The sequence below is a fragment of the Pinus tabuliformis genome, chromosome 7 (genome assembly GCF_031772625.1).
Source record: "Pinus tabuliformis cultivar Carrire ecotype Pingquan chromosome 7, CPIR1, whole genome shotgun sequence".
Lineage (NCBI taxonomy): Eukaryota > Viridiplantae > Streptophyta > Pinopsida > Pinales > Pinaceae > Pinus > Pinus tabuliformis.
In genome coordinates, this window is record NC_142293.1 from 1,620,013,780 (window position 1) to 1,620,281,852 (window position 268,073).

The following is a 268,073-nucleotide window of genomic DNA, read 5'->3' on the forward strand; positions in this document are numbered from 1 at the left end:
CTTCAAATGTATTCCCATAAACTGTAAAGTCATCCATATACACCTCTACACAATCATGTATTAGATCAGAAAACATTTCTAGTACTGCTCTTTGGAATGTTGCAGGTGCATTTCACAATCCAAAAGGACGTACTTGGTAGGCATAAGTTCCCCATGGATAGGTGAATGTGGTTATTTTGATCTTCAGGTGCTACCATGAATTTGATTGTAACCACTAAAACCATCCAAAAATGAGAAATACTTCTTACTTGCTAATGTATTTAACACTTGATCTATAAAAGGAAAAGGAAAATAATCTTTGAGGGTAGCTTTATTCAATTCTCCATAATCAAGGCATACCCTTCATTTACCATTGTTTTTAGGCACAATCACTAGAGGAGAAACCCATTGGCTCTCTGAAATTAGGTAAATGAAGTTTACATTCAATACATTTTGCAACTCCTCTTTCACAATTTCCCTAAGATTTGGATTCATCCTTCTTTGAGGTTTTCTGATAGGTTTGCAATTTTCCTCAATGGAGATGTGATGTATACAAGTCTTAGGACTAATTCCTTTCATGTCAGTGTATTCCCATGCATATGTAGAAGAATGTTGTTGTAATATTTTGATTAGCTTTTCCTGTTGTAATTTTTCCAAGTTATTGTTTATGTTCAATGTTTTTCCTGGAAAGATTTCAACTGTAGAGCTACCTAATTCTTCCATAGAATAAAGAGACATCTGCCTAGATGACAAATATTCAATATTGGATTTTTCTTGAAATTGATCATGTTCATATTCTCGAGACGATTCAAAATTTTCCATTATATTTAAGATTTGACTATCTTCACTAATGGTTGAAATAGTAAAGAGATAATGAATATAATTTTCATCATCAATCCATTCTTTTTATCTATCTCTCTGATTGTTCTTGCTGGAGGATATAGAGTGAATTTATTAGTTGAGTTACCATCAGAGATATACATATCACTAGAAAGCAAATGAAAGCATCATCTGTAGCCAGCTAAGGTCTTCCTAATATAAGTGGATGTCCTCCTAGATTGTTCTTAAGGGTTAAGATCATAAAATCAACAGGGTACTCCCAAGAGTCTAAGGACACTGAAATATCTTCTAACACACCATCTAGTTTGATTATAGATCTATCTACCAATTTCAGTAATGTAGGTGTATAAAGAAGATTAGGAAGCTTGAGTTGTTCCATGGTTTGTTTGCTCATGATGTTTATTGCTGGTCCTAAATCAATTAATGTATTCAGAATTTCAACTCCATTGATATGTGTTTTTACAACTGGACTTCCTGGATCTACATATTTTTTTATGGCAATTTTTCCTATCATTATGTCTGCTATTTTTCCTGCCAGCTGAATTCTTTTTATTTATTTTGTTTTTCTTCCTGGTTTCTTCATGCTCAACTCCTTTATTGTTTTAGTTAGAATTGGAATCTCCCTAATGGATTGTAATAAAGGGATTTTGATACAGACATTTTTCAATTCATTTAAAAAATCATAATTAGGCAACATAATATGCTTTTGTACCCCTCAATAAACTTGTAATCTTTCAGGAAAAGGAGGTGTAGAAGTAGATACTGGTGGTTTTTCTATGATAGGAGTTGAGTTTATTGGTTCTTTCTGTTTTTCATTTTTAGTATTCTGGTTTTGAAGAGATGTTCCTTCAAAACTTTTATTTGGCTGCAGAGAATCTTCCTCAGAATTGTCTTGTTCTTGAATAACTACAGAGAGCTTTTTCTTTTCTAATATCCTACCAGATCTTAGTTGGACATCATTGAGATCTAGAGGAGTGATCATATAAGTTGGAAATTTCTGTCCTTTGACCTTATAGGTATTCTGAGGATTTTTATTGTTGGATTTTGGTAATGGTTGGGCAAGTAACTGATTTGGTCTCTGTGGGAATTGCAGTGAAAGTTGAGGATTTTGGTTTTGAAGTTGGGGCTATTGATTTTGTTGAGGAATTTGTTGGGGAGGATAGTTTGGATATGATGGAGGATATTGATAGTATTGAGAGAATCTTCCATAGGGATTTTGCATTCCTTGAGCCCAAGGTTGAGATTGAGATTGAGATTGAGGCCAAGGTTGCTGCCAAGAATTCCAATTTGGTGGGGGCTGAATATACATTTGGTTGTTAAAACCCTGGTTTTGTGGCCCCTGCCAAGGTCTTCTAGAGACAAAGCAAAGAGATTCTGTTGGATTTGAAATTGTTTCCTCTTGAAAAACAACCTTAAGACCAGGAATTGAAGGACAACTCTTGGTCTCATGGTTTTTTGAAAAAATCACACAAGTCTCTATGATTTTTGCATCCAAAGGGCATTCTCTTAAAAAATGCTTCTTTCTGCATTTGGGACAAAAAATAGCTAAAGCATCAGTCTCAGCTTTCTGCTTTTTTTGTAACTTAAGGGTGTCTATCTGTTCACTAAGGCTCCCTAGAATATCTGTTTTAAATTCATCAAGCATGTTTCCAATTTCTGCCCTACTCACTGATCCAGTTGCAGATTTATTCACTCTAGCAAGAGAAGGATCTCTTGGACCTTTCCCAGTTTTGGATTTTCCTCTTGAGATATGAACACATAATTCTCTAATTTTATTTGATGGGAGTTGAGAGATATCTCCCTTCCCCATCATGTTAAGGATTTCTATCCACTCATCTCTAATGGCTTTTAATAAAATATCTTATAAAGTATCTTGATCTAAGTTATCCATTTTTGCTCTTTTTAAGTTATAGTTGAATCTTTCAATTAAATCCTCCAAATTTTCATCCTCTCTTTGCATCATTTTAAACACTTTATCTTTGTGATGGATAAGCATGCAATAATCCAAATACTTGTCCAAAAATGCTCTCTTCATGTCATTCCATGTCCTAATAGACTGAGTGATCAATCCCATGAACCATTTTAAAGCAGCTCCTTTCAATGTTGGAGGAAACAATTTAAGTTTTTGAGAGTCAAGTAAGTAATCATAAGTTTTGAAGAAGACTTCAAATTCAAATTAAAAGGTTTCAAGGTCTTCACTTTTTAATCCATGAAAATTTGGGAGGACAGAAGGTGAGATATTTTTCATTGTGGCATCTGTTTCTTCATCAACTATAGGGAATCCAAAAGAACTATCAACTTCCCTATTTCCTCTACCTTCTTCATCATTTCCTCTACCTCTTCCTCCTCCAAATAGTGCAAATTCTCCATTCAGAACTCCCTCTCCTTCTTCTTCTCTTCCTGCCATTATAGATTCTTTAGAGTTAATATAAGATTCAACTTGCAAGGTTAATTGCTCTTCCTCTGGTTCCTATATCAATGGTATGTGGAAGAAAGGTTCTACTTCTTGCTCTCCACTATGAATTTCTAATTCTTCAGTTAAAATATGTTCCCCTGTAGAGGTGAAAAATGCTACTCCTTCTGTTGGAGATCCAAGATTTTTTCTTCCTCTAGGACTGCCTCAGTAGATGAAGTAAGAGATCCTTTTAATTGGATTTCTGACCTTAGAACTTCAGGAAGTCTATGGCCAGTGAAATGCGGAATATGAGTTTGAGATGGAGGTGTATCTCTTCTTAGTCTTGGTGGAGTAAGTGGTGTTGTAGGAATTAAACTCCTGTCTCTAGCTACGAATCTACCCCTAGAGTCTCTTTCTCTACGCATATCATTTTTTATATGTAAGAGATGAGGTTACCTTATTGCATTTTTCGGACAATGGCGTCAAAATGTTTAGTAAATTTAGTGTCCTAAATTGCTTGCATAAACTATCAACCGAGGTTTGTAAGATGATGAAGTGTGGTGCACTATATGTTTTTAGTTAACCTTTTTCTTACTTTGTTGTTTTGTATTTTATGTGTTTTTGGGGGGTTTTTGTTTTTTGATGTCTAAGAATGTACAACCTAAAACTATGAGAAAATTTAAGTGAATTTAATGAATTTTTAAGGAAATGAAATGTTCCTAAGTTAATCTAATTTCCTAAAAATGGACCAAGAAATGTTGGCTAATTAGAACTTAGTAAAAAAAACAAAGCATCAATCTGATCTTATCATTAGTCCTAATCCATGGATCTAATTCTTAAAACCAAGAATGAAATTGATGCAAAAGGTAACTGAGTAATTACATTCATTAAAAATTCAACCATTCAATTTTGGAATATGATTAAAGCAATCTCCTTGAGATGATTATTGAGAATATCAGTGATGCAACTAAGTGAGGATCTAAAAGAAAATAGGTAAAAGCATGTAAAACTAACTGTAAACAACTAATGTATTTTTGACTTTCTCCAACATTCAAATGTGAAGCATTACCCTCTTGAAGTGTTGTGCAAGAAATCAATTATAGCTTAGTTCCTAAGTTCATAGGAAAATAACAATGTACTGAGTAAATTCAAACACCATATGAATTAGACATTTAACCATTTAGTTTAGGATCATTACCATCTTGAAATGGATTTTGAAAACATCCATTAACATAGTGAATTGAAAATTTTGTTATAAGAAAATGAATGACAAAACAGTAAGAAAACTAAGAAACTGTGTATTCTTATTACTTCTATCTTAATTGAGTTTGGAAGAAGAGTTTTTTTTCTCCATGAAATATCTTAGAAGAATAGGGCTTCACAGTTGTGATTTATCATTATGCTATTAATTAAAAACTGAAATGAAATATCATCCTAATTTAGAAAATAGATTTGCTGAAAACAGAGTAATGGAAATTGAACTAAAAACAACAAATGAAAAACCTCCTTCAGTGCAGGGGCCCTCTACAACTGACGTAGCTAGAATGCTAGCTAGTTAAGGATGCACTTTAAATGATCATTGGCAACGCAAAATTTGTATTATGAAAAAAATGAAGTCTGAATACAGAGTACTAGCAAAAGGCCTGAACTTAACACGTAATTCCTTCTAACTTCTCACTTCCTCTCAGTTCCATGCAACCGATATTTAAAGGAAAATAACATAACTGTTTATGAGATAAACTTGCTACAGGTGGTTAATTTGAATTGCAATAAGATTGTTCAAACTTTTGATTAGCTACAGGTGGCTAATTCGAATTAGATTTGCAATAGAACTGTTAGACCCTTGGTTAGCTACGAAAGCGAAAATAAAGAGTTCCACCGCTTTCGGATAATGTACTTTGACTCTATCTTTGACCATGACATTAGGCTTTCTTTTCCATCGATCTAGACTGCGTGAATATGATAGAATCCATGTGGAGATGATTCTAGAAATGATCATGTGACCCAATTCTTCATTTGACACCTGGACCCTGCCAAACCATGAGAGTAGCTACGGAATCCGCAGTTAACTGCAAAATAGGCTGCATTCTGTAGCTAATTTGCAAAAATCTATTCAAATAGCAAGAACATGAAAATATAAAATGAAGATTATTTTAATGCTTTCCTTAAGACAAAACCTAGCATTTGTCATTGATTGGGTCTGTAATCTTATGAGAAAGTGAGGGAAAAAGGTGAGAAAAAATGTCAAGGAGAGGGTAATTCTAAGGTTCAACAAGAGGTATAGCATGACCGACATCGGTACTATTACTTTTCAGAGGGAGTCTGGCTCCCCTCTTAGACTCAGAGATGTGATGTATGTTCTAGGACTAAAGAAGAATCTTGTTTCCGTCACAGTATTGGAAGACTGTGGCTATGATGTGATAGTTAGAAAAGGAAGGGTTTTCCTTAGACTCATCCCCACGGGACAGGTGAATAGATCAGTGTGCAAATCAAGAACCTGTATGCACTTGAGGTAGAAAATGCATGCAAAGCCTTGAGCAGAAAGGAAAAGGTTAGAGACTTGGAAGTTGAAAGGGAGCACGAATTACCTCTCAACATGTAGCCTCATATGAAACCTAAGAGGAAATCTCAACAAGTTGTGGAGCAGCCAAAATTGGAGAAGCAGAGAGGAGACATCCACTCATGTAGCAACCTCTAGTAGGGGGAAATTTCGATCCAAGTGGGAAAAATGAGCACATGAAGCCATATCTACAGGTGTGAGGTGGGGTGATATGAAACCTTAGTCCAAGATTTATATAAATTTGTGTAGGGGCCATTGAGGTGTGTTTGTAGCATGGATCATTACCTTGCTATGGGGGCCCACAATATTCAGTAGTAGGAAGACTAATGTCAATCATATATTGAGGAGTGCAGAGCAGTGTTGACAACAGAGCAAGAGGCTCAGTAGTAGAGTCAACAACAACATAGTTTTCCTAGTAGATAATTGCATCCATAGTTGATTTGGTTATTTTGGATTTTTTTTGTTGTAGATGTTGCAGTAATAACAACAACAGTGACAAGAGTTGCATGCAGAACATTCCAAAGGTATCGGATCAGGATAGAGTTGAATTTCTTTTTTGTTGAGAGGGAGTGTTGAAAATAGTAACAAGAAAGGTTAAAATAACATTAAGAAAGAAAATCCTAATTTAATTTTGTCTTTGAATTAAATTAGGAATTAAATTGCAATTCTAATTCTCATAGCAAGTTATAATAGTTAACTAAGTAAATTTCACTTAGTTGACTCAGTTAATTCGAGTTGGGAGTCTATCTAGATTCATGTAGAGGGGTTCCTAAATTTAGGGGTCCATGTTCAGCTCTTTTGAGTTGTAATTATTTAATTAAATTTAACTGAGTTAAATTCAGTTAAACTAGTTCCAACTGATAGATGAATTAGTGGGAGATCCAGTAGTTGTGTAACTTGTAGTAGTGGGGTGTAACAAACACTACGTAAATTGAGTTGAACTCCTTTCTTGTTGAGAGGGAGTGTTGAAAATAGCAACAAGAAATGTTAAAAATAACATCAAGAAAGAAAATCCTAATTTAATTTTGTACTTGAATTAAATTGCAATTCTAATTCTCAGAGCAACTTATGATAGTTAACTAAGTAAATTTTACTTAGTTGTCTAAGTTAATTTGAGTTGGGAGTCTATCTATAGTCATGTAGATTGGTTACTAAAATTTAGGGGTCCATGTTGAATTCTTTTGAGTTGTAATTATTTAATTCAATTTAATTGAGTTAAATTCAGTTAAACGAGTTTCAATTGATAGAGGAATTAGTGGGAGATCTAGTAGTTGGGTGGAACCGCAATAATGGGGTGTAACCAACACTGCTAAACCAGTAAACTGAGTTGAATTCCTTTCTTGTTGAGAGGGAGTGTTGAAATTAGCAACAAGAAATGTTAAAAATAACATCAAGAAAGAAAATCCTAATTTAATTTTGTGTTCGAATTAAATTGTAATTCTAATTCTCATAGCAACTTATAATAGTTAAGTAAGTAAATTTGACTTAGTTGACTCAGTTAATTCGAGTTGGGAGTGAATTCCTTTCTTGTTGAGAGGGAGTTTTGAAAATATCAACAAGAAATGTTAAAAATAACATCAAGAAAGAAAATCCTAATTTAATTTTGTGCTCAAATTAAATTGCAATTCTAATTCTTATAGCAACTTATAATAGTTAACTAAGTAAATTTGACTTAGTTGACTCATCGAATTCGAGTTGGGAGTGAATTCCTTTCTTGTTGAGAGGGAGTGTTGAAAATGTCAACAAGAAATGTCAAAAATAATATCAAGAAAGAAAATCCTAATTTAATTTTGTGCTGGAATTAAATTGCAATTCTAATTCTCATGGAAACTTATAATAGTTAACTAAGTAAATTTGACTTAATTGACTCAGTTAATTCACTTGGGGAGTCTATATAGAGTCATGTAGAGTGGTTCCTAAATTTTAGGGGTCCATGTTGAGTTCTTTTGAGTTGTGATTATTTAATTCAATTTAACTTCAGTTAAACTAGTTCCAACTGATAGAGAAATTAGGAGTTCTTTTGAGTTGTAATTATTTAATTCAATTTAACTGAGTTAAATTTAGTTAAACAAGTTCCAACTGATAAAGGAATTAGTGGGAGATCCAATAGTTGGGTGTAACGTGCAGTAGTGGGGTATAACCAAAACTGTTGAAACAGTAAACTGAAGATTCACTCATAATTAACTCATGCATGTTAGATGAGAGAAAGACCCAGTTGAGATTAGATTTAAGGGACAATGTACTATCAATTGTAAAATCATCATGTTAGATTAGATAAAGACCTAGTTGAGATTAAAATTAAGGGACAATGTACTATCAATTGTAAAATCATCTAAATTAAACCGATTGTGCATGCAATCAGAGGAAGGCCTATTGATGGATTGCGAATTATGGATGAAGAATTTCCCAATTAAATACAGGCTAATTCCTTAGGAAATTGTGCAAGGAAATAGGAGCTTAACAAGCAACGTATTTGGCTAAGTATTAGCTGGAGCTTGTTTGTGAAGCAGTGAGATAGATAGAGATAGGGCAGAGTCTTGAGAAAAGCATTGTAATTTTCTCATATTTTCTAACTAATGCAATATACAGATAGCAGGGGCTTTTAGCTATGTTTTCCCCAGGAAATTAGTATGTAATGTATTGATTGAATTATTTCTCTTGTATGCTTCGTGAGTTCTTGATCGATTAATTGTTTTCACTGATGAGTAGAGTATATTCAAGTCTTTTGTTTTAGTAGTTTGAATCTACAAGGAATTTCAACAAATAATACATGCTAGATTGATTAATATAGAAAGCCCTTGCCAATGACATGCAAGGCTGCTCATCTAATGATAAATCAAGACATTGAAGCACAATCGTGGACCCTAGATGAATCCACCAGAGAAACACCCACGTGGTTTTCATTCTTGGGATCAAACTAACAAAGACAAAATAGATAAACAATACAAGATGATCCAAATGCCTAGCTCTTATCCCCTTTAGTAAGCTTCATGGACTCTCTAGAAACTTTGTTTTATTGTTTTCCCTTCAAAAACTAAGGCAAATACCATGAGAAAATACGATGGGTAAATTCTATCCATTGTGACCATATCAAGAAAATGGAATATTACAAACATGGAGCATCTTGTTGTAGAATATTTTCATTCTGAAATCACTTCTCATGTAGTGAACCAAAGTTATCATAAAATCATTGTGTCTCTAGCCATTTTGTTAAATTTCAAGTAGGATTTGGATAGAAAAAAGATAAAGTGTATTTCAGTTTTTTCTAAGACCTTTCATCGAATCAAGATCACGAAAACACATTAGAATAGGTTGAAACTATGCTAAGAGTGAAACCATGCTCAAGGCAAAACCATAATCTCCACTTAATGGTGTTGGATTCCTTGCCAAAATTAATATGTTTTATATAATTATTAGCCCACCCCTTAAAACCAAGCCAAAGGTTTCTCTGGGTTGGATTTGGCAATAACTCAAAAAACAATACACCTTTTTTAAGATAGGAACAACAATATTTTTTCTCTCACAGTGCCATTTTAATTATTCTTACAAAAAAATATATGATATTTATTGATTATCCAAACTTGTCACATGTAACAAAGTCGAGTGTAGATATTGTTGTTCACTATTAGGGCCATTCAATCATGATGAAACCTTGCACTTTTGACTCATTAATCTATACAATGAGCAATAACATGTTCAATCTGAGAGCTAATTAGGTTGCGAATAAATAAATTAAAATATTGTCAAAAATACTAAATTTCAACATGCAAAGTTGAACCATTAATTTTTTATAGTCGATAACAAATTGATATAAATTTGACCAAAAACTCAATACAATATCGTGCTACTATAATAAAATACAAAAACAAAATCTTATTTAATAACTAAAATACAATATCCTACTACCATATAAAACACAAGAACAAAAGCTTATTTAATAACTGAAATGCTCCTGTAATTTTAGGAAACCCAATTGCTTAATTTTCTTGCTGCCTTTGAATTGAAATCAAGAAACAAAAACTACAAACGGTCTATTTCCTATTTACATAGATGGACATATTTACGGTCTCAGAATACGGAGGCCTCATCTAACATATTTATGGATCTACGTTGTTAGATGCAGACAGACAACGTGGTGTGCCGGAGACAGTATCAGTATATCCGATGGAGATCTTAGTAATTACGCCGAGGTTTTACGTCGTGTCACTGTTCCTGTATTCGTTGTCCGCCGGATAAGCAGGCCCGACCATAAAGTAAGCATAATATAGTAAATATTAGCTATATTATGTTTTTTTCAAGTGTATTAACCAATTTTGTTTTTCTTGATGATTCCTTCTATTAATAATTTTGATAATATCTCAAAAATGTGTCAGGTTATTAATTCGAGTCCTACCTATTGCAAACTTATGTAGTGTCATTATTATTATGTTTAAAAAAGCTATTTATTTTTCAAATATTATTAATTAGAATCCTACATGTTGCAAAATTATGTATGTTCATTATTCATTAGGTTTAAAAAATACGATTAATTTTTCAAATAATTTTTTCCTACTTACGTATTTATTATAATTATTTTAAGGTTAATTTAATAAGTTAATTTGAAATAAAATTGAATTTTAAAAATAAAATAGTAAAATTCACTTTTAAATATATCAAAATATCAAAATTGCTTCGTTAGCATAGCATTGCGGTAGCAACTTGTTCCTCTAGCAGTGTAAGATTTTGGAATATAAACTCAATATTCAGATAAAATAGCACAACCACTCAAATATATTCTCTATTATTCATCAAGGAAATTACACATATTTATACAAGCAAAAGTCTCAAGATAGGAACTCTATCTTAGCCGTAGAGTAGTGTGGTTGAGAGATTCTCTCAACCACACACTAAACTAGGAGAAACTATATTCTAGCTAATTCCTATTATGTAGGAACAAACTCCTCAAATGGAGAATTACAACTATAGACAAGTAGGAATTAATTATTTCTAACTCCCCCCCTTAATGACTACTTGTCATGCTAGTGATTCACAAAGTCTGGTTGTGGTCAAACATAACAAAGAATATGTCGACGTCCATATAAAGAGCAACCATCCACCGGAATGTATGGGTACCAACCGCTGCAACCGCTAGTCCTGTAGGATGTCCTTTGCATACATGATTCTGTCGACCATTATCACTGCATATATGTACCTACAAATCCACCCCCATCGGGCGAATTGCATGTGCAGAACTTCCAAAAACAAAGAGAGATTAGTGCCTTTCTAAGCCAAATATTCATGTCCAAATAACAGTCGCAAACAGTTGCGCTGATTGCGCCTTTCGACTCAACTGTCAGATAGAAAAGTGCGCCGACCCTCTTGTGCTCAGACACACCAATATCTGAGACCGTGAGCCAGGTGTTACTGCAGTCCACCTGCTCCTACGAGCACAAAGCTCCCATGTACACGTTAGCCACTCAGGCAATATGCCACCACCGGGCAAGTCCGATCTGCCACCACCAGGCAAATCCGGAACTTAAATGTGCCACCTCCGGGCAAGTCCGATCTACCACCACCGGGCAAATCCAGAACTTAAATGTGCCACCTTCGGGCAAATTCTGTAGCCACTAAGGCTCTATGGATGGTTTCTGGCTCACCACCAACCAGCCACAAAGGCAATCCATTACAAAGTGGTTTTAAGATCACCACGAACTTTCAAATACCTTTAAAAGGCTTACATTTCATTCAACATTTTGGAGTTTTTGGGTACATACAATGACCATTACAACAACTGGACTTGTTTATAACATGCTAGGGAGTCTATTCCACAAACCACACTAACTCAAACAAACATCTATTTTGCTGTCCACCATAAACGTTGTCGCTGCTCCTTTACCTCATCTGTTCATTGTTCACATCTTGGGCATCTTTGTCAAATAAATTCTTGGAACTCCATGCTTATCCTGTCATTTGTTAGAGTCATGAATTCTAATGAAACAACTTTACCTACATTGAGTTAGCTAGGCTCAATAAGGCTCAATAATATTTAAACATGATTCCAAGAAACTAAATAAAACATAAATTCTTCAGGTTTAATTTCTCTATCTCTGCCCATAGATGATTATTTTCCAAACATAACAGCAACTATTTAGAGTCTGGAACACTGCTCGTTCTACGAAATGCCAGATTTGTGCCTAGCTTCCATCGCCATCAAGGTAACTGCCATCACTGCCAACAAATAGGCTGCTCCAAACTTCAGCTCACCAGAACACCGCCCACACTGTTGTTGTGGGCAGTTCCAAGATCAAACATTGCATGTTGTCTTCGATCTAATCCCTGTCAGATTGCTGACAACATATCTCTCCACGCTACTTCACAAACAAGAACCAGCTGACCTCCTACAGATACGATGACCAGACACCGACTCCTTCAAACCTTATCACTGACTCTGGCAACCCCTATTATGTGATCGAGTAACAACACACCTTGCACACAGCTCCATGACACAGCTCAACTCGATTCCTCTCGAATCAGCTCCATGGGAATTTGAATAGATCGATCCTTTCCTAAACATTGAATTCACCTGCGCTAGCCATCACACCATTTGGCTCGCGAATTATATCCGGAACTGGTTAAATTGCACCTCACTACACGAAGTCAATAATACACACTCTTTGCATGGTCTGTCACTACCTCGGCGTTATTAAACTACAGAAGAGCCCAGGGGTTACAAAAAGTGAAGAATCGGTGACCTTTAAGGTACAAACATCACGGGCCTCTGACTTGAAGCTCCCAGGTAGCTTCCCCCATAATTTGGCAGAGAGATTGGCCTCATAGCGCTCTTCCTGTTCATGATCTTGGCCATATACACACTGTCCTCCGGAGAAGACTCTGCATGCGACATTTTTCCGAAAGGAAAAGCTTAAACAAAAAGATAAAAAATCCTCAATGGCGTCAATGGACGCAGAGAAGATGCTTCCACGGGTCTTTAATCAGCATTAACACCGTGGCAGGTTTCATAGGCAGTCTCCATCAATTCTTCGTAGTCACAGAAGCCTCATCACTAAGCACACACCCCACTGGCTTAGATGCATGGTCTCTCGGATTATCAATAGGTTAGGACGTGTGCTCCATTGTGAATTTCAGGGCTTGATCAAGACTCTGTGCCAAACAGATCACTCGAATCTTCAACTTCATACCACATCAGATAGAATACACAACCTCACCAAATCTGGCAGCCAATGTGATGCAGCTCCAACATGGCCGCTCATGGCCTTCCAGGCATACAGATTTTGACACCGTCCAGCTCTTAATTAACCGATCTTTGATGTTTGACCTGGAGCGCCATCGCAATTTTCGACCCACCGTTACCAGATCTGTTGACTACTCGGCATCACCGCCGGCTCCCAACCACAAAAAATTTGACTTCTTCCACTGATCTACCTTAACAGTCTCCTCTACTCGACCTCCCAGCAGACTCAGCCCTGATCCATCAAACAACATCCACGGATCACGCAGCAGCAACGACCTCCCACTCTGCAGGGCGACACATCGCAGGCTTAACCCATAGCTGAATTGCACATGGACAAACAAAACACATCCCTGCAAGATCCATCGATACGCAGGATCCACACACCAGTAGATCCACCAGCACACAGACCCGCCTGAACACTTACCAACGCCACTGGCTCGACCACGCTGCACTGTTGGCTTAACTACTCAGCAGTCACAGGCTCTCAAATCGACAACCATTATAACTCGACATCCATCGACAACAGATACCAAATAAGGCACAAGCAATGCCCTCTGAGCAAACACGGCACAAACAATGCCCTCCACGTAGCCTCCACACCGCTCGACCACGCTGCTTCTCGACCACGTTGCTTCTGCAACCTCAATGGCCACCACTACTGCAGATCTCACCAACCACCATTAGTGGCCTCCATTTGCCACTGCTGCAGATCTCACCACTTCGTCACCAACGATCTCTAAACCCACTGCTGTAGTGCGATCTCAGTCCCCTGACTGCAACAGTCTACCAACCTTTAATCCAATGCACAGGTCAACTCTCTACTCATCGATCTCCACAGAGATCCAACCTGCACGCAGTACACCAACAAATTGAAACTTCGCAGAACCATGCAGCAATGAAAATGCACCTCCTCCTTCACAACGCAGCACTCCAGAAAATAGTGTCGACCTTGAATCCACCAGAACCCTGTAGATCCAGCTGCGCTACACTAGAATGAATCGTCGACTCCAAATCGTATCTTGTTGCGACCTACTCCAAGCGTATGAAGGACAATGCCTCCATAGTCAACACACCAGATTCGCAACGCCGCCAGCTCAACTATGCTGCACCGCCGGCTCAACCGATCTACTGGCTCTTGATCAGATCTCTCTCTCGACTAGCAAACACACCACGACTGCAGATCACCAGATCCACGACATCGTTCCACAGCTCCTCTTCAGGTTATCTATTTTATTCTCTGCAACTCCTCCACAGATTCGGCAACAGAGATACCACGATGCCAAGCTAACAGGAACGCTATCACTGTAGCCACGTTTACTCGACCTCAACTGTGAAGGCACCACTTCAATCCACAAGCACTCGTCTACGCAATCATCTCTCCTCCGCAGCTCGTATCAATTCCACTATACTGCCACAGATCACCTCGATGGACAAGAAAACTTAACACTAATATAAATGATTTATTTTCCTATGCCCAGGAAGGGCTAGAGGCCCTCACAGGCTCTGAAGCTCTGATACCAAGATAAAATAGCACAACCACTCAAATATATTCTCTATTATTCATCAAGGAAATTACACACATATTTATACAAGCAAAAGCCTCAAGATAGGAATTCTATCTTAGACGTACAGTAGTGTGGTTGAGAGATTCTCTCAACCACACACTAAACTAGGAGAAACTATATTCTAGCTAATTCCTATTATATAGGAACAAACTCCTCAAATGGAGAATTACAACCATAGACAAGTAGGAATTAATTATTTCTAACTTATTCTTCTCCATTCATGTGACCTTTTCGATAAATTGAGTGAAGTTCGTTTTAGTTTTTACTCTATTTTTTTTCATATATTTCATTTTTTTAAAATGGAACCTACGAGCCTCTGTGTGCATATGGAAGCTACTCAACTTCACAGACATTGCAACAACAATGTATTGATATGTCAAGAAGTTGCAAATGATTGATATGTCAATAAAGTTGTGGAAATTTTAGTTTCAGTGGTGTGTTACGGAAACTAATGATATCTCTAGTCTATGATATTGATTGCAATAAATAATAAGTTACGCTATTTTTGTTACTAAATTCAGGTTGGGGCTTCCACTCCCTTTTTAGAATTTTGATTTTACTTTTAAGGGTTTTGTAGGAATGGGTTTGAACCTCTGCATTTTGGCACATATTTGTAAGACTTTTCTTATTTTAATTGTTTTTTTGAGATTAATTATTATTAGTTGATTTCCACTCGATCACATCTTATCTGCATGACTCCGCAGAGATTCCAGGTGTGGAAGGTTTTTGGCTCACATCCTTTTTACATAACTCATAGAGCCTCCAAGAGGGCTTTTTCCCCCGTGTTCAAAAAAAGGAAGTCTCGTGTGCTTGTCATATTCATGTGATTACAATATCAGTCTAACTTTTTTGGCATGTGCTTCATGACAATGGAACACAAATTATCTCCTTCCGCAAATGTACAATAATATGAACAAACGCTGGTAAGTATTCAAACCTTTACACTAATGGATTTCAATATACTTACAAGATACTTATTAGGAAGATTGTAACTTTGATGTGATGGACAACAAGTAGAATCTAACATTCATGAAATATTTTTGTAGGGACTGGTCAAGTCAAGGTGTGAAGGTTCAGGGTATTTTTAAAACTTGAATGTCAACAATAGAGCACAACAATGATTTTTTTTATGATTGTAAGGTTTTGATAATTAACTGTTTAACACTTTCCTCCCACATCTACCCAAGTAACTGGCCAATCGGGGTAAACATGTGACAAGAGGCTACTATGATTAGCTTCAACCTCCCATGTGATGTTAAGGAAGTGGAATCGATGGAAACACAACACACATACCTTCCACGTCAACTACATGACTCCTTGGAACCATTCCAACCACTTAGGCAGCTAGCCCCTAGGTCCCAATGAAGTTTTTAACCACTTGACCTCTAGATGCTCTCATATTATAGGCTTGCCAGCGTCCAGGAGGCTCTAGACACTCTCATGTTATAGGTCTGCCAGTGTCGAGGAGGCTCTAGACGCTCTCATGACAAGGCATGCCAACATCTAGGGACTATTTTGCTCAGTGTTGTGCTAGCGCCGCTAGGATTTGAGCCACTTTTTCAAGCCCAGAGCCCAAGTCACTACCCATAATGAATGACACCTTCAGAACTATAAAATAACAGGGAAGCAATGATGCAAAAGTAAATACTTGAACAAGCCCTTAGTCGGACCCCGACTAGCTATGATAGGAATTTCGTCAAACATATCACAAATATGTAATCTAGAAGTGTAAAAAACAGATTTAAGCATAGGGATCTCATACTTATATGAGAATCTCCAAGAACCATTGTTCCCTCATATCATTTGCTACATTATCATCTATTAGGTCATAGATACATTGTCCATTCATTTACAAGTGAAAACATGATGAGAGCCATACATTGCCACTGTCATAAAACACATACATAACCACCATAATAGCACCAGAAATACCAATGAAATCACAACCATATGATCCACATATAAGCCAGTATAATACTTGTTAAACACACATGGGCAACAATAGAATATGAAAGATAAAACATGAGAGTACAATTTTTAATAACAAGAGATATACATTTATAGTACATAGTTTGACCGTTGGGTTTCACATCCCAAGGTCTCTTGGACTTCTTTTTGTCTATTCGGCTTCCACACTAACCCATTGAGGATTAGGTGTCCAACATTCCCCCCCCTTAATCCGAAGGGTTATGTATGAGTCCAGGAAGAGAGCTGCAATAGAAAATGTGCAAAAAATGCATGGCAGCACTAGGCTGAATGTGCTCTCTGAAATGTTGGTATAAAGGGCAGTGGTTTAAGGATGACCACCAACACTGGAACGCTTAGTGCAGTTCCCGGAACTCTTCCAAAACTGGCAAGAAGCTGAAGTCTTCTGCTAGAAGAAGTGCTCCTATTGTTTTGAAGAGGGAAACCTTCAACCATGAAAGGGAGGTCTCACCTCGCATAAAAGGGAGAACTTCAACTTGAAAAGGGAAGTCTCAACCTGTGATGGTTTAAGGATGACCAACAACTCTGGAATGCTTAATGCAATTCCTGGAACCCTTCCAAAACTGGCAAGAAGATGAAGTCTTCTGATAGAGGAAGTGTCCCCAATTTTGTTTCTGGAATTCTTCCGAAACTGGCAAGAAGTTGAAGTCTTCTGCCAGAGGAAGTGTCCCAGATTGCCAACTGAAGGCATGTTCATGGGCATCTTTATCTTTGGCTACAACTCTGAAACTGGTGTGGGAGATTGTGGCTCAGGCTTACTTGATGTGACTTTGAAGCTTGTAGATGACCATCATTTCCCCCCCTGTCAGATACAAGGTGAGATGATGGAGAAAACTCCACTACAAGACTGTTCAATACTCTTGAACAAGTTTTGATATGTGACTGAAATATCTTCTCGGCTGTTGATGCCCATTGCCAAGAATCGATCCATCCAAGATGAATCTTTGTTCTTGCAGGACGTTTGTTTTTGAAGCATCTGTTTGAAGAATGACTGGTTTTATGACAGTGCTTACATGGATGAAGATCAAAACAATGATCTTTCAAATGGCCAACTCGGTCATAGTGTTGGCATTTCACAATCTCTTGTTGTTGCTGTGGATGAGGGGTAGAATCTGGAACAATTGGAGGTGAACTGTTATGAACCAATCCAGCACTCTGAAACTGAATGGGCTTTAAGTAGTTTGGAATATGAAAGGACAAGTCCTTGTCATATCCAAGAACAGTTCTGTGCTTGTTGTGGACAAGCTGTTCCCAAGGTCTGATGATGGGCTTGGGAAGTGCAGACTGAGTTTCTGCATCTGCATGTACAGCTGTTGCTTTATTGGGTACTAAATTTGAACCAACTGTAACATTATTGAATTGCTGCTGATGGGTTGCTGTCTCAATGTTTTGAACAGAAACAGGTTCAGAATGATGTCTATTTTGATGTAGCTTTTCTTGCTGTAGCTGTGATTCAAGCTGCAAAAAATCGATCTTTTCCTATGCATTATGAAGGCAGGTTTGAATGTCACAGAGAGTGTCTTTGCTAACATTTACGAGCCCACCAATAATGGAATGTATTAGTGTATTCAGTAACTCTAATGCATCATCAAATCTAGCCATTTTCCAAAGGTTTAAATTCTTGAATCCAAATGTACTCTCAAAACCAAATAAAGAATTGCTAACTTTCTTAAAAATAAGATGTATTTGAATGTCACAGAAACATTGGCACAAACACCAAATGTAAGAGTGGTGCAATATCCAAATATGAAGAGAAAAAATGCATTGCAGTGATGGATGTTTGAAATCGATCTCTTACGATTTTAAAACTTGTTGACTTTCATGTAAGACTTGAGAAATTGAGGATTTCGTCAGTGGTCGGCTTGATCACATCATTGATGATATCATGGTGTTAGAGAATTTCATGTATAACCGCCACATCACGCTTCTCCATTTCCACCGAAGCTAGATCTAGATGTCTGGCATCTAAATAAGGTGATATGTATGGTTGTTCCATCCAACTCCTTGTCCATTCCATTATAGTTTGTTCGACCCTCAACTAGAGACAACTTGCATTATAGTTTGCCCTTCTGGTATTTCAAAGCAACCTTGAAGCGCTTCTTTCTTCGAGTTTTCTGACTTCTTCCTAAGTTGTAAATGTAATTTTCTAAATCTCTTGGCATCACTTGTCATTTTCTTGATCTCCTCGTTGCTTAGTTGACCATCATCATTCGTTGTGAATCATAGAAATACAAAGATAAACAACCTCATATTGATGATGCAAAATCCAAACCCGGGATGGGACTACCACATTCCACCTGACCATAAAATGGCTAAACCAAATCTCTCTTCAGCTATTCACCCCCATGCCATATTCCAAGCATGAATGTGAGACTCAAACCAAAAGAACCAACTAGGGCATCCTGAGGCTAAACCACCTCACCCTCATCAATAGAAATAAGGCTTTATCATAAATCATCCCAGATCACTAGGCCAACACAATAAACATGTCATAACAATCTTTACCATGATCTCCACCCAATCACTAGGCCAAACAAGCATGGATGCCACCGGATTTCTCCACCTACATCGTAAGGAGTTTTCCTTCCTCCTAGTCTCTCAGGCTTTACCGCAATGCACATCGGATCACTAGGCCCTAAACCGAGACCCACTCTCTAGGATTTACTGCATATCCCAACCTGGGATTACTAAGCCCAACGGAGAGAAAACCAACTCTTGGCTTTGTCGTATATCCTTCCATCCACCAACAAGGATTCCTAGGCCTACCAAGGCAACGAAAAATTCGGCTTTACTGCAACCCACCATATGGTTGAGGGATTACTAGGCCATGTGTTCTATCATTTGGAGATCCACCTCACTCAGCTTCAAATCCATCTAACAATCTAGCTCAACCAAAACATGAGAACCCTATCACACCATGACTATTTGAAAATGACAAGGCTAGGATGAAAACACTGTCACACATGGAAAGTCCCATGCCATAATAGAAAAAGAACCTCCTTCAATACCATGCATGTCGAATCTAACAAGGAAAATACACATGCAAATCGATACCTACAAAGAATATTGTTGTAGCTACTTGATCCTACTCTTCCTTGCTTGATCTCTGCCTCCTCTTGCCTTATTTTCCTTTCTTGATCCGATGCCAAAATGCTCCAAGAAAACTCGAAGTGTCCAAGATTGAGAGAGAGAGAATAATCAGAGAGCTCCAAAACTGAATTGACAAAAGGTTACAAACTGATCCTCAAAAACCTTTTTATCAATGAGGCCTCTATTTTCTTCATTTTCCATTATTTTCCTTCATTTTCCTCCTCACATGCAATCTGTGACATTTCACCTCCCTTTTCTCCTAATTTGCATTATTTTCATAAATAAATGTGTTCAAAATGCCATTTTTCCTTTCTAAAGCCTTAGCCATTTCCTTTTCAAATTTCCTTAGCCATAATAAATCAAATGAACACCCACTAGGATGTTTTGCACAACATTCAGCATGGAATAAGTGTACCATCAACTGTGGTTATTATTTTAACCTTTAGTAACTTTTATTACATGGAATTTTCACCAGGGCTATTACAGAAACCTCCCCCTTTGAGGACACCATCCTCGGTCTTTAACCACACCTATACCTCAGTTAAACCATTGAAAAACAAATACACTGCCCATGGAACTTTATAGCATAGCTCGATGCAGTATTTACAATGATCACTTTGCTGAAAGAAGACCAACATGACAACATAATGACATGACACCCATACCGCTTATTGGATCTTTATAACATAGCTGATGGCGATATTTTCATCCATATACATATGTACATATACCAAAACATCACCAAACATGTACTAAAGCATATACCAAAACACCATATCAAAATTGATTTGCTTCAACCGACAAACAATGAACGATACATAACCCGCATCTAACCTGCCATCTCCCATGAAGATTCATTGGGCCCAAAGTGCTTCCACTGCACTTTAACCTGCTCGGTTTTGGAGCATGAACACCTTTTTTTGCAATATACACTGAGTCTCTAGTTGTAATTCTCCATCTGGTTCCACCTGCAATATAAACCAGTCAATCACATGATCAACATCTTTAACATACTTCTTAAGCAATGATACATGGAAAACATCATGGACTTTCACTGTTAGAGGTAGTGCAAGTCAATTGACTATTGGCCCAATCCTCTTAACAATACTGAAGAGTCCACAAAACCATGGTGCCAACTTGGCACATGATCTAATCCGTAAGGAGCTCTTCTTTGTTTTGATGCACAAGTACACCTATTTCCCAACCTAGAAATCGTTGAACAACTTGTTTTGATCTGCATAGCTCTTCTTCCTATCATGTGTTTCCTTTAGATTCTTTATAACCTGCATTTCCTGTTCCATTTCCACTAACATGTCTGGTCCAATCAGCACCCTGTTAACTGGATCACTCCAACTAATGGGAGTATTGCAACTTCATCCATACAATGCCTCAAATGGACTCATCCTAATTGACTCCGGGTACCCATTGTTATAAGCGAACTCTACCAGTGGAAGATAGTCTTCCCAGTTTCGTTGTTGATGCATCACGTAAATCCTCAACATGCCCTCTAATATCCTGTTGACCCTCTTTGTTTGTGCATCTGCCTGTGGATGATAAGTTGTATTGAACGCCAACTCTGTGCCCAAACCTGCAAATAACTCCCTCCAAAACTTGGAAGTGAAATTTGCATCCCTGTCTGACACAATATTCTTTAGAACACCATGCAGTCTGACTACATCTCTGATGAATACTTATGCTACATCGCTAGCTGTGAAGGTAGAATTCACTGGAATGAAGTCCACAACCTTTGTCAACCTGTCCAAAATAACCATGATGGAATCATGCTGTCTCACTCTCCTTGGAAAATATGTGATGAAGTGCATGGAAATGACCTCCCATTTCCACTCTAGAATTGAAATCAGTTGTAACAGTCCACCTGAATGCTTGCACTCTACCTTCACACATTGACAATCGAAACACCTAGCCATAAAATCTTCTACATACTTCTTCAGATTCAGCCAATAATAAAATTTCTTCACTGCATTCAATGTATTTTGGTAGTCTAGGTGAATTGAATATGGTTTCGCATGAAATTCCCTCAAGGTCACCTTCTTGAGATCACTATTGTCTGACACATATATCCTGTCTCTAAATCTAACCAATCCATCTATTGTATGACAATATTCCATATCCTATGCATATGTATGTGTACCTATACTTGTACATGTACCTGTACCTACACATGTACCTGTACCTATACCTATACTCTGCTGCAATGTGTGCACAATCTCCATATACCTAATATCCTGCTGACCTGCCTGCAAGATCCTATCTTGTAAGTCTGTCCCATAGGATCTCATAGCTGCTAAGTGATTTATTTGTACCCGCCTCCTAAGATCTTTTGCCACCATGTTCTCCTTTCCTTTGATGTAGCTGATCTCGAGTCGAACTCGCTAATCTTGGCCAACCATCTAGCTTTCCCGACATTCATATTCGGCTGGTCAAACAAATATCTCAACCCAATATGATCACTCATTAATACAAGCCTCATGCCAAGAAGATATTTCCTCCACATCGTCAATGCATGTATGATCACTTCTAACTCAAGATCATGCATTAGGTAGTTCTACTCATGCTCGTTTAGTTTTCGTGACTCATATCATACCACCTATCCATCCTGCATAAGGAATCCACCAAACCCTCTCTTGCAAACATTTGTACATACTACAAACTCCTTGTCCAGATATGAAATCTTTAACACTAGTGCATGTGTCAACAACTCCTGAAGTTGTTCAAAACTAGCCTCACACTCATCTGTCCATTTGAACTTCTTACCTTTCCTCTCCAATGATGTGATAGGATAAGCGATCCGTGAGAAGTTTCTGATGAACCTCCTTTAATAACCTCCCAATCCCATGAAGGATCTCACCTCATCCACATTTCTAGGAGCTACCCACTCCATGATGGCTCTTATATTTTCTGGATCTACTGCAATTCTCTCCTTGGAGACAACATGTCCCAAGTAATGTACCTAAGTCTGAAAGAAACTGCACTTGCTGAGCTTAGCATACAATTGATGCTCTCTCAACAATCTCAACACTACTGCTAAATTATCGACATGCTCTTCCTCATTTTTAGAATATACCAATATGTCATCAATGAACATAATAACAAGATTATCCAAATACGGACACATCACACTATTCATCAATCACATAATTGTAGTTGGAGCATTAGTTAAACCGAATGGAAGTACAACAAACTCATAATGCCCATACCTAGTTCGGAAATCTATCTTGTAAATGTCCTTCTCTTTGATGCGTACTTGATGATATCCTGACCTCAAGTCGATCTTAGAGAACACTGCTGCTCCCTTCAGTTGATAAAAAAAAATCATCAATCCTTGGTAATAGATACATGTTCTTGATGGTCACTTTGTTAAACTGCCTGTAGTCAATGCATAATCTGAGAGTACCATCTTTTTTCTTCACAAACAATACCGATGTGCCCCAAGTTGATACACTTTGCCTAATGTATCCCTTGTCTAATGTTTCCTTCAAGTGCAACTTCAACTCTACCAACTCAGGTGTGCTCATCCTATAAGGTGATTATGTTGCTGAAGCTTCCCCTGGCACTAACTCAATAGAAAAGTATACTTCATTTTGAGGTGGAAACTCTAAAATATATTCAAGAAATACATCCAAAAATTGATGTAGAACTAGTTACCTACTCAAAACATCTACATCCTTAACTTTCTTACCCTTGTCACTAGAAATGTGTACTATGAATAACACACATCCTTTTCTGTGACTGCGCTTTTCCTACATAACTGTCACCATCCTAACTGAAGTGGATTTCTTCTTTCCATGCAAGACTCTTGGTTCCCCATTGTCATCAACACTCTCAATGGATTTTGATAACAATCTACCTTGGTTCTATGAAGATATAACCAATCCATGCCCAACAACATACTTTATCATCTCAATGGTAATACAATCAAATGTGTTGCGGTAGGCATACCATTCAAATCAAATGCACAAGTTCTTGCCCAATGATGTACTTGTTTCTTTGTATATGTAGCCAACTGCACTAACTAAGATTTTGCATGAAATTCCTTATTCAAACCACACACTTATCCATCAAGTCAAGACTAACATAACTATAATTAGATACAAGGTCAATACAAATAGAAATAACTTGATCACAAATCTTACCATCCATCTCAATGATAGATGCCTGATGGTCGATCTATTTGTTATCCAACATCATAAATACGAGGAATGCTTTGATGAACATCCCCAACAGTTTGTGCCTCATGCACACTATATATCTAAGACCTACCACGCTGATTCTGTGGATGATCTCTCTGAAGATGCTCCTTTCCACATGTTCAACACTCCAACCAACCAGTACCCTCACCTCTATGCTGCTACTATGACCCATGTCCCTATCTAGCTACACTGAACCTCTTTTTTGGTGCCACATTTTATTTTTCATATGAATCCTAAGGCCTTGTTCTTTTTTGCTGCCATTTAACTTTACCTTTGTCTTTTCCTTTCCAACCTTGCTGAGATTCATTCTTATGCTTTGACGGTTCATATAAATGCTTTAATTTCCCAATAACTTCTTCAAGTGACCAAGGGTCATCATACTCAATCTGATCTCTAATGCTAATGGAAATCCACTAACAAATCATTGAACTTTAGCCTTATCATCTTTAAGATACAGTACATACCTCAATAGCTCTGGAAACTTTGTTGTGTACTCCTCATTTTTCATTGATCCCGTATTTAACTCATATAATTCTTTGGCCTTACTGTCGTAATACCTTGCTAACAAGTACTTCTTCCTAAAAAGCCTCTGGAACTCATGGCAAGTCAATTCATATGTCCTGATGTCTCTAACCCACTTCACATCTTCCCACCAGATGTCTACTTTACGTCTCAAGCTAATGATAACTATTCTAGCCTTCATATTATTTGTGTACTCATGCAACTCAAAGAATTTCTTCATACCAAGTATCCAAGCCTCTGCATATTCTGGCTTCTTCACATCTCCATTAAAAGTAGGAAACTTTGCTTTCTTAAACTCATCAGTAAAGTATCCCCTATGACTCCTCTTGTACGGATGATAACGATCACAATCGTGATGATTATCATATTCAAAATTAGAATAGTAAATGTATCTATCTCCTCTCCTACCTTGAGTATCCCACAACCTGCCATCTCTAACCGTGTCATCTATATCTGACCTATGACCACCATGGGATCTACTACCATATGTGCCACCATTCTCATTGATGTAGGCTTCTTGTTTCCCTGCAAGACTCTCTTTTGTCCATCATTATATAGGCACTCAATGATCTTCTCATAATAATATACCTTGGTCCTGTGAATAAACACTCAATCCATAGTCTAAATTGAGAAAGTGTGATTGTTCCTTAAGTTCAACAATTTCACCCTGTGCTTTCTTCAACTTCCCCCTCATCTTGGTAAAAGTATGCTACCCTTCGTCTATATCAGTTTTCTTCTCTTCTTGTACTAAATTTTCTTTTTGTATCTGTAATTTTCTAGCTAAATTCCTCCTTTAGCTAGTTGTGAGTCTGAAAACAAGAGTGATGGAGACTTAGTTTGGTAGCTAGAATTATTGTCTTGTCTAGCAGTGTTTTCATCACAAAGGTCACAGGAAAATTTGTTGAAGGCTTTTAATTTTTTGTATGATCATGGTAAGGTCTAATGTATATAGGAAAATTTCCAACATATGTCCTCCTATCCATGGCTGATCCGAAGTGGCCCTTGTCAGTGTAATTCTGACAAACTATGAAGAAGCATTGCATTAACCTCTGCTTGTTTCTCTTATGCTTGTATGACCCTGTCATTATCTACCTTACAACTCCTCATTTCTTCCTTCAAGCTTCTCAATGTGTCTTCCAAATCAGAAGAGTTCCCAACACCATTCTGCTTATCTGACTCATAGGGAGAGTCTTTGTAGTCTACCATCTTGCTAATCATTTTGATCTTTCTCCTGCAAGGCATACTATGTGAGTTAAACCAAATCACAATAAACCAACATACCTTAGTATAGTTCAGGGAGGATATCTCATGTGCAAGATCATCAAATCAATGTGATACATGTATAAACATAATAATAACAACATATATACACATAATACATAAGCACATAACCATGTAACCCTTAGTCTAGATAAAGTCCAGTAATCAATGCATGACCATATCAACTACACATACCATGACCTCATGCATGACAACAACAACCATACCGATGTACAATGATAATACACAAGCATAACAACATGTAACCAATCATACTCATGAAGACATACTTCATAACAACAACATCCTCTTCCACATGGCGACATCACTACAACCATGACTGACACCATGCGTATGTAACAAGCACATATACCACAAGTATGATTAATCACATGTGAAAATGACATGAATGCAAGACCATGCTATGATACCACTCTATAACACCCTCCTCCTACATCTACCCAAGTAACCAGCCAACCAGGGTAAACATGTGACGAGAGGCTACTATGATTATTTTCAACCTCCCGTGTGACCTTAAGGAAGTGAATTGATGGACACACAACATACAAAACTTCCACATCAACTACAGGACTCCCAGGAACCATTCCAACCACTCAAGCAGCTAGCCCCTAGGTCCCATTGATTTTTTTAACCACTTGACCTCTGGACGCTCTCATGCTATAGGCATGCTAGCATCCAAGAGGCCCTGGGTGCTCTCATGCTATAGGCACACCAGTGTCTAGGAGGCCCCGGATGCTCTCATAACAAAGCATGCTAGCATCTAGGGACTATTTTTCTTAGTGTTGTGCCAGCGTCCCCGAGATTTGAGCCACTTTTTCAAGCCCAAAGGCCAGGTCACTGCCCATAATTGAATGACACCTTCAAAACAGTAAGATAACAGGGAAACAATGCCAAAGTAAATACATGAACAAGCCCTTAACTAGACCCTAACAAGCCATGATAGGCATTTCGTCAAACATATCACAAATATGTAATCTACATGTGTAAAAAACAAATTTAAGCATAGGGATCTCATAATTATGTGAGAATCGCTAAGAACCATTGTTCCCTCATATCATTTGTTGCATTATCATCTATTAGGTCATAGATACATTGTCCATTCATTTATAAGTAAAAACATGATGAGAGCCAAACATGGAAACTATAATAAACACATAAATAACCAACATAATAGAAACATAAATGCAAATGAAATCACAACCATATGATCCACATATAAACTAGTGTAATACCCATAGTAATACAAGGAGAAATAACCTCACATTGATGATGCAAAATCCAAACTCGGGATGGAACTACCACGTTCCACCCGACCATAGAATGGTTGAACCAAATATCTCTTCAGATATTCAACCCCGTGCCATATTTCAAGCATTAATGTGGGACTCAAACTAAAAGAACCAACCAGAGCATCCTGAGGCTAAACCACCTCACCCTCATCAATAGAAACCAGGCTTTACCGTAATCCATCCCGAATCACTAGGCCAACATAATAAACATGTCATAGCAGGATTTACCATGATCTCCACTTGATCACTAGTCCAAACAAGCATGGATGCCACCTGATTTCTCCACCTACACCATGAGGAATTTTCTTGTCTCCTAGTTACTCAAGCATTACCGCAATCAACTCTGGATCATTAGGCCCTAAACTGAGACCCACTCTCCAGGCTTTACTGCATATCCCAACTTGGGACTACTAGGCCCAATGGATAGCAAAACACCTCTTGGATTTACCGTATATCCTGCCATTCACAGAGCAAGGATTCTTAGGCCCACCGATGCAACACAAAATCTGGCTTTACTGCAACCCACATTCCGGTTCAAGGGTTATTAGGCCATGTGTTCTATCATTTGGAGATCTACCTCACTCAGCCTTGAATCCATCTGACAATCCAGCTCAACCAAAACATGAAAAACCCATCACACCATGGCTATCTGTAAATGGCAATGCTATGCTAAAAACATTGTCACACCTAGAAAACCCCATTCCATAACAATAAAAGAACCACATGCAATTCCATGCATGCCAAACCTAGCAAGAAAAATACACATGCAAATTGAAACCTTCAAATAATACTGTTGTAGCCGCTTGATACTACTCTTCCTTGCTTGATCTCTACTTCCTCTTGCCTTATTTTCCTTTCTTTATCCAATTCCAAAATGCTTCAAGAAAACTATAAGTGTCCAAGAGTATGAGAGAGAGTGAGAGAATACTGATAGAGCTCCAAAACTGAACTGATAAAAGGTTACAAACTGATCCTCATAAGCCTTTTGATCAATGTGACCTCTATTTTCTCCATTTTCCATTAGTTTCCTTCATTTTCTTCCTCACATGCAATCTCTTACCTTTCACCTCCCTTTTCTCCTAATTTCCATTATTTTCATAAATAAATTACCCAAAATTCCATTTTACCTTTCCAAAGCTTTAGTCATTTCCTTTTCCAATTTCCTTAGCCATAATAAACCAAATGAACACTCATTAGGATGTTTTGCCCAAAATTCAGCTTGGAATAAGTGTACCATCAATTGTGGTTATTAATTTGTCTTTATTAACTTTTATTACATGGAATTTTCACTGGAGATATTACAAACTCTCAGCTAAAATCTTTTAGGTAAAGAAATATATAAAAAAAATAAAAGATTAAGTAAGACACAATTCATAAATATAATCAAACAATAGTGATTACAATATGAAATATGAAATCTATAAAATATGTCATAAATTTTATTAATTTACAAAAATAATATATTTTGTAAGCCATTCTATATCAAAATCAATAAATTTAATAAATTAAATTTCACCAATTTTATACATTTATAAAATTAACGTATTTTGTAGGCCATTCCATGTCACAATCAATAAATTTAATAAATTAAGTATTGCATTCACATATGCTTCCCTTGTTTGAACTGATAACAAATTATTAAAAAATATCTCTATCCATGTGTAATGTACTAGACAAGCCAATGAAATTATACACATTTATAAAATTTGATAAATAACATGTTATTTCAAAGTTTTAAAAGAACCCTAAGGAATTTTAAAGTTGTAAAAGAAATTTAGGCAAAATAAAGAAACTTCAAATAGTACAATAGTAAACATATCAAACAGAAAACAATACAACAATAAACACATTAGACATATATCATATGCAATATGAGTACATTGCATTCCACATTTATTCAAAAACTAGTTTGACCATGGCCAGACTACATAACTGATTGATCAACTAGCACAACTACTTAATAACTCGTTGATGAACGCCTCACTTATAGAAGTGTAGAAAACTTTAGCACTCATGGCTTGCCTTTTTTTTTTAAAGCAACGATGTATTTATTTTTCTTCAGAAATTAAGTTTATATATTCACAATCTAGTAAATCATGATATTATTTTTATTTGAAAATGCATACAGTAATGAGTCTTGGATAGACTATGATCGAGTGTGTTGTTAAGGGTCTCCTAGATATTTAGTCATTAATTCAATTCCATGCCTTATTCGGGTCTTATTATTGGACATAACCATGATATAGCCTCACTAATGCCAAACCTAAAAAAATAAAAATAAAGAAAGATAATATATTAGTAATTCCATAGTATTCAAAATTAAAATTATGAGGAAAACATGGATGGATACTTGACCATCTCAATGAAGGCCATCTAGACTACTATTTTTGACTTTTAGCTTCCCTTAGCTTTGTAAACGTGTTGGTATACATAGATACCAATACACAAAAGCTCAGCTGGGGCTAAATTCCAAATTATGTGTGATGCATTGCATTATCCATGTGTCATTTATCTTTGTTGAAGTGATTACATAATTTTCTTTGACATTATATTGACCTGTAAAATGTTTAGTTGAATGTAATAACTTTTTATTAGTATTACAATGTTAGATATAATGGTGATAATACTAGTTTTTCATTAATATTGATCATGACATTTTCTTATATCTTTACTATGAAGTTTTATTTTCAAATTGAAATAGAAAAATGAACTTAAGTTGGAAACATTGAAATATATTTGTTGACACCTAATCCTCATGCTTGGGTGAATATAATGTAAATAGATAAATAAGTAATATGAACAGTCATCGGGAGATGAACTGAACAGTCTCTCCCTCATGTATTTAATGAAGACCTACTTGAAGGAATAAGCACGAATCAATTTTTGGTTGAGGAGTTACTGCCTGGTCTGACATGGTATCAGAGCCAACACCTTTTTTTAGTTTCCCTCTGCTTTGTAACTCCCTCCTGCATATTTTGCTTATATTCTACCCATGTTCTGCAGGCTGACATCTCTGTCATATCCCTGTGAAATCTCATTCATTGTTTAATGTATTCGTTGAAGTGCGTTAAGGAGTCTATTCGTTGTGTGTGAGTTCCATTTTGCTGTGTGTTATACACATGTATTTACTACCTGCGCTCTACAACTACTTTGCCTTACCTATGTGCCACAGTTGATTCCGCCTTACCTATGGCTTTGTTCCCTGGTTTCTAATGCACCTTGGGCTTCCATGAAGTCTGATCTCTTGTATTATGCTTCGATGAACTCTCTGTAATCGTTGTCGTGGTCCCTGAGAGATGAAGAATGTGAGGTTAAGGTCACTAGGAGAGCCATGGCCGACCCAGACACCGCCACTATGCCACCCTAGCTAGCTATCTCAGTGCAATCTCTCATGCCGCGAGCATAGTAATCCCGAGCTCTTGTTAAATATGGGATCAGAGAGACAACACTAATGCTGTTATACAAAGCTCTCAACCACTGTAGCCAGCTCTTTGCATTACCTTTGCCATCTGTGTGCTAATAATCTAGTGGGAGACGAACCCACGAATGCTGACGGACACGAATTCAATTTGCCGGCAAGCGTGGACGACTCTGTGGCGTGGAACCAGGAAGAAATACATAAAATCACTGGGCCTTAGAATGATTCAGGAGGAGGTCAGGTGTGAAAATCTAGGGAATTGGTGCAAAAACAGTATATATATTTATGTGCCATGGTGTTTCGTTTTATTGTAGTCGAGAATTTGTTTAGAAACTACTAGTGGTAGACTTTTTTTTGTTTGGATATCATAAACTTCTAATACTATGCTGCACTGGCGCACTGGCTTTGAAAATTAAGGCCTATGGTTTGTTCTAGTTGAATCATTTTGTAAAGATCTCGGAGCAACTCCTTCTGTAGTATTGTGCTTCTTGAAGTTTTGATAAATATTGCAACTATTTTGCTGTCAAAAAAAAAAAAAAATTACCACTAGAAGTACAATTTTACAGTATATTGGCAAAAGTACTTTTCTATTAGCAGAAGTAATTTTTTTTTACGTAATGCATTCAATCATATCCATGGTGGGAATAGTTCTCACTGCAATGAGAACTATCCTGAATGGTCCTGGATGATAAAACACACCCTCATTTTCAATGAGTTGTGGAAAGGAGTGTGTGTCAGAGACGGAGACAATGAACCAGTATAGCCTACCTCAGACAAAGAGCTCGTCATTTGGGAAAACAAGAACAACAAAGCTTATGCATTAATCGCAGCATCTGTAAATGAAGAGGTGAGTCGCCATATTTCGTCATATTCAACTGCCTTCGAAGCCTTACAAAAGCTGAGAGAACTCTATGACTCACATTCTGCACTTGAAGTTGTTCAACTCATGATTAAACTCTTCACTCTTGAACTGCAAAATAATGATCCTCTTGCTCTTGCATCTAAAGTAAAGTCTATAATGCATGATATCAAATCCACTAAGGTTGAATTGGATATTCCTCTTATCGCTTTTCTCAAGGTACTTTATCCTACTTACTGCAATTATCTTGAGTCATTGCAAGATAAATGGTGTTGCTGGTTTGCCTAAAATTCCTAGGAAATTTAAGCAATGTGATGCTTGTATTCTAGGAAAGCATAGCAAACAGTCTTTTCATGATTCACATTCAAGAGCACATAGAAAACTTGAACTCATTCATTTAGATTTATGTGGTCCAATGCCTGTTCCTTCTACAAATGGAAATAAATATACGATGACATTTATTGATGACTACGCCAGAATGTGTTGGGTTTATTTATTGAAGAACAAATCTGATGCTTTTTAAACATTCAATAATTTTCATAAATGGATTGAAAATGATGCATAATCTCATATTGGGTCTATTCGCACTAATAATGGAAAAGAATACACATCAAATGAATTTGAAAACTATCTTCACCAACATGGGATCAAACATCAAACAACTATGCCTTATAATCCCCAACAGAATGGTGTACCTGAAAGAATGAATAAGACAATCTTAAATATGGTACGATCCATGCTCTTCTTCAAAAATGTAAAGATAATGTTTTGGGCTGATGTTGTTCTATGTGCTGCATATATAAAGAATAGATGTCCATCTAATGCTATTAGAAACAAGACTCCTTATGAAATGTGGTATGGACATGTTCCTTCGGTAAAGCATCTCAGGGTCTTTGGTTCCACCTGTTATGCCTTGATACCAAAGGTACACAGAAAAAAACTTGGTGCTAGAAGTCGTAAGTGTATCTTCTTGGGGTATTCAAACACCTCCAAAGAATACCGTCTCTATGATGAAGTAAATAAAAAGTTTGTTGTATCTAGAGATGTAATTTTTCTTGAATCATCCAAAACTGACAATGCTGTTGAGCGGAAACTTGATCGCTTGGATAGATTCGCAAAAGAAAAATCATTTCATGAATTTGATAATCAGATTCCACATCTTGAAGGGGGGATTCCTATACTAGATCAACATGTGGAATCTTCTTCTGAACAACACTCTCCCCTGCATGAAACTCCAACAATAGATGTTGCTTTAAGTGATGCGATTGATAGAATTGGGAGACTCAACCTTGATTCAGTCCCAACTCAATCAATGGAGCAACCTGGACCATCTGAGAAAGGTCCCCCAAAAGTGGCTAACAAAGACACTTGAAAGTGTTCATCGTGATGAGGTTGGAAAAATAGGAACTAGAAATTCAAACAGGCAAAATGGAGGTGATGTGGATGACTCTAATTCACCTGTTGATATGGATGTTTCTTCTGATTGTGAATTGAACTTGTCTACAGATTTTGAACCAACTTCCTTCAAAGAAGCTGCTTCTCATGATGAATGGAAAGAAGCAATGCAAAAGGAGTATGATGCCCTCATAAAGAACGACACTTGGAAGCTAGTTGATCCTCCATTAGGAACCAAACCAATTGGCTGCAAGTGGGTCTACAAGAACAAGTATAAAGCTGATGGCTCACTTGACAAGCACAAAGCTAGGCTTGTGGAAAAAGGTTTTGCACAGAAGGAAGGGGTCGATTATGAGGAGACTTTTTCCCCACAGCAAAATGGGCTACCATCCGGACACTCTTTGCACTAGCAGCTCAAAACGGTTGGAAATTCCATCAAATGGATGTAAAAACTGCTTTCTTAAATGGAGATCTAAAAGAGAACGTTTTTATGTCTCAGCTTGAAGGATTTTCTGTGAAAGGACAAGAACATAAAGTATGAAAACTTGTGAAGTCCTTGTATGGCCTCAAACAAGCACTGTGAGCCTGGTATGAAAAACTAACTGAGCATCTTCTGAAACTCAATTTCAAACATTATGATCTTGATGATGCAACTTTATTTGTCAAGAAGGTTGGCAAAATAGTTTTATATCTTGTGGTATATGTAGATGATCTTTTGATGATAGGGAAAAATGAAAGCTACATTGCGTCCATAAATAAGGAATTGGGGAAAAGTTTTGAAATGACTGATTTGGGCTATGTTCATTACTATCTTGGCATTGAAGTAACCCAACATCCGAAGTCCATATTTCTTTCTCAAAAGAAATACATTGGAGATCTATTGAACAGGTTTGGCATGACAGAATGAAATCCTCTTACTACTCCAATGGAACAAAACTTAAAGCTCACATCTATTGAAGGAAAAGAATTTGAGGATGCAACAAAGTATAGACAGCTTGTAGGAAGTCTCAACTACCTAACTACTACCAAACCAGACATTTCATTTGCTGTTGGAATCCTCTCCAGGTTTATGCAAAAGCCTTGTGAGGGACATTGGTTTGCTGCAAAAAGAGTTCTAAGGTACTTGAAGGGAACTCAAGACTTTGGAATCAAGTATACACAGGTGGATGACTTCAGCTTGATTGGATACTCTGATTCAGACTTCGATGGAAACAAAGAAACTGGGGTATCTACTTCAGGATATGATATGAGTCTTGGATCAAGAGCTGTCTCCTGGAGATCACGCAAACAATCAGTTCCAGTAGATTCCACAACAGAAGCAGAATATGTGGCAGCAGCTAAAGCAACAAAAGAAAATGTGTGGCTCAAGAAAATTCTTGAAGATTTGCAGGTAAAACAAGTACAATCAACTCCACTCATGATTGACAATACCTCTGTAATAAAGTTTGCCAAGAACCCAAAGTTCCATGATCGAACGAAGCACATCAATACTAAATATCATATGATTCGACATCATGTTGAGGCCAAAACAATCCATCTCCATCATTGTTCCACAAATGAGCAAAGTGTAGACATCTTCACCAAAGCGCTTGGAAGAGAAAAGCTTGAACGATTCAAAATGACGCTTGGACTCACCAACATCCCTTCAGATTAAGGGGGGAATGTTGACACCTAATCCTCATGATTGGGTGAATATAATGTAAATAGATAAATAAATAATATGAACAGTCATTGGGAGATGAACTGAACAGTCTCTCCCTCATGTATTTAATGAAGACCTACCTGAAGGAATAAGCACGAATCAATTTTTGGTTGAGGAGTTACTACCTGGTCTGACAATATTAGAGAATGTCCTAGAGGATATGAAAGCTTTATGGTGCTTAGTTATGCTATGAGTAGATCTTGGTAGTATACATTGATATTATGCCCAGATGTTATGCTTCTGTACACTTCTCATCAATGATTATTTGTTCTTTGAACGCTTTTGGATGGTTTGTAGTTAGACTTGGGTTTGAACTATATTGAGGTGTTATCCAGATTTACTCATCATCAAACAACTCTTCAATTATTTGTAATTGGTATGAGCTTTACAGATCAACCATGCAAAATTGATGATGTAAATTATTTTTCTTAATATAAAGATGCCTATTTTGACTAGAATGACACAAGATTTACTTGATAGATGTAGGTTCTCTTACTCTTATATGCAAAATCTTGTCCTTCCTTTCAGTTGCAGCGTGAAAACTAAATATTAAGCCTATGATGTGATAATTGATTATTCAACTTATAGAACTTTGTACAACCCCGAAATATTACACAAAATAATGTACGAACTATTACCTTCCACATTCCCCAATCCTCCTATTAGCGTTCCTTTGCACCTTTATGTGCAAATTCTAGTTTGTATATGTGTGTGTGTGGGGGGGGGGGGGGGGGGGGTGTGGTGATTAGGTTGAGCCTAGGTTGGGCTAGCATATTTGTTGCATGGAAGATGATTTATCCGTTCGCAATAGTTTAATTCCCTCATTTACCTTTTATTCTCAACCCATCCAATAAAGTTTGAATATATTATATGGAAAACCAACTAATCTGCAACTCATGATTCAAAAGTTTCAAAAGTCAGATATAAAATTTAGTGTGTTTTGCAATGAATTTTTTATAATTTATGTAAAATTGATTATTAAATTATTATTTTTTATTATATACTGATTCTAAATCAAAGTTAAATTTGTGTGTTTTGTAGTATATTTTTGATAATTGATTTAAATTTGATTATATTAAAATATTATGTTATTAATTATAAATTTTAAATCAAATTATGAATTTGTTTATATTTGAACAATTGTTCTCTTTATCAAATTTATTATAAAAATATAAAAAACACAATTTCTTTATTATAAAAATAAATTTATTTAAAATATATAAACATTTGTTAATCATTTTTATATTTTTTAATAAAATAATTATAATTAAAAAAATAAAGAGTAGTTTAACGAGGGTATAAATTTGCTTGAAAATAGTGGAAATTTAGTTAGATTTTGCCCAAAATCTCCCATAAATTTTAGGAAATCTAGGTTATAATTGTTAAATTTAAGAGTTTCAAAAGATTTTAATGGTGCTAAATCCATTTCCACCATAAAAAACTAATTTAAACATTCCATAATTAGATTTTTTAGAAAAAAAAATACCAAATTCCTTAAAAAAAGAAAAAAAATAATTCGAACAAATTTATAACCTAAATAAACAATGCTAATAAATAATTGTATACTCTATTGGAAATTATATCACATTATTACCATTTTATCCACTTTCCCTAATTTTTATTAAAAATACCTTTATTGTACTCATATTATCCCCTTTCTTTCTTTTCTATTAACAATACCTTTATTATACCTGCCCCTGGCAGGATCTAGCATATTCAATTTTTCATTGATTTGTTATTATTTTTTCTTTGACCAAAAAAATTTAAAATCTATCTAAAGTTTAACTTTATGAAATTATATTTATTATTTTTAAATGAAATTTATTTCTATATATATCAAATATGATTGGTTAAAATGTCTCCCCTCTTATTGTATAATGATGACAATAATTGACTTTTGTGTACTTTATTATTAATTACTATGTACTATATCACTAATTATTATGTATAATAAATATAAATAATTTGAAAAATAACATTATATATTAATTAATATGATGATGATGATGATGATGATGGTTAACGTCCGCTGAGACCAAATAATGGTCTATCGGACCTAAAGAAACAAATTATCTATTTTGATTTAAGATTTTATTCCTACGCTCAAAAAGCTTGGAGAGAAGCCTCCCGAGCTCACTATAATTTTGACATTGTAAAAGGCTAGGAAGGTCAGTATTGTAACAAAGATTATGAAACTGAGATCTAATGTGGTTATACGCAGGGCACTCTAAGAGGAAGTGGTTTTCATCCTCGATGTTCCTATTCTTACATATATGGCAGATCCTTTCCATCCATGGCGTTTTAGGAACTGCCCAACGACCTGTTTCACTATGGAGCTCATGAGAATTCGTTCTAATCTTTGCTATATTAATTTTCTTCTTTGAGCTAGTTAAAATAGAGAGATACTTTTGATCTTCTAGGGTGGGGTTGATGACCTTCTGATAATAACTTAATTTTCTTTTAGCCGCTAAGTCTTTCTCACACCACATTTTTTCTTTGAACTTAGAAGTAACAATATCTTTAATGTTATTTATGTTTTGCAATGCATCATTTTCGTTGATCTCCCAATAGTTTAACCAGGCCCTTGTGTCTTTATGCCACCCTCGATTGAGCCTTAGGTGGTTTTGGCTAGAATTTAAAGCTAGCTTAGGAAGTCTATGATCGTTTATGTTACTGATTTTGTGCTTGTACAACAGAAACCTAAGCATAGCTAGGCTCTCAATAGGGGAAAGACCTGCTTCTATAAGGAGAATAGGATAGGGTGTATTACTTTTAATTTTCAGGTTATAAGTTATAAAACGCTTCTGGATTTGCTCAATATTTCTCCATGATTCTCTAGAGATGCTGCAACCCCAAACCTCACAGCCATATAAGATAACAGGAGTGACTAAAGTTTCAAAGAGGAACTTCTTTTTATCCCACATTACAAGGTTTGCAATTTTACAATTATTTTCAAGACCATAGTAAGCTTTCCACCCCCCATTAATCCTTTTCTCAATGCTATGGTTCCAGTTGAGCTTGTGATGAATATCAATTCCTAGGTACTTGTAAGAATACACTTCCTCCAAGTTATTATTGTCATACATAAAATTAGCGTAAGTGTCCTTCTTGGATTTGATAATCATAACTTTTGTTTTGTCAGCGTTAACAGTCATACCCATGGTAGAGCAGAAATCCTTAAGAAGCCTGAGTTGCTTATTAAGATCAGATGGGCACCTTGCCAAAAGAACAATATCGTCAGCATAAAGAAGAAGGATGACGACTATCCCAGCTAAGATCGTGCCATCACATCCTGCTTCCTCTAAATAGCCTTCGAACTTATCGATGTAAATGCCAAATAGGGTAGGGGAGAGGGGGCAACCTTGTTTAACTCCGATGTTACACTTAATATCTTTCGACCACCCTCCATTGCTCTTTAGCTTGGCAATTACATTCTCATATAACCTTATAGCGGCAGCTCTCAACTCGAGAGGAACCTTTAGCTCTTCTAATCTATTCCAAAGGTTGGATCTAGGAACCGTATCGAAAGCCTTTCTAAAGTCCACAAAGCAACAAAATAAATTGGATTTATCATTACGACATTCCTCCGCAATGATCCTAAGCGTAACAAGGTGGTCTGTTGTTGAGTGATGCCTTCTGAAACCTGCTTGGCCTTTAGTCTGCTTACCTTCACTTTCAAGCCATATGCTTAACTTTTTTTCCAAAATACTACCATATAACTTGGCTAAGAGAGGGCTGATCATAATTGTTCGATAATTAGAGGGGTTATTTGTATCCCCACTTTTAAAAATAGGGATAATGAGGCTCTCAGTCCAAGGTTTAGGGAACCCTTGCTTGACTGCTTGATTGAAAAGCTTGTGGATGTGGGGGATGAGGACAGGACCTCCAATTTTTAAGATTTCCGCTTGGTAACCTTCAATGTCCTTAGCTTTCCCATTAGCGAGGCGATTAACCCCAAACTTAATGTCTTCTAAAGAGAAAACTTCTTTCGTTGTGAGAAGGGTTTCCAAATTATCCATGACATTTGGAGATTCATAAAGCTCTTTAAGATAGGAATTCCAATCGCAAAGAGCAATTTTATTATTATCCTTAGTCTTCCTAGTTAGAATCTGCCTCCAAAATTTCTTAGGAGCTACCTTAGAGAGGTGTAAGAGATTCTCCTGTCTTTGACGAATGTACTGCCTCTTTTTCCTTTTAGTTAGGGCTTTGTATATTTTTATCTTGTCCATTTTAAGAGATTCATCAACAGCTTCCTTAATTGCTCTCCTTGCACTTTTACAATCTTTGTCATACCATGGATTGGTTTTGCTATTTCTTTTATTATTTGAAACTTCAATTGAGAACTTGTTAATAGAATATGAGAGGGTTGTAGTAAAATTAATAGAATATGAGAGGGTTGTAGTAAAATATGTATCATAAAGACAAATAGTTTGTAATTAAATTAAAAAATTTCATTTTCTCATTGGTGTAAAGTATTGAACAAACAATTTTTATTGGTTTTATTTTTTAATTTACAAAAAATAATTAAAAAAAATATAGATTTGAAAAAATGTAAAAACAACATTTGTGCAATTTCTAAAACTCTCGTTATATCAATAAATACTCTAATGACATGACATGTGTACTATAATATGAGAATTATATAAAAAAATTGCCATTATTCAATATTAAATAAATAATTATTAACTTGTTATCATTTCATATATATATATATATATATATATATATATATATATATATATATATATATATATAACTTTTATCTAAAAAAACATGTTTAATTATATTAAAAAAATTAATAAAAAAAAATTGAACAAATATTGATATAACTCATTTTACAATTTTATTATTGTTTGGAGTACATAGAACACCTCGTGATATTAAACTAAATGACTAAACAGCGTATGATGATGTTTTTTTCACAAATTTCATTGTTTAATAAAATATCGTGTTTTCCTAAAAAAATTATAGATTTAAGTTTCATAAAAAAAAAAAAATACACTATTACTCTATTCTTAGTATACTAATTTACTATTTAGTTTGATTATAAAATTAAAATTGGAGGTTATGAATCTTCTTTATTTATTTTTTCCTTATTATACATGAACAATTAGTATAAATTTATTTTAGTTTTATTAAGTGTTAAGATTGATAAAACTTTTTAGATAAAAAAAATTAGGAATCAAATTTCAAATAAAGTTTAATTTTTATGAATTTCATTTCTTTATGTTTGATGTTCTAATGAATTTACCCTATTTTATTTTTAATTAATTTTAATATAATATCTTTTTGGTTTTTTTACATTGAATTTTGTATGTTTGGTAAGTTGTTTTCTTCTTTTGCATCTCCACAATTTAAAATTTTATTAAAGAAATATATTTTTGATTTAAGGATTGTTAATAAGTGTGTCAATTGTGATAGTTTTTGTAGCTAATAAATTTTTTATTAAAGTAATATATATATTTTGTTAATAAGTGTGTTAATTGTGATAGTTTTTGTAGCTAATTATTATAGTACTGTGAATTGTAATTTATGTAAATAATGTAAAAATGTAATATATTGGCTAGTTAAGGAAGTGGACATTGATTCAAAGGATTGAGGAGGAGGAGTCACTTGTAAATCCAAGCCTTGTATTTATTTCGTTACCTAAATCCTTGATATTTTAATGACACTGTTGTGTAGACATTTATTGGTGAAATTGAGCCTTCTGGGTAGAGGACGAGCCTATAGTCTCTATTCCCATAGATACATGGGCATGGTAAACATGCCCAACGTACGAGGATGGAGAGAATTCCTAGTGAAGGGAAGGCTTGGGAGGATGCATTATGCATTATGCATTATTCGGGAAGGGGGACACATGAGGAGAGAGCAGGCTGAACATAGTAAAGAAAGTTTGGCTTTGGTAGTGGTCGAGATCTGCCTACAAAAATCTATCTCTATGTGTTCTTCACTAGTGGGATGGATTTTGTATGGTTGCTAAGGTCATGGTTGCGTCTATGCATTGTTTGTTGATGATTATATTGTGCCTGCGTGTTTTTTGAATTCCAGAGAAAGTTTGGAGGAGTAATGATACCTGTAAAGTCTTTCTCATTGATAAACACTTGATCAATGGCTAGCCTTGGAGATGATAAACCAGTGGGAAACTTGTTGGGTTGATAACTTATCAGGTTGGTTAAGATAATCATGTACTAGTTGGGACTGAGAAACTCTAAGTGTATCCTTAGGGCTAATAAACACTAGTGTTAGAACCCACTGATAAAATACCTAGATGAGTGTGCTCTTTGTTCCTACAATAGATAATCCAACTAATAAACTTCGCATTATACACATGAAATCCTTCTCCTATAACTGAATTGAAATTCTTTGTGCCTTGCTTAAACCCTTGTGGTTGTTATATATTATTTTGGGAGTCCATGTGGTGTTACAACTGGGGGATATTGTGGAATCACCCGAGAAGTCAACTTTGTCTCTTACCATTGTTAACTAGTTGTGAACTCTTACGAAATTACCTCCTCAGAATCTGAATCCAGCTCAAGGGTGGTCAATTGCAAGAAAGATTGTAGTGAAATTGGCCTATGGTTGGGTGGAGAGTTGAAGTCCCTCTCACGGTTTCTAGTTATCTATTTATTAAGATCATTGATTTACTTGCATTGCCATTCTGATTTATGTAATGTGAATATTACTTATGCTGTTGTATGATATTGGCTCATTGGATATTCAAGAGAAATGTGTATCCCTATGTATGGCAATGCGATGGTTTGTGAATTTATTATCATACTTGTGTAGGACTTGATAAGTCTGAGATACTAAGTTTTCCTTTGAATGGTTATTTACGTATATGTTCAATTAGTTGTTGTATAGTCATGCATGAATAATCGACAATCATGGCATCAAGGTTGTGAAGGCTAGTAAATTAACATTGGGAAGTTATGTTCAAATATTTCCCTATGGCACTGTCATGATGGGTGTAGATCCCATGCTATGTATGTGAACAATGGAGGCACGATCCCTTGCATGTTTTAGAGCCAAACAAGCTCTTCTGCTATGCTTTTGTCCATAACACAAGAGATAAAACCTGGAGAAATTATCTAAGTGTAGTTATTTCCATTATCCTAAGTGAGAAATTCACATCATGTCATGCCCATAGTGGAGTAGATTTTTTTTAGAAAGGGTGTGTGATAGATGATGCAATATGAAAATATTCCCCATTATACAACAACTTTTCCGCCACACCGTGCCAATTGTGGAAGTGGTCAACCTCGAAATGTTGTCGTGGTGACGAAGAGCACAAGATTGGATTTTTCCTCATTATACAATGACATATTTCCTGTCTCACTATGCCCTATTAGGTGGTGGGCTCTCCCCTTTTCCCAGTGTGAAAGCAGGGTTCAGTGACATGGAGCAGTCATAAGAGGGGTCCACAACAAACCATCAAAGAATTTTATAATGGAAAAGTGTTGCAAAGCACAAAGGGTCAGGCCACCAACGAGACCGAGATCTAAGTCTAGGTGTCAAGTGTCACATAGCTTGAGGCTGGCCTTGTGGAAGGACACATGTGTATTTGATGACCTGGATTGGTGACATGGATAGGGTGGTGATGTCGTAGGGTTTTATTTCCCAAACTATTAAAGGCCATAACTTTTGATTCAGGTGTTAGATTTTGATAAAATTTATATCTCCCAAATTCTCTTGACGAGATGACCGTGACGACATAGTCCAAAGTTAATTACACTAACTTTGGAAAAAAAAAAAATTGTAACCCCATTTCCATAATCAGACCATGGAGGTGATATTAGGGAAAAGTAACACCTCCCATTCATCTTGGGAGGTCCAAGGTCACGGGAGGGAGTTTTACACCAATCCATAAGACATATCATTCCAGTGGCAAACACATATAATTTTTCTTCCATGTACAACCCATTCATCTCAAATGGCACTCTTCAATAACTTTAGTCAGGTTTCTCTCAGTTCAGCTCATTATCCTTATTTTTTTGTAAGACACAAGATTCAATGACATGTGGGGAAATATACATAAGGTTAGAGTTAGATTCAATCAAAATTGAAATAATGAGGCTAGAAATCGTACCTTCTATTTCCACCACTGAGGTTGGGTGGTCTACTTGATGATTTTCCACTATTGCATAAATTTTAGGTACGCTTTTGGATACACCATCAATATTAGGATTCTATTGGACATTAAAAATTCTTCCTGTTATTATGTTGCTTGTAGGGGAAATCTTGTATTAGGTGCTCCTCCATGGAACCCCAACATTTTAGTAGCCATTTATTTAGATCTTCTAAATTTTCCTTTGATATCCTAATTAGATTATCCCCATTTTGAGTGGGATAATTCAGCTAGTACTCACACCTTACTCATACATTGATTTGACATTTTTCCCAGACTTCTCGTACTGTGATGACTTGGATCCTTTCTTATGGAATCCACCATTATCTTTCTTCTTACACACTCTTCAGGATTCTAATTTGTGCTTTGATTCGTCATAGCAATATTTATCCTTCCCGTTAGTGTCATGAAGTGTTTCAGGTTCATAAAACTCAATATAATCATGATATGATTGTGGTAGTCCATTGAGAAAGAACTACATCTTCAATTTCCCATATTTGACATAAATCACATATCTTAGCAACTCTATGAATCATTTTTCATAAATATTTATAGTGACCTTATCTAATATATGCTCATTTTTTCTGATTTTTCCATCATAATACCTTTCATATAGGTACTTTTCCCTAAAATATCTTTAAAATTTTCTCCATGTCAACTTGTTTTCCTTAATTCCCTTAACATTCTTGAGATATTCTCACCAAATATTAGAATTTCTCTTGAAGTTAAATATGGCCACTTTGGCCTTCATTTTTTCAAAGTAATTATGTACCCTAAATTACTTCTTCATCCCTAGTAGCTAGGCTTCAAATTCCTCAATGTTCCTAAGTTCTCCATCAAAAGTAGGAGGATTTTCCTTTTTGAATTCCTCAAGAAGAGAACTCTTTCTAACCCTTTTCTTATTTGTATTAAGCAACACTAATTGGGTTGTTGTGATGAATAATTTATCCAAATTGTATGATTCATCATTAGAGGTGTCTGCTGTGGTGTCCTCATTGGATGTCTACCTCTTGATACTTCTATACCTCTCTTTTGATATGATTCCTCCTATATTGTTGGATTCTAGCCCATATTTCTAAATGAGTATAATGGACTAAGAACCTTATTTGACTAATACTTATCTGCATTACTAACAGTTGGTCCATGTTGCATCTATCTTTACAAGTTTGATATGCCTTATAGAACAACTACATTTATTTTAGACTACTTCTCTTTGACTTTAACAATGCTTTCATTATTTTCCTTCTAGATCTGAAGTTTGACCCTTAAACTTCTCACTATTTTCAACAAATTAAGAGTGATCTCAATCACTTGTCTCCCATTTTACTCATCTTCTCTATTGTGTGAAATTTTCTCTAAGTTGTATTACACCATTCTGCTGAACATTCCTTCCTTCTGTATTGTTCTAAGTATTCTAATTGTTATAGCAACATAAAAATGTTACTTCAATAAAAGGCATAAATTTCAACATATCTAGTTTCCTTGGCCATACATACATTGACATATATCGAGCTAAAATTGATGCTTGGTTGTTGTTGCAAGTGACACTTAAATATAGGTTAGTTAAATCCTTAAACCGAGTAAATTCTTAAATCAACAATTCATTTCAACAACATTTATCATTGACAATACCAATCTTGCTTTCTCTTCTTAATTCCATTCATCCCAAGAGTTGAGCCTTACCTTTGATACAACTTCGTAATGAACCACAACCCCCTCAAGACCTATAAAGTGAACAAGGTTTCTAGACCCAACCTCAAAGGTTACCTTATGGAAGTGGGGTTATCAAAGTTCCCCTTCATTCAACCACCTTAAGTCTATTTTTGAGATCACCATCATTTTATAATTGTTGAGATATTTCCAACTATATAAATTTCCTCCAAATATGAGCTTTGAATACAAAATTACGACCATCTGAAGATTCACCCTTCCTAGCACCACATGAACATCTATACCATTTTTTCCCATGTTTTTGCACCATGAAATGTCATGCCAGCTAACACATGGTAGTCCCTACCCATGTGTCATCACCACCTAGGGCATCGTTCCAACCTGAAACATCAACTTGTCACTCTCATCTCAATCCATGATTTTTCCACAAATCCCCGTTATAAGAATTTTCATATCTCCTGTCTTCCAAATCCATATGGATTTGGGAGTACTTTTTTTCTTGATCTAGCAACTTTCCCAAATCTACTAGAATCTCACTATAGTGAATGAGTTGACCCTTTAGATATCCATATCTGAGAAATTTCAAAAGAATCATTTAAATGAAACTTTAAATTTTCGGATCTTCATTATCTCGAACTTCCAATGTCCACGTCTCCTGCCAATTAATTGCCACCAAGAATCCACCTTGACAATTTTTTTTTTGATCATCAATGTCACCTTCATTCCATAACATTCCATGTCACCCAAAATTATCCTTCATGCCACATCAATGTGGCAAGTCATCCTTCCGCATTAGCACCCACTTACCTGTAGGGTCTTGAAGTGCTCATGTGGACTCCACAAAACTTCCATGGGCCTCTTGCACTCACATTCAAATCCAAGGTTTTCCAAAAGGTTAGTCTTGAACAACGTAAACTTTGAAATGAGAATTGATATTGTTACCCATTTCGTAGAGATAGAAAAAAAGTGACCCGATTTTGAAAGGGGCGATGCAAAACACGCATATTTTTTTAGAGCATAGTTTTTGGCAATTCAAATAACCGATACGATTAACCATTTCGTAGAGGTAGCAAAGAAGTGACCCGATTTTGAAAAGTGGTGATGCAGAATACACTTCTTTTTTTTCAAAGCATATTTTTGACACTTCAAATTTTCTCATGTATGAAATATTGTTGGACACCTAATCCTCAATGGGTTAGTGTGGAAGCCGAATAGAAAAAAGGAGTCCAAGAGACCTTGGGATGTGAAACCCAACGGTCACAACACGTACTATAAATGTAAATCATTTGTTAATAAAAATTGTACTGTCATGTTTTATCTTTCCTATTTGTTGTTGCCCATGTGTGTTTAACATGGTATCAGAGCAGGCGATTGCTGGTCTTGCTCCAATTTGAGCCACTTGTTTTGTGGTCTCTATATATATGTCAGTTTTTCCTTTCTCCTAATCAGAATTGATCAGAATTGCCACCTTATAAAGCGTTTTACTGTGTGCATTAAAAAAAAAAACCGCTCCTTGCTCAGATCTGCCAGTTCTACCCTGAAATTCGGGGCCTTTGAGAATTTTTGCATACCCAGTTTCTCTGTGCTTTCTGGTTAAGCGTTAAAGATCTTTCCTTTCGGTTTGACCGTGTGGATCCAATCGCTCGAGGGTTCTCAGTTCAATTCCAGGTATTTAAATCTTAATTTTACCGTTTATGGTAAAAGTTTCATGAAGCAGAAGCTAATTTGTTGTAGGTTTGAGCTGTTTCGATTTTCAGGTGAATCTCGAGTTTTTCAGTAAAGCATACACTGGTTCCCAACCAGTTTCGGAAAATATGCAGCAAACCATGAAAATCACAGAAACAGACAACACAGAAGGATACACAACATAAGGAATCGTATGGCAATATTCATAATGCCTGTTTGGCTAGCAGCATATAGTATCAAAGACAGGTTCATTAGAACAACAGTTGAATTCTAAAGTTCTCTCTCTTTTTGAACAAAAAGGCTGATTCGGTGGTAACAACTATTGTGTTTATCATATCTGGCACTGTATACGCTGCACCTAACTCTGACTATTTTAAGACTCTATTTTGCATTGAAGAAAGACCATTTTGAGCCATTATCCTGCCATCCCTAACGTTCCTGACCTCTGAAATCCGCAGGTCTCCATTTTTGGTCTCTTGTCTCTGACTCACTGTCCATACATTGAACTGCTGGTCGCTTCAGTCTTCTTGTGAATGTTGTGTTTAACGCTTCTCTACACCAATTTTCGTGTTAGGGTTTATTGTTAATTAATGTGGTTGTTTCTCTGTGCATATACTGTATGAGGTCGATTGGGGGTCCCTCTACATGTTGTTCTAACCTATGCATTACATTGAATCATAGTTTGATCACTGGGTTCCTCTTAAAATTCTGTGCACCATTCAAATTTCTCTATACCTTTCTAGCACACCCACAATCCTGAAATTCTTCAGACGTTACATTCCTCCAACGTTGAATCACTGTTTGAAGTGTGGTCAGCTTTGGTGATTTGTTTTGTGAGTGTTGCATTGAAGATGAACTAGGTCGAATGTTATTCCTGTTTCAAAAGGAGCAGCTGTTAAGGATTCTTATTGTCCCTTGGAGCAACGAATTCCAGAATTGTGGCATCTAGGGCGAAGAACATCTCCAGCGCGGGGAACAAACTGCAAACAGAATTCTATCAAGGGCCAAGAATCGTCACTTCTAGCCACCGAGCCAGATTAATGAAGCTAGTAAAAGATCGATTATGAGCTAGAGTCTTCCATCAGGAAGAGCAATGGATTGAGAGTTGTATGAGCATAAAATCTGGAAAGTCGAGCTACACAGGGAGGCCAACTGTCATCGCTTTGATAGAAGCATATTAAATTAAATATATTTCATATATTCTATAGTGGGCTGAAGGTCGCAGGGGTATCCATCACATAGAGGAGGCATGTTACCATTGCAAACGAAGGCAACATCCTGCATCTTGAACGCCTGAATATAGTCAGCCACCTCTTGCAACAGTGTGGGCATGTCTAGACCTGTCATAAGACTCTGAAGCATATTGATGCTGGCATCCCAGGTTCGAGGCTCCTCTCGCCGCTAAAAAAAAAACCATAGAGCCGTCATCATGAATGCTATCTTTGAAAAAAAATTGGAGGTCGCTCAACTTAGAAACCAACCATTTGCCAGCTGCTTCATGTTTTTCTTAAATTCGGTTTGGTGTTCTTCTAACAATTTGGTAGCAAGATTCTTCATGTATCGCTTAATAAATGCTAGAAATTGCCTTTTGTCAAAAGAAGGTTGTTCCTGAAGCCTGAAGGTATCAACAATCCACCGGCGGACTTCTTGCAAATGAGAAGAAAATTGATAGAAAAATTCCACTGGCGGTGACAACGATGGTAACTATTTGAACCTGTACTCCAAAAGACGTCATTCATTGCGTTCCTAACTTGGTAATGCAAAGAACTTGTTTCCTCGTCCAACTTTGTAATGATAATTTCCCTTTGGGTGCTATAAGGATCAAAATACCCGGCGCATCTTGGATCGGCTCTGATTGGACAAAATAGCCTCCACTATGCCGTAACATTTTTTTTCATATTACAAAAAAAGAAATAGAATCTGCCCCAATTTTAGTTTCGACAATTCATAGGCAGAGCAGATACATGAATGAATTGAAAATCTTTCCAGTGGGTCACCTGACCGACGCCATCGAGCACTTCACGGTGAAGTAGAGTTTTGCAGGTGACAACGGCCTTGTCCACTGTCGAAAACAACCATTTCATCCCCATAATTTCTGTAAATTTTGAATTGTTCATCTTCTCTATCGTCTGCCTCCCAGGGTTCACCATTACAAGCTGAAGTCTTCGCATATCCAATTTATTCTTCAGCTCCTCAAGGGTGTTGATTTCGCTTGTGTCGATGCTCGTCACAGGACCCATGTCCAGGATAACGTAGTGCAAAGTTCCTACAATTGGGTCATTACTACATTGAACGGGTGTCATTACAGTCGTGCAATTCTGTGTAGTTTGTGCTTTGGTTGATTGAATACTAAAGATATCGTTCGATCTTTGTTGAAAATTTTGTGAAGACCGTGAGCATGGTCGTTTTTATTATATGTTAGTTGTATACACTGAATTCCATAAAGGTTGTGTAAAGAAGAGATTGTTGAGAGGAGTTTATTTTTGTTAACATAATGACCAAATTTGATGATATATTAGAGCTACTGAACATCCTAATACTTTCCACCATTGATGGAAAGGTAAACATCAACAAAGACACTCTCTGTGACATTCAGACCTGCCTGCATAATGCACAGGAAAAGATCGAGTTTTTGCAACTCGAATCTCAACTACAGCAAGAAGAATCAAAACGGAGGAGTCATTCTGAACCTGTTTCTGTTTAGAACAATGAAGCAGACTCCCATAAACAACAAGACAATATTGTTGAAGCTCATTCAGAGTCAATGCCCAATAAAACAACAGTTGTACATGCAAATGCAGAAACTCAATTTGCACTTCCCAAGCCCATCATCAGACCTTGGGAACAGCTTGTCCACAACCAGCACAAAACTGGTCTTGGATATGACAAGGACTTGTCCTTTCATATTCCAGACTACTCAAAGCCCATTCAGTTTCAAAGTGTTGGATTCATTCATTACAATTCACCTGCTCCTCATGATAGCTCACATCCAACTGTTCCAGACTTTGCCCCTCTTGCACAGCAACAACAACAACAACAACAACAACAGATTGTGAAATGCCAACACTGTGACTGAGTTGGCCATTTGAAAGATCATATTTTTGATCTTCATCCATGTAAGCACTATCATAAAACCACCCATTCTTCACACAGATGCTTCAGAAACAAACGTCCTGCAAGAACAAATATTCATCTTGGATGGATCGCTTCCTGGTAATGGGCATCAACAACCAAGAAGATATTTCAAACACATGTCAGAACTTCTTCCAGAGTATTGAATAGTCTTGAAGTTGAGTTTTCTCCATCATCTCACCTTGTATCTGACAGGGGGGAAATGATGGTCATCTACAAGCTTCAAAGTCACATCAAGCAAGCTTGAGCCACAACTTGCCACACCAGTTTCAGAGTTGTAGCCAGAGACAAAGATACCCGTGAACATGCCTTCAGTTGGTAATCTGGGACACTTCCTCTAGCAGAAGACTTCAGCTTCTTGCCAGTTTCGGAAGAATTCCAGGAACAAAATTAGGGACACTTCCTCTAGTAGAAGACTTCATCGTCTTGCCAGTTTTGGAAGAGTTCCAGGAATTGCATTAAGCATTCCAGAGTTATTGGTCATCCTTAAACCATCACAGGTTGAGACTTCCCTTTTCAGGTTAAAGTTCTCCCTTTTATGCGAGGTGAGACCTCCCTTTCATGGTTGAAGGTTTCCCTCTTCAAAACAATAGGAGCACTTCCTCTAGCAGAAGACTTTAGTTTCTCGCCAATTTTGGAAGAGTTCCGAGAACTGCACTAAGCGTTCTAGTATTGGTGGTCATCCTTAAACCACTGCCCTTTATACCAACATTTCAAAGAGCACATTCAGCCTAGTGTTGCCATGCATTTTTGCACATTTTGTATTACAGCTCTCTTCTTGGACTGATACATAACCCTTCGGATTAAGGGGGGGAATGTTGGACATCTAATCTTCAATGGGTTAGTGTGGAAGCCGAATAGACAAAAGGAGTTCAAGAGACCTTGGGATGTGAAACCCAACGATAAAAATAAGTACTATAAATGTAAATCATTTGTTAATAAAAATTGTACTGTCATGTTTTATCTTTCCTATTTGTTGTTGCCCATGTGTGTTTAAAAAATATAAATATATATATTTTTTTAATGTTAGTGATTTTCATGCTGATTTTGAATCGTGTTGATACAACATACCTTTTCTTTTTAAAGGGCTTATTTTTCACACTTTAAAATTTATTATGTCTATTTTTTTTTTGAAATCATGATTACTTAAGAAATTTGAAGTTGTTTTATTTTTTCTTTTTAAATGTTGATTACTTAAAAAAGAAAATATATAAATATATATAAAAAAAACATAAAAAAATGTAAAATAAAAAAAAAAACTATCTCATAAACCATAAAAGAATTTGGAAAAAAAAACCTATAAAATTAAGTAAGTAAAAATAGAAAAAATTAAAAAAACATTAAGAAAAACTAGAAGAAAAACAAATTAAAAACAAATTAGATTAGAAAAAAATAGAAAATTAACAAAAAAAAAATTAAAAAATGACTAAAATTAAGATTAAAATTATCTAAAAAGACTAAAAAAACAAAAATATACTCAAATTAAACAAAAAAACAAAAAATGAAAATTTAATATATATATATATATATATATAGATATAAATTAAAAAAAAAAATCAAAACATTTAAAATTTAAAAACAAATATCTATTTTTTATTTAAAAAAAAAACTTTTAAATTTTTTATTAAACCCTATATGTTCTATTTAAAAACAACAAAATTATATATATATGTTCAATTTAAAAAAAAAAAAAAACATTTAAATTTTTATAATAAATAAATATTTTTTATTTAAAAAAAATAAAAATAAAAATATGCCCATATTTTTTTTTTAAACAGATATTTCATTTTCGTTTTTTAAAATAGAGTTTTTTTATTTTAAACACTTCAAAAAAAAATTTATTATTTAAAAGAAAAAAATTAAAGTTTACATAATTTATACACATTTTTTTTTGTAATTTTTTAAAATAAACTTGAAAACAAAAATTTAAACAATTTCTTTTTATTAAAAAAAAAAAAAAATGACTTATGCCTCAGCCTCTCCGCTCCCCATGGTGGCGCGACCATAGGTGGAGGAGGCTACAACCTCTTTCCCCTAGGGCCATGCCACCACGAGCGGCCGGGAGGCGGAGGGCATGAGACCAAGTTTTATTATTATTATTATTATGATTATTTAAAAAAACTGTTTTTAAGTATTGTTTAAATATTTTTTTTAAAGTTTATTTAAAAAAAGACTAATAATTTGTTCATTTCATTTCATATATATATATATATATATATATATACATTGTTTTGAAATGTTTTGTTTTTTAATAAAAACTTTAAATGTTTTTATTTTTTTTAATAAAAAAATATAGATTTTGCTTCAAATTTAAATGTTTTTTGTTTTTTTTTTTTTTTTTTTTTTTTGAAAATACATATATATCTTTTAAATTTTTTTTTTTTTTTGTTTTTTTTGTTTTTGTTTTTTAATTTGAGTATATATTTGTTTTCTTAGGTTTTTTTCAAAATGTTTTTAAACTTAATTTTAGTAGTTAAAAAAAAAAAATTCATTTGTTATTTATTTTTATTTTTTTTAAATATACTTTGTTTTTAATTTTTAATTTTTTGTTTTTGATTTTTGTTAATGTTTTGTTTAAATTTTCTATTTTTACTTATTTAATTTTATAGTTTTTTTTTTTCCAAATTTTTTAATGGTTTACAAGATAATTTTTTTTAGATATATTTTTCTTATTATTTATTTGTTTATATTTTTTATTCTTTATTTTTATTTTTTTAATTCTTATCTTTTGTAGGTTAATTTTGTTTTGTTTTTTTACATTTTTTGATTGATTTTCTTTTTGTTATTTTTTTTTCTTTTTATATATTTGAATATTTTTTTTACTATATATTTTAATTTACTTTTTGTTATTTGTTTTTAACTTCTTTTTTTGTGTTTTTTTGTTGTTTTTATTTATTTATTTTCATTATTCTTTCGAAATTTTTATGTTTTTCAGAGTCATGATAAAACCTTTTATGCCATTATTTCGAAATGTTGAAAATTTTCACTTGGAAAAAAAGTTGTTATTCTAACATCAAACCTTTTGTTTTAAGGGTGTTTTTTGCACAAAATTTACCATTGAAAAAAATAAAAATAAAAAAAATTGTTATTTGAACATAACCAATTTTCATTTTGAGGGTGTTTTTTGGACAATTTTTGCACAAAAAATTAGTTTTCACGGCCATTTTTATGTTGAAAAGTTACCCTAGAAAAAAAAAGGTGTTATTCCAGCATCAACACCTTTCACTTTTAGCATTGGTTTTGATGTTTTTTGGGGGTTTTTGGCTAGAGTTCCCGTTTTGAGTTTATAGTTCCCATTTCAATGTTTACATTGTTCTTGTAACTTTTTTCTAAATTTTTGTATCCCCTACAACTTTGACATCAAGGTTCCTCCCATACAAAGTTCTACCATTAGAGTTTTTGGTAAAATACATTTATGATTTTTCCCAAATGTATAAATACTTGGATATCTATAACATCTCCACTTCCCCATTAACTTCTTTAAAAACATTCAAACTTCTTCTCCTCCTAGCTTCTGCACTTGATAGATCTCAGTCCTTAGTTCTGTCACCTGACAAATCCTAGTACATGGTCTGCATCACTTATCAAATCCCATATTATGCAATCATGGTGGATCTTATCGCTCGAATCTCCATAGTTGATTTATTGTGAATTAAGCATTTGTGCCATATCTAAGTGCCCATATCTTCAGTACTTGATAGATCTAAAATTATGTACTTATGTCAGATCCTAGTGCTCAGATCTCCAATACTGACAGATTTTAGCTATCCATCTCTGAAATTTAACAAATCCCACTAACAACTTAATGATTCATTCAAATGTTAGGAGAGTCTCATACTTATGGACTTAAGCCCCTTTCTGCTAGCCCATGGTCATGGCTCCTACCAGACCATGCAACTAGGGGATGGGGAAAAATAATCCAATCATCAAATTTCCAAAATTCTACTAATAAATTTGCAAAATTCTAAAACTTATGTGATGCTTTCATCCCTATTTCAAAGGACTCAAACCAACGCCAACAGAAGAAGCCTTCTGAAAGTCTTCTTAGGGCTCAAATTTTTTCAATAACCTATAAAGTCTTTCTAAAACACTACCCATAACTAGGCTACTTTTTCAAAAGAAGACAAAGATATCACCCATGGCCAAATCCCTAACTTCACCCCACTAAATGATACTTTGCATCTTTAGGACTGCTAATGTCAAACTTCCAACTCCAAAATCTTACAAACAAATATGACACCATTTTGTATTTTCTCTAGAGGAAACAAAGTGTCCCATCTCAGGGATATAACACAATTTTTCCATCCCATAGTTATCTTGGTAATGGCCATTCACATTACATATACATAAAGAGCTTTAGAGCTCATTTCAACCTTTGATTTTTTTTCCACAACATAATATAATTCAAAAATATTATAGGAAAACATAATTAATTTTACCTTATCACTCATATGTATTCAACAACCTAGCATGACAATGTTTATGGAGCTTGGTAAAATAAGATCATTTCATTAAAGAAGAAAAAAATACACATATCTTTGTGATTTAAGTTTCACTAGAAACTAAATAAGGTAGAGCTACTTTCTACCCAACTATAGGCTTAGCTATATTGTAGGTTTCTTGTAGCTTCTCAGCCTCGATCCATATCTAATTAATTGGGAGAAATACTCACTCAGGGACTAAAAAGGTTCAAATAAGGATAGAGGACATGAATACCACTTTCCCTAACACCTAGAAATCAATCTATTGCCTTGAAATTGTTGAGTCATGAGTTGCTAACTCTTACTGCCTTACACAATGGGTCTGTACTACACAAAAGGGAGTCCTCTGATGAAATAGTTTCTTAGTGCTTTTCGTGCTTTACTCTAAAGGATTCTATAATGAGTTATTTACTCATTCTGGTAAAAATAACAAGTTGACATAAGTTGATGTGACTCAGAAAGAATTTTGTCACCTTATTCTCAGATTCATACTATTAGCACCCACGTATGATTTTTTCCTCTTCTCCTTTTCTCACATTGTATTAGGTTCATGCATACTTATCTTCTTGGTCTCTTTGTTCCCAACCAAACTCACACTCTCAGTGCAACCCCTTCTCTACTCTCACTCCTTAACAGCACACCACAACTTGTTATATGAGAATTTGAGGTCCTAGTCTTGTACAATGTGACTAATTATGAAATATCCAAAATGGTTGCATTGCCCATAGCTACTAGCAATTTGATACGCTTAAAAGGGAGTGTTACATTAGTATTTACTTCATTACCAGTAATAGTATCTATATTTAGAAAGCATATTGGTTTTCTTTAGGACACTATTTAATGCATTTTTTTTTAGGAAATTTAGTTTCAAACCATCTTTTCTTTTGTTTTCATACATATCTTTGATTGAGCCGAGATGCTCATTCTACAACCCAATATAAGGTGATGTGTAAGCTTTTCACTCCGTCCGTTCTCCTTTAAAATAAAAATAAAATTATATTCTATATAGAAAATTAATGTTCACTTTAAAAAAGATGAATATGTTCTAAAGTAATTAGAAGTAAAAAAAGATTGAGTGAGATGTATATATCATGAAAAAAAAAGTTTTTAGGGTTAAGACACTTATTTGGGCATATATATATATATATATACTATTTGTTTAGCATTCACAAATACAATTTAAACAATGAAAAATAACACAGTATTTTGCACTCTAAAAAGTTTACACGTGAAGAAATTTGATCACTCTCGGCTCATATTAGATCCATACTTAAAATAGATCTATGCTAGTTAATTTATAGTTTATCAAAGTGAAGAAATAGATTAATGACCCAAAATGTAGAAACAATTTCAAAGAATGGAAATCTCTCTTTACATTAATATGTTACTTCATGACAAGTAGCCATATCCATATTAAGAAAGGATATTGGATTGATTGAGGAAACATTTTGATAAAACATGTTTTCTTGAAGAAATTATTGAAGGGTCATTTTTTTTAGTTTTTAGAATTATGTTTGATTAATTTAGATTTCATCTAAATTAAAAAAAACAATGTAATGACACAAAAATCTAGATACATTTTCTAAGAGTGGAAATCTACCTATGTATGCAACACCTATGGATTGGACAATTTTGGAAGGTGTGATTTTCTTTGAAAAAGACGCCTAAGCTTTAAAAATATATAATAATATTTTTTCAAATTTGTTTTAAGAGTGATATAGTTCACTTCATTTATAGAGTAAGATTTAAAATGCTTTAAATTGTTTAAGAACTCATTTAAATTCCTAAACAGTAGGGAAGAGGTAGAGAGCTCGAAACCTAAAAACATTTGATAAGAGTAAAATTATACCCTTTTACAAATATGTAAATAATTATATAGTAATAAAACAAATTTAATGTTAACCATAAATAATATACTTTAATTCTCAATTTAATTTTAAATTGACTTTATATAGATAGATAAAGTAATTGAAAGTTAAAAAAATAATTTATCTTTTAATATGGGGAGGTGTCAACCATAAATAAAATACTTCAACTCTCAATTCAATTTTATATGGACTTTATATAGAGAGATAAAGTAATTGAAAGTTAAAAAAATAATTTATCTTTTAATATGGGGAGGTGTCAACCATAAATAAAATACTTCAATTCTCAATTTAATTTTTCATAGAATTTATATAGAGAGATAAAGTAATTGAAAGTTTAAAAATAATTTTTTTTTATCTTTTAATATGAGGTACGTAGTTCACTACTTAATATGGAGTTGAGAGATGGTATGTAAAAATAATATTAGTGATATTGCATGATGTCTAATTCATCATTTTATGTTCAATTCACATATACTATTAAGAAAAATAGTATTAGTAATAAATAAAAAATAACATAATAGAGAAAAATAAAGTAAATTTAAATAAACAATTTCTTTGAGAAATATTTCTTATCATTAATAAATATTTTTAATTGAAAATGTGAGAGATTTGTATATATATATATATATATATATATCATTTTGAAAGATATTAAAATTCAATGTGTGAGAGAGAGATGATATATATTTCCAAATATGAATATGAGGGTGGTTGTATTAAAATTTTAATAAGGAGAATATGAATAGTAAATAAAATATTTCAATGTCTATTAGACATTTATTATGTAAAACAAGTGAAAATAAAAATTTCTTATTGTTAAAACATTTTATTACTATGTTGCTCAAAATCAACATAGATCCATCTTAAGTCAAGATCCACCAAGAGTTGAGAGGAACCAAATATTTAGAGATGCAAACTTTTTTCTCAAGTTTTGCATTTAAGAATAGGTTTGCATGTTGATAAATTTGATCCACTTTAGTGCTTGGTAGATTTGGGTTTGAGATGGATTTATGTTGGTATTAACCAATTAATCACTAAAATAAATAATTTAACTGTTAGGATATTCCGACACATAGGAAATAGTTAAGTATAACTTGGTCTAGTATAGAGTTAGGTAAAGTGTGTTTCTTTACTATGTACATTTTGTAACTTACAATCCGATGGTCACGATATGTAGTGATCCGACGATTCATTCTCTCCTCGGTATTACCGACACTTGATCCGTGGCTTAACGCCCGATTGGTCCATGATCTCTATTTAAAGAGCATGGAGGGTCATTTGTAGGTTAACCTTCCATGAGAGAAGCTTACGTAAAATTTTCATTCTTTTATTAATAAATTGCCTGAAGTGGTCGTGTTGGCTCAGGCCGTGGACTGTTTCCCTCTTTGAGGGTTTTAACCACGTCAAAAGTACTGGTGTATTGATCTGTGATCTGTTTGTGAGCGGTGTCCTTTGGTGTTCTGTTTGAGGAACTTACCCTGTAAATTCCTACATGGTATCAGAGCTATTTGAGGGCCGCGTCCGTTGATGATCCAAATCTGAAGCCGGTATAACTGCATCCGACTGTTGTTTCCTAGATCTACTGTTTCTGACTACTTTCAGGCCAAGAGGACTGCTCTATTGTGTTGGGAGCATCTGTTCTAGTGAGGAACCCCTTTTGTTTCATGCGAAAAGGTTTCCGGTAGCCCTAGCTACGTCATTTTTAAGATCTGGAGGTATACAGTGTTTATTTGCAGTTTACAGTTATTTTCTCTCTGTTTATTTCGGTTTCGGTTTATTTTAGCCTTTTTTATTACCGGATCTATACCTTTCATTTCTGCGTATGCTCTTTTCCCCATGACTCTGTGCGATCTGGGCAAATCAGAAACAGAAAGGAAGGATTTTTCTCATGCGTATGCTCTTTTCCATTGCGCCTTAGTGTGATCTCGGAAAATCAGAAACATTGAGGAAAATATTTAGTTTCCGTCTAAAGCTAACATCGAGCTGCAAGGTTCATTTTTTTTGTATGTTCGTGTTGGGTTTTGTGTTTTCTGTTTTGTAGGGAAAAATAGCTTTCTCAAAGCCAGCACGCAACCCAAAGCTTCAACCCCCCCCCCCCCTTCTCTCTCTCTCTCTCTAACTTTTTGTTTAGCTCACTTGGTCCAAAGCAAATTTATGAGAGTAGAGGTCTTGAGTTCAAGTCTCCTTTTTGTGGGGGCGGATTTTTCATTTCCGCACATTTCCACACTTCGTTGGCATCTTCATCAAATTTTCTTCAAAAAGCCATAACTTCTTCATTTGGAAGCCGTTTTTAGAGCCGTTTTTTTTTAACCAGCCTCATTTTTCGAGATATTTCCATTGGAACACTTAGTTTCAGCATCTATAGCTTCAGTTTCTGTTAAAATGGAAAGTCCATGCCAAGTTATTCTTGACAGCACCAACTACTTTCAATGGTGGTCCTACATTGTGGATTTACTTAGAAGTAAAGGTCTCTACAGAATAGCCTCAGGCCAAGAAACCAAATCGAAAGATGAATATAAGGCAGCTAAATTGGAAAATAGGCAAGATCAAGCACGTGGGTTGATAGGGATGTTTATTTCTCCAGATCTTAGATTCCATATTGCAGAACTTGATACTCCTGATGAAGCATTGAAACAGATTACTAAAGTTTTTGGAATAAAAAATGAACTTAGAGCCCATCAACTTGAAAATGAGTTGCTTACATTGGACCCCAATAATGTTTCTTGCATTGAAGATTTTTTGTCCAGGTTCAAGACCCTTAGACTTCTCTTGGAAGGTGTTAAGGTTAAGAAAGAAGATAGTAACCTTATCTATTCCCCTTCTTACTAAGTTGGGACCAGCCTACTCTGTGTTTGTTTCCACCTTCCATTCTACAAGAGAAGCCTTCATTTCTCAAGGACAAGACTACAAGTCCCCTTCCTTTGATTCTTTTTGTGAGTCTTTAATAAGAGAACAAGAAAAACTCTTACACCTTGGTCTTCTTAATCTTGGAAACTCTTCTAAGAAAGCGTTAGCCACCCAGCAGCAACCAAATCCAAAGAATCCTAAGAAGTTGTATCCTAAAAGGAATGGTCCTAAACCAAACAAGGGTCCTAAGCAATTTCAGCCTCAAAATGAAAATCATTTCAACAAAATGATAAGACAAATAAAAACAAAGGGAAGAAGACTGATAGACATTGCAACTTTTGTAATCGAGATGGCCACTTAGAATCCAAATGCTTTAAGAAGATGGAAGCCTTGGAAGCAGCAATGAAGAAACATAATATCCATTTGGAGCACTCTTCAACTTCAATTTCATCTTCAGGAATGGCACTTTCTGCATGTGGTTGTCAAGCATCTCGGTCTGGCTATGAACTAAATGTATCTTCTTCTTCTCATTCTCATGAGTGGCTCATTGATTCTAGAGCTTCTTATCACATGGCCAAAAACAAAGCCATGTTTTCTTCTTTAAATGATTGTAACACCAAAAATATATATGTTGGTTATGATAGATCTCTTAGTGTTGTAGGGACTGGAACTGTTCATATAGACAATGGTCAGTTTAATGATGTATTATGTGTTCCAACCTTATCCTGCAACCTTCTATTTGTATATCAGATAACTCATTCAGGTGAAGGTAAAATCGTTGAATTTCACCTCACGATGTTGTAATTAAGGACCTAAGAGATCCTAGACAGATTTTAGCTACTGGCATTGCTGATGATTCTACAAGGTTGTATAAGATTCAAAACTTTGGGTCATCAAATCTTCCCTCGGTATTTGTTGCTCATAATGATGAAGTGAGCAAACTTTGGCATGAGCGATTTGGTCACTTAAACTATTGCTCTCTTCAGAATCTATGTAAAGAAAATATGGTGACAGGTCTTCCAATGGTATCTTGCAGAGATGGTGTTTTTTCCGGATATGTACTCGGAAAACATCATCGGGACAGTTTTGAAAAACGTGCCTCTTGGCATGCCTCAGCCCCTTTACAGCTCATGCATAGTGATTTATGTGGTCCACTTCCAGTTGTTTCATTCTCTGGCTACAAGTATTTCTTAACTTTCATTGATGATTTCTCCAGACGCACTTGGGTATACTTCTTAAAACTCAAGAGTGAAGTATTTAACATGTTCTTGGCCTTTAAGGCCTTTGTTGAAAAAAAATATGGACATCAAATTCTTAAGCTAAGATCTGATAATGGCGTAGAATATGTTAACAAGAAATTCATCAACTTTTGCACTGAGAATGGAATTCAAATGCAACATACTGTTCCATATACTCCATAACAAAATGGTGTAGCTGAAAGGAAGAATCGCACCTTAAAGGTAATGGCTAATTGTATGCTTCAAACTAAAGGACTTAGTCTTAATTATTGGGCAGAAGCAATTAACTGTGCAAATTACATAATAAATCACACTCCTAAGAAGGTTTTAAAGAATATCACTCTAGAAGAAGCATGGAGCTCAATTAAACCAGATCTAAGTCACTTTCATTTTTTTGGAAGTGAAGCATGGGCCCATATTCCAGATGAGAAACATAAAGCTTTAGAACCTAAAAGTGAAAAATGTATTTTTGTTGGATATTCTGAAGATGTCAAAGGATATAGACTTATTCCACTTAAGTCCAAAAATGTTATCATTAGAAGAGATGTAAAGTTTGCTGAAAATATATCGGTCTACGAGCCTAGTTCGGCGGATGTGCCACGTCTCCTTATCTCTTCTACTTTTGAAAATATTTCTTCTTCAGATGATGAAAGCGAGGATGAAAATCCTCCCCCACCTTCTTAGGATCCTCCTTCAACTCCTCAGCTTCCAAAATGGGTCCGTGCTACTCGGGATGCAGCAAGTGATCTCGCTGGTGATCCTACAGATCAGCGACGTACATGTTCTCAGTTTGATAGAGCCTCTTCTTTACTGGGTCAAGCTTCAGTGAATTATGATCCTGACACCTTTGCAGAAGCTTCAGGCCATCCAGATTGGGACGCAACTATGAATGAAGAATATCATTCATTATTGGCAAATGATACATGGGATCTTGTTCCTCTACCAAAGGGACAAAAACTTGTTAGATGCAAATGGGTTTATAGAACCTAGTATGGACCAGATGGGAAAGTCGATAAACATAAAGCTCGTCTTGTTGCTAAGGGTTTTTCACAAGTTGAAGGCATTGACTATACTGAAACCTTCTCCCCTGTTGCCAAAATGAACTCTATCTGCCTTGTTCTTTCCCTTGCTGCCTCTTTCAAATGGGAAGTCCATCAGATGGATGTTAAATCGCTTTCTTGCATGGGGACTTGCATGAAGAAATCTATATGGAACAACCTATTGGCTTTATACAAACAGACTCCAGCCTTGTATGTTGGCTTAAGAAATCCCTTTATGGTCTCAAGCAAGTTCCTCGAGCTTGGTATGCCAAAATGGATAACTTTCTTTTAGAAAATGGCTTTTCTAGGTGTCATTCTGACAATATTGTCTACACCAAGAAAGTGGGCAAGTCTCTTATCGTTCTTGTTCTTTATGTCGATGATCTTATCCTGACTGGTAGTGATCCCAACCTTATAAACCATGTGAAGACTAGCCTTAAAAGAAAGTTTGAAATGACAGACTTAGGACTCTTACATTATTTTCTTGGTCTTCAAGTCTTGCAATCCAAGGAAGGTATTTCCCTTTCCCAGTCCAAGTATGCCTGTGATATTCTATGCCATTTTCACATGGAAGACTGTAAGCCAGCCCCTTCTCCCTTTCAGTCTGGAGTCAAACTTTCAGTCACTTGTACTTCTCCTGAAGTTGATGCTACCTTATACCGTCAACTTGTAGGAAAACTTTTGTATCTAACCCATACTCGTCCTGACCTTTCCTTTGTTGTTGGCCTTGTTGCTCGGTTTATGCAAAACCCACGTGAAAGTCATTGGAAAGCAGCTAAAAGAATACATCGTTATGTTTGAGGTACAGTTCAGTTTGGGATTCATTACAGTGCCAAAGCATCTCCTCTATTGGTTGGTTTCACTGATTCCAATTGGGCTGGTGACCCTGATGATCAGAAGTCTACTGCAGGTTATGTGTTCACTCTTGGTTCAGGACCTATTACATGGGCTTGCAAGAAACAAGGTGCCATTTCTCTTTCTTCAGTAGAAGCAGAGTATCGTGGTGTCATAGAAGCTAGTAAGTAAGCCTTGTGGCTTCGTCAGGTCCTGTCAGAGTTTGGATTTCAGCAGCAACATCCGACTACACTTTGGTGTGATAATCAAAGTGCCATTCAACTATGCAAAGATCCAGTCCAACATCAACGCAGCAAACACATTGAACTGCACATGCACTTCATTAGAAAGCTCATTCATGACCATGTTCTTGAAGTGCAATATTTTTCAACAGATGATCAAGTTGCAGACATCTTTACAAAGGCTCTCACAGAGGCGAAGTTCACTAAACTTCGATTTATGGTTGGAGTTCAGGAAGTTGTCACTAAGGGGGGATAGGATCTAGTGCCTCCTTCCTTCTCCTATTGTGTCATATTTGTAAATCCTTCAATCCTATCCCAAGTTGTTCTTAAGGGGGGATGTAGGATATTCCGACACATAGGAAATAGTTAAGTATAACTTGGTCTAGTATAGAGTTAGGTAAAGTGTGTTTCTTTACTATGTACATTTTGTAACTTACAATCTGACGGTCACGATATGTAGTGATCCGACGGTTCATTCTCTCCTCGGTATTACCGACACTTGATCCGTGGCTTAACACCCAATTGGTCCATGATCTCTATTTAAAGAGCATGGAGGGTCATTTGTAGGTTAACCGTCCATGAGAGAAGCTTATGTAAATTTTTCATTATTTTATTAATAAATTGCTTGAAGTGGCCGCGTTGGCTCAGGCCGTGGACTATTTCCCTCTTTGAGGGTTTTAACCACATCAAAAGTACTGGTGTATTGATCTGTGATCTGTTTGTGAGCGGTGTCCTTTGGTGTTTTGTCTGAGGAACTTACCCTGTAAATTCCTACATTAACCACTTATTTTCGAAAACAACTATCGGTGAATACATGAATATGAGTAACAATTTTGGGCCAAATGTGGTGATGAATTTAAAATTTTTACTCTTTTATAGAATCAAAGCCCTCAAAATTCATATAATCATTGTGAGTTTTGATTCAGAATAGAAAGACAATTTGTTGAGAATTATGTTTTCATCCTAGTGATATTTCTTGCAAAAAATTTTAGTGTCGTATAGTATTTCAAATTTTCATAAAATGAAATGCTCATCCTCACAAATTTTCACACATCTAAGGTATGTGTGTTTGCGTAGCATGATATATATATATATATATATATATATATATATATATATATATATATATATATATAAGAGCATGATATACACAAAGAGAACTAAGTTTTTCTTTTTTTTTTATTTATTTTTAATGAAAAATTATATTTTTTATTATTTTTCAAAGTTGGTGAAGTAATATTTTAATTGCATTTTGTAAACACACATAAGATTTTTTTCAACTATTCAAATAAATTGAAAAACCAAGAGTACCCTTTTGAAGATGACTTGAAGATAGTGGTATCTGTTTTAAATGTTTTCATTGTGTATATCTTATGTTATTGGTTTTTAATGCAACCTCTTTAAATCAACTATCTAAATAAATTGAAAAACCATGAGTACCCTTTTGAAGATGACTTGGAGATAGTGGTATTTTTTGATATGTTTTCATTGTATATATTTTATGTTATTGAATTTTAATGCAACCTCTTTAAAACTATCCAAAAAAATCAAGAATTATGTTTAAAAGAAGTTAGATGAAAATATAATACGAATTTGAAAATGTCAAACTCATATGTCATTGGATAGAGGATTCATGAATCCAACATGATCAACTCTTCCACATAAGGATAATTTTTTCCTAAGTCATGCTAGAGTACAAAATGTGTTGTAGATACATTTGCAGAAGGGGTGCTAAAATTGCGGTTTTTAGGACCTCAGAAGTTTGATTAAGTGCTTCAAATGATGGGGTGCTAAAATTGTGGTTTTTAGGACCTGAGAAGTTTGATTAAGTGCTTCAAACGATTGATCAAGGGATTAAATTTTAATCCCATAATTCAAATTTTAGAATCAATAAAGATCTAAAATTTAATCCATTAATAATTTAACCAAGTTGATATGATATTCTTTTACTAAAAATGAAAATTTAACAGGATCTAGGTTATGAACAACATTAGAATTTTTTTATGTTACTATGCTGAGAGGCACATTCTACATCCCAATATGGGGGCAATGAGTAGGTATGTTTATAAGTGCTCAACATATACCTTATTATATACCTTGAATTTGAGTGGATTATAAATTTATCTTCCACAAAAGTTTTTACCACATTAAAGTTCCAAATTAAAATTAAAGTTTTTACCACATTAAAATTAAAAATTTTATTATAATTTTTGTTGTCATGTCATGTAGAAACCTCATTTTTATTTTGTAAGTCAGAACATTCTATTAGTTATTGAAGAAAATATTTATAGGGATATTGCTAAATGTTATGTCGATTTCACCCCGACCAAGTTTGTTAACCATTGCCATTAGTCCAAAATAAATAATCCAAAAAGTACATAAGCTAACTGACCATAACCGTAAGGGAAAGATATGCTAAAATACTGATAAAATGAATATAACACTAAAACACATACTCAATCATCAGAGTTGATAGAAGCTAGGTTTTTTGGACCCATCCCAGGTAGAGGAGGGGGTGAAACAAGAAACTGATATGTTTCTCCAGATGAGCCAACCAAGCCTGCAACTGCTCCATCTTGCCCAGAATGCACATATGTCTATGCCAGACCACCACCACCCGCTCTAGAAGCTGACACTGGAAATATTGAATTTGATCCAAGGCTACCATGACCACCTCAAGCTCCTCCTGGCGTATTCTCTCATAGGCATCCAACTACACTTTCATAGGCTGACATAGTTAACCTTTGGTGGCACGAGAGGGATTGTTCCTCTTCCTCAATGGTGGCAGGAATTAATGGTGGGGTACCAGCAAGATGATGATTTCCTCTAAGTGCGACCCCACCTCCTCCCGCTTCTGGTATCAATTTCGAGGTTTTCGTTCCACAGTCGACCCCTTTCCTCCTCCATGCAAGCGCAAGATATGTCGTGGTGCCGTGCGTACACCGTAACACAAAAAATCTCCAACTCCTTGGTAACTTTCACCACCGCAATACAAAAAAATCACAACACGTCCAACACCAACAACACTGTAACCCCAGAACCATTTCAACACTAACAACATCGCAACACCGCAACACCACCGCACCACTGCAACACTTCAACACCACCACATTGCAACATATCCAACACTAGAAACACCGTAACGCCAACACCCACAACATCATAACAGAGATAAAAGCTTCCCCTCGAGCCCGATGACCTTCACCTCTAGACCCACTTCCTGCTCTATACTGGTAGCCCCGCCTCAGTTTAACCTCCACAAGGAATACCTTATTCGGATTAGGAATCCGAGTGTACTAAACCACCCAAGACTATGCATTATTGCACCCTTAATCTGAAGAGCCACCCAACACCATAGGCCCAAAACAACAAGATTCAATTAGGGTAAAAAGTTTCCCAAATCCCTTTCGAATTTCCATGCAACGCCTCCAACACGAACATGAATGCACCCAGTAATAGACCACGAATCAATAAAGACACCAAAGGAGGGTCATCAGTGGGTTGGGTCACGGAAGATCACCCGATCAGGATGGTGCCATAGAGAAAGACAAAATATATACAAGAACAGAGGACTGACAACTCCCTCCTGTGGCCAGAAACCACTTCCGACATCATCCAAAGGGCAACAAGTCACCTTATTTTCCCTCCAAAACATATCATCATGGCATCACTCTTAGTCACATGCTCTGAAATTCTATCACTAAAGTGTCATAATATTTACCATTGAATTTTGTAGACTTCCCATTTTCCATCAACTTTTGTTTAAATGCACATGAACTCTACTAGCTAGGTTCACATGGACCGACTGTGGCATACCCTGCCACACATGCCTCCTATATTTCATGTGCATGGGAATTCTATGGGTAGGCTAGGCTCAACGTCCACTATCCTTGATTCTGTCACCCCCATTGAGGTCATGTAGAAACCTCATTAAATCTAATATTAATATTAATTTTTGAAATATGATATTAATATTAAAATTTAAATATTAGTATTATTAAATTTATTAATTTTGGATTAAGATAATATACAATTTTTTATATGATAATATACATTAATATATTGGGATGTATATTAGCTCAAAATATATATGGGAGGAAAGAACAAAGACCTAGAGTGATAGAGGTGGAGACGTAGAGGGAGTGACAAGGGAGACATGGAGATAAAGTGAGGGACAGAGAAGAGGAGGGGTGAAGAAAGAGAGAGAGGGGGAGAAGGGTAAGAGAGAGATAAGAGGACACAAATATGGAGAGAGGGGGAAGAGGAGAGAGTGGAGGAGAAGGAGAGGGAGAGAGATGGAGTTGGATGGAAATATTCGAAGGGAAGAAGAAACATATATAGGGAGAGAAATGTGGAGAGAGAGGGAGGGAGTGGCAAGGGAGAGAGTGTGTGTATGTTTGGGAGTGAGATAGAAATACAAAGAAGGAGAGATGGAGAGAAGGGGGAGAGAGAATGAGAGAGGGAGTGAGATAGTGATAGAGTTGGAGGATGAAGAGATAGAGATATAGAGAGACATTGAGTGATAAGGGGGAGAGATGGAGGGAGGTCAGAGAAGAAGGTAGAGAGATGAAGGAAGAGAGAGATAGGACTTGAAATGGAGGGAGAGAGAGGGATAGAGTTGAAGGGGGAGAGAGAGGGAGGTAAGAAGAAAGACATAGAGAGAGAAAGGTGGAGAGAGAGAGGGAGTGACAAGGGAGATTAGGAGGGAAAGAGAGAGAGGGAGAGACAAGATTAGGAGGGAAAAGAGATAGAAGGTGAGATACATAGAGAGAAGGGGAAGAGAGAGAAAGAGAGGGAGTTTTAGAGGAATACTGAGAGGGATATAGATAAATATTGAGAAACAATGTGTATGTTTGTTGGGTGATGTAGAGAGATGAAGAATGAAAGATAGAGGGAGATAGAGATATAGATGGAAGGGTAAGAGAAGAAATCAGAGAGAGATAGAGAGAGGGAGGGAGGGAGAGATAGATAGATATGAAGGGAGAGAGTGTGTGTGTTTGGGGGCTTGAGATATAAAGACAAAGTAGGAGAGATGGAGGGAGATATAGATATAGATGGAGGGGGTAGACAAAGGGAAGAAAATTTCTTGTACTAGATGCATTGATTTTAGTGTAGATGTTCATTTCTAATTCTATTTGATTTATTTCACTAGATGCATTGATTTTAGTGTAGATATTGATTTCTAATCCTATTTGATTTCTTGCACTAGATGCATTGATTTCTATTAGATGTTGATTTATAATTCTATTTGATTGCTTTCCTTACATGCATAGATTTCATTAAATATGCTAATTTCTAATCATGATGTAAGTTTTAACCCTGTACATAAATTACCTGCAAAAGAATTCTTAAAATAAAAAAATAACAATGGCAAGAACATAAAATATAAACAAATATTTTCTTCTCGAACCCAAACTAGGAAAACTAGATTGATTTTTCATTAAATTCCTTACAATGTTACATTACATTGTATATATGTTGAAGCATCCATAAACCCAAATCTATTAACCCTAGATTAGAACATAATCGTGGTTCCCTTGACCGGATCTAAAAAAATACCATGGGGAAAAACCATCATACCCAAAACCATGTGTGAACCCATGCGCAAAACCATGGGTAGGTTTTCCCTCCATCCTTGGGTCTGCCCCCCATCATTAGGTCCACCTAATTATGATTGGATTTGTATACACAAAAATTCCTGGGACACTACTTCCTCCTTGCAAACCCCCTAGTAGGGGGGATGCGACCCCCCTGTTGCGCCTAGTGCAATGTAACAACACTTGGGGCTAGTTGTGGAAATAATATAACCAAAACCCAACATTCTCCCACTTGTTGTTTTATCTCCACACAGGAGGCCGTAGGAGTGCCCAAGTCATTGGTCCTAAGCTACAATGCCCATTGTTTCCCTGCACGAAGAAATTTTTTTAGTTCTCACAGACTTTGTCAATGCATCTGCAACATTCTTCAAAGTGTCCAACTTTACCAGCAACACCTTTTTGTCTTCAATGATATCCCTCACAAAGATATACTGGACATCAATGTGATTTGCCTATGAATGATACGTAGTGTTCTTTGCTAACAAAATTGTGGGCTATCACAATCTATCCTTATGGCTCATTTTACCAACCCCATACTTGAACAAAATATTTGCAACCAAAATGCTTCCATGCTTGCATGAGTGGTTGTCATGTATTCAACCACTGTAGTTGAAAGTTCCACTACAAACTTTCCCTTTCTCACCCAATTGACTGCTCCTCCAAATAGGTTAAACACATACCCACTTGTAGGTCTCTGCTCTAGATTTCTAGGCCTTATTACATCAAAAAATCCATGTATATCCAAAACTTTGACCAATCCCGATCTTCGTTAGTAGTGCAGACCATAATAACTAGTGCCATGCAAAAACTTGGAAACCCTCTTCACTGTTGTCTAATGTTCATTCCCCTATTTTGAAATAAACCTACTCAATACTAACACTACAAGTGAAATTTTTGGTCTGGTACATACCATGCATACACCAGGCTACCAACTGCATTCACATTTGGAACACAGTACATGTCCTCTTCCTCTTCCTGTGTCTTGGGACACTATTCAACAAATAATTTTGTGCATACAAAAATAGGAACATTTAGCAATTTACTATCCTTCATATTAAACCTTTGTAATATTGCCTTGACATACTTCCTTTGGTTTAACGAGAGCTTCCTCCTTGCCTAATGTCATTTTAGTTTCTTGCCCAAAATGTAGTTTACATCACCAAGATCCTTCATGTCAAATTTGGAGGACAATTGGGTCTTCAAATCCTGAATAATTTCTTTGTCATTTCAAACAAAAAACATATCATCCACATACAAGACCAAATAAACAACACAGTCACTAATTAATTTAAAATAGATACAATGAGCCTCTTTCCTCCTTCTGAAGACAAGTCCCCATATATATGTATCAAAATTTTGATACCACATCCTTGGTGATTACTTTATCCCATATAGAGACTTTTTTAACCTGCATACCAGTTTTTTTTACTCTTCACTCCAAAGGATTAAGGTTTATTCATGTAGATCTCTTCTTCTCGATACCTATGAAGAAATGTTATCTTCACATCCATATGTTATACCTCAAAATAAAAAGTAACAACAACAGATAAAAGTAACCTAATGGAATCTAGCTTGGCAATAGGAGAAAAAATATCACCAAAATCAATTCCCGTCACCTGGGAATAACATTTTGCTACCAATTGAGCTTTGTACTTCTCCACCTTTCCTTATACATACATCTTCTTCTTAAACACCCATTTCTTTCCAATGGGTTTCCTTTTAGCCGATGACACCACTAGATCCCAAGCATCATTTTTGTCTAAACATGTCATTTCTTCAACCATGGCCTCCTTCTAGAGTGTACCATCCTATGAATCCGCTGCCTCCCTGAAAGTTCTGGGATCATCATCAGTAATAGATAAAGGAAAATTTGAATAAAAAGCAAATCGACTATACCTCTCTAGATAACTTATCTCTCGAACTAATCTCCTAAAAACTAGAGTGTGTGGCTCTTCCTCTTCTGATTCTTGTTCTGCTGTAGAGTTTGGCTCTTCCTCCTTCAATTAAAACTCTATCTTCTCGGGTTCCTTTGATGGGACTTCATGTTTAATAACATATTTCACCTCTCTAAACACCACACCTCAGTTGTACACAACCTTCCTTGTTTATGGGTTCCAAATCTTATAACCTTTTAAACCATACTTATACCTAATAAGGATGCACCTTTTAGATTTACTATGCAACTTGGTTCTTTTCTTCTTTGGAACAAGTACATATGCATCACAACCAAATACCCTGATATGTGAGAGAGATGTTTTCTTACAAGTCCATACCTCATGTGCATTCTTATCCTCCAACGCCGATGAAGGTGATTTGATAAATAGGTAACATGCAATATCCACTACCTCTGCCTAAAATTCTTGTCCTAACCCAACACAATTGAGCATGCTTCTTTCCTTTCCCATTAACGTCATGTTCATCATTTCTAAAACCCAATTTTGTTGAGGTGTGCATGGAGTAGTATTTTTTTTGGTATACCACACTTCTTACAGAACTCTTCAAATTACTTCTTCCAAAACTCTCCACCATCATTTTTCCTAAATGTCTTGATCTTCTTCTCTATTTGATTTTCCACCAGAGCCTTAATTTATTTAACCCTGTCAAATACTTCAAATTTCCTCCTGAGGAAATATATCCATATATTCCTCGAGAATTCATTTATAAATGAGACTAGTACACAGATTTACCCAATGATGGAACCAACATGGGTCGAGACACATCCCTGTGCACAAACTCCAATATATCTTTCGCCCTCTTAGCACCATAGCGGAAACTCACCCAATTCTGCTTCCCATATACACAATGTTCACAGAAACTAAAATCCCAAGGTAAATTAGACATACCTTCTACCATACCATTACCATGTGGTATTCGAAGGCCCTTCTCTCCAATATTTCCAAGTCTTTGAAGCCAGTACATAGTCTTTTCTCTAAATACCACTATATTTTCTAATCCACTTTTAGGAACCACAGAACTATTGCACCCATAAATAACAGTGTTACCTATAATCTTGTACAAATTTCTAATCTGAAATCCTTGCATAAATGCAAGTGCTTCCCAAACCATCTCACGGGTATATTTCTTAAGCATTTTTTTTACACCTGCATCATATATATTTCTTACATATATTAGATTTCTGGCCAATGTAGGAATGTGCAAAACACGAGGAGGAGTTCTAAACCTTCCAATTTTGCAACTTTAACTTGAATTTTCTACGACCTATGATTCTACACTTCCTGTCATCCACTAGGAAGAAATCCCCAAGATCATATTTCATGTACTCGAAGAACCACTCCTTATGCGGAGTGAAGTGAAAGGATGTACTTGAGTCTATCAACCATGCCTCATGATGTACATGTGTACTTTAAGAAGAAGCCAACTACACATCCCCAAATTCATTTGAGGTGGTTTTCACCTCTGCAGAAGGAGCCTGATTAGATCCCTTTCCTTTCTCAGGAGTTTTAGATTTACAATCCTTTTTGTAGTAACCTTCTTTTCCACATTTCTAACATACTTTTACAGGTTTTCTTGGAGATTTAGATCTCCCACTCGAGGGCTTATATCTATTTTTGTTATGGGACCATCCTCTTACAGACAAAGCATCTCCATTTTGGCACTCCATATTTTTCGTCTCATCTCCTCCAATGGCAAGGATGAGTCTATTTCGTCAAAGTTTAAGGTAGTTGTATTTCTACCTATAACAATAACCGGACTATCCCACGAGTCTAGTAGAGAACACAACAAACTGATCCACTTATCTTTATCTAAAATTGTAATTTTAACAAATGACAATTGACTTACCACAATATTAAAGGTGTTCAAATGCTTTGTCATAGAGTCTCCATCCTTCACCCTCAAGTTATACAAATTTTTTTGCAGGAAAAATTTGTTCACTAGAGACTTAGATTGATACATAGTCCCTAAATTTTCCCACAAAACCTTCGTTATAGCTTCCTCTGATACATTCAACAATACTGAATCTGAGAGACACAATCGTATTGTGCTCTTCACCTTTTGATATAACTTTTTCCAGTGTTTTATCAACATTCCTTTTTGTGCCATACCTAGATCTAAAATTATCCACTGATCTATGTCCACTAATAGATCCTCCATATTAAGCTTCCATAACTCAAAACTCTGCCCATTGAATTTCTTGATCTCTAGCTTTCCACTGTTCGTCATATTTTCTCACCACAGGAACTGATACTGCAAATATCCCACTGTAACATGGTCTACCACAGGTCTGAGAAAAACCCCTTAGCAACAAAGTGCGTCCCCTTGAAGACAAAACAACTATGATACAAAATATAGGTTTTAACCTTGTACAAAAGTTACCTGCAAAAGAATCCTTAAAACAAAAAAATAAATAATGGTGAAAGCATAAAATATACACAGATATTTTCTCCTGGAATCTAACTCGGGAAAACCAGATTTATTTTTCGTTATGTTCCTTTCAATGTTACAATACATTATATACATACCGAAGCATCCATAAAACCTAATCCATTAACCCTGGATTAGAACATAACCGTAGTTCCCTTGACCATATATACAAAAATACCATGGGAAAAAAACCATCCTGTCCAAAACTATGTACAAAACCATGGGTAGGTTCTCCCACCATCCCTGGGTCTACCCAACTATTATTGTCTATATAAAAACAATTCATGTGGTGCTTCCCCAGACCCTGTGCATGGGAGCTACCACCCCCTTGCAGCCCCCCCACTGTTTCCGATGCAACGTAACAACATCTGGGGCTAGTTGTGGAAAGAATATAACATATAACCAACACCTATTTGGTTACTTGTATCAGATGCATTGATTTCAGCGTAGATGTTGATTCCTAATCCTAGTTGATTGCTAGCACTGGATGTGTTGATTTCAGTGTAGATGTTGATTTCTAATCATATTAGAGTGCTTGCATTAGATGCATCAAATTCAATGTAAATTTTGATTTCTAATCCTAATTGATTGTTTACATTAGATGCATTGATTTTATTGTAGATGTTAATTTCTCATCATATTTGATTGATTGCATTAGATGCATTGATTTCAGTGAAGATGTTGATTTCTAATTTGATGTAACTATATGTATGGTGTACATTAATTTCAAGATAATTAAACTAACATTGTTCATTGATTTTAGAGTAAGCACAAAAAAATTATTAACGACATGCATTGATTTCTATGTTACAGTAATTCAACCATAAATAAAATACTTGAATTTTCATCTCAAATAAAATGTTCACTTAATTGAAATATTTGCTTCTTGAAATTGTAAACTATTTGTAATTAACTATGTTTTTATTATTCTCATTTTCTATGCTTCATATTGGATTCTAAAAATTACAACAAATAAAACACACACACACACACATGCACATATTGTTATGACTAAGCTCTTGTAGATAACCTCAAATGAAATAAAACCAAATAAAACTTATTTGTAACTTTTACATCTCCACATATTTTAAAATTGATTAAAACTTATTTCAATCATAAGGTATTGATTGAAATACTTGGATATTGAAGTAAATTTAGGAAAGTTGATAACATTATATAAAATTATAGAGATGTTATCATACAATGTTTTTTTCCCTATATTAAATTCCAATATGATTGACGTGTATCATGTTATGACTAAGCGCTTGTAGATGATTTCAAAAGAAATAATATTGAGTAAACTTATTTGTTGTTTACATGAAATTTTTTAAAATTGAATAAAACTTATTTCAATCCTATGTGTTTTTAATTGAAACTTGAGATAAAAAATTGATTGAAATTCTTAAAAAAGTTGACCATGCAATGGTAAATGGGTGGGTCACAAAAAATTTTACATAAAGATTTTTTTATTATCATATGGATGACTTTAGAATTCAAATAAATTATTTTAAAAATTGAATTGTAATAACATACATGCTGATTGCACTAAAAGACACTTTCTACAAGCCAATATGAAGCAAATTTATAATTCTTTCCATGCTCAATATTAAATTGATACATGATATATTTTAGTTCATTTTAAGTATAAAAGGGACTTGCTTCATAGTAAGATTGTACTTATATCATATTATAACTAAGCTCTCGTAGATAACCTCAAAATAAATAAATTTGAATAAAACTTATTTGTTGTTTAGAAGACATCTTTTAAAATTGAATAAAACTTATTCCAATTTAACTTGTGTTTTCTAATTGAACCTTGAAATAACCACGTAAATTTAGGAAATTTCATATTTAATTATATATAAAATTATAGAAACATACATCATTAATTGTTTTTTGATATATTAAATTCTAATACATATGACTTAAATATCATGCTATGACTAAGCTCTTGTAGATGACCTCAAAATAAATAAAATTGAATAAAACTTATTTGTTGTTTACCAAACATCTTTTAAAATTGAATTTAAAACTTATTTTATTACTATTTTTGTTTTTTAATTCAACCATCATATATTTTAGTTCATTTTAAGTATCAAAGTGACTTACATCATAACTTAAGGTTGTACGTACTTATTTTCTTAGTCTATGAAACTAGAATTCAAAATTGTTATATTTTTTAGTAAAATTTATAGTATATAGATATTTTTTTTTTAACTAGAAAAATAATATTAAAAAATCCACAAACTTCAAAAAGTAATGAATATCCATGGAAAAGATTAATACAAATCCATAAACTGAAATAATAAGCATCCATAAATTGAAATAATGTTCATGTACATCCACAAAATGTCCATGAAAATATACAAAGTATGCATCACATGTGAATGTACCCTATGAAATGGGCCTGAAAATATATAAACTATCCACTCAAAGTACTACCAAAACTCCTATGAGAGTTCCACTGCGTAAAGTAAGTTTCCATAATCTCATACTGCAATATAACACATTCAAATTCAAATTAATTAGATCATTATTTGTACAAAAACAATATGGAAATAAATGGTTTTGAACCACATTTTTAATTACATATATGAATCTACTAACCTCACTCAAGTCCAAATCCAAGTCGTCTAAGATGGGGTTCTAATGAATCAGGGTTTGGTGCTCTCTTTCTTGTGGCTCGTAGATTGGGGCCTGCGTCGATGGACCTAGATCATCAATGCCTCTATACCCAGCATCCTACTCATTCGTCCACATAAGTACGACATCAATAATGGTCTACACATTGGCCCATGTTGATAATGGAAAGGACAAATTATAACTGGTCTATAAATTAATTAGCATGCAACTTAAAAAAAAATATTGAAATCTTAAGAATCAAAAAGTTTACCTCAATTTTTGGTCCATGTGGTTGTACATGGTGACTCTTCTTCACATCAGTGTTATGAGGTGGAGGTGGATGAGAATCCATGGAAACATGCATTGGTGGAGGATGGTCTCGCTGATCAACTACCCCTTTGGATGACCTCATAAGCTCACCCATGTCACTGAAGCCATGTGTCTACATGTTAAGATGAACTTATTAATATAAATGCAATATCATACAAACTAAATTAATATAAATAATTATGCATAATTTGACGATAACAGTCAAAAGTTTAGTATAGAAATGTACTTGGTCTATGTCACGTGAGTTGTGCACCCTCCAAGTGTCACAGATGGAATCACAACATATACATGCATATGAAAAAATCTATTCAATGGGTAGACTCACGAGAAATGAACCATTATATAATGGTACCGGCGGGTCACAAGGCAATGGTGGTGGTATGTTAATCTCTACATGCAATGTGACATGCACACTAACCAATGTCGTCCACATTTGATATACAATGGTATCCCTTATCTCAGCACTTAGCTACGACGACTTCTCTAGCTTTTTCGGAAATACCATGCTCCAAGACGGTAGTGAAAACAATCTCAAAGGTGGTGGTACATGCCTAGGGCCCCTATGAGCCTCGTCACGATCATAGGTACATCCAAATATGGATCCATAATAATGAGACCTAGTATTAGTGTTATTTGGCCTCATATGTAGCATGAACTCTACATATATATAATTGGAAAAATAAAGGGGGACCCGGTCATGCTGGGGGAACTTGCCCCAAGCTCCAATGAATTGATCATACACAAAAGTGGCTACATCTATATTCTTAAAATATATGATTGGAATCAAACCTTTATGTCTAAGAGGATGTTCCTAAGGGATGTCGAACAACTCTCCATGAAAATCAATTTTCTTGGTGGCCTCTTTCACCACCTCCCAAGTATGTGGGCCTATAACCTATTGTCTCCTAATCTCTTTATGGAATGTAGGAGGTGGCCCCATGTATCGCAGACCCCCCCACACTCTGACGACCTGCGGTTGGGGGGAATATAAGAGATGCCTCTGCATATTACATATAATACATATAAACTAATCCAAGAAAAAATTGTTGAATAAACTATTAAATATAATACAAAACTATTACATATAATACATATAAACAAATCCAAGAAAAAACATTGACTTAGAAAGAATGTTGACAAGAAAACCATTTCTAAACTCAAGTAGAATAATCTAGCATGAAGTCCTAAACTTTAGAGTCAATTTTCTTATAATTTATCAACCAAAGTATTGAGTTCCATGTAAACACAATCAAAAGAAGTGATCAAATTTACCTTGTCGCTTTTTCCCATTTCTAAATAATGCATTTTATTTATAGGGAATAAATATGTAAATATATGTGTAAAAGCTTGAAATAAATCTATTTGCAAAACTAATAAAATTTCACGCTAACCAAATACTTCAATTGACTTTAAGTTCTTATAATGTTTGACTTTGACACATGACCTGTACTAGGTGCAAGTAAATGAAGACAATGTTTCTTATACAACGTACTACATAATGACACAATATGGTACAAATTAGAAAAGAGTCAAACTACTTTTATTTATTTTAAATTCAATTTTCTTGATGGATTTAATGTATCTATCAATGATGCAATGTTGAAACTTGAACTGATATGTGTGTGTGTCTGTGTTATGTTTTAAATAGTTATGTTATGTTAAATGTTATAGTTATATTATGTTATAGTTATGATGTTACGTTGTGTTATGTTGTGTTATGTTATACATAATTTATGTTATGTTATATATATACATACATGTGTTATGTTAACTAACTTTATGTTATGTTAAATAATTATAGAACTATGATTTTTATATATGTGTGTGTGCGCGCATGTGATGCTATGGTTATAATAGTTAAATATAGTTATGTTATGTTATATATAGTTAATAAAAATTATATAAATAAATAAATATATTTTGGATTTTTAACTTTAAAGATTAATATTTTATTTAAGTAATTAATGTTTTAAAACTACGTACAATATTTATTATTAAAAAATATTTAAAATATAAATTAATTTAATTTTCAAATAATAAAATATTTTTTTTTTCTTATTTGATAAATAGAGGTTCACCATGAGAAACCATATTCATCATGTCAATCTCAAGCTCCTAATTTAATTTATTTATTGGTTATAGTTTGTGTGTTTTCCGTTTTGGAGTATTTTGGGGTATATTTTCAGTATTCATCATGTTAATCTCAAGCTCCTAATTTATTTATTTATTGGTTATAGTTTGATTGTTCACTGTTTTGAATTTTTTTGGGGTATATTTTTAGTGAAATTTGTTCGCAAATTTTAAACAACAAAAAAAAAAATATTGAAAATTTATTTCACTAAATTCCTAACTAAAAACTTTAAAACCTAAAATAACTAGAAAATAAAGCTTTTATCATTCAAAATCAGAAAATGTTCATAATAAACATGCTACCATTCTAAGTAAGAAAAAAAAATTAAAACCTAACTTATAGTCCTTTTGGTGGTTTCGAAGCATTTTCTTGGTGTTTTTTTTATGGTTTTCTAGGTTGTCTTTTGTGGTTTTCTAGGTTGTTTTGTGGTTTTCTAAGTTGTTTTTGTTGTTTTGAAGGGGTTTTTGTGTGGGTTTTTGTGGTTTTCATGGTTTTTGTATGGCATGTTTTTTTCTTTTTTCTTTTTTTTAAATTAATTTATTTAATGTTGCAAGAAAAATTAAATAAATTAGAAAAAAAGGATAGGAAACCTACATTGGCTTGAGCCTCTAGGACATTGGCAAGGTTGGTTGGGTTGTTTCTCCATGGTTCGATTGCGCTTAAACACCCTTGGTCGAGCTTTTACGTCTTGGTCGAGCTCTTGTTTGCCCGATGGTATGTGCAAAAGTGACTTTGGCACAGTGCAACCACACATTTTAAGAGAAAACAATGGCTTGGTCAAGCTATAATGCTCGATCGAGGGCTTGTTTTAAACCCTTGATCACGCTGGCTTTTCAGTGCTCAGGGAGCTCAATCAAGTGCATAAAATGCTTGAATGAGATCTCTTTTTTTCACCTAAACATACCCTCCCTTTCCAAAAAGTGTAACCCAACTCCATGCTTTTACTCTATCATTCTTTAACATTACAAATATCCAATTAATTATTTTAACTAATTAATCACTAATATATTGTGCTATGTGAGAGATGTTGTCACATAATGTTACATTTGTTAATAATTAAATAATATTTTATATTAGATGATATTTTATATTATTTTAAAATAATATTATTGATATTAAATGATTTGTGATTCATTCTATGTTTAGTTTACATGTAATATTTAAAACAAAAAAAAGTATTAATAACAAAAAATATTTTATTATCAACCATAAGTAAAATGTAGAGATGACATATAAAGTTTTAAAAAATTAATAACAAAGAAAAGTTTAATGTGATTCATAAGTGAAATATTTCAATATGTGTGTTGAGTAAAATATTTTGATATCAAACATGTATAAAGAGAAAGAGTAAGATAATTCTCTTTCCATTAATGGTGTGATATCCCTCGGGTTTTGGTAATAATTAGCATTGTTTATTTTTTAAACAAATAGTATTGATCAAACTATGATTGGTTGGAATGGTATTTCCATAACTTGTGTAAATGAACAAGATACAAGTGGTTATGAAATGAGTAAATTTTATTATAAATAAATTGGAATGGAAATTACTTGAATGAGACACTTGAGTAATGAGATAATTGCCAATCTCAATCTTAGGTAAGATTGAGACAAATATTCCATGGGAAACATATGTTTCCAATATGTGAAGATTTAATGGATGGGAGAAAAAGATCCATTAAATATTCTAGCTGGAGAAAGATGCTAAATATATGGAAAGATAAAGCATTGTTGGAGATAAATGCAACAAAAAGCTTTCCATAAAAGTGGGACGCCACTAATAGAAAATTCTAATGGAAGAATAGGTATAAATATACCTATTGAGAAGATGAAGGGGTTGTTGAAGCTTTGAGGGATTTTACTAGCATTTGCTCTCAGCTCGGGGGGAACTGGTGGTCATTTCATGGTTGGGTGGAACAACTCATTCAATGATGCTCCCTTATTCTAGCTAGAAATTATGTGTGATGGTAAATAAATAAATATATATATATATATATATATATATATATTCTTAAAATATGTGTAAGAATTAATGTATTAAATATGTTGTACTAGAATTATGCTTTTGTACATCTAAGTGGTCAAAATGACTATAGGATAAAGAAATTCCATATTTATTTGATATCACTATGTAGTGACAACGAGGATTTAGATATTAATATGTAGGTGGAAAAAGATAATATGTTAGAATATGTATCTTAGATTGATAGTTGAACCAACTACAGTGGAAGGAGAAACTAATATGATTACAAGTAATATTTCAATGCTCTTATTTGCGTAATGTGTTAGTGATATTCCAATTACTGCTGGAATTATGGTTATGTTTATGCAATGTCAAAATTATGATTTTCTCTCTGTGCATAAGAACTATGCAAAGGAAAAGTTAATGATAATTGAGTCTATGGGGTGAAAATAGATTACACTCAGAATATCTAGAGCTCAGACCTCTTCTAATTCCTTTTTAAAATTGAAGGCAACTCAATCAAGCCAAATTGTTACCTAAAGAGAAGGGTAAGAACCCATAGGAAGTTGAAGAATGAAATAAAAAAAATAGAAAATATTTGATGTAGGAATATAGTCATTATAACATAGAAACTAAAGTTCTATGGGTCAATAAGTAAACATAATCACATCATTGGTAGCGGGATCATGGTATGGATGTATTTTCAATCAGTAACACACATAATAGGAAGATATGTGAAAAATGAGACCTCTCGACTTATAAAACACACAGAAGATGAAAAACATAGAAGAATAAGAGCACCTATAGTCCTTAGGCTAATAATACATTTATTATGAAGGCACCTAGTGAGTTAAAAGCTTTAAAAAAAGGTACGCGAACTTGATAGCTGACTTTTACAAATCGGTTAAACTCAGAGCCATGCATTAATTAAGCCCAATGAATAGGGAAAAAAACACATACGTGTTTTTAGATCATTAATAAATTACAGTAGAACTTGTTCCAATGTAAGCGAAGAAATATATATCTACAAATTAATACCAATTAATCTTCTTGGTTCAATATATTATAAATGTTATCGCAACCATAGAACACTGAAATTATATTATAAATCATTCCATGTAAACAAAACATCAAAATAAGGCCTATAGGCCATTGAAAGTATATATATAAGCTTGAAGTTTACATGACTATCAAACAAAATATAAAATAGAAATGTCTAGCTAGATAGCCATAAGGTAAGATCTTGAGCTGATTTCTCAAATTACATATTAACTCTAGTAACTTCATTCAAGTATTCCAAAAACATAAGATTTAGCGGATAGGATATCCATTGAGGGAACACCCTATAGAACCTGGTATAGATGGTCTGAACAGACCATTCCAAAAGTAAAATAGAAAAACAAGAAAACTAATAAGAACATACCGTTTCCATCAACGCCTCTACTGAATAGGACCAAGTGTGGTATTTTTTAACTCGTATGAAGAAAGGAAAAAATCCACCGACCTAGGCAACCAGATGACCTATTAGTCATTTTTTACCTTATTCTTCTATTGAATGAGACCAGAAAGGAGTGGTCATGAGCGTACCTGTGTAAAACAAACATGGAAACCACTATTTATTGCATAACTGAGAACAATAACAACATACACTAGTAAAATGGTTATGAGATTCCATAAAACTAACACTTAAGATTACCTTCTTGTTTGTAGTTGAAGCAATTGCTCCCTCATTCACTTGCTGCAATAGGAATGAAAATTAGATTTGGAATGAAAAACCATGCATAGCGAAACCTAGGAGAATTCAGCTATAAATCATATATATAGCTAGAACGAAAAGCATGCACTTGGGAAAGTAAAGGAAAAATAACAGTGAAGTCTCTGTCCAATGACCAAACCCCCGATGACTATAAATGCTCTGCACATGGGTGTAGAAGCAATAATATGTCACCACAAAGGTTTTGTCTGGCATACAAGGGAACAAGAAATGGGAATAGTAAATTATTATCATTATCCCTAAAGGATTAAGTGTAGTATAACACTCTAATAGTATGGATCCTGATAGGAGCTGGGGAAACTTGTAACATACCAGGAGTATATCATTACCTAGAGTGGGAATGACATATGGTAACCAATTGAAGAACCCAACAAAAAAACAATGACCCTTTGTTCCTCTAAACTGGGAACTTAGTATGCAAGCCCTCAAACCTTGCTAAAAAAGAAAGGAAACATGTAATTGGGGAAATAGAAACGATAAAGAGTAAGTGGCGATTTGAACAACATCCCAACAAATTGCCAACAGAAAACGAAGAAAGGGAAATTCATGCTTTGTAAATTGCAAAGGGAAGTGATAGTTCAGGTTACCTGAGTTACTGAGGTTGCAACTATACGCTTTGGTGGTAAATCCGATATAAGACACATAGTGCACAGAAAATAGCCTTTGTGAGCTTCTCTACCTTGAACTAAAGCTTGGCGCACCCATAATTAAACAAAAACCCTTTAATGGAACGAACAGAGTAAACCCTAGTGAAAACAAATATGGAAATGAAGAATACATCAAGCCATTACTAACTAGTTGGAAACTTGTTACTTGGATATGGCGGAAATTATTTTTCTCTCGTGGCCCAAACTATTGTATGTCTAGCATCCTCCAAGTGGATGGTGCTAGAGTTGCAAGAACTATGATCATACCTTACCCATAAGAAAAACCATCTAACAAGACAAATGGGATAGAAATGGCACTATTTAGCAGAGGATAAGGGTTTTCCATGGACGCATGGCCCCTATCAATTTCCCTGAGTGTAACGGTGTGTTGGAAAAAACATATATGAAAATACTAAACAGTAAAGGAAAATGAATGGGGAATGCAATTATGGTTTGATAGATGAGCAACCATCGTTGGATTCCATCATTTCATCTCCACCATGAACTAAACCCAAGGTCTATGCCTTTATATGAATTTCACATGGCGCCTATCGAGTTGGAACGAGGGTATTGGCTCCCCAATCTGTTGGGCATACCGACCTTTATAACCATTGAAATTGCATTACATCAATAGTAAATAAGGAGTAATAAGATTTGACTCTGGGGTCGAAACATTATTCATACATATAACCATACATAAGTTCTCAAATCATTTTCGATGTTCCTTTTTATATCGATGCATAGGTAAAATAAAATGTGGGTGGGTATACTCCATGGGGTTAGGGAACCTAGGGAATTAATTACCGAGTTAGGGTAATACTACTAAGTCAAGGACTACCTTGGGAAATAAAACAAAGGTAAAGAAGCATATGTGGTCACTGTAGTTGGAGAGGTGGTGGATTACCTCATCATACAACATTGCAACTATAGAGCATAGAGGACAAATATATAATCTATGGATAGAGATAGTGGACTCTAGTAATAAAATAAGAACCAATTATCATTAATTCTATTGCATTGGCAGTTGAACTATTCTTAGTAACGATATATAATATGAAGAAAAAAAATTTCTTTTATAATACCTTAATAAAAGTGGAAGGAGGGGTGTGTGACAAATGGTATCAGAGCCTCATGTTCAAAAAATGGGGCTTAATGGAACCACTACAATAGTAACTAAGTAGAGAAGATAGTTATACTATGTGAAATGAGTAATGGTTAGTTGATCTAACTTGTAGTTGTAATATGTTGTATAGGGTAGCACGTAAGGGCCAACAACAATAAATGGTAGAGGACCCTCCTCCAGCTATAATGGCGGGCGAGGGCTTGTATGTTGAGTTAGGAAATGGACAAGAACCACCAAACTCCCAGATGATGGAAATTATTAGGGGTTTACAAAAAGAATTGGGCTACCTCAAGACCAACAACGAACGGTTGTTAAAGGCCAACGAGGAGCAGGAGAGAATGATTAGAGGATTGACATAAAAGTCTAGTCAGAAAACGGTGGAACCTTATGGAGAAAAGAGGAAAAAATACTACATAATCAAAAAAATATGAGAGTGGAGAGGAGTCTGATAGAACATTTCCTCGAAGACAGAAGAGAAAGAAACAAACTGAGTTACAAGGGGAATTTTGGAAAATCAAGCCCCTTACTTTTGATGGGGAAAGGGAGGAGGATGCAGAGGCTTGGTTACTTAATATGACTAAATACTTTCAGGTATATGATTATGAGAGAAACTTAAAGGCCATATTGGCTATTTACCAGCTACAAGGCAAGGTTGTCCTCTGGTGGGAAGAGGCTAAGAGTGTGCATTTGCTTGAAGAAAAGACAGTATTTTGGGAGGTGTTCTAGAAGTAGTTCAAAAAATGATGTAGTGAATGCTATTATGATGATTGTGCCAAGGAGTTTCATGAAATAAAGTTGGGACAACTCTCGATGGATGAATTTGTGACAAAGTTTACCAATGTGTTGCGGTACATACCTGACATCAAGGAGGAAAAATATAAGGTATAGAGGTTTGTGAATTGTTTTCCTACAGTGTACAAGGAGTGGATCGAGTTTGAAAATTTGAAGATGATGGATCAAGTGATAAGGAAGGCCAATATGTGCTATTAGTAGTTCAAAAATAAAGGTGAAGGCTCTAAATTTTGGCAAAACAAGGATAGAATGAAATCTATAGTGGGAGTTAAGTGATAGAAACTTGGATATCTTAAGAACTTTGGCAAGGATCATCAAAGGAAAAATTTCAGTAAGATGAATGTAAATCAATCAACACACTCTCAAGTAAGTTCAAAACCTATGGACCTGAATGTTAAAAGGAGTAATGGGGACAAGGAGAAAGGAACGTTGAAATGTTGGGGGTGTGGTGAACCCCATTTGTTAAGGGATTGTCCACATAATCCCAGATTTATACAACATATACAAGTTGTCCATGAAGCTACTACTGTGAATGATCTCACTAGGAATATTCCCAAAATAAGCACAACCTTGGAAGATAGACAAGTGAAGCATCAATCCACAATGATTGAAATGGAAGGTACTATTTTCAAACAACCTATTTATGTTTTAATAGATCCCAGGGATAGCTTAAGTTATATTGGACCACAGATAGTGGAAAAGTGTAAACTTAAAATTGAAAAATATAAAACTGCCTGGTTGGTACAACTTGCAACTGGTACCAAGAGAAGGGTAGTTAGTCAAGTAAAGAAATGTCATCTTGATTTAAATGGTTACTTGACAACAGTGAATTTGAATATACTTCCACTAGGATCATATGATGTATTAATAGGTATGGACTGGCTAGAAAAACATAAAGCCATTATAAATTATTTAACAAAAATAGTGACTTGTGAGAATCAGCAAGGGAAGACTCAAGTAATTCAGGGTGTGCCAAAACCCATATCAGTCAGAAAAATTACAATTGTACAAATGAAAAAAAATTCTCAGAAAGGGTGCAAATTATTTATGGTTCAAGTAGAAGTGGGTGAACAACAAGGTGAGAAACCACCTTTAGATACCCTGCCAATTATTAAGGACTACCAAGATTTTTTTCCAGAAGAGATTCCCATATTACCACCTCATAGAGACATCGATTTTTCCATTGATTTAGTACCCAGTGTAACCCTATTGTCTAGAGAACCCTACTGAATGGGCCCACCTAAATTATTGGAACTGAAGATGCAATTACAAGAGTTGTTAGACAAAGGTTATATTAGGCCTAGTGTGTCACCATGGGGGGCACCAGTGTTATTCGTTAAAAATAAATATGGCACATTCAGGATGTGCATCAATTATCGATAGCTAAATAAGTTAACCATCAAGAATAAGTATCCATTGCCCCGCATTGATGACCTATTTGACCAAGTACGAGGGGCAATCATATTTTCAAAAATTGACTTAAGAACAAGATATCATCAATTAAGGATCAGAAGTGAGGATATTCACAAGACAACCTTTAGGACCTAATATGGGTACTATGAATTCGTAGTATTACCATTCAGCCTTACTAATTCTCCAACAACCTTCATGTGCTTGATGAATAACATACTCAACAAATATTTAGACAAATTCATGTTGGTGATTATTGACGATATCTTGGTAATTCCAAAAACGAATAAGAACTTAAAGAACACTTAAATTGGTATTTCAAACATTAATGGAAAATCAGTTGCACACAAAATTCATCATATGTGAATTTTACAAAACCAGAATACAATACTTGGGTCATGTCATTTCTAAGGAAGGATTAGCAATTGGTCCTGAAAAGGTTAAAGCCATGATTAATTGGCCCATACCAAAGGATGTGCCCATTGTTCGATCATTTATGGGACTAGCAGGGTATTAATGCAGGTTTATAGAGGAATTTTCCAGAATAGCACATCTTATCACGTCATTACAGAAAAAAGAACAAAATCTCAATGGACTCATGAATGTCAAACTAGTTTTGAAAAACAAAAGCAGTTACTCACAACGACTCCGATTTTGAAACTTACAGATCCTAACTGGGAGTTCACAATATGCACTGATGCTTGTGGAAGGATTAAGGGGAGTTCTACTGCAAGATAGTTTTGTTATAGCCTATGAGTCCAGAAAGTTAAAAATCCATGAAAGAAACTATGTTGTATATGATTTAGAATTAGTTGCTGTCATACATGCCTTGAAAATGTGGAGGCATTATTTGTTAGGAAAAAAATTCACTTTAGTAATTGACCATATCAGCTTAAAATATCTCTTCAGTCAACCAAATCTCAATGCGAGACAAGGTAGATGGATGGCATTCCTTAGTGAATTTGAATTCGACATAAAACATATAAAGGGAAAAGAAAACAAGATAGCAGATGCCTTGAGTATACATGCTTACAATATCATGGAAGTGGCAGTTAGCAACACTAAGACAGATTTCATAGAGAAGATTCAGAACTCTATAATTAATGACCCAAAATATCTAGAAATACAACATAAATTACAACAAATTCACATTCCTGGTTATACATAAAGCTCTGAAAAATTGTTGTTATACAGGAAGAGATTGTATGTCCCCAATATATCTGCTCTGAAACATATGATACTTGATGAGTATCATAAGAAACCATACATAAGACATCCTGGGTACCAAACGATGATCACGACATTAAGGAAAAACTTCTTTTGGCCCAGTATGAAGAAAGAAGTGGTAGAATACCTGTCAAGGTGTTTAGAGTGTCAATAGGTAAAAGTAGAACATCAACACCCTGCTGGGGTGTTGAATCCACTACCTATTCTAGAATGGAAGTGGGAGATAATCTCCCTAGATTTTATCACTGGATTATCAAGAACTAAAAGACAACATGACTCAATACTAGTGCAATCTACTTATGGTACCTCACAGGTCACCAATATTTTTATGAAGGAAATTTTACGGTTTCACGGGGTACCTAAAATGATAGTGTCAGATAGAGATTCCAAATTCACCTCAAATTTTTGGAAGTCATTTTTTGGGGGCATGGGTACTAAATTAAATTTTAGTATGACATCCATCCTCAAACAGATGGAAAAATTGAAAGAACCAATCAAATTTTAGAAGACATGCTCTGAATGTATGTTATGGACAAGCCTACAAAATGGGAATATTTTTTACATTTAACTGAATTCGCCTACAACAATAGTCATTAGAAATCTATAAAAATGAGCCCTTTAGAAGGCTTGTATGGTAGTTAATGCCATATACCCCTCAGTTGGAGTCAACTATAGGATAAACTGATTTTAAGGCTGGAGGCATTGCAAGAAACTGAGTAGACGATGCAAAGAATTCAGTAGAATATTAAAACAACACAAGATCGACAAAGGAGTTATGCTGAGAATTCAAAGTTGGGGATCATGTGTATTTAAGGGTGAAACCAAGGAAAAGTACATTGAGGATGGGAACCTGTCCAAAATTAGCACCACGGTTTTGTGGACCATTTGAAAATTTGGATCGTGTTGGACCAATAGCTTATCAATTAGCATTACCCAGTCACATTAAAGTTCATAATGTCTTTCATGTGTCTTTACTTAAGAAATATATACATGATATTTCTCACATTATTGATTGGAAAATGCTACAGGTGGAACCCAAAGGTGACTTCTTGGCAGAACCTCTTTGTATCCTAGATAGGAAAGAGGTTTGGATCCGGAATTGAGCTGTCGTTTGGGTTAAAGTGAAAGGGAATCAATTTACTTCAGAAGAGGCTATGTAGGAGTGGGAATACGAGATGAAGAAGAACTATATAGCATTATTATAGAAAGAAGAAACTGGGAATTAAACACCGAGGATGTTGTAGCTAAAAGGGGGGAAAGATGTGATATCCCTTAGTTTTTGGTAATAATTAGTATTGTTTATTTTTGAAACAAATAGTATTGATCAAACTATGATTAGTTGGAATGGTATTTCCATGACTTGGATACAAGTGGTTATGAAATAAGTAAATTTTATTATAAATAAATTGGAATGGAAATTACTTGATTGAGACACTTGAGTAAAGAGATAATTTCCAATCTCAATCTAGGTAAGATTGAGAAAAAACTTCCATGGGAAACATATGTTTCCAATATATGAAGATTTAATGGATGGGAGAAAAATATCCATTGAATCTTCTAGCTAGTTAAAGATGCTAAATATATGGGAAGATAAAGCAATGTGAGAGATAAATACAGGATTTAGCAGCAAAAATATTTCCATAAAAGCGAGCCACCGCTAATAGAAAAATTTAATGGAAGAAAAGGTAGAAATATACCTATTGAGAAGATGAAGGGGATGTTGAAGCTCTGAGGGATATGACTAGAAATTGGTCTTAGCTCGGGGAACTGGTGGTTAGTTCATGGTTGGGTGGAATAGTGTACTCATTCAGTGATTCTCCCTTATTCTGGTTAGAAATTGTGTGTGCTTAATTCTGTTGGTAAATAAATATATATATTTTCATTCTCAAAATATGTGCAAGAATTAGTGTTTTAAATCTGTTGTACTAGAATTATCCTTTTGTACATCTAAGTGGTCAAAATGAATGTAGGATAAATAAATTCCATATTTACTTAATATCACGGTATAATGACAAAGAGGATTTAGATATTAATTTGTAGTTGGAAATAAAGAATATGTTAGAATATGTATCTTAGATTGATAGTTGGGCCAGCTACAGTGGAAGGAGCAACTAATATGATTACAAGTAATATTTCAATATTATTATTTGTGTATTGTGTTCGTGATATTCTAGTTACTGCTAGAATTATTGTTATGCTTATGCTGTGTTAGAATTATGATTTTCTCTCTTTGCACAAGAATTGTGCAAAGGAAAAGTTAATGACAATCGAGTCCATGGGGTGAAAATAAATTACTTAGAATATCTAGAGCTCATGCCTCTTCTAATTCTTTTTAAAATTTAAGGCAACTCAATCAAGCCAAACTGTGACCTGAAGAGAAGGGTAACAACCTATAGGAAAAAAAAAAATCTCTGATGTAGGCAGATAGTTATTATAGCATAGAAAATGAAGTTTTGTGGGTTAAATAAGTAAAAAAAAATCGCGTCACCGGTAGCCAGATCAAGGTAAGGATGTATTCTTAATCACTAACGTACAAAATAGGAAGATATGCAAAAAAAGAAGACCTTTCGACTTATAAAACACACATATGATGGGAAATGTAGAAGAATTAGAGAACCTATAGTCCTCAGGCTAATAAATACATTTATTATTAATACACCTAGTGAGTTAACAAGATTTGAACAAAGGTACAAAAACTTGAAAGCCGAATTTTATAAATCGGTTAAACTCAGAGCCACACATTAATTAAGCCAATGAACAGGAAAAAAAACATAGACGTTTATATGAGTTCATATCATTAAGAAATTACAGTAGAGCTTGTTCCAACGTAAGCGAAGAAATATATATGTACAACTCAATACCAAATAATCTTCCTAGTTTAGTATATTATAAATGATATTTCAACCATAGAACACCGTAATTCTATTATAAATCATTCCATGTAAACACAATATCAAAAGAAGGCCTACAATCCATTGAAATTATATATATAAACTTGCAATGTGTAAGACTGTCAAACAAAAAATGAAACAAAAATGTCCGACTAGACAACCATAAGGTAAGATCTTGAGCTAATTCTTCAAATTACATATTAACTCTAGCAACTTCATTCAAGTATTCCAAAAACATAAGATTCAGCGAATAGGATATCCATTGAGGGAACACCCTGTAGAACCCGGTATAGCTGGTTCGAACCAAACCGTTCCGAAAGCAAAACAGAAAAACAAAAAAACCCAGAAGCACAAACAAAATTCCATCAGCGCCTCTGCCAAAAAGGACCAAGTGTGGTATTTCGTAACTCATATGAAGAAAGGGAAAAGTCCACTGACCTGGGCAACCAGACGACTTGTTAGTCATTTTTACCCTACTCTAATATTGAACAAGACTGGAAAGGAGTGTTCATGAGCATACCTGTGCAAAACAAACATGGAAACTACTATTTAGTGCATAAGTCAGAACAATAACAGGATACACTAGTAAAGGGGTTCAAAGATTTCTAGAAAAATAACAAGCAAGATTGCCTTCTTGTTTGTAGTTGAAGCAGTTTCTCCCTCATTTTCTTGTTGCAATAGGAATGAAAATTAGATTTGGAATGAAATACCATGCATAGCAAAATTTGGGAGAAATCAATTATAAGTCGTATATATAACTAGAACGAAAAACATGCACCTAGGAAAGTAAAGGAAAATGAAAAGTGAAGTTTTTGTCCAATGAAGAAAACCCCAATGGCCGTAAATGCTCTGCATGGGGGCATAGAAGAGATAATAGGTTACCACATAGGTTTTTTTTGGCATACAAGGGAACAAGAAATGGGAAGAGTAAATTAGTATCATTATACTTGGAGGATTCAGAGTAGGATAACACTCTAACAGTGTAGAGCCTAATAGGAGTTGGGGAAATTTGTAAAAGACCAAGAGTATATCATTACTTGGAGTGGGTGTGACATATCGTAACCAACTGAAGAACCCAAAAAAAAACCACGATCCTTTGTTCCTCTAAACTCGGAACTGAGTACACAAGCCCTCAAACCTTGGAAAAAAAAGAAAGGAAACCTAGAATTGGGGAAAAAGAAACGACGGAGAGTAAGTGGACATTTGAACAACATCCCAACAGATTTCCAAAAGAAAACAAAGAAAGACAAATTCCTACTCTGCAAATTGCAAAGGGAAGCAATAGTTTAGGTTGCCTGAGTACTGAGGTTGCAACTGTACGCTTTAGTGGTAAGTCTGATATAGGACACATAGTGCACCAAAAAAATAGCCTTTGTGAGCTCCTCTGCCTTGACCTGAAGCTTGGCAAACCCATAATTAAACATAAAACCATTTAATGGAATGAATAGAGTAAACCCAGCGAAAACGAAGATGAAAATGAATAATACATCAAACCATTACTACCTAGTTGGGAACTTGTTACCTAGCTATGGTGGAAATGATTTTGTTGTCGCTGCCCAAACTATGGTCTGGCTACCATCCTCCAAGTGGCTAGTGTCGGAGTTGCAAGAACGATTATCAAACCTCACCCAGGAGCAAAACCATCCGACAGGAAACATGGGCTATAAATGGCACTATTTAGCAGAGGATAAGGGTTTTCCATGAACATAGGGCCTCTGTGGCTTTCCCTGAGCATAACGGGGCATAGGAAAGAGAAAAGATGAAACTGTCAAATGCCAAAGGAAAGGGAAAGGGGAATATGATTAGACTTCAATGGATGAGCAACCACCGCTGGATTCCATCATTTCATCTCCACTGTGCACTGAACCCAAGGTTTGTTCCTTCATGTGAATTGTACATAGCGCCTATCGAGTTGGAACAAGGGGATTGGCTCCCCAATCTGCTGGTCGTAACAACCTTTATAACCATTGATACTGCATTCCATCAATAGTAAATAAGAAGTAATAAGATTTGACTCTGGGTTCGAAACATTATTCATACATATAACCGTACATAGGTTCTCAAACCATTTTCAATGTTCCTTCGGATATCGATGCATAGTTAAAATAAAATGTGGGTGGGTATACACCATGGGGCTAGGAAACCTAGAGTGTTAACTACCCAGTTAGGGTAATACTACTAAGTCAAGGACTACCTTGGGAGGTAACACAAAGGTAAAGAAGTATATGTGGTCACTGTAGTTGGAGAGGTGGTGGATTACCTCATCATACAACATTACAACTATAGAGCATAGAAGAATAATATATAATCTATGGACAGAGATAGTGGACTCCAGTAATAACATAAGAACCAATCATCATTAATTCTATTGCATTTGTCGTTGAACTATTCTTAGTAACTACATATAATTTGGAAGGAAAAAATTTCTTTTAAAATGCCTTAATAAAAGTGTAAAAGGAGAGGTGTGTGTCAAATGGGTGATTTCAAATTCAAGATATAAAGGAGATTTTATAATTCCTTCAATGTTTACTATGTAAATATAAAAAGATAATAATAATAAAAATTCAATTTATGTATCCATATGTATAGAGGGATAATATCCTATGGATATGTGTTTGCTATTAACATTTTAATGTGGAGAATGTGAATCATAAATGAAATATCTTAAAGTAACTACATATATATTATATAAAACAAGTGAAAATAAAGAATTCCTTATAGCTAAAATATTTTATTAAGGTGTTGTTCAAAACCAACATAGATCCATCTTAACTCCAAATCTATTAAGAGCATAGAGGAATCAAATCTCTCAAAGTGCAAACATTTTCCAAAAATTTTGCACTTGCAATTTGAGAGATTTGATCCCTCATGATACATGGTAGATCCGAAATTAAAATGGTTCAAATAACTTTTTTTTTAAACAATTATCACCCTTTCACATATATATGAAAAATTACAACTCTATATATATATAGAAATGAAAAAGTAGAACTTCGAAAGTTTATAAGTATCCTAACATGAATATCAAGTTTCCAGTCACTTTATCCTTTTCCTTCGATAAAAAAAATGTGTGAAGATGCAGTGAGATTTGCTATATCGCTTTTCTGTTAATAACCCATAAACCATAAGTAACTACTTTCTTTACATGGATTGAAGACAAACCATGGCAGCATTAATCTAAGATTTAACCGCTTAGCCACTCTTTTCGTGAGAGATCCACGGAATCACCATTCCCATCCTCCATGGAATAAGCACTAAAGTTAAAATATGTAGTCAAACCTGATGAGTTGAGTTCCTGCATACAGGTAATCCATTCACAGACTAATATTTCTAAACAACATGATCATCATTAACAGGGTTAGTAAAGGTTTAAGTTAACGATTTGCAGCAAAAGCTGCTTAGTCAAAACCCTCAAAAATTACGAAAGCAGCTCCACTTCCATAGTATATCTATACTTCACATCGATGCTCTCCGCTATGAGAGATTTGACAATAACAACGCCCATAAAACTTTGGTTACTCATATTTTTGTGCCTCTGAAAATGGAGAAGCAGGTAACAGCACGGGCAAGTCCTGAACGATCAACATCCCTCTTGACTGCACAGTTGTTAGTGGGACTTCCATAGTATATCTAAGATCCAATTGAATAGCTGCCCCATGGCACCAACTAGTTGCACAAGGGGGTTAGCCCTGAATTGCATGCAGAAGGTCATATGGGCCTCCAGGGCCTCTTCCATACCAGTAAGGTGATCCAATATGCGGAGCTCATTCTTCCCAAAAACACGGATATGAAGCTTTACTCAAAGAAATTAGTCGTTCCCAAATCTTCTTTATATAAAAATTCATATGAAAATCTAGTTCCCACTGTTTTGTAACTTTGTATATAAACTGCCTTACCAATAAATAAATAAAAGTGAAAAAATATTAGATTTTTTAAATAATAGAAATTTATATGGATGTTTTATTAATGTAATTTATATTTATATTTACATTCTGAGAAAAAAAATCCAAAAATAAATTTATACACCTTTCACACGAAATATTTGTCTAATTTATAGTTTTTAACTAATAAATAATCAACTAAATCTGGAACTACAGCATATAAGTATCCTGATAGGAGCGGTTTTGGGTTGGAGAATTTTATTATTTTATTAAATGAATAGTTAAGATTTGCTTTAGTGAGAATATTTTTTTAACCATATCAAATACATCATTTAAGTGATAATATGAAAGATTTACTAATAGTTTTATAGGTTTATTTTTAACTCAGCTTTTCTCTTGATTTTGCAAATTTTTTTTAGTTTATTAAAAATGATTTATCAATATAGATGTTAATATAAGTACTCATTTGTTGAGCCAAAATGCTCATTCTACAGTCTAGTGTCAGGGTATGTGTAAGTATTTTTTATGTAAAATAAAATAATAGAAAGTAAATAAAAAAAATGTGTGAGTAAAATTTTTTCAAAAATATTTCAACAAGAGATTTAAATAAACTATTTCAAGATCTTCGTTAACTAAATTATATTGATAATATGAAGGGATGTGTAAGTCTGTCTATCTGTTAGTCCATTTAAAATAAAAATAAATTATGTTCTATATAGAAAAATAATGTCCCCTATAATAAAAAAAACAATATGTTTTAAAGTATTTAAAAGTATAAAAAATGTGTGAGTAAGATTTTTTCAAAAATATTTTAACAAAAAATTTAAATAAATTATTAATTTAAATAAATTATTTGAAGATCTTTGTTAACTATTGATAAATTATTAACATTATAAAAATTTTGATAGTTTTCAGCTCATAGTAAATCTTAAGAATAGTAAATCTTAAGATAAATTTATACTGATGGGGTATTCCCCTTCCACTAATTACACCTACTAAATTTGGTTTTGATTTATATCTATAAATTGAGTTTTGATTTATTTTCCTCGCCAGGTTTCGAATTCGATCCAGACTCCCTACAGATATTATATCCGATTTTGATTTATATCTGTAAATTCAGTTTTCATTTATTTTGGGTTGATGAATTGGTTCGGTTTTGCTGCATTTTGGGATGATGAATTGTTTCGATTAATTTTCTATATCACCCAGATATCACTGCAATCTCGCCCTATATGTTTTTTTTTTTTTTTCTAACCTTTTCATTTTATTTCACGAGTGTGACCTTAGGAGTGTGGTGCATCCATGCTGGTAGATTCTACTCTGCAAATCAATCAATCAGAGGAGGCAAAACCCAATTAGACTGTGTGAGGATTGGAATTTATTAAATAGATAGAAGATGATTTTGGAAGTTGTATGTCCCATTCGCTCTAGAAAATCACCTCTTGGTAATTGAATTAATTCGATTTTATCTCTAATTTTCTTGGTAATTGAATTAATTTTATCCCATCTCCAATTTGCTTACTGTTGGGTAGGCTCGGCACTGCTTTGTTTAAATTTCGTCTGAGAAATGTGCAATGGAGATTGTGACTCGAACCTGGCCTAGGCATTAATGTTGTTACGCGGAGCTCTGTAATGCAGTAGGGGTGTTGTCACGCAATGATGTGCTTACAATTTTATTGGATTCTCAAGTCCTTTGGGGAGGCATCAGGTCTATATATGAATAAGGGGAATTTAGTGCTGATCACAACTGATAGGGAGGATTTGGTGATGAAGGAAATATGCAACATATTTGAGATTTCTTCCATACATATTGATGAAGGTTTTGTCTACCTTGGCATCAAGTTAAAACCGAACAATTATGGCACGAAGGACTAGGAATGGATGATCAATCAAAATTAACAAGTAGTTGACAGTATGGTCACATAAGATGGTTATCCATGGGTGGCGGTTGATTTTGATCAAGTCAGTGTTACAAAATATTTCTGTTTTCTGGACACATTTGTTTATGCTTTTGATGGAGATCCTTCGCAAAATTGACGCCATCATGGCTAGATTTCTAAGGTCCGGCCACAATCAGCTGAGGAAAATTCACTTGGTTAGATGAACAACTTCAGCTAATCCGGTGGAAGCAGGACAATGGGGCATTTTAGACACTAAAATGTTCAATAGGTCTCTGATTATCAAGACCTTTGGAGGGCTTTGTCTGGTAGCAGCATTATGCCAATTGGATCAGGGAAGGAGCACTAATAAAACAATGTTCTACTTTCATCTGGTAGAGTATGATGAAAAATATACATTGTCTCCTTGGGAGTCTTCGCTGGGATGTTGGAAATGGATCGCGGATCGAGATTGCTGTGGACGCCCTTGAAGGAATTTTTTTTGGAAATCACATATTATCGGTTACTCTACTTCGTCACCTCCATGGTATGGGTCTTGAGCTTAAGCAGAGCTTAGTAGATTGTTGATTTTCCGAATATTCAGGAATGGGCGGGGTCAAAAAAAATTGAAGGCCCCCATGTCTGTCCGATTCCCGAATATTTGGGAAATCAGCAATCGACATAAAAATGTCCGTGCATGAATATTATTAATTGCTCAGTTTCTTTTCCATATTTCATTCTTGGCTTAGGGCAAATTACGTCACACAACTTAGTGCTGCGGGTGTTTCTTTTTCCGAGCAAGAAGATAAGCCTGTATGGAACGGTCAGAACAGGAAGGGTCAAATTGTGGGACGGGAGATATATCATAGATTTCATTTGGTACAATTCGATTTTGATTTCAAACTTTGGTTTCAAAAAATTTGGTTGTGAGAGATTCCTCAGAAATTAAAATGTTTTTGTTCGCTGGTGCTTCATGATCGCATTGTCACATGGGGAACCTTCATCATAGGGGGTTCGATGGCCCTAGCGTATAGCCTATGTGTATGAAAGATTTTGAATACGTGCGACTCGTATTCCTGATTTTTCCCTTCGCAACAACTATCTGGATTAGGGTTTTAGATGCATGAAATATTCACACGACTTGGTTGCAAAGTTTACCGGAGGAATGCCTTCAACTTTGGTTCGCCACACAAAATGACCATTGCTCCCTTCCGTTCTACATAATTTGGATCATTTGGTGGTGCAGGAACTCCAAGCTTTTTGAACATAAACTGGTGGACGTTAGGAACATTGTGATAAAGATCATGGCTTACTATGCAGAGATTGGGTGGAGGAAGAAGAAGTAGCACAAGAGATTGATGAGGATAAAGGATATATGGAGGAACTTATTGGTTGGTTTTTTCAATGGTGCTTATTCAGAAAGGAAGGAAGTGTGGTTATGGTGCATTTGTTGTTATTGAGCCAGATAAATACTATCATTTCTGGTGTGCGGGGTGGTTATTGTAAAAACAACTAAGCAGAAATTTTTTCACTATTGGATGTTCTACTCTGCGCCAAATGGTTAGGAATATATATATTATATAAACTAGATGTTCTACTCTGTGCCACATGGTCATGGTTAGGAATATATGTATTATATAAACTAGAGACTCAAAATGGTTAGGAATATATGTATTACATGTTTATGTTGAATATGTAATTTCAACGCAGCCGTACCAACGCCCAAACTGCTCAGCAAAACAACTTTTCAATCTCGGACCGCCTTCCAGCGTAAAGTTGTTTCCGTACTCTCGAGCCCGATGCAATAAAATTTGGGCACACGTCTCTCCCCATACGTAAGCAGATGTCATTTCTCGGGTGCTATTGTTCAGACAAGTAAGGCCTCCCGATATTCTCCTCCACCGTCGGATCTACTCCATCGATCTCCGTCGTCCATCGTTCCAACCTGCATACAAGCTTGCATTAATGACTTTGCGTGGAGTGAATTTCAATTTTGGTTGACCGCCGTAAAAATATTTATTACATAGTTATTATGATAGGAACTAGGTTGGTGAAAACTTCAATTTTATTTTTTTATATATGTCGGAGGTATGGGCATATGCAGGTTACGTATTATATTTTTATTGTATTGTATATACAATATATATGTTATGTTTTTTGTAGTGCGTTGACCAATTGTAAGGTGAGAGCTCGGGGGAGCGAAAGAGAATAGTATGAAATGCACAGCGCGGGCAACAACAAAAATACACCAGTCTTTTGTTATTGATAGGCACAGCAGTGCATAAGATGTATGTTGCTCATTGTAATGTAACTCTGTAGTGTGAGAGAGGATAATGCACAGCAGTGCTATCCGCGAAGAACAGAGGAGCGCATTTGTTTTGTAAGCATGTGTAAATTTTGTTTTTTACAGCAGTATGTAAAAGAAGGTTTTTACACCAGTAAGTAAAATGTTTTCACAGCAGTGAATGTAAATGAGAATTTTACCCAGCACAGTAAATTCTCAGGAGGAGACAGAGTTTGTTTTTGTTGGTTGAATGTTGTTTTTGGTAAATCCCTCTCAGTAAAAGAGGATGAATATGTATGAGGCAATATATTTTTGAATAGAAATCATTTTATGGTGGTGAAATACTCTGTTCCTCAGTAATTTCTTTTTTAAAAGCTTCCCTGTGCACAAAAAAGATCCTGGAACAAAGGAAACAGAGCATTGCCTCTGTGTGTTTCAATTTTTGTTTTTGGGATTTTCTCAGAAAAATCCCCAATAGTGGTATTAGAGCAGGTTCATTAAAGAAGCTGAAGGGAGGAGTTTGTTGCAGCTGTAAAGCTTCCCCAGCAAATTGAAGGCTCAGTCAAGAAAATACTCAGGTATTTCACAAAGTTTTTATGTGTTGCTGAAGAAGCAGTCAGTTGTTTTAAAATACACAGTCAAGAAATTGAAGCATAACTAAAGATGCAAGGAATGGCCAGCACAAGCACTGGTATGGGTATGTTTAACACCCAGCTCCCACAGTTTAATGGGAAAAACTATGACTATTGGGCAATAACCATGACAGCCCTGTTTGCCTCTCAAGATTTATGGGAAATAGTTGAAGATGGTTTTGAAGAACCAGCAGATGAAAATGAGTTCAATGCATTAACTCAGGGAGAGAGAGATCTACTGAAGAGCAATAGGAAGAAGGATTCAAAAGCCCGTGTGTTGTTGTATCTAGCAGTAGACCAGAGTGTGTTTCCAAGGTTAGCAGCAGCTAAGACAGCAAATGAAGCATGGCAAACCCTCAAGACAGCCTATCAAGGCATGGAGAGAGTGAAGACAGCAAAACTACAATTGCTGAGAAAAGATTTTGAGAATCTGAGCATGAAGGAGTCAGACACCATTGACTCATTTTTCACACATGTAATTGGTCTGGTCACATAGATGAGGACTCATGGAGAAACCATTGAAGAAAGGAGGATTGTGGAGAAAATATTGAGGGTCTTACCCTCAAAGTTTGATGCGATTGTCACCACCATAGAGGAGACAAAGGATCTCTCAAACTTTTCAGTTGATGAGCTACATGCATCATTGATAACACATGAGCAGAGGTTGAGTAGAAATGAAAACTCATCTCTAGAGCAAGCCTTCAAGACCCAGATGTCTTTTGGAAGAGGAAGAGGTCAAGGCAGAGGAAACAAGAGAGGAAGAGGCAGAAGCCAGAACAGAGGTGGAAGGAACAATCCAGCAAATGCTCAAGGAAGAGGCAACAATCCAAATCAGAACCAAGGTCAAGGCAGCAGCCAACAAAGAGGACAATATCATGCTCAAGGACAAAGGTATGAAAAATCCAATGTCCAATGCTATTATTGTAAAAAATATGGGCATTATGCCAGTGAATGTAGGAAGAAGCAGCATGATATGAGTGATAGACGAAATGCAAATGTTACTAGAGAAAACATCAGCCAAAATAATGTGTTGTTAGCTTGTAACATGGCTGAAACAAACAGTGAAGACATATGGTTTTTAGACTCAGGTTGCAGCAACCATATGACAGGAAACATAGCCCTCTTTTCTGCCCTAGACAAAAATGTGAAATCAGAAGTCACACTAGGAACTGATAGTAAAATCTCTGTTATGAGAAAAGGGGAGGTAAAAATATTTACAAAGCAAGGAGAAAGGAAAACCATAGCAGATGTCTACTATGTTCCCGGAATGAGATGTAACCTCTTGAGTATTGGACAGCTTGTCCATAAGGGGTACAATGTTTTCTTTAAAAATGATGTATGCACCATCATGGATATAGCACCCAGCAAAAGATGCATTGTTGAAGTGAAGATGACGAGGAACAGGATGTTCCCTCTTAGGATAAGGGCAGATTTGAAAAACAAAGGAGAAATTGCAGCAGTCACCCAAGAGACTTTCCAAAGCGTGCCAAAGGATGAAAATTGGTTGTGGCACTTGAGATTTGGACATCTCAATTTTGGAGGTCTAAACTTGTTAAGCAGAAAAGGAATGGTAAGAGGACTACCATTGATAGAGAAACCGGACAGCTTATGTGAAGGTTGCATTTTGGGAAAACCACAAAGTTTTCCATCAGGGAAGAGCATAAGGGCAAAGGCACCCTTAGAAATCATTCACTCAGATTTATGTGGACCGATGCAAGCTCCATCATTAGCAGGCAGCCAATATTTCCTAACATTTATTGATGACTTTACAAGAAAAACTTGGGTATATTTTCTTAAAAACAAAAGTGAAGTGTTTGAGAAATTCCAAAATTTCAAGGCATTTGTGGAAAACCAAAGCGGGCTGCACATTAAAGTTTTGAGAACTGATAGAGGAGGTGAGTATATCTCCAAGGAATTCCTACGATTTTGTAGAGAAAATGGAATTCACAAACAGTTTACAGCTAGGTACACCCCACAGCAAAATGGAGTTGCTGAAAAGAAGAACAGGACCATCATGGATATGGCAAGGAGCATGTTGAAGGCAAAGCATTTGCCAAATGATTATTGGGCTGAAGCTGTAAATTGTGCAGTGTATATTTTGAACAGGTGTCCTACAAAAGCAGTGTTGAACAAAGTGCCGGAAGAGGCATGGAGTGGGAGAAAGCAAGGAGTCACCCACATGAGAGTTTTTGGATGTGTGGCCTATGCACACATTCCAGATCAGCTAAGGAGGAAGTTGGACAGCAAAGGGGAGAAATGTCTTTTCATTGGATACTGTAAGGAATCCAAAGGCTACAGGTTGTATATCCCATCTACCAAGAATTTTTTTGTCAGCAGAGATGTTCAATTCATTGAGGAGGAAGCTTGGGATGGAAGCATAGAGAAAACAGTGAATGTTAAAAGCTGTTTGTCTCATGATGAAGATGATGAGGAGGTGGCTGAAATGGATCCCCAAACAGCAGCCCCAACACAAGGACAGCAAGGGACACCATTGAGGATAAATGAAAGTGCTTCTCCAAGCACACCACAAGGAGGAAATTCAAGTGCATCTTCAAGCACTTGCACACCAAATGAAAGAGGTAAGAAGTTTAGAAATCTAAGTGATATTTATGATGAAGGAATGAATTCCTTATTTGCCTTGTATTGTCATGTTGATGATCCTATTCATTTCGAAGATGCAATTAAAGATAAGAAATGGATAGAAGCTATGGATGAAGAGATGAATGCCATAGAGAGAAACAAAACATGGGATTTGGTTGAGCTACCAAAAGGCAAAGAAGTCATTGGAGTGAAATGGGTCTACAAGACCAAAAGCAATGCTGAAGGCAAAATAGAAAGGCACAAGGCAAGGCTGGTTGTCAAAGGGTACAAGCAGCAGTATGGGAGAGATTATGAGAAGACTTTCGCACCGGTTGCAAGAATGGAAACCGTGAGAGCAGTGCTGTCTATAGCAGCACAAAACAAATGGAAAGTCTACCAAATGGACGTGAAGTCAGCATTCCTAAATGGAGTGTTAAAGGAAGAGGTTTATGTTGAACAACCTCTATGCTATGAGAAGAAAGGTGAAGAGCACAAAGTGTGCAAATTGAAGAAGGCTCTTTATGGGCTGAAGCAAGCGCCAAGAGCATGGTACAGCAGGATAGATTCCTATCTATTGGATAATGAATTTGACAAATGTGAAGGAGAACCCACCGTCTACATCAAAGAAAAAGATGGTAAAATTTTAATTGTTGTCTTATATGTTGATGATGTTATTTTCACAGGTAATGATAATCAGCTCATTGAGAATTTTAAATCAGTCATGAAAGAGGAATTTGAAATGACTGACATGGGTTTCTTGAGATACTTCTTAGGCATAGAAGTAGATCAAAATGAAAAAAGAATTTTTATCTCACAAGCAAGATATGTAAATCAAGTATTGAGCAGATTTAACATGCAAGAATGTAAGGCAGCGATCACTCCCACAGTAATGGGATTAAAACTCAGCAGAGAGGACAACAGCAAGGATTTTGATCCTAGTTTGTACAAGAGTATTGTTGGCAGCCTTATGTATTTAACAGCTACTAGACCTGACATTATGTATGCTGTTAGTTTAATTTCCAGATTTATGGAGAGACCAAAGGAGGCACATTGGCAGGCAGCAAAAAGAATTTTAAGGTATGTCAAAGGTACCAAAATGTTTGGCATATTATATAGTGTCTCAGAAAGTTCAGATTTAATTGGATACACTGATAGTGATTGGGCTGGAAGTGTAGATGATCGGAAAAGCACTTCCGGTTATGTTTTTCATATGGGTTCAGGAGCCATTTCATGGGCTTCTAAGAAGCAGTCCATTGTAGCATTGTCTACAGCAGAGGCTGAATATGTGGCAGCTACAGCAGCAGCATGTCAAGCAGTTTGGATGAGAAGAATGTTGAGGAGCTTAGGCCAAGAGCAGGCAAAAGCGACAGTGATTTTTTGTGACAATAGCTCAGCTATTGCATTGTCAAAGAATTCAGTGTTTCATAAGAGAACGAAACACATTGATATAAGGTTTCACTACATCAGAGAATTGGTGAACAATGGAGAAATTGTCTTAGAACATTGCAGGACTCAAGAACAGGTAGCAGACATTTTGACAAAGCCATTGGATCAGAAAAGCTTTGAATTTTTGAGGAAGTGTCTGGGTATGACCGAATGCCCAGCAGTTGAAATTAAAGGGGAGTGTTGAATATGTAATTTCAACGCAGCCGTACCAACGCCCAAACCGCTCAGCAAAACAGCCTTTCAATCTCGGACCGCCTTCCAGCGTAAAGTTGTTTCCGTACTCTCGAGCCCGATGCAATAAAATTTGGGCACGCGTCTCTCCCCATACGTAAGCAGATGTCATTTCTCGGGTGCTATCGTTCAGACAAGTAAGGCCTCCCGATATTCTCCTCCACCGTCGGATCTACTCCATCGATCTCCGCCGTCCATCGTTCCAACCTGCATACAAGCTTGCATTAATGACTTTGCGTGGAGTGAATTTCAATTTTGGTTGACCGACGTAAAAATATTTATTACATAGTTATTATGATAGGAACTAGGTTGGTGAAAACTTCAATTTTATTTTTTTATATATGTCGGAGGTATGGGCATATGCAGGTTACATATTATATTTTTATTGTATTGTATATACAATATATATGTTATGTTTTTTGTAGTGCGTTGACCAATTGTAAGGTGAGAGCTCGGGGGAGCGAAAGAGAATAGTATGAAATGCACAACATGGGCAACAACAAAAATATACACCAGTCTTTTGTTATTGATAGGCACAGCAGTGCATAAGATGTATGTTGCTCATTGTAATGTAACTCTGTAGTGTGAGAGAGGATAATGCACAGCAGTGATATCCGCGAAGAACAGAGGAGCGCATTTGTTTTGTAAGCATGTGTAAATTTTGTTTTTTACAGCAGTATGTAAAAGAAGGTTTTTACACCAGTAAGTAAAATGTTTTCACAGCAGTGAATGTAAATGAGAATTTTACCCAGCACAGTAAATTCTCAGGAGGAGACAGAGTTTGTTTTTTTTGTTGGTTGAATGTTGTTTTTGGTAAATCCCTCTCAGTAAAAGAGGATGAATATGTATGAGGCAATATATTTTTGAATAGAAATCATTTTATGGTGGTGAAATACTCTGTTCCTCAGTAATTTTTTTTTTTAAAAGCTTCCCTGTGCACAAAAAAGATCCTGGAACAAAGGAAACAGAGCATTGCCTCTGTGTGTTTGAATTTTGGTTTTTGGGATTTTCTCAGAAAAATCCCCAACAGTTTATCGAGACCCAAAAAGTCTCATAAATTCCAAAAAGTCTCATAAATTGAATCAAAAGTCATACACAGTTTCATTAGCCATTGCTTTCCAATTGAATGCTTGGAATTCACAATTTGGAGAATTTTTTTTTAGGTAATTTCTTTCTGACACATCTACCGGGAACAAAATCAAGTTGCGAACTTCTCGTCAAAGAGAAATATTTTGAACGGTTCGGAGAAGATCTATTTTGCAGCACTTGTCCAAGAATCTTTGTCAAATGATGGATGCATTAAGTTTTCTTAATGCATCTGATCAGACAAGGCACTCCTCGAGGCCATGTGGTCGTCCGCTTATAGACCTTGGCTTCTTCAGTCTTCTTCTGTTGTCTGTTACCGTTGGCGTTATTACTAAAATTTATTGTTCTTTCTTCCAAATGGTTTTCCTGCCCTCATTATCATCCGAAAATAACAATAAAGAAGACAATTATTGTTGAGTAATATCTATAAATGCATATTTATTCGTTTATTTTTATCTAAAAAATATTATAATATTTGAATAATTTATTAATAATAATATAAAAAGAGAATAATTTATTAATAATATATAAACAGATTTTCTTTTAAATTTTATGTTATTAACATGTTTTTTTTACATTTAAAAAAATAATTTTTTTAATCTATTTAAATTTTAAATATAAAATAAATAAATAAATAAAATTAAATCTTTATAATATCAAAATTTTAAAAATAAAATAAAAACAAACCTTATAACCATCGTCTCTAATAATATGTTATACATTTTAATATTATTTAAATTCGATTTTACATATAAAATCGTTAACCAAATTTTATATATAATAACCTAAAATAATTTTAAAATAAAATAATATCATATAAATATTTATTACAATAAAAGAATTATTTAATCTTACATCATCTTAAAAAATATGTATATCTTTTAACTCTAAATTATATAAATTTATTATAGAAAAAAACAACATTCTACCCTCAGAATTCTCAGGGTTGGACTTTCTACTCTCTCCTTATGTGTATGTATGATACACATATCTTTCAACAAAATTGAGCCATAATGACATAGCACATCCGTAGATTCTCGTGCATAAACTGTAAATATTTGAATGATCTCACATGCCATTTTAGCAAGAACGCTATGTTGGTAAGATTAATTGCTTTAGAAATAATCAAAATTTTCCTTTCTAAGTGTCGAAAGAGTTCGAAAATAAAATTATTAACGCTATATATGAGTGAATGCTTGAAAATGAGTTAAGAGGTCGAAAATAAAATTATTAACGCTATATGAGTGAATGCTTGAAAATGAGTTATATTTTGGATTAATTGTGGCAATCAAATTTTAGATTTTTTTTTTTTATAATTATTATAGAATTGAAGTTTTTAAAATTTATGAAATCATTATTAATTTTGATTTTGAGTAAAAAGATAAATTGTAAAGAATTATGTTGTTGTCTTAATAATATTATTTGCAAAAATATTTAGTGTCTTATAATATGTTAATTTTCCATTAAACGAAATGTCTTTTTGTGTACATTTTCATGCATCTTAAGAAGTATGTGTATGTTCAAGTATAATAATTAGTCTAATATATATATGAGCATGATCTACACAGATAGAACTAAGTTTTTTATATTAAAAAAATATTTTTTATGAAAAATTATATTTTTTTATTATTTTTTGAAGTTGGCTAAATAATATTTCAATTGTATTTTGCAGACACATGTATTCACATAGGTTTTTTTTCAACTATTTATATAAATTGAAAAACCAAGAATACTCTTTGAAGAAGACTTGTAAATGAATATAGTGCTATTTTTTGAAAGTGTTTTCGTTGTGTATATTTTATGATATTGATTTTTTATTCAACCTCTTTAAAATTATTAAAAAAAAATTGAAACATTATGTTTAAAAGAAATTAGATGAAAAATATCATATGAATTTGAAATGTCAAACTCATATGCCATTAAATAGAGGATTTTTTCATGAATCCACCATGATTAACTATGCCATCTAACGGAAATTTTTTCTCTAAGTCCGCTAGGGTACAAAATGGCATTGCAAGAAATTTTGCAGGAGTGTTGAACTTGTGGATTTGAGGACTTAAGAGGCTCAATTAAGCATTTAAATTTCAAATTCAAGTAGCTCGATCGAGGGTTTTGTAAACCCTTGATCAAGCCATATACATTGTTAACAAAGGCTTGATTAAGTGCTATAGCTCGATTGGGCTATTATGCTTGATTGAGCCTTTATAAAAAAAAGGAATGCCATAATTTAGATTTTATATTTTTTTAACGGGATCAATTATCTTATATTCATTCGAAAAAGGATGGTTGTATGCCTTGATACAATACTTCTTGTTGATAAGAAGAGGATTCCAAAGCTAGATCCTCTACACTTATAGTTCTTATTGATACATAAGCTGAACCATATCCTATATATCCTATTACACTTCCTGCATAATCTCTAATAAATTCCTGCAGAAGATAAATGCATTTACATTTCATTAAATGCTTATTTATATCGAAAATAAACAAGGTAAGACAACCAATTTATCTGAGAAGAGAACTCATTGCTTCCTGTTGAGATGAGCAAACTATCCTCTCTGTTCTTGGTTGATAGATGTCTCTTCCGTTTGATTGAGAGAGTTGCTATGGATATTGGAACTGGAGGTGTCTGCGATATTCTTCTCCAACATTTCACGCAAGGAGGATAATGCTTGTTCAAGATGTGAGCAACACTTGCTGATCTTTTTAAGCTATTCTTTAGTTGTTGTTTACTGATAGGATAGAATTCTGATTTTTGAGGAGCATCTACCATTCCATTTGTCTTGCAGTTGTTTGACCTGGTCCAATTCATTTCTAAGAGTTTTGTAGTGGGGCATTCAGGTGGTGATGCCATAGGGAAAGGGAGGGACGAGGATAAGGGAAGGGGAGAAGAGGAGCAATGCGGAGGGGAGGATGGGAAGCATAGGACAAAAAGGGACACAAGAGATGACTAGAAGAAAGGAGGAGAATACATAATGGACAATGGAGGGGAAGATCGATTTATAAATATAAATAAGGGAATAATAGGACCAAGTCACCAGTTCGTGAATTCTAGAGAAGATCAAACAAGAATATTTTAATAATATAGGGATCATATGAAGGGGATACACAAAGATATGTTGTTGTGCATAATAGAGACCACTCTGTCCTTTGAGGATACTCATTTGATCAGTAGAAGAGATTCTTCTCACAACTCGTATGGATTGATTTAGACAGTACAATGTTATAGTCATGATAAGTCTTGAGACGAATGCAACTTTATAATATATTCTTGATACTGACCTTACCTTGAGGTCTGCAACATGCATTGTTAGCTAATACATCAACTTTACTATTATTTTCTCTCAAGACATGAAAGTATGATACATTACCCAAATTTTCATATGATGCTAGATACGGACGACGATTTGCTCCAGGTCAATGTTGGCAGGTATGGAGTTCTTTTCCATGTGTTGAATGAGGATAGTGGAATCCAAAATTACTATTAGGTTCCTAAGATTTCCATCATGAAGAAGTTGAGCTCCTAGAAGAAAATAGTAGGCCTCAAACCTATTGTTTATTTCACTTCCTAGGCCATATTCATAAGTGATTGATTGTGGTCCAGAATTAAACCCCCTGCTCCGATACAACCAAGGTAAAATTTATACGTCCCATCAATGAAAAGACATGAATGATTAAGTTATTTAAGAAAAGCATTGAATTCTTATCCTTCTAGTCTGAACTTCTAGTTGAATTTTGTAATTCGACTTCTTACTAGGGAATGCATGCTAGGGGAGAGTCTATCCAATACAAAGTTGAACCATAGTCTTTCATGAGATTGCAGAAGATTAATGTTGATTTTGCAGTTTCTTTTAATGAGAATAGCCTTTTGGGAGATTCCAAACCTTGACCATAATTTTCATACTATTTAATTTTTTTTTTGGAATACATACTTGTTTCTGGCGAGCCATAGCTGCCAACAGAGGAATGATGGGAGATTGGGCCAAAAACATTTAAGTAATTTCTTATTTTTGAAGGAATTGGGATATATGGATTTCCATTTACCAAAGAACTCTGAAATATCAAGATCAACATTTACCTGGATATGGAGATGGTTCACTAATGCTTGCCAGCAACCTTTTGAAAATTCACATGATAAGAAGAGATGTTGAATTGTTTCCTCATTTCTCAAGTAGAATGGGTAGATTGAGGGGCCTTGGATGCCTCTCTTTTTCAAATTGTATTATGTGAGAATTTTTCCTTTAAGTAACATCCATGTAAAAAGCTTGATTTTAGGTAGGCTTTCATTTTTCCAGACAATTTTCCATAGAGGCCAGATAGGTTGTTGTTCTTGGTCTCCGTGAAGTTTTTCATATCCACTTTTTACTGAATAATCCTTTATAGTAGGATTCCACTTGAAACCATCAAGTTGTCTATAGTGGGTTGGAGATGCTTTCATGAGATATTGAAGAAGAAGGAGCCATTGAGGATTCAAATATGGGGGAATTGTTGGTTTTTTCCAACCCTCCCATGAATTGTCATACTAATTCCAATATGATATTTGGTCAAGATTTGAGGAACCAAGTCTTGAGGAGATTAAAATATGGAAAATAAGAGAGGATAGGATTACCCATTATACTAACTTCCAATATATTAATATATTGCCCTCCCCAATGGATTCTGGACGTATGGGCTTGGACGAAAGGTAAATATTTTTTACAAATCTTCCAAATTTGAGAGCAAGGCCTGCTAGGGATCTGAGTTTGGAGGAGTTGTTAATGAGGGGTGCTTACGTATTTCCGCTCTAGGGCCTTCTTCCACCATGATGATTCCTTGGATATTAATCTCCATATAATTTTTTCTCCCAATGCTAAATTCATTAGACCCAATTGGCTTATGGAAATGCCCCCCTTGTCATAAGGAATAATCACCTTTTTCCAACTTATCAAGCTAAACTTTTTTGTTTCTGTCTTACCTCCCTGCCATAGAAACTTATAAATTATCAACTCAATTTTCTTTTGTATTGTTGTTGGAGCCTGCACTATTGTGAATTGGTACAAAGGCAGGGCTAACAATACTGATTTGATTAAAGTTACCTTGCCTGCTAAATTGAGCCATTGCATTCCCCATTGTTGGAATTTTTTCTTCATTTTGTCTATCACCTATATCCAAATTTCTAATTTCATTGGGTTTTTAGGGATTGGAATGCCAAAATATTCGATAAAAACCAGTCCACTTTAAAGGGGATGCCAAAAATTTGATAACTTCATTGGAGAGATATGATTGGTGTATTCCAGGCATATATGTTTCTTTTCATATTATTGAGAAGGCTACCAGAGGCTTACAAAAATTTATCTAAAATGGTTTTGAATCTTCTAGTGACAATACAAGAGGCTCCTCTAATAAATAATGTATCATTGACAAATTGAGAGTGATTCATGCTTTTAGTTCTTCTACTGTATTGAATTCTTGTAAGAAGTCCACTTTTCCTTTCTTGCTCTAGCTTCCTGTTGAGGGTTTCAACCATTATAATGAATAGGAAATGAGATATTAGGTAGCCTTGTCTAAGACCCCTAGTGCTTTGAAAAAATTGACCAGGTCTTCCATTGATTAAGGGAGAAATCCAGGGCTTATGGATGCAATCTCTAATGAGGTCAATGAAGTTGTTATCAAAACCCAATTTGTCTAGAACAACAAAAAGAAAGGAGTGTCTAACTCTATCAAATTAATTTTCCATATCTAACTTTATGATGAATCCTTAATCTTCTCAGGAAATGCTCGAATGAATGGCTTCTTGGACTAAGAGAATGTTTTCTACAATTTTTCAATTTGGACAAAACTCCTTGATTTTCAAAGATTATATGAGGAAGGAGTCTTTTAAGATGGTTTGCAAGAGTCTTGGTTATAATTTTGTAGGAAGCATTGCATAAAGAAATTGGCCTGAAGCGATTAAAGGAGGTAGGCCTAGTTTCTTTTGGTATAAGAGCAAGAAAGGTGGAATTTGTATTACCTCCAATTTTGTGCTTGAATTGAACCCATTGAATCATCTTGAGCAGATCTTTCTTGATGAGGTCCCAAAATGAATGATAGAAGGCATTGGTGAATCTGTCTATTCCTAGCGCTTTATTAGGATACATGCTCCATATTTTTTTTTTCAATTGCTCTTCCTCCACTGGCTTAAGGCTGCATTATCCTCCTATGTGACCATTTTTAGTATGGTTCTGAAAAGATCTTTCAAATTATTTGGATCTAGATATGTTGTTAGCAATATTTTGAAATGTTGATGTGCCTCTTCCTTAATCTATGCCTTCCCTTCAGCTATTGCATTTCCTTATCCATTAATCACTTCTATCCATTATTTACTTCTATCCATTTCTTTATTCTTCTGGATTTAGTTTGTTTATGGAAAAAAGGTTTGTTCTTGTCTCCGACTTGTAATCATAAACTCATGGATTTAATTCTCCAATTTTTATTTTTTTTGTATAGTTCCCAATTTATTTGTTTCTCCTTGATTTGCAGCTCTTTAGTGTCTTCTTCATTCTTCATTTTAACTTGAACTTTCTCCAATTCTCTTTGCAACTCAAATTTTCTATGTGATGACTCCTTGAAGCATGATTTAGCCCATTCTTTGAGAGCTATTATGACCAACTTTAGCTTGGACTCCCATATGTATCCAAGAGAACCATTAATTCTCATTTTCCAAGTGGATTGCACCTATTTCCTTACCTCTTCAATCTATGCCTATTGAGGATTGAAACGAAATGGAAGGGGACCCAAATTGGCACTCTCCCCGAATGTTAACAAAATTGGCTTGTGATCAGATGTTGTGAAAGAAATAATTTTCAAAGTCATTGATCATGTTCTTGTTGTGAGGCTTACATGGATTAGAAAATGATCTAATATTTCCTTAATGTTGTGAGGACCTATCCTTCTATTCCTCCATGTGAATATGTCGTTCATTGGAAGAATGTCTAGTAGATTCTGCTCCTCTATTATGGATTCTAGTTTATCTTTGCTTGGATCCGAGAGAAAGGCACCCCCACACTTTCCTTCGACATTCATTATCAATTTAAAATATTCAATAATAAAATTTTGGTTGTCTTCTACTACTAACTGATCCGATAGAGATTGCCAACAAATCTCTCTATCTATATAGTGCATAAAGGCGTAAACATTGTATATTGTTGTAGATTTCCTTGTATTTTTGTTTGAACTATTTGTTTTGATCCAATGGTGATTTTTTTGGATTCCTTTGAGCTCCATAATTGTATGATTCCACATAGTGCAAATCCCACGAGATGCTCCTCTCGCACTGATTGCAACTCCATTAAATTTTTTTATTCTTTGAATTGTCTCTGCAATTTCTTCTTCAGATAGTTTGGTCTCCTTGATTAGAAAAAAAATGACATTAATATCATATTAAGACATATATATAAAATTATGGACATATTAATTTAAAATTAGCATAATATTTAAATAACATTAATAAGAGTTTAATATAACGTGGTCTCCCGGATGTGGGTGTTTGAATGGTATGATGGTACGAAGGTGGCGCTTCACATGGGCAGGTGTCAGCCCATGCACGCCACGAGGTACCTTGCAGAACTGGTGAGCTGGTCTCACGCAAGGTTTTTAATGCTGGTCTTTAACTCCTCCATCCGCCTCTTGGTTAATTGTGCAATGGCGCTTCAAAAACTATGTGCTCCCGCGGCCTCCTCGCATTCCTCTGCGGTCTCTTGGCATTCCTCTGCGGCCTCTTCGCATTCCTCTATAGCCTCTTCGCACTCCTCTGCGGTGCTGTTGGTAACTCAGGGTCAATCACTTACAGTGCCCAATTCCGTCTCTGTTTCAGGCACGAGAGTGTTTCACAGGCATTGGGCTCAAGCTCAAAGGGCTCACGTACTGGTTAGTCACTCCCCTCCGTGTATCTGCTCACTTGTTAATCCTCTGTACATTGCAATGCCGAGAGAGCATCCTAGGATGGGAAGCAGACGTGGAGGCTCCCGTGGACGTGCCACCTCTCAGAGGTCTGCCCCCATCTCCCCCTCTTCCTCGGTCGAGTTGGCACCTGAGCAAAGCCGTCCTCATGTTACCAGAGCCAGAAGAGGCAGAGGACACGGGCGTGGTAGGATGGCTGAGTGTGATCATGTGGCGCATTTAACAATTCGTTATTGTATCCCCTGTACTCTTGCCAATTCCACTTTCTTAGTTTCTGTTACTATAGAAAATTGTGAAAATCTCAGTGGCCAGGCAGCAGCACATCCGGCAATTCCGCCAGAACAAGGGATGGCGCCTCCAATTGATACTAACGTCCGGTCATGGGAAGCTCCTCCTTGGCGAATCAAGCTGCCACTGCAGGTCCAAGCGAACCAGCTCAGGGAGACCCAACCGGCTCGGTGGTCCTTCACTCAGACTCGGAAGACTCTTTGCAATACGGGTGAAGGGTAGTGGAGGAACCCTACACTACAGATGATGACTGATTTTGTATGGCATTCTGCTCTCGGCAACCTAAGAAGTAGGCGCATTACTCTGTTTTTGAAACTCGCAATTTTGCCTGTGTCAGGTCATAGTATGTGTATATATGTCTCTGTGTTGACTGTATGTGTCTGTATGTCTGGAAGTCCTTGTTTAGCGTTGTACAGCTGCGCAATGGTTGTATGTCTCAGCTTGTCCCTGTTTAGCAATGTTTCGGGTCTTAGGAGAAGACGCAATAGAAGGAAATCCACCAATTTTTGGAATGTGTTCATCTGGGCTAATTGTCAACCTCATGGCAAGATTTTCAAGGCCAAGGCCTTGCTGTAACTTTTTGAATCTTTTTTTATAATAATAGAAGTAGACAGATTGAGAAAAAGAAATATAACGTGGTTGACACATTAATAATACATTAATATACACACTTATAAAGTTCTAAATATAAATTAATTTACACATTAATGCATGTTCGCTATTGTTGACATGGTCAACAATAGTCAACATGACTACCATGGTGAACCAACTTACCCCGGGAATCATGGTTTATTTATAAGTGATCTATACTGAACCATAGTGGATGGCCATGGTTGACCATGGAGACTTATAATGGATGGCTAGGGTTAAAAATATTAATCATGGGGTTTATAATATTAATTCTAAGGTTTATAAGCCTAGGGTTTAATATATTACAATTAGGTTTATAGTAATATGTGTAGGGTTTTTTATATTGGGTTTTATAATGTTAGGGTTTTTTGTCAGGGTTTAGTATTGTGACATTGGAATAGCATAAAAGTTATCCAACGTCACATTGCGACAAACATTGTCTTAATGCGGCAATCAATCTAACAATCATTGTTGCAATGTTACATTGCAATTTATTCAACGTTGTATTGTGACATAAAAAAATTGAGGTTTAATAGTAGGGTTTATAATATTAGGGTCTTTAATATTGGATTTATAATATTATGGTTTAATATTGGATTTATAATATTAGGGTTTAATATTGTATTTGTAATTTATGATAGTGGGGTTTAATATTAAAGTTTATTATATTAGAATTTTATAATGTTAGAGATTTATATTAGGGTTTAATAATGTGACATTGGAATGGTACACAAATCTATCTAGTGTTGCATCATGAAAAGCATTTTCTCTATACGACAATCAATCTGAAAATCATTGTCACAATGTTATATTATATTGCAATTTATTCAATGTCACATTGTTACATTACAAAACTAGGGTTAATATTTAGTTTATAATATTAGGTTTAATATTAATCCTAGAGTTTAATCCCTTCAGTTTATAACCCCTTGAGTTTATAATATTAATCTCTTATATTTATTAATTTCATGGGTTTATAATATTAACAATCCATTGGGTTTATAATCTTAAGCTTTATAATCCTAGAGTTTATAATATTAATCCTAGAGTTATAATCTCTTGAGTTTATAATATTAATATAGGTTTTGTAATACCAATATCCCTTGAGTTTATTAATCTCTTGGGTTTGTTAATCCCTTGAGTTTAAAATATTATTAATCCTTTGTGTTTATTAATCCCTTGGATATATAATATTAATCCCTAATATGTATAATAATATATTAGGGTTTAAAATATTAATCTTAGGGTTTGTAATATTATCTAGGGATTTATAATCTCTTAGGCTTATAATATTTGGGTTTAATATTGTGACATTGGAATAGTACAAAAATCTATCCAATGTCACATTGTGACAAATATTGTCTTAATGCGCCAATCAATGTCGCAATGTTATATTACATTGCAATTTATTCAAGTCACATTGCGAAATTACAAAATTGGGAATTAATAGTAGGGTTTATAATTTTAAGGTCTTTAATATTAAGTTTATAATATTAGGGTTTAATATTGGAGTTATAATTTATAATAATGGGGTTAAATATTAGGGTGTATTATATTGAGTTTTGTAATATTATGGTTTTATATTAAGGTTTAATACTATGACATTGGAATGTTACAAAATTCTATCCAATGTTGCATTGTGACAAACATTGTTTGAATACGACAATCAATCTAATAATCATTGTCACAATGTTACATTACATTGCAATTTATTTAACATTGAATTATTACATTACAAAACTAGTGTTTAATATTAGACTTATAATATTATAGTTTAATATTAAACCTAGGGTTTAATATTAATCTCTTGGGTTTATAATATCAATAATCCCTTGGGTTTATTAATTCCTTGAGTTTATAATATTATTAATCCCTTGGGTTTATAATATCAATAATCCCTTGGGTTTATTAATTCCTTGAGTTTATAATATTATTAATCCCTTGGGTTTATAATACTAACCTTAGGGTTTATATTCTGAGGGTTTAATATTAATCCCTTAAGTTTAAAATATTAATCATTCCTTAGGTTTATTAATTCGTTAGGTTTATAATATTTATCTTTGGGTTAATTAATTCCTTAGGTTTATAATATTAATAATCCCTTGGTTTTATAATATTAGTCCCTTGGGTTTATAACATTAATCCCTTGTGTTTGTAATATTAATCTCTTGGATTTGTCAATCCCTTAGGTTTATTAATCCCTTAAGTTTATAATATTAATCCTTTGTGTTTATAATATTAATCTGTTGAGTTTATAATATTAATCCCTTGGATTTATTGATCCCTTGGTTTTATAGTTTATAATATTAGGTTTGTAATAGTATAGTTTATAATATCATTCCTAGGGTTTAATATGTATCCTAGGGTTTATAAAATTAATCAATGTGAGAATATGTCACAATGTTCCTAATCATTTGGATTTAAAATATTAATCTTAGGGTTTATTATTAATAATAGAATTTTTAACACTTATCCTCAGAGATAATATTAATCCCTTAGGTTTATAATATTAATTTCTTGGGTTTGTTCACCCCTTGGGTTTATGGTATTAATCTCTCGGGTTTATTAATCCATTGGGTTTTGTAATATTACTATTAGGGTTTATAATCATAGAGTTTATAATATTTTAAATCCTATATATTAGTATTATTCCCTGATGTTTACAATTCTTTTGATTTATAATATTAATCCAAGATTTTAAATATCGATATTCCATCCACTTTATTAATCTCTTGGGTTTATAATATTAATAATCCTTTAGATTTATAATACCAATTCTTAATGGATATAATAATATAATCCATTGAGTTTATAATATTAATAATCCCTTAAGCTTATGATATCAATTCCTAAAATATATATAATAATATATTTGAATTTATAATTTTAATTTTAAGTTTGATATACTAAATCTAAGTTTATAATATTAATTGTAGAATTTAATATTAATCCCTTAATTTATAATATTAATAATCCCTTGAATTTATTATATTATTGATAATATTAATAATATTAACATATTATTATAATAATTATATATTTATTATAATAATATTAATATTAATAATACAATTAGTATATATTAATATATATTATCAATGTAATTATGTTAATATATATATATATGATTAAAATCCACTATTATTAGTCCCTGCCATCTGGCATCCGGCAGGGACTATAGTAATCGTTCTGTGCCGACTTAGCATTAGTTTAGTGCTTTCGTTGTCTGTTATACGGCGCTTATACTAAAGTCTGGAATTCCGCTGTGAGGTGTTCTCTGCACATAACCAAAGTTGGATTCGCCGCTTAAGCTTTCTCATCTTATTTGGCCTCTTCCCGAGGCGGAAGAGGCCCGACCATAGCTTAAATTGGTTTTACGCCTGCTGCATTTTGGCTAACTGTCAACGGGTTTGTTTTAATGTTAACATTAGTTTGAAATGTTAAATGTTTGAGATTGGCAGGTAGTTACAAGTAACATATCGTAAGTTCATTAGCAATCGCAGGTAATTACAAGTGTGTTTGCATGTGTTACAGGTGGATGATGCAGCGCAACTGTGCTTTGCTTTGTTAGGGTAACAATTGCCCTTTTCCTTGCTTCACTCCAGTCATTCGTGCCTCTGCCGCAAGGAGGTCTCGGCTCATCCACTAGTTGCAGCCCTCTATGGTGACTCTTTCTCCATCTTTGGCCAGAGGAAGATTTGTCCTATATTAAATTTATGCCAGATTGTTTTCAGGAGGCTCCTTCAGGCACTATGCAAGGTAATGCAGGTCGACATTTTATTTAGTTTTTGGTGAGACCTTACGTTTCCCAAATTCATTAACTAGCAACTTTGAATGTCTTGGTTGCAAACAGGGTTGTTGCGGCTCTCATGTCGTTCTTGGTGCTGCCCAATATGACGCTAAGTGCCTCCTCTGAGGTATTGGTTTCTAATGTCATATGTTCCATACTGATTCTATAAAATCTAATCTCTGATCGGGTTCTTGTTTTGAGCAAGGCTTACATCGAGGTAATGATTCTCTGTGAAGCTTTTCCGTATTATTCACTGAATTGATCTGGGCCCGATACTGAACCCTGCCCACATCCATCCCGCTGTTGTGATGCCCACATCCTGTCACTGTTCACATCATCCGGTTGTTGTGATGCCCACATCCTGTTGCTGTTCACATTGTGCTAAACAAACCTTACTAGTCTTTGTCAAACATTTTTTTGTGTTTTTCAGATATTATCAGTAATTAGTTTTGCAATTTAATGCATTATCACTAGCTTACAGGCATGAAATTTCTTACCTGCGAATGCGTGCTCAGTAGTCGGTTTTCATTGGAATTTTGTGGAACGATGAATGTTCTGAAGTCTGGTACACGCGTTTTCTGGTACACTGTTACCCTGCTTCATACGTTTCTCTGACCGCTTCAGAAAAATCTATATCAGAAGTGCTCAGTAGTCGGTTTTCATTGGAATTTTGTGGAACGATGAAACCTGTCTGGTCAATCAGTGAAGCTCTGCCGTATCATTCACTGAATTGATCTGGGCCCGATACTGAACCCTGCCCACATCCATCCGGTTGTTGTGATGCCCACATCCTGTCGCTGTTCACATCATCCGGTTGTTGTGATGCCCACATCCTGTTGCTGTTCACATTGTGCTAAACAAACCTTACTAGTCTTTGTCAAACATTTTTTTGTGTTTTTCAGATATTATCAGTAATTAGTTTTGCAATTTAATGCATTATCACTAGCTTACAGGCATGAAATTTCTTACCTGCGAATGCATTACTGCAATGCCTGTACCTGCTTTCCAAATTTCCTTTTCTTTTGGGCAGGAATAAACTGTTCTCTGTTTGTAAGAAAGAGGCTGAAGTACTTCTTCTGTAAAAACCAGATGAGAAAAAAAAAAAGACAAATTCTTCGTACGATTTTGTCACGGTGGGGTAAGACTACTGTTCAGCTGCGGTAAGACTACTGTTCAGCTGCACATCTTCCTCAGAGCTCTGGAGCCCGTGGTCTTCTCCAAAAACTCTGGCTCGATGAGCCGAGAGGAAGCATTTGAGGTTGTGGAACACTGTAAAAACTTAGGACACTCACGACTTTGTAAGTGACACTTGCCATCCATGCAAGTGTGTTGGCGCGAAAAATAAAACTTAAGTCACCAGTTTTGAACATTGTTTCATTTCACTGGACATTAATTGTTAAAATTTTTATTTTTTGCCAGCTGTCTATTTAAGAATTCGGTGTAAATGCATATAGTTAATTTCACTATGTACCTATCCTCCTCTACTAATGAGCAATGAGCATGGAAGCAGCGGCATATAAGCATGGAAGCAACTCGTTTTCACTGTGGTTTGCTTGGAAGGTCCACACCAGTTTTGAACATTGTTTCATTTCACTGGACATTAATTGTTAAAATTTTTATTTTTTGCCAGCTGTCTATTTAAGAACTCGGTGTAAATGCATATAGTTAATTTCACTATGTACCTATCCTCCTCTACTAATGAGCAATGAGCATGGAAGCAACGGCATATAAGCATGGAAGCAACTCGTTTTCACTGTGGTTTGCTTGGAAGGTCCACAGTTGCTGCTTACAAAATTTCAATTGCCGCAGTTTAGATTTAGCTCATCTGCTTATTGCTGAAGCTTGCATATCTTTACCCCTTTGAAGTAATATGAGGCGCTGCTGTGATCTGGTGGATGTTTCAAACTTAAAGGTCCTTCGCATATTTGTGCCTTTCAGACCAAGGGTTACACTAAAACATTGAGTTATATCCATGCATGTCTTGACTGGCAAAATCATCATAGTACTCAGGTTATGGGCTATACAGGTATGATAAAGTCTAGGTTTCTGACAGTTCGTATCCCTAAGTTCAGCTGATGTGGGACAAAAGTATAACTCGTACTGTTTTGGCGGTTACTCTGCCTTCGTTTTGTAATCTTGGCTCTTGTCTTGATGTTAGAGAATACAGCTAGCTTCATGGTCTTGAGCAAGGCAAGTTAATTAACAAACAAAATGGTGACCGGACTGACTGGCTGTGTTGTTATCAGCTCTCCTTCGGGTCCTGCTCAAACTCTGGGTGCCGCTACCCAATCATTCCATCACTTCCTAAACAGGCTCAACTTGATGCAGGGACTCGCTGCGTCGCAGCTGCCCTTGTTTTTACATCAATCCTCACCCCGAAAAAAAAAAACTCTGCAACACCATCTACGTGCGTAAATATCATGACCTCTCAAACTCTAAACACGAAATGAGAGCGATATTACAACCTAGCATCGATCATTTAATTAGAAAGCAGATCTCATAACCACATTAATCGACTAATCTATATCTTATTAATCAATTTCAAAAAACAAAATCACCACTTACATGAATTTATTACTTCAAATCAAAGTACGAATTTGATGCAATAAAGTCTGAATATGAAAGGCTCATAAAATCTTGATATGACAAAGCTATGATTATGTAGATGCTCAATAATTTAAGTCAGACCCCATTTGGGGTTCTATACTTCTTCCGAGGTGCCTAGGCTCATAAGAGTAGGTATGTATAACAACCTTGAAAATTAACAACGAACAGTCAATATAACTTCGTGATTGATGAAAACACCATCATTAAGAGCAGTTTAGATTTATCTGATACTAGATAGAAGGATCAAATTTCAGGATGTGTAACCTTTTTTTAAAATTTTATTGTGGTAATTTTTTTTGGTTAAAAATAAATTTATGATTTATTCAAATTCATTTATATAATAAATTTTTAAACCTTATTTAAATTGTCCCTTAAACTTAATCTATTTTAATATTACATAAAAATAGATTTTTTTAAGAAAGTGTTAACTAATATGCCTAGTGTCCATATTATGCTAAATTGTCTCCTAAATCTAATCATCTTTTAATGTTACCTATATATATATATATATATATATATATATATATATATATAACTAACTCGCATCATGGTAATAAAAAGAATTGGATTTAGCGCTATCTAAAATATTCTTAATCTCTAAAGATATCGCTTCATGTATACTAAGTCTTCATTATTAAGACTTTACAACACACTTTACCAACAACGTTGAACGCAAGTATGTTTATGTTTCTAATATATATGTTAGGAAGTAATTATACTTATAATATAAATATTTATATTATAAATCGTAATTTTTTTAAATCGTCAGCACCAATGTACTTCCTCCTCCCCATTCAGCCATTCACCACGCACCACGTGTGAGAAGAATTGTTCCATAAGTGATATGGCCTAGAGTTTTCTTCTTGATATGGTATTTCTTCTTCCTTCGTGCCGCGTGTACCATGTGCATGTCTAATGACATTCCCTATGTGGAATTGCCATTTTCTCATTACATGGTGACGGTGTAGTGAGTGGTGGGTGTTTGGTTCATCAAGATGGAGAGACGACGTTCTGTGTAATGGAGTGCCTATCATGAATTTTGTCAACAATTTGGATGTTAATATTTTTCAGTATGGAAAAGATTATAGGTCGATGTGAATGTCGATAATAACGTATTGCGAGATAATCTTTCGATTCATTTAACAAGCCATTTGCATGTGTCTATTCTCAATTATTATTGTTTTAATCTTAAAGACTGACTTATAATTAGAGGCTTTTATTGTTGTTTATCTTGAAAGATTTCCTCACGAATTGAGAATATCTATATATATATATATATATTACACAAAAACATCAAAATTCTATAGATATATCCTGAGCTGAGCATTTCAAAATTCTATAGATGTATCCTGAGCTGAGCATTTTTTATTTATAGAATTTTGATGTTTTTGTGTTATATATATATATATATATATATTTATATTATTATTGTAATTTAATGATTAAATAATAATAGGGATAAATATATATTCATTTATTATTTTTATTTATAGAAATTACAATATTTTAATAATTTATTAGTGGTAACTAAAAAGTTTTGTTTCTAATTTTATAAATTATTAACTTGTTTCCTTATATTTATAAAAAATATATTTTACTCACTTTAAATCTTAGTACAATACCAAAAAAAATTTAAACTTTTATAATTAAAAAAAATAAAAAAATTTATAATTATTATTAAAATAATCTCTAATAATATAATATGCATTTAATAACATTTAATTTTAAGAATCTCAAAATGGCTCCTCGCCCCGCCAAGAAGGCCGCCGCAGCAAACCCTACTCCAAAGAAGGAGAAAGTTGGAGGTGCTAAGTCGAAGCAGACAACGCCAAAGGCCGATTCAATGCCGACTGTTACTGTTGAAGCCGAAGAGCCGAAGTAGTCACCGGCCAAACCTAATGGAGCAGAGGCGGCACCTGACGCCAACATAGGCTGGATTGAGATGGCTAGGGTTTCTGGACGCCTGAGTGCCGCCGCCATGCTGTAGGAAAAGGATGGGGGTGTGCTAGCAGCTAGCCCCCTCAGGAAATCGGTCGCAAGGATGCCGAAACCGAATACACGGACAAGGATTTGGCACCGCGGCGGGCCGAATAACAAAACCTCTGTGGCTGATCAGTGCCTTGCGGCAGGTCAACCTTCATACAGGACATGGACGCATTCACTGCCTCAGGGCTTAACTTACCGTGTGCCGACAGAACCCTTTAAATTTCGACATGGCGTGGATGATGCAGCCCGTCACCAACCAGATCTGCAAACCCACCCTGATTCAGTTACGCTTAAAGACAAGGGAGGAATGTCCAGGTCGGGAACGGCCATACAAATAAAGGCTGAACAGAATGATACGCCATTACCACCCAGTCGGTCAGATCCAGCAAAGCAAGGATTCCACAAGATCGACCCACTTCGCATGGACGCTGATCTGGTTCAGCGAGGGCTCCACAAGATCGATCTACCCAGCACGGATGCAGATCTGGTTCAGTTTTTCATCAAATTGATTGAGGGAAAACACTTTTGCATGCGGCTCAGTAAGGCAATGAGCATCCATGCATTAAAAAAGGAAATTCAGGGTCGCCTTGGAACCCCAGCACGACTTCAAAATCTCATATACTCAAGGTATAGTATGCAGGACAACAAAACCCTCCAGCACTACGGCATTGCCAAAGATTCAACCATTATCCTAACTCTCCGACTGCGTGGCCCAGCTCTAAAAATACAGGTTCCTTTTGGGATGCAGTAAAAGGGATGGAAAAAATGAAAAATAAAGCAGCACCGCCATCAGAGTTACCAGGGCCCTACATTGTTGAACAAAAGCCAGAATCACCAACTCTACAAGTAACTATGCCAGAGGTAACTAGTTTACACACCGATTTATCTAATAATGCAGTTATTTGTAGATTTAACGGTTTCTGGCCAAAATTAGATGCCCTGCACCAATGGATCTTTTCAACATGGACATCTAACTGTGAAATTTACCTATGCCCCAAAGGGTTTTTCATAGTTAGATTTAACACAGAACAAGAAAGAGACAACATTATCAATAAGGGGCCATGGTTCTAGGGCGGTGCTAGCCTCTTTACCACTCCCTGGTTTTCTGATTTCGACGCCAATACAATGATAGTCTCAACAATGCCTGTATGGGTAAGGCTACATGGGCTCCCACTACACTTTTGGCACCAGAAAGTATTAATGGCCATTGGGAATTCCCTTTGGAAATTCCTAAAAATGGATGAAGACAGAGCTATCAGGGGAATATTTACATTTGCCAGAATATGTGTAGAAGTGGACTTGAGTCAGGGGCTACCAGACCACATCACGCTGAACTTCAATAATACTCAATGGATACAGTAGCTTGACTATGAGAACACAGCATTCCGGTGCAGGAGCTGCATGCAAACAGGGCACCTTCAATATGATTGCCCATTTGCTCGAAAGGACCCCAGGAGAACCAAGAAAAAGCAAAAAAACCCAAAGGCTGGCAGCACACTGACCCATTGGAAGAAGAAGACATCAATGTGGAACCTACAGAGAACCAGACAGAACCAGACTCTCAAATGAGACAGAAATAGCCTCAGGAAGTGAATGCCCCAACTACTCATTTGGGGCCGCACGTTTCAGATCTGCATCAAGAGTTACAGATGGAAGTAAGTGGCATCAAACGAACCCATGGATCAGAGGGCTCAGAATCTGACAAAGAACTTCAATTGATCCCAATGGAAAACCAGCTAGCTATTATTACACCCACACCTGACTCTGGAGGATGGCGGCGGGTGCAGAAGAAGAAGGGAAGAAAATTTTAGGCTTGCTGGAACTTATTTTTATCTGTTATTCTATTTCTGTTGCTCCTGTCATTACAGGAACAATCATCTGCTATTTTTTGTTATTTCTCTATTTGCTGCCTGTTATTACAGGAACAACTATCTGCATATGCCTCAGGCATCTACAAAATGTAATTTTATCAATATGAATAAAATTACGACTTTTTTCTATGGGAAAAAAACATTTAATTTTAATTTTATATATAAAATAAAATAAAATAATATTTTATTAGTGAAAAAGTAACTTGATTGGCAATTGCCTTAATTGTGAAAAGTGAAATTTGCAGAGGTTTCAAATTCAAACCGCATGGGTCAGCCAAAAAACATTATTTTTATTAAAATTTGGTATTTTAATTTAATAATAAATTTATACATCAAAATCTAAAATAAAATTATATACTATAAATATCTACTTCTATTATTATTTAGTCTAACATAATCTTTTATATACTACTGATTGGACTTTGTTTTTTTTTTTTCAGCACGAAAAAAGCTATATAATTATATTATATGCATCCATCAAAAGGTACAACGAAACATAAAAGGCCATCAGATATGGCTGAATATAAAAGATCATAACCACATGGAGAAGAATGAATAAGGAGCAATATCAGATCTAGAAATGATTAGACATATTGAGAGATATTGCTAATATCACCTATCTACATAATGATAATTCATTAAAACCTCTTTCCCTAGGAATGTTGGTATAATTTTTTTTTCCCTTAAAGACATAATCAAAATTTTCCTTTACGTTATCAAATCATTTTCGTTAAGGAAATTAACGGTAAGTGTTTAGATCTAATATATTTCTTTTTATAGTTTAATGAATTATTTTTAATATTACTAAATATTTATTTACTTTTATATTGATAAATAATTTATCAAAAAATTTAATAAAATTTATTATTTAATTTTATATTAATAAATAATTTATTTAAATTTTTATTATAATTTATTTAAATTTTTAATAAATATTTATTTAATTTTATATTATAATTATTTTATTTATATATATATACTTTTTAAATTCAAGGTTAAATTATTAGAAAAATAATAAAAAAAATTCAAATTAATTTAAGCGATAGTAATAATAAATAATTTATATAAGTTTGGACGATTAGTTCAGGTGGTTTAGAGTGATATCTGAAGCCCTTTGATATTATTGATAGTAGCTATTGTTTTTGGGTTTGACTCTCTTTGTAATATCCCTTAAGCACATGATAAATTTAATAATATAAAAAATAAAATAATAATAAAAAGTATTATTGACCCATATTGATCGAAAATGGTTGATGGCATCTAGAACAGTGATGAATCAGTTAGTAACATACCCACAAATATTTTTGAATTTTTGATTGGAAAAAGAAACACGGGGGGGCATTATTAAAAACCTCCACGACTTGTCAATTAGTTTTTCTAATATTTACAATGTCTAGTGATATTATCAGAGTGTGGGCTTCTCATTAATCAATTGATTGATCACTGTTTTGAGAGAGAGAGTATTTCATTATAGGATAACTACGATGTTTCCAACGACCACAAAGGATTGGTGCTCATTGCATATGAGCTATTCACTATGGAAATTTTGAGGTCTAAAATGGGCCTCTTAAGGAAATTATAAAATAATAGTGGAAATAATAAAATAAGATTACATTACATTATCAAATTTTAGAGGGAAAAAAGAAAAAACTACTTTTTCAACTCGTATTTTCAACTTATCTCCTATGGGTTTACTCAAATTTCGAGCAAGAACAATTTGGATGCATAATTTGATTCTTCATCCAAAGAGTACCCATATTGCATACTTTTGATGGATCATGCTACACGAAAAATGAAAAATATCACATTTTTCATGTATTTCTCATTTTTCGTGTAGCAGGGACCATCAAAAGTATGCAACATGGGTACTCCTTGGATGATGAACTAAATTTTGCATCCAACGAGTATCCTCGCTCAAAATTTGAGTGAACATTAAGGGAGATAAGTTGAGAATAGAAATTGAAAAAGTAGTTTTATTATTTTATTAGCTTTTTATCTTTTTACCTTTTTAACCTAAAAATGGTAAATCATCATTTTGAATCCTATTGGTTCTTATAAAGTTGTACATTTTTCTTAGGAGACTCATTTTAGACCTGAAAAGGTCTCTAATGATGTCCTTTGAGGCGGAAAGCAAATTGGTTTTGTCTTGGGAGCATGTGCTATGTGGGTAGCCACATAAGAATTTATTTGTGAAAGATTTGAAGTTTTCTGGTCAGAGTTCCCTGCATTATATTAAATTATATATATATATATATTTTTTGAATTAAGACTAAATCTATTAAGAAAAGAAATATGGTACAAACAGAGCTTACAAAGAAGCGAAGCTAAGGAGCAAGGGAGCCGGAAATGATATGATATCAACCTCGGTCCCAAAAACAACCACGACACAAGCAGAAGATAACAGAGAGGAACAAAAGGAACGAGCTGGTCTAGGGAGTCTACCCAGCATGGGCAGAATATTCCAATCTACATTTTTTTCCTTTCTTTTTGCTGACTTTGACCCAACCAAATGGATCTGGCTGGACCAGAACTACTTGCAGACTGATCTGAGCTAAAGGAGGAGACTCCTTGTCTGAATCAGAAGGCGAAGACTCATGAGAACGTTTCTGCGAGAACAGAGGCGCAAAAGGATCCATGGCGCTGGCTGAGGGCGGATCCTTCGGTTGCTCCAAATTCTCCTCGTCCATTTCCAAGTCCTCCTCATCAGAGCTAGAGGACTCTATGTCATCCATAGGGGATCTGTCACAAGGTTTCCAACTCTTGGATTTGGATTTGCGAGTGAAAATCTTCTTTTTGTCAAGGAATGCTGCACATGTGTTCTGGAGATGCCCTGTCTGATGGCAATGGCGACATCTGAAGGCTGTATTCTCATAGTCCAAAGTTTGCGTCCAGTGGAAGTCCCCGACTTTGAGGATGATCTGATTTAGCAGCCCTTTACTGATGTCTATTTCTGCGCAAATTCTGCCATAGGTGTATAATCCTTTCTCCCCCCTTGAGGTATCTGTTGCAAGGAAGTGGCCAAGGGTGTCTCTGATTCCTTGAAAGACAGCAAAATTCCATAGATGCGCAGGGAGATTTGGAAGCCTGACCCAGATAGGAAGCTTGGAGATGACTGCAGTGGAGGGGTCAAAGTCTGGGAACCAGGGGGAGAGGAAAAGTCCAGCTGATCCCCAGAACCAGGGGCCCCCCTTTAAGGCTTTCTGGTAATCTTCGTTGAAGGCAATGACTACAATAAAGAAGCCTTTCGAGCAGAAGAAGACTTTGCAGTTGTTGGTCCAATTAGAATGGATCCACTGGTATAGATCAGCAGTGCGGGGCCATAGGCCATTAAATCTGCAGATGAGGGTTGTTTCTGCAAATGTCTGGTATTGATCATCCAAAGATGGATGAGTGATTTCAATGGCAGGGGTTTCCTCCATTTTATCCACCAAGAAGGGTTTGGGAGCCTCGGCAGAATGGGCAGGCTTCTTGGCAGGCTGTGCATGAACTGCATCTTTGTAGGAGAAACCTTTGGAGGCAGAGGATTGCCCGACTGCCCCTCCCCTTAGTCGTAGTGATAGGATCACTGTGGCATTTCTTTCAATATTATAAAAGGAAATAGGCAGATTGTAATCAAGCTGCTTACCAACAAAGAGGAGCCGTAGAAGGGAGGAAGGGATCCCCAACCTCTGTTCGAGAATCTTTGAGAGATGGCGCACTATGAAAGACGGCTGGACTTCTAGGAGCAGGGTTTTGCCTGTCAGAAGAATTATCTGAATCTGGAAACTCGCTTGCTGGAAACGAATAGGATCTCGGCTGCCTAAATGAGGAAACGAGGTTGAAACATTGAGGTCCCAGATGCTCCTTCTAGGCAAATCTAGGAAGCTTGGAAAGTTCTGAAAATGAGATGCAGAGTATCGACTATTCCGGGGAGGCAGAGCACGGCTTTTGTTAACCCTGGCTGGATTTTCTTCTTCTTCTGAGCGGATCCGGTGCGAAATGCTGGATAATCTTCAGCATTTGCGTCCGACGACCACCACAACCTGACCCTTTCCTGTGGCTCTCGTTTTACCCTGTTGCTGAATCTTTGCAGGGTGAGCAATACCGGGGCCATTCCTGCAGCCTTTCCTGTTGCGGCGCCATTGGAGGGAGCGGGGGCTCGGCTTTAGACGCCCCATTCCTAGAACCCTAGCACCAAAAACCCTAATCGATGCATTTCGTTCCGCCATCGCTTTATTTTTCTCGCCTTCATCCTCCCGCAGGTCTCTGCGGCGTTTCGCTGGCGATGGCTGCTGTTGCTGCCGCCGCCGCCGTTGCTTCTTCTCGCCTTCCTTTTGCTGGCTTTTACTTGTCGTATTCGAGGCAGCCATGGCGGCCGAACAGAAAATGTATGAGACTGCGGCGCCTGGAGTTCTACTATAATTCTATTAAAAGGTAGTGGGCTTGGCCCGCTTTAGACCAACTACTCGCACGACGAGCTACGACCTTGCTCGGGATTGAACACAAGACCGGTCCGTCATGACAAGGCCGACTTTACCACTACGCCGCCTCCACGACCTTTATTAAATTATATTAAAACCCTACTAAATCAGGTATGGATGGTGGTCATATGAGAGGTCATATCTCCTCACCATGCGAAAACAAAGGGAAGACAATACATATAAGTTAATTATGTTTTTTTTGTTGAGTAGACTTCTTATGAACATTTCTTGGAAAATACTTCCACAATTTTTGTCTGCATAAATGTAAGTTAAATATATTTATTTTGGAAAGGTTGGTTGTGCATTTCTTCAGGAAATGTTCATGGCTTCTCTGTGGAATATATATAAATTACATATTTTGTTTTCTTGAAAATATTACATATGAACCTTGCACTTAAAAAGGCAAAGAAGCAGTGTTTTTTTCTTGAAGTAAAATGCATGTGAACCCTACACTTAAAAATATAAATATGCTAGGATATTTAATTAATGCATGTGTAAGAAAGTGAGCTTGAGAAGATGTTTAAAACATAACTAGTAGAGACATATTATTTGAGTTTGATAAATATTTTATATAATCATGATGTCAAAATTGTTGATGGCAGTAATTGCAGGAAATAAATGTGACATATTTGAAGGATGAATTAATAGTGTTTAACCCATCCCTTATACAACAACTGAAAATGGATTATAGTTAACACTATGGCAGACAACAAGGTCAATATGTTTGACTAATGATCCATGCAAAGTGAAGGATTATCAAATCCAAGATAAACCATTGTCGGAAACAACCATGCCATAAAGACAGTGCTCGAGTAATTATGGGGTAAATTGTTTTGGTTGCATGATTAATGTAAAGGCTAATAACTAGTTATCTTTGAATATAAGATGACATTTTTTGTAGTTTTTTTAACAATGGACAAGGGATGGTGTTTCTTCTTTCCATTGGGTGAGGGGTGATCACCCTCATGAAACATTTAACAAAATAAACGGTTGTTAGTTTTTCCCTATGGGGTTTCTAGGGTATATTAGTGTTCATTGATGTGTTTTCCTATTATGTCAATCTAATGATGTTGCTTCTTTGCATGACATTGATACTTACATTATCAAATATGTGATTAACTAGCCTAATTAAACGAATAATGGTAATGACGTAAGGTTACAACAAGGATCTTTATGTTAATATGCCATGACAATGGTTGTTACTTTATGTGACTTTCTATTCCATTTCTGAAGTTATTATATGTAATGACGATGATTTTATCTAATGGCCAATTAAAGAATATGGAATAAGTGATTGAGAATTTTACATGCTAGTACATCCCATAAAAAAAATTCTAATCCTATATATTTGTACACAAGGTCTACTATTACACTCTTCAATTTCCATAAAACAAGGCCTTGAGATTTAACTAGTTTACCATCAATAAAATGTGAAAACTTTTATTGCAAATAAAAATAATAATAGTTTATATAAATAATTCTAATAAATATATCTGTCCTTTTTTATAACATTTTATACCTCTAAAATTAAAATAAATTAATAATAATTTATTTGTTATTATTTATAAATTATTATTATGTTATTTAATTATTAATAATTAATGTCATAGATAATTTTATTTAATTTGGTTCAATATAAATGTTCGTTTCTAACCAGAATGAAATGTAAGAGCATTTTGTGAAAATAAAGTTGTTAATGTTTGACACATTTACAACTATACGCGGACAATCTATTATTGAAATATTACATAAAAAAATAAGATTCTTACAATTTATTTGTTTTTGTACAATAAATACCATGTTTACAGAGAGATATAATATTACCTAAATGTTATGTATAATTATAGTGAGTTGTAAATATATTTAATGAGATAAATTATTTAAAATTTATAAGATTTAAATAGTAATTTAAATTTATTCCAAAATCAATTATTAAAAAATAAAATATTTTATATTAAATATTTATGTTTTATTTTTCACATATTTTTATAATTAGTTTTTTTTATTTGAGTTATTGGATTTATCCATTTAAATATAGAATACTGAAATTAACTTAAATATAAAATATTTAGAATTCCATAAAAGAAAAGAAGATATCAATTAATTTGATTATTCAATAATTAATAACTCGTAACTTAAAATTTATTAAAAAAATTATTATTAAAATTTGTTAAATAGATATAATTTGTTTAAAAGTATATATAAGATATTTACTTGAATATTATAAAAAATTATATATATCTTCATGATTTATATATAGGAGTGGTCTAATTAATAGATGAAAAAGTCTTTTTCTTTAGAATTGATTAAAATTGGGCAATACAATTTCAAGATTTTTTGTTGTTTAAAATATATTTTTGAATGCATAAATAAATTCATCACCTCTAAAAACTTTAGGACACTTGAATTATGCAAATTATGTTTTAAAAATCTCCATTAAATTTTGATTAAAATTAACTAAGATTTCTGATTAATAATGATTTGGTCTACTACTTAATTCTTACAACACACATTGACTCAATTCCACACCTTCAAAGTCTAAAACATGAGACGTGAATGATATGACAACAAATATCCAACCTGCTATAAGGCATTTAATGCACCCATAACAGCTTCACCCATGCCCTTATCATATGATGATCATACATATAATGGATTTTTCCTAACTTCTAACAACTTCACAACTCTCCCCTATTTCCCGGCAGCTCCGCAGCTCTGACTCCCGCATGTGAACCCAACTGGCGGACAAGACAGGCCCCAATTGAATGCGTTAGGATTTCAAATTCAAACTGGACTTGCGCGCCAAAATTTTGAAATGAAACCTGGTTTGGGAATATGATTTTATCCCACCTGCTGCACAATCTTTCAATGATCAAGCTGCAGATTCTGCTCCGGATGGCTGGTTAGTATATTTCCTATTTCTTCTGTGGTTTACGAAGGCCACCAGAGATGCATCGGAGTTGGTGCTTCAACAATGTTTGCGATGCCAAAGAGAGCGAACATCAGCATCACAGTGTATGCAGCTGCCACTGCAAATGTGGAGGCCTTCATTTTCATTGCCATTGTCGTTACAGGTTACGAAACTGGAGAGAATCAATCAAAAGTTGAGTCACGGCGCAGAGAAAAACACCCAAATCCACGCGCTAACCTCCAATAACCTTTGGGACACAAATGCCTCAAATGGTGAAACTTAAGTTGAATCGTTCAAATAATGTCGTAGAGCTCCTAGAAAGTCGGGTGTGTGCCACAACCAATTTCTTGATTTGCTGTTGGATTTTGAAAAATGGTTTCTTGATTTTCTTCACCACAAACAAAAAAAATTGGTTTTTATTTTAAAGGTTTACAGAAAATATGACATTTTTCTTCTGGTTGGGTTGGGTATTGGAGCAACTCTATTCATCATGATATTGAAAGATATGATCAATAACATCAAACAAGCAGAGGAATTTCCTGTAATAATTCACCATACTTTCGTTTCAAATGTGTGAATTTCAATATTTGAATGATATCGTTGTCTCATTATTGGCCATGATTCGAACCCTGATTTCAGTGGATCGACTGATCGAGACTATAACGATCTGGCATGTACAAGCACACATGATTGTTCATAGAAGCCTGCAACTCCAAATGATTCCACACAACTAACACATACTTCTATTAGGTTACACGAGAGCAAGGATCCTTCGATTGGCTCAAAGGAATTATGAATGAAGTGGTCGAGTTTGATCACAAGGTATACAATACCGAAGGGAACAGCAATCATGTAGGATTTTAATGTTTATCTATTTGAATTTATAAATATCTCTAAATATTTTAATGTTTCTCTATTTGAATTTATAAATATTTCTAAATATTTTAATGTTTCTCTATTTGAATTTATAAATATCTACTGATAGAGTGTATTCATACTAATGTGTAAAATATAGTTAATTTTTCTTAATGCATCAGGGATGTTCCCTCTTGCCTCTTTTATTCATTCTACCCATGAACTCTCTTAGTATCCACATCAACAAAGCGGTTGCTGAAAATCGATGCAAGCCTATTAAGATCTGCAGGCAAATCTCCATCTCACACAACCTTTTTGTTGATGATGTGTTTTTATTTGCAATGCTATGCAGAACAACGTGGACTTGTTTAAAAGACATTCTTGAAAGATTTCAAAGAGCCACTGGTCTCTTTATCAACAAAGGAAAATCCTCTCCATATCACAACGGAACCAATATGGAGATGATTAACTGGATATCTGAATTATTCGGTATTGATTCAAAACTTCTCAATGAGGGCCTCAAATATTTAGGTTTTCATCTCAAAGGTAAGGGCTACTCCAAATCTGATTGGCAATGGCTGACAGAGAGATATTATAAGAAGATATCCGCATGGGAACACCAGAGTTTATCCTTGGCAGGCAGAGTCATTCTCTCTCAATCAGTTTTAATGCAGATGGCTGTTTATTGGGCTCACTTATTATTCCTCCCGGCTAGTATTATTCACTTGTTGAACAGGGTCACGGCAAATTTTATTTGGGGCGGAAAATCTGAACAGTCTAAATTCCATCTCTCTAAAATGGAAAAAATTTCATTGCCTAAATGCCACGGAGGTTGGGGCTTAATGGACCTGAGGGCCTTCGATAAGGCTCTTCTATGTAAAACGCTCTAGAGAGGGATATTTGGGGATGGTCCATGGAGTGCTACTATTAATCTAAAATATATGAAAGGCAAAAAATTGGAATACTGGTACAGATCTGGAGCAATTGGCACCAAACACGGATCAGTCATTTGGCTCAGTCTCCGAAAGGTTGGGGAACTCTTTTTAAAATATCTAAGATGGCGGATCCACTCTGGAAATAGCATCTTAATCGGCCTTGACTCCATCGCCTGCAGTCGCGGAAATATTTCTTTTCCTGAATTTCTCTTATTTTCCCTCCATAGAAATGGTATTTTTACATGGGATAAACTTATCTCTGATTGGTGTGGACTTGATCCTATTTGGAAGGATGCCACTGATCATGGCCTTCCTGTTGAACTGTGCCCCACATGGAATGCTGTCAAAGTTGCTCTACAGGATAGCGGGATTTGACGTCATGGCACGTCTGATCATCTAATCTGGTCCATGTCAAACGCAAAGATTTCAGCCAGGGTTAAAGACATTTATCTTGACCTTATTTCAACAAGGGCTTCGCATAACAGCTCTATATTTCCAATGTCACTCTGGAAATCGGGATGCCCCCCTAGGATGATAATTTTCGCTTGGCTGGTGTTTAACAACAAGAACCTGACTTGGGACAACCTGAGGAAAAGGAACTGGCATGGTCCTAGCAGGTGTCCGATGTGCGAAGCCGATGAAGAATCAAATTTCCACATGTTCTTCCAATCCAAATCCTCTCAACAAATCTGGTATGATCTGGCCATTATTTTTGGTTTTCCTCATGTTGCTTTTGTTTCTGTCCATGCAGCTTTCAAATGGTGGTGTAATCAAAAGGAGCCAAAGCGTTTTCTTATCATTATCATGATTTGGTGCGCATGGAAATGGCGGAATCACAAAATCTTCCGAGATTCCAAAGATCCCTACAATTCCATTCTTCACCACATCACTGCTATTTTCGATTCAATTCCAATTCAGCTGGCCAATTAGCTCGGGACTACATTTTGGTATCATTGGTCAATGTGTTTCCTAGATTGTTCTTTGAATATGTCCCCCGGCTTTCTTTTTGTGCATCTACTCATATGTTTCCCCTGATTATGCTGTATATATGACTGCATATGCTTCATCCTTCCTGCTATATGAGGCTTGCTCAGACATCTATTTTTTGCTGATTCTCAAATGACTTGGAATGTGGCCCACTTGCCACTTTTTTGTAACCTATGCTGATTTTTATATTGCCTCAATATAATACATGATGCTTTTTTCTCTGAAAAACACTAATTCTTTTCCATTTTAACAATGTGTTATAGAAATGCACAATTACTTTATCAGTGTGTACGGAAAAGGATATGTTTGATTATGCACAACTACTTGACCAGTGTGTACGAAAAAGGAGATGCTCGGTTTGCACTAATCACGATGGTTCAAGTTTTGAATGATCCTAAGCATGGCATGCACATTTTATCAGGGACAAGGGCACGTTTTGTTTCCAGAATTATCTCTAGTTATTTAGAAATTAAAATGGGAGTTGTCTATAATGCGACTTTTTGGAGATTCCAGTGACGGAATCCAGCAGAAGAAATTGAGATTAAATCATGATTTGTTGCAGTTAAAATGGTTTTTCAACTGCATATTCGGATTCAGCACCCTGAAAAACCCCTGGGACGCTTTGATTGTGCAAAAACTAGCTATCAAACTTGCGATTCCAATAAATTGCTACCGGATTTTCACCGGAAAAACCCGCCGGAAAGGCTTTCAAAAAGTCGCGTTATAGACAACTGCATTAAAATGGATCCGTAAGAATATGAATATTAAGTCATGTGTTTTTAAAAAATTATAAATTTAAATTTAGAGAATTGGAGTGAAAAATAACAATTTTAAGTAATATGTGTTTTTTTTTAAGTTATAATTTCAGAGATATTTGGAACTAGTTGAGTTTAATTTGATCGCAAATTTAAAAAATAACTGGAAATCTACTGTTCACATATAAATGCAGTAATAAAAACCAATTCTTTATATTAGACAAAGTATTTAAGTACCGATTAAATATTTAAATTAACCATAAATAAATTATTATTATTATTATAATTATAATAAAAATAAATCATAAATTATTATTATTATATTATATTAAATATAAACTAAAACATTATTATTATTATTATATTAATTGAATTTGAACTGAAGAATGGACTTGAAATTTGAGAATCTGTTGTTATACAATTGGAACTTGTATGTTTTTGTTAAAAAACTAACATCATTTATAAATGTAATATATATGGATGACAAAATTTCTTATGAATTTGAAATTTTTTAAAATTTCAAATACAATAATATTTTAGTAATTATAAAACAAAATTTGAACTGCGTTTATAACCAGGACTCTATACATATATATAATGAGAATCATGATATTATGTATTAAAATATTAAAAATAAAATTATTTTACGTTATTGTTTCTTTAATAAATATTAAATTAAAATAATTTTTATAACACAAAGAAAACAAAACTATTTATAAAAAATAATAAATTAACACATTACTTAAAATAGTGCAATTTATTTAACATTGCATTATTACATTACAAAATTGATGTTTAATATTATACTTATAATATTATAGTTTAATATTAAACCTAGGGTTTAATATTAATCTCTTGGGTTTATAATATCAATAATCCCTCGGGTTTATTAATTTCTTGAGTTTATAATATTATTAGTCCCTTGGGTTTATAATATTAACCTTAGGGTTTATATTCTCAGGGTTTAATATTAATCCTACAATTTATAATATTAATTGAGGGGTTTAATATTAATCCCTTAGGTTTAAAATATTAATAATCCCTTGGCTTTATTAATTCCTTAGGTTTATAATATTTATCTTTGGGTTAATTAATTCCTTGGGTTTATAATATTAATAATCCCTTGGTTTTATAATATTAGTCCTTTGGGTTTATAATATTAATCCCTTGTGTTTGTAATATTAATCTCTTCGATTTGTGAATCCCTCATGTTTATTAATCCCTTAAGTTTATAATATTAATCCTTTGTGTTTATAATATTAATCTGTTGAGTTTATAATATTAATCCCTTGGATTTATTGATCCCTTGGTTTTATAGTTTATAATATTAGGTTTATAATAGTATATTTTATAATATCATTCCTAGGGTTTAATATGTATCCCAGGGTTTATAAAATTAATCAATGTGAGAATCATTGTTGCAATGTTCCTAATCATTTGGATTTAAAATATTAATCTTAGGGTTTATATTTCTAGGGTTTATTATTAATAATATGATTTTTAACACTTATCCTCGGAGATAATATTAATCCCTTAGGTTTATAATATTAATTTCTTGGGTTTATTCATCCCTTGGGTTTATGGTATTAATCTCTCGAGTTTATTAATCCATTGGGTTTTGTAATATTATCATCATCAACTTATAATTGAAGGGCACTCTCTATTAATTATCTCCATCCTAAAAAAGGGTCAGAATGGAACTACCCTTTCCAAGGCCTCAGCAAGTTAGTCGCTAAAGTCTCATCTCCAAAGGGTAATAGGTATTATTCAAAGGATCAAGGTCCCAATTTTCTCTCATGTTTGTCGCACATGCAATAAGCTTACAGATCACTTGGAAAATCATGCTCTAGATGCTCAATGCACATCCTTAGAGTTGAAATTGTCTCAACCAATTCTTGTGCAACTAAGAACCACTTGTTAGGAAATTTCTAATCATAACTTAATCTCCATGACGGGTGCAAATGTAGAGAAACCAAGTTGACTTTATCGCTCAGGGAGGTTTGGCTCTCCAGCTAGGAGGCCATGCGTCGACCACAACCTAGACATACGATCCCTTTAATATCAGAATGTCGGGAGCCCTCTCCACCATTGCGAGTCAGTACATCAACCTTGGGATTATGATGGCATTCGATCATTACATGGTCATCCGTCCTCGGGGTGATTTGAGAAGGATTAATGCCCCTGCGTGTGAAGGGAGTATACATCTCATCATTTTCGCGGAAACTACCAACCTATTTTGGGTTGTCGGTCGAGCCATGGTGTATGTCTGCTACAATGTTGCTCATCTTTGCAGTACTACGGCAGCCAATGATTATGATGACATTTGGAATATTTCTCTTTTCATCAATCAGGAGATTAGGCTTAGCAATTCATTGGTCGTGGGGAATTGGGAGGCCTGTCGAATTTCTTTGGCTACTTAGAGGATCCAATTCTACATTTCAGTTCTCTTTTTGGATTAGGGGAAATTGGCCACTCTCTGGGGTAATTACAATGGGTCTTTACAACTCCCTTAGTCATCCATTCGATGCTCTGGCATAAGAAGAATTACTGGTTTCGGAAAGTCTGCAACCTGTCAACTTTTTCATCTTGGAAAGCTTAGGAGGGAAATTATTTGGCCCAATATTCCCAATCATAGTTCTCAATGGCTTATGGTGCGTCATCCCAAATAATTAGTGAAGGAGGGAAGCCATGTATAACTACTTCTTGGTAGGCATGGTGGTTAAATGAAGGAATCCTTCTGGTTATGTCGTGGTTGCACCCAAATGATATACGTCATCCTGTTGGTTAGAGGGATGAGTCTAGGCACAAAGAAGAGCATGATGGTTCATTGGATGCTTATCAAATGCTCTTGGGTGTATGGTTGGTTGCTCGCTGCTTTAGGTCGTTCATGGGTCGTGTTGGTAGCAAGTTTGTTGTTTGTGTCCGAGAGGAGTTAGAGGAAAGCCTTGAGGTGTCTAAATCCCACGGACCCACGGACACAGTCCGTGTTCAGTATCTCTTCACGAACAATGTATTGTCCTAGGTTATCCAAATTTAGCCATTTCATTGGCTAATTACTATGTGAGTTCCTGTATTTTTTATCTAGTTTATTCTAGTCATGTTTCCACCATCACTGTTAATTTTGTGGTTAGAGTCCAACGTACCAACTTTTTTTGCAAAGCACTTTTAGTCTTTCCTATGGCTATGCCGGACATCCTAGTTAAACTTAGTATATGTAATCTTAAGACTTTAAATTGGTGGTTTTGGGTTGGTTTCCCTGCAGGGAAGCCCTTAACACCAAGTAGAACTACTTGTACTCATTTTCAACCGTAATTAAATGTTGATCCTTACAAAAAAAAAAAAATGTTTACATTACATTACATTGATTTTTATTTTATTTTATTTTTATTTTTATGTTATTTGACTTAGTCAAAATGTTAAACATCACATTACAAAATTTATTATGTATTATAATTAATTATTAATTATTACCTACTTATTAATTATTTACAAATAATTATTTTTTGTAATTGAATATTATTATAAAAATTAACTAATTATTATTTAAATCTAATTAATTATTAAAAATTGATAATGATAATTATTAAATATATTTAATTATTAATTATTAAATATATTTAATTATTAATTATTAAATATAGTTAACTATTAATTATTAAATATAAATAAATATAATTAATTATAAAATGGGCAAATGTTTCAAAATGAGTCATTGGCTCAACGGTATATTTGGCAGCTAACCCCAATTTTACACACCGTCACAAACGGTGGTTCGACGGTTTAACTATAAGCCTAGCGGGTTAATAATTTTGGTTGGTTTCGTTGGAGGATAACCATTTTGGAGTTGTTAATACAAATTGTGGTTAGAATCGTTGCAACGTTATGTGGTTACATTATATTTGGTAGGGAGTGGTTATGACATAATACACAACTATGTTTAATGCCTCTAGGATATGGGGCCACTCATCAGGTGCCGGTCTACGTGGGTCGAGAAAGTTCGAATCCCGCTAAATCCACACTAATAATAATATATTATGTTATAGGGTGTGTGTTGTGGGGGTGGGCAGTTCCAACAGGCTTGACACACCCCATTTTTAAATTAATTTTTTTATTTTTTAGCCAACAAATCGGTCCTTTTTCATTTTGTCGAAAATAAGCGTCATTGGGATTTTAAATTATTCGCCAAATTTTCCTATTTGGTGGCCAGATTCCGTGCATTGGGTCTTCTTCAATTTGTTGCCTCGTTAAGCCGCCATGTGGCCAAGTTTGACCCAAAATTTGATTGCAAATATGTGGATCATACAAACTCGGATTTGAGTGTCGTTCACACCATTGGAATCAGGGCAACGAGCATTTTGATATGGTCCTAGTTTCACTTCAATATGGGGACTTTTATTTTTGAGCTTTTCCATAGCCACCATTGGATTCTAAGCATGTCTAGAGCCACCTAGATCAAATATCAACACTACTTCTAAATGCTCGACATTCTCTTCCTCATTCTTAGAATATATCAATATGTCATGAATGAATACAATAAAAAACACGTCTAGATAAGTACGCCACACAATATTCATCAAGCACATAGAAGTAACTAGAGAATTAGTCAAATTGAATGGGATTACAATAACCTCAGAATGTCCATACATGGTCCGGAAAGTAGTCTATAGATGTCCTCTTCTTTGATGTGTATCTGATGATATCATGATCTCAAATCAATCTTCGAGAACACTGTTGCTCCTTTCAATTGATCAAATAAGTCACCGATCCTCAACAATGGGTACTTATTCTTAATCGTCACCTTATTCAGCTACCTATAATCAATGCATAACCTGAGAGTACCATCCTTTTTCTTCACAAAAAATGCTGGTGCACCCCAAGGCGATACATTTTTCCTAATATATCCCTTATCAAGCATTTCCTCTAGCTGCAACTTCAAATCTACTAACTCTGGTGTGCTTATTCTATAAGGTGCCTTTGACGTTGGTGATGCCCTTGGTACCAACTCAATAGGAATGTCCACTTCCCTGTGGGGTGGAAACTCTGGAATCTCTGCTGGAAACACTTCTTGAAGCTATTGTAAGACATGGTACCTCTTGAATATTTTTGCATCCTCAACATCCTTACCCTTGTCATTAGAGATGTGGACTGCAAACATCACACATCCTTTCCTGCAACTGCGCTTAGCCTGCATAGTAGTTACCATCCTCACTGGTGTAGGATTCTTCTTTCATTGCAGACTTTTCTTTCCCCATTATCATCCAGGCACTCAATAGTCATGTCATAACAGTATACTTTGGTCTTGTGAAGGTATAGGAAACCCATACCCAAAAGCATATTATATAATCTCAGTGGCAGTACATTCCTATGTGCTGTTGTAAGCATACCATTCAGCTCAAATGCACAAACGCTTACCTAGTGATGAACTCTCTTCTTAGTACCTGTAGCCAACTGCACCGACCAAGACTTTGCATGCACTTGTTTTCTCAAGCCACACTTATCCACCAGGCTAGGATTAATATAACTATAATTAGATCGAGGATCAATCAAAATATAAATAGCTTGACCATAGAGCTTACCTTCCATCTCAATAATGGATGCCTGGTCATCTGCCTGCTTGTTGTCCACCACTACATAAATCCAAGGAATGCTATTACCAACACCCCCAACTGCTTGTGCCTCCTGTGAACTATGGATCTGAGGCCCACCACGCTGATACAATGGAAAATTCTTATTGATATTATCTTTGCCACATATACAACACTACAACAACCCCCTACCATCACCTTTGTTCTGCTGCTCTCTAGGCTACGACCCATGTCCCTTCTCAACTGCATTGAACTTCTTGTAAGGAACCACATTTTGTTTCTCACCTTCATCCTGAGGTCTTCCTCACTTCGGTGGCCACTTCCCTTTAACTTTATCATTTCCCTTCAAGTCACACTTAGGCTCAACTTTGCACTTTGACTACTCATAACAATTATTTAGATTCCTAATGGCTTCCTCCAATGATCTAGGATCATCAAACTCAATCTAGTCCCTATATGTTGTTGGTATCCCACTAATGAATCTTTGAATAATATCCTTCTCATCCTTGAGGTAAGGCACATGCCTGAACAACTCTAGGAACCTACTAGTGTACTCATCATTTGTCATATAACCCATCTGCAGCTCATAAAACTCCTTAGCTTTGTCATTATAGTACCTCTCAAACAAGTACTTGTTCTTGAAGAGTCTCTCAAACTCATCCAAAATAATATCTTCTTCCTAAATTCCCTTGACATTCTTCACATATTTCCACCAAATTGTGTTTTCCCTTTGAGACTGAAGGTAGCTATCTTGGATTCCTTGTTCTCTAAATAGCTATGAAATCTAAAGAATTTCTTCATCGCAAGAAACCATGCATCTACATCTTCTGACTTCTTCATCTCTCGATTGAATGTAGGTGTCTTGATTTTCTTCATCTCCTCAGGAAAGTACTCACCCCTCCTATAAGGATGATGATGGTGATTATTGTGATGATGTATCCTGGATGAGGAACTAGAATGATTCTCATACATAGAAGTCATCCTCTCATATGTATCCAGTGATCTACCACCTCTAACTATATCCCCTTTATCCAACATGTATCCAGACCAAGACCTACTACCATAGGCTACATTAGTTTTCTCTTCCTACTCTTAACTAATCCTTAACTATCCTTGTCTTTACAACTGTGAAAAGCTCTAAAGAATCATTGCATTGACCTCTACTTGCTTCTCCTGATCCCTTGCAATTATCTCCTGAGCCTCAAGAAACATGTCATTGTCCTCTTTTCAACTTATGATCTTTGCCCTCAAACTCCTCAATGTGTCTGCTATACCAAGAGAATGCTCTCATCCTTGTTGCCCAAATAATTTGTAGGGAGAGTCATGGGAACTGTAGTCTACCATTTTTCTCATCATCTTTGATTCCCTTCTTCCTGTAAGTAGGCAATGTTATATAAACCAAATAAATACAAAAATCAAAACCATATCATATTGATGTTCAGGGGAGGCTTGTCTCATCTACAAGATCAATACACATTAGCGTAATACATATATAATTATAATCATATCAAAATAAAAACATCACGCATGACCATTCCAACTATACACCATGACCCCATGCATGACAACCATAATCATAAAAACATCAGACTTTACCCAAAGAGAGCATAACCTGCTCTGATATTACCCTATAACCGCTTCCTCCCACATTTACCCACTATCACCGGTTTCGCTAGGATAAAACATGAGTTGAGGGTAATTATGATAAGACTTAACCTCATATATGACCTTAAGGAAATGAAGTCAATAACTTAAGACCTTACTGACTTCCCTCAAGTGCTGCAGGACCTCCAGGAGCAACCCAACCCCTCCAGGTCTCCAACCCCTGAGATAACTCTCTTTCTCACTGACCTAGAGCCTTAGCCACTCCCTTTCCAAGGCATGAACGCGATTGTAGCCCTTCGTTCACACTTATAATCCTTCCTCCATGTGACTATCGACTTTTCCAATTAGTTATATGCCAGTGATCCCAAAGTTTGAGCCACCCTTTTAGGGATAGGACTCAGGCCTCTACCCATAACTCAATGAAAGTTCTAGAAAGGATAAATGACATAGAAACAAAGCTTATAAACCAAAACTTGAAACAAGACTTGACTTGACCCCTCCCAACCAGGACTGAGATTCCATCAAACACATGGTGAAGATGCAACCTACAGGTCATGAATGCATATCTGAATATAAGGATCTGTGTAGTGTCCTATCTAGGGTGCTAGACTAGGCTATATTTATTGTCGACCAGGATGCGTAGACTTAGAGGCATGCGTCTAAAGTATATAGACATAAAGGATTATTAGCTAAGTTGTTATGATGGTAGGTCACAGGACTTCTTTACGGAAGATTGAGGTATGTTACCTATCACCCAAACACTTAGGTCACTCAGTTAATCTACCTAATTACCACACTGTCACTCAATTCATTTATCAAATTAAAACACTGTGTATCACTTCAAGCCAAGATTTCAATCTCCTTACAGAGATACCATGCACGAAACCCCTGCTTAACAAATACTCAGCATTCACTAATATTCACACAAGATAAAGACATATGGAAATTATAAACATACTTTGAAATGAAAACAGAGTTCATAACATTGCTTTAGAAAACAACAAAGGATCGAATCCCTTACAGGATACGATTCACGATCCCGGTGATGAACTGTTCAAGCGATATCATAAACATAAACCATATGAATTCTATTGAAATCAACAACCAATTCTAATCATTGTGCATGTCATGTAATACCCTAAGTTGCGAATGAAAAGGAAATAACAGTATACCAGTTTAACGCAGGGCCCGTCCGCGTTCCAGAGGTATACTGGACTGTGGTTAACCGATTATAAAATCAACGCAACAAGACAAAGATCGTAACTGCAACTGTGTTCTTGATATTAAGTTCAAACTCTGTTTCAAATGATACAATGATTACCAAAAACATTGATTACACAGGACTGTATTTACATATGTTTTTTACAACCCTTACATTTCGAAAACGAATGTATATTCATGATATGGCTGTTGCCGCTTTTATCATGTCGAGATTTTTAAAATGTTTCTATCCTAAACTGATTTAAAAAAGGAACAAAACTAAATCAATTTAGAATGCTTTGCTGTTGCTGCCTTTGTCGCCAACATGTTGTACTTTGACCACTGTTGACTGCGCATGTAGGAGGGTCGATTCTGCTGTAGGATAGGTATTCGTCCATGCTTGGACATTCTACTTTTCATCCCTACCCTTCGTTCTAGCCCAGCTGTCATGCCACATGTCAAACAATGAACCAATTACAGGATGTTGGAACTTCCTGTAGCCATTTTACCAAAAATCCCTAATTCTTTAACATAAAACTCCTAAATCAATTTCAATGCATTTTAATAACTATAGGACTATTAACTAATCAATTTCCAAGGGTTCTAAGAGATATATGATGGAAAGAAGTACGCAAATGATATGTTTTAGGAGGAAAAAGGAGGTCATAGGATGGTACCAACATCTCTCCCCGACTTAATGAATTAGCATGTCCTCATGCTAACCCTGAAGTGCTTCCCTTGAACTCTGTCCCTGCTTGGATCTCTGCCGCCTTTAGCAATGTGTCCACATTCTTTTTCACCTGGGCATCTTTCTGACCATGGAGCTCCTGCTTTAATCTTTTGTATTTTTCTTTGAGGGTCTTCTTCTGGTTGTACCACTTGGTGGCCCATTTACAAATATCCGTTTGCTCAGCCTCAAGTTCACTGATTCGCTCCCTTAACTTTTCATTCTTCTGCTGAGTCTCTTTACTCTGCGCTTGGAGCATCTCATTTTCTTTCTTGATAACCTTTTCTAACATATTAGCCTCCATGAGTTCTTCCTTCAATTTCTCAATTTGTTTCTCCAGTTTCTTCTGTTTCTTAATGGGAGGTGGTGAACCTTTTTCCTGCCTGTTATGGCTTTCAACTTCTATATCAGCTCCTGGTCCTAGTGGTGAGTGGTCACTACTTTCAATATCCATTGGTATAGGTGCATTGGATTCAAGCTGGTCTTCTTGTAACTGGGCTTTCGGTGCTCTCCTTGTTCTTCTTGAATAAGTGGTGAAAATTTTATCTTGCTCTGCCTTCTGAGCATCTTCTTTTCTCATTTTCCTAGTCCTTATGCTGCTCATAGGTGGAGGTACCTTGCTGGCTTTGGATACTGGGATCTCTTCATTGATATCCTTCATGAAACCTGAGTTCTCCTGTAGTTCTTCTTTGTCTCCCTCATCTTTAATTTGATTAGTAGCTAAGAACTCCTTCCACGGTTTCCCTCTTCTCTGCAATTCATGCTCAATAAGAATTTTAATTAAGCCAAAGTGATATAGGCTCTTGTCCTCATTTCCCTTCTGCTTTTGTATGGTCTTCGACATCTTGGTTAAGCTTTGTAATAGAAAATATGGTAGGCTGATAACGCATTGTCTTTTCAAGTGTAGCAGTAAGTTAATATGGTATAGATAGACAATACTATAACGACCTTCGCAGGTTATGAATTTTTGGAGAATATAGACCATCTCATCCCAGGGATGCATCAACCAACTCCTTGGAACACCTTTCTTCCAGTTAACTGATGAGACTCTGGATCTAGACATAAATTGAGTCCACGATTTCTCTTTAAATTGCTTTGTTTTAAAGTACTTCTCCCCTTCTGGGCTAATCCCTATTGACTGGGCTATGGTGTCCTTCGAAACCCTGAATGAGAAGTTACCTATCAGGGCTCTCTCTCCATTGAATGTGAAAGCAAATTGTTTGGTAACCTCTTCATTACTTCCATGAAATTTCTCTAAAAAGGGCAACCACTGTATCTCTCTGAGAATCGAAATGAAATCTTCATGATATTGAGAACTGTCAAACATGCTCGGCTCGACCCTATTGGTCATTTTGGCAGAGGGTCGTGCTCTAGCAATTTCAACAAAGAAATTTCAATTTGTTACCTGGTGGTGTCGCTCCCTTAATATTCAGTATGATGCTCGGTCGACTGTCTTGTGACTTTGGTGGGAGTCGAAATCGAATGGTTATATTTCCCTCTTGTGGCGCTCACTGCTTTCAATCCTTACTGTGGAAGTCACGGGAGTCAAATGCTAGCGTGAAATAACTGAGAATGATGTTGAAATAACCACTATACTTACTTCATAGTGTATTCATCCTTTGGAACAGAGGAATGGCTGTACCGCTTGTATAGATGTCATCATAGGAGCGCTGGAAGCGTATATGCAATACTGGGGTATGATTTCAGGGAGTCCTCTGAATCATTTGACCACGTCGGGTGGTGGAATCATAATTCGGCCGTGTGGAATACAATGAATAGGACCGCTTTAACATTTGTTTCCTTCCCTTTTTTTAAAAAACACAATCCACCACGTGTCCTATTTCTATTGGTACTCGGCCAAATGGAAGATGTTGGTATGACTGTAGGGTGCGGTTGGCATAACAAGGTTGATATGAAAAGGGGTAATGGATTTAGAAGTATGAAATAGGTTAGGGTATGACAGATGATAAGAATTAACAGTGAGATAAGGGATGATGGAAAATGTAGTGCCCTTGAAATCGATCATAACAGTCACAGTCATTAAAATTAACATTAAAAATTAATCTAAGAAATTAAATGTTAAGAATAAGGAACATATTACACTTTTGTTGGTTATTGTTGCATTGGCATGCTGAGTAGGATTGGCATTGGCATTGGCATTGCTGACTATTCTTTTTTGTTCATCACAGGTCCCCTGAGATAGATTCGAATGCAACAGGTCCCTCTGAAATCTTGAAGATGTTCATGCAGCTCCTTATATGTATACAAGTTCCTTGAGCTTGGGTATTTGATGGAGTCTTGGTGCCCAGCAACCTGTGAATCCTTGTAGAAACTTGATGAAACTTTGTTGAAGTAGCCCTGAAGTATCAATCTCTTAATAGGTCCCTTCTATGTGTCTTAAACAGGTCCCATTACTGCTGGTGTTGGTAGCATGGTCTTCTGGACAGAACAGGTCCCCCTGCATAATGTTTATAACCAGGTCCCTCTGAGATAAAACAATGACAAAACAACTTATTTATTGAAATCTGGAATGCTGGAACAAACTGCTTTGAAGATGTACAGTGAGGAGATGAGATAAGAAATCTTTAAGAATTTACAATGGAGAGATAAGAGAACAAAATGCTGAATGCTGATGCTTCTCTCCCCGACTAAAGTCTTGACTTGTCCTCAAGTCATTATTCAGTTGATAAATCAAACAGTGAACAAAAGAAAGAGAATTCTTACCCGCCAAGGCATTGGTTTTCAAGTAAGAATTCGGGGTTAGAGTGTGCCAGAGACTGGTTTTCACATCTAACCCATTGTTATTAATTTTTTTATTTTTTTTAGTTTTTGTTTTGTGTTTTTTTTTTTTTTTTTTTAATTTTCTTTTTGAATTTCTAAATTGAAAGGAAATGAACTAAGGCAGGGATACTGCAGCTGAGGGCTGCAGTATCTCAACCTCTCTTTGTTGAGATACTGTTTGGAGAAAATCTTGCTTGCTGATGGGCTTAGTGTATAGTTTCAGGCGATGACCATTGACAGTAAAGGAATGACCTTCTCCATCAATAGTTTTGAGCTTGACTGACCCATTGTCGTAAGCCTGAATAATTTGGTATGGGCCCATCCAATGGGTGGTAAACTTGGTTTTATGATCTTTGAATTTAGAGTCAAAAAGTAAAGCCTATTCACCTTCCTTGAACTGCTTCTTCTTGATATGTGCATCATGCCACTGCTTCCTTTGTTTTTGCATGAGGATTGTGGTTTCCTCTGCTTGCTGCCTCATTTCATCCAGCTGGTTTAACTGCTGAATTCTTTCTTGTTGTGCTTGGTCCAAGTCAATTTGCAAATCTGCAGCCAGTTTAAAAGTATGTATTTGAAACTCAATAGGAAGCATTACCTCTTTGCCGTACACCAACTGATATGGTGTAAATCCTGTAGTATCCTTCCACGTAATTCTGTAAGCCCAGAGTGCATCTTTGAGCTTCTCTTCCCAATTCTTCTTGTTCATTGCCACAATTTTAGTAATGATCCCTTCCAAATTTTTGTTTGTGGATTCCACCTGCCCATTGGCCTGTGGATGGTAAGGGGTACTTTTCCTATGCTTGATTTGGTATTTGTCTGTGATGTCCTTCACTAGCTTTGAGGTGAATTAAGTACCTTGATCAGTGACTATTTCCCTTGGTACTCCATACTTAACAAAAATCTCTTCAAAAAGGAAATTTACCACTGTGTGTTCGGTGGCTCTAACCAGTGCTTTTGCTTCAGCCCACTTTGTGACGTAATCAGTACATACTAAGATGTACTTCTTACCATTGGAGGTTGGGTTAATAGGTCCTATAAAGTCTAGAGCCCATTTGTCAGATGGCTCTAGGTGAACTTGGGGCTGAAGGGGCATCTCATCTGTAGCTGTTGGCCTGCCCATTCTTTGGCAGCTGTCACAACTCTTCACATACTTCTTGGCATCTTTGAAAATGGATGGCCAGTAGTATCCAAGAGTAAGAACTTTGAATGTTGTCTGCTTCGCTGCAAAATGCCCACCACACGGTTCATCATGGCAAGATTTTAAAATATCAATTACCTCATCATTTCTTACACATCTTCTAATGATCATATCATAACCAGTGTAAAATAAATCGCCATTAAGCCATGAATATCTAGCACTTTGTTTGACTAGTCTCTTCTTTTCCTTTGCAGTAAAGTGTGGAGGTGTCCTTCCTGTAGACAAATAATTGGCCAAATCAACATACCAAGGATTTACTATGGAAATTGCAAATAAATTTTCATCTGGAAAAGAATCTTCAACCGGAACAACCTCACCTGGATTTTGCAGTCTAGAAAGAAAATCTGCCACCTGGTTCTCTTTGCCTGGTCTATCTAACACTGTGATGTTAAATTCCTATAACAATAATAACCATCTGGTAACTCTGCCACTAGTTATTGGTTTATTCATTAAATGTCTAATGGCAGAATGATCAGTATGTACAAAGACCTCATAACCAGTTATATAATGTCGGAATTTATTTACAACATATATGATGGCAAGTGTTTCCTTTTCTGTGACTGTGTAGTTTAACTCTGCAGGTGTTAGATTTTTGCTAATGAAATAAATGGCATAATTACAAGATTCCTCTTTTTGGCCTAATGAGGCACCCACTACAGTGTCAGATGCATCTGTAAAGATATGAAATGGTAGGCTCCAATTAGGCCCTCTCAAGACTGGTGCGGTTGATAACTTCTTTTTGAGTAGTTCGAATGCTTGTTGGCAGTTCTCATTCCAGTTGAAAAGTACATCTTTGGTTAGAAGTTTAAACAAAGGTAAAGCTATTTTACTAAAATGTTCAATAAACCTTCTGTAATAGCTTGCATACCCAAGGAAACTTCTTACCTCTCTTTGATTCTGTGGAATTGGCAAATCAACAATGATCTAGATCTTTGCTGGGTCAACTTTGATGCCTTGAAAAGAAATATAGTGGCCTAATACTATCCCTTCGTTTAACATCATAAAGCACTTTTCATTGCTGAGGGACATATTAGCTTCAATACATCTTTTCAAAACTCTCTCAAGGTTTTCTAATGCATGTTCAAATGAATTGCCATATATTGAAAAATCATCAATGTAAACTTCAACACAATCATGAATTAAATCAGCAAAAATAGCTAACACAGCTCTCTGAAATGTAGCTGGAGCGTTGCAAAGTCCAAATGGCAAAACATTGTAAGCATAAGTGCCCCAAGGACAGGTGAATGTGGTTTTGTCCTGGTCTTCTGAGGCTATCCTGATCTGGTTGTAGCCACTGAAACCATCAAGAAAAGAAAATGATGATTTCCCAGCTAGGGTGTCTAACACTTGGTCAATAAATGGTAGTGGGAAATAATCCTTGAGCGTTGCTTTGTTCAGCTGTCTGTAATCAACACAAATGCGCCACTTACCATTTTTCTTAGGCACTATAACCAATGGGGATACCCACTGACTGTCAGAAATAGGATATATAAAATTAACTCTCAACAGTTTTTGCAATTCTTCTCTGACAATATCTTGGAGCATGGGGTTCATTCTTCTCTGTGGTTGCCTCGCTGGTTTAATGGTGCTATCCGTATAAATATGGTGAGTGCATGTGTCGGGGTGAATCCCATGCATATCGGTGTAGTCCCAAGCAAAGGCTTTTTGGTATTTTCTCAATAGTCGAATCAATTTCTCTTGCTGTGATGAGTCTAGGTGATTGCCTATGTTCAGAGTTTTCCCTGGACTAATCTCTATGATCTGACTCTGTGTGTTGGTGATGGATTGAACTGGAAAAATGTCGTGAAATGTGGTTTGCAAAGATTGAATGGTGCATGTTTCCTGAAAGTTTTGGGCCAAAAGTACATCTGCAGCATGATATTGGTCATTTCTCAAATTTTCGGACATATCAGGTTGAGAAAGGAATAATTCTACCAAATCATTATTGTCTTGTTCTTGGAAATCATAGATTTGGTCAATGCTAAAAACAGATTGTACTTCTTCTTTATCATTGAATTTATCATCAAGCCACAAATTGTGTGTTACTGCTGGTGATTGTGCCGATGGATAAAGGGTGAGTTGTTTTCTTTCGGTCCCTCTTGAAATGATCATGTTGCCCGATCGACATCCTATGAATGCATCAGCAGTCGCTAACCATGGTCTACCGAGGATGATAGGGTGACCTCCTAAATTGGATTTGGGTTGAAGAACTAAGAAATCCACTGGATACTCCCAAGAGTCCAGTGAGACAATTATGTCCTCCAAAATCCCTTCAAGAATCACTTTAGACCTATCAGCTAGTTCTAGAACAATCGTCGTATGTTGCAAATTTATGAGCTAGAGTGTTCTCATGGTTTCAAGAGTCATGACATTGATTGCGGCTCCAAGATCTATCAAATTGTTTGGAATTTGTATGTTGTTAATGATGGTGGTCACCTTGGGAATACCAGGATCAACATACTTTTCCATGGAGATGGTATTGGTCATAAGGCCTGCTAAATGTCCTATAACATGAATGGTTTGAGGATGAATCCTTTTTCTAGTAGGCTTCTTGAGGCATATGTCTTTGATGGCTTTAGTATAGATGGGAATGTCTTTTATAGCTTGCAGCAGTGGAATTTTTATGTAGACATTCTTGAGTTTATCTAAGACATCAAACTGTGGTATAGACATTGGAGGTTTTATTTGGACCAATTGGTCTGGAAAAGGTGGATGCAGTGGTTGCATCTGCTTATCTTTGGTATCATCGTTTGGTTTTCTTTGATTTGTCATTTCATTTTCATTTTGTGTGTTTTCTTCTTGCTTATCTGTTATTGGAGAATCTTTGTGGAGTACCCTACCAGACCTCAAGTTGATATTTTGCAAGGGTAGTGTGGAATATGAGGTTCCCTCTTCTACATTGTAGGCTGGCCTCTCTGCTCTATTATTTGGATTTGGGACAGTTTGAGCAGGAATTTGAGTGGGTCTGGGAGGTTGTGAGCTAGCTGGAAATTGCAGTTGTGGTGGATTTATTGGTGAAGTAGCAGGCAGTGCTTGTTGAGTAGGTTGAGGCTGATAAACAACTTGCTGAGGATATTGCTGGTATGGTTGAGAATGTGATGAATATGGCTGATGGTATTTCTGATATGGTTGTGAATATGGTGGGTATGATTGAGGATATGTATGATAAGATTGAGAGTACTGTTGAGACGGTCTCCATTCTTGCTGTGGTTGGTTTTGGTGCTGCCATGGCATGGGTACATTCCATGAGTTCTGTGCATACATTTGATCATTTATAGGAAATTGCAAATTTTGATTTGGAAACATACCTTGAGGTGCTGGCCTTGGCTGCCATGGTCTCTTTGTGCCCATGTAATACACGTTTTCCATCTCTGCATTGGCTGCCATATTACAGTTCTGCAAAACCTTAACTTTAGGACAGTTAAACATATCATGATGTTCAGTACAGAAAGCACAAACTTGGATGTTTTCTAGTGGGCAGTCTTTTAATGCATGTTTCTTCCGGCATTTTGGGCAGAAGATAGCCATTATTTGATCTTCATCCTCTTGTTTCTTCTTAGCTTTTAAAGTGTCAATTTGGTTCCCTAGGGTGCTTAACAGATCTGTTTTAAACTCTTCTAAAAGATTCCCTATTTCAGCCCTTGTGACACTTGCAGAGGCAGATTTTGTGACTTTGGATGACAGGGTTCTTTTTCCCATTTTAGCTTTGCTCCTTGAATACTTTTCGCACAACTCAGCGATTTCTTCAAAGGGTAAGGCAGAAATGTCACCTTTGCCCATCAAGTTAAGATCATCCATGTATTCCTCTCGGATACCTTTCAAGAATATTGTGCGGATCAGATCAAGAGGCATAGTTCGGTGTTTGGATTTTTGTAAGTTGTAGACAAACCGTTCTAAATATTCCTCTAAGGTTTCATCCTCTTGCTGGCTCATTCTAAAGATATCATCTTTAGAATCTTTGGATCTACAATAAGGCTGATATTTCCTCAGAAATATTCTCCTCATGCCATCCCAATCAACTATAGCATGCTCACCAAGCCTCATGAACCATCTTAAGGCTGATGCCTTTAATGTCGCTGGGAAGAGTCTAAGCCTATGGGCATCATCTGTATAGCCATATGTTCGACATACAATGTCAAACTCGAACAAGAATGAGTCTGGATCTTCCGAAGCCATACCATAAAAGTTTGGTAGCATGGATGGGGGTATGTTTTTCATTTTGATCTCATCATCTTCTTGTGGTTCATGTATAGGAAACTTAAAAGTTGACTCCTCTTCATCTCCCTGTCCTTGATGTGGTACTGATCCAGCTCCTTCCTCAGCCATTCTAATAGGTCTCTCTGTGTCAGTGTCACTTGTTTGATAGAGAAGATTAAAGAAAGATTGTTCGGTCATTGTGCTACCTTCTCCTTGTGTGGAAGATCTAGGAAAGTGCTTCTTCTGCGATTTATGTGTGAATAAAGTTTGCCTTTCAATGAGAGTAAGTCTCTGTCCTGACTTTTGTTTTTCTTCTAATGCTTGGATGACTTCCTCAGCTGGTGTTGTATTCCCTAAAGAGTCTGCTCCTGATGATGATGGGTTAGTTTTTAGATGGTGGGGGGTTTTTACGAATCTACCCTGACTGTCTCTAAATCTAGGCATAAATTAACATGATTTCTAACTGTGTTTTTGTTTATTGATTTTTTTTTCTTTTTAAATCCTTTAAGTACGCCTCCCCGGCAACGGCGCCAAAATGTAGTGTCCTATCTAGGGTGCTATACTAGGCTATATTTATTGTCGACCAGGATGCGTAGACTTAGAGGCATGCGTCTAAAGTATATAGACATGTAAAGGATTATTAGCTAAGTGGTTATGATGGTAGGTCACAGGACTTCTTTATGGAAGATTGAGGTATGTTACCTATCACCCAAACACTTAGGTCACTCAGTTAATCTACCTAATTACCACACTGTCACTCAATTCATTTATCAAATTAAAACACTGTGTATCACTTCAAGCCAAGATTTCAATCTCCTTACAGAGATACCATGCACGAAACCCCTGCTTAACAAATACTCAGCATTCACTAATATTCACACAAGATAAAGGCATATGGAAATTATAAACATACTTTGAAATGAAAACAGAGTTCATAACATTGCTTTAGAAAACAACAAAGGATCGAATCCCTTACAGGATACGATTCACGATCCCGGTGATGAACTGTTCAAGCGATATCATAAACATAAACCATATGCATTCTATTGAAATCAACAACCAATTCTAATCACTGTGCATGTCATGTAATACCCTAAGTTGTGAATGAAAAGGAAATAACAGTATACCAGTTTAATGCAGGGCCCGTCCGCATTCCAGAGGTATACTGGATTGTGGTTAACCGATTATAAAATCAACGCAACAAGACAAAGATCGTAACTGCAACTGTGTTCTTGATATTAAGTTCAAACTCTGTTTCAAATGATACAACGATTACCAAAAACATTGATTACACAGGACTGTATTTACATATGTTTTTTACAACCCTTACATTTCGAAAACGAATGTACATTCATGATATGGCTGTTGCCGCTTTTATCATGTCGAGATTTTTAAAATGTTTCTATCCTAAACTGATTTCAAAAAGGAACAAAACTAAATCAATTTAGAATGCTTTGCTGTTGCTGCCTTTGTCGCCAACATGCTATACTTTGACCACTGTTGACCGCGCATGTAGGAGGGTCGATTCTGCTGTAGGATAGGTATTCGTCCATGCTTGGACATTCTACTTTTCATCCCTACCCTTCGTTCTAGCCCAGCTGTCATGCCACATGTCAAACAATGAACCAATTACAGGATGTTGGAACTTCCTGTAGCCATTTTACCAAAAATCCCTAATTCTTTAACATAAAACTCCTAAATCAATTTCAATGCATTTTAATAACTATAGGACTATTAACTAATCAATTTCCAAGGGTTCTAAGAGATATATGATGGAAAGAAGTAGGCAAATGATATGTTTTAGGAGGAAAAAGGAGGTCATAGGATGGTACCAACAATCTGGAAAATTAACTGAGATTTAATAAGAAGGCTTTATGCCTTCTCACAATAGCTGTCATAACACTAGGTAGGTCATACATTCATTAACCAAAATTTCATTGAGTGAAATGTGATAATATCCATACTTACATATGTCAATTAACCATGCTTATAACGACCATATAATGAGATAAATAACAATGATAGGACAACCATTTAAGCCACATAATAAAAAGTACATTTTCTCATCAAAACAAGAGGAACTTAGCTCTTATTAACCATATGAAAAAGAAAACCAAGTCAGGTACTTGTAGGTTTTAACCCTGTACAGAAATTACCTGCATACGAATTTTAAAAACAGAAAATAAACAACAACGACAGAATAAAACATAAAACAAATATACACAAAGATTTTCCCCTGGATCCCAAAACTGGGACTACCAGATTCATTTTTCATTATGTTCCTTTCAATGTTACAATACATATATATACATGCCGAAGCATCCATAAACCCCAATCCGTTAACCTTTGATTATAACATAACTATAGTTCCCTTCGCTGGATCCAAAAAATACCATGGATAGAAAACCTTCATGCCCAAAACCATGTGCAAAATCCATGCACAAAACCATAGGTAGTTGTGGAAAGAATATAACACAACCCAACATTCTCCCACTTTTTTTCTATCCATAGGGGGCCACATGAGAGCTTAGTCATTGGTCCAGCCTTGCGACGCCCATTGTTTCTCTACGCCAAGAGAACTTATTAGTGCTCACAGACTTTGTCAATGCATCTGTAGTATTATTCAAAGTGTCCACCTTTACCAGCAACAACTTTTTGTCCTCAACCATATCCCTCACAAAGTGATACTGAACATCAATGTGCTTTGTCTTTGAATGATAAGCAAGGTTCTTTGCCAAGAAAATTGCACTTTGGTTGTCACATTCTATCCTTATAGCTCATTGTACTAACCCCATACTTGAACACAATCTCTACAACCAAACTACTTCCTTGCTTGCATGAGTGGTTGCCATGTATTCTGCCTCTGTAGTTGAAAGTGCCACTACAAACTGCCTCTTACTCATCCAACTGACTGCACCTCTAAATAGGTTAAACACATACCCAGGTAGATCTTCTCTGATCCATATCTCCAGCCCAGTTTGCATCAACAAAGCCACAAATTTCCAAAACTCTGTCCAATCTTGGTCTTCCTTGGTAGCACAAACCATAATAACTAGTTCCATGCAAACACCTGAAAACCCGCTTCACTGATGTCCAATGCTCATTCCCTAGTTTTGACATAAACCTGCTCAATACTCCCACTACATGTGAGATGTCTAATCTAGTATAGACCATTGCATACATCAGGCTACTGACTGCACTTGCATATGGAACACGAGACATGTCCTCTTCCTCTTCTTGTATCTTGGGACACTTTTCAGTAGATAACTTTACACTTACAGGAATAGGAACCTTCACCGGTTTACTATCCTACATATTAAACCTCTGCAGTATTGTCTCGACATACTTCCTCTGGTTTAACAAAAGCTTCCTCTTTGCCCGATCTCATTTATTTTCCATGCACAAAATATAGTTTGTAGCACCAAGATCTTTCATGTCGAATTTGGAGGACAATTGGGTCTTCAAATCCTGGATAATTTCTTTGTCATTTCCAACCAACAACATATCATCCACATACAAGACCAGATAGATAACACAGTCAACAATTAATTTAAAATACACAAAGTGATATTCTTTTCTTTTGGTGAAGCCAAGTCCTCGTATAAATGTATCAAATTTACGATACCAAATCCTTGGTGACTGTTTTAACCCATACAAAGACTTTTTTTAACTTGCATACTAGTTCTTTCTTACCATTCATTGCAAAACCTTTAGGTTGCTTCATGTAGATCTCTTCTTCCAGATCCCTTTGAAGAAATGATGTCTTCACATCCATCTGTTCTACCTCAAAATAAAAAACAGTAGCAAAAGATAAAAGTAATATAATAGAAGCTACCTTGGCAACAGGGGAAAAAATATCAACAAAATCAATTCTCGGCACCTAGGAATAACCTTTTGCTACCAACCAAGCTTTGTATTTCTCCACCTTTCCTTCTTCATTCATCTTCTTCTTAAACACACATTTTCTGCCAATGGGTTTCCTTCCAGCTACTAAATCCACCAGATCCCAAGCCTCATTTTTGTGCAAATATGCCATTTCATCAACCATGGTCTCTTTCCATAGTTTTTCATCCTCTGAATCTACCGCCTCCATCATAGTTATGGGATCATCATGAGTAATAGATAAAGAAAAATTTGAACAGAAACCAGATGGATTATACCTTTCTGGCTACCTTCTTTCTCGAATTGATCTTGTCACAACCGGAGTTTGTGGTTCTTCATCTTTTGATTCCTCTTTTGCTGTAGAGTCTGATTCTTCCTCCTTTATCTCAAACTCTATATTTTCAAGTTCCTTTGATAGGACTTCATGCTTAATTACATCTTTCACCTTTCTAAACACCACATCTTAGTCGTACATAATCTTCCTTGTTTCTTGGTTCTAAATCTTATAACCTTTTAAACCATCCTTATACCCAATAAAGATGCACTTTTCATATTTACTATCCAATTTTTTTCTTTTCTCCTTTGGAACATGTAGATATGTATCACATCCAAATACCCTCAAATGTGACATGGAATGTTTCTTACCAATCCATACCTCTTGTGGAGTCATATCCTCCAACACTGATGAAGGTGACTTATTAACCAGGTAACATGCAGTCTCCACCACATCTACCCAGAATCCCTGTACTAACCGACACCACTAAGCATGCTTCTTGCCCTTTCCATCAACGTCCTGTTCATTCTTCCTATTCATTCTTTCTGCAACTCCATTTTTCTCAGGTGTGTATGGAGTAGTATTCTGTCGTGTTTTACCACACTTCTTATAGAACTATTCATATTGCTTCTTACAAAACTCTCCACCGTTATCTGTCCTCAGCACCTTTATCTTCTTCTCTGTCTGGTTTTCCACCAGAGCCTTAAATTCTTTATCTTCTTTCAGATGCTCTATCATTGAGTCTCCATCTTTCATCCTCATATTATACAACTTTTTCCATAGGAACAATTTATTCACCGGAGACTTAGATTGGTATAAAGTCCCTAACTTGTCCCACAAAGCCTTCGCCGAAGCTTCCCCTGATACATTCAGCAATACTAAATCTCAGAAACACAATTGTATTATGCTCTTTGCCTTCCGATCCAACTTCACCCAATCTTCAGTTGACATTGTTGTTGGTTTAGTAACCGGATCTACTGTGATCCACTGATCTTTATCCACCAACAAATCTTCCATATTCAGTTATCACAACACAAAACTCTAACCATTAAATTTCTCGATCTCTATCTTTCCACTGCTCGCCATCTTCTTTCACCACAAGAATTGATCTTGCAGATCACCCAATGAACAGGGTCTACCACAGGCCCGAGCAAAAGCCCTCAGCAGAAAATGCATCCCCTTGAAGCCAAAACGTCTTCGATACCAAATGTAGGTTTTAACTCCGTACATAAATTACCTGCATACGAATTCTAAAAATAGAAAATAAACAATGGTGACAGAATAGAACATAAAACAGATACACACAGAGATTTTCCCCTGGATTCCAAAACCGGGATTACCAGATTGATTTTTCATTATGTTCCTTTCAATGTTACAATACATATATATACATGCCAAAGCATCCATAAACTCCAATCCATTAACCCTGGATTAGAGCATAACCATAGTTCCTTTGACCATATCTACAAAATACAATGGACATAAAACCATCATGCCCAAATCCATGCACAGAACCATAGGTAGTCGTGGAAAGAGTATAACACAACCCAACAATAATTCCACGTACTACCCGACCATAAATTAAGTTGAACCAAATATTTCTTTCATCTAATCACCCGTGTGCCATTCCAAGCATGAATGTTGGATCTCATGTGATAAAACCATCCATAAACAACTAAGGGAATCCATAGGGAAGCTTCTTGATTCAACCATTCCTTTCTTGATCCTTAATTCCTTTGCATTCCTTGTCCTTCCTTTTCACTCATTTTCTTTCTTTATATTCCTTCTCCTCTTGGTGCACTTCTCCTCTTTGAGACTAACTCCAAAATTAAACGGACAAAAAGCAACCAACTGATGATTTGATGTTTTTTTTTTTTATTGATGCCTCTAATTTCTTCATTTTTCCAATATTTTCCTTCGATTTCCTCCTCACATGCAACCTGTGACCTTTCACCTCCATTTTCTCCTAATTTCCTTTATTTTCATAAAATAAATTCCAATTAATACCTCTTTGCCTTTTTAAAGCCTTTTCCATTTCCTTTGTCAATTTCCCGTTAGCCATAAACACAACAAGTGATGCCCACTAGGATATTTTTCCCAAAATTCAACTTGGAAAGGTGTCCCTTGATCTTGGTCTTATTTTTTCTTTATTAAATTTCATTACATAAAATTTTAACATGAGGTTGTTACACTTAGCTTAGATTTTCCTTCCTCCCTCTCATGGAGTGACTTGCAACCATTGGTTATGATGGTAATTTTTTATTTTTTTTAATGACTCAATACTTTCTTCTCTCATGTAGAACTCATTTTTTAATTTTGGTTGAGTTTATGTTCTCAGGCACCTTAACCGAGGGTTTCCGATGAAGACAAGGGTAAATTACAAGTGTAAACTCCTTTTACGTTAGGTGAAGCAGTCACAATATCTTTGTATTCACATATCAAAAAATGTACTCTCTTTTTTTCCTTTTTTTTTACCCTATATTATTCCCATCTTGCCACCAAATTTCCTATAAAATTTGAATCTTATCATTAACGTTGTATTTTTACTATGGCTAGGGGAGCGGATGGATGACCTTGGATTCCTAATAGGCATGCAAGGTTTTGTTTTAACGATACCATTTTATTTCAGACCAAATGCATCCTTTTTTCTCATAAGTTTTAATAGGATTTTTGGGGATTTGTAGGTTAGCCCCCTCCCTGGAAACACAACTATCATGGTAAGGGTTAGGGTAATCAGTTGTAAAATACTTCTCAATGGATTACTATCTAGGTTCTTATTTAATTTTCATCTTGGTCTTCTCTAGGGTTCTAAACTGTGAAGCCAAGACCCACTCTTGGAGCTATACAACCCGAGGTTTATGGCCATACATGCATACTTGTTTTATGAAGCCTTTTAGCTTAATTTCCAAAAATATTAATGTGTTATGTTCTGTATAACTATGATCATATCGCTATAAAAGGTTTATTTTCTAGCACTATATATATATATATATATATATATTGTAACAAGGTGTCAAGTGACATTTGTATAATTTTAATTCTATTCCAACAAAACCATGTTGTATATTAGTTTTTCTTTGGGTGTATTATATTGTTCGCCTCTCCTTCCAGCCTAAACATTGTGATAGAAAGGCTTTCATCCAGTTACACATTTCCTCTTTAATGCATACTCTCTGGTTATTAAAACCCTATTATTATGTATATGTACTATATATTTTTTTTTTAAGAAAATATGCCCTTTGAGGTTTCCACTATCATCATCTTGATTGCCTGCGATGTTATTTATGCCACCATAGATATGTTTTCTCTTTTGTTGTAGTTTAATACAAGATAATAATGGAAAATGGAAATTTATCTTCGATTTTGATGTACAAATATTCTTTTGATACTTTCTATATAAAAAGCTTATTTGAAGATGAACAAAAATGTTCAAAACAATTCTTTATTCCTTCATTTTCCTATAGTATTGTTATATGTTTTTATTTAATATGAATACATGTATTGTAAAAAGAGATGTATGAGGTAGTAGTTAATCTTCTTGTATGTTTTTAGATTATATCCTACTAAAAAATATTAGTCTGGAAGATGGGGCGAGGCTTATCTCAAGGGTTTTCAATCTTCTTCCTAGACCTGTCTATTAGAGTTCAAGACAGTCATCCCTTATGGTCAATGGACACCCAACTTGTCCACTAATTTCCTAGATAACTAACCTAAATCAAACCATAGCATTCAACATGTAATTATTATAATTACAATATATAAAAATATGTATTCTTTTGAACAATTCCTTTATCCTTTTGATTAGAAAAGGAGAATATGAACTATTGGGGTTAATAGAACTTTAACATTCTCTTTCTTTTTTAAATCCCTTACTTGCAACCATTTGTTTCTTAAGTCTTTGCAATACACATTACCTTCTCTTCCTTGGAAGCCTCCAGAGTTGTACTTACCACTGAACAAGTTATAGGTATTGCACATGATATCCATCCACAAAGTCCATCATATATATATATATATATATTTCCCTTCCTTGGAAGCCTCTAGAGTTGTACTTACCACTGAATGAGTTACAGGTATTGCACATGATATCCATCCACAAGATCCATCATATCATATCATATCATATCATATATATATATATATATATATATATATATATATATATATATATATATATATATAAAAGTTTTCCAATAATTTCAGAGGTATTAGCTCAATATCTATTTCTAATTTCTTTTCTAATCAAACAAACATTTCTTGACAAAAACCTGAACTAAAAAACACTTATCTAATCTTTCCTAGAAATGTGATAAGGGATCTCATGGACTTCCCAACTGTAAGCTAGCTTCCACAACTAGCTAGCCCCAAGCTCGACTCCTCTCTATTATAGAACAATTATAGGAATATTTATAGGGAATTATATCCTGAACCCTTAAGCAACATCCTACTTATTTCTCTTGGGTCCCAACCAATATTCTACTCCCACTGCTTATATTTAGAAATTATTGCATTTCTACCCCACAATATTCTTACACAGAACCAACTTTATGGCATTTATCTCCAGGCATTTTTTTATAGTCCATCATCCCCTATTCCCCTGAATAATCTAGAAAAAAGGAGACTTTTTTTTTTACTGTGCCTTTCTTGGAGCATAACCAATTCCAATTGTTCCCTCAATGTTACGAGTTAAGTTCCACCTGAAAACCCTTACAAAAAATTCAAGAATGTTAACAAAAATAATAATTTCTTTTTCATTAATCAACAAAATATTAAATATTTATACTAACCATTCTCTTCTATACTTTTAACTTTTTAGTCACAATTAAATAATGAAAAGCAATGAACAATTATGGTTAGAAATTAATTAATGGAGAAATTATATATATATATATATATATATATATAACATTACAGAAACAAAAATATAGAAACCCATAAAAAAAGAGGCACAAATATACATGGTTCATCCAATTTGGGCTACGGCCAAAGAGAAATAGCTAGTACTTCTTTTATTTATCCAACAACATGAAGAGATACAACCTATAGTAAATCCGATGTAATTTCTTCTTTACTCTCACAAATCCTCCTCTCTCTCACACTTAGAATAATCATACATATCAGCAATACAATTCCCTCATATAAACCAAGGGTTGCCTTCTAGGGAAAAATACCCTAAATTAACATAACTTCTACCATCAGATCATCTACCTAATAAACGTCTCGGATTGACTACTAAATTACAATATTTTACAAGGATAAGTTTTCATCTATTTTTAGCTTCAGGGCACTGCCCCCAAACCCTGCTTAGGGGGCTCATAAAATTCATCTTTGCCCTTCTAGACCACGATTAAATAGGCGGTGGTTTTGCCCCATTAGAAACATGGATTCAACGTGACTTAAAAGAAAACTCTAAACAATTAGGAAGATAATCAAGCTCCACACCCAACAATTATCAAGGGGTGTTAAATATGGTATATAATCTTACGGTTTATAATATTAATATTAGGGTATGTAATCCTTAATATGTTTGACAATCAACACTCCCCATCTTTAATCAAACACTTGTCATTATTATTGATTAAAATTAATAGTCGAACATAGTCAACCACAATAGTAAACATATTCAAATAAAATGAATCTTGATATTCATTGTTTAAATAGTTCATCAATGTGATGATATTATAATATTAGGTTTAATATTATGGTTTATAATATTAGTTTTAATATTAGATTTGAAATATAAATTTATAATATTGAGCTTGATAAAATTAATCTTAAACTTATAATATTGTGTTTTATAACATTAGGGTTTTTAATATTAATATACTAATATTAAGGTGTATAATATTAATCTCAGCAGCCTCGGGGGCGAGGAGGAAGCATCGAGGCTTTTCTTTATAATCTTCCTCACTGCCGCAACAAGCCGCACAACTGGGTTAGCCTTGAAGTGCCTGTAGAAGGTCATATGGGCCTCCAGCGCCTCTTCCATTCCAATAAGCGGATCCGACCTACAGAACTCATCCTTCACAGCTTCGCCGCACAGTCCGCACACCCATCTCCCATAGAACTGTTCCGGCACACACGGGCTATATAAGCCGGCGTGCACTCATCTGCCAGTCTGCAGCACTCGGAAGCTACGAATTTGACCTCGGAACAGGCCTTAACAGGATTCGAAATGACAATCATAGGGTCATTGGGTCGGGGCCGTCTCGGATGTGGCTCTTCTCGCCGTCATGTGACGGTCCGCTTAACGCCCTTCTCTTCTTAATTCTTCTTGTGCTCTCTGTTACCGTTGGTGTTATTACTAAAATATGTGTTTCCTTCTTCCAAACGGTTTGCCCGCCGTCTTTTTCATCTGCAAATACAGCGTTCAAATGCAACCATGGCCAAAGCCTTTCGCAAAGCACAGCTTCCAAAGACTCTCTGTTTTTTCTGCTTTCCAACTCACCCAAACCGCGGCAGGAAACTGGTTTGGAATGGAACGGAAACGGATATCGAGGGTTAAGCTCGTTTCGCAGTGCATCTAATTCATATGTGGCAATATCAAATGGGAAAAATAATTACAGATACACACAGTACATGTGTCACAAGGAATATGCTATTCGGTGTCCATTATGGGGAAGGGAACCATGGAATTTATGCCGAGTTTAAGTTTATTGTGGTTTTTAAGAATATTTTAAGATCTAATGGACATGGAATTTATCCTGAGTTTAAGTCTATTGTGGTTTTTAAGAATATTTTAAGATCTAATGGACATGGAATTTATCATGAGTTTAAGTCTATTGTGGTTTTTAAGAATATTTTAAGATCTAATGGACATGGACTTTATCCTGAGTTTAAATTTATTGTGGTTTTTAAGAATATTTTAAGATCTAATGGACATGGAATTTATCCTGAGTTTAAGTTTATTGTGGTTTTTAAGAATATTTTAAGATCTAATGGACATGTATCTGGGAAATCTGCAATGAGAGATGCAGAGTGGAGAGACCATGTTTTGTGTAATGGAGTGTCTATTTGGAATATGAATTTTGTGAAGGATTTCTACGTTAATATTTTTATGTAGGAAGAAAATTATGGAGATGTTTTTATGTGAGATTTTTTTTATAGTTATTAAAGATTTTTAGTTAAAACCTAGTTAAAAAAATTGTGGTGAAATTTTCAGTGTTGTTTAAACTATATAAACTTAAAAACTTTTGGAACTCTTAGATTATACAGATTTTACCCATTAATATAAAAATCGATCGGAACGTTTTCCAAAAAAATCAATCTTTTATTATTTTCAACCACGTTGATTACACGCCATCTCAATATTATTTCTTTCATCTTTTAGATTGAGTTAATTACCACTTTCTAGGACTGTTTTATATATATTTGTGTCATCGAGTTATTATGTGTATTGGGTTAGGAAGTGAATGAATAATATATATATATAAAGATTGATTTATTGTGGATATTTTTAATAAACTTGGAGATTATTAATGTTTTTTCAAAATTTTTAATATATATTTAAAAATATAATAATTTTTTATTGGGTGATAAATTTTTTTAAGTGTTATTCATAAATGTATATTATTTAAGGAAAATCACCATATTAACATGTTTCTTTACATTTAAAGAACACTAGCTTTTTATTAGTTTTAAGTCTTATTCCAATGTCAAAAGAATTTAAGCCTATATAATATCTCTCTCTATATATATATTACTAAATATATATATATAATTATTACTAAAACCATCTTTCATAATATTATATTCATTTTCATAATATTTAATTGCGCCTTAAGGTGTTCCCTTTGAGAAAGACTACCCCAGGTGTCACCTTGCACCACTTTAGATTTAATATTAGACGATTGAAGAATAGTCATTCATTAAATTAATAGTCATTCACTTAATAATTAATAACAGTTTCTAGTTAATAATAGTTTAAGGCTAATAGTCAGTTAATATTTAACAGGTGGTGCAATCCTCCTCGAGGTGCCACCTTGCACCACTTCAGATTTAATATTAGACAATTGAATAATAATCATTCGTCATATTAATAGTCAGTTAATAATTAATAATAATCTATAGTTAATAATAGTTTGAGGCTAATAGTCAGTTCATAGTTAATAGTTAACAGGTGGTGCAATCATCCTCGTCAACATTTCTCCTTTTCAGAAAATTCCCAGTTACATTTTTCTGAGTTATGAAGCTTCTAATCTCCGAAAAGAACATCACTCTTGTTTCATTGCTAAGAGTTTTCCTAAAGCAAGATCCGACGACATTGGAGAATGGTTGAATCCTACCACACATAAGGCCAAGAGAAATGCAGGAAAAATAAATAGCCCATGCATTAAACTTGACTTAGGATCAGTTCAACGAAATACTCTGCCAACAAAGTCACAACTGAAGAGGGATAAATTTTCATTGTTCAGTAAGGAATGTTGAAGGGTTGCAGAACATATCTCGAAATTGATGCTATTGCCAGAAATATAGAGGTTCTCGGTGAGAATGGCATAAATCACGTATTGAATTGTGTTGTTTTTGTTTGTCTAGAATATCTTAAGTCAGATTTGGTGTACAATACATTGTGATTGCAAGATAGCCCTTCCGAAGACATCACAAGTATTTTTTAGGATGTGTTTGATTATTTTGAGGAGCTAAGAGGACTAAGTGGCAGAGTTCTTGTGTATTTCTTGCAAGGAGTGTCTTTTTCATGTTAGCATAATAACGATTTTATAATATAAAATAAACACTTAAAAGAATCGAAAAACTTTAATACCCAAAAAATCATACCTCCGACCATTGATGCTACTCACACTCCGGTACCAGACTTTCCGCTACGCTTAAGGCAGTCCCTTCCCCAAAACCAGTAGTCCGCATAGCCCATGAGCTGTAATTCAGTCCTGAGCTGAAGCAGTAATAGATTGGCAGAATTTATGCTACTTTATGGCACAGAATTTCCGTTACACGTCTGTAGCTCAAAACCGCTTTTCTCTGCAACACGTGAAAAAACCTCTCTCCAGCCTTTAATAACATTGGAACTCTATCACACCTTCTCTTCATGAAAAATCTGCTCGCAGTGAAGGAAAATTCCACCACTATTTTGTGTGATGATATAAAGCAATAGCAAACATTACACTACACAACGCAAAGAAAACACGAGATGAAGGAAGAGAAGAGGGAAGTGAAGAGCAGAGTGTGTTTAGGGGCGAGCTTGTGAATGTTCCATCCAAAAATACTGTTGTTGAAATTGTATGGTCCACCTGCTTCACAACATGCCACTAAAACATTTTTCTGCAATCTTGCACAGTTCACCTAAAATCTCTCATCCTTGTGGCACTTCCAAGATCTACTCACTCTAACTTTATGGTGTAAGGCTGAAGGGGATTGAATGAGTGAGCTTGGGGACCAAAGAAAAGTATTTATAGCCAAGCTTCCATCAAGCTTCTGTTGGCTATGTGTCAAGTGTTCCACAGATTATGGTAGAGAACTGCAAAGGGAGTAACGGACTATTCGAGGAGCTCCCAACAAAAAATTAATTAATTGAAAATAGTTTCTATAATTGAAGGAAATAACTGCAGTTGGTTTCCTTAATTTAAGGAAATGACTGTAATTGATTTCTAGATTATCGGCGGCCGTTGGGAAAGGGAACTCAACATTTCAACCTCCTTGGTAATTGCATATCTCATGTGGAGAAAAGGTCAGAGCTTTGAAGATGCATTTCAGTGTGTTAAAAAAGCCTCGTGGTATCACAAATCCAAACATGGGTTTCACTTGTAGTTTGAGAAAAGGGTACATGCAATGAAGATATTTGGCCTAGAAAAATATACAATCGTTAAAATGAGCTATATATTTCAATGTTAGAAGCGTCATCACCTGCGCAAGATATCTTTGATCCTTCCCCTCTCGAAAGTGACTTGCCCCATGCAAGTATATTGAAGGAGAACACTAACCATGAATTAAAGTGTCAAATTTTGTATGAGTGGCCCAAGAAAGAAAAAATGACATGTTTGATGCCGACTATCTTGGTTCTAAAGCAATTTTCATTTTATTATCCCTAAGCAAAGCCCGTTGGGATGCAGAGTTTTCAAAAGTCATTTATCTGTGGGTAGGTTATGATTTGGTGGCTAAGAAAGAAATAGTTCAAGTGGATAACAGCAAAGGTAGAAGTCACTTAAAAAATATTGAGTAGGTACAAATTGGTCATGATTTCCTTGCCCGAATGAATCTTTGTCGAGATACTCTTATCAAGGTATGCACTAGTATTTGGAAATGATTTTCCTTATTTTATTTGAAATTTATTATGATTTTGTTAATTAAACCTGGTTTTTGTGCCCTTGGAAAATATATCATGGTCGTGGGATACAAAATCATGCCAAAATATCATATATATGTTAATTAATAGTTACTAATTAACACAAAAAAAATATTTACTAAGAGGAGAAAACTTCCTTAACCTGGGATGCTAGATACACCAAATACCTTTCATATGATCACCTAAAATACCTAAGATCCACGCCATCTTGGATAAGTTGAAATATTTAATATGTCCAACCACCCATACATAGTTCATCTATTGTAGATATGTTAAAAAAAATATTAACCAAATGATTTTGTAAAATTTTCAATAATTTTTTTGCTTTATAAGACGTTCTAAAAAAATTTGAATTAACATTCTCATCAAATTATATATATATATTTCAAACAATAAATTTTTTTTTCTATTTTTTAATTTTTAATTTTTTTTACCACAATTAAAATAATACTAATTTTATTTATAAAATGAAATATTATACACAATCAACAATATTTCCCAATATTATTGGACCTTTAACTTGAATCTAAATACTTGAGTTCTCTCGAATAAAAAAACATTCAAACTAACAACAAATATACACATATAAATCACAATCCATGAAAATGTACAAAAAAAAAATCTAATCAATAAAATGAAACATGTTAAAACCCTTTATATGAAACATGTTAAAACCCTTTATACATAGATACACAATTTTAACTAAAATATCAAATTTAAATGTTTAACAAACTAAGCACTATACTTCCTCAACAAAAATCCATAGCATGAAAAATGCTCATCAAAAGCCAAAGCATAAACAAAACATAAATTGTTAGTGACATGATTCTTATAAATAACATTCTTATTCACCACTATTAATATGTATTCGATTCAACTATATATTTTTGATATGTGTTCAATTCAACAATATATATTTTAACCAAAATATTGCACAGATGTTTTTAGTAAAATAATTATTATATTTTTCATAATATTAAAAATACATTGTAAAATATTGAAAAAATAATATCAATAATCTATATTTATAAAATAATTATTTAATTTTATAAAAATAAAAATTTATTATAATAATAAATTAAACATATTATTTCTAAGGGTTAGTTTAGGTGGTGGAGTCTTGTTACTAGAGCATTTTTGTTATTGACAAGTCATGTGAGTAGGAAATGATCTTTTTAGGTAGATTTGGGTAATATAAATATTTTACTAATAGTCACTGATTTATGAAGACGATAAACCACAAAAAAACTAAACATATTACAATAATTAGACCGTAAAACATTATTTTTGAGAAAAACTTTCCAAATGCCACTTTGCACCTTTATTTAAATGTCACCTTGCACCACTTTGCACCTTTATTTAATATTAAATGATTGAATAATAGTCCGTAGTTAAATTAATAGTTAATAATAGTTTCAGGCAATTAGTGCAATCCAAGGTCTCAAATATTATCTATCTAGATTTACCAATTGAAGTTGGTTTTTCCTATTCTAAAAAATGTCGATAAATACAATACTGGAGATATAAATACAACTTCAGATAACCATGGTTTTCTTTCAAAAGTATTCAACTTTTGCTTGAAGATCTATTAGATTTAATTATTTCCAATGAATGAGGTTATGGTTCTAAAAGCGAAGAAAAAATTCCATAAGGAAGTAACTCGTTGGAATGGTTCAGATGTGCATTACACTAACCTGCCAAAAACTACATTTCTTCTACTATGGGTGAAAATACGACCAATATCACAAAATGAATTTGTATCAAGTTGCTTTTAAATGTGAAGAGAAAACTCAACAATCAAGAACAATAAGATGACTATAGGAGGGGATGGTTAATCTTTATACATACAACATATTTTTTCACATATACATATATTTTGTTGGTTGTGACTTATTGAAAGTAAAATAACTTAGCTTACATTCAAACAATGGTTTGAAGAGAATCCAGAGTTCCTTTCAATCCATTTTACATTAGCGAAGAATCATATGCAGGAGTCTAAGTTCTTTCTTTAGGATTGGAAGTGGTTAAAGGTATAAGAACATTGTTTTATTTAATATGTTATTTGTAATTTATTTTCTTATTTTTGAGGGCATGTACATACATCTTCTGGATTTGCTATTAAGATGTAGGAACACTAGCAAAGACCAGAACAACGCATAACATACATCACTTTTATAAACAACGGGAAAGGTTAACTAGACTTACATATGCAAGAATTAGTGATACAGGAACAACTAGAAATGAGGGAATTACAGGTGAACAATTGCACATTCACGATCTTAGAGGTGGAGCACTAATAACAAAAGCAACCAGTGGAAAGTAACAATAATGGCACCTCATGCATTTACATTTCTATATAATGCAAATTAAAAACTGGAAATGGAAAACAAATTTCCGAGCTGATATATAAAACCAAACAAAAACCAAGGTTACCTATATCCGAACGAAAGATTGTGTTCAATATAAAGGGTTATTTGTTACAGTTAGAGTTTATTACCTTAAGCTTGTTGGAGATTATAATCTTAACCCTGATTTGTAGTGTTTTGGTTGTCGCTAATGTTATTAGGTTGTTGTTTTTAGTTTTCTAGATTCTTTTAGAGTTATTATTAGGTTGTTTTTAGTTTTCGAGATTCTCTTACATTTGATTTTGGTCATTTGTTTTTCATTTTCTTATTCTTCTCTTTATTACTAATATTTTTATTGGTAGGGTTGGGTACATTTTATTGAGCATATACATATTTTTGAAGATGAGGTTTTGATATACATGCCTTTAGAATTACTAAATAAAAATCCCACAATTAACATGTTTATGATGAATATCTAGTAAAGAAATAAAATTGCATAAAAAAATTACTTGTTTTTTCTTTGCTATTGTTTCCTATGCTATTGCCTTACCTTTGCAACATGTGGCACAATTTCTAGTTTTAATTCTATATACCAATCCAAATATTATTCTTATTAAAATTTAATTATTAAATTAAATAATTATGATAAATTTATGTATTATAATCCAAAATATTTTTAAAATGAAAATTATATTCTCTTTTCTATGTGGTTCACTAAGTATTCAAGGAATATCTATGCTCAACCATGAAGCTTGACCCTGAGAGAATTGAGAATTGAACCAGTGACCTTTAACTACAAGACTAGAACAATTAAGCTAACACTCCAAGCTAAATGAAAAACTATATTAGTCACCTCCTTCTCGAAAATTATAAATATATTACTTAATCTTACATCATCTTTAAAAAGATAAACATTGAATGTTGAGATCAGTAAAAATCACGTAGGAAATTTTTTGTGGATGTGTTTCAAACCATGTAGGTTTATCATGTAACCAAATTAAATAGAGAGAACAATGTAGAGACTTTTAATATCTTTAACGGTTAGGATGAAAGAATTATTTTTGAAAATTATTTTTTGGACTGTTAAAATGGACTTAAGTCAAATATTTAGATTTAGATTAAGTCAAAGTTTAGATTAAAATATAAATAAATAAGAATTAAATTAAATCAATTGGAATAAAATGTTTTATGAGATAACATTTTAATGTATAAAGTCAAATATTTAGATTAAGATATAAATAAATAAAAATTAAATTAATTAGTAAGTATTGCTCAAATATTAAGTCAAATGTTTAGATTTAGATTGAGTCAAATATTTAGATTAAAATATAAATAAATAAGAATAAAATTTTATTCTTGACCAAAACTTCATAATTAATTAATTAATTCTTATTTATTTATATTTTAATTTAAATATTTGACTTTATACATTAAATATTATCTTATAAAACATTATATTCCAATTAAGTTAATTTAATTCTTATTTATTTATATTTTAATCTAAATTTTGACTTAATCTAAAGCTAAATATTTGACTTAAGTCCATTTTAATAGTCTAATTTTTTTTTTCAAAACTAGTTGTTTCATCCTAACCGTTAAAGATATTTAAGGACTCTACATTATCTATCTAATTTATCTGGTTCTATGATCTCATTCTCCATCTTGTAGATACAATGAACCACACTAGATGGTTTGAAAATATTAAAGGTCTCTACATTGATCTCTCTATTTAATCTAGTTCCGTGATCTCATTCTCCATCTTGTCCAAATGATGAACCATATTAGATGGTTTGAAACGCCACCAAGACATCAACAAAAAGTTTCCTATGTGATTTTTATCCAAAGATCTCAACATTCATAATATGGATCATATAAGCCTAAATTCAAAAAGATATACATTATTAAACCTTAAATTATTAAATTAAAAAAAAATACAAATAAAAAAGTTGGAATTTTTTTATACCTCCTTCCATGTCTATGAGGCAGGTGATGTTTCAATGGGATTAAGCCCTAATAACGTAGCCAAGCTATGGATCAGTGAGCGTACACCAGCCTAGATCCATCTTAACTCTAGATATACCAATGGATTTGATCTCTCTCATCTCTTGAAAGAGCCAAAGTTAACAGGGATATAGACTAGTTTAATTATTAATAATTGATAATTATAATTATAATTCTATTTTATTTTTATTTTTATTTGTATGTACTTTGACCTAGTCAAAATTTTTTAATTAATAATATAATTATTATTTTTCTTTTTATATTTTATTTATTTCTTTAATTGTATTTTATTTTTATTTTGATTGTTATGTAATTTGATTGATTCAAAATGTTTACATAGCATCACATAACATAACCTTACAACATCTCTTCCATATTGGATTGGAGAATACCTCTCCACATAACCATTAAACACATTTGTACTGTTGTGACTCATTATTTTAGGAATAATCAAACTTTTTTATATTATTAAAATACTTTAAAAATAAAATGATATAATACATCTTTTTTATTAATAAAATGACGACATAGATATAATAATTTTTGTAATTTAATTAACTATATTGTTGATAATCTTCAATATTTTTTTAATTTAATTTTAATAAAGAATTATTTAAATTTAAAAAAAAATACTATTTTAATTTAATAATTATTGTGCTGAGAGGTGCATTCTACAACCCAGTGTCACCCCGATGTGTGAGTATGTCAGTCCTCAAAAAATAATAATAATAAAATTCAATAATGTCAGCGAAAACATTACCTTGAATCTCAAATTATATATATCTTGAATATTTAGATTATGTATAACTTTTTAATCTTATTAATGTGTTAAGATTAATTATTAAGATATAATTATGTATTATTTATATAATTTGAATGGATAATAATTATCTCATCCATTTAATAGTTGTTTTATCATATATGTGAATTTGAATGGATCATAAATTTACCTTTAACAAAAAATTTTACCACATTAAATTTCTAAATTAGGTAAAATTTTAAACATATTTACTCTTTACTAAAGCCAATACCATTTCTTAAATCAAAGGAAAAAGGCTAATTCAACACAAACAATCAAAATCCTGCTCCAAAATATTTTAATATTTCTTTTAATTAAATATTTGTAAAATGAATCTTTAAAAAGAAAAACCATATTCTATGGATATATTAAAATCTTTAAAGATATAAATATTTCCACATCAAAATTGTAATATTTGAAAATATTAATTTGATGAAGTTTTATTATAAATATTATCATGCCATGAAAAAACATCATTAAAATTAATTTTGATATTAAAAAATTAATATTAAGATTAAGATTAAATATCATATTAATATTATTAAATTCAATTACTTTGGATTAATATAGTTGTAATTTTAATATGATATTCAATTTTATATATTATAATATATATATTAATATATCATGATATATATTAAATCTAGATATATATGAAGGGAAGAACAAAAACATGGAGAGATAGAGGGAGTGACAAGGGGAGACTTAGTTAAAATGAAGGAGAGGGGAGAGGAGGAATGAAGTAAGAGAGAGAAAGAGAGGAGTGACAGAGGGAGACACAAAGATAGATGAGGGAGTGAGGAGGAGAGAGGGAGGGAGATAGTGACAAGGTTGGAGAGAGAGAGGGGGAGAGAGAGAGAGAGATGGGGGGAGAGAGAGGGAGGTGGGAGAGAAAGGGAGAGAGGGGAAGGAGCAAAGAGAGGACTTGAGAGAGAGGAGAGAGAAAGGTAGAGAGAGAAAGGGAGAGATAGATGGATTTGGACGGGGAGAGAGGGAGTGAATAAGAAAGACATAGAGAGAGGGAGTGATAAGGGAGAGATGAAGAGAGAGTTTGTATGTTTTTGCGTGAGATAGAGAGACAAAGAAGGGGAGGGAAGGAAGGGGGGAGAGAATGAGAGAGAGGGAGTGATAAGGGAGAGATGAAGAGAGAGTTTGTATGTTTTTGGGTGAGATAGAAAGTAAACGAAGGAGAGATGGAAGGACTGGGAGAGAGAAAGAGAGAGAAGGAAAGAGGGAGGGATATAGTAATAAAGTTGGAGAGCGAAGATAGAGAGGGGGGGAGACAGAGGGAGGTGGGAGAGAAAGGGAGAGAGAGGAAGGAAAAGAGACAAGACACGAGAGAGAGAAGTGTGAAAATTTGGATGCCCAAATTTCTACTACAACAACTGATTAAGTTTATCCTAGTTGTTAATTTCTGAATCAAGTTACTTATTGTTTCCTACAGTGAATAACGAAACTAATACAATGTCGTCTACACCATTTAAATTATAAGTGGAAACAAGAAACTGAACAGGAAAGAGATACAACACACATCTACACAATTCTTTTTGGATAAATGTCCCTGGAAAAACCCAATGTGAGAAAATGGTGCAACAGTGATGAGGGTTTTATTATTATGCAGTAGTAATTTCTGAATACAATATTTGGATGTCTTCCTGATAATCCAGTTACAGAAAATATCACTAACAGAGAGATAAGTGAGGTTACATCACATTACCACTGGAAATCCCGGTTGATCCATCCCTTGAGTTAATAGCTCCTGGCTACATATGCGTTGCCTCTACAAAATGTCTCCATAAACCCAGTGTCACACTATCTAGGACCTATGTCACTATTCCTAGCTGATCAATTTTCCTCTGAGATTTAGACTTCTGCACTCCCGGTCTCACACCTCGACTTTGAGCTATAGAAATCGAACCCTCCGACAAATTTTGAACTCCCTCAAGGCTTATGCACTACCTTTGCATTAGCCTACGCTGCCTCTGACTCTTCTGGCTCAGCGCTTCCTCTCCTGGATCTCTCTCTGCCTCCTCTGCTGAGTATTTATAGATTAGAGAAATAACCAACCGGAACTATCCCTACCCCTCACTGCAAAATATCACTCATGAAAATCTCTCCAACAGCTGCTCTGCTTTAGAAAATCGAACTTCTGATCTCCCCTCTGTGTGTTCTCCAAATGCCCATCAAGCCTTCTCTTATAATCCTCTTGTTGATCAATAAATAAACCAGATTAGATTCTAATCAATGGCTAGGATCATATTGACTTGATATCCACCTTCTTTTAGAAGTTTCACTCACGGTTTAGATTAATACCCTTTAATTATTTTAATTTCTTAAGTTTAGACTTAGGGTCCCATTAAAAATAATTAATTATTTTAATAAAACTGCCTCCTGGTGGAATTTCCGAAAACGATTTCTAGGTATTGGAGAATTCATGTGTCTAAGCCGCTCTACAAATATTGAGACTTAGAGCACATCTAATGCTACAAGAATTTAACACTCCCTCTTAGCGAGGAATGTGCTCTAGCAATGCATCCTGCTAAAACATCATTCTGTTATGTAAAATCTCCTTCTACGTTTTTTATTTTTGACATCCTATGCATCAACTACTATGAAAATGTTGCATCTGTACTGATATTAACCCTGCCATTGTCAAAATTTCATTCTTACTGCAACTCCCTCTCAATTATGGACCCGTGCTGCTACTGGCACTACCATTGCAAACTGCATCTGCACTGCAACCTTCTCCAACTGTTGTTGCTACTACATCAGCAACGAAAAATCATCCCAAATTCTGAACTAGTGTTTAGTATGATGCATCTCGTTGCTGGAGTCTTACTGCTGCTAGTCTCTACGCCGACCCTCTGAACCCTCTTTGCTGTTGCTGACCTCTACTCTGTGCCATTTACACTATTACCAACTCTGCTATGCTCTGCCCAGTCTCTGGTGCTACTAGACACTACAACTATCACTTTGGCTCTCCTCTGCAGCAACTGGCTTGATCCATCCTTCTACTTCTGTTTTGGGCTCCCGTAGCAAGGAACTTATTTGAGAGGTGGGATCCTCAAGGAGCCTGCCCATTTGTAGCTCTTTTCAACTACAAATCTAAATCAGTCCACCTCCTCCTGGAGGTATCTCGGTTGTTATGGAAAACTCATCCTCCTTAATATTTGCAGATGCAACCTTTGAATCATGCTTCTCATCTTTTTCCTTCCTCTTGAGAGGACAATGTATTGCGTAGTGACCGAATTCACCACACCTAAAGCATTTGATCTTCAAAACATATTTCTTCTTCTTCCATTCCTTCTGCTACCCCTTGGATGCAAGAGTTGCATTCTCATCCTCCTCCTTGGGCTTCAACTCACTTTTGTTGCTTCTATCAAGTTTACACTTAACCAAGGCCCTGCTCATCTCCTCTTGCTTAAGAACTTGCCACATCTCATCCCAGTTTAGCAAAATCGCCCTGCCCATGATGCTCTGGACAAAGACTTGCCACTCCTCAGATACTGAATTTAGGGCTAGTATTACCATCTCAGAACCTTGAGGTGTTGACCCCATAGCTGCCAATTCATCTAAGGTCTCCTGAAGCTTCATGAGGAATGGATCAATGCGTTTCCCCTTCTGCATCTACGTAGATCTCATCTTCTTCTCCAGGTACATCTTCCGCTGCTCGGAAGATCCTTGATACAACGTCGACAATGCATCCCACATCTCCTTGGCAGTGTTCCTACTAGCTATGTGGCAGACTATATGATCCTTCACTCCATTGAGGATCATTATTTTTATCTTTGCCATTTCTCCCTTGTACTTCTTGAACTGATCTGGATCTATGGGCTCAGCTACCACACTGTCAACGTAGAATTTGAGAAAATACTCATTTAGGAGGCATGACATTCTTGCCTTCCAGATCGCATATTTGGATTCCCCATCCAGCCTATCCTGATCTCTGAGTCCACTGGCTACCATCTCTGCCCTGCAAAAAAGTCGAATAACCTCCTCTCTCCTCTGCGCAACACTGGACTCGCATGCACAGAGCTTTTATATTTTCCCCTCTTCGATGTTGCTCAACTAGTGAGAATTCAGACTCCTTGGTTAGAATTCCTTTGTGGAATAATTCCCTCAACTGTGTGTCTCTCTTCCCTCTGACATCTTTCTACCTAGAAACTGCCTGCAAAAAACTGCATCCCACCAGAAAACCCCTCTTCGCTGAAGCTTTTGCTGCGCTGCTCCCTCTGTCAGTTACAAATCTCGAACTGGAAATCTTACCTCTCTATGGACTCACTCAGAGAAAGATTTACGACAAAAATCTTGCCCTCTTGGACTGAACGGCATAAACACTCTCGGGATTTGAATTGTTGCCTCTGCAGGAATTTTGAATTATTTTCTTCCTTCAGCGTAGGGTCTTCCAACTTTTCTCTTCTTTCTTCACTTGCAACTTTGATACTATGTGAAAATTTGGATGCCCAAACTTCTACTGCAACAACTGATTAAGTTTCTCCTACTTCTTAATTTCTGAATCAAGTTATTTATTTTTTTGTACAGTAAATAGCGAAACTAATACACTACAGTCCAACCATTTAAATTATAAGTGGAAACAATTAAATGAAAAGGAAATAGATACAACACACATCTACAGAATTATTTTTGGACAAATGTCCCCAGAAAAACCAAATGCGGGAAAACCGGTGCAACAATTCTGAGGGTTTTATTATTATGCAGTAATAATTTAAGAATACAATATCTGAATCTCTTCCTAACAATCGAGTTACAAAGAATATCACTGAAAAAGAGATAAGTGAGGTTACCTCACACTATCATTGGAAATCCAACCCTTGAATGAACAGCCCCTGACTGCCTCTCAACTACCTCTGCATAGTGTCTATGTCAACCCAACGTTACACTATCTAGGAACTGCATCACTCTTCTTGGCTTATCAATTTGCCTCTGAGGTTCATACTTCTTCTCACCTGGTCTCACACCCCGACTTCCAGCTATAGAAATCGAACCCTCCAACAAATTTTGAACCCCCTCAAGGCTTCTGTGCTACCTCTGCATCAACCTATGCTACCTTTGCATGGCCCTGTGTAGCTCTGTGTCAGCCTCTTCTGGCTCAATGCTTCCTCTCCCGGATATTTCTCTATCTCCTCTGTTGAGTATTCCCGGATCAGGAGAAATCTCCAACTAAAACTATCCCTATCCTTCACTGCAAAAGATCACTATCGAAAATCTCTCCGGTAGCTGTTGTGCTTCAGAAAATCGAACTTCTGATCTTCCCTCTCTGTGTTCTCTAAGTGCCCATCAAGCCTTCTATTATAATCCTCTCGTTGATCAATCAACGATTGAGATTAGATTCTAATCAATGGTTGGGATCATATTGACTTGATATTCCCCTTCTTATAGAAGTTTCACCCACACTTTAGATTAATACCCTTTAATTATTTTAATTTCCTAAGTTTAGACTTAGGGTCCCATTAAAAAAGTTAATTATTTTAATAAAACTGCCTTCGGGTGGAATTTCCCAAAACAATTTCTTCTTATTGGAGAATGCATGTGTCTAAGCCTCCCTTCAAATTTTGAAACTTGGAGCACATACGATATTACTAGAAATCAACAAGAAGGAGAGAAGGAGGGAGACAAACATGGAGTTGGAGGGGGAGAGAGAGGGAGGTAAGAGGAAAAACATACAGTTAGAAAGGTGGAGAGAGAGAGGGAGTGATAAGGGAGATAGAGAGAGAGGGAGAGGGGAGAGAAGGAGGGAAGAGAGATAAAAGGGGAGAGAGGGAGAGAAGCGGAAGAGAGAGGGAGAGGAAGGGGAAGAGAGAGGGATATGGCGAAAGAGTGTGTATGTTTCAACGGCGATATTGAGAGACAAAGGAGCGGCAGAGGGAGATAGAGATATAAATGGGAGGTGAACAGAGGGAGGAAGAGAGAGATAGAAAGAGAGAGGGAGGGAGGAAGAGATAGATAAATATGGAGAGAGATAAAGTGTCTTTGGGGGGGATGAGATAGAGAGATAAATAAGGGTAGATGGAGGGAGATATAGATATAAGCTTAGGAGGGACAAAGGGAAGAAAATTTCTTGAACTAAATGCATTGATTTCAGCGCAGATGATTATTTCTAATCCTATTTTATTGCTTGCACTAGATGCATTGATTTGAGAATAGATGTAATTATATTTGATTGCTTGCACTAAATGCATTGATTGATTTCAGTGTAGATGTTGATTTCTAATCCCATTTGATTGGTTAATCTAGATGCATTAATTTTAATGTAGATGTTGATTTCTAATTATATTTGATTTCTTGAACTAGATGCATTGATTTTAGTGTAAATGCTGATTTTAATTATATTTTATTGTTTGCACTAGTTGCATTGATTTCAGTGTAGATGCTGATTTCTAATTTTATTTGATTGCTTACATTAGATGCATATATTTCAATGTCGATATTTTGTATTCCTATTTGATTGCATGAATAAGATGGATTAGATGTTGTTAATCTTGAGGCTGTAAATTATTACAAGTATTTTTCAAGACTATATTGAGGGGGGTGCAAGGGAAGAAGATTTCTTGCACTAGATGCATTGATTTCAATGGTGATGATGATTTCTAATCCCATTTGATTGCTTGCACTAGATACATTGATTTCAGTGTATATTTTGATTTCTAATTATATTTGATTGTTTTCACTAAATGCATTGACTTCATTGTAGATGTTGATTTATAATCCTATTTGATTGCTTGTGCTAGATGCATTGATTTCAGCGTAGATGTCGAATTCTAATCCTATTTGTTTGCTTGAACTAGATGCATTAATTTCAGTGTAGATGTGGATTTTTAATCCTATTTGATTTCTTGCATTAGATTCATTCAATTCAGTGTAAATTTTGATTTCTAATCTCATTTTACTGCTTGCATTATATGCATTGATTTCAATATAACGTTTTTTTATAATCCTATTTGATTTATTGCATTAGATGCATTAGATGTTGTTAATCTTGAGGCTATAGATTATTTAAAAAAACATTTTAGAAGATATATTTAATAATACGATGATATTAAGAATTAATTCGTTGTAAAAAGTTGTTATACCTAGAATTCAAATGGAATAGGTGTGCAAAACCAATCCTCCTGCAAAGTGAAAAATAATCCTTGGAAAGATCGTTTCCCTTCTTTAGCACCAACTAATTACTAATAGACAATTACATATATTCAAAATATATTCAAAATTACTAATAGATAATTACATACAACAATGTATTCAAAATATTTATAAGAGGAAAATATATATTTATAAACATTCAAAACAAATCAAAATATTCTTGAAGGAGACGTGATAATTGTTTGGAGAAAAAAATAATGTAAATATTTTAATAATCTGGCCACTCATTAAAAGAAAATTAAAAAATTCATTATTTCTTGAGTTTGCAAAATAGACTATAGATAAAAAAAAATCATCAAAATATTCTTGCAGGAAATAAATTATTACATATGTTAGCAAAGAAACAAATTATTTCAAGTGTAATCTTGATGTAGTAAATTATTAAAATTACTCTTCAAGATATATTTAGTAATACCTCGAGGGACAGAAGTTGTGATACCTAAAATTAAATTAAATAGATACCTAAATCTAAATGAAATAGATGTGTAGTATCAATCGTTTGTATTGACAATATTGTCTCTCTTCTTCACCACCAACTAATTACTAATAAACAATTACATACACATATAAAAATTGTCTCTCTTCTATCATGCAGCGAGAGGGATCAAATCCCTCGAGATGCAAACTTTTCCTCAAGTTCTAAACTCCAAAAAGAAGGTTTGCATGCCAAGGGATTTGATCCCTCCTGGCTCATGATAGATCCGGTGTTAAAGAGATCTAAGCTGGTTTATTTATAAATATTATATGTGTTTAGTGTGTATGTCAAGGCTTATAGTTAAAGTAATAGGTTTGTTGTGAAAATTAGGTTGGTGATTAGTTAGGAGGCCAAAATATAATTCACAACAATCTTGCTAAGCCATGAATACAAATCATGTCGCCAGAGATTGACCATTTATTAATTGCATTACAAATTATCATATCTTAGGAATTATTAACTCAATATTAGATAAGTTCTTTGCTATTTCTTTAAATTTTGTTTTGAATCTATAAACTAAGTTAAAATCTTCATAAATATTTATAAATAAAATTTGTAAGTGTGTTTCTCACTTTTCAAAAACTCAAATTAAAATTAATAAACTACAATTCTTTTTCAAATAAATTTAAATAAAACCAATAATTTATATTAATATATCATTTTAAAATATATAAAAATTATAATAATTTATTTATATTATTTATTTTCAACAAATAATTAATTTTTCTAAATAAAATTCCTTTTAGAATCCCACTGTGGATGTTGACCTATTTACAATTGCACCTCCATAATTTATTACTGAACTATTAAATCGGAACTATTACATTAAAAAATAAATCATCGATACCTTGCAATATGTGTCGTCGTAGTTTTTTTGAAAAAAGGAAAACAAGTGATATTGATATATATATATATTTTTGATCTTTTTGATTTCCGGTTGAAATAAAGAAAACAAAGGGTCTTCCTATAGTCTGCGATCGGTGGTGGCAATGCATGAAACAGACCAAACGACTTTAATCGCAGAAGAAGCGAGGCATGTCATGTGGCAGAGAGAAAGATGGATTTCAATGATAATACCAACGATAAGAGAGCTCTGAAGAAGGCACAAGTCTTTAAGCAGAGGGTTGCATGGAGGTGAGCGCTTTGTCGGAGAAGACCCTGTCCCCTACGTCCTCAAGATCACGAGTTCGAATGGGTGATGGGTGTGTGGGGGTGTTGGGAGAAGTTACGGCGTCTTCAACAGACCCTATCATGAAGAAGAAGGAAATTAGGCAATGGTGGAAGTTACGTGACGCTGCTAACAAATGAAGATGGTCGAAAAGCATGAGTGAAAGTGCAGAGACTATGAACCTGCATGTTGGCAAACATGGGTTGCACAGTGGGATATGGTGGCGCGTCTTCATCTAACGGTGTAATTGATGTTGCAGGGCTTGCACGTTAGAATTTGGTGGCGCAACCTCATCCACACCTTCCAATTTAATTTAATAATTTATGTTGCATGGCTTGCATGTTAGAATTTGGTGCCGCAGCCTCATCTACAGCTTCCGATTTAATTTAATTATTATCCAAGAATTTGGTAGCGCAACCTCATCTACACCTTCCAATTTAGTTTAATAATTTATGTTGCATGGCTTGCATGTTAGAATTTGGTGGCGCAGCCTCATCTACGGCTTCCGATTTAATTTAATTATTATCTTCATCGAACAGTGTAATTTATGTTGCATGGCTTGCATATGAGAATTTGGTCCCTCAATCTCATCTAGACCTTTCAATTTAATTTAATTATTTGAATAGTAGGACCTGATCACCATCTAGGACACTATCGACAATAATATTTTTAATAATAATTGCAATAAAAACGTGTTATATATATATATATAACAGCTTCCGATTTAATTTAATTATTATCCAAGAATTTGGTGGCGCAACCTCATCTACACCTCCCAATTTAATTTAATAATTTATGTTGCATGGCTTGCGTGTTAGAATTTGGCGGCGCAGCCTCATCTACAGCTTCCGATTTAATTTAATTATTATCTTTATCGAACAGTGTAATTTGTGTTGCATAGCTTGCATATGAGAATTTGGTGCCTCAATCTCATCTAGACTTTTCAATTTAATTTAATTATTTGAATAATAGGACCTGATCACCATCTAGGACACTATCGACAATAATATTTTTAATAATAATTGCAATAAAAACGTGTTATATATAACCAGTGCCCTGCATACAACCACATTAGATCTCCCTGCATACAACCACATTAGATCTCAATTTCACAACCTGTGTTACAATACTGACCTTTCTAGCCTTTTACAATGCCAAAAGTATAGTGAACTCGGGAGGCTTCTCTCCAAGCTGTTTGAGCATCGGAATAAAATCTTAAATCAAAATAAATAATTTGTCTTTTTAGGTCCGATAGATCATTATTTGGTCTCAGTGGACGTTAACAACCATCATCATCATCATCATCATATTTATTTATATTTGGCCCAAAATAACATTTCGATAAACAATATTTGTCCGGAGTCATCTAACCGGGCGAGAAATTACTTGCACAGTAAAATGGCCAGGCAAAAAAATTTCAAAAAATCTTATAGAGATAGTGTTTGACTTGTGTTTTTGATAATGGAAATGGGTTCAGCACCACTGAAAACTCCTAGAACACCTAAAATTTTGAAATTTAACAACTCTAACTTGAATTTACAAAAATCCTGCTGAGTTTTATCTAAATATAACCAAAATTTCTCTAACTTTCAAAGCAACTCCTCCGCCTCATTAGAATACGGATATTTGCCTAGCCAAACCGATAGAGTAAACATATTGTGTATATGAAAATAAGTATATTTATAATATCAATATTTGTTTATATCAACTGTCATCCCTAGCTATGAACTTCATCGTCTCCATTCACCACCGTGCGGAGAAGAATTCTTCTCCTTGATTGGCGATATATATAATTCTTTTATTAGCTAAAAAAAATCCTTTCAAAAGCCATAATTTCATATCAAAATATTATTAATGATAAGTTTTATTATAATTTTTTTATTAGGAACTATCACCAACAGGCTTACAAAAACAAAATTCAAGACAAGTGAATGTGCATGTAAAAGATGAAACTTTGCTCACGAAAAGACTCACGCCGTCCGAAATGGAGCCGTTTGAATGGCTCACACAACATCCCTTTGAATCTCCCTTACAAAGTCCCCCATGACAGGATGGGTTAAGGGAAGTGATGCCCAGCTCTAAATGAGATTGACCCTCAAAAGGCTCAAACGGATTTTCTGACCCCACCGTACCAATATTCCACAGAACAAGCGAGGCTCTTCTTTAGCAGCCACCTCTGGGCGAGGAGGAAGAATCGAGGCTCTTCTTTAGCAGCTGCCTCACGGCCCCAATAAATCGCACAACTGGGTTAGCTCTGAAGTTCATATAGAAGCTCATATGGGCCTCCAGCGCCTCCTCCATCCCAATAAGCCCATCCGATCTGCAGAGCTCATTCTTCACAGCTTCGCCGCACAGCCCGCACACCCATCGCCCATAGAACTGTTCCTGTACACGGGCTATATATGCCACCATGCCCCTGGGTAGGGAAAACATGGTCCACGTTTAAGCAACAGGATGCCCCTGAGACAAGTGACGACCCACGAGTGTTAACTCTTGCGGTTGTTGTACTTCAACGTTGATGCCCATTTGTTATAAATTCGATGCTGCTTTGCTCCATAATGGACATGGGATACCATCTTGCTTCCTGTGACGTGTACTCTGTGCATGTGTAATCACCTTGTCTACGTGGCATTGCTTTTCTCATTATATGGTGACGCTGTAGTTGGTGTTGGGTGTTTGGTTCATCAAGATGGAGGTGCATAGTGGAGAGACGACGTTGTGTAATGGAGGGTCCACCTCCACATTTGATTTTTGTTAACGATTTCACTGTGAATCTTTGTCTGGAGCAAGAAAATTATTCGCCTACGTTATGGCCGGCTGTAACGTTTTCCATGAGGTTAATCTTTACATCATTTCACGTTTTCCAAGGGATTCATCTTTTTATATCTTTTCAACTGCCTCGCTCGCATGCCATCCGAATGGGTTCTATCCTCAATATTAATATTATGGTCTTATATAATCAGCACTTTTTATTATTGTTTTATCTTAAAGGATTTCTTCAACGAATATATATATATATATACACACTTTCAATATATATATACTTTCAAAGATTGAGTTAGGGTAAGTATTCTTTATTTTTATTTATAGATTTGAATGTGAATTTTGATTTTTTTTTAAATTATTTAAAAATAAAATGAAAGTTTAATAAATTTTAAAAGTAGCAAAATTTGTTATAATTTAATGGTCAGTTAACCAGAGTTATGTTGTGGCATGTCAATATTTATTTGTACACATGAATGGTGTACATATAATTTTTAGTTTATTTGATTGAAATAATATGTATGAAGATCAAATTATTTTAACTAAAAAAAATTTTGTTCAAAATTTCTATATTTAAAATTTCAATTATATTTTTATTTTAAAATTTCAATTATATTTTTATGTTAAAATGAATTGATAAATTAATTTTTTTTAACTATAATCTAGTTAGAAATAATTCTATTTAAAAATGATTTGATTCCACTCATATAATTTAACTATTCAAATATAAAATAAAATATATTTTTAACTAAACATTTGTATTTAAAATTTAAATTAATTTTATTTAAAAACAGAATATTATATATTTAATATAAAATCACATTTATTTAAAAATAAAATATTATATATTTAATATAAAATCACATTTTTATTTAACATAAAATGAATGGATCAAAATCTTTTATTGTTTTTTGGTCAACAATTTGCTTTCCCATAATAAACTAAAGATTAACAAAAAAAAATATAATTTTCCATTTTCTCGCTTACCAGCGACTATTATACACATCACATGCTAGGCTTGTTTGTGGAGGAACAAGGCTTAATGGAGGCATATTATACACATCACATTTGTGGAGGAACAAGGCTTAATGGAAGCATGACAGTTAGAAGCACCTAGAAATACCCCAGTTGGCATGGCAGCAGGTCAGAAATATTACATCGTGGGCCCCCTACCCCAAAGTTGGAAACCAAGCACCCGAGAGACTTCGCTATGGATCAGTGCCTTGTCAAAGTGGGGAAATTCAATACAACAAGGTGGAAGCGAGGTGACGTTAAGTATGTTGCCTCAAAAAGGGCGAGGATACGAGCTCTATTTCATTGGTGTAGGGGTAACCAAATAGAGGACAGAAAGCTAAGACTTATTAGATATTTATTCACTATTTAATGTATATAATTACGTGGATAGGCATCTTTTTTATTGGAGTTGGGCACTTTAGTAATTTTACTAATCAAAAAAGTTGATCGACGATTTGAATTGAAGATGCCAATCTTCTCGTTATTGCCACAATATCAATGGATTGAATTCACACCACTAACTTCCCTGCATATCTAATCACATAATTAGACTATGTTTAAATTATTTTTTTACAAAGCTCCATTAAAAATTTACCATGCCATTTGTTAATTGACACCTAACACGATTAACCATAATGGGAAAACTACAAAATGTAACACACACCTTACACATACACTTGGCATAGTAGTGGAAAGGTGTATTTCCGAATAAGATGATCATCTGTTTCAACCCAATTTTTTTACAAAGCTCCATTAAAAATTTACAATGCCATTTGTAATTGACACCCGTCACGATTAACCATAATGGGAAGACTACAAAATGTAACACACACCTTACACATACACTTGGCATAGTAGTGGAAAGGTGTATTTCCGAATAAGATGATCATCCGTTTCAAACCATTGGTAAACGTGTGTCCAATTTTGTGTCCAATTCTAAATAATAGGTGTCCGTAGGTTAAAAAATAAGTTAGGAAGATAAAGGGCATTTTCTCTTAACAACATGTTTAACACTTCTTTAAATTTCCTTGTAAAATAACCTATTATACATTTAGTTAGAAAGGAGAAATTTTCCTTAATCTCTTTCTTATTAAGCTAGAAAACATATGTTATCATTTAATCTTTAATTTTTTCCCTAGCAATAAACTTTGTGAATGTAACTATATTCACATTCTTTTAGGATGAAAATTTACAATGCCAATTAATTTGTATTTTCTTTTAAGAAGGATTATTTCGAGTATGCATAAGTTTTTTGGCATTCACTCATTTTATGAATCTCCTCATTTCAATTGACATTTAATAATTTCTTTCCGTTGTCTTATATTTTTCATTGTACCAACTATTACAAGCTATCTTATTGTATATTTTTGTACCTATCTTGAAAGCATTCTTTATTTATCCATATCAAAAGATTTCATAAAATTGCATATATTTACACATAGGTAAATTTCACTGTTTTCCCATAATTTACTTTATAATAAAATGATTTGGAGCATATAAATTATGTAATCACAAAATTACTTCAAATATAACATAAAATATAATTAGATATTGAGACAAAATAATGATGAAATATTGTGAATACCTAGATATTGGAATAAAATAATGAAGAAATATGTTGAATATGCATATGTAGATATTGATATATAATGAGATGTCAATATAATAATTTAATGATTATGAAGTTTTTAAGTTGTTAGAAAATTTAGTTTAAAGGAAGGGCAAATTAATTTTTTAAATTAATTTTTGAGTTTATGGATGAACTAATATATAAACAAATAATTATAAATATATTCCTTTCCTTCTCTATTTGATTCTGGAATTAATAATTAGTTTGCTAATTAATTGATTTTCCTTAGATATATTGATATATAATGAGATGTCAATATATAATAATTTAATGATTATGAAGTTTTTAAGTTGTTAGAAAATTTAATTTAAAGGAAGTACAAATTAATTTTTGAGTTTATGGATGAACTAATATATTAATAAATAATGATAAATATCTTCCTTTCCTTCTCTATTTGATTCTGGAATTAATAATTAGTTTTCTAATTAATTTATTTTCCTTAGATATTCCCCTTTAATGGTGAAGATTTTGATTTGCTTCACTTAATGGTGAAGATTTTATATCTTAAACTTGACAATGAATATAGAGAGAGATTTGGTAGACTTGTCGTTTATTATTGTATTATTGAGGATATAGATTTAGATTAACAAAATTGCCCGCAAGTCTAACTAGAAAAGTAAGCCAAATTAAAAGTTGTTGCTTACCTGTCCAATTCGAAATAACACTTGTCTGTTGTTTCATTAAATTGTATATCAATTTCACCCTTTCGTGATGTTAATAATAACCCCAAAAAACAGGTGTCCATCACTTGCACCATTCCAGCAATGGTGCAATCGTTCCAGTAATCCACAATGGAAATAATAACTCCAAAAATACAGGTGTCCATCAATTTCACCATTCATGCTCTTAATAATAATTGCTCCACTCCATCTCTGATTGTAACGTGGAGGAATAATAGAATAACTCTCCCACTCCATGTCCGATTGTAACCTTGAGGAATAATAGAATAACACCGCCACTCCATCTTGAGCGTTTCAAATTGTCATTAAATATTTATTGTACTTATTATTCATTACCATTCCATCTATTATAATCAAAGGCTCAAAGGCTCTGTCGATGCATGCATTTCTTTCTTAGAGCTTGGGTTGGTGGAATTGTTGAAGGATTATTGGAATGATTGCTGGAAGGATTACTCTAAAGATTTGAAGGGGCTTCTCTTGGCTTCTATCTGCTAAGAAAGGTGAAAAATATTTCATAGTCTTCCTTTTCTCTACCTAGTGTTTTTTCAGGTTTGGTTCAAGATGCATTGGAGGAACCCTTTCTTACTGATTGGGTTGTTGGAATTGTTGAAAGATTACTAGAAGGATTGGTGCAAGGATTAGTGGAACGATTTGAATGGACTTCTCTTAGCTTCTATCTCCTAAGAAAGGTGCACAATTTGTTACCTAGATTTGTTTTCAATGGCCACTGTTAACTAAATTTGTCATTACTCTAATGTGGAATGGCTTTGTTCATTTTTTTTGAAGTCTTCTTGAACAACCCATACCAAAAATAAATAATATATATATGCATTGATGGCATAAACATAACATAACATAAATGGGAATCTGACTTGATACAAAAGCCTCAATCAGACAAGTTCCCAGAAGAGACTAATAATTTCATCCATTATAGTTCCTTATATCGTCCCACGCCATTTTGGTTCTCCTGTCTATGTTTCTTTTTATCTGCCCTATCTTAATTTTCAAATCAACTCATCCTTAAGGTATATTTAACATTGCTTATATTTAATTACAAACTATTGATTATCACCAACGAAACATCTCTCACCTTTAATTTATCAAGTTAGTTTGATGGAGGCTTTGCAGTTGAAGGCATTTGTATATTTATGCATTGATTCTATTTAGGTTTGAATTTGGCTTACTTTACCATTACCATGCACTTTTTTGATCATAACATTGCCCAAACGTTAGGTGTGGAATTCATCTATGTTACCATGACATTTTTAAGATAACTGAAACCCATTTTTTAGGTTTAATGTACTCCCAGAGAAACAATAATGTTGTTAATCTTAAATTTATAGGAAAAGTTAAAGAAAAAACAATAAACATCGATAAAAGCCTTCGGATCAACTTTTTGTCGACCAAAGAGTCATCTCCACATATATAAATAAAATGTAAAAAGTCATAAATAAAAACCAGAAGTAATGATGTAATATTTTAATTTAAAATCTTAAGAAATAAAATAAATCAATCGCCTTTGCACAATCATATTTATTATTTCAGAAGAAACCCATGTTTTAGGTTTACTGTATTCGCATAGAAACAATAATGTTGTTAATCTTAAAATTTTAGGAGAAAAAAAAAATAGTAAACATCGATAAGAGCCTTCGCAATCAAATCTACAACACTTTAACTTATATCTTGGAAAATCTGGGTAGGAAGTTCCATAGAAGCTTATATATTTGGCCAAATATCAGTGAGGTGAAATCAACATTTGCTTTTTAGGTGACAGTCTTTCTCTATTGAATAGTCTGCGATGAATATTTTAGTCTCTCTCACAAATGGTTAACAGTGAATAGTTTGGGCTTTCTGTTGAACAACTTGCAATATTATCATTCAAATTAAAAATGTATATTTAATAAATAAAAGAAACTGTCAAAAAAAGTATAATTAAAAAAATATGATTCATTCTGATTCTGTTACTCTATTTCAAACAGATTCTCCTACAACAGTTGAGATTGGGGATGTGCATGGGTAGGAATAAATTCAGAAGAACGCAGTACCATCTTCCAGAAGTATCGCTCTTTCCGCTCCGTGTGTAAAGTTGAAATTAGTTGAAAATAAGCTGAAACATGACTAAACCTCATGAAATTGGTGTATTGTTAAAACAGAAAGAAAGTCAAAAGATGAAAGATACTTTTCTTTCAAAAGATGAAAGATACTTGTAACGTTTAAAATTCAAGAAATACTACCCAAGGAAAACAAACAAACAAACAGTTTATCAACAAATAAACATAAACTAAAATAACAGTTTGGAAAGAGAAAGCACAAACCCATTTTTTAGGTTTAATGTACTCACAGAGAAACAATAATGTTGTTAATCTTAAATTTTTAGGAAAAGTTAAAAAAAAAAAACAATAAACATCTATAAGAGCCTTCAGATCAACTTTTTTTCCACCAAAGAGTCATATCCATATATATAAATAAAATGTAAGAAGTCATAAATAAAAACCAAAAGTAATGATGTAATATTAGATAATTCACTTAAAAATGAAATAAATTTTTAATTAAATTAAAAACTAAAATAGTAATAAGACAAGTTTGGATTTTTTTAGGGTTGACAATGGTTAACCATGGTCCAATATTCCTATGGTATAATATTAATCTAAGGATTCATATTCTTAGGGTATAATATTATTCATAAGAATTATAATATTAATCCTAGGGTTTAATATAAATCCCTTTGGGTTTATAATCTCTTGGGTTGTTTAGTATCAATCTCGTGGGTTTATGAAAATGAGGCATGGTCAACCATAGTCCAACATTGCATTGTAATGAAAATTGTAAATATGAAAATCAATCATGGTCAACCATGGTCGAATGTCACATGGTGACAAATATTTTCTTAATATGAAAATCAATTATGATCAACCATGGCCCAACGTCCCGTTGTGACGAATATTGCATCACTATGAAAAGCACTTAGAAATACCTCAGCCAGCATGACAGCAGTTCAGAAAAATTATAGAATGACCCCCTACCCCAGAGTTGAAAAACAAACACCCAAGAGACTTGGATAAGTGACTTGTCAAAGTGGGGAAATTCAATACAACAAGGTGGAAACTAGGTTACTTTAAGTATCTCGCCCAAAAATGGCGAGGATACGAACTTGCTCTATTTCATTTGGGTAGAGGCCGAAAGAAATAGAGGATGGAAGGGCAAGACCTATAAGAGCAATCAATTCTTCCATTCATTCTTTATATAAGTAAAAACGCTTTTCCTTCTTCGAAGCCTCTAGTTATAGTACATTTCCCAATAAGGGCAGGACCTCCTTTCGATATTTAGCTCATACTAAAGTCCTTCCCTCGAGGTCCTCACTCTCCTACCTCGGGTTAACGTTCCGTTGCTCATCCTTGATTGACCCACAATAAGGGTTGACTCATAATCTGGAGAGGTACAAAATAAAGATACTGTATAAGTGTAATAGTATAACTTTTTCTTATCTAGGCACTGTAGATAAGACTTTCGATTGATTGGTTCCTGAAGAAAGTAGCGTGCCTATGAATCAATACGAATACTCCCGGCAAATATGCAAGCATCCATCCGAGATAGAGTGAGAGAGAAATTTTCATATATTCGTGAAAGTGATAGGCTTCAACTCCCCATCCCAAATAGTTTTAGGTGGGTTCACGTCCCAAGTAGTTAATTAGGGTCGGAAATAGTAGTCCACTAAGCCTTCTTCCTCCCAAGACAAGCCCAGCCTGGGATCTGTATAATAGTGGCTGGTAAGCCAGAAAGTGGGAAGTAAGTAATGGCCACATATCACTTTCTTTCCATTCAAAACCAGTTTACAGGTAATTGTGTTGAGTACTTGTCAGCATAAAAAAACACAATTTGAATGCATTCCGAGTGGTGGAAAGAAGCGGGCTATGCGTTGTGGCAGAAAGAAAGATAGATTTAATGGTAATATCAATGCTGTCGTTGCATTTTTCCAAAGGAAACATGAGTTGCACATCGGAATATGGGGGCTCATCCTTATCCAATGGCCTGATTTAGGTTGTATCGTTTGTATATTTGGTTGCCCAATCTCATTTTAGTGGGAGTTAGCATTTTAATTTAATTACCAAGGGTAAAGATGTAACATTATAAAATATTTACGTTTATAGCCATCCCTCTTATTGGAGTTGGACACTTTAATGATTTTACTAATAAAAAAAATTGATAAGATGGTTTGAATTAAAAGATGCCAATATATTCTAGTCATTGCCACAATATCAATGGATTGAATTCACACCACTAACTTCCCTGCATGATTAAACCTTGTTTAAATTAATTTTTTACAAAGCTCCATTAAAAATTTACCATGCCATTTGTTAATTAACACCTGTCACGATTAACCATAATGGGAAGCCTACAAAATGTAACACACACCTTACACATACACTTGTCATGGTAGTGGAAAGGTGTATTTCTGAATAAGATGATCATCCGTTTCAAACCATTGGTAAATGTGTGTCCAATTCTAAATCACATGTGTTGGTAGGTTAAAAACTAAGTTAGGAAATTAAAGGGCATTTTATCTTAACAACATGTTTAACACTTCTTTAAATTTCCTTGTAAAATAACCTATTATACATTTAGTTAGATAGGAGAAATTTTCCTTAATCTCTTTCTTATTAAGCTAGAAAACATATGTTATCATTTAATCTTTAATTTTTTCCCTATCAATAAACTTTGTGAATGTAACTATATTCACATTCTTTTAGGATGAAAATTTACAATGCCAATTAATTTGTATTTTCTGTTGACACCTAATCCTCAACGGATGGGTGAACTGGAACGTGAACAGTCATCAAGAAGATGAACTGTTCCGTCTCCTTTTTGTATATAATCAATAGTTCTCTAATGAAATTGCATATCAGTTTTTCTTCTGCTTATTCTGGAGTTACCCTGGCCTGACATGGTATCAGAGCACAGGTCCCAGGTCCCTTTTTCTGGCGTGCCTTGTAACTCCTCTGCCTCTGCCAGCGCTCTCTCCTCTAGTGTAATTGCATTCGTTGGTTAACGCCTCTGCCTCTGCCAGCGCTCTGACCTGCATCTGCCACACCTGCTCTGCCTCTGCCTGGTCTGACATTGATTCTCTGCGCATCCGTTTTTGCTGCCTCTCCACACCGTATACACCACGAAAAACCAGGGATGGTCCCAATACCGCCTTGAATCCTCCCTTCTTGGTATCACTTCTTGAAATCGTTTTGCAAGTCCGCTCTGGCCATTTCAATTCAAATCGTTTTGCAAGTCCGCTCTGGCTATTTCGATTCAAATCTTTTCAAGTACACTCCGCGATTCCTCTCGGCACCTATCTCTTATCTCACTCAAATCTCACTGTAACCTCATCAAGAACGGATCCCAATTCTTGGTCGATTTGCGCTGCAAATGATGGTATCATAGCAGCCCGACGCTGGGCAGTTCCCAGTTTTCCAAGGGCAGAATATCCAGTAGTCGCGGGCGCGAGTATCTCGTCCGTCCAAGAAGCCGAAGAGACGGCCTACTGAGACGTTCTGACGAGGAAACGATGTTTCTGAGCTTATTTTCATGTAGACAGATTGGGATAAACAGTTTCACCGAAGGTCATTACGTAGTTAACCGAAATTAAGTGGAGCTCTGTGAGCTGTACGAGGAAACCCCGAGATATAAGCCCCGGCTGCGCCACTCTGATTCAAAAGTCCAAGGAGAAACAGACTGCTAGGAGCTAGGGTTAAGATGTTTTCATTTTCCTTATTGTCATGATGGTGATCGAAGGCTTCAAACAAAGGCTTTGTCGTTGAATTAGAAACCAAGTTCAGTGTCAAATGCCACTACTGCTACATGTGGGCAGCCTCGTGAGTAGTTCAAAAAAAAAAATCTACCATTTTATAACATGGATTTGTCGTGTTTTAGTTGATGCTTCATTCACGGCTTTCATGGTGGGTTGAAGGCTGTAACTGGGGATTTTATTCATTTTTATTAAAAATCCTAAGCTATCTTCTTTTGCTACAAGGTCTGTTCTGCACAGCCACCAGATTTTGAATAAACTTTTCAATCTGTGTTTAATAGAAACGATACTCAATCTGGTTATGGGCTCAGGTCTAGAGAATCAAAGGGATTTATGGTGATTTTTTAGTCTTTTCAGTGAACTTTGAAATTGTAATACCGTTGCTGCTCCAACTTTGTAGAGCTCGCGGTTAATACCGTTGCTGCTCCAACTTTGTAGAGCTCGCGGTGAATGACTGATTATTTTTAAACAACCAAAGTTATTTCCCACATAAATCTTTTGAGTACAATTTCACTGTACATCAGTAAAAGTTTTTTATCAGCAGAAGTTTTTTTTTAGCAGAAGTATTTTTTTACAGAATGCATTCAATCATTTCTATGGTAGGAATAGTTCTCACTGGCAAGGAGAACTATTCTGAATGGTCTCGGATGGTAAAACACACCCTCATCTACAATGAGTTGTGGAAGGGAGTGTGTGTCGGAGAAGAAGACAAAGACCCTGTGCAGCCTACATCAGATAAAGAACTTGTCATTTGGGAAAACAAGAACAGCAAAGCCTATGCATTGATCGCAGCATCTGTAAATGAAGAAGTAAGTCATCATATTTCATCCTATTCCACTGCCTTTGAAGCTTTCCAAAGCTGAAAGAACTCTATGATTCACATTCTGCACTTGAAGTTGTTCAGCTCATGATTAAACTCTTCACTCTTGAACTAAAAAATAATGATCCCCTTGCTCTTGCATCTGAAATAAAGTCTATAATGCATGATATTAAATCCACTAAGGTTGAGCTGGATATCTGTCTTATTGCCTTTCTCAAAGCACTCTATCCTACCTACTCAAATTATCTTGAGTCTTTACAAGCAAATGGAAATCTTAAAGACATAACCTTTGAGTCTCTTGTGAAAAAGTTTGCTGAAAGAGAAAAAGCCTTTGGAAAGAAAACAGTCCCTGAATCTTCTGAAGAGACTGTTTGCCTTGCTCATAAAGAAAAGCATCCTGCTCAAGATTCTACAAGAGGAAGAGGTGGACGAAGAGGAAGAGGAAGATACTTCAGAGGCAGGGGGGGCAGACATTCTCAAGCAGAAAAGGCAGATCTGCATTGCATTCGCTGCAAACGAAATGGATCACATGATGCTTCTACATGCAAGCTACCATGGGACAAAATTGAGCAGAGAAGAAATCAGCAGAAAGGTAAAACTGATGACACAGACAAAGGTAAAGCACCTGAATCCGCTCACTATATTGAGACACAATGTAACATTGGAGTAAATGAAGATTTGTTTAATGCTTCACTTGCTTCTTCGAAAAATGATTGGTTGCTTGATTCAGGAGCAACCTGTCATATGACTCATAGGAAAGATTTTTTTGAAGATTTCACTGACAATGTTGATGGAGCAGTATACTTTGCAGATCAGTCAAAAATCAAGCCATCAGGGCTTGGCACAATCAGGCTTAAACTGCCTGGTCTTCCAGACTTTCTTCTGGATCATGTTCTATATCTCCCACAGCTCAAGAGAAACTTGTTGTCCTTGGTCCACATCTGCCAGCAAGGTCACTCCATTCATATGTTTGATGGAAAGCTTGAGGTAAGAAAGGCATCTGACCACTCACTTGTCATGAGGGGAATAGAAGAAGAAAGACTTCTTAAACTGCAAGGAACCTCTGCTCATGCACAACATTTCTCATATATTTCTCATCATGAAGAAGGTACACTTCCGTCAAGTTTATTATGGCATGCTAGATTTGGACATTTAAACTATGATAGTCTCCGCTTGTTGAAGAAAAATGGTGTTGCTGGTTTGCCTACCATTCCTAGAAAACATAAGCAATGTGATGCTTGCATTCTAGGAAAGCATAACAAACAGTCTTTTCATGATTCACATTCAAGAGCACATAGGAAGCTTGAACTCATTCATTCAGATTTATGTGGTCCAATGCCTGTTCCTTCTGCAAATGGAAATAAATATATCATGACATTTATTGATGATTACACCAGAATGTGTTGGGTTTATTTATTGAAGAACAAATCTGATGCTTTTCAAACATTCAAGAATTTTCATAAATGGATTGAAAATGATGCACAATCTCATATTGGGTCTATTCGCACTGATAATGGAAAATAATATACATCAAATGAATTTGAACACTATCTTCGCCAACATGGGATTAAACATCAAACAACTGTGCCTTATAATCCTCAACAGAATGGTGTAGCTGAAAGAATGAACAGAACAATCTTGAATATGGTACGATCCATGCTTTTCTTCAAAAATGTAAAGATAATGTTTTGGGCTGATGCTGTTCTATGTGCTGCATATATAAAGAATAGATGTCCATCTAGTGCTATAAGAAACAAGACTCCTTATGAATTGTGGTATGGACATGTTCCTTCGGTAAAACATCTCAGGATTTTTGGTTCCACCTGTTATGCTTTAATACCAAAGGTACATAGAAACAAACTTGGTGCTAGAAGTCGTAAGTGTATCTTCCTGGGGTATTCAAACACCTCTAAATCATAGCGTCTCTATGATGAAGTAAATAAAAAGTTTGTTGTATCTAGAGATGTCATTTTTCTTGAATCATCCAAATCTGACAGTGTTGTTGAGCGGCAACTTGATCGCTTAGATAGATTCACAAAAATGAAATCATTTCAAGAGTTTGATAATCAGATTCCACATCTTGAAGGGGGGATTCCTATACTAGATCAACATGTGGAATCTTCTTCTGAAGAACAATCTCTCGTGCATGAAACTCCAACACCGGATGATCCTTTAAGTGATGTAATTGATAGAATTGGGAGACTCAATCTTGATTCAGTCCCAACTCAATCAACAGAACAGCCTGGACCATCTCAGAAAGGTCCCCCAAAGTGGCTGACAAAGACACTTGAAAGTGTTCATCCTGATGAAATTGGAAAAACAGGAACCATAAATACAAACCGACAAGATGGAGGTGATGTAGATAACTCTAATTCACCTGTTGATATGGATGTTACTTATGATTGTGAATTGAACTTGTCTACAGATTTTGAACCAACTTCCTTCAAAGAAGCTGCTTCTAATGATGAATGGAAAGAAGCGATGCAGAAGGAGTATGATGCCCTCATAAAGAATGGCACTTGGAAGCTGGTTGATCCTCCATTTGGAACCAAACCAATTGGCTGCAAGTGGGTCTACAAGAACAAGTACAAAGCTGATGGCTCACTTGACAAGCACAAAGCTAGGCTTGTGGCAAAAGGTTTTGCACAGAAGGAAGGGGTCGATTATGAGGAAACTTTTGCCCCCACAGCAAAATGGGCCACCATCCGGACACTCTTTGCACTAGCTGCTCAGAACGGTTGGAAAGTCCATCAAATGGATGTAAAAATTGCATTCTTGAATGGAGATCTAAAAGAGAATGTTTTTATGTCCCAGCCTGAAGGATTTGTTGTGAAAGGACATGAACACAAAGTATGCAAACTTGTGAAGTCCTTGTATGGCCTCAAACAAGCACCACGAGCCTGGTATGAAAAACTAACTGAGCTTCTTCTGAAACTCAACTTCAAACATTTTGATCTTGATGATGCAACTTTATTTGTCAAGAAAGTTGGCAAAACAGTTGTATATCTTTTGGTATATGTAGATGATGTTTTAATGACAGGGACCAATGAAAGCTGTATTGCATCCATAAAGAAAGAATTAGGAAAAAGTTTTGAAATGACCGATTTGGGCTATGTTCATTACTATCTTGGCATTGAAGTAACCCAACATCCAAAATCCATATTTCTTTCTCAAAAGAAATACATTGGAGATTTGTTAAACAGATTTGGCATGACAGAGTGCAATCCTCTTTCTACTCCAATGGAACAAAACTTGAAGCTCACATCTATTGAAGGAAAGGAATTTGAGGATGCAACAAAGTATAGACAGCTTGTAGGAAGTCTCATCTACCTCACTACTACCAGACCAGACATTTCATTTTCTGTTGGAATCCTCTCCAGGTTTATGCAAAAGCCTTGTGAGGGACATTGGTCTGCTGCAAAAAGAGTTCTAAGGTACTTGAAGGGAACTCAAGACCTTGGAATCAAGTATACACAGGTGGACGACTTCAACTTGATTGGATACTTTGATTCAGACTTCGATGGAGACAAAGAAACTGGGGTATCTACTTCAGGATATGCTATGAGTCTTGGATAAGGAGCTGTCTCCTGGAGATCACGCAAACAATCAGTACCAGCAGATTCCACAACAGAAGCAAAATACGTGGCAGCAGCTGAAGCAACGAAAGAAATTGTGTGGCTCAGGAAAATTCTTGAAGATTTGCAGGTAAAACAAATACAATCAACTCCACTCATGATTGATAACACCTCTGCAATAAAGTTGGCCAAGAACCCAAAGTTCCATGATCGTACTAAGCACATCAATACTAAATATCATCTGATCCGACATCATGTTGAGGCAAAAACAATCCATCTCCGTCATTGTTCCACAAACGAGCAAATTGCAGACATCTTCACCAAAGCGCTTGGAAGAGAAAAGCTTGAAAGATTCAGAACGATGCTTGGACTCACCAACATCCCTTCAGATTAAGGGGGGGAATGTTGACACCTAATCCTGAACGGATGGGTGAACTGGAACGTGAACAGTCATCAAGAAGATGAACTGTTCCATCTCCTTTTTGTATATAATCAATAGTTCTCTAATGAAATTGCATATCAGTTTTTCTTCTGCTTATTCTGGAGTTACCCTTGCCTGACATTTTCTTTTAAGAAGGATTATTTCGAGTACGCATAAGTTTTTTGGCATTCACTCATTTTATGAATCTCCTCATTTCAATTGACATTTAATAATTTCTTTTCGTTGTCTTATATTTTTCATTGTACCAACAATGACAAGCTATCTTATTGTATATTTTTGTACCTATCTTGAAAGCATTCTTTATTTATCCATATCAAAAGATTTCATAAAATTGCATATATTTATACATAGGTAAATTTCACTATTTTCCCATATTTTACTTTATAATAAAATGATTTGGAGCATATAAATTATGTAATTATAAAATTACTTCAAATATAATATAAAATATAATTAGATATTGAGATAAACTAATGATGAAATATTGTGAATATGTAGATATTGGAATAAAATAATGAAGAAATGTGTTGAATATGCATATGTAGATATTGATATATAATGAGATGTCAATATATAATAATTTAATAATTATGAAGTTTTTAAGTTAGAAAATTTAATTTAAAGGAAGGACAATTTAAATTTTTAAATTAATTTTTGAGTTTATGGATGAAATAATATATAAATAAATAATGATAAATATATTCCTTTCCTTCCCTATTTAATTCTGGAATTAATAATTAGTTTGTTAATTAATTGATTTTACTTAGATATATTGATAGATAATGAGATGTCAATATATAATAATTTAATGATTATGAAGTTTTTAAGTTGTTAGAAAATTTAATTTAAAGGAAGTACAAATTAATTTTTGAGTTTATGGATGAACTAATATATTAATAAATAATGATAAATATCTTTCTTTCCTTCTCTATTTGATTCTGGAATTAATAATTAGTTTGCTAATTAATTTATTTTCCTTATTTTCCAATAGAGCCCCAAGGGTTAGCTCAAGTGGTCAAATCAGTGCCTCGCCGATCGGAAGGTCACATGGTCCATTCTCCCCGAAGCCCTTGGGGTTAGGCCTAGTAATTGGTCGCGGGGCTTGATTCCCTTTGGGGTCGATCAACCTAGATTTTTCCGTGGACGTAGCGGCCACTTTTTTGTGGACGTAGCGACCACCCAATGACTAGGGTATCGTGAACCATAAAAAATTATATATATATACATTTTCCTTAGATGGTAAATATTTTGATTTGCTTCACTTAATGGTGAAGATTTTATATCTTAAACTTGATAATGAATACATATATAGATAGAGAGATTTGATAGACTTGTCGTTTATTATTGTATTATTGATGATATATATTTAGATTAACAAAACAGCTGGCATGTCTAACTAGAAAAGTAAGCCAAATTAAAAGTTGTTGCTTACCTGTCCAATTCCAAATAACACTTGTCTGTCGTTTCATTAAATTGTACATCAATTTCACCCTTTTGTGCTATTAATAATAACTCCAAAAAATAGGTGTCCATCAATTGCAACATTCCAGCGATCATTCCAGTAATTCGTAATGGAAACAATAACTCCAAAAATATAGGTGTCCATCAATTTCACTATTCATGCTCTTAATAATATCTGCTCCACTCCATCTCTAATTGTAACATGGAGGAATAATAGAATAACTCTCCCACTCCATGTCTGATTGTAACCTTGCAATAACTCCAAAAATATAGGTGTCCATCAATTTCACCTTTCATGCTCTTAGTAATATCTGCTCCACTCCATCTGTAATTGTAACATGGAGGAATAATAGAATAACTCTCCCACTCCATGTCTGATTGTAACCTTCAGGACTAATAGAATAACACCTCTATCTTGAGCGTTTCAAATTGTCATTAAATATTTATTGTACTTGTTATTCATTACCATTCCATCTATTATAATCAAAGGCTCCATGGATGCATGCATTTCTTTCTCAGTGCTTGGGTTGTTGGAATTGTTGAAGGATTGCAAATCTAACTAGAAAAGTAAGCCAAATAAAAAGTTGTTTCTTACCTGTCCAATTCCAAATAGCACTTGTTTTTCATTTCATTAAATTGTACATCAATTTCACCCTTTCGTGTTGTTAATAATAACTCCAAAAAATAGGTGTCCATCAATTGCACCATTCCAGCAATCATTCCAGTAATCCACAATGGAAATAATAACTCCAAAAATACAGGTGTCCATCAATTTCACCATTCATGCTCTTAATAATAACTGCTCCACTCCATCTTTGATTGTAACATGGAGGAATAATAGAATAACTCTCCCACTCCATGTCCGATTGTAACATTGAGGAATAATAGAATAACACCACCACTCCATCTTGAGCATTTCAAATTGTCATTAAATATTTATTGTACTTATTATTCATTACCATTCCATCTATTATAATCAAAGGCTCCATGGATGCATGCATTTCTTTCTTAGTGCTTGGGTTGTTGGAATTGTTGAAGGATTACTGGAACGATTGCTGGAAGGATTACTCTAAATATTTGAAGGGGCTTCTCTTGGCTTCTATCTGCTAAGAAAGGTGAAAAATATTTCATAGTCTTCCTTTTCTCTACCTAGTGTTTTTTCAGGTTTGGTTCAAGATGCATTGGAGGAACCCTTTCTTAGTGATTGGATTGTTGGAATTGTTAAAAGATTACTAGAAGGATTGGTGAAAGGATTAGTGGAACGATTTGAAAGGGCTTCTCTCGGCTTCTATCTCCTAGAAAGGTGCACAATTTCTTATCTAGATTTATTCTCAATGGCCACTAATAACTAAATATGTCATTACTCTAATATGGAATGGCTTTGTTCATTTTTGTTAAAATCTTCTTGAACAACCCATACCAAAAATAAATAATATATATATGCATTGATGGAATAAACATAACATAACATAAATGTGAATCTCACTTGATATAAAAGCCACAATCAGCGAAGTTCCCAAAAGAAACTAATAATTTCATCAATTGTAATTCCTTATATCATCCCACGGAATGTTGATTCTCCTGTCTATGTTTCTTTTTATCTGCCCTATCTTAATTTTCAAATAAACTCATCCTTAAGGTATATTTAACATTGGTTATATTTAATTACAAACTATTGATTATCACCAACGAAACATCTCTCACCTTTAATTTATCAGGTTAGTTTGATGGACGCTTTGCAGTTGAAGGCATTTGTATATTTATGCATTGATTCTATTTAGGTTTGAATTTGGCTTAGTTTACCATTACCATGCACTTTTTCGATCATAACATTGCCCAAACGTTAGGTGTGGAATTCATCTATGTTACCATGACCTTTTTCAGATAACTAGGAAAGTATTTGAGAAGAAACCCATTTTTTAGGTTTAATGTAATTGTAGAGAAACAATAATGTTGTTAATCTTAAATTTTTAAGAAAAGTTAAAGAAAAACAGTAAACATCGATAAGAATCTTTTATAAACTTTTTCTCCACCAAAGAGTCATTTACACATATATAAATAAAATGTAAAAAATCTCAAATAAAACCAGAAGTAATGATGTAATATAAAATGTAAAAAGTCACAAATAAAACCAGAAGTAATGATGTAATATTTTAATTTAAAATCTTAAGAAATAAAATAAATCAATAGCCTTTGCATAATCATATTTATTATTTCAGAAAAAACCCATTTTTTAGGTTTAATGTATTCGCAGAGAAACAATAATGTTGTTAATCTTAAATTTTTAGGAAAAGTTAAAAAAAAAAAAACATTAAACATCGATAAGAGCCTTCGGAATCAAATCTACAACAGTTTAACTTATATCTAGGAAAATATGGTAGGAAGTTTAAGATAGTCCATAGAAGCTTATATATTTGGCCAAATCTAAGTGACGTAAAATCAACATTTTCTTTTAAGTAACAGTCTCTCTCTTGAATGGTCTGCGATGAATAGTATGGTCTCTCTCAAATGGTTTACGGTGAATAGTTTGTGCTTTCTATTGAACATCTTGCAATATTATCGTTCAAATTAAAAATTTATATTTAATAAATAAAAGAAACTGTTAAAAAAAGTATAATTAAAAAAATATAATTCATTCCCATTCTGTTACTCTATTTCAAACAGATTCTCCTACAATGGTTGAGATTGGGGATGTGCATGGGTAGGAATAAATTCAGAAGAACACAGTACCGTCTTTTAGAAGTATCACTCTTTCCGCTCCATGTGTAAAGTTGAAATTAGTTGAAAATAAGCTGAAACATGACTAAACCTCATGAAATTGGTGTTTTGTTAGAACAGGAAGAAAGTCAAAAGCTGAAAGATACTTGTAACGTTTAAAATTCAAGAAATACTACCCAAATAAAACAAAAAAACAAACAGTTTATGAGGAGAAAGCACAACAAATAAACAGAAACTAAAATGACAGTTTGGAAAGAGAAAGCACAAACCCATTTTTTAGGTTTAATGTACTGGCAGAGAAACAATAATTTTGTTAGTCTTAAACTTTTAAGAAAAGTTAAAAAAAAAACAGTAAACATCTATAAGAGCCTTCGGATCAACTTTTTGTCCACCAAAGAGTCATATCCACATATATAAATAAAATGTAAAAAGTTATAAATAAAAACCAGAAGTAATGATGTAATATTTTAATTTAAAATCTTAAGAAATAAAATAAATCAATAGCCTTTGCACAATCATATTTATTTGTTTAGTAATCACTCAAATTTAATTCTCAAATCCATATTTATTTTACTAATAATCATTTCATATAAAAAGTAAAAAAAATTACATTTTGATCAATACATTTTTGGCTTTAACTTGAAAAAAACAATAATTTTGTTTTTCAACATTAAATAGAAAGATAATAATTTTAAAATAAAAAGCTTTTACTTGTGGTTAAGGGTGTAGAATAGTATCTCTGGAAAAATGGAAAGAGAGACTGTTACTTAAAAAGAAAATGTTGATTTTACCTCACTTAGATTTGGCCAAATATATAAGCTTCTATGGACTATCTTAAACTTCCAACCCAGATTTTCTAGATATAAGTTAAACTGTTGTAGATTTAATTCCGAAGGCTCTTATCGATATTTACTGTTTGTGTGTTTTTTGTTGTTTCTTTTTTTTTAATGACATTTTACATTTTATTTATATTTGTTGAAATTACTCTTTGGTGGAGAACACTTAAATTTAATTCTCAAATCCATATTTATTTTAGTAATAATCACTTCATATAAAAAAAATATTGCATTTCGATCCATACATTTTTGGCTTTAACTTGGAAAAAACCAATAATTTTGTTTTTCAACATTAAATGGAAAGATAATAATTTTAAAATAAAAACCTTTTACTTGTGGTTAAGGGTGTAGAATGGTATCTCTGGAAAAATGGTTTGTTAATACTAAGAATACTTCCAATTCCTATGGTATACAAATTTGAATATCTTATATATATAATTTCAAATTCCATTTCATTTGTATGCATGCAAAATAAGATGATTGATTTTTTTTATTTTTTATTTTTTTTTCATGGTTTGCTTTTTTTTTTTAAGAATATTTTCCTGTCACATACCCCAGTAACCTCGCATGTAAAAGTAGGGAGTTAGAATTTTTTTTTATGCAATTACCACAAGTAATTAATCAATTCACAACTCCACAAATCATCATTAACCATTGCATAACCTTTACCCATCATTGTAATAACATAAACTGTCTCATGAATCCATGCATCCGTTTCTTGATATCCTTAACCATGTTAGATATTCATGTACTAAGACATTATGGTTGTCACATCAAATAAAGAATCAATGGACACATAAGGCAATCACATCAATCACACCATAAAACACGGATATACCCTGGAAACCCCGTAGGGTGAAAACCAGCAAACGTTTAATCTTATTATTAAACGCTCGTGAGGGTTTTCACCCCTCACTCAATGGCTTATAAGGGATTCCATCCCTTAACCATTGTTATTAAAATCATTACAATGAATTATCATTAAGCTATCACATAACTAGCTATAAGCTAATACAGTTTTCATGTAATCTTTTATTTACATACCGCCACATACAATAATCCTTGTGGCATAATTGTTCTAGCAATGGACAATACTGCAGCTTGACTTCATCTGCATGGACGAATAATCCTTTTCCTGCCATAATGTTAAACATCACTTTCCTTGGCACCATCTGCCATCGTTTCCTGTCAATGCAGTCATCAACAATCTTGGCAACAAGATTAGTTACTACATTATTCAAACAATAATCAACCTCTAAAGAGATCTTTTAATATCTACTCATGTGCATGAGCAAGCATGTCATAATAACAATCTTGATCTATATGTAGAGATATATTTTCTTTACTAAGAAAATAGCTTGAGTTCTCCTTATACACATTCACATAACAGATCATGGTGCGTGTATAATATTGAAATATGCAAAGTAAAAGGCTTCGGCGTACCTAGTTATTAGTAGTCAAAAAAGACAACCAAATAAATTGAGCTTTACCAAGAACCTAACCGTGAAATTTAAATATGTGTTTCCGCCTCTATAGATCAACCTTATAACTAAGATCCCATCTTCGATCACAACCATTTATTCCTCGATGCAAGATCTCTTTATCTATCACAGAAAGAATGATAACCGCTACAGCCGCGTACTAGGCTCTCTTAAAAGCAGTAAACAATATCTTCTGCAACTGACCTCTTCTGGATATCTTCTGCAACTGATCTCTTCTGGAACTGATGCCCTCATAAGAGAATACATACGTTTCTCTTCTGGAACGGAGGAGAATACATACGTCCGTCTCTAGGCTGTGCATAGGAGAGGTGGCTTTGTCCTGAAGTAATAGATCATCATGCTCATCTTTTTTCAGCGTTCTCATTTCATTCTTCCTTGGAGCCACATCCGCCAACGAGCAAGTTGCAATGCATTCCAAATCCTGATATTTATTGACATGAACATCAGGTTTTCTTATAGCAACTAACGAATATGAACCAGTCGTTCGCCGCCTTTTCTCATACTCAACATCTTGCACAGGAAGAGGAAGCTTCTGGGGACCAGACGAAGCATCGGAAACCAGCGAAGTCTCCTCCTCCCTTCCTGTAATGCTTGATGCACGACAGTCATAAATTCGATATCTCTTTGCATCCTCCGTAAACATCGAACTTTTCTTCTGCTTCTCCTCAATATCGTCATCGCTGGTTCTATACTTACTGCTCCAACTATCTACATACTGATCCAAATACATTGTCCATCCGGACTCGGACATCTCAGTTTCCATGGCCTCTGCGTCTTCACTTTGCAAATATTGGCACTGAGCAGCAGAAGCAGGTCTCAGTTTTTCAATTGTAGGAGAGATTAACATTTGTTGTCGATGTTATTACTCGACATACAGGCAAGGATTGGTTCTCGATACCTCCCAACTCAGAACCTAACATAATGTTGGAGTTCATATGAACAAGTCATGTGCCCCAAATTGTAGCAGAGCACCTAACACGAGATTGGAATTCATATGAACAGGTCATGTGCCGAACATGTCGCCCCCTCGACCAAGAAAAGAGACTTCATTAATCAGGAAAGATATCGGTTTCTCCATCCAAGAATCAGTTCCGAGTTCAAGAACCGTTCCGAATCCAAGAATCAGTTCCCATTCCAAGCCGCCATTCGCGCCCTGCTCTGCCATTCTTAATTGATAGCTTTATGGATAATAAAAATTAGTTTTTGTAACTAATTCATGATCCTTTTTTTAAAAAAGAATTATTATTTCATAACTGAATAATTTATGCTAATTTATTACCATTGGGATGTTACATTTCCAATTTGTATAGTATATAAATTTGAATATCTTACTATTTGTATGGTATATAAATTTAAATTCAATTTCATTTGTATGCAAAACAAGATGATTGATTAATTTTTTTGGGTTCTTCAATGTTTTTTTCCAATGCAAAATTGTTATATATTTATATGTTTATTTCTTTTCTTTACTGAAATTAATTTCATCATATTAAAAATAAATTGCATTTTGATCCATACATTTTTGGCTTTAACTTAAAAAAGAAAAGAAAACAATAATTTTGTAATAATTTTGTTTTTCAACCTTAAATGGAAAGATAATAATTTTAAAATAAAACCCTTATACTTGTGGTTAAGGGTAAAGAATAATATCTCTGAAAAAATGGTTTCTTAAATATTAAGAATATTTCCAATTAGTATGGTAAATAAATTTGAATATCTTACAATTTGTATGGTATATAAATTCAAATTCCATTTTATTTGTATGCAAAACAAGATGATTCATTTTTTTCCACTTTCCCTCGTGAATTTTTTGGGATCTTTTGATGGTTTGTCTTTTATTTTAAGAATATCTTCCAATTTGTATAGTATATAAATTTGAATATCTTACTATTTGTATGGTACATAAATTTAAATTCAATTTCATTTGTATGCAAAATAAAATGATTGATTTTTTTCCAACTTCAATGATTATTTTTTTTGGATTTTTTTGATGGTTTGTTTGTTTTTTTTAATACAAAATTGTTATATATTTGTATACTTATTTCCTTTTTTTTTTAAGAGAAAATTTATATATTTATTTATAGTTTTTTTTTAATGAAAAATTATGTGAATATCTTTAAAAAATATATAAATAGTTAAAATGGTTTAAGATAATTATAAATCTTTTTATTTTTACAATTTTTTGAAAACCATTTCTATTAGCAAGCTATCAATATATTTCAATTCAATTTTTTGATTTGTTGAGATAGATAGCCCTTTTAAAATTTCTCAAAGTATCTATTTCTATTAGCCAATTATCAATTTAATTAAATTCTCTTTTTGAATTGATTTGTTGAGATAGATAGCCCTTTTAAAATTACTCAAAGTATTTAGATCTATATGGAATAGGAATTCAAGGTTGAATTTAAACATTTGATTTTCATATTACCAGAGAAAATCTAGAGAGAGATATAGACATTTCCTCCTTGAAGGAGGCCTTGTTAGGTGTGTAGTTCTTACTTCTATCCACTTATTTTACTCAAATCCTTCCCCAAAACACATTAAAATGTATGGGAATCTAGAATGTGCATGTACTCACTTTTTTTTCTTCAACAAAGGAAATGATAGATCAATGATGGTTGAAGATTCATCAAATTATTTGGGATAAATATTACTTCATTTCCACAATAATATATAATTTTCCAACTTTCACATGTGTTCATATTTCAGTGCATTAAGGTGTGAGGATTATAATGGATTTCAGGAAATTTATGTATTCATTTTTGTACTTAAAGTGAATTTGGTTACTGTGGTCCATTAGCATAAGGTAAATTGGTACATAGATTTATAGATGCATATACCATGAACATTTTAAACAAATAACTTTTCAACTCTACAATCTAATGTAGAACATTTACTTTTTTCCTAAAATATCTACTGAAATGAAAAATAATAGATAATTATCTAAAAGATGTTGAAATTTTGGATAACTAGGAAAGTATTTAAGAAGAAACCCATTTTTTATTATTTAAATTTCCTAATATTTTTTAATTTAACCTCCATATACCAGGTAATCATAATCATGTAGATATTAATGTAGTCTATTACAATAATTAAGTTATGGTATTAATGCAGTAAATTACAAGGATTAACTTATGACATAACAATCTATTGTTTTATTAATAAATAAATAAAATGATTTTAGATTAATTTTAAATATGAAAAAAATTACAATGTGTTGTTTTAGAAATTTAATAATATAATTTTAATTTGAAAATATATTACAAAGGCATTTTAATTTAAAAATATTTAAAAATATATAAAATAAATATAATAATACAGTTTTAAGATTAAGATCAACCTATATATCATTATTTTTTTAAAACAATGAAGACATAAAGACTTAATTGTTTTAGAAACACATTTTTCTTAATGGTTAAGAACATTTAAATTGTAATTATTATGATTATTGTATGATTAAACACTATATTATTAAATAACAAACACTATCTTAATAAATATTAAGAAATTCAAATAATTTAAAAAAATTATAAATATATAAAATTATGTTGAAAAATCTCACAAACTTAAAACATATTACATTTTTTATTATTCAAATTTCCCAATATTTATTAATTTAACCTCCATATACCCCATAATCATAATCAACTCGATAAAGAAATCCAAGTTTACTGCTAATTGATACTGTCAAATCTTATGTGTGTGGTTGCATGATTGAGGAAATTTTGTTGGATTCAATAAAAGGGTGTGAGGTATAATTATGAATATTTACATGTGTATCCGTGAATAAAAATTTCATGGGCTAATGAACAAATATGGGTTTTTAGATGTAATTGGTTGTCATTAATATTATAGGAATTTGGATAATGTATATGTGTGATATGGGTAATGTAATTGCTTGTTATTAATATTATAGGAATTTGTATAATGTATATGTATTTAGGTGGAATTAATGGAGACATATAGAATTAAATTGTTTTAGAAACACATTTTCTTAATGGTTAAGAACATTTAAATTATAATTATTATGAGTAGTGTATGATTAAAAATTACATTATTAAATAAGAAATACTATTTTAATAAATATTAAGAAATTCAAACAATTAAAAAAAGTTATAAATATACAAAATTATTTTGAAAAATCTTACAAACTTAAAACATATTACATTTTTATTATTATTTAAATTTCCTAATATTTATTAATTTAACCTCCATGTACCACATAATTATAATCATGTAGATATTAATGTAGTCCATTAGAATGATTAAGTTGTGATATTAATGCAATCCATTACAAGGATTATCTTATGATATTAAAAATATATTGCTTTATTAATAAATAAGTAAAATGATTTTAGATTAATTCTAAATATGAAAAAAAAAAAATATATACGAATGTGTTGTTTTAGAAATTCAATGATATAATTTTAATTTGATATTTTTGGATTCATTATGATTGAGTTAAAAAAAAGTTGTCAAATTCCAACAAGAAATTATTTATTTAGGTGGCTATTACACCTTAAAGACTACTCCTTATTTAGGTGGTTATTATAGCTAATCAAAATTGACAAATACTTAATTATGTTTCATATTACATACATAATTAAAACATACAACTAAAATAAATTCACTACTATACGAAACAGTTAGCTATGTGATCTTGAATCTAGAAAAAAAAACCAAGTTGTTCCCCAACTATTTTTTATTAGTTAAAATTTCACTCTTACATAACCATTAACATTTTTTATCCTGAACAAAATGGAAAATTTTGTATGGTAAATTATGTATTTATGTTACTTTTAATTTTATTCAACATTAAATTGTTTTGTTGATATCAAATGTGTTTGTTTGTTTGTTTTGTTTTGTTTTAGGTGATTTCATTGTTTCATCATGGATCCAACTATTTGGAGTTGTCTTCCCTTCGAAGTTCTTGAACTTGTATTCCTATGGCTCCCTTTATCGGTTGTGATAATGTTTAGCATTGTTTGTAAAAAATGGAAGAATGCTTTGCAAAAACCTTATTTCTTTTTACGTTGCAAGAATGTCTCTATGAATGAATTTGGATTTCTCCTTCCTTTCCTCAATAGTGTAGACAATTGTTTTGCTATTGAATACCTTAATCATAATGGCCACATATCTCAATTTCATTTGGGATTCATAGTTTCAAGATACAGAGTAGAGTGTATTGTTGGACCAATGGTGGTTTTATCGTTACCAACAGAATGCTCTCAAACACAAATATTTTGTAACGAATCCATTTACAAAGGCATTTTAAAAACATAGGGCCAATACGAATTGGAGACTGGGGATTCTTTTCATTATTGGAAAATGTAAGCAACAAAAAATATGATTTGGTTGTTCTAAAACATATCTATGACATGATGGAGTCTAAATTTTATGTTTGTAGTAGTCTTGATAGGGTATGACAAAGGGTTGTTGTTCCATTTGGTGGTACTTCACCCCCTAAGAATGTAGTGTTTTATAAAAGTGATTTTTTTTTGTTGTATCTCAACAAGGAGTATGAATATTATCCTCGATACATGTATACAATCTACTGGTTTGATGTAATAAAAATGAGTGGGGTTTCTCATTTGTTCCAATCAGTGACATACATTGTATGTCGTTAACAATATACATGAATCAGTTGATATGCCTTGTCAATGATGGCTCCACTTCTGTATGGTCAATTGAAGAATTAGATCATTTCCAATTTGGTAAACTGTGTGTTGAATGAAGAATTGACTACTTTAAAGATGATTGGGGTTTCAGATGGAAGTTGTTGGGAGAAATTTCTGCAGATATAAATAGCAAATGTCCTGGTTATCTTCTGTTCCGAACAATGCATGGTCTGGCTCTTATGTGCAACTGCAGTGAAGTTCCTTTCCTATTATATGACATGATAACTTGCATATGTTTTCTAATAGATATTGATAATTCAACTAATGAGTAGATTTCTCGGTTTTGGTACCCAACATTGGAGGATTGCAATGATTTGATTGAGTATGGAGATGTTTTTGCAATTGCTCCCCGTATGGATTCTGTTGATGAGATTCCACCATTAGATATGGCTATGAATTCTTAGGATATTAGTATTCTTAGGAGTTCTTATAAATATTTCCATTTTATATACTGTCTATGGTTGTGGAAAATATTTCCATTTTTGTCTATATACATACTATGGATCTTTATGGTAATACTTTAAAATTATGTTTGTATCAATCTTTGTGATGTAAAATATTTCATATTGTTTCCCCTAAAGTTTTCTTATTTACATATAATTATAATTTCTATGAGTTATGTTATACATATTATATGTATTGGTTTTTGTTGTTGATTCTCAAACAATGTTATATGTTTATGTTCATTTTAATATTTACATTTATATTTTGATAGTATATAGTTCCAAATTTTTAGATATACTTCCAATTCATATAATTCTTAGAGTATTGTGTCCCAATAGTATGGGTTTCATTTTGATTCTAATATGATACATGGAAATTTAGACTTTTTTGTTTAAGCCATTTGGAAGACTTCATTTCTGTTTTTTTCCATTTTGAAATTTTTGTTTTTGTTTTTAGCCATTTGGAAAAAGCTTATACATTTTGATAAGTTTATATGGTTGGAAAAAATAACATATACACTTTTTATGTTTTTTACGATTTCCAAAAAAAAACTTGTGCCTTTTTCATTCTTTTTTGTTTGTTTATATTAGATATTTGTTATGTTCCATGTTTATGATTCCATAATGAATAATTTATTATTCATTGTAGACATATCATCTGAAGGCACAAGCAAGCATACAAGAAAACGAAATTTGTCACCAAAGTCACGTGAGAGGTCTAATGAAAGTCATCGTTTACGATATAAACCAAATAAGGATGCCATAAATGCGCATAGGAGAGCTACATATAATACAAAAATGAGTGAAGGCACTCTAGAAAATGATTTTATAATTCCTCGCAAGTATCACACTATGGATGATATAATGGAAAGAACATTTCCTATTGATAGTTCATTATCAGGATATGCTCCTTGTTAGCATAATCTTGTTGTTCGATGCTCTCTTGAAAATGTTCATAACATTGGGAGACATCTTGCAATCGGGAAGAACACCATATCGATAATGTGGATGCAAATGTCCACCCTAACCCTTCCGTGTGTCCAATTGCATGTTTTGATGGCCAAAGGTTGCAAAACATCCATGGTGGAGGTAATGATGACATTTTGTGTGATGATTTGGATGATAGTTTACTTGGCCATTTGTTTGATAATTTGGATCGAGTTGCTCGAAACATCGGATCTTCAAATCTCACTTCTGAAAGTAATGTGGTCCCACCAAGAGAATCAGTCATCCCTGATAGCATTTCGTGTGGAACAATGGAGGTAACACAATGATATTTTGATTTTCGCTGCAATAGTTTTTTTTTGTTACATTCCTATATTTACAAAGTTTTGTTTACAGAACTTATGTTATATTAATCTCTTCGAATAAGATACAACTTGTTTTAATAGAGGTCTAGAAATTAACTCCCAAAGTGAAGATGAAGCATGTCATAACCTTCTTGTGCATTCTCCTCGGCGATCAAATTTCCAGACTAATGTAAATTTTCAATGTTTTTGATTTTCTTTTCATTTTTTAAATTTGTAGTTACTTGGGCATTGAATTTTATGGCGTATCTTATTTTCTTTGAACGGGACACAAGTCATTTCAATAGAGGCATAAAAATTAACTTTGCAGTTGTTCCATCTACTGATCTTAGAAGTCAAGAGGAACCATCTCATAGAGTTCATCCACATCACCAAACAAATGTAAATGTTGAGTGCATTTGATATTTTTCTCATTTTTTCATTTACAGTTGCCTGGAAATTGTATTTTCTAACATTTTATGGAGAAACCATGATCTCATCTCATTAGGTCAATGAATTGGAATCCAAGACATCAAATTGTAAAACTAATGTAGATGTTCAATGTATTTGATTTAGTTTCAAATTTTGAATATTTATTTTTTGGACATCTAGTTTTATAACGTATTTTATTTTTTTGAAACAGGAAACAACTCATTTGAATAGAGGCATAGAAGGTACATCCCAAAATGTTCCATCCATTGATGTTAGAATCCAAGAGTAACCATTTCATAACCCTCATCCACATGAAGATACAAATGTAAATTTTGAATGCATTTGATTCTTTTTCATTTTTTTTCATTTATAATTAGTTGGAAATTAAATTTTAAATTCTTTTATGACAAAGAGACCTTTACATCTTCTCAGGTTCGCGAAATTCACACCATAATTTTGGAAATACATTTTCATAGATCCATTCCACATGCTTCAAATTTATGAAGGGAATCTCATGTTCTTGAAGATGAAGTACATGTTAGAAGAAATTTTACTCTTCCAAATGGTTTTCAACATGGTTTGGCTAGTAGATATGATATTCATTTTGATGAAAACATGATTGCATTGCATAAGAGATTTCGAGCAAATATAGATAGCTTGTCAGTTGTCCAAATGTGCCACATTTGCGAAGAATCATATCCCGAAATCCATGTTGTGAGACATTCTAAAGGACCTGTTTGCAGACGATGTAAGAGTGAAAGAGGAGCCCATCGTTTTTGTCGATATAATAACATGGATCCTGGTGAGCAACCTCATATTTTAAAAGTTCTTACTCAAGTTGAAGAAATGCTAATAGCACGTGCAAATCCTATTTCTCAAGTGACACATGCTCGAGGTGGGCAATATAAGTATAGTGGTCATACAATTAGCTTTCCTCAAGATATTTCTACAATTGTACAAAGCCTTCCCCGAAATGTTGAATATATTGACTTTCTAATCGTGAGGAGACATGCCATTCGGTCTAAATATTATGAATGTTATGTCAAAATATCTCGAGTGATGGCTGCATTTCTTTTCAAAATCCAAAATGATCAATATTATTGAGATGTTATAATTGATTATGATTCAGTGAATGCTTTTCTCGAAAGATCAACAAATGTCTCCTCTAGGCTTAAATTTGTTGATTGTGATATTGAAGAATCTGAGATCAATGAAACTAATGATGAAGGGTTTCCTGCTGAGCATTTTCCTTCTCATCCTTGTTCTTTTTTGGCTCGCCTACCAAACAAATGAAGAGAAGTGGAAGAAATTAGAGCATTTCTTGATAATGTTTATTCTTCAAATGTTCAAGACATGGATTGGCCCCGTATTAGAACCTCTCCAGTGAATGAATATAATACAAATGGGTTATTAGATATGGCATTCCCAACATTGTTCCCCACTGGTGATGCTGATTGGTTGAAACCACGTATTTGTAGTGTTGAACTTCATGAGTATGCATTACATCTTCTTAGGTACTATGATAAGAGATTTGGAAGCCATCCTTGCTTTCAATATTACCTATTAAACATGATAATGCGACATCGGAGCCAAGTAACTGTTGTAGTTTTTGTAAAGAAACATTTACATGATAACTCGCCTACAACAATTGAAGAGTTGTGTCACCAACTATCTGATTTACGAGATAATAAGTTGGCTGAGCATCTTATGCGGTTTGATTCTTCTCTAAGAGGTATAGGGGCATAATGGACTAAGTGTCGATCTGAATTGACGGACATGATTACTCAGTTAGTATGTCCATCTTTATTTTTTACTTTGAGTGCAACTGACACAAAGTAGCTAGAGTTGCATAAACTCATGCCCATACATTCACATTCTTGTTCTTCAAATGAGCATTGTATGAAAATTGAGAATGTTATCCAGTACCCTCATATTGTTGCGACATTTATGCACCACCGATTCAATACTTTTCAAGAGGAAGTTATCCAAAAATATCTTAAAGCTAAAGACTTCTGGTACAGGTTTGTGTTCAATTTTTTCTATACTTTTTCAACTTTTATTATGATTCTATTTATATTGTTTTTAGTAACTATATCTTCATTTTTTTAAGATATGAGTGGCAACATAGAGGTTCAACACATATCCATGCTTTCCTATGGTTATAAGGCACGCCTGACATGGAAATACTTGATTGGTCAAATAGTTCTGATGTACAACTTGCAAAGATATTCTTCGAAAAATATGTAACTGCATGGAATCCGCGTGACATACAACGTCGCAACATAATGGTTCCACGAAGCCTCAATGATGACCCTTGCCTATTGAATACTGGTTAGATTTTCTCTTCTAATCCTCATAATGATTACGAAGAATTGTTAAACTGTGTCCAAAGGAACACAAAGTGTACTATAGATTCTTGTTTGCGCAAAAAGGGCACTATTCTAACATGTCGGTACAATGCTCCATGTGATGAATCAAGATTGTTCATAGATGATCAAGGAAGAAAAAAATATGAGCCAGCAAGAAATGATGACATGCTTAATGTACATAACATTGACCTTCTAACAATGTGGCGTGCAAATGTTGATTGCCAGCCAGTGCTTTCTCGCTATGCTTTGTTGAAATACATTGCTAAGTATGCATCAAAAGTAGAAAAAATGTCTGAAAGTTATCATGATATGTTAACTAGAATTTCAAATTCTATTGGCTCTGAGGATCATGCTTTATGTGCATATAGAAAGTTTCTTGTAGAAACAATTGTTGACCGTGACATTGGAGCACAAGAAACATGCCATATGTTTCTTAAGCTACCTCTTGTTGTTTGTAGTCGGAAATTTGTTTCCTTAAATGTTGGAAGAAAGGTTTTTAGGAAAATCTCAAGGGATGGCTTGCAATGTTCATCTAAGAATACTTTTGTTCAACATTATCAAAAGATACCTTTTTCCTTGAACATCTATCTTTGATAGAAACAACAAGATCTTAGACATTTCATAGCAAGCGTAAACAATATCCATGGAAGCCTAGAGATGTTCATGCTATTGTTCGGGTTTGACCACGGTTTTATTATATTCTTGGTGAGGCTTCAGAGGAGTTTGAAACCTTTTGTTGGACATAATTTCTCTTGTACAAGCCATGTCGTGACATTCCTGCAGAAATTGGCCTTTCAGCTGAAATTATTATTGAAAATTGGAGGAATTTTTTATATTGATCATGGCATTTGATCGACAACCATCAATTATAGACAATATTGAAGATGAAGAAGATGGTGATTTTTCTAACCAGGAAATGAATCTTGAAGATGATTTTCAAGAATGGCAAATTTTCTCTCGCTTGATTCCACCAAATGATGTGAATGTTTATGATCTTCACACCCTTGGTCGAAGGGACTTTAATATATCCTTTGACTGGGAAAGTACAGCTATTTCTGATTATGTTGCAAAAGAAGCTATTAATTTTATAAGGAATGCAAAATCAAGGGGTGATATTGTTGACCTTCCAAACATAACATTTGCATCTCCAGATTCTTTGTTGGAAAAACAATGACTTGCTTTTGAAATTGTCTTAATGCACTTTGCTGAATATGAGATTCATGAAGCTCTTCTTATGACTATTCAAGGCACTGCGGACACTGGGAAGTCTTTCCTTATCCATTGTATTTTTTAAGCTCTTTCTAATTCGTCAAGTAATGGAAGAAGCCCTTTGCTTCTTCTTGCTCCAACAGGAATAACTGCTTTGAATATAAATGCAAAAACAATACACTCAGCTCTAAAAATCCCAATTAAAGATATGCAACCACTATAGGGGCAGTCACTTGCAGTATTCCAAGAAGAGATGCGACATGTTAGAGATATATTGATTGATGAAATGAGATTTCTAGGATCAAGGTTATTTATGAAAATAGATGCTCGATTACGAGAAGCATTTCCAGAGAAAAGGAATTGTCCTTTTGGTGGCAGATCCATCATCCTTGTGGGTGACCTTGGCCAACTACCTCCTGTGAGAGATAAGCCTTTGTATGCAGGTAATACAACAGGGAATGTCTTGTGGAACAAATTCAACATTGTTGTCACTCTTGACACAATCTTTTGCCAACAAGGGAATAATGAGAAACAATCTTGTTTTCGTAGATTCCTCAATAACATAAGAAATGTAGAACCTATTCTTGAAGATTGGGAGTTTCTTATGTCACGGGCTGATATGAGGTTGCATCCTAGAGAAAGAGATTTATTTAATGCAGTAGTTCACATGTTTCCAACAAATAATTTGGTCTCCTTCCATAATAGGCATATGTTAAAATCATTAAATTCTCCAATTGCACGATGTGTTGTTGATCATTCAAGGCGTTCAGAAATCAGTGGTGTTGATGATGATCAATTGGACCATGAATTTTTGTTGTGTTGTGGTTAGCGTGTTATGTTGATATGTAATTTATGGGTTGAAGATGGCTTGCTGAATGGTGCACTTGGTTATGTTAAGGATATATTGTGTTTGCCTACCTGTAAGCCACCTCAACTTCCAATGTTCAAAACTATTGTTTTTGATAAGTATGTTGGTGTTCCATTTGATGCATGGAATCCAAACATTGTCCCTATCACCCTAGTGATAAGAGGAAATCGAAAACAAATTCCTTTGAAGATGGCATGGGCTCTTACAATCCACAAGTCACAAGGATTGACTTTAGAACAAGCATCAGTTGATATTGGGAATAAAGAGCAGCAAGGCCTTACCTTCACAATGATATCAAGAGTGAAATCAATAGATGGTTTATGCATTGCATTGCCTTTTTCTTTTCAATGTTATGCCAAGATGAAAGATAGTGCATATGTTACAATTAGGAAGAAGGAAGAGGAGCAATTAAAGTCCATATCATTATGAAATACAACTAATAACATTGTGACATTCTTTATAGTATGTTTTTTGAATTGCTTTTATTATCCTCTTGATTTAATTTTAATATAATAATCATTTTCATATATTTATTAGATTAATAAATTCATAATATTCATAGTAATATTTGATAAAGTTGTTTACATCATTTTTCAAGTTGTTCATTTTAATTATTTATTTTTTTAAGTGCATATTGCTCTTTTCTTTGCAACAAACCATTCAAACATAAACAATGAGTTATATGAACCAATCATTCCAAATAATTTCTATAACTCGTTCATATTGATATTAATATTGTGGATTCATATTACATCATGAAATGAAAAATGGAGGTTTTGAATATTGGCCATCACCATGCCCAATATTCATTTTTTGAATATTGGCCACGGTTTTATTCTATTTCCACAGTTTTTTCTATTGTATTTTGAAATGAGGCTTATATTTGTAGAAATTTTTATATCATTTGGTTCATGTAACACTAGATTGTTTTTTTTCATGTAACACTATAACATTAAGTTTTTTAACATAAATAAAAATGGGGTGTTATGTTTTATATATATATTCGTGTGTGCTTATTTATTTGTGCATGTCTTTATTGATTTTGATTTTGTTTTTGTGTCTTTCAAATGCAAATATGGACAATAATGATGTCATCTATTATTCCAAAACAATACGCAATATTGCTGGAGCTATAAGCTTTCTTTCCTATCTTCGGAACAAGTTTGATAGAAAACATGGGTTCCATCCTGCATTTATTGATGATCATATTCGTGAGCTAGATCAAACAAAAACACATGTAAAATACTTGAAACATGTGCACCAGAGGGAGTCTGGGAGGAGAACAAGAAGGAATTGGTTGGAAAGTGTTAAGTATCGTGATCATTATCCTATTGATTTGAATTGGTGTTGCTTTTGTCATCGGTCTGGTTGTGTTTTGGAAGAGGCCGCTCCATAGATGACTTTTGAAACATTGTTTGAACTTCAATTTTGTAGTGGAATTATTTGATGTAAAGAAAACAAAAAATATATGTTAAGACTCAATGTTCTTTCTATGGTTGCAATGTTGGTTAAATTGATTATTTTAAACACTAATGTTTTTTTATATACAAAATTGTATATCTCTGGTCTTAAAATGTCCTATTATGTTGTTCTTCTTTAAATCCAATGTGTGCAATTTAGATGTGTTTTTCTCATTTATGTTGCTTTGCTCCAATGGCAGTATTACCATTTTATATCTTTCTCTTGCATTTCTAATTGTTGTGGCCTTTTGTGTGGATCCCTCCACTTTGTTCGCGTTTTTCATAAATGAAAATATTGTTTACATTTATAATATTATTGTTGGGATTTCATGTTATAGGTGTTTATATCAATATTCTTGAGATTTATACTATTAATACATTCATGTATTGATATCATTGTATCTATGGCTTAAATTCTATTTATTGTTTATAATGTAGTGATATAAATTTGTTATTATTAATGTAATGATGATTTATCATGTTTTAATAATTTATGGTTTGCAATGTGGTTTTTATATTAGTTTTGGTTTATATTTTTTATTATTGTTTTGCGTTATAGCGTTATTTATGTTTATAATATTGATGCCATGGATTTAGGGCTTAGGTTCGGTTTACTATTTACTTGGGTTTATAATATTAAATTATTAAGTTTATTTGTTCTTTAAGTTTGTAATATTAATAATTCCATCGGTTTATCATTTATTCCCTTTGTTTTGTTGATTCCCAATATTAAGGTTTAAATAATAGTGCTAATGTTTAATATTAATCCCTTACATTTACAATGTTTATCCCTTCAATTTATTAACGTGTTGCTTTCATAATATTAACAATCCTTAAGGTTTATTGATCCATTAGGTTTATAATATTCATAGTCACGTGTGTTGATCAATCCATTTGGTTTAAAAAATTAATTCCTATTAATCCCTTATGTTTTTAATATTGATCCCTTACCATTTTTTATCCCTTTGGTTTCTAATATTTTTCCCTTGGGTTTATTAATTCCCAATGGTTTATAATATCAAATTATTGGGTTTCTTTGTTCTTCAAATTTTTAATATTAATAATTCCTTGGGTTCATAATCCCTTGAGGTTTTAGTGTTAATCCCTTGGGTTTATTATATCAATCCCTTGGGTTTAAATTATTAGTCCATTTTGTTTAATAATATTCTCTTAGGTTCATAATCCCTTGGGTTTTTAGTATTAATCCCTTGGGTTTATAATATCAATCACTTGGGTTTATTGTTCCTAAGGCAAACATGGACTATTATAATGTCAACCATGGTCCAACACGGAATTATGAGAAGGATTGTCTCAATATGAAAATCAATGATGGTCGATCATGTTTATTTTAATGTTTATAATATTTGTCTTAGGGTTTATATATGTTGGGTTTATAATATTAGTCCCTTGGGTTCATAATCCCTTGGGGTTTTAGTATTAATCCCTTCGGTTTATAATATCGATCATGGTAAACCATTGTCACTCATAGCCAACCATGGTCAACCATGCTTGAATGTCACATTGTGGAAAGAATTGTCTCACCATGAAAATAAATAATAATCCCTTGGGTTTATTATTCCTTTGTGTTTATTATATCAATCCCTTGGGTTTATATTATTAGTCCCCTTTGTTTAATAGTATTCCTTTTGGTTCACAATCTCTTGGGGTTTTAGTATTAATCCCTTGGGTTTATGATATCAATCGCTTGAGTTTATTATTCCCCAGTAAAACATGGTTTATTATGATGTCGACCATGGTCCAACATGGAATTGTGATAAAGATTGTCTCAATATGAAAATCAATGATGGTCCATCATGTTTATTTCAATGTTTATAATATTTGTCTTAGGGTTTATATACGTTGGGTTTATAATATTAGTCCCTTGGGTTTAATATTATTCCCTTGGGTTCATAATCCCTTGAGGTTTTAGTATCAATCCCTTCGTTTTATTATTCATTTGGGTTTCTCATATTAATCCCTTGGGCTTATTATTCCCTTAGGTTTATAATATCGATCATGGTAAACCATTGTCAATAATATCCAACCATGGTCAGCCATTCTTGGATGTCACATTGTGACAAGGATTGTCTCACCATGAAAATAAATGATGTTTATTTTAGTGTTTGTAATATTTATATTTGGGTTTACGAATGTTGGGTTTATAATATTAGTCCCTTGGGTTTAATATTATTCCCTTGGGTTCATAATCCCTTGGGTTTTAGTATTAATCCCTTGGGTTTATTATTACCTCATGTTTATAATATCAATCATGGTCAACCATGGTTGAATGTCACATTGTCACAAGGTTTGTCTCACCATGAATAAATCATGTTTATTTTAGTCTTTGTAATATTTATATTTGGATTTACAAATGTTGGGTTTATAATGTTAGTCCCTTAGGCTTAATATTATTCCCTTGGGTTCATAATCCCTCGGAGTTTTAGTATTAATCCCTTGCGTTTATTATTCGTTTATGTTTATAATGTAAATAAGTTGGGTTTAATATTCCCTTAGGTTCATAATATCAATCATGGTCAATCATTGTCAATCATAGCCAAACATGGTCAACCATGTTTGAATGTTGCATTGTGACAAGGATTGTATCACCATCAAAATAAACCATGTTTATTTTAGTGTTTGTAGTATTTATATTTGGGTTTATCAATATTGGGTTTATAATATTAGTCCCATGGGTTTAATATTATTCCCTTTGGTTCATAATCCCTTGGGGTTTTAGTATTAATCCCTTAGTTTTATTATTCCTTTGGGTTTATAATATCAATCCCTTGGGTTTATTATTCCCTTAGGTTTATAATATCAATCATGGTCAACCATGGTTGAATCTTGCATTGTGACAAGGATTGTCTCACCATCAAAATAAATCATGTTTATTTTAGTGTTTGTAGTATTTATATTTGGGTTTATAATATTAGTCCCATGGTTGAATGTTGCATTTTGACAAAGATTGTCTCACCATGAAAATAAACCATGTTTATTTTAGTGTTTGTAATATTTATATTTGGGTTTACCATATTAGTCCCATGGTTGAATGTCCCATTTTGACAAATATTGTCTCACCATGAAAATAAATCATGTTTATTTTGGTCTTTGTAATATTTAAATTTGGGTTTACGATTGTTGAGTCTATAATATTAGTCCTTTGGGTTTAATATTATTCCCTTGGGTTCATATTCCCTTGGGGTTTTAGTATTAATCCCTTGGGTTTATTATTCATTTGGGTCTTAATATCAATCCCTTAGGTTTATTATTACCTTAGGTTTATAATATCAATCATGGTCAGCCGTGGTTGAATGTCACATTGTGACAAGGATTGTCTCACCATGAAATAAATCATGTTTATTTTAGACTTTGCAATATTTATATTTGGTTTTACGAATGTTGGGTTTATAATATTAGTCCCTTGGGTTTAATATTATTCCCTTGGGTTCATAATCCCTTGGGTTTTAGTATTAATCCCTTGGGCTTATTATTCATTTGGGTTTATAATATCAATCCATTGGGTTTAATTATTCCCTTTGGTTTATAATATCAATCATTGTAAACCATTGTCAATCATAGCCAAACATGGTCAACCATGGTTGAATGTCGCATTGTGACAAGAATTGTCTCACCATCAAAATAAACCATGTTTATTTTAGTGTTTGTAGTATTTATATTTTGGTTTACCAATGTTGGGTTTATAATATTAGTCCCATTGTTGAATGTCACATTTTGACAAAGATTGTCTCGCCATGAAAATAAACCATGTTTATTTTAGTGTTTGTAATATTTATATTTGGGTTGACGAATATTAGGTTTATAATATTAGTCCCCTGGGCTTAATATTATTTCCTTGGGTTCATAATCCCTTGGGGTTTTAGTATTAATCCATTGGGTTTATTATTCATTTGGGTTTATAATATCAAAACTTTGGGTTTTTTATTCCCTTAGGTTTATAATATAAATCGTATCCAAACATGGTCAACCATGTTTGAATGTCGCATTGTGACAAGGATTGTCTCACCATTAAAATAAATTATGTTTATTTTAGTGTTTGTAGTATTGATATTTGGGTTTACCAATGTTCGGTTTATAATATTAGTCCCATGGGTTTAATATTATTCCCTTGGGTTCATAATCTCTTGGGTTTTAGTATTAATCCCTTGGGTTTATTATTCATTTGGGTTTATAATATCAATCCCTTGGGTTTATAATATCAATCATGGTAAACCATTGTCAATCATAGCCAAACATCATCAACCATGGTTGAATGTCGCATTGTGACAAGAATTGTCTCACCGTCAAAATAAACCATGTTTATTTTAGTATTTGTAGTATTTATATTTGGGTTTACCAATGTTGGGTTTATAATATTAGTCTCTTGGTTGAATGTCACATTTTGACAAAGATTGTCTCACCATGAAAATAAACCATGTTTATTTTAGTGTCTGTAATATTTATATTTGGGTTTACAAATTTTTGGTTTATAATATTAGTCCCTTAGGCTTAATATTATTCCCCTGGGTTCATAGTCCCTTGGGGTTTTAGTATTAATCCCTTGAGTTTATTATTCATTTGGGTTTATAATATCAAAACTTTGGGTTTTTTTCCCTTAGGTTTATGATATAAATCGTAGCCAAACATGGTCAACCATGTTTGAATGTCGCATTGTGACAAGGATTGTCTAACCATTAAAATAAACTATGTTTATTTTAGTGTTTGTAGTATTGATATTTGGGTTTACCAATGTTGGGTTTATAATATTAGTCCCATGGGTTTAATATTATTCCCTTCGATTCATAATCCCTTGGGGTTTTAGTATTAACCCCTTCATTTTATTATTTCTTTGGGTTTAGAATATCAATCATGGTCAACCATTGTCAATCATAGCAGACCATGGTCAACTATGTTTGAATGTCGCATTGTGACAACCATTGTCTCACCATCAAAATAAACCATGTTTATTTTAGTGTTTGTAGTGTTTATATTTTGGTTTAACAATGTTGGGTTTATAATATTAGTCATGTGTTTAATATTATTCCCTTGGTTTCATAATCCCTTGGGGATTTCGTATTAATCCCTTAGTTTTATTATTCCTTGGGGTTTATAATATCAATCCCTTGGGTTTATTATTCCCTTAGGTTTATAATATCGATCATGGTCAACCATTTTCAATCATAGACAACCATGGTCAACCATGTTTGAATGTCATATTGTGACAAGGATTATCTCACCATGAAAATAAACCATGTTTATTTTAGTCTTTCTAATATTTATATTAGGGTTTACAATATTAGTCCCTTGGGTTTAATATTATTTCCTTGGGTTGATAATCCCTTGGGGTTTTAGTATTAATCCTTTGGGTTTATAATATCAGTCATGGTCATCTTTATTAATCTCTTGTGTTTGTAATATCAATTCCTCATGCTTCTTGATACCTTAGGTTTTTAATATTTATCCGTTGGGTTTACTAATTCCTTAGGTTTATAATATTAAACAGTTGGGTTTATTAGTTCCTTGGGTTTATAATATTAGTCCTTTTTGTTTAATATTATTCCCATTGGTTCATAATCCCTTGGGATTTTAGTATTAATCCCTTGAGTAATAATAAAAAAAAGGGACTAATATTACAAATCCAATGTATACAAACCCTAAAATAAATATTAAAAATATTAAACCCTAAGAATAATAATAATAATAATAATAATAATATTATGAGTTTATATTATTATAATAATATTAATATACTAATCATAAATATATAAGAATATAGTTGTTATTATTTATATAGTTATTAATTATCATACATAATATTATTATAATATTATAATCAGATATTATTATTATTATATAACATAATATTATTAATGTAATAATATAATAATAAATATATTTTATTATTATTATAATAATACAGCATAATGGTTATTATTATTTTTATAATTTTATATTATTATATTATTTTAATAATATAATGATAATCTAATATTATTATGAGCTATTCTTATTATTAATTAATATATATTAGGAGTTTATAAAAATAGTTGGTGTTTAGAAAAATATCCATAATAATTATTAATGTGGTTGATATAAGCTTATCGGCATATATCAACCACATTGGAAAATGTGGTTGTATATATATTTCATAAACGCCGACATTTATCAATCACATTGGTAAATGTGGTTGTGCTAGTTTTAATAGTATCTAGAAATTAAAGATTTATAATTATTTATAAAATAACAATATTTTTGTATTTTTAATTAAATTTATTAATTCAATAAAATTATAATTTAGTTAATTATTATGAGTGTTTTTTTTTATATTTAAAATGTACAATAAAATAAGTATTTTGATGCTTATTATAAATATATGTTTATAAATATTTACTTATTATTTGATTTATATAATTGTATTAACTAATAAATAAAATGGTAGAGATTTAACCTGATTGTGAGAATGATTTCAGCAAAATCACATAAAGGATCATTTGTCGATGTGTTTCGAACCAACTAGTGTGGTTCATCGTCAGGACAAGTTGATGAACAAATCTGAGCGATCCGTTAAATAGAGCATGCAGGTCCTTCAACGGCTATATGAACGTGCAACGGTTAAAAAGACCCTTAACGGTTATATATATATATATATATATATATATATATATATATATATATTATTTATTTATCTATTTATTTACAGTAATATTATTATATCAACTTCAAGCTAATATTACTATATTAATATAATATGAATATTATTATCAATAATAGACTAGGGTAAATTTTTTTATTTTATTTATTTATTTATTTATTTTCATTTTTTTTACATCAAGTTATTAAAACACTGTTATCAATAGTAATATTATTGTGATAACCTTTAGTAATATTATAAGATTAACTCCAAGCTAATATTATAATATTAATTACCAATTAATAATATTAGTCTAGGGTAAAATAAATTATTTTATTTTATTTTTTTATTATATATATATATATATATATATATTTTATCTATTTATTATTATTTTTATTTTTATTTTTATTTTTTTATTTTTTTATTTTTTTCTTTTTAATATATGAGTGAAATGAATAAAATTGCAATAGTTAATTATTAAAAATCCAGGTCTAGGGTGAATAATTAAAAGAGTGATATTATTATTACTAAACCAAAGATATCAAGAGAAAACAACGACCAGCTAAACAAACCGAGAGGGGTCAGGCGAAGAAGAGGCTAAGGTAAAAGGGTTGGGATCCAACACCTACTAATCTTCCAGCCGTCATCCCTATTGAGATTCAAAGGTATTTTCTCGATCTCAAGGGCTTCCCTCAATTTACGATGGTGAAATTGCGCCACTCTTGCGAAAACTTGAGCCTCTTCGATAAAGACTTGATGTTTAGTCATCTCAGCATGCTCAGCAAGGGTTGAGGACTTGGCCCTACCATGCGTCAAGTCTGGCACGTGCTCACTAATCCTTTGATTAATCGAGCGACCAGTTTCACCAATGTATGGGGCCCCACAGGAACAGGGAATGACATAGACCCCTTTCATGTCTTTAGGGTCGACAGGATCTTTAACAGATCTAAGCAAGCTATGGATGGTGTTAAGAAGCCTAAAGGTCGAGGGAATATTATGCTTCTTAAGAATCCTGGTGATCCTATCAGTAGTTCCTTGGATGTAGGGGAGGTGTACCCCCAGGATCCGGTCTTTAGGATCTTTTTGGACAGAGTGCTCCTTTAGGGCCTTGAGGAAGGCTTTCTAACCTAGGTGTCTATTGTAACCATTTTTAACGAAGACATCCAGGAGATGAGCCTTCTCCTTGGTTAAGCTTTTCTCATCAGAGATTCTTAATGCACGAGTAGCTAGTGTGTTGAGAACGCCTAACTTCTGAGCAGGGAAATGATGAGAGCTGGCATGGAGATATTGATCGGTATGAGTCTTTTTTCAAAAAACCTGGTGGGAGAAGGAACCATCAATATTCTTAGAGATGAGAACATCAAGGAAGGGAAGGCAACCGTTGACTTCCTTTTCCATAGTGAACTTAATGGCGAAGGATTGTTCATTGAGATGACGGAAGAAGAGATCCAACTCATCATGACCATGAGACCAAACGACACCAGTGTCATCTACAAATATCTTCCAAATCTTTGGTAAGAGACGAGCTGAGGACAAAGCTCTGGACTCGAAATCTTCCATAAAAAGATTTGCGACGACCGGGGATAGGGGGGAGCCCATGGCCACCCCACAAGTTTGCTCATAGAACTCTCCTTCGAAGCTAAAAAAAGTGGAAGTAAGACACAACTCAACTAACCAAGCGGTATCTGGGTCAGTGAGCCTATTGATAACCTCCATGGCCTCATTGATGGGAATACAAGTATAAAGGGAGACCACGTCGAAACTAACCAGAATATCATCGGGGTCAAGCTTCACCTTCTTAAGATCATCAACAAACGACGCAGAGTCTTTGACAAAGGACTCTGTGCAACCAACCAATGGTCTAAGCTTTAAGGCAAGGAATTTTGCAAGAAGGTAAGTAGGACCACCGATGGTATTGACAATAGGTCTTAAGGGAACCCCATCTTTGTGGATCTTTGGCAAGCCATAGATCCTAGGGGTGATGGGGTTGCTTTCTATGAGCTTCTGAGAAAAAGAATCAGTAAAATTACAGGACTTGATAGCAAGAGCAACTGCCCTTGAAACCTTCTTTAAAGGATTCTTGGAAAGCTTTTTGTAACTTCCACTATTGTTAAGATGATCCAACATCTTGGATTGGTAATCATCCTTGTTAAGGATCACTGCTGCTCCACCTTTATCGGCTTTTAGGACGACAATATCGTGATTCTGGTTTAAGGTTTTTAGAGCCTCAAAATCAGCTTTGCTGATATTACTTCGCGGCGGTTTTTCCTTCCTAAGGGCCACGACACAATCTTGCCTAATCGTATCCTTAGTTTTATCAGGAAGGCTCTTAATACCAAATTCCACGCTGCAGATGATGTATTACAAAACAGTTTTAATTATAGTCAATATAAATAGTTGAGATTTATTTTAAATATAGTTCTATTTTTTTCTTTTCAATTGAATAAAATAAATGTTATATATATGGAATGCCAAATGAGTTTTTTGAACATTAATATTGATAAGTTAAGATATTGTAAGAAAGTTTATTTTTAAGTTAAGAATTTCCATGGTGAATTTAGAATAAATGTTACATGAAATGTATATATATTTATTAATAATTAATAATAAACTTAATAATTTAAAGTAAAATTATAATTTAATTTATTGTTATTGTTATTGTTTTTTTGTAATTTTGGCCATGTGAGATATATTAAAAGTTAAGTGTTTTGATGTTTATTTACTTTTGTCAACCATTTAATTTATATGGTTATATTAGAACTAATTACATTGCTTTGAAAGAAATGTAAAAGAATCATAACATATAGTTTTTGTCCAAATAAAATTAATTTAAATGATCCTTTCTATAAATATACAATAACGGATTTATATAATTTCTAAATGGTCTCTTATTAAAATTGTAAATATTTTTTTTGAAATGTGTGGTTTTAATTTGTAATGCTTTATTAATTTATTTATTTTTTTAATATATTTATAATTTAATAACTTACATTAAGTTATGTGTAGAATTCCACTAATATGATAATGTAACTATATTAATAAAACAATTGACATATTAATTAATGTCTTTAGTTCTAAAAATTGGAAAATGAAACCCATCATCCTATATTAACCTGTTTATTATTATAATTATGCTAATTGACAAATGACATTAATGAATTATATTTTTTTTACTTCATTTATTTAATTTAAATTTTTATAATTTTTTTTTGTTTAATTAAATTTTTTCCTCTTACTCTAACTCTAATTTATTTTATTTTTTAATTAAAAAAATTTAAATTTCAAGTCTATTAGAATTAAACAACAATAGAATCTATTTGTTTAATTCTTCTCTTACTTAATATCCAATTTATAATTGTTAAAATAATTTTGCTTCGTTGTCATTTTCCATTAAAAAAATTTCATTTAACACTATAAAATAGTCTCAAACTCTAAAGCCTATCACTTCATGTATGTAAAATCTTCATTATTAAGATATATGAATGCCCTTTACTAACATACTAATTCCCAAATGGTATTTTGTTTAACCCCCAAATGGTATTTTGTTTAACCTAAATATGTTTATTTTACCAATTAGCCAATCCGATCTGCAGAGCTCGTCCTTCACAGCTTCGCCGCACAGCCCGCATACCCATTTCCCATAGAACTGTTTCTGCACATGGGCTATATAAGGCGGCGTCCACTCCTCTACTAGCCCGCAGCACTCGCAGGCTGCGAATTTGACCTCGGAACAGGCCTTAACATGATTCAAAATGACAATCTTGGCGATGTAGACGCCGGGGGCCCGTCTCGAACAAGGCGGTTCTAGCCGTCATGTTATCTCGTCCTCGCAGTGTTCTGATTGTTTTGTTCTCTATGTTTTGCTTAGATACTATTCCGAGCCGCTTCTTGTGCTAATTATTGTGGACCATGCAGTCACATGCGGATGCCGTAAGAGGGAGTAGCATTTAATGGAGATGTGAAGTGTATTGGTGTGTAAGGACAACGGCGTCGACGTTCAAGCAACAGCCGGATCCGACTGCGAGGAGGAAGGACCCCATCAACTATCATGGTTGTTATACTTCAACATCGATGTCCACTTGTTATGAATTCGGGAATCCGTAATTGACTTAACCTCAGGATGCATCAATCAGAGAACGCAGACACAAAACCAGAACTGAACACAAACAATTCGAAAACTTACTCATTCGATTGCCCAAGAGGACTTTATACACTGAGGAGAAGTTTCTATAGTCCATGACGTTGGCTTCTTCATGGAGCTATCTAACTCTTGAAACTTCCTCATGAATTTTCAAGAAGAAATTAGACTGTGCATTAAATGTGTTTGGTGGTTGGAATTAATGTTTCCAACACTCCCCATTATTTCCAACCATATGATGAACACACAAAATACACTCTAGCACAATACATATGACACAATGGTATTTTTAATTGACATGCTTGGTGGTCTAAGTCTCATCTAGGCTTACAACATAATCTGGATTTGGTCTAAGTTTCATCTAGGCTTAAAACTTAATCTGGATTTTCTACAACGCATAACTTATTTCTACAAAACTCAAATTTTCCCTTCCCAAGAGGCTTAATGAACATGTCACCTACATTCTCATTTGTATTACAATATATTAAGACAATTTCTTGTGATTGGACCTTTTCTCTTACAAAATGATATTGTGTGTCTATATGCTTTGGCCTTGCATGACATACAGGATTGTTCCCCAATTTGATGGTGCTTTGATTATCACATTTGATCACTGTAGGTTCTTGTTGACCTTCACCAACATCTTCAAGTACTCCTCTGATCCATATAGCTTCACAGGTGGAACTACATAATGCTTTATACTCTGTGTCAGTTGATGACAAGGAAACTGTTGCCTGTTTCTTACTGCTCCATCATACAGCGCTTGATCCTATATCGAAGACATATCCAGTGGTGGATTTCTTATCATCTAGATTTCCATCCCAGTCAGAATCAGAATGACCTGTCAATTCAACATTACAAGCATTAGTATATTTAAAACCAAAATTGATAGTTCCCTTTAAATATTGAAGGACCCTTTTTTCAGCTATCCAACAGTTTTCATGAGGCTTATCCATGATTGACTAAGTATGCTTATTACATAAGAAATGTCTGGGCTAGTGGTAGTGAGATAATTCAAACTTCCCACTAATTGTCGATACAATGTTCCATTCACCTCGATACAATATGAGTATGCCCGAATCAATATATTATACAATTTTTCCACTTTTACAAAGTACAGACTAAGTCCTTGGGAAACCCCCAAATTTATACTTAGCCAAATTTCCAACTTCGACAAACTCGGTTGCCCAGCTCGTCGGCACCTCCGCACGGTCGCCGCATGACTCTCCAACCCTTCGTTCACCTCGTCGCACGATCGTGTTGTTTGCCCAACTCGGGCGTGCCTCCAAGTCGCCACACACGGGCGCCTCTACCCGAGACACACCTCCATTCACAATCTCAACACTTCACCAAGTCACCGTGCACACTTGCACACCGGGCGGGCGCTCACCCGAGTCGCCAAGACACCCGCGCCAAGTCGTCGCACAAAACCGTCGGGCGCCACACACCCGTGCACGCCCTCACCCAACCGTCGGGCGCTCCTGCCCGCACCTTCACCCACAACCGCGCTTCACCGTGCACACCTGCCCAAGAATGGGCGCATACTAAATCTGCGCCTTCCCTTAGACTTGCACACTAGAACTGCGCACTACCTTATTGAGCGAATGCGTTTGAGCGAATAAGGTGATGTCAAATGAGAGCAAACGCTCCACAATATATATCCAAGCATAGGGCGAAGTCTGGCTGCCCAGCCGACTCGCCCAACGCCCCACCATCGCAAAATCTTCAAATGCATCGTCGGCTTCCTCACTAATGTAGGTTGGTCTCCATACATGTTAACACATGCTCCACACCATATAAACATAGCTCGCCCTCTCACATATGCGCATAACACATTGCACACTTCAAAAGAGCTCGCACTTCTAACCAAAACACGCACCCGAGGGATGAACCACTCATCGCACGGATCGGGAGAACGCAGGTTGTTACATCCTCTTCCACATGAAATTGTTGTCGTCCTCGACAACATACCATCCTAGTAGCCATCCACCAAGATCATCAACAACTATCTCATCCATTATGTCAACTCCTCCACATACTGCAAACATCTCTGCAACATATGTAGAGCCACTATCTCCATCATGTCTTGACCCGGCAACCTTCTGTCACCAAGATATCCATACCAAGGTATACACCCCATCGGTATGTCGTACATCAGAAATCATCTCAATCCATGACCATCGACCATCCTATCACAATCTCCACATGCTGCTCTCCATCGTGGAAGGTTGTCCCCTCCATCTCAAGCTACATGCCCACTGCAAAATCTCGTGTCGACCTCATCATGTGTCTTCCTCATGTGAACTGCTGCCATGATACTCCAACACAATGCTAACACATCTCTGTACATGCTGGCCCCCATGTCTGAACTAGTCGGGTGATCAGTCCAATTGTCATGCTCAAACCATGAGAATGCACATCCTCATGCCACCATCAGTCGTTTCTCAGAACATCTCGTCACATCCTCAACTCGATCAAGAATCCATCTCCATATAAGCCATGCTCAGGTCCATGAAGTAGTCCCCATCCCATCTGCAACATGTTGTCCATGATGTTGGTACCAATGTGTTACACGAAATCAGTCGCATCTTATCCCAACATCATCATCCATATGTGTATCTCCTCCATATGAAGAGATCATCTCATCAATCTCCAACTCTCGGTGTGCCACATCCAGGTCCATGAAGCAACCTCCATCGTATCAGCAATGTGCCATTCCTCAAGTCTGCCATAAAAACAAGTATACACCTGTCTCATCTATCCATGTGTTGCCCATGATCATAGATCAATCAGCTCCCATGTGTCAAAAGTGGTTGAGTCTCGGCTCAACCCATGCCCAAGTGTAGTCACCAAGGCATCATCATCATTGTAACGCCATCACTTCAAAGTGTCTCATATCGATATCCACATCAAGTCACTCTTTCAAGCCATTCCCATACATGTACTTGAAAGTATGCACCCCATCCTGCATCAAAGTCTCTGACCTCAGCTCCTCAATGCATCAGATCCTCCAAGTCCACCATATATGAAGTCCCCAAAAGTCACAACCTCATGTCATCATGAGCTCCATGAGTCACCTTCAACCAACATCTCAGCAAGCATACAAGTCTCGGCCCAAAGGTCTCTGCAAGATGCCTCAACTCTCCATGTAGTAGGAATGCTCCATAGTCTACTCACAACTCCATCCAAGTCCATGGCCTTGTTGTACATAAGTGCACAACCTCTCCATCGGCTCATAAACAATAAGTCTCCATGTCACACTAGCAAATCCATCTGCACAACATCCTTGCCTTGGCACTCCTCATTGGATGCCCATAAGTGACACCTCTACAAGTGCTCCTGCATCATGTTCCTGCATAAGACTGCCATGCTCCATGTCTCCAACCTGATGTCCATGACTAAGTTTCCCACGTAGTCTAACCAAGTAGACCCATCACAACTATCGGTCATCCTCATCCAAGTCTGCAATCTTCAGTCTAGTGAACTCAGTCACCCAACCATATCATCATCACATGAGTCTCTTCATCATAGCTCCCCCACTAAGGTTCCACCAAGACTTCCTTTCTTGGTCTCGGCCATGAGAAGTCCACTCAAGTATCATCATACCTCAAATGTGTGCCCTTCAATCTGTCCATGAGTCATGCCGGGCACTTAGCCAATTCTCCATGTGGCTAAAGCATGACCCAATCCTCCGCAATGATCATCATGTTCCTCCCTTGTCACGGGCCTTTGCACCTTCTACCATAAGGTCACAAACAACCCCAACAAGTCCTGCAACAATCAACAATCCTTGCTTCTCCATACAAGGTCTCATCATAGTCATCCATGGTAAGATGCTCCCTTACATTGGCAAACTGACTTTGCCCTTCCCTGCATACAGTCCATCTACCAAATGCTCAAGTGAAACACAAGTATCAATAATACTTACATCATCATCATGAGGCTCCTCCATGTGAGTATCCTCATCCATCCATGTCTGCAAACTGCACGATCCTGGTCCAACTTGATCATCCTCAAGTTCATCCTCCATCGTTGTCACATCTGCAACATTCTCAATCATCATGGCTTCCTCTTCCTTGTTAGCACAATCTGCAACTTCATCTTGCTCCATTGTCCAACCAAGTTGAAGAAGTTCGTCTTCAACATTCTTTTCCAAGACTTCAAGTTCCTTTCGAATCCAGGGATTCTATTCTTTCATCCGCTTCAACCTATATATGGTCAGCAAGAGCTTCCCTTCGCATTCTTCCAAACCTGCCATACCTTGTCGTTCAGCTTGGTCCAAGCACTAAGCTTCACCTCTGCTAAACCTGTTTCACCATTCACCAGCTTCACCAAGTTCCCTGCAACCATGAACCGACCCTTGTTCCTCTTGTATGTGAAACTAGCTTCCTTCACCTACAAGTACCTGCTTCCACTATCATCAACTGTCAAGTGCATTCACATCTGCACTTTGTCACATACCAGCTTTGATACCACCTGTCACGCCCCTACACCTGCGGTAGTCTTCCAACCGCTTATAGCGAGGTGTGGCACTACCAATCGTTTTCTTTTCACCAATACTTACGATTGTAGACTACGCCTTAACATTCCATACTTAGTTTATTTTTGTTACCAAGTATTATTAATGTGTTCCTTTATACAAGTGAAAGCCCATAACATTCACATCAACAACATTATACAAGAGAAATGCACAATAGTATAAAGGGAGGGGCAACTCCCTGCAATATGAGTCTACCTGAATCAATATATTATACAATTTTTCCACTTTTACAAAGTACAGACTAAGTCCTTGGGAAACCCCCAAATTTATACTTAGCCAAATTTCCAACTTCGGCAAACTCGGTTGCCCAGATCATCGACACCGCCGCACGGTCGCGCACGACTCTCCAACCCTTCATTCACCTCGTCGCATGATCGTGTTGTTTGCCCAACTCGGGCGTGCCTTTAAGTCGCCACACACGGGCGCCTCTACCCGAGACACACCTCCATTCACAATCTCAACACTTCACCAAGTTACCGTGCACACTTGCACACCAGGCGGGTGCTCACCCGAGTCGCCAAGACACCCGCGCCAAGTCGTCGCACAAAACCGTCGCGCGCCACACACCCGTGCACGCCCTCACCCAACCATCGAGCACTCTTGCCTGCACCTTCACCCACAACCGCGCTTCACCGTGCACAGCTGCCCAAGAATGGGCGCATACTAAATCTGCGCCTTCCCTTAGACTTCCGTAGTAGATCTGCGCACTACCTTGTTGAGCGAATGTGTTTGAGTGAATGAGGTGATGTCAAATGAGAGCAAATGCTCCACAATATATATCCAAGCGTAGGGCGAAGTCTGGCTGCCCAGCCGACTCGCCCAACGCCCCAAACACCATCGCAAAGTCTTCAAACGCATCGTCGGCTCCCTCACCAATGTAGGTCAGCCTCCATACATGTTAACACATGCTCCACGCCATATAAACATAGCTCGCCCTCTCACATATGCGCATAACACATTGCACACTTCAAAAGAGCTCGCACTTCTAACCAAAACGCGCGCCCGAGGGATGAACCGCTCATCGCACGAACCAGGAGAACGCAGGTCGTTACACTCCCTCTCTTAAATTTGAACTCAATTGGTTGTAAAATATTAAACCTATATTTTGGATCAATAATATCAAAGAAAATACAATAATAAAAAACTTAAAACAATCTGACATTATCTTTCCTCTATTTTTGTTAGTCAATTTGTTTGCTCTCATGGCTTAGATCTTTAGTTAATATGGATCTATGTTGATTTTTAGTAATATTATTTATAGTTTATATATTTCACATCTTTATATATAAAGTATTCTCATTTTTAATTTTATTGAAACCTAAGTTAAATTTCTATGGGAATCTTTTTAGTAGTCAGGAAGATAGAGGATTTAGATATATATTAAAAGCAATGATAGTGTTTTCCATTTAAATTTAATTAAAAAATATTCTAAAATTAAATTAAAATAAAATATCTATAAAATATTTTGATTGTGAAATAAATTATGTTTTTTTAGCATGTGGTATTAATAAGTTATGACATTGGCGAACAAAACCTATTTATAAGTTAATAATATCCTATCTAAAGTGAATATCCCTAGTTAAAAATTATATATATTGTTATAAAACATTTTCATAGGATAAGTCTTCTTGCTATGGCATAGGCTTAGCTAGGTATCCGAGGGATGTATCCATGTTTGAGCTTCCTGGCATTTCCTGCAGTCTCCTGTCTCGGGCTCTATCAGCAACAACTCCACTCTCTAGCTCTCTCGTCAAACTTGGTTGCATCTGTTTGAAAACTATAACATCACAATTGGTATCAAGCCCCCTTTTGTGCTCGGGCATACAAAACAAGGAGGACTGGATTTGCAACCTGGGGATTACTCCATTGGACTTGACTTGCAGAGGCAATTTCTCAGATCTGGAGGTCTGTTATGAATGCAACGACAGTGGAGAGGTCGTCCACAAAAAGTTTGCAAATCGATACATAAGCTTGACAAAAGCGACCAATTTGAAATGCTACTATTTCATGCTTCAGTGTGCCACAGGAATAGTTAATGAATTTGGTCCCAAGAGCAAGAGTACTGCATAGTGTATCTTCTACTCGCCCTTTGTTCAAACTGCTTCGCATATCCGAGTTTTGGTCTATACTTCCTGCGGGGGACAAAAATTGATCATAAAACTGTACCGCACAAGTGATTTGTGAGGCGGAAAGGAAATCTTCTAAACTCCGCCATGAAACCCAACACCGGGGCAGTGTGGTTGGACATTCAAGAAATCAATGACGCCAACAATAATTTCAGTGATGTCAACGTCATTACCCAAGGAGATTTCGCTAGCTATTAACATCATCCTCCCCATTCACCACGTGTGGAGAAGAATTGTTCCACGAGCTCCTTGATTTGCGATATGCATCATTCTTTTATTACGTGAAAAAAATCCTTTAAAAAGCTTTGATTTCATATCAAAATATTATTAATGATAATCTTTATTATTAGGAATTCTCACCATCAGACTTTTGAAAAAAAACAAAAATCAAGAGAAGTGAAACTTGTGAAAAGAAACCAAAAATCAAGAGAAACGAAACTCGTGAAAAAAAACACTTTCCTCGCACTATTATTGAATGCCTCACGCAGCATCCTTTTGAATCTCCCTTACAAAGACCCCCATGACAGGATGGGTTAAGGGAAGTGATGGCCAGTTCTAAAGGAGATTGAGCCACAAAAGGTTTCAAACAGGTTTTCTGACCCCACTTTACCAATATTCCACACAACAAGCAAGGCTCTTGTTTAGCAACCACCTCTGGGCGAGGAGAAAGAATGGAGGCTCTTATTTAGCAACTGCCTCACGGCCCCAATAAGTCGCACAACTGGGTTAGCCATGAAGTTCATGTAGAAGGTTATATGGGCCTCCAGCGCCTCTTCCATCCCAATAAGCCCATTCGATCTGCAGAGCTCATCCTGTTAGAAAATATTTATAAAATTTAATTTTTGAGGATGGGCAGAGGTATTTTGACTTTTGCGAAGCCAAGTTTGCCCACGGCGGCGTTGATTTCATGCACCTATTTTCGTGCACCGTAGAACTATTCTAGAGATTTAGTGAATACTCACAGCAAAAATAACAAGATAGGTTTGGAGCAACACACTAAAACTTAGTATTCATTTCTTAAACATGAAAATACATTTACATGAGACTGCGGCTCATTCACCAAGTAAAATAAAAGTTTTACAGTGATTTAAACTTACGCCAAACAACACACAATAACTGTTGTTTTCACGCGCCCACCAAAAATTTATCCACTATTTTTTCCATAGAGACTTGTGCTCTTTTTCTTACCTCTTACTCTTTAACCTCTCTAGTCAATGAAAATGAATTTTACATTCATATTTAACTCAGCATACAATTTTTTTACATTTAATTCATGACAGAGCAAAATAATTAATATGATGTTGTTGTTGAGTGTGTTCAGAATCGCGCAGGTGTTTCTAGAGTGTGGGCAAAGGTCACTGAATGAATGCTTGCCCATATCTGTTTACCAAAGTAAATTACTTCTTTATATGCTTCTGATGAGTTTCTAAATGGTTCACGTCTGGCTTCGGTGCTTCTATTTTCAAGCAGAGACGCAACCTGCAAAAATACGTCTGACAGGTATGGCTGCTGTCAGGCTGTTTATTGCGGTAGTTGGGATTATTATTTCCAACACTGCCCCTTAATCACAACTGCCACCATTGACAATTCTCAAACAGTTTCTGAGATAAACAAAACTTTCACCTGCCAATGACTTTGTGAAAATATCAGCGAATTGTTCCTATGACCTGCAGTGCTGCAACACAATTTCATCATTGTTAATCAACTCTCTAATAAAATGATATTTAACATCAATATGCTTGGTCCTTTTGTGGAAGATAAAATTATTTGACAATGCAATTACTGAGGTGTTGTCGCGGAAAATAGTTGTCGCGCCCTCTTGTTCATGACGAAGATCCGTCAACATCCTTCTCATCCAAACTGCCTGACACGCTGCTGCTATTGTTACGACATATTCAGCGTTTTCTGTTGACAGTGACACTATTGGTTGCTTCTTGGAGGCCCATGAAATGGCTCCGGAACCCAAATGAAAAACATATCTTGATGTGCTCTTTCTGTCATCGACACTGCCTGTCTAATCACTATCAGTGTAACCAACTAGCCTGAAATCATGGGTTTCTGTGTACAAAATGACACATTGTTTTGTCCCATTGACATACCACAGAATCCTTTTTGCTGCTTGCCAATATGTCTCCTTGCGTGTCTCCATGAACCTTGACACCAAACTTATTGCATATATTATATCTGGCCTAGTGGTGGTTAAATACATCGGGCTGTCTATCATGCTTTTGTATAATGTCGGATTGACATTGTTGCTGCAATCTTCTTTGCTCAACTTCAACCCTATGACAGTTGGAGTTGGTGCGGACTTGTTGTTCTGCATTTTAAACCTCTGCAAAAATTTTACCACATACTTTTCTTGAGAGATAAAAATGCCATTTTTTGTTTGCTTCACTTCTATGCCCAAAAAATATCTTAGCAATCCCAAGTTAGTCATTTCAAACTCACTCTTCATGACTTGTTTGAAATCAGTGATGAGAAAATCATCGTTTCCTGTAAAAATCAAATCATTTACATATAAGACAACAATGAGAATTTTACCTTCGCTCTCTTTGATGTAGAAAGGAGGCTCACCATCACATTTGTCGAAACCATTGTCCAATAAGAAAGCATCTATCCTGCTATACCATGCGCACGGTACTTGCTTCAACCCATAAAGAGTTTTTTTAACCGATATACTTTGTCTTCTTGGCCTTCAATCTCATAACCAGGCGGTTGCGTGACATACACTTCCTCTTTCAACACTCCATTCAAGAACGTTGACATTACGTCCATCTGATACATTGTCCATTTATGCTGCGCAGTAATCGTTACAACTCCACGCATTGTCTCCATTTGCGCGAGAGGCGGGAATGTCTCCGCGTAATCTCTTCCATGCTGCTGCTTGTATCCTTTGACAACTAGCCTGGCCTTGTGTCTTTCAATCTTTCCCTCAATTTTACTTTTGGTCTTATAGACCCACTTCACTCCAATAACATGTTTCCTTTCGGAAGGCTCACTAACTCTCATGTGTCATTCCTTTTTATTGCTTCTATTTCTTCCTCCATTTCCGCAACCCATTTTTCTTCTTTGACTGCATCTTCAAAGTGGATTGCGTCATCTACATGACAAAATAATTCAAATAAGGAATTCAAACTTGCGTTACTATCAACTTCATCTTGCTCATAAATTTCATTTAAATTTCCGAATTTTGACCTTCTTGTGCTTGCTGAAGATGGGCTTGATATGTCACTTGGTGTCACGCTTCACGGTGTGCTTGGAGAAGCACTTACTTGGCTGTGTGAAACTGTCCTATTATTTGTTGATAGCGTTGCTTGATGTTTGCTTTGCTGTGCTTTAATAGGAGTAGAAGGAGTCAGAGCTGAGGAATTACTTGTCACCGTTAATTCCTCTTTGTCCTCATGTGGTATACATGCTTTGACATTAATTGTCTTCTCCAAACTTCCATCCCATCCTTCCTCTTCTATAAATTGCACATCTCTGCTGATTATGACCTTCTTGGTTAATGGATTGTAGAGTTTGTATGCCTTGGATTCATCATTGTATCCAACAAATATGCATTTCAACCCCTTGCTGTCCAACTTCTTTCTTAACTCACCCAGGACATGTGCATAAGCCATACATCCAAAAACTCTCATGTGAGGGACATTTTGTTTTCTTCCACTCCATGCCTCTTCAGGAAAGATGTTCTGGACGCTTTTGGTTGGACATCTATTCAAGATATACATTGCACAAGCAACAAATTCAACCTAATAGTCATTTGGCAAATGCTTTGCCTTTAGCATACTCCTTGCCATCTCCATAATGGTCCTATCCTTCCTTTCTGCCACACCATTTTGCTGCGGTGTATATCTTGTTGTAAACTGCTTGTGAATTCCATACTCCCTGCAAAATTGAAGGAAGTCATTTGAGATGTATTCTCCACCTCTGTCAGTTTTAAGGACTTTGATGTAGTGTCCACTTTGCTTTTCAACAATAGCCTTGTATTGGCGAAAGCGCTCAAACACTTCACTTTTCTGTTTTAGGAGAAAGACCCATGTCTTCTTTGTGTAGTCGTCTATGAAGGTCAATACATAGTGACTGCTACCAATTGATGGTGTCTACATTGGTCCACATAAATCTGAGTGGACAATCTCCAAAGGTGCTTTTGCCCTCACTGACTTTCCTGCTGGAAATGTCTCTCTATGTTGCTTGCCCAAGATACATCCTTCACATATGCTGTCTGGTTTTTCTATGAGTGGTAAACCCTTCACCATGCCTTTCCTATGCAGCAAATTCAAACCTCCAAAGTTGAGATGTCCAAATCTCAAGTGCCATAACCAGTTTTCATCTTTTACCTCTGCTTGAAGGTTTACTTGTGTGACAACTGCCTCTTTTCTTCCATCTTCTTGTGAGTTCATAGATAGTTGTGCTTGTGCACCTTCTTTCTGCAAATCTGATATTATTTTTAGGGGAAACATTCTATTGTCTGTCATCTGAACCTTTGCAATCAACTGTCTGCTTGGAGGCCTATCCAAAATTGTGCACACATCATTTTTGAAGAAGACATTGTAGCCTTTCTGCATGAGCTGTCCAACGCTCATGAGATTATGTTTCAAACCGGGGACAAAGTAAACATCAGAGATGTATTTATTCTCCCCCTTCTTTGTTAGGATTAACTCTACCTTTTCCCATGACAAAGACTTTGCTATTGGTCCCTAATGTCACTTCAGATTTCACACTTTTATCTAGATTAGAAAACATTTCTATGTTTCTTGACATGTGGTTGCTACACTCTAAATCTAGATACCATATATATCACTATGTTTTTCTTGTGCTACATTACAAGCTAAAAACATGCTATCATGGTTCTGATTTTCTCTTGTGAAATTTACACTTGGTTTGTTACTAATGTCATATTGCTTCTTTCTACATTCATCTGCATAATGACCATACTTCTTATAGTAAGGACATTGGACTTGAGATTTATCATACCTTTGACCTTGTGCTTGATTTTGGCTTGGGCCTTGACTTGGATTTTGATTGCTGCCTCTTCCATTTGAGCTTGAAGGGCTACTTCTTCCACCTCTGTGTGGGCTTCTTCCTCTTCTTCTTGCATATGATCTTCCTCTGCCTCAGCCTCGACCAAATGAGACTTGTGTCTTGAAGGCATGCTGCAAAGAAGAGCTTACTGCTCTGTTCAGTCTATGTTCATGAGAAACCAGTGATGCATTAAGCTCATCCACTGAAAACTGTGAGAGATCCTTTGTCTCTTCTATGGCCACAACATTGGCCTCAAACCTTGCTAGCAAACTTCTCAAAATTTTCTCAAGTATTCTTCTTTCCTCAAGTGTCTCACCATGAGACTTGATTTGAGTAACCAACCCACTTACATGTGTAAAAAACGAGTCTATATTATCAGACTTTCATACAAAGTGTTTCAAAATCTCTCCTCAACATTTGCAGCTTTGCTGTCTTGACTTTTGCCATGCCTTGGTAGGCAGTCTGGAGGGTGTCCCATGTTTGCTTAGACTTCGTCGCTGCTGCAACCCTTGGGAAAATACTTTCATGAACCACTTGGAAAATATAAAACAGGGCTTTTGAATCCTTCTTCCTGTTGTCCCTTAACACATCTCTTTCTTGTTGAGATAAGGCATTGTATGTTGTTGCATCTGCTGGTTCTTGAAAACCATTCTCCACCAAATCCCAAATGTCTTGAGAAGAAAACAGGGTCTTCATTGTAATAGTCCAATAATCATAATTTTTGCGATGAAACTGAAGTATTTGGGGATTCATCAAGCTCTGGTAAATATGCTAAACACTTGTTTTTACACTAACAATATTTAACCCGCTCTGATATCATGTTAAAAATATTTATAAAATTTAATTTTCACAGTGGGGCAGAGGTATTTTGACTTTCGCGAAACTAGGTTCACACACCGTGGAGCTGATTGACTTTCGCGAAGCTAGGTTCGCACACCAGGGAGCTGATTTCGTACACTAAAACTTAGTATTCATTCCTTAAACATGAAAATACATTTACATGAGACTGCGGTTCATTCACCAAGTAAAATAAAAGTTTTACACTGAAACTTAGCATTCATTTCTTAAACATGAAAATACATTTAAGTGAGACTGCAACGCATTCACCAAGTAAAATAAAAGTTTTACTGTATTTACTTGAGACTACAGCTCATTCACCAAGTAAAATAAAAGTTTTACAGTGATTTAAACCTACACGAAATAACACACACTAAAACAAAGTAACTGTTTTTTTCACGCGCCCACCAAAATTTTCTTCACCATTTTCTCCACATAGACTTGCGCTATTTTTCTTACCTCTTACTCTTTAACCTCTCTACCCAGTGAAAATAAATTTTACATTCATATTTAACTCAACATACAATTTTTTTACATTTAATTCATGACAGAGCAAAATAATTAATATGATGTTGTTGTTAAGTGTGTTCAAAGTTGCATGTGTTTCTGGAGTGTGAGGAAAAGTTATTGAATGAATGCTTACCCATATTTGTTTACCAAAATACATAACTTCTTTAAATGCCTTTGTTGAGTTTTTAAATGGTTTACGTCGGCTTCGGTCTTTCCATCTTCAAGCAAAGACTCAACCTGCGAAAATACGTCTAACATGTATGGTTGCTGTCAGGCTATTTATTGCGGTAGCTGGGATTAGTATGTCCAACCCATTCTTCACAGCGACGCCGCACAGCCCGCACGCCCATCACCCATAGAACTGTTCCTGCACCCTAGCTATATATGCCGCCGTGCACTCCTCTACCAACCCGCAGCACTCGCAGGCTGCGAATCTGACCTCGGAACAGGCCCTAACAGGATTCGAACTGACAATCTTGGGGACGTGTGTGCTGGGGTCCATTTCGGACAAGGTGCTTCTCTCCTCCATGTGGTCGCCGCTTAAATTCCTTGGCTGAAGTATTCTTCTGCTCTCTGTTACCGTTGGTATTATTACTGAAATTTGTGTTTCCTTCTTCCAAACGGTTTGCCTGCCGTCGTTTTCATCTGCAAATACAGCGGTGGTGAAAAGCAAACATTGGTAGGGCCTTTTGGAAAGCACAAGATCCGAAGACACTGCTTTTTCGGCTTTCAAGCTGACGACGGGACTAGAACGCCCGACCTGAAACTGCTTTGTAGTGTTCTGATCGATCCGGTCTCTTCCTTGTAGAATTCTGAGGCGCTTCTTCGTCTAATAATTGTGGACTCTGCAGTCACATGCGTATGAGTGTGTAGCATTTAATGGACATGTTGAGCGGACGGTTGGGCAAGGAAAACATGGTCTACGTTTATGCAACAGGATGACCCCTCGAGACAAGTGAGGACCCAAATTAACGCTTTCAGTTGTTGTACTACAACATTGATGCCCACTTGTTATAAATTCGATGCTGCTTTGCTCCATAATGGACATTGGCATTTTGCTTCGTGTGACGTGTACTGTGTGCAGGTCTAATCACCTTGTCACCCTGGCATTGTTTTTCTCATTACAAGGTGGCTAAATTAAAGCATGTTATTTATTTGTTGCCATATTGGTGAGAATAAATGATTTGTTAATGGGCATTAAATCTACTGAAATTATATAGGTTTATTTTTAGATTTTAAAATAATTTGTTAATGACATTAAATCCACTGAAATTATATATATTTATTTTTAAATTTTAACATATTTTTTATCCAAAAGTAAATATATACAACACGCTCTTATTTAATACCCATTAACAAACGGAGTTGTCTATAATGCGACTTTTTGAAGATTCCGGTGACGGAATCCGACGGAAGAAATTGAGTTCAAATCTTGATTTCTTGCAGTTAAAATGGTTTTTAACTGCATATTTGGATTCAGCACCCTGAAAAACCCCTGGGACGCTTTCATTGTACAGAAACTAGCTATCAAACTTGCGATTCCAATAAATTCCTGCCGGATTTCGACCAGAAAAATCCGCCGGAAAAACTTTCAAAAAGTCGCGTTATAGACTACTGCTTACCAAACTATATATTTGTTGCCGTAATAAATATGGGGTGTTTGGTTCATATGGAGGTGCATAGTGAAGAGACGACGTTGCGTCTAATTGAGGGTCCATCTCCACATTTGATTTTTGTTACCAAGACAATTATTGGTCTACGTTGTGATCGATTGTAACGTTTTCCATGAGATTAATCTTTGGATCTTTTCACGTATTCCAAGGGATTCATCTTTTTATTCATCTTCAACCACGTAGCTTGCACGCCAACTAAAATGGGTGTCAATCCTCAATATTATTATTTCATATTTAAGACTCTGACTTATTATCAGCACTTTTAATCATTGTCTTATATGATTTCTTGTATATATATATATATATGAACGATTGAGTTATGTAAATATTCTTTATAGATTTGGAGGGGACTCTTGATGTTTTTTTTAATATTATTTATATATATAAAAAATATATATATTTTAAAAATAAAATAAGATTTTATATTATTAAAAATATATGAAAATAAAATAAAATATAAATATTTTAATAGTCAATTAACCAGAGTTATATAATGGTATATTAATGTTTATTTGTACACATAAATTGTGTACATATAATTTTTAGTTTATTGGACTTAAATGATATACGTGAAAATTAAATTATTTGTAATAAAAAAAATTATTAAAATTTTATATATTTATAATTTTAATTATGTTTTTATTTTAAAATTTCAATTATATTTTTATGTTAAAATGAATTGATAAATTCAAACATACTTTTAACTATAATTAAGTTAGAGACGTTGTTATTTTTATATGATTTGATTCAACTCATATAATTTATTTATTTATTTTGATATTTCGCTGAATCGAAAACCACAGTGGTACCTTATACGGAGTCGAATCCCACCAGCTGCCACTATAACAGTTAGAAGGAACCGCCCACTGCCACTATAACAGCTAGGAGGAGCTGCCACTATAACAGCTAGGACGAGCTGCCACTATAACAGTTAGAAGGAACTACCCACTGACTATAACAGTTAGAAGGAACTGCCCACTGCCACTATAATAGCTAGGAAGAACTGTCCAGCCCACAAGGAATGGCCCCTCAAAGTAAGACCACACTTGAACCCGTGACCGGCACAGTGACACGAATGACTTAGCAAACGATTCGCTGACCGCGAGACAAGCGGCACGAATAACTTAGCAGAGGGTTCGCTGACCGCGAGACGAAACCTGTGCAGGCTATTCAACTCATATAATTTAACTACTCAAATATAAAATCAAATATATTTTTAAACAAAAATTTATATTTAAAATTTAAATTATTTTTTGTTTAAAAATAAATTAAACGTATCAAAATATTTATATATTTAAAATAAAATTACATTTGTATTTAACATAAAATGAATTCATTAAAAAATTTATTATTTTTGTTTATTTTTAATCAATAATTTACTTTTCCATAGTAGACTAAAGATTAACGAAGATATAGTTTATTTTACATAGGTAAAGATTTTAACTTGTCATCTATATATTAATTGATTTTTAAATTAAAATTAAATATTATTTTCTTATTAGTTAATATTGAAAATATTTTAAACAATATAATATATGCAAAAGTTTGAAATAAAAAATCTGCAAATGAAATTAATTATTTTTTCTTTATAAATTATTATCTATTAAATTAATCATGTTTATAGTATTTTTTAAATATGATTATACAAGATATTGTAAAGATAATAATAACAAAAAGATAACTTATTAAATTTTAATATTTTGAAAAATATACATATAATAAAAAAAACATTACCTTATATAAGGTTAAAATATTTTTTACAATTCAAAAGAACATAAGAACAAAACTAAAAATATTAAGATAATATTCAATATAAATTCAACGTATAACATTTTAAATAAAAAATTATTAATTAATTTTAAAGATATTTTTTTTAAATGTATAAATTATTATATATATTTTTTCTACTTCAAACATATTAATATTTTAGATTTTTTTTTTTTTTAATTTTCTATTTCCACAATTAAATTAAAAAAATAAAAATCAAATTGCTCATTTTATCTTATTATGTTGTTTATTTATTTATTTTTATAAAAATATTATTTGAAATATCACTTCAATATTAAATAAAAATTTATAAATAGCTATATAAAGTAGATATAAACATTAAACATCACATCTTCTTTATATTAGTTAAATCAATTTAAATATTTTTCTTTATGCACATGTTAGATATCTTTTTCTAAGTTTAAATTAATCCAATTTAAATATAAATATTATATTTTTTAACAAAATTTAAAATACAAAATAAAGTAAAATATATATTTTTATTATATATATATAATTAATTAATTTTAATCAATAATTAAATTAAAATATAAACAATTTATTTTTGATCAAGTCAAATTATCTTTCACAAATATTTTATACATGTATCATCTATCTATAGTTCATATCATATCTTAATTCACTTTTTAGCTTTGCAATTCTTTTAACTCTAGTTATTTGTAAATTAGAGGAAAAGACACTACAAGAGACATATTATGCTATAAACAACCACATGCATGTGTAACTTGCAACCTTACAATAACGTGTCAATTTTTAAGATGTTACTAGTCATGCTTTATACTATTGTGTACAAAACAATGATTAAAACATAGAAGAGATGTTATTGATCCCTTGTTGTTGTACCATAGAACGAGAGTTGTGAAGGGGGCGTGTATGTGGTTAGGCTACAAAAAATTCTTTCCGAAAGTGTCAACGATTATAGACATGGGTTGCTCCCTAGATTCCATATCATTTTGTTTGGAGAAACGATGCCCATTATTTTCTTTATTATCTCGATTACAAATATGTTCCTTGGGAATGTAGTGGTGTGAATTTTAGATATGATTAACTACAAGTAGCATGCATGCATTCATGCCAAATAGGGCACCGATCCATTTGTAAAAATAATAGGTAGCTTGCATATGATGATGATGTTCAAAAAAAAAAAGTTGGATTAAAAAGTGTCGATTAAGCCTTCTACTATAATCCTCTTGTTGATCAATCAACGACCCAGATTAGATTCTAATCAATCATTGGGATCATATTGACTTGATCTTCCCCTTCTTATAGAAGTTTCACCCACACTTTGGATTAATACCCTTTAATTATTTTAATTTCCTAAGTTTAGACTTAGGGTCCCATTAAAAATAATTAATTATTTTAATAAAACTGTCTCTTGGTGGAATTTCCCAAAAAAATTTCTAAGTATTGGAGAATGAACGTGTCTAAGCCTTCCTTCAAATTTTGAGACTTAGAACACATATGATGTTAGGCCCCTATACTACTAGTATAACCCCTTATTGTTATTAGTACAACCCACTTATTATATTGATGTACCCATGTAGTGCCCATATTGTTACTATTGTGCCCCATAGAAGCCCACTATTGTTATTATTGTGCCCTTACATCATTATTGTTATGTCAGCTCTAATTATGTTATGACCCCTTAGACTCCTATATATAGAAAGGAGGTCTTTTCATTTGTATCATTGAAGAATTGCTCATTTATGTAATGTAAAGGAGGTTGCCCCCTCGAAGAGGCTGAATTATAAGGCGTTGATCTATCTTTTCTATCTTTTTCTTGAGTTGGTTTCACAACATATGATGCTACTAGAAATCAACAAGAAGGAGAGAAGGAGGGAGACAAACATGGAGTTGGAGCGGGAGAGAGAGGGAGGTAAGAGGAAATACATACAAATAGAAAGGTGGAGAGAGAGAGGGAGTGATAAGGGAGATAGAGAGAGGGAGAGAGGAGAGAAGGAGGGAAGAGAGATAAAAGGGGGAGAGAGGGAGAGAAGGGGAAGAGAGAGGGAGAGGGAGGGGAAGAGAGAGGGAGAGGGAGGGGGAGATAAATAAATATGGAGAAAGAGTGTGTATGTTTCAGGCGCGATATTGAGAGACAAAGGAGAGGCAGAGGGAGATAGAGATATAAATGGGAGGTGAATAGAGGGAGGAAGAGAGAGATAGAAAGAGGGAGGGAGAGAAGGAGGCAGGAAGAGATAGATAAATATGGAGAGAGATAGAGTGTGTTTGGGGGATGAGATAGAGAGATAAATAAGGATAGACGGAGGGAGATATAGATATAAGCTTAGGGGGGACAATGGGTAGAAAATTTCTTGAACTAGATGCATTGATTTCAGTGTAGATGTTGATTTTTAATCCTATTTTATTGCTTGCACTAGATGCATTGATTTGAGAATAGATGTAATTATATTTGATTGCTTGGACTAGATGCATTGATTTCAGTGTAGATGTTGATTTCTAATCCCATTTGATTGGTTAATCTAAATGCATTGATTTTAGTGTAGATGTTGATTTCTAATTATATTTGATTTCTTGAACTAGATGCATTGATTTTATTGTAAATGTTGATTTATTAATTATATTTGATTTCTTGCACTAGTTTCATTGATTTCGGTGTAGATGTTGATTTCTAATTTTATTTGATTGCTTGCATTGTATGCATATATTTCAATGTAGATATTTTCTATTCTTATTTGATTGCATGAATTAGATGGATTAGATGTTGTTAATCTTGAGGTTGTAAATTATTAAAAATATTTTTCAAGATTATATTAAGGAGGTGCGAGGGAACAAGATTTCTTGCACTAGATGCATTGATTTTAGTGGTGATGATGATTTCTAATCCTATTAGATTGTTTGCACAAGATGCATTGATTTTAATGTAGATGTTGATTTCTAATTATATTTGATTGCTTTCACTAGATGCATTGACTTCATTGTAGATGTTGATTTATAATCCTATTTGATTTCCTGTGCTAGATGCATTGATTTCAGTGTAGATGTGGATTTCTAATCCTACTTGATTGCTTGCACTAGATGCATTGATTTCATTGTAGATGTGGATTTTTAATCCTATTTGATTTCTTGCATTAGATTCATTCAATTCAGTGTAAATTTTGATTTCTAATCTCATTTGATTGCTTGCATTATATGCGTTGATTTGAATGTAGATGTTTTTTTATAATCCTATTTGATTTATTTCATTAGATGCATTATATGTTGTTAATCTTGAGGCTACAGATTATTTTAAAAAACATTTTAGAAGATATATTTAGTAATACCTAGATAGACGGTATTAAGAATTAATTCGTTGTAAGAAGTTGTGATACCTAGAATTAAAATGGAATAGATGTGCAAAACCAATCCTCCTTCAGAGTGCAAAATAATCCTTGATAAGATCGTTTCCCTTCTTCATCACCAATTAATTACTAATAGAAAATTACATATATTCAAAATTACTAATAGATAATTTTTTTTGTTGAAGTAAGAGTCGTACCTTCTATCCAAATTAAACTAAAAGGATTAATAACATAAAATACAGCCACCCAGAGGAAACCAGGGACAGAGATTTGCATATCCCTACCAGGGTACGAAGCAACGAGCCAAAGACTAAAAGTCCTTAAAAAAAACAGAAGCAATTTTATCCGTAAAAATGGAGCGAAAAATCCGGACCCAAAAAGAAATTATCAACCAAACTACACAGATTTCGGGTCCGAAAAGGGGAATAAACATTGCATAAGTGGACCACCCGAAAATCATTGAAACCCGCTACATAGTTGAACAAGCACGGACGATAATAATTAAGCACGACTCTGACCTGGACCCACTAAAAAGCATAATGAACCTGAGGCGTTGATCCGCCTCGCAAGATCCAATGATTGAAAAACATATCGAATGGACAATAAGCCCGAAGAATACTCGCCCGATAAGGGCGGTATTCTCTCTCCAACTAGAGCCATGTGTTGCATGTTGAGTGGCATCGGGCTCAAATCTATGAAACCACTTCTGGCTTTGAGAGCCTCCGATAAGCTAAAACCACCATGAGGGCGGTATTGACTCTAACCTGAACCCCTCAATCTGCAGGGATGATAATAATGAAGCACGACTCCAATCCAGACCCACCAACATGCATATTGAACCTGAGCCGTTGATCCACCTCGCCAGATCCAACGGTTGATAAACATATCGGATGGACAATAACCCCAGAGAATACCCGCCCGATAAGGGCGGTATTCTCTCACCAACTAGAGCCACGTGTTGCATGTTGAGTGGCATTAGGCTCAAATCTATGAAACCACTTCCGGCTTTGAGAGCCTCTGATAAGCCGAAACCACCATGAGGGCGGTATTGACTCTGACCTGAACCCATCAATCTACAATTTGAATCTCCTCCCTTGATCCTCAACTCGTTGATCCAACGGATGAGAGTAATCTCCATTTGAAGAAAAGCAGGAGGGATTCCCGCCGTCTGAGCTCCCGAAAACCTGTAGACCAACCACGCCGGTTCACTGTAACCATAGCCAACAGTTCTATAGCTATGGTGGGAATCTGCTGTTCCTTCTAACTGAAGACTCTTCACCCCCTCTTCCCCCCGAGCCAAACTGAGTTGATCTATGTAAGGAGAAAGTTTTGAAAAAATCCTCAAGCTGCAGATCATCTCCCACCCAAGAACTCTGTGTCTGTGCTATTCTGGACTGATAAAGCTAGGAAAGGCCTGCGTGCCGCTTACAAAATTACCTCTGGAAAACCACTTCATGTTGAGTGTGTGTCTACAAAACCCAACCTCTGCTACTGCTGACATGCTTTGTTCTGATGTATCTCTCGGTCCTCATTCGCCTGGTTGAGACATTCATCCCTCAATCTACCCTATGGAACCTCTTGCCATCTATACTTATTACTACTTCTAGTGGAGAGAGCACCTTTATTGGCAAGTAAGTTCGCCAATTTATTGGTCATCCTGCGTACATGTGTGAAACTTAAGGTTCTCATATTCTGAAGGTGGAGATGGATTCTTTGATAGACCTGAAGTAACCTCTAGTGTTTCGAGACCTTTTCCGAATCCGAACCACAATAGGTTCTTTTGACCAAATTGATGATCAGCTCAGAATCTGCTTCAATTATAATATTCTGAAGATTGTCATTCTTCAGGATTTCTAAACATTGCTATAGATCCATTAGCTCCGCCATATTTTTTGTAGCTCTTCCCAAATTAAAATGAAAAATGTATTATGTGCAGCCCATCTCATCCCTTATCACACCACCATAACCAGCCATAGCCAGATTTCCTTTAGAGGCCCCATCTATGTTACATTTCAAAAATCCCTGAGGGGGAGGATACCAGAAATCTTTATCCGTGATCGGTTTCTTTACCAATCTATTCTTTCCCTGAGGAACAAGCCCCTGCATTCCCAACTGCAGAAGTATCTGCACATTCGCATTTGAAGGAAGATTTTCAGGGGGAGTTTGCATTAAAGTTCCAACCGTCTCCTTGAGCTCTCTTAAAATTTGTTCCATGATGCTCTAGGAGGAACTTTTTTTGTTTTTGAAAATTCTATTGTTGCGTTCTTTCTAGATGTCCCATATTAGGAAGCTTGGAGTTAAAGCCCAAGCTTTGTTAATCATTTCATAATCAGAGAAGTTTCTCCTCCAGTTGCTAAGGGTATTGGTAATGCTTTCTCTGTCCCTGTCTGTTTGTTTAAATATTAAGGTAATACCATCCCATAATGTGGAGGTGAATATGCAGATGTTGAGAAGGTATTCCATTGTCTCCTCTTGTGATTCACATAGTTGGCATCTGGATGGGCCCAGGATGCCCCTTTTCCAGATATTCTCCCATGTCAGAATTTTCTTATGATGTACTAGCCACATGAATAGTTTGGTTTTCATCCATCCTTGGTTCTTCCATAGATTCCTCCAAACCCAGCCCGGTTTTGTAGAATCAAGCTCAAGGGCTATGTGTTTTTCCTCTTTAAGGTTAAAGGTGCCTTCATTATTATTTCCCCATCTTAGTTGGTCAGGATCATTTGAAATCAATATCTTTCTTTGATCTAGAATGGCTATTAGAGCATCAGAGTCTGCTTTCAAGGGGCTATTAGCCTTGTATTCCATTTTCTTCCAGGTTCTCTATTTTCGTTCCCTATTTGTCTGATCCCAAAAATCATTTACCCGGAGTAACCCTTTGGTATTAGTATCATTCTTGAGATCCAAAAGGTCGTCTCTTAACAACTTGGGTTCCTGTTGCCATTTATCCTCCCAAAACCATGCCAGGTCTCCTGCTCTGATTTCCCAGAAGCTATTCTTTTGAACTATGCCTCTATTCTCCCAAGCTTTATTCCAGATGTGGGAGCCTTTTATGATGCCAGACATTCTTATGTGGTCCTTGTTTTGCCAATTACTTGCATATTTCTGTTTCCAAATTTGAGCCCAAGGAGCATTTGCATCTTTTATCCATCTCCACCATAATTTTGCCCCCAAAACTTTATTTAGCACTTTAGGATCATCCAGTCCTAAACCTCCATGGTTTCTGGGTTTACAGATTTTTTTCCCAGGCTAGCAAGGCTCATTTCTTCTTTTTATCCCTAAAAACATGAAGATGGGGATTGTTTGTAGGATAGATTTTGTGAGCACCAGACAACCTGCCAAGTTTAAAGATCTATTTGTCCATATTTGAGTCTTGTCCTGCAGCTTATTAATCACTGGCTCCCAAATAGTCTTGTTCAGAGGTTTGTATATGAGTGGTACTCCCAAATATTTGGATGGTAGCATATCTCTTTGAAAGCCTATAATTCTAGAGATATTTTGCTTAATAGCAATGTTAGAATTGAAAAAGGAATTTTTTGATTTGGAGAGGCTTACCTCAGGATTTGTTTATAATCAAGTGCTTCTTTGACCGTGGGAATGACCTCTAGCATGGTATCATCTACAAAATTCTGATGGGTCAAAGCCTACCCATTCCCGGGAGGTTTGAGACCCTGGATCTTACCTGGTTCTTTAGCTGATGTGATGGCTCATCCTAGTCCTTCCATCATAAGAATAAAGAGAAAGGGGGAGAGAGGATCTCCCTGCCTGAGGCCTCTTGAAGGTTTAAAGGTCTTATATGGAAAACCATTTACCAGAATTGAAAAACTAGAGGAAGTCACCAGGGCCATTATCCATCTTACCTAGTCGTGGTCAAATCCAAAAGCTAGAAGGACCTTCCTGATGTAGGACCAATTTAACTTATCATAAGCCTTTTCTAGGTCCAATTTCATAATCATTCCTGCCTACCTTGTACTCATCAATGAATGAACCACCTCATGCGCTTGAATGATATTATTGAGAATTTGTTTGCCCTCCACATATCCTATTTGCTCCACAGAAACCAGAGTAGGAAGAAGGAGTTAAAGTCTATTGGCTATTATTTTGGATATTATTTTATACACCACATTACATAAAGCTATAGGTCTGAATCTGTCCGATGTCATAGCATTGTCCTGTTTGGGAATCAAGGAGATGAAGGATGTATTGAGCGCCTTCAATACAATCCTATTATTCCTGGAGTCCTCCACCACATTAAGAATATCTTGCTTGACAATACTCCAGCATGCTTTAAAGAAATCTACATTGAAACCATCTGGGCCTGGCGCTTTTCCATTCTGCATTTCTTTGATGACTTCACTAACCTCCTCTTCATTCACCGGCCTATTAAGATTATAATTATCTTCTCTTGTTACTAGCTTAGGAATGTGCTTTGTGAAGTCCTTGATAAATTGTGATCTATCCAAGAGAGGTTCCTCTGCTATGCTTTGAAAATGTTGAACCAGCACAGCTTCTATTTCTTTATGGGTATTGAGATGTTGACCTCTGGAGTCCTTGATCATTGAGATCCTGTTGTGAGACCTGTGTTCCATTGTAGATCTGTGGAAAAACCTTGTGTTTCTCTCCCCTTCTTTTAGCCATTATACTCTTGATTTTTGTCTCCAAAATATTTCCTCTTGTTTGCATAAGTCCTCCCAATCCTGTTGATGCTTGTTGACTTGTTCATTTCTTTTCCCATCAAAGCCATCTATGATCAGGGTTTGGTTAATTTACTGCATTTTTCTTTCAACAAATTTTTTCACTTCAAAAATATTGCCAAACTCATTCTTATTCCAATCTTTGAGCCTGAGTTTGATATGTTTCAATCTTTTGTGTAATAGAAACATTCTTGTTCCCTGGATCTGCAGATCTTCTTTCCACCATTTTTCAATGTTGCTAATAAATTTTGGATGGGTAAGCCAAATATTTTCAAACCTAAAAGGTCTGTTCTTTGGGGTTCCAATGTGAGTCACCTCAAATTGAACAGGCCAATGGTCCGAGCCACCAAAGGGGAGAATTCTCGCTATCATATCAAGGCCTGTGAGCATGAGGTCCTCTGAGATAATGAATCTGTCTAACTTAGAGGCTACTTGATACTCTCCTCCTCTTTTGTTGTTCCAGGTATATAGGCCATTACTTGTATCTGTATCAACTAGCTTCATGTTGTCTATAAAATTCTGAAATGTTGTAGAGTCTCTGCTTAGTGTTCTGGTCCCTCCTTTTTTTTCCGACAGGGATTTGATCATGTTAAAGTCCCTGCCCAAAATCCATGGTATCCCTGAATATCTATCTCTCAGATCCTCTAAAGAAGTGAGAAGTCTGAGTTTGTCATCAAGTCTCTGAGGGCCATAAACGTTTGTGATTAAATAAATCTCCCTATCTCCCACAGGCTGAATAACCACTGATAAATAATTTCTAGATGCCTTAGCATCCACTATGCCAATCTTTTGGGGGTTCCAAAGTGTGAGAATGCCACCTGCTGTTTTGTCTACCTTGACTTCTAGAAATTCATATTTATTGAGCCATTTGCTGTTCATTTCTCTTATTTTTTGAATTGAACATTTAGTTTCATGGATGAAAATCATATCTGGAGTTTCTTGTTTCATTCAATTATTAAGATTCCTTTGCTTCCTTTTACTTCTTAGACCTCTAATATTCCAAGATGTGAGCTTCATTAAGAAAGATTTGTAAAGGAGTAACTGGTTAGATCTTTCATCTTATCCAAACCTATCATCATTTTTTCACACTCTATCAGTAACTCATTTTGTTTCTTTCTTCCCCTTTTCCTTCCTGGGTTTCTAGGACCGAGTCTTGATGTGGTTTTTAAGGTTTTCACCCCTTCACTGTCCTAATTTTCAAGGTTTCTTTTCCCTCCCATCCCTTTAGCCTGAGTTCTACATAGAAACAACTGCTACACTCTATTAAACTCCCCTTGAGGTAGTGAATCCATGCCTTCCATGGTCCCGTGTTTCAAGAATCTTTCTAGATCTAGACGTTCTCTTTTGAGAATATCTTGCAGCTAATGATCCTCTATTTCCACCTCACTCGGGGTCATTTCTTGGTCCATTTCAAGTTCCATGTTTCTCATCATAGTCTCATTTTGCAGGTTAATGTCCTGTGTCTTCCCACTATTTTCTTCCTCTTCCTTCTCTCTTGGGTTGTCCTCCATAGCCTGAGTTGCCTTTGTTACCTCTTCCTCTTCTTCTAGAATCTTGTATCTATTCTGACTTGTCTGTTTCTCCTCTATGTGGTTTTTTTTTTTTTGTAATCTCTTCCCTCCTTTTCCTCTATTTCCCACTTTATGAAAGCTCTCAGTTTCTTTCCCTAATGGACCTATACTTCTGCTCTCTGTAATGTTGAGAGGGCAGTCTCTGAATAGATGCCCATGTTCATGGCATTTGTGACATCTAAAGGGAACATGTTCATAATCCACTGTTTGCACCCATTCTTCATCAAAAACTTCCAGGATCACCTCATCCGATAGAGCTCCAAAGAGATCCATCTCAACACATACACAGGCAAAGGAGGTGTACTTTCCCCTTCTAGTTGCCTCAGATATTTTAACAAAATGCCCTAATTTATTTCCTATTGCTGATAAAGATTTCGGTTGCCAGTAGTCAAGTGGTAAGGAGTAGAGTCTTACCCAAACCGGGACTGAAGTGAAAGTCTCGTGGTCCAGGACAAATTTCATCATCGAAGTCCGCATGTAGAGGCCTGCAGCTGCATAGAAGTAGGGCCCTCCTTCAAACACTCTGTCTTTATCCCTTATGTTGGTAAAGACTATAGTAAAGAAACCCTTTGACCCAAGATGTAGGTATATATCCCCTTTAGGTTTCCAATGATATTTAATCCATGCCTGTAGCGCCTTCTCTATGGACCATAACCTTATGAATTTACAAATGATAGCATAAGTCCTCATGTGATCCCTATGCGCCTGCAGTGCTGGATCACTCAATACCGCTCTGGGTGTGACAACGGTCTTAGGCTTACATGGACCATTTTGTTTTTTGTTTTCTACTTTCTGTTTCTTGTCCTCTTCTTCTTTTTCATTTCTTCCTTCTTCCTCCCTCCTATTATTCTGCTTCTGTGTGTTGTCGTTGTCTCGCTTCCCTCCTTCTAAAAGACCTTTTTTAGCCTCCAACAGTTTCTTGTCGCAGCTGGAGATTGCCTGACTGTAGGAGGGAGTGGAGCTCCCTCCTTTACGCCCCTCCATGGCATTCAACGCCTGATTATTTTCTATGAACCCTATCTCTTACCATTTGTAAACCCTCTTCCCAGAAACAGTCTTCAAAACATGCACTTCCCTCCCCCCACTTTAGTAAATGATTTTAATCATTTACTAATAGATAATTACATACAACAATCTATTCAAAATATTTATAAGAGGAAAATATATATTTATAAACATTCAAAACAAATCAAAATATTCTTGAAGGAGATGTGATAATTGTTTGGAGAAACAAATAATGTAAATACTTTATAAATATGGCCACTCATTAAAAAAATAAAAAATTCCTTATTTCTTGACTTTGCAAAATAAACTATATTTAAAAAAAAATAAAAAAATCATCACAATATTCTGGAAGGAAATGAATTATTACAATACCTAGAGGGACACTATTAAGAAATAATTATTTTTCAGAAGTTGTGATACCTAAAATTAAATAAAATAGATATACAATATCAATCGTCTTGTAAACTATTGACAAGATTGTCTCTTTTCTTCATCACCAACTAATTACTAATAGACAATTACATACACATATAAAAATATAACACAACAACTGTAACATTCAGAAACATTACCATCCAAATCCAAATGCATAAACACACAAACCACTAAAAGCATCCAAACAAAGACATACAAAATGTTCAAGGAAAACAACACACACTAAAATAAAGAAGAGAATTAAATGCTCATGCAAACCATAATGTGAATTTTGAAGTTAATCTCAAACATATACATAATAATGATAATATAAAAATATGATATTGTTTCCCTCAACTAGAACCAACTTAGATCCATCTAACACCAAATCTATCATGCCCCGTGAGGGATCAAATCCCTTGAGGTGCAAAACTTTCCTCAAGTTCTAAACTCCAAAAAGAAGGTTTGCATGTCGAGGGATTTGATCCTTCTCGACGCATGATAGATCTGGTGTTAGATAGATCTAAGGTAGTTTATTTATAAATATTGTATGTGGTTGGTGTGTATGTCAAGGTTCAAAGTTAAAATAAGAGGTCTGTGGTCAGAATTGGGCTATGAGGTCAAGATTTACAATACGATTGAGAACAAGGATATCAGATATGGCACAATCCACAACAATCTTGCTAAGCCCATGAATACAAGTCATGTGGCCAGAGGTTGACCATTTATTAATTATATTAGAAATGATCATATCTTGGAAACTATTAACTCGATACCAAATAAGTTATTTGTTATGTCTTTAAATTTTGCTTTGAATTTATAAACTAAGTTAAAATCCTCATAAATATTTATAAATAAAATTTGTATGTGTTTTTCTCACTTCTCAAAAACTCAAATTAAAATTATATATATATATATATATATCTATATATATATATATATATATATATATATATATTTCAAATAATTTTGAATAAAACCAATAATTTATATAAATAATTTTATTAAATATATCACTTAAAAATATATATTAAAAAAATTATAAAAATTTATTTATCAATATTTATTATATTATTTATTTTTAACAAATAATTAATTTTTTTAAAATAAAAATCTCTTTGGAATCCAACTATGGAGAAAATTGTCAATGTTGACCTATTTACAATTGCACCTCCATAATTTATCACTGAACTATTAAATCATAACTATTACATCAAAAAATAAATCATTGATACCTCAAAATATGTGTCCCCATAGTTTTTTTTTTTTTGTAAACTTGGTAGTACTTTCACTATTTATATTAACTGGCCAAAATCAGGTTTTTCCATTTGTTCCAGGTGGCCTCAACCTGCCCGTAGGAAACCAGGTTGGCCACCTGTCAGCGTTAAAAGATGTCCAAAATTTGTATAAGTCTTTCTCTATCAACCTAACAACATTGTCTATTTTATCTATACTGCAAATCAACTTTGAAAAATAAAAGCTAATCGTCATAAAACTAAAATTTTTTTATCTAGATCATTGTTTTACTCCTCATCTGAGGAAATCACGGGGGCTGGGGCTTTAGCACTGCAACCCAGCATCTCGCTTCTCTTCATATCTTGCAATGTTTGTTCAATCCTTCCCAATGCTAGGTTATTTCAATATGTTTGTATCTGAATTGTCGCTATCTCCCTGAGTAGCTTTGCTTTGATTGGATCTTTCTCTTTGGTGTCCTCCTGTGCCTCTAGACCTTTTCTTTCTTCCTGTTCTTTGTTGAGAGTCATGGCCCAGGCCACAACATTTTTCATGACCCAGTATTGTTGGATCGCTTGTTTGAAGAGGGTCTGTCGTCCGCGGGTGTTGCCCGGGTCTTGAACCATGTCTTCCCATTTTTCCATGGGAATGTCTTGGTTAGTAATACTGTCATTTAATTCTCACTCCCAACCCACTATTTGGGCTCTGACCTCAGGTGGGTTCCCTACCATGTACGCATCAATCAAGGTCTTCATATGCTCCCGTCCTGTCTTTCTCCCTCTCTTACATTGTTCTCTTCCATCTCTTCCCATTCTGTCATTGTCGCTGTTACTATTTGCTTCTTCCTGTTCACTTGCCTTCACACTACACTAGACATAGATTATAATTAAACCTATAACACAACCATGAAGAGTATTAGTATTCTGTTGGTATAACACCCAACAAATTTTACAATTAATTGAGTCATGTTTGGTGTCCCGCTCAAGACCAGACAACCTGAGTTTTATTAGCATTCCTTTTAGCTTTCCCCCTGCCATCTCTTGGTTTTTCTCTTTGCTGACCCTCAATTCTTCTTTTCTCAGGTTAGTCTCACTGATCCAAGTGGATCTTCAAACACGATGGCATGGAAATGCTCGAAAATCAAAGTATTTGTAATGACTTCAAAATAGTACTAGATCGCAGAGCTCATCTTCCTGATCGTGGAGGTGCGAACAGTTCATCAATCTGAGTCCGGATGATGAAGTTATCATGAAATGAAGGTCAGCTTGTTCCTTAAGAAAATGAGGCATTTTCTCATAAAAATGGGTTTTTTGGGCCTTAAGGTAAAAATCGCATCGGGAATCGTGCTAAGGGAAGACTTAAGGCGGGCCTTTTGAACACCGATCAGCGATCTTCGATGTTCGAGTCAGGGGGTAGGCAATTGGCGATATCGGAGGCGTAAGAGATGCGATCAGCGATAATATTGGCGATCGGTGTCAGCAATCGGCGTCGGCTATCGGCATCAGCATATGCCAATGTATTGACGAAGGACGCCGGACTGCAATGATAGTGATATAGCGACGAATCTCAGCCGTCAGATCTGGAAGCTGATCAACGACCAGGATTTAATTGGGAGATCAGTGGGTGATGTGATAAGCGAGATGCAATTTAATTTGGACCGTCCGATTTGGAACCGATCAAATGTCCAAATCTAATCAGCGACATCAGCGATCGGTGATCGACGCCTTGCGATCCCAACTTGCGATGTATCCTAGACCCGATAAATTTATAAGTCTAATTTCATAAATTTTGAAATCTGAACTTTTAAATTTTCAACTGTTTTTAAGTGTTTTTCGGATTTTTGCCTAATCATTTTAAAACGATAAAAAGGACTAATTTCATAGGTTTGTTGCACGCTGATGCTTCTATGCAAACGACTTCCATTCTAAGCCAAAAAACATCCAATTTAGATGCGGCCTTGTCCCAAAACGTGTTATAAAACACGAGGGATGCAGAGAGCAGAGGGAGAAAAGCTGGAGTCTGCGTTTAGAGGAAGAAAAGGCCAGAGAGAGCCTGTGCTACAGAGAGCCTGCATATCAGAGGGAGTGAGAGCCTGAGAGCCTGTGCTGAGTGCCAAAATCAACTCAATGAGGACGCTGCGCCAATGGAGAGCCACAACACGAGAGTATCAGATAGCCAGAGGTAGCTAGACAATGCCGCGTTCACTCAGAGAAGCTGGAAAGCTTGTCAGCCAGAGCGCCGCAGGGCCTGAGTGCCACAAAGCGTGATCGAAGCAGTGCGAGAAGGTAGCCAAGAACCAGAAGGTCAGGCAGAGCTACAGGAATGTAGTGAGAGCGATGCAAAACACCAGATAGCTCGAGAGCTACAGAATGAGAAGACCCGAATGATTCTTCTCTTTATGATTGGTTTTGTTCCAGTTGATCGATTATTCTCTTTGATATCAATTCTTCTTCTTGTGATCGATTCTTCTTGATCTTGGATCAATGCCTCTTGGATTGTTTCTTTTGATCAATTCTTCTCTGTGATTGATTATTCTTCTTGCAATCGATGTTGTGAAATCAATATTCAGTGAGCTTCAGCATTTTCACAGTTTGTTTCAGATGCCCCGCTTCTTCAGATGGCCATTTGTAATGAGGCCGTGACAGATTGGTAACGGACTGTGCCTGTGCATTGATAATGTGAACAGATGTTCACCGTGGATTGTTTTATCCACTTCTTCATTCACATCTTCAGATGGCCCATGGTGGTGTGAGGTATATGATTTATTCATATATTTCTTCTTTTACATTATGCTACAGATCCTTGATTGATATTGATGCAGGATCTTCTTTATTTCTTGTTGTCATGATTCCTTGCTTTGTGTTATGTGGAATCTTTTATATGATGTATTTGCTGTAATAACTCTTCATGTTATGCTTTGAGATCCCTTATTATATGTTGCTGGGATACTCTTGTTTATTACATGTTGTCATGCATGTGTTTTTCTTTGACATCCCTTTTGTGCCATGTTGGTGGGATGTGCACCATGCATTTTTTGTGTCATACTCATAAGAGTTTTGATTAAGAGTTCTAGTTGTGGAATATCTCTTAGAGCCACTCCTGCGTGAGGGCCTTCTTCCTTGTATGATCGAGACATCATCTCTTGTGTACATCACTTTTATTGACATCATCTAATGCAATTACCTACACCACCTTGACTGGGGCCTAGAGACGTAGTCCCTCCCGGACGAACTCCGTTAACAACGACTTTTGTTTTCATGTGCTGATGATTGTTATGTTCCTTTTCTTTACAATCTGCACTTGTATTTGTTAATGTTATTTTAAAATGCAATGTTAACACATCATGAAAGTAAAAGGTCTTGGAAAGATCCTTCTTCACACCCAGACCTGGATCAAGTGGTATCAAAGCAGGTCTTAACGTTGATGTGATTGGCAGCATGAACAATGAAATGTCCAATGAAAAAGGATGAAAGAGCGATGTGCGAGACCATGCTCGACATCTCCAAGAAAGTGGAAATTGTGTATGAAACAGAGGAAAAGGAGCGGTTACAGCTTCAGTTGAAAGCCACAAAAGAGGCCATGGAGGAACTGAAGCAAAACAAATATAATCTTCAAATCCAGAATGATGAATTGAAGATGCCTCTACATGAAGAGAAGGAGGAGAAGCAGAGTTTGCTACTATAGCTGCAAGCAAAGGACAAGGCCTTGGAAATGTTGTAGCGAGACCCATGTGAGGTAAAAAGTAGTTCTCCATCTTCATGTATGTTTCCTGATGATGATTTCGTTGTGTTTGAAAATCATACCACAGGAATTGGCTCCAAACTGCTGAAGAGAATGGGATATGAAGGAAAAGGCTTGGGTGTTAATGGCCAAGGCATTGTCAATCCCATCAAAGTAGAGGAATTACCCCGTCAAACAGGACTTGGGTATGTCAGGAAAGAAGTTGGGGAATGCGATCCACCAACAACGAATGATGAGCAGCCCTCATTAGTTCTTTCCAAATCGAAAGAGAAGGTAAAAGATGTTGATTTCCTTTTGATTTCATCTTCTAATAGTATGATGTCTGTTGGAGATTTGGAGATCCCCATTACAAGGACAAATACGAGGCTCCTTACAATGACAAGGCATGAGGAGAAAGAACTTGGTGCTAGTAACCAAGGAATCACTCAAACTTTGGAGGTTATGCATGAACCTCGATTTGCAGGCTCGAGGTACACCAGAGGAGGGTGCTCAAAGGTGTCAGATTTGTCCAAGACTTCGTCGAGGAAAGAGAAGGATGGGAAAACATCCCCATCATCCCATGGCAGTTTCCATTGCAGGGAGAGAGCTGGGGCAAGCTCTCATTGCCATACTAACATCAAAGACAACAAAGGAAGGTATAATCACTTTCGATCTTTAAATGTTGATTTTGATCATGTTGTTAATAATGAATGAAGACTAAGGCATCGGAAAACATGCACCTTTTGTGGTTTACCTAACCATACCTTTTCCAAGTGTTGGAAAAGAATGGCAGCACTCATGAGGCGTGAAAAACCCTCTCGACAGCATGAAAAGAAACAAGTTAAGTAGGTATGGAGGAAGAAAACATACTGCAGTCATTGCGACACAAATGGCCATCAAAGAGCCACTTGTTGGAAGCTCCATCCAGAGCAGCGCCTTAAAGACAAAGCATTGGTGCGTGAAGTAGGAAGAGTAGTTGTTCGACAAGCAAAACCACCTCAAGGAGGTGATCCATTCACACATGTAAGTGAGAAATGGTTTCTAGACATGTTGTCGTTTCATGGTCATTCTTTTGTAAATCACTTGTTGCATTTTAAAATGTAAATGTGATGATGTGTTTCCATCACGTAGTCGGCAACAATGATGTTTGGTCATGTTTTGAGTTGCATGCTAAAACTCTGAAAGTGATGTTCTGTTTTTGTCACTTGTCGACACAATAGTGTTTGGCCTTATGCATGTAAATCATGCATTGCAATGATGATGTGTTTTCTGTCACTTTTTGAAGCAACCATGATAGGTTGGCCTTGTTGTCATATCTAGAGTATTACATCCATATTATTGTAAACTTGACCACCGAGTATGAGTTATAAACTCGTGGCAAGTATGGGACGTTTGGGTCTTTAGTTTGGTCATGTTATTTAAAGCATGTAATTGCAAATCCATGTACTACAGGTTGCAGATGTAGCAGGTGTCGGTTTGTCGCTTAAGGCTCCGAAGAACAAAGATGAAGGAGATGTAATCAAGACCTTTTCAGGATGCTTGTGATGCAGACATGGTACAACGAGAGTTGCAGATTACTTTTTATGCTTTTGGAGGACCAAAAGCTCCTTAGTGGGGAGGATTGATCCAGGTGGATCTTTAGACACCATGGCATGGAAACGCTTGAAAATCAAAGTCTTTGAAATGACTTCGAACTAAGACCATATCGAAGAGCTCATCTTCCTAATCGTGGAGGTGCAAACGATTTGTCAATCCGAATCTGGATGATGAAGTTATTGTGAAATGAAGGTCAGCTTGCTCCATAAGAAAATGAGGCATTTTATCATAAAAATGGGTTTTTTTGGCCTTAAGGGAAAAATCGCATCAGGAATCGTGCCAAGGGTGGACTTAAGGCAGGCCTTTGGAACCCCAATCAGCGATCTCCGATATCGGAGTCAGGGAGAAGGCAATCGGCGATATCGGAGGCGTAAGACATGCGATCAATGATAATATCAACGATCGGCGTCGACATATGCCAATGTATTGGCGAAGGACCCCGGGCTGCAACGATAGCAATATAGTGATGAAATCTCAACTGTCAGATCCAAAAACCGATCAACGACCAGGATTTAATCGGGAGATCGGCGGGCGATGTGATAAGCGAGATGTGATTTAATCTAGACCGTCTGATCTGGAACCGATCAATGGTCCAGATCTAATTGGTGACATAGGCGATTGGCGATCGGCGCCTTGCGATCCCGACTTGCTATATATCTTGGACCCGATAAATTTATAAATCTGATTTCATAAATTTTGAAATCTAAACTTTTGGATTTTTCATTTTTTCAGTGTTTTTCGAATTTTTCCCTAATCGTTTTAAAACGATAAAAAAGCCTAATTTCAAAGGTTTGTTGCATGCCGATGCTTCTATGCAAACGACGTCCCTTCTAAGCCAATAGACCTTCGATTTAGATGCGGCCTTGTCCTAAAACATGTTATAGAACACGAGGGATGCAAAGAGCAGAGGGAGAAACACTGGAGGCTGCGTGTAGAGGAAGAAAAGGTCAAAGAGAGCCTGCATACCAGAGGGAGAGAGAGCCCGAGAGCCTGTGTTGAGTGCCAAAATCATCTCAATGAGGAGGCTACACCGATGGAGAGCCACAGCATGAGAGTATCAGATAGCCAGAAGTAGTTAGACGGTGCCGCGTTCACTCAAAGAAGCTGGAAAGCTTGCCAGCCAGAGTGTCGCAGGTCTTGAGTGCCACAAAGCGTGATTGAAGCAGTGCGAGGAGGCAGCCAAGAACCAGAAGGTCAGGCAAAGCCGCAGAGCTGCATGAATGTAGCCAGAGTGCTGCAAAACACCAGATAGCTTGAGAGCTACAAAATGAGAAGACCCGAGTGATTCTTCTCTTTATGATCGATTATGTTCCTGTTGATCGATTATTCTCTTTAAGATCGATTCTTCTTCTTGTGATTGATTCTTCTTGATATTGGATCAATGCCTCTTTGATTGTTTCTTTTGATCAATTCTTCTCTGTGATCGATTCTTCTTCTTGCAATCGATGTTGTGAAATCGATATTCAGCGAGCTTCAACATTTTCATAGTTTGTTTCAGATGCCCCACTTCTTCATATGGCCATTCGTAATGAGGCCGTGACAGATTGGTAGCGGACTGTGCCTGTGCATTGATAATGTGAACAAATGTTCACCGTGGATTGTTTTATCCACTTCTTCATTCACATCTTCAGATGGCCTGTGGTGGTGTGAGGTATATGATTTATTCATATATTTCTTCTTTTACATTATGTTGCAGATCCTTGATTGATATTGATGCAGGATCTTCTTTATTTCTTGTTGTCATGATTCCTTGCTTCATGTTATGCAGAATCTTCTATATGATGTACTTGTTGTCATAACTCTTCATGTTATGCTTTGAGATCCCTTATTATATGTTGTTGGGATACTCTTGTTTATTACATGTCATCATGCATGTGTTTTTGACATCCCTTTTGTGCCATGTTGGCGGGATGTGCACCATGCATGTTTTGTGTCATACTGATAGGTGTTTTGATTGAGAGTTCTAGTTGTGGAATATCTCTTAGAGCCACTCCTGCGTGAGGGCCTTCTTACTTGTATGATTGGAGAAATCATCTCTTGTGTACATCACTTTTATTGACAGCTTCTAATGCAATGGCCTAAACCACCTTGACCGAGGCTCGGAGATGTAGTCCCTCCCGGATGAACTCCGTTAACAACAACTTTTGTTTTCATGTGCTGATGATTGTTATGTTCCTCTTCTTTACAGTCTGCAGTTGTATTTGTTAATGTTCTTTTAAAATGCAATTTTAACACATCATGAAAGTAAAAGGTCTTGGAAAGGCCCTTCTTCACACCCGGACCTGGATCACTCACTCCGTCAGCCATCACCCGGAAGGTTTGACATAGACAACCTCACGGGGAAGCCACTAGGGGGGACTGTGTTTCTGTTCTGGACACCGCGAGCAAATTTAACCATAGAAGGCCTACCGGAGGAACTAAACAGAAGGACCATGTCCCTATTCTATACTGCACCAGGTAATTTCATTCCCTTCTCGCTCTTCTCTACATTCTTTGCTTTAATTGAAAATCTAGTTTTCCTCTCGTTTTTGCGCAAGAAATTCAAGGTAGGTTTCTCAGGGGCCGCGTTATCTCGTGTCTCATTCCTTGAGGTCTCCAGGGTGGATTCATCTCTATTCAGAATACCTACGACATCTCCTCTGAGCCTCAGGAACCACCCGGCCGGAGTGGGACTCCTCAGACCAACTCCCTTGTCAGGTTTGCTCTTCTCTCCCCAGCTTCCTCCTTTCTCTCTATGCGCCTTCTTCAAAGCTAGAGTTTTGATTCATTCTTCTCTCATTCTTATATCTATAGTCTTGACCCAAGTGGTGTTCCAAGAGATCCTAATTTCGACTCTTTCGAAGTCCATACCTTTCCTGGTCTCTTTCCCAAAGACTATAGAATTTGACATAACTATACTTCTGAGGTTTAGGAAATGGAGAAGAACATACCGTCTACCAGAGTTGGTGTCACTACTTTCCCCAGTTTGCATCATCGTCCTTTGTCTACCACCTTTCTTAGCTCCTACTTTTGTTCTCGCCTTCTACATGTAACTACCAACTAGCTCTCTGCCCATTTGTTTGACTCCCCTTTCCCTACTGCCCTTGAGTGTACCTACTACCTGTCCATCACATTTACTCGCTGCCCTTTTCCCCATGCCTTCACCTTGAAATGGTGGCCCTCCATCCCTTCCTGCTCTGGCTCTCATTAACTCATGCATGCCTCCAACTGCTCTTGCCATGAGTCCTTCTCCATTGTCCTGCCACTTGCTGGCATCATTCTACTCGCTCTCCCATTGGCTCCCTTGCCTTCCTCGCTGTCTTCCATTCTTGGCTCCACCTGCCTCCTCTCAGGGCTTGCTCCCTCTGTGCTCTGTCCTTCCACTTGCCCTTCCTGCTGTCCTCTTCCTCCACACCCTGAAGTGATCCTTGTCCTTGCGCTCGTCTGGACGATGTCTAACATCTCCACTTCCCATCTCTGCTATCCCACCTCCTCTTCTTTGATACACCCTAATCGAGGGTGTAAGGACCTGCGGTTCAAGTTCTTACCATCGTGAGAACTGCGAGCGAGCTACGACCAAACATGTGAGCGTGCAAAGTGAAAGTGCGTGTGGAGAAGGTTGGCTGGGCAAGTTTATACCGTGGAGACAAGTTGGGTGAGTCACCCACGGGCCGACTGAACATGGAGAAGTGCTGGGCAAGTTTGAGGGGGTGGTCCCACGAGTTTGGTAGGCTGACCCACGTCACGGATGAGCTAACATGAGTTTGGGAGGTCGACTGAATGAAGGATAGGAGGTCGGCCGAATGGCTCGACCGCTCCTCACCAGGATATACATAGGGGGATGAGAGGAGGAGCTAAGGCATCAAAATCAACGCATTCGATCATCAAGTCGAGCATCCAAGGAAAGGTGCGAAGAGGTGCAGGTCGAAGTCTGGAGGAGCTAGCAAAGGAGGTGCAGGACTGTAGGTTGATGCGCTCACCCGCCGGGCAGACCCACACGGAGGTCGCACGAAGTTGGTAAACGAGTTGGGTCACACAGAGGCACCCATAGTTGGTTGGACGAGTTCGGGTAGGCAGGCCGCATGAAGGCGCGCCCGCCGGGTGAACGATTGGTGATACGGGTAGGCAGGCCACATGAAGGCACGCCTGCCCGCTGGTTGTGTATGCGGGTAGAGGGCTGCACGAGGCGCCCGTCCATCGGTTAAGTGTGCGGGTGGAGGGCTGCACGAAGGCGCTTGCCCGCCGATCGGTAACTCGGGTGGAGGGTTGCACGAAGGCGCCCGCTTGTCGATTGGTAAAATCGGGTGGAGGGTGCACGAAGGTGCCTGCCCGATGGTGAACTCGGGTGGAGGGTTGCGTGAAGGCGCCCACCCATGGTGAAATGAGATTGGGTGGAGGGTTAACAAAGGTGCCTGCCCATGGTTGAAACGAACCATGTGAGGATGCATGGAGGTGTGCCCGACAGTTGGAAAAATGAAGAATTGGCTATGTGTGGATTGTGAGAGTGACCACCGTGCAAAGCGTGCATGAGGTGGGTAGCTCGTGGGCAAGACACGAAGTCTGAAATTTGTCTAAGTATAAAACTTGGGGTTGCCAAGGTATACTTGTATTTTTGAAAGATTGAAAATATATTGAAATCGGGCAACACTCTTATTCAGGGAGTTGCCCCTCCCTTTATACTGTTGCAATTGTGTTCTTTATGCGTAATTGCTGTGGATAATGAATGTGTATGGGTGTTCATTAGTATAAAGGTTAATAATAATAGTTGGTGAAGGAAAAATAAAACTAAGTATCGAATGTTAAGGCGTAGTCCATGAACATAAGTATTGGTGAAAAGAAAGTGTTCGGTGGTGCCACACCTCGCTATAAACGGTTGAAAGACTACCGCAGGTGTAGGGGCATGACAGTTGGTATCAGAGCTCAGGGTTGGAGCTAGTGATCAAGAGTAGGGTTGCTAGTGATGAAGTGACAATGGAAATAGGTACTTGCAGGTGAAGGAAGTTGGTTTCACATATAAATGAGACAAGAACTGGTTCGGTTTGCAGGGAATTTGGTGATGTTGGTGGATGGTCTATACTAGATCACAAAGAAGGAAGTTGTTAGAAGAGATGGCAGGTGAAACTCATGTTGTATCGGGTGAATCTAGCCACAATGCGACTGAGACTTTCATAGAAAGGATATTGAAGAGAATGGAGGAATTGGAATCTTACTGGACTACAAAGATGGCTGTGGTCATGAAAGATTTAGAGGCTAATGAGAAGATGAGGGAAGAATTTGATGAACTCTGGGCTCGACATGAGTACAGTGATCTTAAGTGTACACAACTTGAAGATGAAGTCAAGGAGAATAGAGAAGCGAGAGATCGAGGTCTGGCAGAGATCTTGAACTTGCAGAAATCTCTTGATGAAGCAAATGATGAGATCGTGGAAGAAAGCCGTGAGACATAATTCAGGTGGAGGAGTGTCTCATGTGAAGATCAAGGAACCAAAATCTTATGATGGTACAAGAAGTGCGAAGAGTCTTGGTAACTTTCTCTAGGATATGGAGCAATATTTGGAACACTTGGGTTTATCCGATGATGAGACAAAGGTGAAAGTGGCTGCTCAATTCTTGACGAAAGATGTTAAGATGTGGTGGCGAAGGAGAATGGATCAGATTGCTAATGGCAGTGTTGGTGACATTATTTCGTGGGATGATATGAAGAAAGCTTTACGAGCTCATTTCAGTCCTCAGGATGAAACGTGGGAAGCAAGGATGAAGATTAAATTCATTAAGCAGACAAGGAACCTACAGACATATCAGCAGGAGGTTGTAAGTGCGGTTCTGGAACTTACTGACATGGCGGAGAGAGATAAGGTGTTCAACTTCATTATTGGATTGAAGCCTTGGGCACGCAATGAAGTGAAGAGATAGAAGATAAGGACACTTGAAGAAGCTTTTGCTGTTGTGGATCGATTGGTGGAGCATTATGACGAAACTTCCGATGAGAAAAAGAAGAAGTTTGATAGGCCGAAAGAGAAGAAGAAAGATGATGCTTCGAAATCGGATGAGAAGACGAAGACGAAGAAACCATTGAAGTGTTGGATTTGTGTTGAACCACATATGGTGCAGAATTGTCCTTCAAGACCGAAAGTGGATGCTATTGCACAATCTAATACGAAGAAAGAAGAACCTTATGTGGGGATGATGCAGATTCTTGGAGCTGCTGCTGCTACAGAAGTGGTCTGTCGAAGAGATCCTGAAGGAACAACTTAGAGTATGTTCAGATGAAGAATGGAGGTATGGAGGTACTCACTATGGTAGATAGTCGAGCTACTTATAACTTTATGAGTGAGGATGTTGTGAGAAGGATTGGGCTGAAATTTGTATTAGTAAAGGCACAAATGAAGATGGTGAATTCTCCTCCTGATTCTGTACTTGGTGTAGCTGAAAGGGTGGACATAACAGTAGGTGAGTGGATTGGGAAAGTCAACTTCACTATAGTGCAGATTGATGACTATGAAGCTGTGCTGAGGATGGAATTCTTGAAATAATATGATGCTATGATTGTTCCACATTTGAAGAAGCTGTACATTTATGATGGAAGGGAAGATGTACCCATTGGTGTGACAAGGCCTGATTGTAAACTAGCAGTGATGCAGATGGAGGACGAGAAGTGCTTTGATGATGTGTGTAAGCGGTTGTCTACTACTGAGGCAAAGCTTACCAAATAGTCATTGGTTATCATGACCCTATCTGATAGTATCTTGGATTTGTCAAGAAGACTAGAGGAGGTTGAGGATGATGATGACGAGGATGTTTATGTGAGACCGAATGTTCATAAGGAGGATTGGGTGGCATATCTGCAAAGGATGGAGATAGAGGATCCTGACAGATGGATTGAGATTATTAATGAGGGTGAGCCTTCAGGCTCTACTCCCTCTACATCTTCTTAGATGACATAGAAGATGGGGCTCATTGTTAGCTGCTCATGGTAGTGAGTCCTTAAAATAGGTTGAGCAGGTATGACAGATGGTGCAGGAATGGTTTGGCATTAGCATCATGACATGTTGCAGATGGGATGGAGTTTCCTTGGACCTGAGCATGGGAGAGATTCTTGGTGAGTTCAAGATGTGGCAGAGTTTGAGAAAGATTGGTGTAGACATAAGGATGTGCATTCTTATGGTTTGAGCGTGACAGTCGGACTGATCACCCAACTAGTTCGAATCATGAGGTCTGGAAGTGTGCATAGAGATGTTGGCATTATGTTGGAGTATCTGACGACAATTCATAGGATGGGATGACACATGGTGGAGACAGTTGTTTTACATATGTTGCAGGGATGTTTGCAGTGTATGGATTGGTTGATATCATGGACAGAGGATGAGATGATTATCTTGATGAGATGATGATCTTGGTCGCAGGATGGTTACCGGGATGGTATATTGTTGAGGACGATAATGACTTCAAGTGGAGGAGGACGTAAGGACCTGCGGTCCGAGTTCTTACCACCATGCGAAGTGCGAACGAGCTGCGGCCAAACATGCAAGCGTGCGAAGTGAAAGTGCGCGTGGAGAAGGTTGGATGGGCGATTTTATACCATGGAGACGAGTTGGGCGAGTCACCCACGGGTCGACCGAACATGGAGAAGTGTTTGGCGAGTATGAGGGGGCGGTCCCACGAGTTGGGCAGGCCGACCCACCTCACGGATGAGCTAACACGAGTTTGGGAGGTTGGCTGAATGAAGGATAGGAGGTCGGCTGAATGGCTCGACTGCTCCTCACCACCATATACATAGGCAGATGAGAGGAGGAGCTAAGGCATCAAAATCAACGCATTCGATCATCAAGTCGAGCATCCAAAGAAAGGTGTGAAGAGGTGTAGGTCGAAGCATGGAGGAGCTAGCAAAGGAGGTGCAGGACTGCAGGTTGATGCGCCCGCCCGCCTGGCAGGCCCACACGGAGGTTGCACGAAGTTGGTAAACGAGTCGGGTTGCATGGAGGCACCCGCGGTTGGTTGGATGAGTTTGGGTAGGCAGGCCGCACGAAGGCACGCCCGCCGGTGAATGGTTGGTGATATGGGTAGGCAGGTCGCACGAAGGCGCGCCCGCCCGTCGGTTAAGTGTGCGGGTGGAGGCCTGCACGAAAGTGCCCGCTTGCCGGTCGGTAATTCGAGTGGAGGGCTGCACGAAGGTGCCCGCCCGTCGATTGGTAAACTTGGGTGGAGGGTGCACGAAGGTGCCCGCCTGACGGTGAAC

At 35.2% G+C, this 268,073-nt stretch overlaps 3 protein-coding genes and 1 pseudogene across 5 annotated transcripts; all 4 read right to left on the reverse strand.

Moving 5' to 3' along the window:
* Positions 1–73,861: 73,861 nt before the first annotated feature.
* On the reverse strand, positions 73,862–90,321 carry LOC149254427 (uncharacterized). 3 transcript variants are annotated; one of them, XM_089457030.1, is made up of 6 exons: positions 80,872–81,685; positions 80,207–80,248; positions 79,934–80,014; positions 74,361–74,531; positions 74,075–74,209; positions 73,862–73,961 (listed from the first exon to the last, which is right to left on the reverse strand). In XM_089457030.1, exons 1-5 carry the CDS (start codon positions 80,926–80,928, stop codon positions 74,114–74,116), a joined length of 447 nt encoding a protein of 148 aa, XP_089313156.1. In that variant the 5' UTR covers positions 80,929–81,685; the 3' UTR covers positions 73,862–73,961; positions 74,075–74,113. The 3 variants fall into 3 exon arrangements, 1 of the variants encoding a protein (XP_089313156.1); XR_016266295.1 differs by lacking the exons at positions 73,862–73,961; positions 74,075–74,209; positions 74,361–74,531; positions 80,872–81,685 and adding an exon at positions 89,897–90,321 and having other exon boundaries at positions 79,746–80,014; XR_016266294.1 differs by lacking the exons at positions 73,862–73,961; positions 74,075–74,209; positions 74,361–74,531 and having other exon boundaries at positions 79,746–80,097; positions 80,207–81,685.
* Positions 90,322–91,893: 1,572 nt separating this feature from the next.
* LOC149254428 (uncharacterized) lies at positions 91,894–160,018 on the reverse strand (annotated as a pseudogene).
* Positions 160,019–180,014: 19,996 nt separating this feature from the next.
* LOC149254429 (uncharacterized) lies at positions 180,015–225,739 on the reverse strand. Its single transcript, XM_089454778.1, has 3 exons — positions 225,613–225,739; positions 225,373–225,493; positions 180,015–180,494 (listed from the first exon to the last, which is right to left on the reverse strand). Exons 1-3 carry the CDS (start codon positions 225,737–225,739, stop codon positions 180,242–180,244), a joined length of 501 nt encoding a protein of 166 aa, XP_089310904.1. The 3' UTR covers positions 180,015–180,241.
* On the reverse strand, positions 201,453–202,251 carry LOC149254430 (uncharacterized). The gene is given in 3 exon segments (XM_089460915.1): positions 201,453–202,168; positions 202,171–202,197; positions 202,200–202,251. Coding segments are annotated over 3 exon segments (792 nt in total). The 5' UTR covers positions 202,249–202,251.
* Positions 225,740–268,073: the final 42,334 nt, after the last annotated feature.

Coding starts and splice junctions, on each gene's coding strand:
- LOC149254427 (XM_089457030.1), bottom strand. CDS start 80,928: ATGTGTCTTATATCGGATTTACCACCAAAGCGTATAGTTGCAACCTCA. Junction 80,249..80,871: donor TTGCAACCTCAGTAACTCAG/GTAACCTGAACT, acceptor TTCCTATTGCAG/CAAGTGAATGAGGGAGCAAT. Junction 80,015..80,206: donor CTTCAACTACAAACAAGAAG/GTAATCTTAAGT, acceptor CTGGTTGCCTAG/GTCGGTGGATTTTTTCCTTT.
- LOC149254429 (XM_089454778.1), bottom strand. CDS start 225,739: ATGATAGTTGATGGGGTCCTTCCTCCTCGCAGTCGGATCCGGCTGTTG. Junction 225,494..225,612: donor TACTCCCTCTTACGGCATCC/GCATGTGACTGC, acceptor CATGACGGCTAG/AACCGCCTTGTTCGAGACGG. Junction 180,495..225,372: donor TGCTGCGGGCTAGTAGAGGA/GTGGACGCCGCC, acceptor TTCCCTACCCAG/GGGCATGGTGGCATATATAG.